Source organism: Nipponia nippon, unplaced genomic scaffold (genome assembly GCF_047370975.1).
Source record: "Nipponia nippon isolate SJK-2023a ecotype South Korea unplaced genomic scaffold, ASM4737097v1 scaffold_1, whole genome shotgun sequence".
NCBI lineage: Eukaryota > Metazoa > Chordata > Aves > Pelecaniformes > Threskiornithidae > Nipponia > Nipponia nippon.
Window position 1 is genome coordinate 41,561,731 of NW_028262290.1, and position 288,358 is coordinate 41,850,088.

Genomic DNA, 288,358 nt, shown 5'->3' on the forward strand with positions numbered 1-288,358 from the left:
GGGAGAGCTGCTTCAAAAGGCACAAAGTTACTCCTTTGGGAGCACTGCTATCTAAGATAGTCTCAAAAGAGAACAACAGATCCTATTCAAGCAGGCTCTGGGCTTAGGTTCAGACACAAACCATAGCTTTAGACCAAACCAGAGCACTGAGTCGGAACATAGCCAGATTCAGGAAAAAAAATTGGCTACAAATCTAGACCTGAGCATCATAGCTCAGAGCCTGCTTGAACATGTGCTTCAGTCCTTACAATTCATTGCATTATGAGCAAGCAGGATACAGACAAGCGGCGGCAGGCTGCTGCTGAGGGCACTGGGGCATGTGCTGGCAGAGGGACGGTGGCAGCAGTGGACGCTGCCACCTACCAAGAGCTCTTTGTGCACAGGGCCCTGTTAATTCACACACACATGCACATACAAGGATACCACTTTTGAGTCGAGAAGCCCTTGAGCCAGAGGTGGGTGGAGGCAATTCTGAGGGAGTGCAGCAGGAGGTATTGCTGCCTTCCCCTTGTTCCTGTACCTTCCCAAGCCAGCTGCTTCTGGTCACTTCTGGAAACCGGACACTGAGCTGGGTGGAGCTTTCGTCTCCCTCAGTATGGCCAGTGTTAAGTGCTGAAATGCAAAGACATTATTTAATGTATAAATGTTTTTCAAAAAAGCATTACTGGTATAGTAAAGGAGGCGTACCAGAGCCAACTGCACAGGCTCTACAATACTCTTTTGCAGTACTTCTATGGGGATTTGTGGGATTCTGAACCTTGGCAGTTGTATCTCTGTCAACCCTTCTCAGTGGCCTCCTTCCCACGAGAAGGGAGAGTGAGCTGCACTCCGGTTATCCGTAACTGCACCAGGGCCTGGTGAGAGCCCTGGCCAACCAGTAGAAGTCAGAAAAGGCTTGGCAGGCTTGGCTCGGTACTGGCTCCTGCCCCCAGAATGATCTCATGGGGAGAGCTGAGGAATACTGCTCCCCCAAGAAAAGATGGGATGTGTTTTCACACAATCTGATTTTCCCAAGGAGCTACAAGAACAGTCTACTTGGCAGGGTGAATTGTTGCTGTAAGAGGGCTTGTGCAGGTAGACAAACACTTCTGTCATTTAAAGTGCACTTGAAATTCTGCAAAAGACAGTAATTGCTCTTTCATTTTCATTTTAAAAAGACAAGATACTATTTAGTAGCTGGTACGTCTTGGAAGAGCAAACTGGATGGTGTATTCCTTACCACTTCACTTCAGCCCCTTTGTAAGGGAAGAGAGAGCTCTTCTCTTGTCTGGGTGAATCCCCCACCCATACCCCAGTGCTACATATGCCATAAACAAAAGAAGGTCTTGACCTACAAGAGTCACCAAAGTCATAGATGTGACTGCTGTGTCCATCCAGTCATTTGTAAGTAAGATCTTAAGGCAGAAAGATATTTTACAGAAAAAAACAGACATTGCTGAACAGTCATTACATGGCCACTATCTGCACTGTAACTGTGCTATAAACTATAAGCCAAATGCTGAACATTGTTATTTTCCTAAACAGTTAAAACCCCCCATTTTTTTATAATATGCACTTAGAGATTAAGGTAAATTTCTGCATAGTGACAGAGATCTTTATTTTCAGTGAAGCTGGAAATGGAAATGGAAAAAAACAGATTAGCAGTCTTGAAGTTATCCTCTTTGTTTTCCTACTTTGTCAGTCTGATCCAAATCAACGTTAGTTTTTCTGCTAACTGCAGTGAGAGTCAGGTGCTCGCTGACAACATCAGTGCTTTTTAGCTAAGCTAGTACTTATTTACCCCTGGTGGAAGATTTAACTAAGGTGGAGGCCTCAGTGTTAACCTCAACATCCAGATCTAATCTGTGAAACAGTGATAGTGATGCCTCCTTCCATAAGTAGTTAGAGATCTGCAGATGAACAGTGTTATGAAAGAGGATGGTGCCACACAGTCACTATACTAATTACTACATACTCACAGCTATCACTACCATTACTTGAAAGTTCAGGGAACTGCCTCTGGGAATGAAGAACGAGACGTCGCTTGTAGCACAGCAAAACTGAAAAATACAGTTCCAGGAGAGTCATCCCTAGCAAACTCTTTTCTGAGACTACAGCTGAAATAACAGCAACAATTGCTAAATAGGCATTAATCAAGCTAGCAGATTTCTCTTAGTGAGAGTAATTAGCTACTCTGCCAGCTTCCAGTCCGCGCTGGAGTGGTGATTGGCTGGTAGAAAATTTTCATGGCAGACATATGATTGTACACACCCGTACACAGATCCTGACCAGATTATAAATTAGCTTTGCTGTGGAAGCTTCGATGCATAAAGGCTTCTTTTAGAAAGAGAAGTGCTCTGTACAAAGCCACTTAGTGTGATATCTTAGTTCCATGGATGGCAATGGGAAGTTTTCCATTTATTTTTATGAAGCTAGGATTTTACCTTCAGTTTTACTCACATGTATTTTCTCTCCGCAAGCCTAATCTTCAGGGGGTTTTGAACATCTGTCAGATTCAAGTGGCAGAAGGAGATGGGCTGTTTTTTTGTGCAAAGAACATGTTTTTAGTGGATTCTGCTAAAGCCTGAATTAACTTGACAACAGATACACTTGAGTATCCACAATTGAAACAAGGGCTAGCTCTAATTTTTGGGTCCACCTGCAGCCTACCCATAACATGGGGGAAAACTCATGGGATTACAGTTCCTCCATACATGAAGTTACTCATAGATAGCTTTACTGGGCTAATTCCTCAGTTTATTCCATCCTAAAAGACGCTCCTATGCTAACCCACAACAGTAGAATGCATTTGATGCTGTGGATTGGCAGCCTGGGACAAAACAACTATAGAAGCATAAAGCAGAAGGGGCAAGAGAGGAAAAAGAGAAATATTTACCCTCTGTGGTGAACATTCACAAACACTAATACTTCTCAAAAGCAAGTAGTAATTCTGAGTGCCCAGTTTAAGGCTGACAGGTCAAATTTCCAGAGGTCTGACACCGAGCACTGTCAGACTCCTCGGGAATTCTGCAGCTGGGATATGAAAAGTGAGGAATTCAAAATCACTAGTCACCCAACAGAAATGTTGGCCAATATTCATGAATTTGGTCTCATTCCTAATTTTCAAACCTCCAGCTGGGTTTATTTTTAAAAGTGTTCAATTTCAGTTCAAGTGTTCCTCTCCTAATTTCTTGATCTCCTGCTCTCTTGGCTTTTTTTTCATTAAAGGAGAAGATAGATCAATAGCAAAGGTGAGGGAGCTCATTTTGCATGCAAAAAACCACAGGCTGTTAAGAGCGCCTTCAGTGACTTCTACATGTTTCTCTGTTGCTTTTGCTACTGCTGTTGTTTAAGTGCTGGTGTGAGCAATCCATGTAGCTGGAGGAGGAGGTACCTAAAATGCAATCCACATCTCTGATAATTGTGTAAGATTACAAAGCTGGCACATAACTGTATGGAGGTACATCCTATTGTAGAGTGCCAGTAATATACAAAATGTTATTTCCCAACTGTATTTCTGATGTATCAGAGAGTTTTAAATTACTCAAATCCAAGGCCATACAGGTCTGCTACCTCTCTTGTAGTCAGTAGCTTATATGAGTATGTGATTCAGACAGTAGAGCTAAAGTCGAAGGTCTGAGTCTTGCAAAACAAAGCTATTCAAGGACATTAAATCTTCGTAAGACTGAAGCCTGACTGGAAAACCCAATGGATAATGGAATCTATGTTAACCAGTAATTTCTGCTGGAAGGATTTGCAACTCATCAAAGTAGAGGAAATCATCTGTGTTAGTTTTTTGTGGAACCTACTTTGTGTGTCTGAGCTTTCAATTAAGTAGACTAGAGGAAGAGTCAAGTTAAGTGCCAATTTCATTAGATTCTTTCATTTTTTGTTTACCTTAAGGGTAGATATAATTTGTATTTTTTATCTACAATGGAAAATAAAGTAATGAAACAACCTTTAGCTACTTTCTTGTGAAAAGAAAATATTGTATAGCAAGACCTGCCTTCTTCAATGTTTGTAAAGCTTGGTAAGGCAGGGATTCATGTGTATATGCCTAACACTGCAGATAGAATAAACTGTTCTTTTTCTGAAACAACATGTATATATCCTATGAAAGCATGAACAGAAGAGAGGCTTTCTGGGGTAGGTCAGAATCAGTAGGAGGACCAGTTGCTCCAGAATTTGAGACAAATGTTTATGGCACAATGTTTTGCTGTGAGAGATGCCCGATCTAACCTTGCATGAGCCTGTTGAGGTACCAGCCTTGCCTAGCTGTTTTAAAGGACATTATACGAAATGTAAAGAAGCAGCATCAGTTTCTGCTGGGCTCATCTGGCTATTCTGCTTCTCCAAGATGAACTTAATGGGACATTTGTTCATTTTTTTAGTCTCCCTTTCTAGCTTCACGAATATCGTTCACTTTCTGTATAGTGGCACAACTTAAACAGAGGGATGGTGAGTGTCTTGCTTTTTCTCTATCTGACCTCTCCTACAGCATCAAGATTGGGACATTTACTGGGAATCGGTCAATATGGGCATGAACTGTCTCAGCCCAGGAAGAACCCCAAACTCTGGTTTCCTACTTCCACTAGCTGTTAGGCTGTTACCTAAAAGTACAAATTGCTGTTACTGTCCCATCTGACTTATTTGCAGAAGAGTGACTTTGTTTGCCATAGAACAGTTGTAAGCACCGCATTTGGAGATAGGTGGCAATTTCAGATGTGTGGTTTAGTATTGCTGAGGCAACATTCATTTGGAGAGTCAATATCTTTTATTAGATCAGCTGATGGGGTTGGAAGAAAACCTGATGTAGCTGAAAATAAAAAGGTTAGGAGTCTTTCTGCTCATCCCAGGCAGGATTTGTGCCACTCTAGGACCCTAGATTGCAAATAGTCTGTATGCTAACTGTAGGCTTGGGGTTCCTTTCTGGCTGCATAAGCTAAGAGCTTAACTTGTTTGTGCATAAACTTGTCTGCATGGAACAGACAATCTTAAAATCAGAGAGGAAAAGATCATGGGACCAGTGAATATCCTTTCAATTTCTTGTGTAAAAACAGATAGCACTTTATTTTATATTACTTTATTAGGAAGTAATAAAGGAGGGCTAAAACTCTAGGGCTTTGCTAGTAATACTGCTAGCTATAACCCTGCTGATAACAAGCCACATCTGCTGATTATGCTGTTTTGAGTGCTCCCTCCCTTCACCTCTTTCTCCCCTCCACACTCCCATATTGGCATCTGTAATTAGTTGTGGCCTTCAGCAGTAACCACTGTCTCCCAAGCCTACCTTCTTCTCAGGGCTTTCAGTAGCAGTATCCACTTAAGGGCCTCAGATCAAGTAATGAAGGAAATGTGTCCTGTCCATATAATAAGTAACAGATAATTACTAGGCAGAGAGAAGGGAAGAGAGACATCAGAGAAAATTAAAAGACAAATACTCAACAATGAAAGAATAGCCTGGGTCTAGCATCTCCCTGAGAAGGGCTGGGAGCACAGAAGGAGGTTGTTGGGTCAACAATATCCAGGTAGCACCAACACGCTTCCCATCCAATAAGCCACAGCCTGTGCTTAATGCCTCATCTATCATTGCGTAAGACGTGCTGTTAATTTCCAAGGAGTGAGTAATAAGAACAACTCCTACATGTGCGCACACCCCCACGCAGGCACACTTGAAAGGCAGGAGCATGCCTTCCCCGTAACTGCCCTGGAGGTGCTTCTTTTTAAAGAACCGCACCATGGGACATGTGGCAGTCCTAGATGCTGCTGCACATGTCCTGTGGCTTCATAGGATACAACTCTTAAAGGATACAGCTCACGGCCACACATAGGCCTGTTATTAATCCATAGAGAGAAGAGGAAATGAAAGGAAGTGATAAAACACAAAAATGCATACATGGAGCTAAGGGCTCTTGCTCCGCTAGGATACCTCCATGCAAATCCTGCCTGGCCCAAGCTTTGGGAAGTCTGACAGAGGCTGAGCAAGCTGCTCTACTTCCACAAATCTTCCCCTGACAAATGCGTCGGGAAGGACCTTTGGCAACAAACACTTTATCAGCAGTGGTTGCTGCTTGCGCCTGCAGCTGAGCCCCGTCCGCCAGCACAGCTGGCACAGCTCGCCCGGGGATGGGAGGCAGCACAGCGGGGCAGGGGCAAAGGGAGGCAGAGCCGCGCTCTGGGAACATCTCAACGTTTGGCAGAGCCACCTGGCACGACTTGCTGGGACATGGGATATCTGTGGCATCAGGAGACCTTCCCACCCTGCAGGAAAGCTAAACTCACCTGACTTTTGAGAATGCATCAGTCTTCAGAGCTGCCAGAATTAAAAATGCATGGGGTTTAGTTCAATAAGCTTGGCTGCTGCCAAACACCGATGGGAAAAATCACACGAACTTCAAGTATTTAATGATGAACAATTTTCATATTCCCATTCTGACCAGACAATGGTCCCTTGGTAATAGTGGCAGAGAGGCAGAGACCTCAACAGGAGCACTGGGCTCTGTTACAGCAGCAGATGACTGCGAGTGCAATAGTAAGCATGCTCTGCCCCACTTGTGCAGCAAAATCAGTCAGGTTGGGATGTAATCCGAAGACTCACTTCACTGTTTTGATCCAACATCCCCAAATCAGTGCCATGCAAAGGAAAGTGATGACAGTTACAGGAAAGTGGGACCATATTTCCTTTGAGGACTCCCTCCCTCCCCTATGAGGTATGTCAATTTGATGTTACTATTAAGTCCTGTGATGGGTACATGTCAAAATGTTAGTGCTCACTGTTATCATCTTTGTATTTCTCAGCAGAAGGCTGCTTATAGAAGTGACAGTGATTCCAACTTCTTGTATGTAAGACAAACATTGCTGTCTTACTAGAGGTTTGCATTTTTCAATCAGAAAAAAAAAAAAAGGAGACTGTGTATTAGAAGGGCATTAGCAGAGCTTTCCCACTCAAGGCTGACAGAAAAGTCCTGAGAATACAAAGGACAGCACAAGGCAAACATCTGTTCAAATAAAGGGAGTTAGCGAACTGTCTTTTGTTGCTTTGAAGTAGTATTCCACCTATAAAAATTAACCACTGTGTTTCTCCCCACACTTTATACTCTATTCAGTTCTCCTTAGGATTATGTTTACTGGAAAGTTTTGCTTGTGTCATTTCTTTTCATAGCAAGCTAATTTGTGGTTCCATGTAGCTTAATCACATTTTCTTCAGCCTCCTATTGACAATACTAGCCTGGGACAAATAAAAAGCCATCATTCAAAGGAATAGCATACCTTCTTAACACAAACTGACATAGAAAAGCAGGCTAGGGCTCAGACAATCCCAAACCTTCTCCATTAAGAGATGACGTCTTTAACAATTGATCTGTCGGACCCTACTAGAAATAATGGGCCCTCATCACGGCGGGAATTAGCGTGTGCGACAGGTGATTATGTTCTGGAAATGTTCCAGTGCCAGCTGTGTGGCTGCATGTTATTTGTAACCTCTGTAATTGCAGCTTTTCAAAACCATTTTTATTTGGAAAGCCAGCATAGAAGGACAAAAAAACCCCTACCACCATTTGTTCAGGGAAGAAAAAAATCAGCATATCAAAGCCTGAACAGTAGTGCCCTGTTTTCTGAATTGGTGGCTTAGACTCCCTTATTCTAACAAAATCCCAAACCCTAATGTAATCATTGTTACATGTTTCCCCCTTTCCTCATAGTCCAGTTACAGTGCCTGCTTACAAATGAATGGACCAGCAAGCATCTGCTTAATGCCTGCGAAGGCAATTCCTTCTGAAATATCAAAACGGTTGAAAAGATGAGTCTGTTCACAAGGGTGGCTTGAGCAGTAAGTAGGCAGTCTTCTCTGTGTCTGGGGGTTGAACCAAGCAGGAGACAGAGAAATGAGCCATCTAAAGTTGCTCCCAAATGAGCTTCATGTGTATTTTCAATTGCACGTGCTTTTAAATACACTGGCCCCATCGGGCTGTGCCTAGAATGAGCCTGAGTAACTGCACGAGCCCACTGCCACCAGCTCTGGTCCCTGCTGCTCCTCTGGTTAGGTCACTACTTTTGTCACACCTAGTCACTGTTTGATCAAAACCACCCATGGGGAGAGGACATTAATTTCCTTTGCTCTGGACAGAGCAGAGCAAACTTTTTGTTGCTACATGAATAATCTTTCACACTGTTCATCTTGCTTGCCTTGGCACTTTAGGAAAATTCTAGTCCTTGAATTTCTTTCCTTAGATCACATCTGAATATAGATTTAGAAATTGGTGGGAGAGGGTTACTCTGCCCCCCAAAATTACAAAAATTGCCTGCCCGTTATGCAAGTGATGGATTACTAAGGCAGTAATGTGGGTAGTTATATTCCTGGTGGAATAGATAATCTAGGCGTGAATCACCTTTTCTCCATTGCTGTATATTCAGAGCAAATACTTTTATATCTGACATCCATGACTTCTGAACCCACCAGAGAAAAAAAAGTATATAAAAAGAAGTCACATGAGAAAAGAAGGAAGTTTTAAGAGCTTTCCCAGGATTTTTAGTTGCCAGGGTAACCATTTTACTCAGTAATCAATATGTTTGGCATGTTTCTATTGCTTTGTGACTGCTCCCACAGACAACATTGAAAGGTGCTTAGGGAAAACACTGGAAGTGAAGACAACTACGAACTTTGAAAAAAACTGCTTCAGATATGAGAAAAGGAAATAAGTTATCATCTCCCAAATAGTCTAAGGCTGTATCGTATTTTCTTGAGTAGCAGAGTAATTTTCTTGAGTCGGTTTGTAGGATTTGAGAGGATCCTTTGGAGTATATGAGTTTCAGTACAATGCCTGCCAAGCTGAACAAAAACTACAAATTAGTTCTTTCCCATGTTAAATGTATTGCATTGTGCCAATTATTTTGTGGCAATTAGTGAAGCACTACCTTTAAGTGAGCAACTCTTAAGTTTGAAAAACACGTAGCAAGCCCGCCACCAAGCTACTTTAGCAAATATCTGAGCAATGTTACCTATTTAAATTTATTTTTAATAAGACATTGCAAATATTAGGCACTAATCCAATGTACATTATTAAGAAATTTAGGAATATCTCTGCATAATACTCATGTAGTATTTTCTATCTGAGCCTTTCAGAGTGTTTTTGTAAATACAGGTAAGTATTATTCTAAAGGCAGACATATACTGGCAAAAAGCGGTAAAACTATTTCCTCAAAGCTTTCACAGCAGAGCAGGACATGACTTGTTGCTACAATTATGACTTATTCTTTTGTAGACATTTCCACTGTTCATATGTCTGCAGTTACATGGAGCAGAAGCTTACAACCCAATCCCCCTTACTCATCTCCTCCTGCCCCATTTCTTTTCTTTCTTGGGCTGCTGCATCACAAGGACCGCATCAGATGACTATGATGAAGTTGAGCTAGGTTAAGGAGGTTGCATGACCTAAAGCCCTGCGTTTCAGAAGGAAAACAGCAAGGGAGCTTTAATACACTCATCGTTTTTCAGAGCCTCGTCCTACCCCTGCGTTCTGAACAGCTCTTATACCCATGAGACATCAAAATGTTAGAAGAGCTATTTATTCAGTTCAGCCTATTTTTTCTTGCAGCCTTTTTCAAACAGAGAATCTTCAAAAACTTCACAGCTCAAGATAAAATTAGAAACTGCTTTAAAGAGCTCGCTGCAGAGATGACAAGATTGCAAGAGAGAAGACATAAGGAGATGTGTCAGAACAGAAAAGGAAGAAGTTTTTATTAAAATGAACGTCTGTACAGATGGGCATTTCCCATAGCTACAAGGCAAAGAGAAAGGTGAAAAATGCAAAAATACTGCCTGTTAATAAATGGAGTGGGCTATTAATTTTATCCATTGACATTTACTTAGTTCATAAGGCATCCTTCCATTTGTTTCTGGATGGTATTGTGCAGATTTTGTGGTGTCTGGAGATACCCCATGTGAAAATTTCTCTGTACAATCAGTTCTTACTGCACTGATCCAAATTTTCTTTCTCTGAAAATACTCAGAGGCCTTGGTGGTGAGTTTACTGCTCCTGAAAGGTGACAGAGGCCTCTGTCATTGATCATGCCCCTGGTAATCGGTGGTATGGTAAAGGCTGTTCCCTTCCCGGGAAGTGCTGCAAGGTAACTCTGAGATACCCGTGTCAGGTGTTTGCTTCATCTGTGGCACTTGTCTTCCTCCATCTTACATTATCTGTAAATAATAACTACTATTGTTTTTGTTTTCTATGATAATCAATGAGTCCTTTTGTCACCATACCAGTGGGACCAAGAGCTCAGTTACCTCTGCCTGAGGAAAAATAAGCCTGTGGAGTGCAAGGCCGTCAAGCCAGTATCTGTTGTTTCTGATAAAGAAAAGGGAAACATTATGTTTGCAAACCAAACTGTAAAGGCTTCCCATCTCTGCTGAGGAAAAAGGATGGACAGCACATTTGCTGTGAAGCCACAGATGGTGGCCTCAGTCAGCTCCCTCCAGGCAGGTCCACACCGCAGCTTTTACATGGTCTACTGCAAAATATCCCACTCAGGACTGCATTCAGACATTTGGCAATTCATCTGTGCTGACCGCTTTGCTGTGACAGCCAGAGCACCAGCAGCACAGAGCTAGCTGTTTCAGAGCTGGGTTGGACACATTCATGGTGTTTACAGACACCGGCAGTGTTAGCCTTCAAGCTTTTACCACTGTATTTCTTCTTTGTTCCTTAAAGCTGCAACTCCTAATGACATAAGACTGGTGAGAAGCTCATCTTGCATAAAGAAAGGAAGGGAAACCCACTGTCTTATCCTGACATTTGCAAACACAAAAAAACCCGGCCACTTCCCCTACATTTTTGTTTTGTTTTTTTTTTCAACTGCACAATCAAACTCCTGATGTGGAAGCCTCATCTCATATTTTTTCACTTCTTCAGGTTGACAACGCTTTGTTAAAGTCTGTTCTACGAGCAGGAAGGAGCTGGCTACTTGGTGGTACCGACTTTTTCAGATCTAACCCCTCTTGGCCACTCTTACAGGGAGGACAGGAATGTGGACAGGGTACATCTTTCCCTCAGAGACCCTCCTGATGTCTAATTTCTCTCCTGCACCACATGCTTGTCTATACTACATATTAATTATTTAAAAATACATATTAAACTAGAGCTAGGGTTGTGAATATATACCAGTACGTTAAGGTAATAAAACCTTATGGGGATATTATAATTGTCCCATAAAGAAACATGACAATCCCAGTGACTTGAGATGAAGCATAAACGAAATGAAATTAGGTTAGAGATAGGGAAAATGTCTCCATATAACTTTTATGAGGCTCTCTAGTGAGATCATGAGAATTAAAAAAAAAGAAAAAAAACCAGTTTAAACTAAAATATCATCTTCATAAGGAAGTGATCATTGCTTCATGTTCCTATATCGCTGAAGTAGAGTACACCTAAACAAGGCTAGCTGGTGGTGGGCTATACTTAATTAGTGTTGTTGATTGCAAAGGCTGGGTCAGCTTTGTCTTGGTTTACAGTGCTCTTCAGAGCCAGGCTGCAACACACTGGGAGCTCCAGCGAAGACATAAACATGGCTTTTGTTTGGACGAAGCTTTCCCAGACTTGTTGAGAGTGCGCTCTGCTCACTCTTCTCTTAGAAGAAATTTCATTGTTCACACTTGACAGCGTTCTTTTGTCTGCAGATGTTTCTTAATTGGTTTCAGTTTCAACAACACCCATATGAGACCTACAAAATGAAAAATAAAATGAAACTTGATTAAATGTTATGGAAAAAGAGCTAAGCATGAAACTGAAAGATTTCATGAGTAAAGCAAGGAAAAAATAAATAAGTCACAGTGGGATGTAAGATGGCTAGATTATTATGGTGTACTTTCATTTCCATATTGCACTTAAATTCAGCAGTATTATGATACACTGACTGTAGAGCTGAGATAATAACAATATCAAACTCAATCAGACTTCATGGGTTCCAACCTTTCCAAAGGCAGCTTGCAACTGTGAAATGATCTGGTTATCCACGCAACTGCAAAGCAACCTGGATGTATGCAAAAGGTGAATAAATGTCACCAAACACCTGTGGTGCTTGCCATTAAGTTGGAATTACAGCCCGGGTTGGATGCTAGCATCATGCAGAAGAACCACATGCAGGAAAATTAAAAAGTAGGTGACTAAATCAAAATAACTTTCTTCTGTGTGTATGTTTATGTACACATGCATGTGCGCCTGAAGTAATGAACAGCATGTTTGTCTGGAGGAGGATGAATGGGATGATGCCAACCTGATTTTGACACTGTATTCAGGTACCAGGTAGCTATCAGCTCAGGTTTAGCTCACCTCAGAAACTAGCTCAGTTGTAGCCACAGTTCAGTATCCTGACTGATTTTGTGTTAATCCCCTTCTTGTGTATTGATTGCCATCTATTCTCACTACTGTTTCTATGTTTATATCCACCCTTTATTATTCCACATTGCATTATTCTCATTTATTAGTAATTTCAAGATTAGTGTCTTCACAAGGCAAGCACTACACTTGCATTACCACTCTCTGGCAGTGCTGTTCCTCTGGTTCTGCCCCATTGCCATGCACACATGTGTTGGAGTATAATTTTACTCGTTTTTCAATTACTTTTGTTCTCAGAATGAGGCATCCAGTGAACTCCCTGGTTTATGTTATATATTATATTACATATATTGTTCTTTATTATATTATACCATCTGATGTATTAGCTTGCAGCAGAAGGGGACTCATCTTGATTACCCTTCTGATATTGAGTTTCTGTGTTGGTTTAATGTCCTAGATCAATTGAAATGTGGCAAGGGGGTGATGGGTTTTACTTGTGTGTTCAGCATTTATTTTGCTACGAGACGAGTCTGGGCTGCTGCACTTGAGGCAGGCAAAGCCCTGGCAGGGAGGGAGAGGAGGCAGCAGGGGAGGATGTTTGTGGAGCCCGAGCTGGGCTGCTCAGGGACGGACGGTACAGCAGGGAGCCTGCCGTGGCAGTGGGGCTGGAGGCTCCTGAGCAGGGCAGGGAGGGCAGAGACTGAGCCAGACCTCAAAGGTGATGGAAAGAAAGAGGTTCGCCCAGGGAGAGGCACTGTGTAAAGTTTCTTGCAATTAGGAAGCCACTAAAAGTTGCTGGCCTGCGAGCAAGACTGAAGGAAAGGACCTACCGTGAAGAACAGGGGGTTGGGGATGTGGGGAGAAAAAGATTTGTTTACAAGACTTGTTGTTTTAATCTGTTTCAGATGCAGCTGATTTGGGTTTCCTTGGCTGCAACAGTGACTTTACTCTAGCTTGTCTTTTAGTGAAACAGAGCTGCAGAGATTGAAACAGTTTTCACGTGCTCACCAGATGGAAAAGGTATAAGCAGATCTACCTCAAAGCTCTGCCTCATGTCAGGTCGTGCAACATTAGCTTGAGTAGAAGTCCTTTTTCCCCTTTTCATATCTGATTCAAAGCCCCTCTATTATGCCCTGCTTGAACAAAGCAGATGAAATCCAGCCAGGCTTTCAGCACAAAAGCAGCTCGCTGCTCCAGAAACCAACATCAGTCCTGGCACTGTTTTTCTCCTTTCTTGGTGGCTTGTGCATGCATCTAAGTACTTAAATCACCCTCAGCTCCCTGCTGAGGACCCTGAAATAGAGAGAAAGGCACTGCAAGAAATCAGTCTCCCTTTGGTTACATTATTCTGATGTAGATACAGATGAGGATTCTCTACATATCCAGACTTTCCCGTGCAATTAAGTGCTATATAATGCTAGGGATGTCATCCACACAATTTATTTTACTTCAGTCTTTGTCCAAGTTATTCACTGATCAGTAAGCTTCATTTTCCTTAGCCCAGAGGTAGATGCCAGCTCATATGCTACAGCTAACTGCTGATTTTTCTTCTTTCTCTTCACATCAAAGCTCTGAACTTGTTTCTTTTCTATAACTTATATAGTTTAAATTTTTTTTTCTCCCTTCTTGTGCCTGCCTGAGATCAGCTTCAGTCTGGTTAGCAAAATCCATAATGATCCTTCATGATTTTCAGTCACAAGTGCTAGTACTATAGATGCAGTCTGTTCTCTTGGACATTTTAATAATCATTACCTATAGTAGTAGTTGCATTTTTTACAGTACCTCTCCCATCTTCTCGTCACATGTAAATGTCAGTGCTGCTTCAGGAATTCAGCTGTCTTCTTTTTCCTGTTCTTCCCATGATTTGATTTTTTGATCCATCTAAGCCTAGTCTAGGCTCTTTCTATTTGCACTTACAGCCATTGCCTGTAGTCAGCTGTGGGCTGGTCCTCAGAGCTCTGATGAAATCTACATTTTAGGTCATGACTGTTCTTTGTACACCTGCAAATGTCAGGTTATTAGAGCCATCGATCAAAATACATAGTAGTAAAAAGTATGACTCTCCCTGGTGCTAGATATAGTATTATCGTTTGCCACCATCTACTCTGCCCTCGGCCAATTCCACGTACCTTTTAATCTCTGTCCTGCAAGCTTCATTCTGTTCAGGTGGCACGTCACATCGAAGTGCTAATGAGCTCGTGGCTCAAACAATGCCACATATGTCGCTAATATAAATGCTAAGCACACGCGTTTGCATGCAAAGTATGTTTTGAAAAATGGGCTGATTGTCGTGAAGAGAATCAGGAATGTGCAGATGGCAACTCCGTCCCTGTCCCGCTCTTGGCGAGGTGACCCCTGCTCTGTTGTGCCACGAGAGCCCATTATCCCAGCTAACAATGCTGATACAGCCAGAATCCTTTCATGCATATGTAGCATCAGAGATTTTTTCCTCTGAGTGTATCAATATCCCTGGCTCCTCGATTTCAGAGGTCACCGTGGCTCAGATAACAGGATTTTTATTTACAGAATATGAATGAAATTTGGAGAATGCTCACACAGCATTATAGTCTTGTGGGGTTTAATGTATTTTCTGTGTGTTTTTTTCAGAGATTGCCAAGATACTGGGCTTGGTATGAGGCTCCTGCATGTTCATGGGACACAGAAGACTTGAGATCACACAGACTTTCCTCATTAATGCCACTAAGCATTTCCCAGACATGCCAGCGTATAATTCCTTCCCCAGCATAGCAGAAAAACAGGAGGGCTTGGAGCATCTAATCAAATTCTCACGTAAGAAATGTGGGCTTTTTTTTATTTCCCACCTTTCCATCCCATTCTTCTGCAGCTGTTTCACCTGCAGCATCCTTGCCTTTCTGGCTCACATGCTGCCCTCCTGCTGCAGGTGTGTAATATCACCAAAGTATAAGCTCTCTCTCTTTTAGCCCTTCTGACTTAAGTATTGTGGCTACCTAGCACCAGTTGGATGTTTCTTTTTTCTCAAGCTTTTATATTTTTTAAGCCTCACATTTCAGTTTTTCCATGTAATTCTCACCTCGTGCCTGTGAGGATGTTAAGTCAGCATTCTCTCAGTTGCTACATATCATCTTGCCTAAGACAGTATCTCAACTTCCTCTGCCAAAATGCACTTTTCTTCTCATCTTGACAAATTTACACTCTCAGGCTCTGAGCTCCCATTTTCTTCAAAGTTCAGCTGCTCCAGTCCGAGCTGGAAACAAGAGAGATGCACCTTCTGCCTCTGGTGTTGCCACCTTTCTTCGATCAATAGCAAGACGCAGAAAAATACCTCTGTTGCACATGAGCTTCCCAGAGCTGCCTTTCTCTCCTCTAGCCTTCTGGTATCATCTTCTCATCTTGTAAAATTTGTTATTTGCACTCTTTAGCCCCCTGCATTATAATTATTTCCTCTCCTTCTATTCTCAGCATGAACAGAAAATCTTCTGCACTTTCTTCAGCATTTAGTACATGAACCCCTATCCCCATATATTCCCATTGCATATTCCCATTGCAAAGACTAGGCTAGATCTGGCCATAGCTTGGGGGAGGTCTGGACACCAGCACAGCTTCTCCTGTCATGTGGAGTGGGGCAGATGCTGCTCAAGGGGACAGTAATACTTCATACTGCTGGTGAACCTGTGGTGGTGAAGACCCATCTCTCTGCTCACATGCATGCCAGGTATACCGTTCTCTGCACCGCCTATGCTGATGGGCACGGGGAAAGAACCGGGAGAGCGTGTCCAATTTAATTTATATTTTGTGCATATTCCCTGTAATAATGAGATTGCAGGTACAGGCATTCTAACCATTATGTTATATGAAAATTATATTTCCATATTTTCCCAGATGAAACATCATTCAGATTCCATCTCTTTTTTCCCCCAGAAAGGTCTGGAGAAGAATCATTTTTATAATCTACTTTCAATTACTACAATTGCACAACCATAAAAACCCCACTAAGATAAAAAAAATCTGGAAACTATTATAGAGCCTCAGAAATGAACTCTTAAATTGCTGTGTTACATTCATTACCTAGCTCAGTAGGCTCTCAATGGTTTATTATCACTTTAAACTCAATAAAGAGTGCATCCCACAAAGGGCAGAAAAACCTTCATATTATTATTTTATTGTTTATCAAGTTAATGTAAAATCATTTTATAATGAATACACTTTCAGTTTTCAGAATTCTTCTATTTTTAAAGCAATTTTTGGGGAAAATAAATGAGGGTGAAACTGAAAATCTCTACTCTTCAACATTTTAGTTTTATACTATTATTGTTTGGTTGTTTTCTTCCCTAGTGAGATACTGACCTGTAGAAATACTACAGTCACAAGCACATTTAATTTAGGTGTTCCTATCAACATTTCTGTATACTCAGTTTTTAAGTGATTATTGGAAAGAGGATGTTTGGTTTGCTGAATATTTTATTCACTAAAAAACCACTTTAAATTGTCCCTCCACAATTGAATCTTTTTATTTTACTAGAATATTTCACTGGATCTGAAATGAAAATTTATTTCACTGAGGAATAAAGAAAGAGCTCATTTTGGTTTTATTTAAATTGATTTTTTCCAACCCAAGCTCAGTTCAGTTCTGTACCAGTGAATCAATCCTTTATAGTTTTATCTACAGGTGATACTCCAGTATTGTTAGAGAAAACTTGTGGAGGCACAGTGGTCACATTCTCATATCAATAGTACAGATGCAATTCAGGGACCCTAATATATACAGTACATTTTCATGTATATTTGGCACATGTATAAACAAAATACCATATCAAATACAAATACCAAAGCACCTCAGTGATGATCCCACTGATTAGAGTACAGAACAGTTTAGAGTCCAGTAACTGCACTGCAAAATTTCCTATCAAGTTTCTGAATCAAATTAATCTGATATCAACTGAGATCACTGTTTGTGAGAAGTGTTACTCAGTCTGTGGAAAATGGGTTGGTCTGGTTGTTAGTGGAGGACACACATGCACAGATGGGGAGGTTTCACATTTGGGGCAGGTTCGGCAGAGGAGTCCTGGACTGATGGTATGGATGGAGCCATCTCCTCTTCCACCGGTAGGACCTGCAGCTTTCCACTAGGACCCACCCTGACTTGGGAGGAAGGGCATGACAGACAGAGAACCTTTCCCCCAAAATAACAGATTCACTGTAGAACAAAATTCAGCCTATACTATTCTATGGATACATCAAAAAATTATGAGGTTTAATAGCTGAAAATGTCCTTTGAAAAAAGAACTAGCAAGGACAAATGTCCAAATAACATACTTGCTCTGCTTTTGTCCCCAACCAGTGCTGTGAGACTGGCAATCCCTCTCTTCAGGGAAATCTCTACTGTTCAGTCAGAAGCTTTTAATCCTTAGACATTCACCACAGTACAAATGACTGTAGTCTGGTCTTTGCTAGGAAAGCTAGTGCAAACCATTATCCCAAAGCCTAAGATGTTCTGCAAGCCTGTGTGCTTAAGTGTAGGTCATTGTGTGGATACCTACATGATGCTGACAGTAGGGAGGCAAGGATGAGTGAGTTCACAGAAGCCTTGCTCCTGTGTGCAGGATTGATTGCTGATGAGGACAGAATTGACACCTGCAAAATAATCATGGTCGTTTCACTGTTATCCTATGCTGTGTGCTGTGTTTTACTCACTTTTTGTACCTCTTAAGTCTGCAGCCAGTCTTGGTGCTCTATGGCAATAGTGACTGCCAATGTGGGTCAAAAGCCTCATCGCAGCCCTGTGGTGCTGCTGTAGTACTAACAAATGGCACTGAGCCTCTAAGAGGTGTACACTATGCATTTGGAGGTGTACACTATGCATTTGGAGGTGTACACTATGCATTTGGAGGTGTACGGTATAGAGGCTGAGAGGGAGAGTGCAGAACCCTCCTGGAGATGGTTCTCCCAAGGCAAATACACAATAATAGAGAAGAAACTTCACTCAGTCAATCAGCACAAATGTGGACTGGCAAAAACTCACTGTACTTGCTACCTGTGAGTAGCTTTGAAAGTCTGTAGGACCATCGGATGCCTTGTCTACCCATTGAGAGGTTTGCCATAAAAAAAAAGAAATAAACAACAAATGTCTGTTGTTTTGGAAGTTTGCTTTTCTTGTCTGTAAAAAGGGAGACTGAGAGTATCTGGGGTTCAGGAGGAGGAGTTGTTGAGAGTGCTTTTAAAGCAAAAATGAAGAAATAGCTAGGAAAACTGCAGAGAAGAATAAGAGCTGCACTTTTCCCTCTGTAGGATAAAAGAGTGTCAGAGGAGAAAATACACAGTGAAGGATGATTACCCCAGAACAGATGACTTTTTGCAAAATGAATTGCTAAGGACTCACTACCCCGTCATGCTAATGCTCTGAGAACATTAGCCATTACAATTTCATATTTAACATATTTAAGGATGGTGGAACCTCACCCTGCTGTCTTTTTATCCCCAAGTAGGATAAATCACTGGGTTAATATTGTATCCCAGACATCCTCTTTTGGCCCAGGAAGAGGGCACTAAAGTGATATCTGGAATCACAGCTTTTCTGCATTGTTCACCTTATGCTAAGCAGTTTTCCCCATGGTTTCCTGTAGGGCAACACAGGACAGGCTCAGGAGGTTGGTCTGGCTACCTGCGAGCCTCACCAGGCTGGATTCTCCTGGCGCAGACTCTAAAGCTTTGTCCAATCTAGCTTGGAAATGTGAGAAGTAGTTTAGCATAAAGAAGTTGGATGAAGTGCATCCTATGATGGGTTGTCATCCTATGGCAACCATGTTAGCCTCATGGGAGTTTCTTAGCTGGGCCTCGCAGCAAGCTGTGCCCACCCTGACAGTGCTGCTGGAGGTAAGCCACCACCCCTGTGCAGCTACGAGTCAGGCAGCAGAAGTGAAATCCCCCTGCCTCGTGCTGGAAAGTGGCTCCCTGTGGGAAGCAAGTTTAAAATCTTAAAAAAAAAGTTTCCTGCTTTGGAAAGAATTTCAGGTCTCAGGCCTCAAAACTGGAGGTGACATGCTTGGTGTTCCCCCAGGCTAGGGGGATGCTGGAGGTGAGAGGCAGGGGATCTTCTTAAGTGTGCCCGCGTTTCCTGAATGAGGAGTGGTTTTTATTTGTTTCTTTGTAGAGAAAGCTTTTAAATGGAAGAGAATGTGATGAGTAACTGCAGGTGTGTTTTGGTTTTATGTGTTTGTTTGCTATGTTAGCCACGCCAAAAAAGGATGATAAAATAAACCTTTTCCTTAAAGGAAGATTTATTTATAAGGTGGGATGCCTGCACTCTTCCTGTCTTTCTGCATAGGTCTTGGCCTTACCCCAGCTCTTTCACTTCTCCTTGTAATGTAATCATCAGAGAGGAAATAAAGTTATCAGTGATTGGTAGTAAGGAAAGTCATTTAGATCCAGATACCTGAGGAGGTTTGGGAATACTTCTGCTTTACTCTACCCCTTATTATTCCATCAGGCTATTCTTTACCATTTACAGCTTCATTCTCAACAGTTGAGGTGTGTTGTATTTTGCAGTCCACGGATTCAATATCACCAGACAGTAGGGAAGCTGAATGGTTTTAGGATGTCTGCATGTCATATAAGGCAAATACCATGGTTTTGTTTCAAACTAAAAATGTCAAATGCAAAAGGTCAGCTCAACCCTTGCAAAACCAATAATACTATGGCCTGCGTATGCATATAGGATGCACTGTATATATTCCTCAGATCTTAGCAGCTAAACTGAGAAGTGAAAAGTGAAGAAAGACAGAGCGGTGGCCCCTGGGGTGCCATGATACTGTTCCAATGGCCTGTTGGAAGGAGGTTTGATGTTTCAGCTCACCCTGGGGACAGCTATAACTGGTTACACTTCTTTAGACCGGGTGTATCTAGTTTTCCTGCACAGGTGCAATTTCTTTCTTCAACACTAAAAATTTTCAAGGGGGAGGTCACGACTGCTGCTGCAGCAATCATAGACTTTAAAACGTCAGAGAGCTCAAATGCCCTGTGGAATGCAATCAAGCTTCTGTGGACCAGGTGCATAACTGAATAAAGAAGATATTGTAATAATTAGAAGAATCTTGTGATTATAACAACAAGATGCTAGCAGATAAGAGATGAGCATGTGCCGGGATGTGATGTCAAATGAAGAACATCTGCTGACTGTCTGTGGAAAGTCTTATATTCCTGGATGGAGCATCTGCCTGTTCACAGATTAAAGTTAAAAAAGAGAGTGGGAAAAAGTGAGATGAACGGGTGCTTTGATGCAAGATGGAAAAGAGAGGAACTGTGTATAGAAAAAGAGACTTGGCCATTTTCATATAAATTTGCTTCTGCGAGGAAGAAATATGTAGTGGATAGTTGGTGTTATGCTTTAATATGTTTACCCTGGTGAAAAGTTCAGTGAGTCTTCCAAATGTTAGAGCTGGTAAGACAATAAATCACTGTGATATGCAAAGAGTTTCGCAGGGTTGTCGAAGGAGGAGTAGCATGCCTGACCAATATTTACAGGCAAGTGTCTTAGAAGAGACTTGTAGAATGGAGAATGCCTGCAAACGTGTATGTGTACATGTACATGTGTATGTGTGTGTGTGTAAGAAGACTGGGACAGGCTGTTATCCTGAGTCTTGACTCTAGCCACTGGCAATGCCACAGGCTGAGAGCTGTCACTGCATAGATGGTGAGAGTAGCACGGTCTCCCCTACTTGCATGGGATTTGGTACCTTGTTATCCCCTCCGTAGAGGATAATGGAAGCACAATCTCCCAGAAATAACAGGCTTTACAGGGTCACTTGCAAGGGGAGAGGGCATTCAGCTACCCTGTGGTATTCCTGCCCTCAGACTGCTAAGTGTTACAATTTAAGAAGAGCTCCTCTTTTACCTCTGTGCAGGATCTGTGCATTTATGCAGGCTGTGTGTTTGGAATCGAGATGCAATACGGAGTGCAATAAACAGTTTTCCAAGGCTCAGGGAAAATACTGAAAGCTGATTTTTTCTCCCCTCTGGTGGTATCACTGATTTTACTTCCTTCCTATATTTCTTCATCTGTCACTTTCCCTCATCACAGAGGCTGCACCTCAGTGTTTCTGGCAAATTAAACTTAAAGGCTTTTTTCAAGCGTTAATGAGGTGAGCTGCTTTTCCCTCTATGAACGCTTGGTGTGTTTCTGTAGAAGAACCTTGAACAGCTTCAACATTTTTACTAAGCTGCACAGTGTTATTGATTTCTCTAGCTTCTGCTGTGAGGGGTTTGTGGTAAAAAGCAGTGACTCAGCTGGCGTGCTCAGTGGAGCTGTTTTACATGCTCAGACTGTGCTGCTGTTGCTGCTGAGTGGTTAAAAAAAAAATCAAAGGCGAGCCTTTTAATTTGTTTGAAGTAAAGTGCAGGCAGCAGCAAGGTTTTCTGGCAACTTTGCAGAGATTATTGCAAATACCCTTAATGGCAGACCTGATTTTGCGGGATAACCCTAATGTGCTTCTGCAGCAAGAAAAGGGGAGACAGAGATCAGGGCTCCAACTTCCCTCTTGGTCAGAACATGGTACACTGAAGGTAAGAACAATCCCACCCCGCGAGCTGGGGTGTTTGGAAGGGGAGATGCCTGGAAATGCTGGCCCGTCTGCTGAAAGAGTGCACTGAACAGCAGAGCAGGCTTGTGCTCGTGATCTCAGCTCTCTACCTGTGTCTCTTTACTGCCTGCCTGGCTATGACAGTGATTTACTGAGGCTGACCACCATTCTTAATGCTGTCCCACAGGAAACCTGCAGATGTGAAGTGCTTGCCGTCACAAACCAGAACAAAGCTCAGACCTCTCTGAAGTTCTCACAGAGAGGAAATCCAGTAAGTGTGCAACCTGAGGAAGGGGAGGGAAAAAATACAGCTGTCCTGGGAGGAGAAGTGGAGATTGTTTATCCTTTTCTGAAAGATAAATAAGCTGTTCCTGCCTGTGATCCTGCTTATCTGCAGAGCAGGACTCCTAGAAGCTTTCAGATCACCACAGATTCATAGAAGTGTAGGTCAGAAAGGACCATTTGGCAGTCACTAGTTCAACCTCCTGCTAAAAGCATGTTTATCACCAACACTGCATGAAGTTATTCATGGCTTTGTCCGATATTTTTAAATATCAAAAACCTCCAAGGACGGAGATTCTACAGCCTCACTGGATAACGTGCTTTGGTGCTGTGCTATCACCTCAGTAATGATGTCTTTTCTAATGTCCATCCTGAACCTCCCAAGCCAGAGTTTGTGGCCATTGCCCCTTGTTATACAGTCTGCCACTAGTAAGAATTTGACTCTATCATCTTTGCAACTGTCTTCTGAGTAGTTGTAGGCTGCTATTAGATTCCCCCTAGCCTCCTCTTCATCAGACTAAACAAGCCCTTACAAGATGCATCCTTTAGGCCTCTGACTGTCCTGTTAACCTTCCACTGGATTGCCTCCAGTTTCTCCATGAGAAAACAACCTGGGAAACCTGAGAGCCTCACCAGCGGAGCAAGACCAGGACTTCTGAGTGTTTCTGGATATGGAGCTCAAGCACTCAGGGTACTTGGGGTCCTCACCACAGCGCTAGGAGACTGTGCCACGAGACCACAGCTTGCATCTCTAAATGTCTATCTGGGATTCAGGGGTCTGTAGCAGTTAGCCAGATATACCAACACGCACTCAGGCAGTTGCACATAGGAGACAACCTGAGAGCATTGAAACAGAACTATGTTTTTCACCAAGCTTTTATGTTTTGATACATTGATATTCCTCTATTCCAGTAAAACTTCTGAAATCATATAGGTTGCTTCAGCGGAAGTGTGTTGGCTGGAGAAAGGCCTACTATTAAAGTGCTTAATCCATGCATGCACTCCAAATTGCTCAATAGCAAAGCAGAAATGGAAAAAAATGCATTGCCTTGCAAAGCAGAAATGGAAAAAAACAGAGAACAGACTGACCTGAATTCAAAAAGTCTGACAACAAGCCCAGTTGTTGAAAGACTGCAACACAGAATGCTCACAGTGGGATCTCTGAAGCAAGGACACCTATGATCTTGGGAAAGGAGCATGGACATACTGACTCATTGTCTGCAGCAATATCTCTCACGTATTGCTAGGTTCATTATATGTTGGTGAGACCTCAAACTGCCAAATGTATGAAAAACATTTTCAGTTGTATTTAACAGTTTTTTAATGGCAAGAAAACTCTCTCACCCTTCTGAGTCCTAAGAGAGCTGCCGTGGGGAAACAGCAGAGCTACTCTCTTTCAAGGTCTGTACTCTCCCTGGATTTATGCATTCAGTGACCTTGGCAGAGGTACACAAGAAACCCTTTACCATAGCAATGGATTGTTTTTCATTTCTTTCAAGATTAGGCACAAACATACTTTCTCTCATCAGATACACAGATTTTGAAATTCCACTTTTTTCCTCCCTCTTCAATAAAAAGATTTTCAAGCGCAGAGAAAAAACACATATTCCAGCTGTTTGGTTTCTGCTGCCCTCCTACAGGATCCCAAGATAGTAGATAAAAAGCTGCTGGTTTGAATCCTCTTTTCTGAGTCCAATATTCAAATTGCAATTGAAGTTACTATCTACGTTGGCAATTTTAGCTCTCTGGTGATTGAAACCAATTCTTCTTAGGTAGATAAGTAAAGATGTGGTATGTTTTCCTTCATCTGAGAATATGCAGGAATGGTATTGAGACACAGATGATGGGAATTTGGAGGATTCCCAATTTAAACAGAGGATTTGCTATGCTGGATCAAACAGGTTTCCTATCCCACCCCTCTGCCCTCCAATCAGGATTGCTGCATTTGGTAATGACTGTGATTCATGTGTCTGAGGGAGATGACAAAACCTATCTGTAACTGATGCTCCATGCCAACAGAGCAATACTGTAGGTGGAGAGAAGGCAATTTCATTCTGACCTTGGAAAAGAACAGCTTAAGCAATGAACTTGCCATTATGCAGGCCAATGGTTGCTGTAGTCAATTTTAAAAATCCATGCCTTCTTATGGAAAAAAGAAGCTAATACTGCATGTGAAGGCTATAGTATGATCAAGAAACATCAGACAATACTCTTATTGACAATCAACAAGATTTTGTTTAATTAAATGTCTAGACATTATATCTTGTAGAAGCTTGTGTTATAAAATGCAGATCTTTTTCGAAGTTGCTTAACCATCATTCTAGCCCAATGCTTCCACACATTTCTGACTAGAATTATTCCTTCTTGCTGGAAAGCTGCCTGTGGGATGTACCACTGCGAGCATTAATGAGAGCTATCTCTGGGTACAACGAGTCCTTTCGCTAGTAACTTCCAGCCTGGAGTTACTCTAAAAATCCTTGTAGGATTAGCCTGCAGTTATCCAGAAAGAGAGAGAACTGCACATGTTTTCAAAGGAACAGTCGTATAGCTTTCTGTTATCACAATATTAGTGAAAGCAAGCAGATTACAAAACCTCTCTTAATCTTGCACAGGCTATTATGGTGAATGGCCATATAAATGTAATTCTAGATAACTGTATACATTCAATCCGCTTTCCTTTTTAGTCAAGCGTTACAGTTACAATGTTAGTGACGGAATACCTGATGAAGCCTTTAGATTAGAAATTAGGTTGCTTTGCCAAGTTGTCTGGTTTGTATTCATTGCCCCAAAAACAAATGAATTCCTTTTAGATAATCCTGGAAGTATAATTACTGCACTGTATTGTATGACCAAGTTCATTAGTTGTAAAACAAAATATTGACATTATCCGTTTTATCAACATCAGTTTTTACTCCTCACCTGCATGCATGGCTCTCTATAGGCAGTGGTATCAGCAGCAACTCTAAAAAAGTTTGTTCACAGAAACATGACTGATGCCAAATATTTGCCCACTTCCAAAAGATTTCCTTATTTACCTTTTTGTTAAACAGTGTTAATGTGATTTTCATTAGCCCCTCTTGAAGAGCTAATCAGCACAATTTACCTGTGCACACATCACACTGTGGGACTTATCGGTAGATTATTGACATAAAAGAGGTACCAGAGCTACCATTACAACAACACATATTTACAGGGAAGATGTGGTATAATACACAAAGAAGTCAAAGCCTTTCAAGTTATTGTATAGATCTTCTGGCTCACTTACTCACTTGTTTTACTTCAGAAGGACTTGCTCTTCCTTGCAAGTGGCATAGCAACATGAAGGCAGAATGAAAACAGCCATATTTCCCATACAGATAAACATCGATGATCTCCAGCTGTTCAGTGGTGCAGTAGTTCACGTGAGCATAGCCCACTGTTTTTGTTCCAGGTCTGGCTCCCCCTTTTACCATGCCCTGGCTATTGCCACGTGTGGGAGAAGGAAAGCAAGTTGTGGTGCCAGTGGCTTCCCCTGCCAACCTCTCCCTGGACAGGCTCCTGGGGCTTCACGCACATCACCGTGCCAGCTGAGTTGGCTGTGGTCCAGTCGTAGCTGCTCCTCTCCCTTTTTTTATGTCTGGCATCTTCTCACAAGAGCTTCTGGCAGGCAATGAGCACTGAGGGACAAAATTCATCACAGAGATGTTTTGCAGAAGCAGCCTGGAGATTTGCATCTTCCCATGCAACCCAACTGCTGACAAGAAACAGGCATTTGAGGCAGACCTGGCTTTAGCCATTCTCCCTCTTTCATGTCTGGTATTGCATTTTCTTTCCTAAAATGCTGTCCCCCCTCCCACATGGTGGGGGAGAGAGCCATAGCAGTCAATGCCATGCAAGGATGTGGGCAGAGGTGGCACAGCTGGGGAGGGAGGTCTCTGCTCGTCCGGGCATGCCTCTCCCTGAGGCTGTCAACAGAGCAGAGAGCTGTGGGCAATGGGTCTTGGAGGCATCTATAGAAAGAGAGAAGACTGTCAATTATAAAGATTGCTAGTCTTAATGAGAGGAGCAGGACTTGCGGCTTCCACTGACTTTCCCTGGGAAAATAGTTCACAGACACTTGTGTATTTATTGTTTCCTCTCTTGATTGGGCCATAAAATACAATAAATACCAGATAGACAGACAGATAGAGAAACAGGTAGATATTTTGTCGGGCAGGCTTTCTCTTTACAAGCCATATATTGGGCTATGGCAGCCGCTATTAAATTTCAACTCAAAATTCAATTGTAGCCCTATGATAAGAATCGACCTTTTTAAATCTTGTCTTCTGCAGAGACTTTTTTTTCTGAGGAAAAGTATTCTGTCATGCCTTTAAGCCATCCAGAGGCAGACAACAAGAAAGCAAGGGGAAGGCTTTCCTCCTGAGCTAACCGAAAGCTCTACTTAAACCTTGCAGCGTGAGACCTGTTCTTCTGAGCTTGCAGAGACACACCATGGTCCACCTCCATTTAAAACCCCAACACAATGTCTACCCAATGAAAATGTCTTAGTCATCTGTAGATGCAGATGATATGCTACTAAATCTTCTAAGCACTGATGCAGTTCTGTCATCTTCTGAACACCTCAGCAAATTAATGCTACCCTAGCCTCTTGCAAGTGAAACATGGTTCTCCCCATTTCAGACATAAAAGCACAGAGACAATAAATGGCTTTACATGCATAAAATGGTGACTGCCACACACCTAGACTTTGAACCCAAACTGATGGTGTCCCAGATGAAAGTCTCTCCCTGGGCCAACACACTGGCTGAGTGAAAGAGGGCCCAAGAGCCGCGTCCTGCAGCTGCTGCTGGGCGCTGTGCCATTAAGTGCAGTCCATCAGCTAGGGTTCATCACAGGGATGGCAAGGATTGCTGCAGCAGGTGAAAATAATCCCCTCCTGGAGCTCAGAACAACTGGCGTAATACCTATTATTCGCTACACTAGAGTTGTTCAAGAGTAAAGGACCCAGAGGCCAAACCCATTAAAAACTTGGAAAAAAGACAACAAAGCCCATGAAAGTGCCATTTGCATCCATACTAAATGTCATCAAGGAGTCTTAAATTCTTGGGTTTTATAGACACTGAAGAAACTTTGCAGATCTTGCACCTCCTTACTCTTAGCAGAAACACAATTTAAAACTATAATAGAGAGATTAGAAAGACCTCACCTTGCATTTTGTCATATATCTGTGTTAGGTGCTGAGTAACTTAAGCTCTCTCTTAACAAGAAGTATCCTGTTTCCTCCAGCTGATCAGAGGCTTTCTGTGAGCACGTTCGACTGACAGAGTAATGCTATTGCTTAAGAACTGAAACTTTTCACAGCAGGGTGCTGGGTTCTGTGCAAAGCCTTTCAAGCAGGTTCACAGCTCTGCCACGGCACTTCTGCTTTGAGATGTTTATGCTAGATAGCCTGGCCGTGTTTTACAGCAACCTGGCAGGTTTGGTACCTGTGCTCAAGGCTGACCTCTCCGGGTTTAAACTGTGACCCATGACTGTTTCAGCTGGCATTGATGGGGGTCCATAGCCACCTGGATATTGTTTGCCTGGAAATAAGGCACTGTCTTCTGTGTCTTCCTCTCTCAAGGACTCCTCTGCCCTGAGCTGATGCTGCTGTGTTTTAGCTGCCACATTATGTGAGCTGCAGTGACCTGAATGCACCGATTCCTGGGTTCAGCCAGCAGGTTTTCTCAGTGTGTTTCTTTTTCCCCTAGCTCTTTTCCTTCCCAAGACAACTTAGGAGTTTTCTTAGGGCCAGGTTAAGAGTGAGAAGTGGGTAAAAGGGAAGAGGACAGAGCAGTGTTGGCATAGCCTTGTGGCAGAGCTTGGCAGGGGGAGCAGGGCAGAGCACTACAGCCTCTCAGTCCATCTTCTACCCTACTGTCTTCACAGCAGGTTTGGGAAACTTTCCTGGAGGAGGTCAGAAAGTTTCTGCAGGAGAAAGAAATGAAAATATTTAGAAAGTTTGCTTCAGTCAGATGTACTTTCATTCTCTTTCTCTCCCTCTCTTTTCTTAATGGAATCCGTTGCCTAAACATTTCCATGCTTTTTTCTCCAGTTCTATTCTGCTCTTACTTGAAGGCAGCAATTTTGCTCAAGAGATTTATAGCAATAGAAAATAGAAGACAAAGTCTCATTGATGATTTCAGACAACAAAGGAAAAACTGAACAAGAAGGTAATTAAAGTAAAATCCTGAAAGCTCTTCATTCTACAAGGTAAAAAAAAGTGTCTCTAAATCCCAGTTTAATTTTTCTTGTCATGTTGACTATCCAGCTCCAATGAATAGACAAAATGTTCTAGTGTATTTCCCTTTGTGTACATATTTTTAATTCTTTTTCCTGCACTTACTTACATTACAAAAGGTTGAGAAGCTGGAAGTGGTTTTGTGCACAAAGGAAGGGTATTTTCTCTGCAGTCTGATGCCTATTAGTTTTTAAACTTGTTTGAAATAATGAATTGCAATCTATTGTAATTAAACATAAAACACTAATTAACTGAGTATTAATTATTAACAAAGCAAACCAAGAAGAGTTTGTAAAGTTTATATTTCCTTTTACAGAAATTTCCCTACATATGAGAACACTGTCTTCTAACCCTTAGTTAAAGACTCCAAGTCAATCACAAAAGGCATTTTTCATTTTCGTATGTGAGAATTGCATTCCTTTATGCAATGTAATATTATATTATTTGAAATGTAGAATTACTGTATGAAGAGCTTATGCAAGAATTCTACCAGTAAAAACCATATTTCTCTCATTGCAGATATTTTTCTACACATCAGTTCCAGCAGAAAGATGCATATGAGCAGTATCATCAAATTACTGGAATACACAGAATATACATCACTTGATAATCTGGGTCTGAAAAGCCACGCCACAGACTATCATCTCAAGCACTCTGGCACCAAGAAGATTCTTTCTTACAGCAAAATTTCCAGCTAGGAGGGAGCAGATGAATTTATTAAATGTTTCTCAGATTTTACTTCTTAAGAGTTAATTGATTCTGTCCCACATGGCACTTTGAAGGGCAGTTGATGAAATGTACTTTGGGGCAGAAGGTACTTGTCTCTGGGAGACCTTAATGAACCTAAAGGCTTCTTCAGTTTGGAGAAGCACAACATTGCCCAGGATAGTTATATGGTTGCAGATGATTACCGAGGCAAAAGAGTGTCTTTGATTGCATGCTGTTGTGCACTCCATATTCCCTTCTTTACTATTCCCCTGTTGCACGGAACCTGCTTACTATAACGTATCACTGAGCTACTGGATGTGCCTGCCAGGATCCAGCACCCAAGGGTATGAAGCCAGGTACAATTGCTCTTTCCTCTTGCACTCACACTAAAGGCAGCCACTTTCCCAGTGTCCCAAAGCAAATACAATAATCCCTTAAAACTCAGTAACAGCTGGGCTTTTGAAATGAAAAATTTGTGAAGGAAAAGTGCTTCTAGGCTCTGAGGGAAGCGAGAATGAACAATGGCTCTGCTGTACAATGAGGATTTGCCCTGCAGCAGCATCCAAATGCCAGTATTTCACCAGTAATGCAAATATCTTCTGCACCTTGTGTCAAGCCAGAGATTGTGAAACTAGATATTTGTAAGAGGACACACGAGAGAACACCCTGAAAAAGTATGTAGACACCATAGCCTCCACCTTGCTCAGAGGACAGCATCAGCAGTACTCTACTAAGCTGTACCCAGAATTATGTCATTTACTCCTTCCTAAGGAGGGTTTTTACAGGTTTTCCTCCCTGTCTTAGTGCTATTGCTGCAATAGCATGGATCAGGAATAAAGCCGGAGGTCAGCAATCTCTTTAGCCCATTGCCTCCAAACTTCTCAAGAGCCACTGTCAGGAAAAGATAGATAAGTTCAGGCTTATGTCTTTAGCTCCCTCTGCTCCTAAGTGGAGGAGAGTGTTTGCATGGGTTTTGTGTAGCTGTCCTTAACCAAACCCCAGTGTTCAACCTGGTTAATCCTCGTAACTCCTCTGTGCACACATAATCCAAACAGCCATCTTTCCCAATATTGTACTGTCGTCTTTTCTGTTTGCATAACCCCTGTGAGGTTTACAGGCTGCATCTAGTTCCCTCAGGGAGGTGGCAAAATCACAGCAAATCAAGCTCTTTGCTCTATTATTTCCCAAAGATCAAAGTTTAGTTATCATTAGAATGTAAATGTCACGATATTATGAAACTAGAGCATCAGGACAGAACATATCTTCCTCTTTGAAAGTGTTTCTATGTGATGTGACATTTTGGTAACATTTGAGGGAGAACTTTTTTTTCCTCCTTAATGATCTTTCTCAGCTTTTTTGGCCAGTATAAGTATGCTACTCCCACCTGCTAAAATAACATTTAAAATAAAGTATTTCACAAGGTCTTTTTCTTTTTCAAACTGGGTCCAACAGCCACCTTGTTATTTTATTTAATCTGTTTCTCAAGGCAAGAAAAAAGGGGTAGAGTTCATGAATATTAAGAAAGCATGGCCCCTAATCTGTTTATAAATGTTCTCAAGTTATCAGTATACCATAGCAAGATTTGGGTTGTTGGAGTGTGTGGGAACAGGGGATCCACTTGAGAAAAACAAGAAGATAAAATCCAATAAAATAGTTCTTCCTTTGAACAATAAATAATTTATCTTAAACTTGTCCCTGGGAATCCATTACAACTACAGCAATGACAGTCCATAAAGTATCTCAGCTTGTCCAAGGACACAACCAGCTGGTGATCCTGAAACAGTACAATTTCTTGGGCTTTGCTTCTGAACTCAGCCCTAGATTGCATCCGAAGTTACCGTTTTCTAAAGCTCCTCTATAGGCGAATTGCATGCTGTGTACCATATATTGATACAAAACGTAATGTCAGCGAACAGCAGCTAGCAATCATCTGAACTATCACCAAAGAAATTTTACCAAAGCTACAATCCCCAGCAAGCATTCTCAATGTCAGGATTTTTCTCATTTTTTCAAGCCCATCAGGGCAGTGTAGTTCAGCTGAGATATTTCAGGAGACAACAGAAGGCAGTTTTCACTAATTTAAGTACCAGGGTGGTTTAGTGGAAATTGTTTTCCAGAAATGGCCAGAGCAGAAATGGGAATGTTTCAAAGTGGTCTTCACTAGTCTGCTTCCCTGGTGTTGGTGTAATTCACTGAGTGTTTCAAACCCTCTACTAACCAAAATCCCACCTGAAGCACAGAGTGAGGCACGTGTGTGAACATCAGTTGTCTTTGTTCAAGAGATGGGAGGTAAGGGGGAAAACCCCCAAATCTTTAGGTTTATTCTCTCTCCATTTGAAAGAAAAGAAAGAATTTGCTTTTGTGAGATGCTTGAATCCTGACCTGCATACACCACCTCCAGCGTGAGATGTAGCACATGTTATCAGCTCATGTTTGTCTGTTTCTTCTCCAATAAGTCAATTAAACCAGCAGGACCGAGGTCACCAAAGATACGTTACGTAAAGCACTGACTGCGGGAACCATGTAGTGATTATATCAGGTAACGCTGCTACACTGGACTATTGCTTAAACCCAGCAGCCTAGAAACATTCATCCCCGTACCAGCCCAGTTTCATAAATGATTAATGGAGCTAGTCAGTTCAGCCTGAGGTAAGCATTTATTTGGGGCCCCGGAGAGGTTGGGCAGCCAGTGCTGGGCAGAGGCTGGGCTGCAGAGCAGCGTCCCGACTGCCAGCCCCTTCGTGGTGTCATGGGTGAGCCTCCAAAGCACAACTAGCTACCTCTCGTTTAGTATGGCCTTTGTGTGTCCAGGGAGAGGCAGGAGCAGCTCCTACTGCTTCCTAGCATCCCCAGACAGACATGACCCTGTGATCTTTTAATAGGTATAAATATACGTTTAAGTGTGCGTGTGTAGTACTGGCAATTATACTTAACTGGAGCACCTCAGCTCAAGAGGACTGTAAAGGAACACATTAATACCTCTGAAACTAAGTATTTTAAAACTATAAATGATCCCTGTAATCAAGTGATGCTCTTCATTATCAGCCAGTAAAAAGGTGACATACAAAGTATGCACCTTATGACAACTGGAAAAAAAAAAAGAAAAAAACACAAGCAAAAAGTCCACATGTCGGTGAGGTTCACTAAAACCTTCCATGCTCACAAATATCTCTTCTTCCAAGAAAGCAGGATCATGCTTGGGTTTGAAAACTATTCCAAACACCTTTGAAATTTATTGAATTCATGATGTTGATTATTTTCAGCTAGTGCACTTTTCCAGCCCTAATAAATATGAAGGCAAAGGTGGAGAAGGTCAGTGCAGGAAAACAACCTTAGGTGTCAGGAATTTCTGGCTGATGGTCTTTTTCTATAAGCATTAAAAAACACCTGTATTTTACATTATACCTTTTTGAAAATCAAAATTTGCAAGACTGCTGAATCTTGGCCTGGAGGTTTTGGTGGGGATATCCCTGCAGGGTCCTGATTCAGGATAAAACTCCTGAAGAGCAACAACATTTTTTTTTAACATTACCACTTAGAGACTCCTGCAATATTTTGTAGCTGTGAAAACAAAGCATCTGAAAGCTGATAAAAATTAGCGGAGGGTAGGTGCTTACGGGTCATCCTTTTCATGCATAGTGTCTGGGATTGCATGCATAGTGATTGGAGTATTGCTATAGCCATGTTAGTCTGGGCCTATAGGACAGACCTGGTTTGTAGAGATTGGTAATAACTTTTCTTAGATCAACAGCAACATTTTAGCGTCCTGTCAGACATCATGAGGGGAAAGTTTTCTTTTCTCCAGTCACGCCACCTGATCTAGCACCTACATGCTAGGGAGAAGGTAAATAACATAAAAATAACGTAATAAGTGTTATAATGTTATAAAATAACGTAAGAAGGTTTTTCCCTGCACCTCTGTTTACTGTATTTCTCCCAATGGACGTTTTCTAGACATGCATGAAGATGTGAGCGTGGTCCACAAAGGGCAGAGTCTAAGGACATTTGAGAGGCAGAACCTAGGGCCGAGACACAAGTTACATGGCCTGGTATAAAAATCAGCAAGATTAGCAACAAAAAGCAATACACTGGCTGTAAGATCATTAAAAACTCAAAATTGACAGAGAAATCCCAGCTCCACTGAAATCAGTAGCAAAACTTCACTGAGGTCAGAAGAACCAATATGTTCCTTGGGATGTGTAGAAGGCACCTCACTGAACTCAGGCTGGTCAAACCGTATTTGAAAGACCCCACATTACATTATATTTACTGCCACTTAGAAACAGGCACCATATTGCTCTACAGTGCAAGCTCCCTCCAGCAAGTGCAACAGAGTGTGAATTAGAGGATGACTGAGGTAAATTTCAAGGCATTGCATGTTGGTAAATTCTACCCTGTTTTAATACTGAAAGCTTTAATCAGAGTGTTAGTAGCTATTAAAGAGAAATTTATTACAGAGCAGTTCTTGTAAGAAAGAAAACAAGTCCAGACTATATTTTTCTGCGCATTTCAGCTTGGACATCTTAAGGAATACTTGCCATCTTAATTAGCTAAGTTTTTTTGTTGTTGTTGTTCATATAGCTCAGCCAGAATTATACTCTGTAACAGCTTTGATAAGATTTGGAAAGGAAACAAAGATTCAAATGCAGTTTTGACTTGGCTTGCCTTTTTTTTGCTTTTTGTTTGCTTTTTTTCCCAACATTTTTTCAGATTCTGCTCACATTTCTGATTTTTTTTCCTATGTAGATAATCATTATCAACTTACACCATCATATCATTGTTACTGTGCAGCAGGCAACTTAAACAAAGTCTGGTTTTCAGCCTCTGTTACTATAAACCAAATTCTGTTTTAATACGACTAAATTGGTGTGGAAAGGTAGGAATATTGCCTGTTATTGCAATGTTGTAAAACATTGCATGTGGAAAACCTGAGTGATAAAGAGCTTAATTAACTGTGATTTATATTGATCTATATGATCATAAAATCACCAGAGTTAGGAACAACCTAATTTGTTTTTAATAAGTGTTGCCTGAAAGACTAGTAATTACAATCATAAACCAATTACTGAATTAAAACATAGTAAATTTAAAAACAAAAGTGGTCACAAGATATTTCATTAGGAATCCCACTAAGTCAAAACAAAGGTTAATTTATGTTTACACAACACTGAAACTGCAGTAGCACCTGTGACAGGTGAATTTTCAAGTCTTTTCCCACTCTAAACTCATATTCTTGAGGTTTCCAGAAACATTTGTGTTTTGGCTTAACAGTTGTAAGCATGGTCCCAAAGCTGTCTTGTGGATTTAAGTGGACAATGTTAATATTATTTTTGTACTGTGTGTGGATGAGAAATCCTGAGCAGACCCAGAAGTTGGTAGGTTGTGGTGAGTCCACAGTTGAAGAACTCTGGAGAGCAAGTTTGTTGGTTAACAGAGCAAGAGCTGCTCTTGGCAAAGTCGACAGTTGTTGACTGATGAATGAGCTAGACAGGTAAAAGGCAAAAAAATTAATTTTACTCTTTCAAGTCAAATAAAGTTCAGCAGGAAAAAGCTGATATGCAGAGGTCAGGCTGTCCAAGAGATGATGGGATCCACAGTAACTGGACACTTGTACACGTACAACACTAGGTTTTGTCTCTCTTATGCAGAAAATAACTTTTTTTTTTCTTAACATATTCCTAGGGAACCTCAGAGGAAGTTAAAAATGGGATGACAAAAAGATAGTGAAGACAAAACTGTTAACATTTCTGTTATGGTAACACTCTGTGGTGTACTAGAAAGGACTTAACCTCTCCTAGAAGCTTGTGCTCCAGGCACCATGACATTAGGGCTCCATTTCTGAGGGAAGTGAGGAGAAAAGGGAGCTATAAGGAGAAAGGACCTATTCCACTTGGTGAATGGAGACTGTTGAACACCCTAGCTTTCTTTAAGTGATTGCTGAAGACAACATTGGAGATTACAAATGTGACAGTTTCCACAAATGTACCCACCACTAGGGTCCCCCACAAAAATTTGAAAAGGACTTCTTATAAAATAACTCACTGAAAGAGAATCTTGTAAAAGGTTATTAGTAATAGATCATGAATGATCTATTCTAATCTATGATTAAGAATGGCAATTGCTCAAGAACTTAGAAGAACCATTTGGGGTTTTTAACAGATAAAAGAATTAACAAAATCTGAAGATGGAGCAAAATGATTTTGGTTCTTCCAGAGCAAGCAAAGAGGCTGACAAATGCTGCAGACTATAACAGAGCAAGGTGTGTGGGCAGAATGAAGTCCGGTGAGATTAACGGTCAACTAATCCAAGGCCATGCATATCTGAGGGAGGCCTTGAGTAACATGCAGTTGGGTACTAAGTCAGGTGTAAATATTCAGGAAAAAGTGTTTCCTACTAAGGACTGTTCAATGGAAACATGTGCTCAATGCACAGCCTCAGACAAAGCAAAAAGAAGTTTTGGCTGAGCTTGAACACCATGTCTTGACTACAGGTGACCCAGTGTAGCTGCTCAGATCACCTCTCTCCAACCCCATTCTGTCACCATGATCTAGGTTAGCCTTAACACGCCAAACAATGTGTTCTTCTGTTGTTTTGTGAGTTGTTGGTTTTTTAACGTGGATCACTGTGACTGAAGTGGGTTAGGGAGGGATGGCATACGGTGGTGTGCTGACAGATCTGGTGACACTCTGCCTTGAGAATGGCAGGATGAGGCAAGAAGCTGTGGTAAGGCTACCAGGGGTAACTTGCTTCAGACATGTCCTGTAAAGCTTGACCATTGCTCCAGCATGTGCAAAGACTGCACAAAGACAAGAAAATATCATTAGCACTACATCAATGGCATATGCACGGATAACGGACCTTCTCATTTTGACTATGCTAGACTGTTCTGCTAGGACTCCCTGAAGCAGGTGGGATGAAAGACTGTTCATCTGAGGGCTGTTTAGTTTGCCCAAGGAAAAGTTAAGGGCAGACACAATCATGGTCTGTGCACCTACGCAGTGAGCAAAACTGTGGTAGTGGGCTCTTCAGCCTAGCAAACAAATGTACAGCAGTACCTCGAGGCTGCTGTTTGAAGCTGGACAAATTCAAACTGGAAAGGAGATTACAATTTATCTAAGCAGGGGGTTATTAACCACTGAAATGATTTGGTAAATGCTGTTGTGGGTTCTCCATCACTGCCTTTGTTCAAATCAAAATAGGATTTCTCAACTGAAATACAGTCTGTAATTCAAAGGGAAATTAATTCATGCCTTATAATTGATGTTATGGAGAAAGTCAGACAAAACAATTACAGTGATCTCATCTGGCCTAAAAATCCATGCATCTATTTAAAAAGGAAAAAAAAAAAGCCCAACATAACAAAACTCACTCAGGAGGTATTAATTTCTGGAGACTGCGTTTCACAATGGCATATGACTTTCCACTAATGCAAATTCGTACCTGGGGTAATAGTGCTGCATTTCTTAAAAACACTGTTTAAGGAGGCAAGCTACTCTTTAAAGGAAGCAATTCTTGTAATTCTTGGGTGAGATCAGAGCCTTGGTGGCAGAAATGACAGGAATTTCACTTCTACAGGGGGTCAGAAATTTATCTGCTTTTCCCTCCTTTCACAGCCATAAGCGTGTCTCATTCTGCAGGATTTTACAGAAGGATACAGGGGATTTTCTGCTCTGCAAGTTGTGGTGTTTTGGAAATGAAAAACCCCAGCATACACTAGCTGAGTGGTTGGCTTTGATCTGATGATTTCTTAAAGTTAAGGATTAGATGAACAGAGAATTGTCGCTGATATTTTTCAGCTGCAGAGGGTTGCAGTTACATTAATGTGGCATCCTTAGCAATAATGATTTGGTGGTTTTTATAGCCTATCACTGAGAAGGACTCCAAATCAAAGTCAAAATGCAGAGTGCATGCAAAGAATCGCTGCTACTAACACAGAAATTTAACTACTGGTGAAAAAGAATATGATGAGTTTTTAATACAATGACTGAAAATAGCTTAAATGAAAGAGGCAGTGGATAGTTTCCAAAGCAAAGGAAAGACAACAATCCTCTTTACAGCAAATGCTTACTGTGCAGAAGTGGTCAGAAAAATATTGGGACCTCAGCAACACAAAGCCTGCTGCATTTTGGTACACTGATACGTTATCTCAGTGCACATACTGAATTGTCAAAGACATTTCACTCAGTATCCAAGTATCTCAAAGAAGTCTCCTGTTCTAATCCTGACCAGGGCTTGCTGCCAAGCTGAAAGGCAGCATTTCAATGCTCACGTTCACGTTTCAAGGTGGCACTTTGTTTGAGAAGGCAGTCGATCCAATCCCACCCCTCAGTGGTTGCCAACATGCAGTGAGCTGTTCTGCAATCCAAAACCTAATCTGTAAAAGAAAAATCAGTAGCCCTTCTTTATTTAGAGTTTTCAGTGGTTTACGTGTGACAAGCATGTACATATTTTACAATATTTGGTATGAGCATGGACGCATTTTTTGTACTGTGAGCACTCCTGGAGAGCCAAAGAAAAGGAGAGTGCAAACAGCTATCTTTTCTAGTTATTTTCGAGTCTCTATTCCTACGTTTTACTACAGAGAACACATCTCTAGGTTTTGCAGATTTTTCTTGGAAAGAACTGAAAAAAGGAGGGGTTGTAACTGCTGTAAATGCCTGCTTGAGCTTACAGATTAGCCTGAAAAAACAGCTGGCAGCTGTGCCGACAAACGCAACCCTGTCTCAGGAAAGGGTCCTCTCCAGAAAAGACAAGATCTCAAAATTCAGTTTCCAAAGAATTTTGAAAGCTCCCACAGGGTAGAACGTGCCAGCATTTTTGGTGCTGAAGAGGAGGGCCTCTGAGCACAGCATTTTCCACCGAGGCAACCTAACCATGGGACACGTTGATTTTGATGACCATGCATTCTCCGGGCTCCAAAGATCCACCCATTTTAAGCACAAGCCATTTCCTTCATGGCAGATGTGAACTGGTACGTCAGGGGCTACCAGCTGCTTCCCTGTCCATCACCGACTGTGATATCATATTGTGATACACTACCTTCATGCTTTCCAAAGTGTATGCTCTTACAGGCCAAGTGAGCAACTCATCGTAGTGCAAAGGTTGCCAAGACAGAGTGAAACACATATTCCTAAAGATGACAGGACATAAGCACACACTGTGGAGCCAGGAGAGACAACCATGCAATGGCTGCAGTTGCTTGTGTTTTCTGAAGGAGAATCGTCTTTGGGAAGCTGGGCAAAGAGAACTTGGTAAAGGAGAAATCATCTTAAAGCAGCAACTTGGACAAAAGCCCTACTTATTTTAAAGATGGAGCTAGTTCTGCTTGTGAGCAGCAGCCCCTGAGCGTGGGCTGGAACAGCATCGGGGTGGGCTGCAGGCGATGGCAGGGCCTTTCTACCCTGGGTTCCTTAGAAACCACAAATCCTTGGAAGCAGAGATTTACTGCTCTTTCACGACTCATTTGTCAATCAAATTCTTTACTAGAAATAATGCAGAAGTGTTTCAACCAAATTATTTGATTTGGGGTTCCTCTAACTTGAAGGTGGCTTTTTTTATTTTCCCTGTTCCACAGAAAATTTTCTCAATGTCAGTTCTATTATGCATTTTTGAAAAATAAACAGGGCTCAAAATGAGTTATTTTTTATGGGAAACTGGTCTGTTGGGAACACATTACACATTCCATTTACTAATCAGAATCTTCTGATAATTTTTACTGTGCATTGCAAATGCAGGCAGCCCGTGTTACATCTGCAGTGCTCAGATAGACTGGAACTGCTCCAAACTGCTTCTCAAAAATTTATTTCTAAAATTTCCCATACGTTTACTGTTCCTTCATGCTGGTCACTAATGCATATGTATTCAATGGACTAACTACATGCATATCAACAGTTTAGCAGAGTTACATATACCATAGTGTTAACAAATAGTAGACTGTCTTTCAAAGAACATAGAAACTGCTGCCTAAAGAAATAAATGCTTCAACCTGAGGAAACTCAAAGACTAAAAATATCAAGGAAGAAAGATGAATGGCCTCAGCTTACAGTAAAAAAATCAATGAGAAAACTCAAATTTCAGTGATATGCTTCATGAAACAGTTTCATATGGCTGCTCATAAATAAAGCAGAGACCCAGGCTGTTGTCAGAAAAATTTCAAGGATGGGCCAAACTGGCAAACAGCTGTAGCTCTTATTTCTGGTTTCACCACTCAACATCAGAATGATGAGGTCCAGGAGACAGGATCTTCGGCTCCTGAGTAGCTGACATGAAAACATGGGTCTGGGAAAGAAACAGCAGTGGTGACGCATAGGGGAAATACAGAGGCAAGAAGCACTGCTCTGCAGAAGTGTACCTTCCTGCAGCACGGTGGGAAGAGACACACGAGGACACAGCTCAGCCAAGGAGCTGCTGAATGTGCCATTTTCCCCCACACCTACTAAATCGCTGTAGAAATGCTGCTTATTTGCAGCAGCAATAATATTTGAGGTGCCATGCAGGGCAGCACTGAAAAAAGTGGCAATTTGTTTTCCGCAGAAGCTCTGAGGGAGCCTGGGATTAGCATCTCATTCAAAGAGGCCAGTAATTCCTTTCCAAGACGTTTAAAGGAGGCAGCTCCTGCCTCCGCTATTGCATATCAGTGCCTCCCCCAAAGGGGGTGGTTTCTGATGGGAACAGGCTGAGGATAATTTCCTGGACTCCTGGACCTTTCGTATCGCTCTCATCTCTGCTCTGTTTTGCTGCTGAGAATACAAAGACCTCCAGTATTCTTATCTTGGCATTCCCTACATAGGGGAATGAGAGAAGCATTACAAATGAGTCTGTAGGGATGTATCGTGAGAGTGGCAATAAAAATGAAAAAGCCGGCACTGGGGGCCGTGGCCAGTCAGATATTTTGGGAGCACTGAGGGGTGAAAATGTTCAACATCCCTGCTCTGAAAAACTTGTTCATTTAAACACAGCGACTAGCTCTGCTCCTGCAGACTGTTCCTGAGGAAGACCTCATGGTCAGACCTTCACGGCTAATGTTATTTTCAGATCACATTTCTGCTCCCCCTTCTGTTCTCCTGCAGGCCATGTGCTAAAGCAGCAGTCTCTCCCCTCGCTGTCCCCCCGCACCAGTCAGGACATAAGCAGGATACGCGAACATCAAGGTCGCTCTAAAAATTCATGCTCTCTCTCCTGCTTCCTTGTTTAATGGCTTTATAGACAGCAAGTCTAACACTTATTTTTGGAACCTAGCAACTTACTTGTAGCTGTTGGGAAAGACACACGTGCAATAGTCAGGATCAGTCAGGAAAAGCTTCTGTATGTTTTATTTTCAATCAGTTTTTTTCTGAAGAGGTTCAACTTATGCATAACCCAGCTAACAACCCCATATTTTGAACTACATGACCTGCTGTCACCTGGCACAGGGAAAAAAGTGCTGGCTGTCAATAGGTGCCAGGTGTTCATATTGAACTATTTCTCTGGCTTAAAATAATATTAAACAAGTAAACCAAACTGCCGCCACTCCCAAACACATTAAGCCAATGGATTAGATTTCCTGTGTATAAATATGAGGCTATAAATTATTCTTAAAAAATGCTGAATTAAAAATGTAATTCATTGCCTAGACTTGGCTGGTAGCATAGCTTTATAGAGTTAATCCCTCCTTCCAGTGTACCTAGCCTTCCCTGGCATGTCGGGCTGTATCCCAGAAAGGGCTGATGCAGTTGCAGGACTATATTGCTCCTTAAGTCACACAGGCTCTCTCCTTCAGTCAGCCAGTTGGACCGCTGACTTTTGCCCAGGATCTACTGGATCCGAGTGCTCTGACATGATTTCAACCATGTGAAATGCCGGTTTTTATTCAACAAAGCATGTGTTCAGGAAACCCCTTTCCATACGCTTTCAACACATTCCACAATTTCACGGCGTTACACATCTGTTCACTCAGCAGCCCCGGAAAACCCGGCGTGTCCCTGAGCATCAGCTCTGTGTGGTACTTGCGTGGGAACAAGCCCATTAGAAAAATCTCTAATTCCACACCACAACTGCATTTGTGTATTAAATCAGACACATCGCCAGGACCCGACAGTGCAGGAGTGCCCTGCCTGTGGTGGGGGATTTGCCAGGACAGGGCCCTGAAGTCCTCCCCTTGCTCCCTCTTCCATAGCAGAGCTGGAAGTAGGACAACCACAGGAGAAGCCTACGCCTTTCAACAGTGACCTCCAAGGAGCTGCCCTGAACATTTCAGAAATGATGCCTTGAATAAATAACCTCCCACAAAGATTTTTGATATCACAGCTGACTACTTTGCAGTTTCTTACTTAAATGTGGTTTGTGGTAGGGTGAGTTTCTTTTAAAATAGAACCAGTTGTACATTGCTCCTGAAACACCTCATTGGTGTTTAGAGATGAGTGAAAGGGGCACCCTGAGGCTTGATACAAATATTCATGATGGTTCATTAGTTCCCGATTTTTCCATAAGCTTGTTGTTAGCACACCAAGCTAACATGTGTTATAACACATGCTACCTATGTGTAAAGAGACACAACCTGTGCTGGGCAGGTAGGTCCTGACCTTCTCCTCATACCAGTACTAGCATTTTGTGCTTCACCAAACCTCTTCTTTACCTCATCTCACAGATCTACATTCTGTACAAAAAATATTTTTCATTAAGATAGTTCAGTGCAGAACATTATACAATTCTTCTGGGGGTAAACACAGCAAAAGTGATTGAAAAATTAGTGATAGGCTAGGTGCAACACATGCAGCCGCGTGTGTGGGCAGCATCTTCTAGGAGACTGTCTGGTGGCCCAGATGGTCCTCATCAGGGGCCTGAATGGTGCCACTGCGGAGGAATACAGTATGGGGACAAATTTCTTGGCCCAGTGAGCAGCAGGAGCTGTAGATGGGGAATTTCAACACACCTAGCTAGACTCACGGTGGTTTCTCCTTCCATGCCAAAGGATGAGACCTTGCAGATGCTTCCTTGTGTTTAGACCAGGGCTGTGCCCTCTGGCACCCATCTCAGCTAGGTAACAAGGGTCTGAAACAGCCTCTTTGGGTGACTAATTTTACTAGACACCATTTTGGCTACCATGGGATGAACCTGCAAGCCAGGATGATAAATAAGGTCAGAGAAAATGCCGGCTTTTTACCCTCTGAACCAAGCCAGGCTGAGAGCCTAGGCAAATACAGCTGCAAAGAGCGGGTGCTCCAGCCATGCTGCTGTGGGTCTGTCTGAAAGCAAGGAGGGATCTCTCAACACCTGCAGGAGGTTTCACTGCTCCCAGGGCTCCTACCTGCGGTGCCTGGAGGGATTTCCCCCTTGTGCTACTTGAGGAGACAGAAGAATAAGTGAGGAAGCGGTAGAAAATGAATGCACAAGATATACAATAGGGAAAAAACCCCACCCCCAAACAGGGCAAAATATTAAGCTCTGACAATGGGTGAAATCCTGCCCACCCCACTTAAAATCAGTGTTAAAATTCTCATTGACTTCAATGGGGCCAGAATTTGGGTCTCAGTTTTTTTCATGGCCTTCCCAGATGAAGCACCCAGCCATGTTTTAAAGCTTCCTCATGCCTCTGTGGGGAGACCCTGTAAGGTTTTATTAGTTTCTTTGGCTCTGTTTCACCGCATGGCATTTCAGGGGAAAACAACCCCAACCCTGCAATTTCATTAGGAAACAACAGAAAAAAAAAAAAAAGTCATTTTACAATATGACTTCTTGCCTGGTCTCTACCTCCTGAATTCGATATCGGAGCGTATACTGATATAAAGCTCCTGTTTTCACTCGGTCTGTAGGAGAGGGTTTGAAAGGCCTCGTTTGTCAAACATGCTAGAAACAAAACCATGGGAAAAGCATCGACAGCTCTTTGTTCAGAGTCCTTCAATGCAAAAGAAAATTCAGCAGATGGACTCAAACCCATAAGCTCACAGAAAGCATTTTCAGATGGGATGAGTGAGTTTGGTGCCAGATACGTGTAAGTCAATATGCTCCAGGATATGCAAAACATGGATAAAGAAAATCAAGCCTTTGCCAAAACCTAATACTGTAATTTTCGTGTAGTCAAACACATTAACTGAACCTGTGCTTCCAAGTCTTATTTGCAGGCCAACATTAATGAATAAGACTATATTAATTTTCTGCTGTCCCCCCATTCTATTTAAAATAAAGAACAAAACCACCGTCCCCCAAAACTTTAGTAAAATAAAGTTCATGTTCAGCTAAGCACCCTTTTATCCTACTCCTTAAGCCACTCCAAATCACTGTCGGTACCTTTCTGAATGCTCTGTGCTGAGTAGCAAAGCTTTTACAGTTCAGAATGGCAAGACTGACTTCATAAAAGATTAATATACTTGAAAAGCAGGTCATTTATTAAAAGATCTTTTAAAAGCTTCATTTCTTAAAAAGCAAAACTATCTCCCCACCTCCGCATCTCATCTGAAAGCATTTGCATACACAGCTGTTCTCCAAATTTGAGCCCTGTTCTTTTTTTTCCTTTCTTCATTTTATAAGATATGAATAGCAGGTATTTATTGAAACAGTGGCACGCTTCACCATGTGCTTTCTGCTTTCATACAGTAATTTATCCCATCTCCCATATGAACACACAGATACCCTTTACCCGTACACAGGCTTGAGGTGTCAGACCCTCAGCCCCAGGTCCGCATGAGATGGCAGCCTGGGGACTTTAGCTTGCAAACCTGCTCTTCTCTTACTGTAGCTGGAAGTCTCCCGCAATAGCCAGGTGAGGACAGACCGTGTCTCTCCTGGACCTTTCACTGTCCTCTTGTTTTACAATAATCTTTTTAGGCAGTACTCTTCGGCCGGCTGCCTGGGAACTGAGCAGGCAGTGCAAGTGGTCTGGATGCCACGGGTGTAAGGCACACAGGTACCATGATACCAAATGGCAGAAGGCGAAATGGTAACTCTTGCTTGGATAGCAGGCCTGTATCACTCTCTTCACTGCAAATTGTGCCACCTTTGCACACCGCAGTCCTCAAGCCAGCACTCTGTATAGAGCTAAAGATATAGCAAAGGTATGTATTGAGTGAGATGTACCAGAGAAAGAAATACAGGCAATTTTGGACCACAAGGAAGATATTTCAAGATATATTTGGCATCCTGTTCTTCATGAGTGCTTTCAATCACTACTTCTTCCTGAAGAACCACCTCTTGCCATTTCATCTTGCCTGCAAATAGCATGGCACACTGGCAAACTAAAAAAACAATCCCTTAAATAGACCACTATCTGCTCAGGACATGGCAGCTCCACTGCAGCCACAGAGTTACTCTCTTGGAAACAGGCTGCCATGAATATGGGGGTTGTAAAAGACAGGACAAGTTGTGGGAAGGCTGCTTTGCAGGGGCATTAACATAACTGAAGGATGAGGCTGCTTAAGAAGAGGCTAAGCACGGAGAAGATGATGACCTTGGTCATGCATTTCAGAGAAGAGAAGATGAAAACGCCAGAGAAGACAAGGAAGGCACGTGCAGAAAGGAAGAATGGAAGCTGGGAAAACTCAGAAGAGGCAAGACATTAAGAAGGTGGAGAAGACTTGCAGTGCTAAAAGCAGGAAACAATAATAGCACAGATACTAGCACTCTCTTACTCTTGTCATAAGACCATCATGAAAATTACTTTAAATTTAGAAGAATGACATTTAAGAGACTACAGTTTTTGTTATATAATTGATTGTTTTTCATGAAAACTAAAAAAAAAAAGTCACCACATTATTACTGAGTTTTGATGGGCAGCCACAACCAAATTCTTAAGTGATCAAATATAGAATATGCTTGAAGGCTGTTCATACCTACCAGGGCAAGACAGATGGCGTGGTGTAGGTGTCTCCACGTTATTGCACTGTGCCCCAAATGGACAACATCCAAGTATTTTAGCAACAACATACTGACTGTAACAAATGCTAGGACAAAGCTAGTGATCACCACTTGGGCTTCCAGGAAGAAAAATACAAGGTGTTCACGGGTTAATACTTCTGATTGAAATTTGCTTATTTAGAGCTTCACTTAACAGATGCCATCATCAGGTGATAAAAGTCTTTACACTGAACAGACAATTTTAATGGCCTTTCCCATTAAGCTATGGGTGATGTATTTCAAAGGGCAGATTATTGGAGTCTTTCTGCTGACAGCAAGGAATGTCAGATGAATTCAGAATATCAGTGAACATCTAAGCCTTGGTAACAAGGATTTTAATATAGAGTTATATTACAATTCAGGACAAAACACCTTGACCAATTTATTCTCGTGTACAGCACAAAGGGACCTTACGCTATATCTGCATTTATATTCATTGCCAAAATAGGCAATGGACCCTTGCTGTTCATAGGAACAAAGCTCCAGATGCTCTTATATTCTAAGCTTCATGTGCTCAGCTACTGGTGTGGCACCATTAATCACATAAAACATGAGTTTTATAGCCTTGGAAAGCTGGCACCTCCCGGATTTATTGGTTTGACTACTCTGCTTAATAAAAAGTTTCTTATGAACAAGTGAGCTCTGAATATAACGTACTAAACATTATCATCCCATAATCAATAGGCATCGCGAAGACTGTTTTTAAGGTTTAGCTCCTTTCCTCTTCTCCCGCAGACCGAAATTATTCAGCTCTGTACTGCAGAGCTCCATTAAGCACTTTGTTTTTCATTGAATGACTGGAATCAAGTGCGTATGGCCTCCACGGGTGGATAAACTGCTGTAAAAAGAGATAAGTCAGCAATACTGATTGGCTCTGTTGTCTGAGCGTGTCTTTTGATTTCTGAATTTCTGCCAAAAGCATCATCATTCTGTGTTTACCCTTCAAAAGCCCTCGGTCACTCAGATGGTGCGTATGCTCGCAGCACAGCACTCTCCCTTGCAGAAACAGAATTCATAGAAACGAACATTTCAGTACTTGTATTTGTTGAATTTAAATTTGTGGCACAGATCCTGTATCTCTCAACTTTCACAATATTGTTACTATATAATGCAAAGTGATTAAAAGAGCAATTTTAATATTCTGCCCATCTCTTTCACTCAGAGAAATGGTTTATCTCTGCGCAAAGCTGTACATAGATTGCAAAGTGTACTTTGTCACATCATTTTCCTCTTCCTTCCCCTCCCTGGCAAGTCAAACCAACAGAACCACCATAAACCTCTGTGGTGGCTTCTTTTGCGTGCAAGTGTGTAAGTGTGAATTTACACTAACTACTGAAAACATACTGTGTTTTCCTTCACTTCTGGGGCCAGAGCTGCCAGCGCTGGGCTTAGTACTGGCTTCCGCAGGATGCCACAGGCTTGCATCTCCCTCAAGAGCTGCTGCTGCTGCTGCAACAACAGCAGTTGTTTAACCACAGACGCTTGCTGTGCGCTTTGCACCTGAGTAAACGCTGGCTGCAGGCAGCAGGAACAAGACCAGAACAGGTCCCTGATGAGGGGTTCGAGTTGGTTACAACTCTCTGCAAATTCAGCGTTCGGCACTCAGGAATCTCCTAAGGCAGAGACTAACAACGGACCCTCTCGACACGTCTGCAAAGGCAAAATGGTTATTCCCATTTGAAAACAAAACCAGGTCTGACACCAACGATGTGGCTTTTATGCAAACATACAGGTAATAGCAAGACTACAAATAAATAAATCGTATCTGCATAAACTGTAATAAAGTGGCAAATGAAGGCAATTGTTATCTGTTTGTTAAACGCCTTGTGGACATTTTGCAATCTTGTGATTTCCATTACTGCAACCTCACCAGAGCTGCAAGTTCAGTTGACTGTGAAGGTCTGAGTCCTGTAAAATCTTATTCATGTGCACGTTGTAAGAAACGGGGATAGCGAAGTCAGAGCCTGTGCTGTGCCAAAGGTGCTGCTTAAGATCTCAGGTGAGGAAATGCTCTCTTGCAGACAGCTCGCAAGCCTAAACCCCTTGTGGCATTAAAAGGAAACGAATTTGATTTCTCAAGAGCCTACGGCTTCCTAACAAACCTTGGGAAACAAGTTCAGAATACTAGCATATGCTTGAATCCATTTTCTAGTTATAAAGGCTTCTTTATTACTGTTTTTGGCTGACAACAGTTGAGATAGCATATTTATCATCATTCTTAAAACACTTGAGAGAGAACAATGTGAGTGCATTTTTATTTCAGTTTTAACTTCTTTATTTCATTGCTGTACAGCTGCATTACACTTGGCTTTAATCCCTTAAGCATTATTTTCCTTGGCAAAATAGTCACTGAACTGAGTAGAACTTACTATTGGAAAAATATGCTTGAAAAACCAATGTGATGTCAATGCCAACTGAAACCCATGGAGCTTAAAATGTCATAAATGTGCCTGTAGCTGAAATACATAGCTCCTCATTTTTTTGACTGACCTGGGAATGTTGTAAGTCTTAGGTTGTGAAGCCAACTGTAAAAACCATAGAATAGCCTCCTGAAACTGACTGTGTGCTGTTCTTCCCCCCATGAACAATCATTTGGAAAACAATGATATAAAACTCGATGTAGGATAATTCCATAGGCAACAAATGACTGCGTAGCTCCGCTTCTAGGCTCACCTGCATTAACTGTGGCTATCGGTAAGAAGTTGGGCTACAAGCTTCTTAGAGAAAAGATAGAACCCGACTTTGTAAAACATCTTTAATATTCAAATATATAAATAAGCACTACTGAAGAATAATTCAGAAGACTGTGGTGATCCATTATGAACAGATGCTATAAATGGGAACAGTAACATTGCTAGGTAAGGAAGAAGCAAGCTATTTTAGGAGTCTTGAAAATCTCTTCTAGTTCTTCAGACAGATCATGCTGCTATAGTTACTTTATAAAAAATTATATTCTGAAAAGCACTTTAGTAAAAGAAACCTTTTACTGGAACTATTATTTAACCAAGATCTTCTACAGCACTAAAACACACTGCAATTGAGTTCCCGATATAGTTTTAAGAATGGGAGGGGTTAAAAAAAAGAACAAAAAACCTACCATACCTGCACCAGGAGCTATTTATTAGCATAACACTCTTCCTTTTAAAGATTTCGTAACAACTGAAGTATATACAAAGTCTTACAGAATTTACACAATAAAAAAGTTTCCTATTAGCTGATGAAGTATAAGGTAGTGCTGCAATTTACTTCAAAGCATGTATACAATAATAATGAAGCAGACCACTGTACTTTCAACTTCTCCGCTACCACACAACCACTGTCAGTTGAAATGACAGTAAATTAAACCACTGGGAAGACACAGATTGTCAAAAGATTTGTAACAGATTGACCTGCAGCACTAACCATCATAAGGAGGAAAAAAACAAACAAAAAAAAAAACAAAAAAAAGAAAAGCTACATACTGTCATGTTTCTACACTTTCCTACAGCTGTAACAAACTTTCACAGCCTTAGATATAACATATGCAAGACAACATAATCACAATTTTTCAGATATAGTTCAGCTACTGAGTGTATTTACTTCTGAATAGGAGGCGTTATATTGATATGGCTGTGTGTTTCCATTTTTGTTTGTTAACTGTTCAAATAGGTCTACAAAAAAAATTAAAAGACAGCATGGAGTTTGTAGTCATGATGTGTTTGACTAATAAAGGCATTCAATATCAGCTATAGGATCTAATCATTCCTGTCAAAAGTTTAAGACCAGGAATCTCTGAGTAAAAACCAAACCTGCAAAATCCTGCACCTACGACATTTCCATCTGTTGACTCCAACCTTCTTTAAGCTTTTCCAACAGGGTAACACAAGATCATTAAAATACTTATACCAATCCAAATGCAAGACTCATTTAGTTTATGAGAGGTCAAGCAGATTCACTAGACTACTTCTGCTGTAAAATTGAGGGAGCTTATCTAGAAAAAAGAAACCTTTACTGAACAGTCCCTTACTACAAGTAGGGATATATAGTTTAACAATGATACATAATTTAAGAACATAACATTCTTTGCCTTTTAGAAACAGTTTTACATGTGCCAATAATGCACTTTCTACAAGAGATAAGGCTGCTCTGCCTATCGTCGTATGCCTAAACCTCTTATTTTGGCCAGTTTTGCTTTTCTTCCCCCCAAAGGGATTCTGTTTCAACTTAGAAGCTAGTAACGTCAGTTGACAATATCTGTATTAAGACAAAAAGTGACATACAAAATCCACAAGGAACCACATAAATACCAAAGAAGTCATATAACCTTTCCATGTAAACACTTTGATTATACTGAAGCCCTAATTAGATTCTTGTCTTAAACTTTTGGCAGATAATGTGTATGCTCAGCCAGGCTTTGTAGTTAGTTATTGTTCAAGTGGAAGCCAGGTCAGCTCACATGTTGACAGGCATGCAACTTGGAAACATTGCACAACAAGCAACACAAAGAGATTTGAGAAGTGTACAAGACTTCAAGTAGACTTCACAACCCTTCACAACTGAATATTCACAGACAAAGATACAGTCCTTGCTTTTTCTATGGTGGATTTTCTCTCACACATGGGACACTTTCTGTGACTCTCTAGCTTGCTTGATGCTATATAACCACTTGATGATTCTGGCATTCCTTTCAATGGCAGAAATGCCGTATGGCACACGGTCATTGGCACTGTCATCGTTTCTAAGGTCACTGTTGCTGTCCTGAGACTGTTCACAGTCTGAGCTAATCATGCTTGCACTGCGAAAGTTGAGGGATATAATATCAGAGTTAGCCCTTGCAAAGTTTTCCATCCCGAGGTTTTCAAGCTCTTCAGGATCCAGTCCGCAGTAGTTAAAGAATCGCTCAACATCTGCATCAACACGAAAGTATCTGTCGCTTAAGTCTGATTTTGATCGCTGTAGGGAGGGTCTTCTACTAACTCCGCATCCAGACTCGACTGCCTCAATCTCTGGGGATTTCAGGGTGGCGATGGCAGCGATTTTGGGCTTTGGAGGCAGAGGTGGGGCTGAACTACTGCAGGGTATTGCTTTTAAGGGCTTTGCACTAGTTACTTTCCTAATGTCTGAGGAGCTGTGAGAGACATGCAAGAAAGTCTCTGCCGACTGATCTAGGAGCCTTCTGCTGACGTTGGAGCTGCTCTCCTGCGGGCTGCTACGGCCCTGCGTGGGGTAAACCTTCAAAGATTCAGCGAACGAGTGTCGGTTCAGCTCTGTCGAATCGGCTCTGTGGGGCGGCCAGTTTCGGGGACCGTGCTTATACCCTGAACCCGAGCTGGAGCCTTCGGAGCTGTTAATGATGTTCTTCAAAATCTCGAGTTTCAGATTTTCTCTCTGGACGCCGCTCTCAGTCTTCGTGTTGTTGCTGAAGACTTTCAAGGTGGGGCTCCCCAGCGCTCGCTTGGCTGCGGGACAGACCGGCGGCTTCACCAGCACCGCTGGCTTCACAGGCTCCTGCTTGGCGTTGATGACCTCCTGGCTCTTGACATATTTTGCCTTGTCGGCTTCTAGCCTCTCCACCGCGCTCAGTCTTTTTGGATTAGGCTCCGCCTGCCTGCGAAAATAGTCGGGTCCTTTGTTCAGGATGCGGAGAGGAACAGCGGACGTAAAAGTGACGGCAGGGCTGACCGGCTTCACCATGCTACCTGTCGGTAGTGTTTCTGTAGGCATGTTTGGTGGTCTTTCCCCCGCAGCCGTTTTGGATTCTTCTCTGGGATCTCCTAAATGCACGGTGCAGAAACATGTACATTAAGCACAATGAATAGCCGATGAATCCTGGGATCTGAGCGTTAGCAGCAGCACCTCATCTCACAGCTCATTAAATAACACTGCGTTTCTCTTTTAAAGGCAGCCTTTGTAGGGCAAGGCCACCCGACACAAGTCCGTATTAGTCTGCTCCGCCGACTCCTTTCTTCTCGATGAAAGATGCGGGAGTCTCGCCGTTCCCTTTGTGCTCTGCTACCGGCAGCGATCTGAAATGCAGAATAACCAACCACACGTTAGCGAGAGCGCCTGACATCAGAGCGATAGCAACAGCCGCCTCCCGGCCCTCCTCTCCCACCACCGGACGGGATGCAGCCGCCCGCGCAGGGGAGGAGGCGCTCAGGGCGCCCAGGCCCCCCTCTCGCTCTGCACCCCTGTGCGTCTTATGTGTTGCTTGTTGCTTACAGTCTAAGCTTGGATTTAACAAAATTATACTGGAAAATAAAAAAATTTTAAAAAATTAAACCCCACCATGATACAGCCATGTATTTCTGGAGGGGAAAAAGGGAAGCAAAATGTGTCAAGTCAGAGTCTTAGACCCATCTATCTCCTGCAGATCAATGAAAAAGCACTTTCAAATGAATATCTTTGGCTTTGATTAGTTGATTTGTGTACGCATTTTACCTCTAAACCCCAAACATTCTTCTCCTTACAGGCAACATACTCTGTAAATCTAAGAAATTAAGTGTATTTTCTTTTTTTATTAAATGCTCCAGAAAACAACCTGGTCTAAAAAGCAGAGAGCATACAGAGACATGTAGCATTTTAAGTGCAATGCACACGTTTCATCATTAATCAAATATAAAATCAACAATTAAAAAGCAGGAGATCTTGCTAAAGCCACCTATTCCAGTTCAAAGTCTGTTTGAACATTAGTCCCCAAAGCACTGGTGCTCCAGCAGTAAAATAAGGATTTCCAAGTTCTCATGATCACCTTACAGGATTAACAGAACAAAAAAAGGCTTTGTGTTTTGATGAAAGATTTTCAGAGCACGCAAAAACATTCTGACTGGGTTTGAAAGAAAAGAACTTGTCTTCAAATTGGATATAATCACTCAAATTTTCTACCAAGCACTGAGTGCAAATGAAGTTTACCTTCATCTAAACTATTTTAAGATCCTATCACTTAGGATTGTCACAACAGTTCAAAACCCAGCACCATGGATGATGTTACAAGTGCTGTAACAATTTTTTCCCACATGAGGCACTGACGGGCACTTATCATGGAATCTACTTTTCAAGCAGTGATTTAGCTAATGGGTGTCATTTGTTTTATTACTGCCCCATTAATCTATGCTCCTGTTTTAAATATCCCATTTCTGTTATCGCCGTGTTCTTCAGGGAGAGAAAAAAAAGCAGCTGCTACTTCTTTACTCATCCTAAGGAACGCAGAGCAGCATCCTTCCCTGGGACGACCTGCTTTCGTGTGTACTGCCATGCTGTGCGTGCTCATCCATCAACAGCCAACTTACTAACATAGGGTGTGCCATCAGTATATTGTTTTGACCAAAAAACACCATAAAAAATTAAATTCCAGCTAAAGATACATTAACAGTAAAAAGAAAACAACCTCAAGTACTGATTCCCAGAAATACATGATATATACATTGAATATTCTCTCTAAATCATCCAAGGTCAAAGCAAGCAAATAAAATATATAAATGCTATAATGAGATTATAGGAAAAAGCTGAGCTTTCTCCTGAAGGCTCACTGTCATAAGCATTCTTCAAATACAAACTAACATATTTAGGTGGGTGATAAACCAGACACGTATTTAGTGCAATTGAAAGGGTAGTGAAATGTTAATTAAGCTTCACTTTCAATGCTGTTTTATAAATCCTAGCGCTAACTCCTCAGCAGTTTGACTTCCTGAATTTTAAGTAAGTCTCTCTGAAAGAAAAAGCTCACTTTCCTCATTTGAATCAACATATTTATTGGTACTATTTTGAAATTAAGTATCAAATTTCCAAATGCGCTGAAGGCAATTCCAACAGGCATCTGCACACACACATTTCTCTTCTGTACACACAAATCAAATCTTTCCACGTCGCCAGCTCAGAGCTTGATGGCTAAGTACTTGTAAAAATACCTCATCAGTACGTGTATTTGATACTCGTGTGCAGAAATCAAGCCTATGTGAGAGCAGGGGTCTTGTCATGAGGAAGAAAATCCCCAAAACAACCAAAACCCCAATTCTCTGTACTAAACAACACTGTCACCCAACTGAGTTAATACCACTTGAATAAGCAAGACCATAACTCTCCATTTCCTCCTCGGCCATTGTCATTAAAGGCCACCACAGTCCTGCCCCAGAGGAGAGCTGTCAACTCCGTTCTCCTCCCGGCGAGCTGCTCCGTGCACCGCTACGGATTGGAGCTGTGGGAACCGAGGCATCGGACTTGAGGCTGCTTTTGGAAGTCTTTACCCAGCACTTAACAACTTCCTTACTCAGGACAGCCCTGATCAATGCCAGCAAGCATTGCTTAGGAGGCTAAGCATCCACGTTGGCTTCAACACCACACTTAAAAGGAAAAAAGAAGAAGGAGGGGGGAAAAAAAAATCCCAGCATGCATGCATGTTCATTCAAGAGAACAAGAGTGCTTGTTTGCAAGCACATACGGGGCCAAGTGCCCTGAAGTCAATGGAACTATGCTGTGACTGGCAATGAGCTTCAGGCATGCCTAAAAAGAAAAGCAAAGACCTGGTGAAGAGCCAGGGCAGAAATGTCCACCCGGGCCAGCACAGGGAGCCAAGGGAGTAACAGCCAGGTGGTTACGTGGCCAGACGTGGAGGCTTTGTACCTGTGGGGCTGCTGGTATAAGTTATGGTACGTGCAGCTACAAAAAAGGATCAACTAAGGCTTTGTGTGTTGTTTAAATTACCCCATTTCACAGAGGTGCTGCATTTAAACATCACAGGAAAGTTTATACAGTACTCTTATCTCAGAGAGCTAAAAATTATTAACCAGACACTGTTAGAAAAGAAAGTGGAATGAAAGAGAGGCAGATGAATGTAAAGTGCTAATGAAACAACTTCTCCTGCCTGTGCTGGTGATGGCTGCAGCCTAATTCTGCTGCTAGCAAGGAAAGTGAGCGCAATTCCTACCAGCTTCTCTGCTGTCCATGGGCACCTGAAACACAGCAGCGACACTTGAGAGCCTTGCTACTTATTAATTTCATTGGTAATGAAAAAGGCTGAGCAGCAGCAGTACAGCGTAGTCTCAGGAAGATAAAATTTTGCCACTTAGTTTCCAGTTGTGAAAATCATCATTGCAGCAACAGGGGTATAGAAATGGCTTTCTTCTGGCTTAAACGCCAAAGAAACTCACTGCTTAGGCATCTGAATTTCCTGTTGTGTACAGCTGTGGTATCAGTTTTGCACTGCAGAAATTCAAAGGCAAACAGTTTTTCTTCACCCACTTCCAGGAAATGCGTGAAATATACTTAGGGACTTAGGAAAGGTTCCTTTTACTCTGCTTACATCCAAATGTCTACCTGTAGGTGTAATTCTTCTGTGGATTGAATTGTGTTTTTCAGGATTCACTCTGGATTTCCACTATTGTTTTTCCTTATAACAACTGCTAGACTTAAGAGATTATTTAAAGAAAAACAAAGCTAAAAACTTATGCACACATTCAAACATAGTTCATTTTAATACTATACATACATTAATAAAACCTTTCTTAAAGCTCTTATTAACTGAGCTCCTCTAACACCCAGCGACTTTGCAGGCCTGCTGAGTAGAATACAAAACATACAAAGGGGTAGAGGGGTTTTGGTTTTTTAAAGCTGTATTTTTCCTTTCGATTCAGGATTTCTTTGCGACAGAGGCAGAGATCCAAAGCACTTACTCATTCCAGGCATTGTGCTCTAATCACTCTTAGGTCTGTAACATGTTTGTCAGATATTCACATTTAAATAACAGACGCACTATCTGCATGATTTAGGGGAACACAATACAGCCTAAAGCAGCAACAGCTATACAACTAACATTAACTACAAATAAATCCTCTATAAAATATTCTTTCCTTGACTTAAAGCCAAGACAGTAGGAGGAGATAAACTATGCAGAAACTTGGGAATTACAGTTCCATATATTCTAAATATGCAGTTTTTTGAAATGTAAAATAAATTTATGAACTGGCCCCATTTCTAGTGCTATTATTAATACAATGTTATTGTACAATACTCAAGTTTATTTTTTCCCTCATACCTAAAGCTGCATTTTAAACACAGACTGGATGATGCTAACCGACAGCAAACAATACGCTTCCCTCCCTCGTTCTGTGTTGCCCTCTAAGCTCCTACACCTTCACCAAGTTTCAGCCAGTCTTTGCCTAAAAGTATCCACAGAAGAGCACTACATATTTTAACAGTCTTCAAGTTGCAACAAAGCAGCAAAAACCAACAGTGAAGATGTGGCCCAAATGAAATTAGTGGAATTTCTGCTCTTGACTTTGGCGAGGACACAGCTTCACCCAACAAAGCTACAATGAAGCTCATGCTCTTAATTCATCCCTCTGGGACAACGGATGAAGGGATTGTACAGGAGGTAGGATGAAGAACAGTGGATAAATATAATGAAGGCTGACAGCCTTTACTTTGCTTTCCTTGATATTTAAATGCCCATGTCAATTTTATTTTCCAGATGATAAAATAAAACTACCATTACCTCAAGATGCACCATAGGCATCACATAAATTCCAGCTTAAGTAATCAACAAGCGATCTCAGTAGGACTCAAAGAGATCACAAAACAAAATCTGCATGGGAACACAGGACACAGATGGAAAACCTCAGGCTCTGCTAATGACTAGGTGCACTTTAGAGCTGCAGGTCCTGTTATGAAGATGCTGCTTTGTTAACAGTCCCTGCAAACCCTATAAATGAGGGCTTCACTGAGAATGACTTGCTACAGGTCTATACACTAAGTTATACTAATGTGTACATCTAAAACTTATATAATTACTTCTGTGGATAATTGTCATTATGAACCTCACACATTTATATTACTAAGTTTAAAAATACAGGCTAAGCCTAAATAAACTAGGCTTAAATTGAAACAAGATATTTCACATCCAGAATGGCAGCAGTATTTCATCTTTGAAACCAATTTTATATAAACCTGTGTATGGGTGTAAACTTGGTCTCACATAATATTAGCTGTCAAGATAAAGCATGGGGAGATGGAACAATCTTTCAGATCTACCATGACCCAAAATACTAATTAAAGTGCTGATTTTCAACAGTGAACAGTAAGTGAAGAGCAATATCTGTTCAAGTAGACGTTTAAGCCTTCAAGTAGACATTTAAGCCTTCCAAAGGTCACAAAAAATGTGAACTACAGTGACCTAAAACCAAGAGTGGCAGAATTATCTAGATGTGGGAAGATAACAACTTTGGCAAAGGTGGCCATTTTTCACTGCTGATGTATTACTTCCAACCAAAAAACCCAAACTACAACTAGCATTAACTTTGTAATAACTTGCATAGATGAACGTACAATGGGCTGATATATTTACGCTAATTCTGCTTTGCTTTTACATCACACTCAAAGTCTTTTAAGGTAAAACTCTCCATAAACAAAACACTGCCACCACTTAGCAATCTTTCTATTTCACTGTGCAGTTGAAACTATGAGGTTTAAAGTAGGATGCTGCCATAGCCAGAAATGCTAACACTGTTACAGGGAAATAGCTTCTGGAAAATCCACGGAGGTACAAATACCTGGAAAGCAGGAAAGCAATTTAGCAGCTATATTTACAGCCTGCTCCTCTAACGTATGCTTAGTGCTCACTGGGAGCTGGATAGAGATGCCTCTTTGAAAGAAAAATCTTCAGAAAGTATTTTGCTTCTTTTTAGTTCTGAAATCTGGCACTGTTACATTTTCTACCCAGTAGCAATAATCCACTCTCAGCAATACTTCCTTCTGGGTAAATACTGCCCTATAGATGGCTCCCAAACACGAAAACTCTGATTTCTTTCAAAAGGCACAGACAGCTGCACAAATGCACAAGAAAGCTCAGAAATGAAATTTCCCTTTCTTCCAATCAGATAGTAAAAAAAAAAAAAAAAAAAAGTTGTCTTATTATGTCTTATTATTTAGAGCGATATTACGTGCTGTGTTTGTAAAAGCTGTAATGGAAATCAATTCTGTTTTCTTTGGACCCCTGTGTTGATTACACTGTATTGCGCTCTTTGGAATAATTTCAGTCTCTCATTTAAACAAAAAAATCAGGAAAGGGCCTAAAAAAGTATAGTAAGGAATGTAATTTTTTATTACATTTGTAGCTCCAGCTTTATGTGAATACTTCTATCTCAGTGTGCGTTCTATGAGAATGATTCTCTAAACACTTTGCAAAGCTTTAGGAAACACCTTTACCTCTCATTCATCAGCCAGTGCCAATGGTCTCCAGTTCAAACCACTTTTAACCTTTTAATTCTGCATCTCTCCATAACCATCACGTTTAAATCTATAACCTCCTCCCTAAAACAAGATCACAATTCCTAATTTATCCTGTGGTCTCCTGGGCCTACACAATTTCCCCAGGATCCTCTCTGCACTTTTAGAACTCAACACAGCCCCCTTCTTCAATACAGGATACTTGGTCCTGGTGCTCTGTCACATTTCAGAGGTCCATCAGACCTCGAGATAGGTCCCTGCTGTACCGAGTCCCAGCTGTTTGGTCCCTCTTCTCTCGGAAAAGTGAGATTCTTATTTCTCTGCTCTTTCACCACCTCCTCTTCAAACCGTTTCCCCATTGCACCATGCTGGTTTTGCAAGACGCAGTAACTCCTGCTCTGCTCTGGTTGAAGGAGCAGTGCTACCTGGACTACGCTTTTCCTTTCCTCTCCTCTCCTGGTAGGAAAAGCTGGCACCTCATCTCCTTGCTCCTGGCAGCTGTCCTTCACAGCCATGCTTGGATTCTGCATCCTGGAAACCCACTTTTTTCCCTAGCAGTAACATTTTCAATGTGTTAAAAAAAAAAAACAAACAACAAAAAACACTTAATTGGGCAACTTTATGTGTCATCGCTGTGCACTGGGTGAAAACAGAGGGAGGCAGAACAACAAAATGGTTTTAATTATGATGCTCAGCAAAAATGTTTTAAATGGAACACTATTCATTTTAGTTCACATCTCAAATCTGTGGTAATTCTTAACAAGTCCATTTGAAAAGTGAACTGTATTTTAAGCTACCCAAATCTTTCCAGTAATACGTTCAGTAGAACTCTTATGCATTAGTGAAGAAGGAAATCAAAATCTTCTATCTGCAAAGAACCCTCTATCTAGTATTACCACACGGATACACCGCCTCACTAGCAGGATTTGCAGATTCCATACATCAGTCACCTGTGTGGCCCCTGGCCACAGCAAAGTCTGATCCTCTGCCCCGCAGAGAACGACAGAAGCACAAGCGTCATCAGTAATTAGGCAGCTGGACAACAGCTCAGTAACTTCTGCAGCATCCCTCACCAAAAAACTGATTATCATTAACTCAGCTACGGAACATACATTTGGATAGCAATACTTTCAAAATGCCAATTCTGGACTATTTAACGCACTGAGGTAAATTAAACGTAGTGCTAAATCCTTTAAGTGTTTGAAAACTTGTATGAACGCTAAAGCAGTCTACTGCAGCATACTTGTCATCACCAGTGCAACTATGGGATCTGACTTGGTCTTAACTTACACTGTGGAGTAAACCCTAAAACATAAATCACGTTGGCTTAGAGGAACTTCTTCTGCAGGTAAACTTGGAAATACTAAGAAGTCAAGCCAGATTTAAATTGGTAAAGTGAAAAGTATAGATTTTCAAAATGAAAGTTTATATTAAACGTGCAGTGTGTCTACCAACGCGGCCCTCGTAGTCAGACAAGGGACCCACAACCAGATGACTTCAGTAGGTTCACCTCCTCCATAGCTACTGCAGTAAGGCAACATGGCTTCCCTTTGAGATCTGGCAGCTCACTTCACGCAAACCTATAAAAGCAACCTCAAGCTGAGCAGTCAAAACTAATGAACACTGAAACGCACACACCTAAAATGGCAGATTCTGTAGGGAAACAGAGTCTCTATGTTCACCATTTAAGTGACAGCAGTGTTCATAAAATCTTGGGTAGCTGATGTTTAGGTTTATATCTCTCCTTGAAGCACATGTTCCTCGGTCAGTACTTTTTTGCTTAAACTAATAAATTGAGAATCACTTCTGAACTCTTCTGTCAGAGTACAGCACCCCAGCTACGTTCTGAACACCAAACCAGGTCAAAACCTGGACACATTCCCCATCTCCCATATTTGACTTCCATGGAAAGGAACTGTGAGAAATCTGGAAGGAACATGAGCATGTACGACAGGAGGGATGTTCAGAGGAAAAGGCCCATGGGTATGTCCTGCACACCCATGCCACCCAGCATCGGTGCAGCCCTGTTGTTTCTACCAACAGGCACGCACACATCTAAACCTCATGGCTAATTCCCAAGCTGTAGAGGAACCAAGGGATTTCCTTGCCCATGTTGCTTGTTCACACCACCCTATCCAGCAGGTACCTGCCAGCCCTAAAAATGCAGTCAGGGACGATTAAGATGACAAAGAAAACATCTTTTCCTCTGCTTGACTTGGAGTGCAGACTGGAAGCAGCCCTCCAGGGCAGATGCTCAAAGTACTAGGCTATACCATATGTAGAGACAGGTCTCTCTCCAGCACTTCTTTTCAAAGGTTTCCACTTTTAAAAAACAAATATATGCAAGCTTTCTTTAAGTTAAGGAAAGAGTAAAAAAGCCCACCTACGGTACTTGGTGAGGAAATCAGGTTACTAACCCTGCTCCAGTGAAATTAAGTAATTTCTAGCAAGTAGGAGATTTCAGCTGAAATAGGAAGACCCACTCAATATTCTGCCAACTGGGTTCTTCCTCAGGAGGTGGAAAACTTGCCCCAGTTTGGGAACTGGGGATTCAATCCAATCTCCCATTTCTCAGAATAGTGCAACTATCTCTGATCTTATGGACATAAATGGATACCTGCTGCCGCTGCCAGCTCGTTTTTGCGGGAAAGGAAAAAATTTACCAGACTGTCATAAGAGGCCAAAACCCCTGAAATCTCAAGTTGTCATGTTTAGACTCTTATTTATTGAGAAAAGTTTTCTAAAACTGTTTACAATGAGAAATATATTAAAGGAACATAGTATCATAGCTATAAACAGATTTTATTTGAGAAATAACAATAAACCCACAATGAAGATAGCTGCAGTTACACATTCCTTTGCAGTTACTAACCCTGCAAAACTCCAGAAATGTTCAAATACACGAAGACCCAAAGTAAACAAATACAGCCCAGAACAGAGAAACAATCCCAACAATTTATGCTGTGAAAAAAACAGAAACCATAAAAAGCTATTATTAAACGGAAAAAATATATCATACTTAAAATTTCCTTTCCTTTAGTCAAGATATTTAATTAGTAAGAGAAACTTTTCAAAATACTTATTTTCAAAGTTTCAAAACAAAGCTTAATAGCATCTTTCTGAAGTTTACCTGTTGTGAAAATATATTTTAAAGAAATAGTGCACAAGTATACAGAATATTTCTTATAATACTTACCAAATTTTTACAAGCAAGAAATCAGAAAGCCACAGAGATTATATATATATTAAAATCTTTTCTCTCTTATTTTAACAGCTTACTCTTATCTTGTTATGTGGAAAATTCTTTTTAATAAACTCTATACATGAACATGACCATTTTGTCTTTAGAAATAAATATTAAAATACAGCCAATAAACATCCTTTACTGATAGTAAGAACCTACAAGACCACCTTTAATAGGCACTACAGTAGGCACAATTAAAAATTAAGTATGCTAAAACCAGTACCATTAGGAAAACGATAAAGTTCAGCCAGTGGAGTACAATAGAGTGGCCTAATTCTGACAACTGAGGACTTTGAGCCACTCTTCTGATTAGCTGTGGGGTCTTGTTTGTCAAAACTCTTTGTATTAAACACCCTTTTCTGTAACATGAAATATTACTGCAGTAAGGTCAGCATGGCTATTGTGGTGAGTTAACCATTTCTAAGCACTGAAACTTCACATATGTGAAATATTGCTCATTTATTTTTTCTTAAATAAACACACTAAAAGTTTTGACTATTTAAAAACAAATCAGGTCTTTCTTAAATAGTAAAAGAAAAACCCAACAAAAACAAACCACACATGATTTACAGCAGTGTTCCAGGGCACTGCAACCTTCAGAGCAACTCCATGAATGGTATCTTTTATTTTTGACTGGTACAGCTATGTTTTTCTCTAGATAAGAGGACATTTTCCCATACCGCAGGATAGTTCATTCCCCTTTTCTCCAGCCTCAAGTCTAAAGATACATGGTGTTATCTTTAGTGTTAGAAGTCAAGAAAGAAAATGAAAGGAGAGCATAACACTATGTCTTGAAGACATGTCTGTTTATTTAAGACTTCTTCAAGCAGATGGTTAAAAATACCAATTTTGGCACTGGAACACAATGAAATTTAGGTCTTCAGTGCTATTATGATGTTGCAGTCAATGATATAGCTGTATAACCCAACACAAATACTACACTGTACGTGCACGGCTTGAGTACGCGTTTGCGTGTGTAACCCTTTATACCGGATGTGTTTACCAGAGTTGTTGAGGTGTTACCTGTTAGAATAGAGAGTCTATTTTCTTCTTAATTGTTGTATTGGAAATACGTGCCCACAGAGTCCACATGCTAAAACCACAGATCTTCACAAACTGTTCACAACCTATTTAACTGAAGATGAATATCCAGTTAGCTACTTGTTAATGAGCAGCCAAACTTTTGTTTAATATCGAAGTTTGATGCTCAAAGTGCGTTTTCCTATTACTGACATTTAATGTAATGACTCTTCACTAAAACAATGTTCTTAGAAAGACGCTTTTAAGAAGTCAGACTGTCCAGACTGCACACTGAATGGTTTTGGCATATCTGAGGGCCCTGATGAAGTTATGATGATGATGGAAATTCTTCCTCACCACAACTTTTAAGAAACCATAAAAACTCGCCATCTTAAAGGAAACAAAAGCTGTGTCAAGTCACGACCAGTGCATCTAATCAAGCAGAGAGGGAGGCAGTGCAGGGAAGGTTGAGGCATCCCAGCTCCAAGAAAAAAAAACAACCAACCAAACCTGGGATTGGGAGTGTGGGGAAGAGTGAGAAATGCCAAGACACAGAGAGGTAGAGGAGAAATGCAACTACCAGGAAAAGAGCAGAGAGGAGAAGGTGTTGGGAATAGAGAAGGGGGCACCAAAGAATGGGCTGGGAAGCAGAAATAGATTACAAGGACAGAGAGGGATTAGAGGAAAAAGGAAGGACACTTCAAGTGCTCCGCCTCATCACCTCCCTCGCAGCTCCTACGTCCTGCAGAGGGAACAGAGCTGGTGTAAGGGTGCAGTGGAGAAGTGTATTGCCCAGTGAAGCTTCTCCTGAAGCAAAGCTCCCTCCAACCCAGGCCACTTTTGGGTGGCAGTTGAGAGATACATCCTGTTCTCTCCTCTCTCCTGCAGCCTCCACGCCTGGGGCAGACTGTCCACTGAGCCTAGCAGGCTGGCGGCGGCGGAGATGGCACCGGGGTGGCCGGCAGGAGGAGATCACAGTATGGCACCAGCCTTGGAGCCCCGCACATTTTCAGGAGGAAAACGAACAGTGGAGGAAATCCAGTCAACCAGAAACACCGGCCAGTCAATCAGACGAGTGCCAAGGTTCGCTGTAGCCTCCTCAGTAAATCCAGTTCTTTCTTTTGGCATCGCTTCAGCTCGCTTTCATGTGCTGTTTGCGTGCCAAGACACGCAATAGGCTTGCCCTGCGGGAGTCCTGAACCACGGATGCTCTCGACCCTGTCCTCACAAGTGCCTTAGACTATTGCTTAGAAAGATTGCTGAAATTATTTCTCTACTCCTCTCCCCCCCTATAGTATCAGACTACTTCACCATTGCTACGTAGCTGTTCTCCTCTCAGACCTGTGATACACAGCCACATTAATAGGTCCTCTCTCTCCTGTAAACAAAGTAAAATCTCCAAACAGAGAATTAAATATAGGATTGAGTATGATTGCCCAAAGGAACAAAGGAAATTTCTTCCAAACTCAGAAATTTGATACAAGTATCCCAAGCTTGTAGCCACTGCTTTACCCCAATAAATTGTTACTTTTTTAAAGATGATTATCAGCAAACTTTTTTAGTAGGATGATCTAGGGACACTGAACTTGAACATCACAGGGCCAAGCTGCCTAAGCCAGACAAATCATGAGACGCAGCAAACAAGGTGCTGAGCTTCAAGTGAGGACATACGCTGGCTGTTTTTTCATCTGCCTGTGTCTGCTGCATAAAGGTAACCTCTCCTGGCCAGCCACCCTGGCAGCACACTGTCCTCGTCACCGCCGGGGAACCAAGTCCCTCCAGTGAAGATGTCCATCGCTCACTAGCACCAGCTCATCACTGATCTGGACTGGTTTCAAGACATTCTCCAAAAGCTAATAAAGAGGGAAGGCTGGCTGTGTCACCACAGCCAGGACCAAATGCTGCTTTCATCATAAATCACCGACTCAATCTTTCCTGTTTGCAAAACGAGCAATATATCTCCAGCAAAACTACAGACCTCCTGGAGCATCTGTGCAAACACCAAACATTGAATTCCCTTTTTAAGAAGGCAGAAATAAATCCCATACAGCATGACATCAGGAAGGTAAAAATATGAAATGTGACTCTGTACGTTAACTTGTGACCACAAAAACTAACACAGATCACTTACAAGGCTTTGAATATTCCTGGTGTCAGTCCTTGGCACAGCCAAGACAGTTCTGCTGCCCTTTAATTTCATACTACAGCGTATCTGGAATTTCAAGCTCCCAATTTCCTCAGCTCACAGAAATGGCTTCTGAGAGGATTTCTACATTCTGGGAACAGATTTTTACCCTTAAATTAGCTATGCCTACTCTCAGACTTAACATTTTTGGTCTTGAAATAAAACAGCAGTGATAATTGTTAATTTAAGACCCCACATTATGCAGATTTACATTCTGGAGCCAAATATGGTGATTGGAAACAGATGAACATGAAACACCTTCTACTGAACGGAATTAAAACTAAATATTAGTGAAGCGTGTTGCTGATTTGATACGTGATGCATCAGACATTGATTACTGATTTTTTCTTTGCTACAGTAAGTGCCCTACTAGTCTTTCAAGAACTGTACAACCACTGGTACAAAGTGCCACATGTACAGCTCCTGTCCCTCCTTCTGCCCTCTTGGGTTTCAGCTGGTTTCCTTGTACTCACCAAGGATGAAGCTACTCGATAGATGACATTCTTTCCATTATTCCTGACTGGATTTCCCCCTTTTGTTTAGGAGCTTTAACGACAAATAAAAGATTTTAAACTTTAGTGCTCATCTCCTGCTCAGACCTTGAAATCAGGCTCAGAGTGTGGTGGATGGACTCAGAGATGTTTAGGCTTTCTTCTGTTTTTGAGCGCATTAGTAATAACCAGATAAATAACAGAAAGCTCTGGAGGACTAAGGCTAGAAGCGCTCGCTTGCACTGAAGGTCTCTGTCATAAAAAGTTAATGCTATCTACTGAATGGAAAGACTGTAACCAAAGTACAGATTGGGAATAAAGGATGGGAAAAAGCCTGGAACTACTGGACTATTTCCAGAAAGGATTCTGCCATGTTGACACATACACCACTGTGTGACTGAGGCCAGCGAGAGCAAGCCTCAATCTTTCTTAAACAGTACCTAAGTATATATTTGCAACTAATGAATCTGCTTACCCAATTGATTAGTAAAGATCAAGGAATAGAAATTCATTACCAGAACATACCTCCCAGGACAGCAGAAGAGGACATGGTAAAGTCCTTCTGGAATTGCCCTCCTTTTACCAAAACCCAGGAAAAAAATGTGCATTTTAATTCAAAAAGGTACCTGTAAAAGCCCAATACGAAACTCTTGTCCACGCTCTGAATGGGGGAATGTAATGCTCCAGGGGATTCTGAAAAAAAGAAGAAAACAAAATATAAAAAAAAGATATTAAAAAAAACCAACAGAGCAGTAATACAGCAGGTGCATACATGTCAGTGCTGCTGTGATGTTGGAGGCCATGGAAACTGGACGCCAAGTCCGGTCCATGCCATAAGAAGGGAGGGGAAAAAAAGCAAGGCAGCCACAAGAGCAACCAGGACTATTGCACATGAAAGACGAGATAAGTGATGAAATCAACATGGCTGCGCACTGGAAAAGCTACAAGCTGTGTAATAATAACAACTAATTAAAAAGTCATTTGGGAAGCCTCAGAACACAAGCTCACATATGCCGCAGTATCCAAGGTGCGAGACGACATGGAGCCATGCTGTGGATCAATGTATAAATGCAAACAGGGTCAAATTTCAAAATTAAATTTTTAATTCACTGATGAAGGACAACACAAAACTATGCATTTTAAGTTCTTGTTATAGATAAACAATCCTTCTTATTTTGGTTTTGGCTATTTCCGGATGAAGAAGAGAGAAAATACTGTAAAAAAACCTCAAACCACTCTATTTCCATGATACAGCTTTAGAAGGGCATGGACTCAGTGTTAGCTACTTTGCAAGTAACTGAGGAAAAATATCAATGTGTAAACATTAGCGTTACTTCAGGGCAGCTGCTAGTTGATTTGATATGAAAATATGGAATCTACAGTGATGATCTGTTTTTAAGTGACCTCCCATATTCACAGTTAAGGTCAAAGAGCAAAAAGTTTGTGTGCTTAAAACCCTCCCACAGCTCCCTGCTGGGAACTAGAGAGAGCTGACAGGATATTTTCCAAACTAACAACAACCACGACAAAAGACTACTACTAAATTTTTATACATCTATTAGGAATTAGTTATTTACTTTTCAACACCTGTTGGAAGTGATTATTCATGGAAGAACTATAATGTTCAATTGGCGGCACAAAATTACTGAAAAAGTAGGAATTTTGTTATTTTTTTTAAATTAGCCTCTTCCCCTTTTCTAAAGCACTTTAGACAATGCTTTTTTAAACTATGGCAGTAGTGTATTTACAAAACACTACTCCTGTCTAGCCAATCGATACATGTTTCATTTCATATGCAATATCTTCTCCTTTTTCTCTCCAAAATTATTGGGTACTTTTTTGGGATTTAAATCAGTTATTAAAATCCATGCAGAAAAAACCCAAACCTTTGTATTTTGAGTCACCTGCTAAAAATATTTGTAAATATCTTCACAATACAATAATCTGACAGAAAAGCATGTAATTTAAAAATTTTGAGATTATATTCCTGTAATTAAGTATTCATATACACAACAGTTAAGGGAAAAATAAATCAGTGTATTCACTTGGGAAGAAAAGGGCTCTGCTGCAGGACACGGCCTTCCTTTGCACATTTTTATGTGCAGGAGAGCACTGATGCAGTAAGAAGTTTTCCTAATCCTGCGATGAGGCTGGTGACACCCAGCTGAAGGGCAGAAATGCCAAGCTGAGGCAGACTCACTTGATATTTTTTTTAAGAGAGCTCCAAAACACAGACACCATGTAAGGGCACGCACCAAAAAGTTTCCTTCTTCCCATATCAACATGTATACACTTTTATTTTTTTATAGATACAAGTATATAGACACAAAACCTCACATATGGTTTACTGCAATACTAGTAATTCAAACGGACTTGAAAACTATTCATGAGGTAGTAGCTATACATAAAAATAAATACCTTCAAAATTTTGGCAAGACGAGAAAAGTTTCTATCATTTCCTCAAAACATATAACGCTTATTTTAGATCGTTATTCAAACAGCAACAGGGATCAACACATTTATGATGTGACTGTCAGTGTGAACTATATAGTGGAATATGTTCTTGTTTAGCGAACAGCAGTGTATACTATTTAAAAAATGTGTAGCCTATTGCATCTTCTAAGTGCTAGAAAGAGGTCATGGTAACAGAAAGTGCAAGTATTAATACTGGAGTACCTCTTGTACAGCGGGTTGCCATAATCCTCTGGTTCTACAATAAACACACTGCTCCAGGTCTCAAGGGTTTCTCGAGAGGGTATGCACTAAACTGTGAAATCACTAGGAAGGGACACACCACATAGGCTTCACTGAGCTTGGATCTGGACCCTGGACAGCTATGACCAAGGAAGGTATACAAACACAGCCCAAGCAGATTAATGTTCTGCAGAGCTTTGAAGCACATGACTGGTTTCAGCATTCATGCTATGACACAAAACACCAACAATTCCACAAAGAAGTGTGCAGTGACAAAAGTGTTAATGGATAAGGCTGATAAAGTAATATGATGTCAGACCAAGTACTGTTTTAAGTTCTTCAACATGACAGCACGATATTCTCCAGTCTACGCATCTCATACATAGATGGGACCAACCATGAAGTACCACCACGGACAACCATCTGTGAGGGCTCAGGTGCCTCCACCAGCAGGAGAGCAAATCCTCAGGCAGGCAGCACTGGATTTTGTAGGTGCAGGATGAACACCCCAAGGCAGAACCATATGTTAATTGCACTGTTTTAAGTGGATGAACTGTTCTGGTAACAGATCTCCGCTAGCCCTTTATCAGGCCAACATAGTGCCCTTCAGTGACACATTTCAGACAAACTTCTTAATCAACACAACACCCTTAACACAGTTGAGAGGGACCAGGCTCAGTACAGTGAATGTTTTTAAACATGAACATGAACTGCAAGGAAAAGTGGAGAAAATGTAGAATATAGTGTAAATCTCAGCAGAAAATACAAGCGAGGACTTGTTGGGACAGCCAAAGGCACCAAATCTTCCTTTCCCAATGAATTAGTTTTAGTATAAGAGGTGTCATATGAATATTTCTCAAGTTCTATTTGCTCACACAAGTATAATTCTAGTGTCTTTAGAAAACCTCATCCCTTCTGCATGCACTATGCCAGATCTCTGCCACAAACTTTTAGTTCACCCACCTGTCTACCTGTCCAGCTCAGCCGCAATGCAGAGCAACCCAGAAAGGCCACCACCAAATACCGTGCACTTGTCTTCTTCATGAGGCAGAAGGAAGGCGATAAAGAAACAGCTGTGCTTGTCCCACACCTTCTGGGGAATTTGTAGGACAATACGTGGCCAGCCTTGGCTGGGAAGAGCTCACGTATTTGTGACTAAACCACTACCAAATGCCTGGCCTCCAAGAAGGCAACAGAACATACAGTTGATTATTTGGTGCTTTTTAATTCTTCCTTGGATTTCCTCCTGGACCTGGAGGTCCAGGATTTCATTTCTCTTGCAGATGTATGACTCATATGAAAACACAGCTAGGCATGTTGCCATACAGTTTTACATTGGACGCACAGTAGAGTTTGAAAATGTCTGCTAGCGTGTACGACTCTTCAGAGCTCAGTGCTTCTTTCTGGTGAGGCACAGCCCTGCTCCCTGCAGGCAGGGTACAGCCGGGCACCCCTATCAGCACGGCTGCCACAGCATGCAGTCAGCCGTGCACAGTTACCACTCCATTTATTTCTCATTGTCACTCTTTTTTAGTTTTTTTTCCCTTTAAGTAACTTAACAAGGCCAGCACTAGCAGATTCGTATCACCTCAACAGGAAAGATTGGTCTCCACAATACTTTCTTTTAGGAACAATAAGTGGTCCCACAGTACTTCTCTTAAAAATCAATAATATGCTGATATAGTGCCAAAGACACAGCAGCTGCGATCTGTGCACTGGTCACTGGCTCTTACTAGACAGGTGCATGGGATGTAGTTGAATTCTGGCCTTAATGTGAAACATTAAAGCAAATGTCCTTATCTTTCCAATTCTCTTTGGGAAAAAAAAAAAAAAGACACAAAAAAAAAGAAAGAGAAATAAAAAAGAAAAAAATACTTTAAAACATCTCAGATCTAAAACAGCACAAGGAAAGCTGATGTCGGACTTCTCAAAACCACAAAAATCCATGAAACTGAGCCACGTACACAAGCCAGTTTACCTCCTGAGCTTCAGCTTGAAGATTTAACCTCCTTTGGAAGGGCAGAAAATGCCTAATACCTAGACAGGAAGCACCCAAACCAAGATAAGAAACTCTGGACTAGAGTTAGATTGTAAAACCTACTAATTTCTTCAATATTTTTCCAACCAACCAATTATATGGGTGTGAAATATCACATCCTCCTCTGAACGGACGTTTCTCTGTAGTTTTTTTCTCTATAAAATCCCAAAGCCTCATTCAAATTTCTCTCAAAAAAATACTTTTGGAATGCCTAAAAAAAAACCCACTCCAGAATGGCCAGGCAGCTGGAATACCACAATTGCTCGTTATCCTAATTTCAACAGTCTTTCTCATTTGCTGGTGAAATCAAGGTCAAGCGAAAAACATTAACAACCATTATAAGGAGATCTGGGGATCTCAAAATTAATTTTGTAGCTAAATCAATTCTAAACTTTTCTACCATTTTCAGACTTTTTTTTTAATCATTTGGCAAGCAAAAGGATATGCAAACTCTTCAGGAAGGAATGATACTCCTTTTCAAGACTGACTGACTTGAGGAAATCCACACCCAGGCTGGGTGCTGGCAGGCCCGAAGCTCTCCTTCCATCTGTAGTACCAAGACATTCTAGTAACACACCACATTTAGAAGACTCATTAAATAACACATCTTTGTAATGGGGTTGAGACCTTTAGGACTAAGACTCACTGAAATGCAAGAGTAACATGAAAATAAGGATTTTCTTCTCTTTCTAGCTAGCATCCCTGCTTCTTTTTGTGGGTCAGCCTCATCTCTAAAGGTACCTCATCCTTCTGAGGTCATGTACGCTTCCGATCAGTGGGGCCAGAAAACTCCACTTTGTCCCACCAGTGGTCCCTTTAGTTGGCTGTCGGTTCAGCATCCTTATGATAAAAAGCACTATGCTACGAGCAAAACCACTGTAGGGCCCAGATCACTGAGTACTGTGACTGATACTGCATATTTGAAATTTCAAAATCTCAAAGGAAGAAATGGCCAACTTGTCTGCCACGCAAGCAAGACCCTGGTGAGGATTTTAAGAGGGAGAAAGAGGCCAGCCTAACATCTGGATTGCTTATTTGAGGTATATCTGAAGAATGAAAGAGACATCTGGCCCTGGATACTATCAGCAGAGGGATGTAGGTCATAACCAATTCTCAAAGGCATTGCCAAGGATGTGTCTTCTTCAGCAGCTCTTAACTGAAGAGTATGGTGAGCCCCGCACCACGGGCACTGTGGTGAAGATTCAGGGAGTGTACGTGATTCTTCCCATTTTTACTTGCTGGAAACCAGGCATTTTGTTTCCTGCACCAGAACATGGCTTTTCGTTAGATACCCAAAACCTCAGAATTGCCCAAACTTATCTCGGTTTAGACTCAGAGATCTGAATCTTAAAGAAGAATAATTAAAGCAAATAAAAGGAGTGTTTCTCTTTGATAATGAAAACTGAAGCGAAAGAAAAATGGGAGGAAATTATTATAAAACAAGTTTCAAGTATTTTCTTAGATAACATCATACCAGCTAAAAGCATCTTACTGTTTGCAGTCTGCCTTCTTTATGGAAAGCTAAAATATTTATATCTAAATATACTTCCCATAGCTGTTCTGCTTTTTGCCTTCATCCAGGTTCAGTGAAGTTTTGACCCCGAACAGTAAAACCATAGAAATACCACAACAGGAAAAGTGAAAACCACACACGCAACTTTATTTGAACTACCTGGATGACAACAAATCTTAATTCAGGATGCGACTCGCTGACACGTGCAGACACACAGAGAGGAATGCTGTGTGCCCAAGCTGGCCAACCTGTAAATAAACGGAGAAGGAGCTCAAAGCCGCAGCCTGGGCTCCGCTGAGGAGCACACAGTGCACGTAATACAGCAGGTAGTTGGAACCACAAGTTGTGTGACATATAACAGCTTACGTACAACATATTTCCCGTGATTGAAAACAAAAATTGGAAATTGTGTTGAACACCTCCCAACCATCTTTCTTTGTAAAAAGATTACTCTCCTGGCTTTTTTGCACAAATTACTACAATAGAGTGAAACAAAAAAACCCAACACAAGACAGTTACAGAGCCACAAAAGCTAAACGGGAATTTTTAAGAGAATGAAGTTCAAGTCATCACTGACCTTTGCCTGCATGAATCATGGGGAAACTTGCTGGCTTTGGTACTGCCAGCAAAAAGTGACTTAAAAGGTTTGATGGTTTATATGAAATGCTCACATCTGGATGTGCCACTTTCTTATCTCACTCAAAAAGTGTACCTGGTGTTTTCCACGATGGAATCCTCCAGTTCTCCACTTACATAGTGGGTTTTTTTGTTTTTTTAAAAAAAAAGGTCTTGCAATAATTATGATTAACAAAAAATTGCAGGTAGCCTCTCATTCTGAGAGCTAACGCTGAATAGATGTTTCAGCACATCTAATTGTACTCAATTTTGCTTAATCTACCACAAAAGAAAACCAATTTTAGAAACAAATAACTGTAGTTGGAGCACTGTAATTGGAGCACATCTGAAGCATATTGCCTTTCCCAACAGCTGCTGTATATAATATAGATATAAAAACATTTTTATAAACAGATACATTTTTTCATAATTTTTACAAAAAGTTGAATTCAGGTACTGAATATGGCCCATATTTTTCATGGAAATGCTTAATTAAACCTAAATTCAGAGACTTTGTGTATCCTTTCAAGAGGTACTTAGCATCCACAAGTCTCTGAAAACCAAGTGTAGCAATTCAAACTGGAATGTACAAAATTACAGGCTACCTTTTGAAAAATTAGACCTCATGCACCTTTGTTGCACGAAGAAGACACTATGCAAGATGTAAGGAATACAGTCCATTCCTTCTAATATCCCTGGTCCATCACCCTTGGCAGCAGATCATACATATCTGTTACTAACACCTCTTGGTGAAGAGGAGGAGATGAAAATAGGACTCAGCTACATACGTGATCTGGTATCAAAAAAGGGATTCTTGCTTCCTCTCTACAAAAAAAAAACCCTTTGATTTTTATGCAGTTACCTAATTAAATTTCACTCTGCATATTAAGTTTTCTGATGTCTAGCTGGTTTATGTTCAGCCCAAAATCAGAAGAGCACTCACTCATATAAATGGCCCTTTCATTAAAAGAAACCAAACCAAAAATTAAGACAAGGTTTGTCCTATGTAAAGACATCCCTTGCTCTACTTTTTGTTTTCTCAGTTCAGCCAAGGAGAAGAGATCATGCACATAACTCCTAACTAGGTCACAAACTCTACCTTTCTAATGTTTTATTCATATACCTTGTAAAGGGATGCACGTTATGTCAAGTTCCAAAAAGAGCACCATGCTATGAGCAACAGCTCTTCAAGAATGGATCAATATTGTGTTGATATTACTCTATTTTAGGGAGGGAGAGACAGATCCAATTTCTTCAGTCAGTGAGAAATAACAACATAAAATCAAGCTGTCAATCTCTTGACATACTATTTGTTTTAACCTATAGTCAATAGTTCTTTGACGAGTCTGTGGATTATTCCAGAGGAATTCTCAAAAATACCTGTAAGAAGAAAATGTATTGTCCAAAGTCCAAATTAGCCATATAGAATTCATACATACATTAGACAACATTTAATGGTCAGCACATCGAAAAAAAGTTGAAACCTACTGCTTCATATTACGTACTCTGAAAACCATAATGCTTTTAGCATATATACACAGAATAACTGCATGTGAATTTTCAGCTGGGACATAATGGCTATCTTAAAAAATTACATGAGAATTCATCAGGTGCCATAGCTCTCAGCTCAGTAAGCTGGATGTTGACAATATGCCTGATCCTGTTTCTTAGGATCTTTACAAACTGATGCCTTCTTTCAGGCCAGTACTTGTAATATGTAATTCACTAAGACTCAGAAATTCTATCTTGAAATTTTCTTTTTTTCTCCCCTGACTAGAAAATGTTGGACATCTACACCACATTCAGCACTGCTAAGAAAGAAAAGGGCCTTTGCAGAGGTTAAAAGCAGACTCTGGGCACTGAGCCAGTCTCCAACTGTGCTTTGCCCTGCTAAACTGTGTTTGGATTTGCTGCGAGAGTATACAGTATCTGTATAAAGGCTCTTGAAATACCAGGGGCAACCTAATCTAAAAAAAAGAGGGAAGCAGCAGAGGACACTGTTTAAGCAGCATTTTTCCACTTCAGTCACTAACAGAATATGATTTACACCTGGATCTTGGATTTGGAGTAGCACCCACCTTTTTGGGTTGGATGTTTGCATTTGACTGCAGAATATTTAATTTTATTCTAGACAACACGTTTTAAGTTCTTCAAGAAAAAAAGTCAGGATCAAGACTTGCTGGATGGGGATAGTCGTAAGAATAGACGTGGCAAGAGAAAAACATAACAGAGCTAAGAAAAAACAATTGCTTTTTTCTTTTCTATTTCCATACACAGAATTTGGTGTGACATCATACTATATGCAACTATCTGAACATGTTACTTCTTTGGAGATGTTGCACAAAAAGGTAGAAAAAAGGGAGATCAGTTGATATGAAAAAAGGAACCAGTCTCTGGAGTACATCTAGGATGCAGCACAGGAAAAAAGAGAGTTCGTCCTGCAGACACGCTGCCTGGAGTGGCGCTAGCTGCCCAGTGCCAGACCCACACCGACCCACCAGAGCGAGCTGTGGGGCTGGAGCGTAGGAGGAGAGGGTGAGACCACTGCGTTTACTCAGCTCTGAAAAAAGAGGGCTACAGGGGGACCTACCCACTGCCTGCAACTGCCTGACGGGAAGGGACACAGACTGTCCTCAGCGGTGTGCAAGAGAGGGAGGGGAGGGAGGGGAGGCATTGGCCAGAGCTGCAACATGGCAAATTCCAGCTCTATACAGGGAAAAAAGTCTTTTTGTTGTCAGGAAGGCGAAACACTGGAACAGAAGCCTCGAGGGTCTGCTGGACCTCCATCCTTGGAGATACTCAAAACTGTCCTGCACGTGGCCGTTAGCAACCTGATCCAATGGGACCTGATTTGGGTAGCAGGATGGACCAGGTGACCTTCAGAGGTCCTCTCCAATCTACAGGATTCTCTGATCTCATCTTGCTACCTCTTGTTTCACTGGTACCAAAAATAGGTGTCTCTTTGCCTCACCCCATTCTCAGCAGCAAGTGATCCAAACGTGGAAGAAACGCTAATAAATATTACAATGTACATGTTAAAAATCATCACCATATACACCCATTTCTTTCTATCGCTCCTTTTTTCCATTCTTGAAAGACTAAGATATTTGCTTCTCAGTATGCACTGGGCATTTCCTCTGCACTTCTGCTTTTTGCATCTCTCAGTGATTTAGTTGTCAACAGCACACAAAACAGGATGACTTGAGGAAATCAAGAAAACCTGAGGAGGCAGAAAAAAGACTACCTAGGGAAAAAAAAATGCACGATCTCTCCTTTTTAGCAGCGGGCACCTGTAACATATTCAGCAAGGCAGTTAGTTAACAGGCAGTGCTGTACAGAACTTCTTTGTGTATAGCATTTAGGAATCAGTTCAGGAAAGGGCTGAGAAGGACAAGAAGCTGCTGCTGCTGGTGTTTAACTGTCAGTAGAGGCTAAACAAGGGGCTGATGGGCTGTGCCATTCTGTGCAAGCCTAGCTGGCATGCTGTAATATTCGTTATGCTACAGGAACCCAAATATACTGTACTGGTGATACAGATATGCAAGGACATGCAGAATACGTTGGGACAAAACTATGTGGTGCGTATAACAAACACGGCTATTTAGAAACTGTCTAATCAGAGGAGATCTTCTGGTGCCACAAAACATGTACTAGGCAGGGAAATAACAGAGGGCCCCACGCAAAGTTCTGTGGTACATACCACATCGACTGAACAAGTCAGTTTGATAATAATGACATGATCTGCTCCTTGCAGCTCATAGAAGATCATGTTTAGGCAGAACTGTGCAATGATTTTGTCAAAAGAAAATAGAAGATATGCAAACAATCTTGATTTAAGCTAACTGTTTGGCTCTCCCCAGTGTTTCTGCCCACAGTACAGGCAGCAACATACAAATATTTGTAGTGTTACAACTCTGAGGCAGGACTCCTAGCAGACACAGAGCAACAGAGGTCACCAAACTAATTTTTTCTGTTTAGTGGAAATAAATAATAGCATTATTAGAAACTGACAGAGAACAAACAAACTAAAGCAACTCAGCAAACCCACACAGAAACTGGCTAATTAAATAAACTCCCATTTTTCACAGCAAGGATGCTTGGAATCTCAAGACTGTAAAACATGCAACTCTCTTCCCCCATGTCATTTTCCTTAAATCAGCTCTTTTTCTTCAGGATCCCAATCAAACACAAACTACATTTTAAAAACATCCATCTTAGAGATGAGCATAACTTAATAATGAAGCCACTGAAATCAAAGCGCAGCCCTCCAGTACCTTGTCACATGGCTCCTGGGAAACACTGCTGGGAGAAGGGAGTCATTAAAGAAGCAAGTCCTGCTCAGTGGCTGCACATCTTCAAGATGCTCAATGCAAGATCTCAGGTTCTGGATTCATGGCTATCTTAGCTGCTAATTACTAATGCATATGAAGCAAACTTTGCAATGGTAATATCAATGTGCTCACCAATGAACCTCCAAATGGCTTTATGCTGCGGACGTTGTCCACCCTGTATGTAAGCCATGGTATTACAAATGTGGTTTAAGGTTGGTAAGGTTTCCAGCCAGTGTCTCTGCACTGCCAACAATCTCTTCTTCAGTTCATCTTCTCATCATGTTGTCTATGCTTCCATTATCCGATGTGATTATTATAACAGTATACCAGGAACCCACTGAAAAGGAGTACTTATGAGTGGGACTGTTTTATTTTTAATATTAATTTCCTATGAAATAACAAATGTATACGGCTCCCACCACTGCATCTTTGCTTTCAGGTTCCAAGCACTATTACAACTCTTTTGATAAGGGAGTTATTATTATGCTTACACAATAAGAAGTGATACTAAGGATTAATAACATATACGTAATGCTTATTAATTTCGCACTGACAACTTATTTGCATTTATAAGCTATACCTCAGTTACAAAGGCAGCACAGCTGCCCTCTACTAGTCACCGCAGCCATATTGCTTTCATCCTACAATCCCTCCACCAAAGCTCATGGTAAAGAAAAGCATGACTAATGTAAAATGCTTCACTTCTGAATCGCTGCTTTCTAAGTTATGGGAATGCTATAGCATCCACAATGTATTAAGTGCAAAGCACTGAACCCAACTACTGAGTTCTCCTTCAGCAAACCGCATACCTGGTGGGGCCAAGCACCACAGCAGCAATAGGTAAGGGGTGGCCAGAAGCGGTGCGTGCCTTTCCAGCCGTTTCGGTAGTCCGGGATGGGGCGGCAGGTGCGTGATGCTGGTGGATGGATCACCTGTTAGACGAAAGCAGCTTAGGGCAGGATCGCCCCAGGAGGAGACTGTGTTACGACAGCTCTCAGCGCAGCCGAACGCTGGAGCGCTTGCTTTGCGAAGGCGCTCGCTGCTGTGACAAACCCTGGTGCAGCTCCCGGAAAGCGGGAGCAGAGAGAGGCAGGGCAGCCCAGCCCAGCCAAAGTGGAGAGCACTGCTTACGCTGCAGGTCAGCTCCTGTTCCCCTGTCTGACAACGGCAAATCTCTTAGTCACTTCACAGTTCTGGGAACAGAGTATCGTCTTGTGAAATTACAATGCTGTTTTAATGCTACCATTATTTGCATTGTCTTCAGACAATAAAATGTTCTATCGCAGTGGCTGTGGGATGACAGCAGTGAATACACACTGAGTCACCCCATGTTAATTTAAATAGCACAACTGTGTGAACACATGTTCTTTAGTTAAATCCACATACACACTCAAAAGTAAAAATAAGCAGATCTCCAAGGAAGAACTCACTTTCTACATAATGCAAAAGCAACCCTCGCTGTTGTGCTTCTACAGCCTGAACAAACATGTGGTGAAGGGCTTAGTAAGACTACTCCTATTTTCTGACCTGGTACTAGACAAGTACACAAAGGCACCCCCAAAGGGTTATGTCATTAAAAACATATGTGCCTAAACCTGGTTTTATTTGGTGACTTCCCCAGCACAAGCGGAGACGGTGCCTGCAAGCAGGCATTCAGTACCACGATGTTGACACAGAGAAGTTTTGAGTTCCCCTCCTCCCCTTTCAAATCTGAACAGCACCTCTCAAGAAAAAAAAATCACTCAGATGTTTTCTCACTATACGTAATAACATACCTCCCAGTTACGCTCAATCCCATTCAGAGCAGGAGATATCCAGAAGATTTCAAGTTGGAGCACAGGGAGGGTCTACTGTCCAGACATTCATCCTTATCACAGGACTTGCTGTGCTGCCAATTCACCACGCACTGCTGATACCAATGAACACAAAGCAAACAACTGCTCTGTGTTCAAACTAGTCTGTGTTTCTGCCCCTTAACTAAACCGTCACCAGGAATAGAAACTGGATAAAGCACAGCTTCTGCATTTTGAAGTGACACTACGGAAGGCACAGAGGGTTAAAACGAGCATGTATTTTTTCATATTATACCTGTGAAACCACCCTCCACAGTCTTCCTCACAGCAAAGCTGCACAGCTGCCTGAGGGCACATTATTTTACACTTCCTAAAACAAAACCTCCCACGTCTAATGCTTCTAAGATGCAACCAGATACACTTCAACCAGGTATCATCATTGTGAAGGGATTTTGCTATCATGAACGCTCCCAATATTGGGCACTTGAAATTGGGCACAAGCACTGCCTGACAGAGCATGACTTCAGTACAACATGGATTCAAAGCATGTAAATTGAGGCCAATGAAGTATTCATACCACCAAACTTAAGATGCCTTAATTCCCTTCTTCTAGAAGGAGCCCTGGTGTGCCTGCCTTGAGCTCCTGTCCTTGCCTTGCTTCTTGGAGCAACTTCTCTTCCTCTCCAGTAATTCCTCATGGACAAGAGCTGGGGAAACAAGTCCCCGGCTGCCAAGCAATTTTAAGCTTAAGTTAGACAACATGAGTAAACAATAGAGCATGCAAAAGTGTTCAAGTGTAGATCTTGCTATGGTAAAAATAATACTAATAAAAAGTCTGGGTTTTTTTCATGGAGGGTATCTGAAGGGGACTAAGTTTCACAGGCAAGTCCCGCTCTCCCTCAAAACAAGCGTCAAATAGAAAGAAAAGGATTTTCTTGCCTAGCTGTGAAGAAAGCTGTAGACCACAGCTTCTTAAATATCCAGAATGTAGGAAATACCTAAAAAGCTGAAGAACCATTCCCCCTCTCCCATTTGAATCCTTACACAAGTTTCTGCAATTGCCTACACAGAACAACATTAGACAAACAGCTAGTGCATCTTAAACAGTGCTTAGGGCCATGTCGGAGCCAGACTGGAGGAGCTGACAGTTGGCCACCTCGCCAGGGACCAAGGTGATAGCACATGCTATCCTTACGAGTCACTTTTATCCTACACTAATTTCCCCTTCTTCTCCTGGCGGGTCTCTTGTGCACCTGCGCAGCACAAGCCCAGGTATCTCTGCTGGCCCAAATAAGCACAGCACAGCACACAGTGTCCCGCCCAGCGGCTGAGTTCCATAAAACCTCAAAATAACGGTGTGCCAAACTGTACGTGGTGTGCCACAGATTTCGTGACTGCTGGGGCTCCCTCAGGTCTGCACGGTGTGGTTTATGTGGCGGGCAGAGACAACAGCTTCCCCGATTCTCTCTTCTTCTCCCAACAGCAACCACATGCCACGCAACATGCCCCGTGCATGGAAATGGCCAGGAACAGCAATGTCAGAGATGCTCAGGAAACCACGACCTGGTAAAGAAGGATAGCATCTACTGTCACCAACCCCTGACCCTCTGAAAGCTTATTGTATCTCAGTAAGGAAACTAATGTGACTTTAAGCCCACAGAAACAGGGGAAGGAGTATGGCAGAGAGAAATTTGCAGGTCTTTGCTCCATGGTCCCTCCTGCCCTTATGTTTATTGCTCTTAAACCTATTTAAACCCCAGAGGAGGCCACTGAAAGCCCTGCTGGCAGGTCACGGGTGGGCTGGCTGTCACCCTTACACGTGATATCCTGCTCTTTTCAGATTCGACAACCGAGCCAGAAACAACTAGTCCAGTAGTGAACCTAACTAGTGTAAATTACAAAGTAGCATGGGGATTGAGGGTAATTTTAATACAGAATCCCCTGAGCCAAACTTTTAATTAGTCTCGCATCACCACCACGAAGTGAAGGGAGCAAAGGTCCTGAGAAGGGTGTTAGAGCAGCCCTGCACAGCCTTGCATCAAGACGACTTAAACGGCAAAGCACAGCATGCTGACTAATGGCTAACTTGTAGTGTTACTCACCTCTGCTTATGCGTACTCAAGACGTATATTTTTAACAACTCTTCCCAACTGTTCGCATTTTATATTTATGTTGCCAAGTAGGTGAATCCTTCAAATGATACTATGGAAAAACTATATAAAAACTCAAAATTTCAGGCCAGACCATTTCCTCTCCTGCTTAACCCAGACTTTTTAAGCAAGGAGAGACTTGCAGTGCAGAAAGGCAATCTTCCAGAAAAGCTAACTTTCTGAGACTTACAGCTTATCCTTTGTAGCTCATGGGGCTTGTGCTCTAACCATATGAAAACATTATTAATTATTATCGCACTATGTTTCATGCTAAATATTTATGCCCTTTTCTCCACTGCCAAATGCTCATGTTGATACTTTAACTGTACTGTGCAGATGCGAGTCTTGTATTCCTGGGCTGTCTTTTTTTTTTTTTCCCCCTCCCCTTTTCTTTTCCCTCCCTTCTTCCCTCAGTCATGAAGACAAGCTTTAAGATTTATTCCAAAATCCAACAACAATGAAATTTTGGTAAAAAAAACATCTAACATGACAAAATGCCCTAAGCATTAAAACATATTAAAAACACCAAATTTTTAATTTCACACATTCAATCCTACAGTGATTTTTAGTAGCCTACAGAACATTAAAGCCTCGTAAAGTCAGATTTACAACAGAACTTGAAACAGCCCCATATATAGCCTATGAAGTGCTGTTATAATACAAACTTTAGGAGTGTCAAACTTCAGTGAATTATGAAACTCAGCACTTCCCCTCTTTTTTAGCTGTAATCTTATATGGAAAGCTGTTATCAAAAAACCTGCCTGCCCTTGCGCTGTAAAGAATTTATTATTTTATTTCTTCATCTTACAGCTGTTATGAAATTAAAAGTGACAAACCATGCACTAAATCACTGATTTTGTGAACTTTTTTTTAAAAGCCTGAATATCGTTATGAGTTCCGGATTAAAATATGTGGGTAAAAGCAAAAGGGACAAGATAAAACAGGAATAAGTAGGCACATCCAAAAATCAGGTTTATAAGTTTCATATTTTAAAACGTATGTGAGGCGAAAGTCAGAACAAGAAAAATCTGACAACACAAATTTGGGCAGTAATTATATGAAACTTAAATTGAACAACTGTTTACTGGGTTTTATTTCTTATTTCTAGTTTCTCTTAGATTTCTGTATTTGCTACAGGACTTCAGCAAAAACAGCATTCTGGTTTTTTGGACATGGTCTTTGGGTAAATCAGTTCATTCTCTTGTCAGTGGATCAAAATAAAATTTAACAAGTATCAATTTATACCTATTTTCCATGGTGCACAAAGGTGAACAAATACTGGTATTCCTGAAGAAATTCTTGTCAGTATAAGTGCGTGACCTAAATATAAATGTGCATTTTTCTTTAAGTATATAGAAGCACAATAACTTGAGGGGGGAAAACCACCAAACTGCTAAATAAATCTACATGTACTACACTTTCACAGTGAAGGGCCAAATTACATCAATGTAGCAGAATCCACCTTTTTTATGTGACGCCATGCATGCACTGAAGGATATATAAATACTAGTGAAAATTTCTCTAAAAGTTTTTTATCTTTTTTACAGTATCTTACTAATCCTTATAAAATAGCTAAAAGAGCTTTTTATTTTTGCACTTGAATTCATTTATCTTCTTTCATTCAACATCAGTAGCTATAGTAGGAAATGAATAATTGAGATGCCAAATGTTGCCATTAATTTCAGTATTGCATCAGAAAAATAATTTAAAACTTGAAAACAGATCACTGGAAATGCAAAATTTTTTTTACATTACATATATATATACATATTTATAAAAATACATTTATAGTATTCATTTATATATTTTACCCTGAACTCCAGAAAAATCACTGCTTTCCTCCCCAGCAATACTTTTCAATTCCTGAAAAGAAGGATGAAGATCCTAAGTAAAATATCATTGTTTATAATGTAAAACATTTTATAAAGAGTGAACAGAATTTACCTCATTGCAGAGGAAGATAAGAATAAGTGAGAAATGTCAGAAATACTGCCAGAGATAGAAAGTGAACCCATTCATTAAAGAAGTTATTTAGCTCCTAGGTTAAGATGCCAAAGAATAAAATTAACAGAGGATCAGCATCCCTACAGATTACTAGGATTTGGAGAGAGCAGAGCAAATGACTTCTAGACTGACTAAAACTAGAAGATATCCGATGTAGCCAACAAATTCTGTGAAACTTTTCAATTTTTCCTCTGTGATGCAAATCAAATCTCGTTTCCCCCCCCCAAACCTTCTCTTTCAAGGCCTTTTCTGGATCTGCTCCTGGAGAAGGGAGAAGTGCAGAGGAGCTAAAACAAGTAACCCAATTTATTAATCCCACTGCAAGACTAGATGCTTATGGAAATGAAATCTCCATTCCCAAGCAGATAGACTAGATATGTCAGTATGTTTTTGCCATCTCTGATATAAAAATAGGTGTCAGCAAAACCCAGTATAAATTCTTGCAAGCCCCTGCAGGAATGCTGCTGTGTTCCTCTGGATTGTTCAACCAGCACAACCACCCAGAAACTTCTCATAATCAAGGAAAAGAGGTGGGGAGGGGGGATAACCCACCTCAAACCCTCAGTTCTGTTGTGTTCAAAATCCCTACCAAAACAACCGAAACAATTTTTCTTATTGGTTAGATGGGCTTTGCAAATAATATTCCTGGGTCATCACCGCTGACCCAGGGTTTGCCCCTTGTCCAAGAGAAAGACAGGATCTCTCCCCTGGGGTACTGGTGCCATCACTGAGGGTCAGAAAAGAAGAAGCCAGGAGCATTTTGTGGCCTGGAAGTAAACCAAAACATATCTGCTTTTAACAGCACAAGCAAACGAGGCATGCTTCTACAAGCTGCATCTTACTATTCCTCAGGAAAAACTCCCTGGCTTTTTCTGTTCTGTATTTTTCTGTGAACAGGCATCACGATCGGCATGTGTGGGGGCTGTTGCCAAGCGCTCCTAAAACTTGCGCTCCTGCACCGCGTACGTGTGCGCCCGTGCTCACGCACGCATAAAAAACTGCGGCAAACCGCGGCAGCCGTGACCTGGAGGAAGCACCGAGCACAGTCGGCCACCCGCTGAATCAATTTATGCAGACTGCAAAGATGCTCTCCATTATCAGTGTAGGCAACAGCAAAACATGCAATAAAAAAGGAGCTCTTCCAAAAAAAGAAAAAAAAATAGGAAATGTTTGGCCTTCAGGCAGCTCTTGGTTTCTCCTCCCACCCAAAAAAGCTAATGTGTTGCTTTTGTAACCCGTTATCATCATCCATATACACAACTATAGCAATTTCATGCCTTTTCTAGAAAGTGAACAAAGCGAACTGCCGAAACACACCCCAGCATATGACCAAAATGCAAGCTCTTGTGCTTTGGTCAAGCTCCTCAAGTACAACTACTTTTTCTGCATTTCTTTCTCTTGCTTTCCTTAGTTCCCTCCATTGTGTTCCAGATTTCCAATGTCCAAATTTCAGTAGATTAAACTGGCAGAGATCTTGCTCCTCAATAAAAGCACCTCTCAGTCTGCAACTGCAGCAGGCAGCCAGGCTGCAGCCCGAGGATGCTGGATCAGCCACGGAGTACGAAGCATTTCAAATTTAGGTCACCCGTGCCGTTCCCATCTCAGGGAACAGTGACACTATGTTTTTCCACACTTGGCTGTTTTCCTGCTGACCTGCGTCTCAAATTAGACAACAGTCCCAATGCAATTTAAAGAACAAAGTCAGCACAGAAGATATTTAATGCTGAAGATGTCAGGAAAGCCTGATCAGGAAGAAGAATTAACTTTCCCAAAGTTTGCGGCTGGAGGCTGAAGGCGCAAACACTAACACTGCATGAACATGCATCCTTCAGCCGCGTTCACTGCCTGCACGACCAAGACACAACGGGGGGACCGATGGCAGGCAAAAATTGTCACCACGTGAGGAAAAGCGGAGCTGAGCCAGCAGCGCAAATGATAAGAGTTATCTCTGCTGGAGGCTGCTCGCTGCCGCGCCAGCACCTCGGCTCCGCGCTGACAAATGCCGGGGGGGAGCTGGTGCAGAGGCTGGACCTCGCTAATGATAAATACGGCGCTTCAGGCACTGAGGCTGTCAAACTGGCAGCCTACCCACATTTCTGCAAATGAGCCAACGCAGCCATATTCGAGCAAGTAAAACTCCTTGCTTGCTGCAGGAAGATGAGAAACGTAGCCGGGTCCTGTGCTGGTGGAAGGTGAAAGGGGGAAAACCCCGACCCTCTTCCTTTGGGGGTCTGCTGTTCCCCAGAGGGCTGGAGAGGGAGCAACCCCAGCACCCAGCCTCCCGCGGCAGCTGAAGCCATCCCAGAGCAGCGTGGCAGGGCAAGCTCTGACGGCTCCTCTGCACCCACGCCTACTCAAAGTGCTTTCCAGTTGTTGGATTCAACATTTGGTGTTTTCCCCCCGTAGTTCTTTAAAATAAAAAAGAATGAGAATTATATGCTCAGCACAACACAGAAACTAGCATGTTTTTACAGAAGAATGGTTCCTACACGACTGCAATGTTCAACTACACATGAATCCAGAGAGGAAAAGCTTAATGGACAGCAATAGGAGGTATTTTAGCTCACCCTGTATTTCTTATCCTACCAGTTCAAAGCTGCCTCGCTCCCTCGTGGGCATCCCCGAGCACAAGCGGCACGGGCAATCCCAGGGAAGATGACTTGCAAGGATATTTGCCCACTGGCTGTAGGCTTAGCCGAAGATTAACAGAAGCTATACCTACTGAATATTTACTAGCAACTAAAGCAGCTGAGCTTGTCATCAGGCATTGCAAATGATTCACAAAGGAGAAAAACAATTTGGAAAGGTCACAGTACGAGAAGAAACTTTATTTTAAGGAGTTTTGGGTAAATCCACAGATTAGTAGATGTTTTACCCGGAGGATGATTTTCAATTTTAGAAAAAGATAGTAAGGAGATGTATCAGAAAAGATCCAACTTGTGGGAAAAAAAAAAACACTTTATGTAAATGGACATAAGTTACATGAAAGAGCTGAGAATGAAATTATAAATGGAAGAAAACCCAGTACCATCTCTATATCATGACAACAGAAACCAGACCTGTCATAATAAGTAGAGTTCATATCGTCTGATTTAGTTAATAGGTTTTTAGAGAAACAGCAAAGTTCATTCATGGGATACAATTTTTTTTCTCTGATGAGAGATTTGCAGGAGAATCAGTGCGACAGGCAGTCTTATTATAACTTTCACACATATAAAAGGCTAATAAGCAATTAGGAATTACAGACGTTAGGAAAAAGAGCTGATCCCTTCTCCAATCCATTACCCTGCCGACTGAAGATTATTCTCTACCATCTCTTAGCTAATGCATTGCTAGATCTAGTACTGAGACCACAAGTGCTAGAGCGTCTTCCCCAATTTCTGTAGGAGATCATTCCCTGGGTTTATGCATCTACAAAATTAATATTAAAGAAATTTTGTTTATATTTTTCTCTGTTAATCCCTGATTTTTGTTACAATCATCTATGTTGAAAATTTCTTTTGTACTTCAATTTTATTTCTTGTATTTGTGCTTTTCTTCCCTGATATCCTTCCAATATCATTGATTTCCTCCAAGGGATAAAGCATCTGCAACTGACTGCCCACTCAAGGTGCCCACACAAAAGAAACACAGAGCTTGTTGCAATGCCAACCAACATCAATAGGGATCTTCCACCAACTTCAGGGGGGTCAGGATCAGGCCTTCAGAGACGCTACTTCCCCCTGCAGTATGCTCAGTTGGGCATCTTTATACAGCCAATAGCTGTAATATCCCCCCCCATTATATTTCAGACCCTTGCTGGTATTATTCCCAAGTTTTTTCCAGCATTACCTTTTTTGAAGTCTCTTCATTACTTGCAATATTTTTATTTGGTATTATATTTTGTAAAGTTAATTACAGTTTTGCATTTTGTTTTATGTTCCTGACCTCTTCAGATTCTTTTGAACTTTAAATATTTGTCCAGACTAGTATTTTCAGCTCTTCCTAATTTGCATGTGGTTCGTACAGCATCTAAATTCCCTCCATATCATCAGTTTAGTTTAGAAAGGACAAAACTAAAGTCTTTTGGAGAGGCAAAGCAGGACAAAGCTTTTGAAGAAAGATGCAACAGTTAAATCCTGTTTTATCACACTACCCATTAGATTACTTCTGCTGAAGCAATTTTAACTTAAAGTCCTAAAATACTGACACAAATAAAATATAACCTGTTTTGAAGAAAAAAGCCCCAACAACCCAGAATTAAAGTTATATAAGCTTAGACTGACTTCTTTAATAAAGCAATGGGAAGCAGCAAACTGAGGAGAAACAAGAGAAAACATCAGTAACAGACCCATGGATCAGAGATTATATTGCCATGTTTGAGAAAAACAGACACTTCAAGAGATGCCAACCTACTGGGAATACTAAACAACATTGCTGCTTAAAATGTAAGAAGTAATAGAAAATAACCTAACTGTAACTCTATAAAGCATTATCTTTAGCACCTGAGGAGCTATTTTTTTATTTGCTGGTCTAAGAACAATAGGGCCTCTGCACGCATTATGCAGGAACCTGGGGAAGAAAGAGTAACAATTTGCACTGAAGACTTGAGTTTGGATACAAAAGACACTTTCCAATAATTTTTCCACAGTAAAGAACAATAACAAAGGTGATGTAGACACCATATGGTATGTTAATTCCAGTCCTGACAACAGCTCTGTTCTCCGTCTATTCCTTTGCTAGTCTGCAGGAGAACATGCAACTTGTGCCACTGACACCAACGGCAAAAGCCAGCCTCATTAGGCATGGCAAATATTAATGCATAGGTAAATAAAAGCTTAGGACACTGGGAACACAAATTGTGAATGATCAGCCCTGCAAGCCATCTCTCGCCTGATGAGGAGCATCACTGGGTGGATAAAGTACCACCGTAACAACTTCTTCGGTGTTCAGGAAAGCTAGGGTAAACCAGACGCAAATACACCCTGGAGCGAGGAGGATGCATGCTGCCTTTGCAGGAAAACATGCAACAAAAAAATTATCCAAATAACATGCTTGGAAAAGGAGCCTGGGTCATTTTTTCTATAAATCCAACCAGTCTGTACTGCACTAACACATAAAACCAAACCTCAAGTGCTGAACAGGACACCGGCACAGGGGCCGTGGGTAAGAGCACCCCACCTTTGTGGGAAGGGACAGCCCCAACGCCTCGGTGGTGATGCACCCAAATCTTCCTTCCAGGTGAAAGAAAGGATGGAGAGAGGACAGGGCTGAGCTGCCTGTACCGGCAGCTCACAAACTGGCCCACAAACAGCCTGTGTCAGGAGCCTGTGAGCGGGCATTTGGATTTGGTGCATGGAAGGAAACAAAAGAGCCTCTGCTTTCACATTCTGCACCGCAACATGGCAGCAGGTGGTTGCTTCTGTTGGAGGCAGACCTCGGCTTTGTCTTTATGCATTAGTCTCCTCAACTGGTGGGCAGGCAAATAGTACACTTGAAGGAAAATAAAAGGCAAACAAACAAACAAAAAAACCCCCACCAAACCCACAAAAACAAAAGAAAAAAGGACCCCCCCAACCCTCTGAAATCAATTACGCAATGGGTACCTGCTCCCGGAATCGCCCTAATGCTACTTCAAACTTGGAAAACCTTGTGATACCGGTCCTCTAGCAACCACAGATGAGAAAAGCCTCTCAGACATCCAAAAAATACACTTAGTAGCAAAGGGAGATGGAACTGGGAAAACTAAACAGGGTGCTTCGGCAGGACAAGTTCTTCAGCTAAACCACTGTTGTCAGAATACATTTTAGGTAGGTAAATCCAGATAGACTTACAAATTTTTTTTAATCTCTAGATAATTCCCAAATGCCATTGGTGGTGTTACTGAATTATAAGGAGTGAGGCATATGGAAATATGAAACTGTTCTTGCTAGGTAATGTAATTCAAACTCTAAATATTTATTTACTTTTGCAGGGGGAAGGGAGCAGTGGGCAGCTGAAACCCAGCTGGGATGGCTCAGCAGCACGTGTCACCACGCGCTCCCCCGCACCGCAGCATCCAGCTGGGATGGCACGCTGCAGGGGAACGAGGAGCACAGGCAAGCTGGAAAACACCACAGCTGCAGTCTCAGTGGCTGAGGCTTACTCTTGCCATCAAGCACAGAAACTTGGCCATTAAGACATGGTCTGCATTTCACACATGCTGATGAGGCTGATGAGATGAGGCTGGGCTCCTACCCACTCCATCCCCATCCCCACCAGTGCTCCCCTTTGCACTACCTCCAGCGTCAGAGTGCCCCTGGAAGGATCTCATCCCAAGATCTGGTCTGGAGCCCATCCCAGTCTGAGACCAGCTTCCTTATGTGCTGTTCCAGCACTGACCCGTTACCTCTCTGACCTAAAATGAGGCCATTTTGGCCCAGCAGCACACCACCATGACGTTGTAGATCAAGCAGCTGGGCAGGGTCAGGCTGCTGAGAGAAGAGGCATGGTGATGAGGACGGGTCGCTGCAGGCAGCCTCTGCACTTGAATAAGGCTGCAGGGAGCCGTACTCCAGAGGGAACGTAGCTTTGCCCACCTCTCGTGTGGCAGCGAGACCTTTCTCTCTCCTCCGAAACATCCCTCAGGTTACACTGATACAACTGCTTGTAGGGGCGCAGCAAAATCAGGATAGAGAATTGATCCAGGATAAAAATAATGTCATCCCCTCAAAAAGAGGGAGGGAGGACAAGGAAGAGAAGCACCATTTATAGCCTGGCTCAATTCTGGGTGCATTTAATTGTGAGAAACATAGATGCTTTCATGTAGGTTTGTTCAGTTTTTCTTTAAAAATCTTAATGTTAACTATTTCATTTAATGTAAGTATCTGCATCCAACATGCCCCGCTCACAGCACTGACTACTCCTTATAAATTCATACCTGCACAGTATTAACGATTATGGGAAAGCTTGAAATTCTGGCACGAACACAGCATCCCATTGTTTTGGTTTGGGTTTTTTCCCCTGGACCTGCAGAGGAGCACTGCACACAGGCACACTCTCTGCATGTTCAGATGAGAAGATACAGCAGCCTTCAGACATGGGCTGCAGTTGTTCTGCTTCAGAGTCAACACTCTCTAAGGCTGCTATGGTAGATGAAACGTCTCCGAGCTCTGGGTAGTACAGAGACAGGTGAGGATATGACCGCTTCAGCTGCATTCTGCTTGCAGGTTTAACAGTAATCCTTACAACCAGAAGACATGGAAATGCCTTTTTTAATTTTTATTTTTCTTTTTTTAATAAAAGCTCAGAATCTAGAACAGCCTAGATTTTGGCCAAGCTGGTGTTGCGATCTAATCCTAGCTGTTGATTTCCAGATCTGTCAATTTAGTATCACTTAAAAAATAAGATTAAAACCTACCTTGGGCCCCAAAAAAGGATTTAAGAAATTGTCATGAAACAAGATGCATATCAAGTCACTACAAAGCAGATTTGGTTAAATATACTTCTGCAAAGAAGGTTACTGTTCAGTCAACTCTGTTTTAACTGTATTTCTTGATATTCCAATCTTCTTGTCACTTCTTTTCTGGCAAAAGTCTTCTTTAGTTAGACTCCAGAATCAATTCAACTGAGATCTAATAAATACTGTTTATTTCCCATACTAAGATTGGCTTTGCTTAACATAATTGAGTTAGGTAAAGAAGTGACAAATCCAGTTGTGCGCATATATATTGATATGCAACAGAAAAGCATGTGGTATTTTCTACTGTGAGTGAAGAAACGTTGCCAAAAATCCCCTGTGATGAGATCTGGCAAAAAGGCCATAACCTACCAGCACCCCAGGCATAACACACGCCTTGCTAGTCCCACACAACCACAGCTCTCGCCAACCTCAGCAAGAAATAAGGGCTCACAGCAGCCTTAGAGGGTGTTACGAGAACAGGTTCAAGGAGTTGAGCCTACAAATTACTCCACTGTATAGGAAGTTAGCCATGACAGGGAGTATAACGGATAATTTTGTTTATTTTTTTTACAATAAGATAATGGAAATTATAGATGTAGTAAGAAACAGTGACATTGACGCATCTCATGAAAACAGGCACTCGCATTCCCAGTGAATATTTCATCCTCCCTATTGCTGACAATTTTTTTTTGTTTGTTTATTAATTGAGAATAAGTATAATACTAGTTACATAGCACTTCAATAGGACATTTGAATCACTAGCTTGGTTATTTTTTCAAATATCCAGAAAAAAAAAGTGGTAGTAAACTCCCCAATATAAGTGCAGCTGATATAAATCGATACCATTGGAAAAAATCTGTTATCACACACAAATAAGATGATGCAGAACCTGTTAATATCCAGGACTCAGAGTGTGATATATGGTCCACATATCGGGAGTACGAAGCACGTACCCCTAATAACAGCCCCCTGTAGCTGGGAGGGCTAAGCAGTTGCATCTACCATGGCTTTCACAATGGGACCCAAAAGGTCCAATTCCAAGAAGAAAAAACAAATTAATAAGAAAAACAGTGCAACCTTTAAGATAAATTAATATTAATTTGTTTCTGGCCAGAGATCTTTTTTATAAAATAAACAATGTGAATCCTAATAGAAATTGGGGGGAAAAAGTCCACATCTATCTACAGGGCTCATCCCAAACATTTAATAGTTACTTTGACAATAAGTCTTTTCATGTTTTGGTATACTAGTGCAATGTTAGTGTTCTCGAAACTAGCCTGAAGGGTTTCTAAATTAGTAAGTCAATGTTACCATGGTAACATAATGTACTACCAAAATGGACCGCTTTTTATACATCCACTATAATCAAGTTAGTGACCAAGCAAGTTATAAAAATTCTTGCTTTTTCAGTTTTCGGAGTTTGGGTTTTTGTTGGGTTTTTTTTGTTTGTTTGTGGTTTGTTTTTTTTTTTTTTTTTAAAGTATTCATACAGCTTTTTAAAAAATTATTATTAAGATACACACAAAATTTGTTTTGTTTATCATGCAGGAATAGATCCTGTGTAAGCAGAAAAAGAATCACCACCACCAGCAACAAAAAAGCAGTTCTTAGGACATGCTAAGGGCCTCTGTAGTTTCAGTTCCCAGGCATACAAAGTCTTGACACCCCATCCCTGGTTTTACTTTTGCAGACTGCTTGCAAGCAGAAGACACTCTTTCCTTGTCACAATACTATTTAAAACACAGTGACACCTCACTCTCAGAGCTTCTTACACACCAGGATCCTGCCCATCATGCTGTCTCGGATACCCTGGGGCACATTAAATGGCATTAGATGCCCTAAAAGTCAACCTGTCATCCTGGATCAGACAATCTTCAAACAGAATATTAAAGTTAAAAACATTCTCATATAAAGTTCAATGTTCAAAAGACATAGAATCATAGCATGCTTTGGGTTGGAAGGAACCTTAAAGATCATCTGGTTCCAGCCCCCCTGCCATGGGCAGGGACACCTTCTACTAGGCCATGTTGCTCTAAGCCCCATCCAACCTGGCCTTGAACACAGGGATGGGGTATCCACAACTTCTCTGAGCAAGCTGTTCCAGTGCCTCACCACCCTCATAGTAAAGAACATCTTCCTTATATCTCATCTAAATCTACCCTCTTTCAGTTTAAAGCCATTACCCCTTGTCCTATCAATACCTGCCCTTGTAAAAAGTCCATCTCCAGCTTTCTTGGAGGCCTCCTTCAGGTACTGGAAGGCTGCTATAAGGTCTCCACAGAGTCTTCTCTTCTCCAGGCTGAACAACCCCAACTCTCCCCAACCCCGCTCCAGCCCTCTGAACATCTTTGTGGTCCTCCTCTGGACTTGCTCCAACAGGTCCATGTCCTTCTTATGTTGGGGGCTCCAGAGATGAAGACAGTACTCCAGGTGGGGTCTCATGAGAGCAGAGTAGAGGGGGAGAATCACCTCCCTTGACCTGCTGGCCATGCTTCTTTTGATGGAGCCCAGGATATGGTTGGCTTTCTGGGCTGCAAGCACACATTGTTGGGTCAGGTTGAGCTTCTCATCAACCAACACTCCCAAGTCCTTCTCCTTAGGGTGGCTCTCAATCTCAATCTGTTCTCTGCCCAGCCTGTATTTGTGCTTGGGATTTCTCTGACCCATGTGCAGGACCTTGCACTTGGCCTTGTTCAACCTTCATGAGGTTTGCACAGGCCTACCTCTCCAGCCTGTCAAGGTCCCTCTGGATGGCATCTCTACCCTCCAGCATGTTGACCGCACCATACAGCTTGGTGTCGTCAACAAACTTGCTGAGAGTGCACTCAGTCCCACTGTCCATGTCACCGACAAAGATGTTAAACAGCGCCAGTCCCAGTACTGACCCCTGAGGAATGCCGCTTACCACTGATCTCCACTTGGACATCAAGCCATTGACCGCAACTCTCTGAGTGTGACCATCCAGCCAATTCCACATCCACTGAATGGTCCATCCATCAAATCCATGTCTCTCCAATTTAGAAACAAGGATGTCGTGCAGAACAGTGTCAAGTGCTTTGCCCTAGTCCAGGTAGATGACATCTGTTGCTCTTCCTTTATCCACCAATGCTGTAACCCCGTCATAGGAGACCACTGAATTTGTCAGGCACAATTTGCCCTTAGTGAAGCCATGTTGGCTGTCACCAATCACCTACTTATTTTCCATGTGCCTTAGCATAGTTTCCAGGAGGATCTGCTCTGTGATCTTGCCAGGCACAGAGATGAGGCTGACTGGCCCGCAGTTCCCCAGGTCTTCCTTTTTTCCCTTTTTAAAGATGAGGGTTATGTTTCCCCTTTTCCAGTCAGTGGGAACTTCACCGCACTGCCATGACTTCTCAAATATGATGGATAGTGGCTTCACAACTTCATATGCCAGTTCCCTCGGGACCCGTGGATGCATCTCATCAGGTCCCATGGACTTGTGCACCTTCAGGTTTCCCAGATGGTCTCGAACCTGATCTTCTCCTACAGTGGGTGCTTCTTTATTCTCCCAGTCCCTGCCTTTGCCTTCTGCAACTTGAGCGGTGTGGCTTGAGCACTTGCTGGTGAAGACTGAGGCAAAAAAGTCATTGAGTATCTCAGTCTTCTCCATATCTCAGGTAACCAGGTGTCTCATTTCCTTCTGGAGATGGCCCACATTCTCCCTAGTCGTCTTTTTATCACTAACGTACCTATAGAAGCTTTTCTTGTTGCCCTTAATGTCCCTGGCCAGATTTAATTCTATCAGGGCTTTAGCTTTCCTAACCTGATCCCTGGCTGCTCGGACAATTTCTCTGTATTCCTCCCAGGCTACTTGTTCCTGCTTCCACCCTCCGTAGGCTTCTTTTTTGTGTCTGAATTTGTCCAGAAACTCCTTGTTCATCCACACAGGCCTCCTCATGTTTTTGCCTGACTTCCTCTTTGTTGGGATGCATCGCTCCTGAGCTTGGAGGAGGTGATCCTTGAATATTAACCAGCTTTCTTGGGCCCCTCTTCCCTCCAGGGCTTTATCCCATGGTACTCTACCAAGCAGATCCCTAAAGAGGCCAAAGTCTGCTCTCCTGAAGTCCAGGGTGGTGTGCTTGCTGTATGCCCTCCTTGCTACCCTAAGGATCTTGAACTCCACCATTTCACGGTCACTGCAGCCAAGGCTGCCCTTGAGCTTCACATTCCCCACCAGCCCTTCCTTGTTGGTGAGAACAAGGTCTAGCATAGCACTTCTCCTCGTTGGCTCCTCTATCACTTGGAGAAGGAAGTTACCATCAATGCATTCCAAGAACCTTCCAGATTGCTTATGCCCTGGTGTGCTGTCCCTCCAAGTCCTCCATGAGGATCCGGGCTCGTGAACATAAGGCTGCTCTTATCTGCCTATAGAGGGCCTCATCCATTTGGTCTTCCTGGCCAGGTGGCCTGTAGCAGACCCCCACTGTAATGTCACCTGACCCTGTTCTCCCTTTAATTCTACCCATAAGGTCTCAGTCAGCTCCTCATCCATCCCCAGGCAGAGCTCCATGCACTCCAGCTGGTCACTGCATCAGAGGGCAACACCCCCTCCTCGTCTCCCCTGCCTGTCCTTCCTAAAGAGCCTGTATCCTTCCATTCCAACACTCCAGTCATAGAAGCCATCCCACCATGTCTCCGTGATGCCAATAAGATCATAGACCTGCAGGCCTGCGCATATGTCTAACTCCTCTTGTTTATTCCCCATGCTATATGCATGTGCATAGAGGCATTTAAGTTGGGCCCCCGATGAAGCTGACTTACTGGCTGGAGGGGCTGGAATTCCTTTGTGCTGTTCTTCAGGTGCTCTCCTGCTGACCTGTGATCCTTCTCCAGGTTCTGGGTGTCTATTGCTGGCACTAAACTGGCAGGACTGGGATGGATTGAGGTTCCTCTTCCCTGGCAGCTTTAGTTTAAAGACCTCTTCACCAGCTTGGCAAGCCTATGACCAAAGATGCTCTTCCCCTTCTCTGACAGATGGACTGCATCAGCCCCCAGTAGGTTTCTCAATGCGAGTCCCACGGTCTAAGTGGCCGAACCCCTGGCTGCAGCACCAGTCCTGTAACCATTTTTTGATTCACCAGATTCAACTAGCCCTTTCAAACCCCTTCCCTTTGACCAGCAGGGGTAAAAAAGCCACCTGCACTCCAAAGTCCTTTACTGCCACTCCCAGAGTTCTGTAATCCTTCTTGATACTCCTGGACTGCTCCTGACTGTATCACTGGGGCCCATGTGAAACAACAGCAGGGGATAGTAGTCAGTGGACTGTATGAGGCTTGATAGTCTCTTGGTGACGTCCCTGGTACGAGCCCCCAGTAAGCAGCACACCTCTCCAGAGAGTGCATCAGGTCAGCAAACGGGTGCCTCCGTACCTCTCAGAAGAGAGTCATCTACTACTACCACCCATCGCCTTTTCTTAGTTGCACTGGTTGCTATACGGGGAGCAGATCGGGCAGCCTTACTCAGCTCCAGCATCTCTCCTGGTGTGATGGGTCCTTCCTCTTCAGTCTGCAGAATGATGAAGCAGTTCTGCAAGGGCGCCTCAGGCTTCAGGGGAAGTCTCTTCCTCAGTCTGAGCTCTGCACTGCAGCGTCTCCCTTCAGCAGCTCCATCTGGGTGGAGGCATCGCCTACCACCGCAGTAGATGGTGGAGACCCCCCAGGCAGAGCTGCATCCTTTGCTCTCAGACAAGTGCCCTCCATTCTGCCTTGAGGGTTAGGTAGGATGAGTGCCCTTGACCTGTGCAGATGGTCACAGAATAGTGCCTGGTTGCTGGGTTATGTGTACTTCCAAGTCTCCCACGTGGCCGGTGGAATGCCCCTCCTTCAAAGAGGCACCCTCCCGTGTGCACTGCTGCTTCATGCCCTGGCTGACGCTCCAGGCTCTGTTTTCCCGCCCTGGTGGCAGCGCTCCTGGTCACGGCGCTGCCTGGGGCTGCCTTCTGTGGGAGCAGGGGGTGGCTGCCATTACTCCTGTCTCCGCCTGGACCTCGTCACCTGCTCTCAGGAGAGCTACCGGCTCCTGACAGGACTCTGTGCTCCCCTGGGCTTTCCCCAGCTGAGGAAACCCCCCCCCCCCCCCCGTACACCATGATCCCCTGCTCCGCTGCAGAACGCTCCTCCACTGGAGCAGATTACCTTGGTGACATCATGGTCATCACATCCACACAGACCAGAGTATCTGTCCTACATTCACACAACCTGATAAAAATATGAGTTTCTTTGTATCTCAAAAACAACAACAAAAAAAATCATCACCCTGAGAATAAATGCTCTCAGTACAGCCAACCCTCACCAACCAGCCACACCATGCAGCACCTTCGTACAAGGGCTACCACAGGATCCCATGAGGACAAGGAGCCCCATCCATCCCAGCAAGTTTTCATGCAATGGTCTTTATTCAAACGGCATCTAGTATTTGAATTAAAATCTTAAAAGACTTGTATTTGAATATTTTCTATTACAAGATAGCATCTCATTGTATATGAATATTTTTTGGCATAAGCCTGCTGTAACAACCTCCTTGGGATATTCCTGTGGTCTTATCATTCATAAAAATCTTTGGAAAAACATTGAGATTGTATGAACTTTTTCTGGCTCTTCCTGTGTTGAAACATAAAAGAAAAGAGTAGTTGGTTTATGGTTGTGTCAATAAGAGCTAAATGTATTGGTTTATAATATCATTTGCCAATAGCACTAATGTTCTAAGTTGATCACTGAGTTCAATGATTTGTGAAATTAGAGATTTTTTTATTATGAAAATTAATAGGTATTTTTACTCACTTTTGTTATTGTCAAATATTCAACTTCTCTACTTTTGACCTGGCTGACTAATTTTTATTCTTTTAGATGATGCTATTATTTAGAGTTGAGAGGTAATGCCAAAGCATTTTTTATTAATTTACTGAAACAACTGGCTATAATTCATATTCCTTTCAGAAAGCTGGAGGGAAAGGAAGAAACAGTGTCCAAAGACACTATGTAAACCCCTCCAAAAAGACTTATATGAGCACAGGATTGCTCGTCGCCTTCCTTTGCCACACAAAGCAGCAGTAAGGGAGCCAGGAACCCGGGAACCTTGTTCCCCTCCACCCTCAAGTTTTCCAAAAATCACATCCAGAAGATATAAAGGAGAAGCCACTCTCCTCTTCAAAGGATCTTCCACTTGGGAAAATACATCAGTCAAAATATACTATATATATATGTGTGTAGTGACATATATACGTACACGCTCACTCCCTCTCTCTATGTATGTATATATGTCACTAGTTTAACTCGTGTGATTTCCAATGTGGATGCACTTATGTAGGTATGAGTGACTTTCTGCTGCATGGGTGGAGCCTGGGGGAAGAGTACATGATATTCTTTTCAAAAAACACATATGCATGAATGGGCCACCAAAGTGAAATTACACATAAAGCTCAAATCTAGCATTGACCATCTTCAGCCTGCCTGACCTCCTAACTTTAAATGGCAGGTTTAGGATAGTTGTACAGTCTGCAATACACTGCAATGATTTGTGTGTATGGCTTTCTCTCTTGCTGATTACCATTTATAGGCCGTAACTAAAAAAGGTGGCTCAAGGATTTTTCATATACAGCACAGAACATGTACCTGAGCAAAAAAAAAAAAAAAGTTAAAAACTCCACAAACTTATCTGTTCACTAAAAAGTTAAAAAGCCCTGTATCTGCGAGTACTCCAAATGTCACATGAAAACTATAAGTTCAAAGGCATTAGCAAATATACATTCCCCTATTATGTTATAAAAGATGCAGTGTGAAAAATCCTTTAGGATAATCTTCTCTGAATCATTAATTCTCTTCCATTTACATAAGAAAAGAAACACCAGATCTTTTTACGTAGACTGTCACAAAAATCACAGCCCAGGATACTTCTCAATAAAATTTGAGGTCTCACAATCTGCTCTTTTCCCAGATGTTTTGAAGGACAGATCCTTACTTTAGGTTTATCCCATTCACATCATTAGGTAAGATAATCCCTCCACACTCCCAAAGTCCCAACAGCTGCATCTTAATTGGAGAGAAAAACTAATAAGGACAAGAACCAACAGTTGTTACTGCAAACTAATGGCTCTGGATCATCAAACCCCATGCACCTGCCTTTTTGCCAAACAACAATACATGAGTTGTAAAACTAAGGTGCTTGAAAATAAATCAAACACCAAAACTAAATTACTGCCAACGAGGACATCCTATTTTAATGATAAAAATGCACAAAGCACCATCCAATTTCAATCTGCACTAATTTGATCATAATCCTTACATATAAGTCATTATTTATAGAAAATAATAATTTGAAATACTGACAGTAGAATTTATCTCTTGATAGCTGGCATGCCGACCACTAAAACAGTTCACACACCTGGCTGTTTTTATACTATGTGAACTGCAAAAAGTTATTTTCGTTGATGCCCATGCCGAGAACGCACGCGTCCTCCGAGGGCAAAGGGCACCGTCAGCGGCAGCAGAGCTCTCATTTTATGTCCTTTTGCTGTACATCTGATTGCCTGCCTCAAAATAACAAAGTTTTACCGGAGAATTTCACTCCTTGTCAGGAGGTACGTTAAAAATACAGCATCTTTTCTTGTTAAGGGTAATATTTATATACATGAAAAAAAAGAAATTGCTGTGACAGTGTAAAAGAGTTGTGAATTTGCAAGGGGAGCGCAGTACGAGTCTGGGCACTCCTCCGTCACCTTGTCAGTGACGCGTGGAAGGAAGGACAGACGCTGCTGGGCAGCCACCCCACCACACGGCCCCACCGTGCTCCTCACTCCCCCTTCTCCTCTCCCTGCTGCAAGGACAGTCCCAGGGTAAGGAAGAAAAATACCGTTTTGAAGTGTTTTGCAGTTGCTTAGCAACTGCTACAAAAACCCAAGAGATTTCAGTCAATGAACTGGCACATACACCTCTGAACATGTCAGCGGTGACATGAGGAGCTCCACCACGCTGTAGAGACAGCTCAGCCCCAGGATGCCCCCAGCCCCAACACCAGCACATCCCTCCTCACCTTTCAAACCTCCTTCCAGCCTCCGCTTACTCATCCATCCCAAAACTCCCAGAACCAGAGAGGCACAGCAAAGCGCCTGTGTGCTGGTAATGAGATTATTTTTAATTGCGAAGAGGCTGGCTACACCTTTCCCTCGGTTACCACACACCTACAAACCATGACTGCTTTAAAAAGCAATCGAGATTGAAAAGCTGCCCCTGAACTAGCCCTCCTCTGGTAGAGACCGGCTTTCTTCCCAAGCCATGCAATGTATAGGCAGTGACCATTACCAGCAATTCCCATGCCTGTTACCAGTTTCAGTGGGAAGCGCTGGCCAAATTAAGCAAACCTTTTGGCCTCCGTGATCACACACTATTGTCATACCCAGTGTTTTTTTTTCAAGCCTCATATATATGTGCATGCACAGATTTTGACAGGGAACAAAGATTTTTTTCCACTGCTCTTCTGTAAACTGCCACTAGGTCCACATAATTTATATAAACTTGAAGAGATAATACAAGGAAGCTACGCTTAAAAAAAAAAAAAAAATCTTTTCTGTTTTACAGATGCTTCACTCCACAGAAGAGTACATATGGGGGGGGGGGACAAGACCCACACCACACCGCAGTGCAATAAGTTTTAAGGTATCAGTATAGAATATAATGCTAATGAAAAGTAAAAATTTATGCTGGAAATTAAACCATTTCTAACCACTGCAGCAGTTAGGTTCCGAAACAGCTTTCCGAGAGCAGCAACACAGCCAAGAAACTGCAGCCACCTCTGAGCCCGTCGATCCTGTCCCCTCCACAGCCAGCAGATGAGAGGGACCACCTCTACCACCCAAGCTGGTCAGAGAAGCCATACTCACACTTGCCCATTTCTCTCCAATGATGGTAAAAGGCACCAGAGTGACAGGATCAGCTTAGCCCAGCCAAGAGGATCCCATCCTAGGGGCAAGCTGCCCCGGCAGGGGGGGATGCATGGGCAGTTGAGGGACCCCTCTCTGTCCCAGCTTCCTGCTTGCACCGACGGGAAACAGCCAGAGCTGGGAATCTGCCTGGCACTGGTGGTTCTGTGCGTTTTCTGTGACCTTTCCAGTACTTGCGTGCTTCTCTCACGTTACCTTTACAATAAAGTAACTTTAAAAAAATGCTGCCCCCACTGTAAGCCTAGAAGAAATATGCCACCCTATTTCTAAGAAACAGAAACGTTTATCAGAGTTGCATTTGAATTTCAAGCTGCATCTTATTTCCTGTGCTTACTTCAATCCTTAGAATCGGAAATGCCTTAATTTTAGTCTTTTCCCTCCCTCCTTTAAATTAGTACCCAGTACTTTTTAAAACTTATCTGATCTAAGTTATCACCAGTGAGTTTTTTTATGACAGTGCTGTGGTACCAAGTAGACCTCTGTGACAGTGTTTCCCAAAAATCTCACTTGGCACCTCCAAGGGACCCATTACATTCTTTACCCTCATAATTATTTGTATACTGAAAAGAAATAATACAAATTCTTAAGAAAGCTACTGTTTGCAGGTCTCATCTAATAGCAGTTAATGTTCAGAAGTTTTCTGATTTCTTTTGACACTGTCCCAATGATTTTAATAGCCATGCGCTCCCAAGTGTTTTTATGTGAACACTGGAAATATAAAGCCCTCAATAAATAAGTTTCATGTTGTTTGGGTTTTTTTTTTTTTTGTTTGTTTGCTTTTTAATGAAGTGACCACACAGGAGCATCACCAACTGCCTTCACTGGGGGCTAGCAAATGTAGCAGAGTTTTGAATAATCTGGCAAACAAAACTGAACTTAAGACTTTCAGGCATCTACTAAAAAAAATCTCACAACCAGACCTGAAAGGAAAGAGTCCTTGGTTTTCCAGAATGGTATTAAAAAGAGTTACTTAATTAACGCTTGGAACCACAATGCGGGTTGGGCCCATGTCACTCCTGTTTCGTACATGAAGAAAAAGCACTTGGTCAGTAGAACAGAAATGCAATTCTTATTGCAATTCCTGGCTCCTAAAGGAAGCCCGCTTCCCCTCTGCGAGGCCACAGCGCAATGCTTCCAAGCTTTCCAAGCGATGCAGCTACCTTTGCTCCCACAGCCACCGTACCTGCACAAATTATTTTGTGAAGCACCAGAAAACATATACTGAGTTTGTTTAGGACCCTCAATACCAAATAGCACCATAAGAAGTTGGACAGCTTAAATAATGTTGAAATGAAATACTTTATCTTGTATTAACATTATTCTTTATCTTCCTTCACAGGACGATTTGCTTTTCTAACCGATGGTAATTCTCATTGCATACAAATCCACTCATCTAGAAATGCCACTGGATTAGACTCGTTCTCTGTAATCAGTGAAGACACCTCAGCAAGTTTCTCTTGCGTTACAAGCTTTTGCCTACCATCTGCACAGAAAAGTCTTCCCAGCAGATATGATTCTCCAGATGCACTGTTTCAAGTACAAATGCAGGTCCTTCTGAAAAATACCTTTTCTAAGCCTTAAGTGAAAAGTTCCTAATATTCATTTTGCAAGATTGTTTCGTGATACAAGGTAAATTAAAAGAAGACCATAACACAGTGGAGTGCACGGAATTGATTTAAGAGTATTAGCTCTTCCCAGGTGGAAAGGATGTAAAACAAAGCAAAAGAGATAACTGTTTGAAAGCGTAATGACAAGGTGACTTAGGATAGCATTAAGGAGACAGGAAACCAACATTGTGATAATAAATGAGAGATAATAGATAATGCTAGGATATCTTATCAAGAGTTTCAGTACTGGGTACAACAGGGAAGAATGAACCAACAAAAAGATGTAACAAGGGATGATATGATCAAAGCCACAGGCTTCGGAAACGCTCTTTCAAACAATATTCAGAATTGATATAAGTGGGACAAGGCTGCTTTTATCCAGGCTAGAAAAAGTGACGGTGCAGTACTTCAGTAGTAGGATGAGAGACACGATGGAAGATTTCACAGCGCAGGCAGACAGGGAAGGCTGCATCTTAGACATGCTACACTGCGAAAATCTTCAAGATACAGGCTTCCCTTGCTTGTTAGGACCTTGAGAGAAATAAAGCAGGGGTAGGAAGGACTGGTCAGTTTTTATGCCACTGATACTGTATTTGATGGCTGCTTTTTTTACATGTCCATTTTTCATTATTATTTTAAAAGATTAACAGGTTTAAGGCATGAAGGGAAGGATATTTTCTGATTCAAGTGGACTGCAGGATTTTTACCTTGGGGATAAATTATGAAACTGGTATAAGTGCTACTTTGTCTGGAAAGATCATCATAAAGGCTCCTTAAGACATAAGGCTCTCAGTAGGCTAACTTAATAGCAATTGCACTAGCTACACAAGAAAGTGACCTTTATTGATAAGAAATATTGGGATACTTCAGGGGTTTAAAAGACCCTGAAAACAAATTCAGGATTCCAGCTGAGCAGAGGACAACTTAGAAGAGAGACTAATGTTAATCCTGTTTTCATGTACTTAAAAATTATACAGACTAAAATCGCATTATACAAAAATAAAGGTTGTAATCTAGCCGTATCAGAGGTAACTCAAGCACTCCAAACTTACACAGACTATTTAAGGACTTACTTTCAAGGGAGAGTACATTTAAAGAAGTACAGATCACCTCAGGTGACAGCTCATGTGAAATAGGGATGTTATGGAAATCCCCCTGGACTCCAAAACTATGCTAAAATCATGCTAGATACAACAGGGACTGAAACAGAATTACATCTAGTATGGTTTTGCTCTTTGAGAGGGAAAAAAAATCAATTATTTTTTGAGGCTGTATCAGTTCTGCATTCGTAACTGGGCCATCTGACTTTTCCCATGAGTGCAAAACATTGAAATGAACCAGTAGTAAAAATTAACCTCATCAGCCTGTTTCTCGGTATTAGCAACTTATTTTCTAAATGCAAAAACCAACTCCATTTTGAAGACAAAATGCAAACGGGGTCCCCATAAGCATCACTGTAGCTAGGTTTCTATCCTCTTTATAAAAACACACAGAGCTTCCAAATTTTTCCATAGCAGAGCAAGAGCGCCAACACAGTGGCACAAGGTACAGGGTTGTGCTTCGGTTGGTGTTTCTGGCTGAAAAAAAACTGAACATGGTAATGATCTCAAGCTATTAGAACAATCTCAAGAAGTCACACCTCTGGCCCAGTGTTCTTCTCAAAAGCACCTGGTGAGGATCTGCCTTTGTCCAACTTGCAATTGTTGTTCCAACGTTACTGGGCTTGGTGTTAGAGGATCCTCCAATGGGCAGGTTTCAGGAAGAAAACATCCTACAAAAGGAGCTCTTCCAACACCTTCATGCTTAATGAAAACTCCTTTCTGGCTGTGAGGGAAAGCAGGAAACTCACGCTCTGGTACATGTTGCTTCCAGAAGCAGCAAATCGCTAAAACCATTTTGAAGATCTGACATCAAGTCCCTAACAAGTAATAAGCTCTTCCTTGGGGAACATCATGTAAATACTCCAAGTAGCTGAACAAGAACTCCTTCTGCCACTTCTGTCACCTCATCCCTGTGGAGTTTGGCAGGACAGGACCATGCGACAAAACAGTCACACCAGTAACAGCCTACCACTCGCTGCTGGCAGCACAGAGCCTGTCTCAGACTCGTGGGGCTGCTTGATTTGTGGGCAGGTCCCATTTTCATTGAAGAATTTCACATCAAACATTTGCAACGTTTTCAGATATGTCACGAAAAGGAAACGAAAAGCAAGTTTTACACTTTAAAATATGGAACAGGAATTTTTCTTCTTGCTTCAGATGGCCAAACAGTCATAGAATGGTTTGGGTTGGAAGGGACCTTAAAGATCACCTAGTTCCAGCCTCCCTGCCATGGCCAGGGACACCTTCCACTAGACCAGGTTGCTCAAAGCCCCATCCAACCTGGCCTTGAACACTTCCAAGGATGGGGCATCCACAACTTCTCTGGGCAACCTGTTCCAGTGCCTCACCACCCTCATGGTGAAGAATTTCTTCCGTATATCTCATCTAAATCTACCCTCTTCCAGTTTAAAGCCATTACCCCTTGTCCTATCACTATATGCCCTTGTAAAAAGTAGCTCTCCAGCTTTCTTGTTCAATTTCAAGACACGCTGGAGGGAAGGGATGCCATCCAGAGGGACCTTGACAGGCTGGAGAGGTGGGCCCATGCGAACCTCACAAAGTTCAACAAGGCCAAGTGCAAGGTCCTGCACATGGGTTGGGGCAATCCAAAGCACAAATACAGGCTGGATAGAGAATGGATTGAGAGCAGCCCTGAGGAGAAGGACTTGGGGGTGTTGGTTGATGAGAAGCTCAACGTGACCCAGCAATGTGCGCTTGCAGCCCAGAAAGCCCTCCGTTCAGGTACCGGAAGGCTGCTATACGGACTCCCCAGAGCCTTCTCTTCTCCAGGCTGGACAACCCCAACTCTCTCAGCCTGTCTTCATAGCAGAGGTGCTCCAGCCCCCTGATGATCTTCGTGGCCCTCCTCTGGACTTGCTCCAACAGGTCCAAATTCACAGCACAGCACACGTGAGCATTATAGACTTGGGAAGAAAAGGGGCTTGAGGACAGACAGAGGAAGGAATGGTTTAATAACACACATGTAGGAAGGGAAAGAGCAGCAGTGAAGGGAGACTCAAGCTGTCAGTGTGAACCCATTCCTTCTTAATGCATATTTGTGATACCCGAAAAGGAAACTTCTCCACTACCACAGGTTACCTCTAAAGGATTTTCAAAAGACAACTGCATGGACCAACGGAAGTAATCTATTCAAGTGTAAAAGGCCTAACTACTAAACTAAACAAATGGGGAAAAAATAGTACAGTTCATAAGGATTAAAGGATTTATCCAATTTATTTTTGAAAATTCAACAACAAAAAGAAGTTCAAAACTTCCTACTGGTTATGACTGAAGTTGATGTGTTAAGCATGGAACTAAGCAAGCTCTCATAAGTAGAGATTGGTTTCTTTCATCTTCAAAACAGATTTTTTGTTATTTTTGCAAGTGCTTCACTGTCTTAGAAATGTTTAAGTATAATTTCTAAGATGTTATATCAAGACTTGTGAACCAGCAGGAGAAAGTAAATCCTACACCATATCTGAACATAGAGCATCAGAAGAGAAAACGTTGCATTACCATGTATTTAAGCAGTAAAAATCCAAATGCTTATGGGAACAAAGATAATGGTTTCTGCAACTTCAAATATAAAACCTTAGTTCTGCATGCTGTCACACATCTTGGCCAAGATGTAAACAAAAACAACCTCTTCAACCCCAAACAATATAATACTAATGCTGGTGATCATTTAAACAAGGGTAAAATTGACTTTAATGGCAGCTGAAAAGGAGAAAGAAACCACATTAATCCTATACGGCAGGATTCACGGCTTTGAAGGGACATGATGAAGAACTTCGCAAGTATCCCTTTTTCCCCACAAAATTACCCAATTCATGCTACAAAGGATGCTCACAGACAGCTTCCTCCAGCACCACCCCTGAGGGTCACCTTGTGCTTCATTTGTATATTCCAAAGAGACTAAATGTAATTTTAGTAATCAGCCTTGTCCAGCTTCCTAGTTTTCAGCAATGCTGTCAGACCTACACAGCTACCATGGGCTGCAGAAACAGGGCTGAATACCACCAGAGCAGTAATTATGCACATGTAGGACTGCAAAATGTATATGCATAAATACAAAGTACTTGTAGAGACTTCTCACTTCAGGCCAGTTTTTTCCATGTTTACTACTTAATTTGGAGCTAGGTTGTCGAGGGAGCGAGTCTAGCTGAGGGGTACACCTCCCTGTTCTGACCCAGAACCTCTTGGTCTCCTCTCATGCAGATCTCCTTCTCAGCGCTTTGTGCCCACTTAAACTTAACATGGTCCCTAACAAAGACGTAATTATGTGTAAGTACTGCCCAACAGAAACCATATAAGAATAAAGCTTTCTTTAAATCAATTTTATCTAGCATTTTTTACTATATGGACTTAGCATATTATTGTGGAAGGGAAAAATATCTAAGCGAGATTTACAAAGGCTGCATAAAGCATAGAAAACCAGTGTGGCCCGTATGAAATGGCATTTGTATATTTAAGCAAAATATAAAAACAATCTCCTCCTCCCTTTTCCATCTCTGATATTCTCCAGTTTGTCTTAGTCTCCAGATATGCTTATACAGCAGCCAGAAATAGGTAGGTGCATAAATACCTATACATGTGCACATTCATAACTAAGGATAGGTATAAAATGTGAAGTAATTCTGGATAGCAGAACTAATACATAAAAAAACTTGCCTAGAGTTGCGAGGCCTGCTTGGTCTGCTGTTTGGAGACCTCTAGTTACAGAGTCACAGAACAGCTGAGGCTACAAGGCACCTGTGGAGATTGTCTAGTCCAACCCCTTGGTGAAAGCAGGGCCACCTACTGCAGGTTGCCCAGGACCACGTCCCAGTTGGGTTTTGAAGATCTCCAAGGACGAAGACTCCACAACCTCTCTGGCAACCTGTGCCAGTGTTTGGCCATCCTCAGAGTGAAAAACAGTATTTTCTTATGTTTAAATGAAATTTCCTGTATTTCAGTTTGTGCTTGTTGCCTCTCGTCCTGTCATGGGATGCCGCTGAGAAGAGCCTGGCTCCACCTTCTTTACTCCTCCCCGTTAGGTATTTATATACACTGATAATTTGATACTTAATTTTAGTGAGAAGCAGAAAAAAAGCTCTGCGTAGAATCCTAATGCTTCTAGTACTGTGGTCTGCAAAAGCCAGCAGAGTCGTTATAAATGGCAGACGTACATATTTCTTGGAGATGAGGGAAGCATCAATCCGGTTTCGGCAAGCTTGCAAAAAAAAAAAATCAACACCAGATGGATTTAGTATTTGTAGATGTCTTCTAAGAATGAATTTGTTTTAAGAGTTAGTTGCAGACATGCTTTTGATGCAAATTTAGGCTTCAGAGTCATGCTGAAGTAAAATAAGAAAGTATAAGTTGCTTTGTAGCATGAGGAAAGAGAAAATAGTTGCAGAAACTCTGGCTCTTCAGAGAGCTAAAAATCACAGTCGAGAGTAAAGCAGCATTCCAGTTTTTCTACGCATACCATAGGAAAAACTCCTTTATTGAGCCACACTAGAGATGAGGAATCCAAATCCTATATTCTTTAGCATGGGATGGTGGCACGATTTGCTTGGCTGTTGCTCTGTGAGGATTTAATGAAGGCAGTCTGCAAAACCCCCTCCCAGCATAGAGCCTCCTTTAGGCACCCAGCGCAGCAAATGTGCCAAGTAGCCAGCACAAAAAAGAGCAAAATAAATGTGACTTTAAGGCAGTAAGCACCCATGCGGCTTGGAGCCCTGCAGGCAGCAGTGAAGCTGTCAAGATTCAGGTCAGAACGTGCCACCACTGCCTGAGACACCTACGAAGAGCAGGAGGGGCAGAAGGAACTCCTCGGGTCAAGCTCTTGGAGAAGCACGGCTGGTGGGGTACCTGCACGGAGGCATGATGAAAAGGAGCCCCGTTTGCAGAAACGATCAGCAAAGCTCATTAATCACTTTGGAAAGGCCTGATCTAGAGATGACAGGAGGATGACAGGAAGATGAACAGAGATGCTTGCTTTCAGTAAAGAAGTAACAGGCTGAGAGGAAAAAAAGCAGATATGTCAGACTTTGAAAGGTCAGGGGAAGATTTGTATTTGTCAGAATGAGCTTTCCAAGCAGTAGCCAAGGACATCTTGCTCCAACAAATAAATATATTAAAAAAACCCAAAACAAAAAACCAAACCAAAATAAAGCACATCAAGCACCTTTGGTAAGAGAACTTAAATTCTTCACCTGCATGCCATCCTTGAACACCTCCGCCTACAAGGTATTTTTTGATATCTTTTCCCCAAAAAGGGAGCAGTGGCTGTGAAGATGTCAGAGAGGACATGGTTGAATGGCTGATAGAAGCTGAAAGGCAGAGATAGACCGGAGAAAGTAAAAAAAAAAAAAAAAAAAAAAAAAAAAAAGAGAGAAGGAAACGAAGATGGATTTGAGTAGGAAAATGGGGCAGACAAATTTAGAAAGGAGGTGGCAGCAAGGCAAAAAGAAGAGAACTGTGGGGAAGAGAAACAAGAGGCACCAAAACACTGAAGGACAATGACACCATCTGTTTTGAGGTCCTGTTCTGTTGCACCCACCATGGTACCTGCCTTCCACATAAAATTAACAGCAATTGTACTGCCTCTGCTGGGCTTCACCTAGTCCTTGGGAAGGTAGGGGCCAAAATAGCAATCTCTGCACTCCACAATATGCTAAAGGAAAATGGGGGGAGGGGGCAGACATGACAACACAAGATGGGGACACAACACAGACAGAACAGGGCCATGGATTGCACTAGGGTTGATGTAACAGTAATGGAAGAGGAAGGGAGGTAATTTATCAAATCCCTCATACATCTTCTGACTAGACTGCTGTTGTAATGTCACAGTAGAAATACAAAGCTGCACGCTCATTTCCAGATGACTACAATGCCCAAAATACTCAATGCCAATTATGACGCTGAGACAGAAGGAAATCATCCTTACTCTGGGAAGTTCATACTATAAGTGCTTATACAGACAGGAATAGTTATACTGATCTTACAATATTTTCCACTCTTTTTAAAGACATTTGCAGTGATAGTTTATGATCCTAAAGCACAGACTGTTCAGCTTCCCTTGCAAGCCCACAGTCTGTGGTCACATAAAAGATACTTCACCTTTACTGTCTCTGTTTCTCTCTTCCCCTCTAGCCTTCTTCTGCCTAGATGATAGAGGCAGGAAACGCTCTGGAACAGGGACTGTATCATATTATGCATTTGCGTTATAGGCCAACGCACCACATTGTATTAACATGTCTCCTTCAGTATCGCTACCTACAAAACCAGTGCACAGACCTTAAAAGAATCAATTATAACCACAGACCCTAAAGAGATGCAAGAGCTAAATATTCCCAAACTTGTGAAAATGTGCATACCACTGCAAACCTGTATATTCACATTTCTCTCCACTGAAATAGCACAAACAACCCATACAAGTTGTATTACACATGGCATAACTTTGCTACAGAATATGTTTCTACAGACTTCCTAATCCAGGGGCAGAACAGCCTAATCTTTGGGCTAGTCTACCAACTTCCAAAATGCTAAGCTCCCTTAAAAGAGAAGCCAGAATTTAATATTCTTCTTTGCCATTAATTGGGATTTTGTAGTACACGCATTCATATTGGGATGGTACGAATGGATGCAGTAAAATCATTCTACAAGACCCAACAGATATGCAGCCAAAAAAAAAAAAAAAAAAAGATGGCCATATAATCATCAGCAGTATAAATAATATACTGTTTCAATTAATAAACCAATACTCCATAGAAGTATGAGAGAACTGCATGACAGGGCATAAAAACCAAATAATGCCTGTAATGGAATTAAATGGACAATTCATGTTTAAACAAAGTGAGAATCTGGGTGGGAAACTTCAGCTGCTTCATGGAAAGACTGTAGCAAGTAGTTGTGCCTACAGGTGGCCGAAGCACGTCCATGATAGACAATATGAAATTGAGACAGGAATCTTGTTACCAGGATTACGCAGACAATAGCATCCAGGATTACCATTTGCCAGTTGTATTCTACATCAAATCTATCAAACCACACTTAATACCGCAGGTAATACATTTAAAAACAATTAAAATTATTCATAACGGGAGATTAAATGTAAAAAAGAAAATTAATAATATCCATTTTGTTTTCAATTCACCATACCACTGCAGCTGTGAGAACTGCAAGAAAGACATTGCTGCTTCCACTCTCTGCTCTATAAAACACGACCTTCCTCTAAACATTGCAAGTGTTCGACAGGCAGACGCCTAGAGCTAGGCATATTTCATCTGCTGTTTAAGTTTCTGACTCCACTTAGTTAGTCCCCAGAATAACTTGTGCCAGGCAGGTTAGAGCCCTGTGGGAAGGGAGGCACAAGGCAGGGCAGACCTTCCCCACCGCGGGCCCTTGCCTGTGCCCAGTCCCTGGGCATGGGAGCACCTGCGCCCCCAAATTGGGGTAGCAGCTGCCTGCATACAGAGAACATGGTCACGTTTCTGACCCCGTTAATTAGTGCTGCTGCATCAGTGTGGGAAGAGCGCCATGACAATAAGGCCTTCCCAATTTCACATACACCTTGCTGAGCCTGCAGAGGGCATCTCCACCAAGAGGGGCTCACCCTGTGCCTCCCCAGCACCCAGCCCAAAAGTTTTAAGGTTTAAAGAATAAAAAGACCTTCACTCAACAAAACACAGGCTATTGATTTCCCATGAACCCTCAAAGTGTTATAATAAGCACTTATAGATAGGCTATTGAATGTCTCAACCATTTAAACAGACAGACATTTCATCAGCAGAGTAACAAAAACAGAGGAAAAGAAAAAAGGAGCTTTAGGGCACAATGTCACTTTCCTCATTTTAATATAAACCTTTACACATATATCACTTACTGCTACTCAACTTAAAAACTGTAAGGCATCTAAGTGCAAATCCTGCAAAATAAACACTGTGGTAATACTTTAAATACCTGCAACTGTTTTTCAGGAGTATCTCTTTCATTGCTAACAGAATACAAAAAAAATGCATTAACCCTAATCATCATCTTTCCCCTTTAGACTTGGTATGGTTTTAAGTAATGCAAAATTCACTTATACATGTAGCTGTAAAAAGACATATCATCTTAATAAAACAGAGCTAGTTTAGCCAGCTGTTTATTACAGGCACTCAGTTTACTGCATATATCCATCTCCAGCTAGCAGTCAAAGCTAGTGTTTCTGAAAACAATACTCTTCAAGGAGATTTCTATTGGATTATGACAGTACTGGTATGACACTGAAAGTGTTAACAACATATTAATTTCTACACAAACATGTATTAGTGTTAGATAGTACAAGTGATTCTTCCCCATACGAAACACTTGAGACTTTGATTTTTGTAACATACTTTTGTGCCCTTACCATACATACGCGCATACACACACACGCACTCACACTGCATTCCCAACTGGAAAGAAAAGTTTCCCTTTCACGTAACAAAGGCCTTGGAGATTTATCTACAGGGCAACATACCAGAAATAAGAACAGTTCACAGAGGCGCGTAGCAAACATGCTATGCATGCATCTCCTAACAAAGAGTAATTAAAAACTTTTACATCAAGAAACTCACTAGTAAAACTTGAATATAAAATCTCATTGAAAATAATCTGAAGTGTGCTACATTTCCTGTAGCAATATGCTGGTTATAGTTAAAATATTTTCATAGCAACAAAGATGACAACTTTTTTAGACAGTAATCCACATGAACTGTTGCTTCAATTTGTTTTCTTTGTTTACCCAGAAGAAAAACGAGGTTATAACGTAAGGAGAAGCAATAATGAAGTAGCTTATTCCTTGCTGTTAAGGCTTTCCAAGTTTAAATTACACTGTCACCAGTTCTAGTTTTATGACTGTCGTTTTTTCTGGTGATGCTTGCATAGATCATCACAGCTCTTTTTGGAGGCAGAGATGTCCACACCTAAATAGCTGCTGGTGCAGCATTTCACTTCCAGTGGGTGGTGGTATCCACCTGTATCCGCCACCAAAAATATGCCAACCTCTACAGCATTTTTCCAGCTGCGCTTTATGTTACTTACAAATAATGATAGCTCAATACATGAAACAGAAAGTACCAGCCTCTCATCTCGTGAAAATAAACTGTCTGAACACGGTAAATACATAATTCAGCTGGGGATATTACTTTCTATGTTTCTTTATTACTAACATCATTGTTATTTACTCCTTCATGGGATGCTGTTGCAAAGGTCATAAAGATGGCTTACTTCAGGTAAGCCTCTGTTAAAAAACGCAAAAGGCATACATGAACTTAAAACCTCTGGTAATTTGGAGCAACGAGGGAACATGAAACAGTCTGAGAAAAATACGCCTTCACATCCCAAGTCCTCCCTGTCCAGACTTAACTGTTACTATGCTAAAATACCATTTTCCAAGTCTGCATTGAAGAAAACAACTTTGGAAATAAAACCCAGGTGAATGTAGACACCAAGGTAACTATTTTAGTCAACAGCAAAAATTCAAAGAAACTGGTATGTTTCATTCAAAAAATTCAAAGAAGCTGGTATGTAATCACCAGCTGTGATTAAACCTCCCGAATACTTTTCCTTTTGATTATGCTACCACAAATAATAAAGCACGCATATCTGTTGTACCTACAGCCATATAAAGTTAGCAACCAAACAAATGTCCACTTTTAAGGGTATCTACTCAGGAGGTAACACAGTTTCATACCACATAGTTTAAGAGCGAACAACTTAAATTTTGCTTTGGTTTATACAGTAGCAAAAACACCTTCACGGATAGGTGCGGAAGGAAGAGTGAAGACTAATACTAAAATAGCTCCCGTTCCTAACATCTTTCTGATCCTGGCAGAGACAATCTACTCATACCTCAGACGCATGGTGGCAGCCAGCCAGCCAGATGACTGGTGACTTAATATACAAGTTCATGTGGGCTCTGGAGTCTGACACAGACAAGGGCATTAACTTTGGAGTCTCAACAGTCAGCCTTAATATTCAAAAGCCATCAGATGAGGCATGACTATATTAAGAGACTTTTTTTTATACTTCACGCTTGCTTCCTTCTGTTCTGAACAGCTTTCACTGTAAAATGTGCTCATTAAATATGCATGCTTTTTATAGGAAAAGTTGTGATCAATTGATGAGTAGGTCAAGTATGAAAAGAACTTAAATGAGTATGACGCTATGATAAATACTGTAATAACCTCAGAACCACAGATGAAAAGATTGGCTTATATATCTTGTTTCATTCTACTGCTGAAAGCAGTTCTGACAATAAACAAGGCTTTGGGCCAAAATTCAGCCTTTGAGAACAATACAGATATATATATATAAAAAAAATACATGCATGTGCAAGCAAAGGCTATACTGCAATCTACCAGGCAGGGTGGCTTTGGTTTCATTTTGAAAGCTACTTAAAATAAAACCCTGTGGATGAAACAAAGAATCCACCCAAACATGAAGGCTCCAGCATCTTTGTTGAAAGAACAATAGCATATTACTCCTCATCCCTCTATCTTGTTGCAAGAGAACCATCAAGATAGTTATTGCTGTGATCAAATTAAAGACCACTTCACAGAATTATTCTTTAAACTAATCACTATTTATAGAGGTTTATCTTCATGTACCAATGGTTATAAATGCTCTAATTCAATTGATCTGCAGAAAACATCCCAATAAAAGAAATATTTCCATTACCATAACAAAAGGCAACCAGTAAAATCACTCACATGCACAAGCTCAAAATTTCAAATGAAAGCAATATTCCTGTATAAATACACTCTATTTTTATTCTAAATCCACTCTAATGATATGTTTTGTATTCTGATGGCTCTCCCGCTGGAGTACACATGATATTAATGAAAGCAAGATCAAATTAAACAGATGACATGATTAACAGTATTCATTTCATGCATGACTGTTTTACCGGAGAGATAAAGACCTGAAAGTAATTACCACCAAGTAAAACTCCTTCACTGACCTCTCCCCTTGCGGCTAGCAGTCCTTAAGTACTGATGTTTTGCAACAAAGACCAGTGCCTTTCATCTGTGGGCTTTCTTTTACGCTACAAGCTGAGCACCTCTCCCGTTGCATGCACACAGTACCTCTGTATCTATGTCTGTAATGCAGCATAAAGATTACTGGGGAAACCTATCAAACCGGCAGGCAGCAACCTCGCTCGCCAATAAGCGCGAGGCACATGCAGAATCCAGCACATGCTCGCTGAGGCTCGCAGACTGTCACCGCTGCTTAGCAGGCTGCTAATCTAATTATAGCCGTTTGCCATAGCATAGGGCTGCTAAGGCACCGCGCACAACGAAACGAGAGCTGAACAGATTACACCTTTTAGCCAAAAGCATCGACATGTGGGGTTGTTACTTGTCCAGGTGCATAGAGATAAAATTCCTGTTTGGGTTTTTTTGTTGTTGTTGTTTCTCCGAATGATTCACCTATGAGGGGGTTTGTCTCCGCCTCTGAAAAAAAGGATATATTTAGGAGCGCTCTTTCGGAAGCTGACCACTTGCAGTTAGCTAGGTCTATCAGAAGGAGACAATAAAATGCAGCAGTTTATTCTGCCAGCACAATTCTTGTTTTGAATGTACACATTACCAGCGTCATATACACAGTAGATCTCAGATCGCTTTATGTACAGTACTTCACAATCTACAACGTAGACCTCAGATCGGCGAGGCGCCACCCGCATGCTTTCAGCACACAGTAGCCCTACAGAAGTGAACAGGACCCGCTCTGTCCTTTACGTTTACACGTGGGCAGATACTCAGATGACCCGAGGGCTTCTGCGTGCACTGGCACATGAAGTCCTAACTAAGCTTTCATAAGGCTATGATGGAAATGCCAAGGAAATTTTTGCCATTATGCAAAACAACTGAATTCATTTGGAATATACTTACCATGAGCAAACACTCCTTAGAAGTATGGGGAACTGATTCAAGTAAGCCTTATACGCATCTTATAAATATGTAAGTCCACAAAACTAAGGAATGTTATGATCGAAGAGACCATTCTGCATTTGAAAGATGCTGAGAGTTTCTACAATATCAGGTAAATAATCATGAAAAAAGATACAGGCACCCGTAGCTTTGTCTTCCTTGATAGCATGTTTCAATTAATGTTTGCTCTGATTAGCACAAATCAGAAAACAGTCTTCTGAAGTTCCTTGTTCCCACATGGTCCATATAATCACCTAAGCTCTACACTGACCAAAAGGTTTTCAAACATCAGTGGCAAGGTCGAAGTAACACAGCCTGTTTCTCAGAAGCGCCAGTGCCAGCTGTCTCTCGTGAGATACGGTACGTTTTTCATGATCGATATTGCCGAAGTATCATAATGCTACAGCATTATGCATATACAAACTTTACAACACATTTTTAAGATGTTCCACTAAGTCACACATAAAACACATCCATAAACATTATGCTTACAAGACCCCAAAACCCACTGCAATAATGAATTCCTATGTGCCCACACCAGCATTCTTCCTAATTCTTTACTCTTATCACCAGCACCATACAGTATCAGGCACAGTCCAAATGCATGATATTAAAGGTTGTTTATAAACATTTTTATCTATCATACTAACTTCAGTACAAAAATTGTATTTGCTACTACATAAAATGTTACTAATGGAACAAGACTTCCATGTGGTAACAGTGCAAGACCATATTTATTGACAATATGTATATAGCTGTGTCACAGCTTTCTTAATCTGCCAGTGAAAATGGCTCATAACGAGTCACTCTGTGCTAGAAGCAGACTTCATCTCTGTAAAAAAAAAAAATATTCTCAAAGGTATATATGGCTAGAAATAAGAATGAAACGCAGGAAAAGTGACATTTTACCCCTTGACTCAACTTGCAGTCAACATTAAGTTTTGTGTTGCAATAAACAAAGGAGGCTATTTTATTGTCTTCCTTTTCAGATTACATCTAAGGAACTCATCCATTTTTATAAACTGTAGTTTTTTAAAATACTGTAAGAAAATTACATGTTTTTCAGTAGTACTGCTTGAAGCCAGAAAACTATGTATTTCATGAATAAAGACAGGAGGGGCAGTTACACAAAGGTTAAAAACTTAATCTAAAAAGAGTTCAAGAGACACGGGAAGAAGAGGTGCCCATTATTTGATGATCACATCCACAATGATTTTTCTAACAACATTTCGCCAAAGGTAGCAACAGGGGAACATGACCAATAGTCTTGACCCTAAGTCCTCTGATCCAGCTATTGGGAATGCTCAGCGTGCTAAGCAAAGGAAAAGATAGACACACACACAAAATAAAGAAAATCAGAGAGACATAAATCATTCCTTTAATCTAATTCACCCTCACAGACCACCAAGGCACCTACAGGAGGTGACAAAATGACCAAGAATCCTGCAACAGGAATTAAACAGGCTTTAGCTGCCACAGGACTCCCGGTTTTGGCTCCCTCCCATGCTAGCCGCTAAGCCCAAGCATCCCCTGTCTCTGCCCAGCAGCTCCCCAAGCCCTCGCTGCTCCCTCCTGTGTGGGTCCAGCACCGCTCCCCAGTGGTTCTGGTCCTCCATTAGGACGTTTCCCCATCGACAGCTGCAAAGTTGCATTTCAAGAGACGCCTACTTGTCTCTGCAGCACAATCAATATTCACTAAATCTCCATGCTTAGCTTCGGAGACCAGTCAGAAAAGTCCAAATGTCAGTCTTGACTTTAACAGTCACTTCTAACCATTGTGACAATGTGCTGGGCAAGGAAGGTGTGGGGAACAGCACTGCACGTCTGACGCTTGAAACCAGCAGTGGTTCGCGAAGGTCCACATTCAGCAAAGGTAAGCAGCCAAAACTCCTGCTGAGAACAACGCAGAGCTCCACCAGCCTGCCCCACCACCCGCAGCGACCACACACGAGTGCCTGGACCATGCACCAGACCTGCGATAGGATACAGCCATGTATAGGCATGCCAGCAAGAGAGGTTCCATGAGGACACAGTCACAAGAGACTCCTCAGCTCCAGCAAGTCTCTGTTGGAAATTAACAAATTGTGAAAGGTACATGGGTTGGCCAATATTCGGCAGACTTTCATCGAAAGCAAAAGCCTGTCCCTGGCACAAGTTATCCGCCTGTGCTAAGTTTCAAGTTCCTGCTCCTCTGCATGGAAACAGAAGGTCTCTACAATGTTTTTAGAAATTAAAAGCAAGTTAGGTTTTCTCTAGCCCTGTTGCTCGACAGAACGGTTTTCAATCAAAAGTTTCCAGAACCATATGGTCTGAAGCAGATGCCCATCACAGAGGGGAGGAGAGAGGAAAACCTATGGGGGTATGATGAATTTATCATATGACACTGAAACCAGCATCTTACAGTGAAAACTGCCTAGCTAGCATATTAATGAATTTTACACTTCATTTAGTTATATGTAAGTGAATTAACAGGCAGATGACTATTTTTGGAACAAGTAACTTTTTACTATGTTATGATCACTTTTATAAGTACTTGTATATCCAATGATTTCAATACAAAAATATTTAAAATAAAAAAATTTCTGATGTGTCTTGCAACTAAACAGGTTTCACTCTGGATACCACTTAACCTTTGACTTAAAAATATACCAAATATTGCTTGGAAACTGCTACCTCAGTTACTTAATTAGATTTTGCAAAGTATAGTAAACATATGGAATGAAAATGAGTGGAGCAAAAAGGTTGGTGAATCAACATGTTGCATTTCTAAAGGCAATAGTGTGTATATTTCCAAGCTGTAGCCTTGAGAGGTGGAACTGAACCAATTACCCTAATGAATATTTTACTTGGCTTGATGCATTCATTAGACTTTTAGAAGTAAGCTAAGCCATCCCATGGTTATGTATATGTAACAACAACAACAAAATCTTAAGTTTTTTATATGGTACCTTTTACATTTACACAGATTAAAAGATGAGGGGACAATTTTCTCTTCCACAAGTTCTTCTACATTTCAATTTTCCTTCCCAAATAAATTTATCTAGCATTATTTTCTTTTACTTGTGAAAACTACCTTTGACTCCACAATAATTATTTGTTAGGTTCTCTCCTTTCCTAGCAAGTACTTGGTAGAGTTTGGAAAGTCTGCAGATTGGTACTAAACTCATCACAAGACCCATCATCATCTGTGGAGGAAAATAAAACATGGGCCTACTGTTTGCCATATCAACTTTTCTTAGGAAGTCACAAATGCGAGACTTCAACATTGGCACTCAGCATGGAAAAACCTATGTTCATTTTATGAAGCACAGGGACATTTCTTGGATTGATCCCGATTTCAGTCTGGTAAGACAGCAGTTACCTGTGCACGTGGCACATACATGTATGTACATGTCAATGCTATCAATCATGTTTTGAAGATGGTCAGCTAACCTGCAACTTCAGGACTTTTTTTTTCCCAAATATGCTAATTATATCTCTAAACGCCCCAGACAGCGCTTCCTCTGGATGCTTAATAACATGCAGAGACATCTCAATATTAAAGCCAAAGATTCTCTGCAGGATGGCACTGCGACTGATTCCTACAGAGTATTTTTTATAGCATTCATATTCACTTTTTTCTCAGAACTGTAAAAACCAAAAAACCCCACGCACCCACATTCCAAAGGACACTACCATCCCTCACCTCCACAAACCTACACGTTGGCAGTATCTTCATCAAAGACCCAACTGACCGAAAGGAAGACACCAGTCCATCACTGCCACCTCAGAGAAGCAGGGGAGGAGCAGTTAAACAGTCAGTGAGGTGTGTTTCATCCTACCACTGATGGATACAGTAAAGAAGGATCTGAAGTGAAGCCTGCAGGAGGTTTACTACGCTAAGCACTTGTACTTTGCCACACAAACAGATGTGGAAGAACACAGTATTATTCTGTTTGCATCCTTAAGAACACAAAAATCCAAAATTCAAACGATATGTCATTTTAAAGACCACATCACCCTGAAACATGCTTCCCACCACATATCACTCCAATGCATCTCCATCCCAATGTCAACCTTCCATTTCTCAAGTTCCTTCCATTTTTCCTTCAGTGCAATGTTTTCTTCTACCTCTATACCATATTTCAGCAATCACCTCGAACTATACAAACGTCCTTCATGCCCTCTTGTCTTTCCACCCTATTTTTCCCTCCACTGCCCCTCCTCACATCTGGCAGCAGAGATGCAGTATGAACTGTCCATTTCAGAAGGCAACACACCTGTCAGCATAACTGAGACCTTAGCAAGGTCAAAATATGTGTGTCTCCTAGCCACCACTTCATGACCTCTGGTTGACCAGCTAGATGGCCACGAAGTTGGTGAACCACAGAAAGGGACCACACTGCTTATCAGTAGCACAGTAAGCATAAGAAATAGCCTTAAATAGTGCATCCAGGCCATGTCGCATGCCTGACACACGTAAAATCAATGATCACGACCTTAGTGAGCGAAAGATTGTAAAATGTAGTATAGAAAAAGCAGCCTCTGTGTCCAAATAGCCAAGTGAAAAAAGACATATTAGCAGACCATAACAAACACGTTTAAAAAGAGAGCAATAAAAAACCCAAAACATGATTGATGCAAAATGCTGAAGTCCTAACACAAAGTGTAATGGCAGCAAAAGTCAACTGCTCACAAGGACATGGGAGGTTAAATCTACATTGGAACAAGCCACAAGGTGGCTTCATAAGCAGAGATACATTTTTTCTACTTGATGCAGTGGAAAAATAGGGATCCGGAGAGCATCGCTTAAGCCACAAAGCTGACAGACAAGTACAGATTTTCCTCAGTGGAAGAGCAGAAAAAACAGCTTGCAATATAACAAGTATACTTCCAGTACCTCCACATTATTAATCTTCATCACCACTGCTGGCACTTTCTTTTCCTTCTCTATTTAGTCTCATTTTCACCATGACCACCTTACTGCAATGGGTGACACAATCTGATGCTGAATATACCTAAATGAGATATCGGTAGAGTGGCCTGGGAAAATTTTAAATGCAAGTCTTCCATTAGAGGACAGGTGTAATTTTTGAAAAATGCTGTGCTGCAAAGAGCGTGAAAGCTGAAGGATGAAGTGCAGCATTCCTCCCTTTGAAGGAGAAACTCCGTCAGACTTGCTCACTTCTGTAATTAAGAATGTTATTTCCAATTCTGAGTAGAAAGTGCAGCTCCAAGGCTTGCTTTGATCTTTTGTGATGACAATGTAGACCCATCAAGCTTTCTAAAGCCCATTGTTTTTTTATTCTTCAAAGACTGTTTTCTGCTCTCTTAGATCTCTCTACTCGAGAAGGTGTTTATGTTGAGCTGCAAGATGGAACTAGAAAGCAAGTCAAGGGGCGACTGCTGGAACATGAAGCGATTCCTCACAGACACTAACGCGTACAGGCATTCGCTCAAAAATCGCCCCGCTGCCAGCCAGCTCACTGGGAGCTCAGAGACTGCAAACCTTCGAGACTTCCAGTCTCCAGTCCACACCCACAATTCAGAGTTTCAGACCAACCCTCAGATCTTATTACTTCACACAAGAGTTGAAGATATTCAGCACAATGAATCCCAGAAGAAAACTACCTTTGAATGCAATGGCTTTGGTTATCATTTCAAGGCTAACAAGTTTGAAGACAGCCTACTAAACTTCAAGCCTTTTTAGCCAAATGTAAAATAAATTTAGATTTTAATCTTAGAAAGATTGTTAATTTAATGACTAGAAATTGTCTCCATATAAAACCAGCAACTGTGACTCGCTATACCAGAACCCAGTCTCAGAGTCTTCTTACAAGAAACCAGAAGCATTTTGCTGGCACAGATGAAAAGCCTCTCCAGGAAGAGAGGCTTAATTATTTAATAGAGCAAGCCAAAAGCCCTTTTATGAAAGAGTCTTCAGGACTCTCATTCCATATAATGTCCCTGAAGAAGAGCATACTTACATTTTGGGCAGCTTGTAGACCTAGCAGTTAAAGTTTGTGGGGCAGATAAAATCCCAGGCCCTGTTTCCAGGACTGCTCGTGGCTTTTAGCCAATCCTCTAATGAAAAAATGAGCACACAAGTCACATAACTAGGGCTATGAAAAATTAGTATAAATGGGGACAGACGAGCGCTCACCCCTCAAGCCTAGAGACTCCCACTCCTTGTTTTCCACCCTTGTCTGACCATTTGAGCAGACGCTCTCATCCCTGCCTAGTGCTCCAACTAAGGTGAGGGGGAGAGTGATGATCCTATCAAAACTAGCAGGAGAGCTAGGGAATGCTCTGAAGATGGGAAACACACACCAGAGGAACTCTGTCACATCCTGGGGACAAATTACTTAACTGGTCTGCCTTCTCCAACCTTCCTTGGGCAAAACAGCAGGCATTTGCTTCAGCTTCCCTTCCTAGGCCTGAGGGCAAAAAATTTCTCTGCAGCACGTCTGCATGGTAGCCTCACACTAGTCACCACTTGTAATACTACTGTTGTTGAAAACCAGAATTTCTTCAGGTGGCCATCCTCATGAAGTGCTGGCTGCTCAGAGGATCAATTCCAAATCAGATGGAGCCTTTTGTCCTTTGTCCCAGCTGCTAATTCCCAGCACTTCCAGAATAGATTTCTAAAAGCACAAGCATCATGATCTTCAGTTTTACATTAAACAAAATGCAAGTACATAATAACCTTTGTCTCACTGGCACTGTAATTTAACACTGCTGACATGCGCATCATTTTAGTAGGCATTTATTATTTTGGCAAGAATTTATATCAACATAATATTGGGAATATTGGGAAGCAAGCTAATGATTATAGGCCCGAATTTAGTCTTCATTGTGAACTGAAATACATTTTGCGAGCACAAATATGCAGCAAGTATGCCTCATCTTTTCTAATACTGTACTGTCCCATGAAGGACAGCACATTTTTGAGATCACCGGTTTCCCACTGCCTCAAGCAGGTGATGTCTCAGTGGTGAGTCTACAAGTGGAAAGGGAAATCAGTAATCCCATCACTACATAACCTTAATAGCACAACAATAATCCTTTTTTTGTCCCTACAGAAATTAGGTACAAACATGGGAAAATAAGGTCAAAAGGTGAGCACTCAAAATTAAGTGGTCAGAACTGAAGCTTTCAGTCTGTCTTAAACATGTACCTCCTGCATGCTCTACAATAATGTAGTCTTTAGTGATCTGAACAAGAAAGTCTCTCCTTGCTCCCCAAACTTCTGCCTAAATCAGGGTCTAAATAAGAAGATGCTCCAAAGCTAATCAGCAAATAAAACAGACACTGATATTTTCAGTGCTGCTGATATTTTCAGTTGCTGGGGTTTTTTTCAGGGCTGCTAGATAAGGGAAACATGAGCAGGTTTCAAAGTTGCATTAAGTGTTTAACACTGACTTCACTGTACATATTATTCATATTTTATAACAGAAACAGCTATGCATAACTATGAAAAACACTGCATAACTTAAAAACAATCATAATTTCAATACTCAGTTGGACTGCCGCATGCAGTCCCACCATATCCTACCCACTAGCATAAATATTCGTATTTGGAAGGACCGAGGGGATGCAATGTAAATAAACCTGTGCATAGTACTGAGTTTTCGCACTAATCAGTTCAGCACATAAAGCTACAGCATGTGCATGGCTAACCTGCAAAATCTAACCATTTATCTCACTTAAAGTATTCAAGCTATTCTGGGTACTTACAACTGACCCATTTATATAATTCTGTATCTATCTGTTTCATTAAAAAACAAATTGAAATAGTTTTGAAATATTGATGTCGAGAAGAATTTAGAAGGCTCATTTTCTCTTTGGGTACTTGGAATATAATAATCTCTTGTGGAAAATTAGTACACTACATCAGGAAACAGTAGCTTCTACTATTGCTTTGCATCTCATCAATACAATAAGACAAAAACCAAACTGATCCATGAATACTTTTTTTTTTAATTCTAACTTATAAGTTAGGGTAAAGATTTAACTATGTTTAGAAGCATCTATTCGTTCAGAACATGGGATTTAAATTGACATTTAAAGATCTCAGATTGCATAAAGGAAAAGTCTGAAAATTATCTTTCACCTTTTGCAGTAGTCACAGGCTTTTTAGGCCTCTCTATACACGTTTCTTCAACTCCCAATGAAAGAAGAGATTTGGAGTAAGACCAGAGACTCCTTCAAGTCTTCCCAATGATACTGTATACTAGAATATTTCATGTCTCCCATCCCACAACATCCCTCCAGCCTTCCTGGAGCTGAAGTCTGAGTTAATGTTTGGCAGAATTTACAGATAACTTCCTCAAGTAAACAAAAGTACAAGAGGAAAAAGTACCAAGCTAAACTAACTGGGGATATGTGAGATGGACTGGAGATTGGGGGGGGGAGCGCGGAGAAGCCTAAAATCTGTACAAGCTGATGGTGGTGAAAGAGATGCAGGCCTGCACTTGAGAAGTTTGCTATGTCAAAAAAAAAACAAAAACAAAAAACAAAAAACAAACCCAAAAAACAACAAAACAACCAAAAAACCAAAAGAACAAAACCAAAAGGAAAATGAAAAAATCGTGTGCCCAGAAGAAAGGGGCAACAAAATCCACACCTAACAGATATTAATAGGCAGAGAAGTCCAGAAAACAAAGTATGCCTTCTAGGTGGCAGTACATCTTTGCTCACCTCATCAGCTTTCAAAGCCTGCTGGTAGCAAATCTACAAAACTTGTGAGGAGAAAAAGTAAAATTGTCATTGTTTTACACATAATTTGCATCTCACTACTGCAAATCTCAGGGGAAATTACCCCTAAGTACTTTAAAAACAAAATTATCCAGGCAAGATCCTTCCCAGCAGCAAAACACGCAGCAGCTCATACTTACTAACTGTACTTCTTGCAGTGTGGACATAACTTTTTTTAACAAATAGATTTAATTTACATAGTCTTCAAGGCAGCCAGATGGAAAAACAGTATTGATTTCATGTCTGACCCCCTGCAATTCAGCACTTCGATCCAGTGAGCTAAAAAGGCAGACACCTCGACCTGTGGTTAAATACTGCAGTCAGTGGCACACAACATTTTCTCAATGGAGGAGCTAGGTAGTTAAGGCTGGGGTCATGCCTTGGCAAAGACCAACCACCAAAATGGAGGCACGACTGGAGCTGGTCGCTATCAGGGACACCACCAGCAGGGCAGACTCCACAGCAAGTAGCAGAAAGAAGACACCGCTTCTTAAAAAAAAAAAAGATATCACCTCCAACTTAAAAGTCTAGCCTGTTGGCAGGTGGGGTTAAGTATTTTGTGTCTGAAGGTATTGTGAAAGAAGACAGAGGACTTACTCTCCACAAGCCCTGACCATCAGAAGAGCCTGTGAAGAGCCTGCAGAGGCTGTACTAGTGAGAACACTTGGGACACCCACATTGTTTTGGGTTTTTGTTTTTTCTAAACATTAATGAAACTCACTGTAGCTTACAACTGAGAAAATCAAGATAGAAACAAGGATAAGAAGATAGAACAAAGCTAAATATAGGTATTAGTTACCTGATGCTTTAGATAACCAGTGAGTCATTTGAGTACCTGCACTAGAATTAAAGCATTTGAAAATTAAAGGCTGCTGGTGTGCAATCTATAAAAGAATGGAAGACTACATTACATACATATCCAGGCTACATCTCTCAGATACTTTTTTCCCTCCTCCTTCTCAAGATTACCTGTATTTTATGTTACAAGATGAATCCATTTTGTTCTTTGTATAAAGTTCTTTAACACAAGGAGTACCATTAATTCGAAGAGACTCAGCATACTAAGCTAACAAGATATGAAGCTATCATCATTCAGGACTCTATATAAACACCTTCTTCTGCTTCCCTTAACACTGAAATATAAAACATTGCCTGTGACTAAAATAGGTGAGTGAGGGCAGTAACTTGGCATAAGCAATCATTCAAGAAAAATGTGATCTAATACTTGTAATTTAAAATTATCTTGCAATCTGACTTACAAAATAAAGAAAACAAAGATATCATTCAGGTGAGTCAACATTTTCATTACAGGCTGCCTATCACAGTGAAAACTCAAGTGAATGAACATTGCAAAAGAACATGTTCTTGTAGAAATAAGTTATCAAGATGTAACTCGAAACAGTCGCAAAAGCAAGCGTGGTGTATATAGATTTATTTATTTCTTTGAACCTGTTCTTATTAGTAGAACACAAAGAGAAGACAGACAACAAATAGAAAGATCTACAAAAGACAAAACCCTGCTGGAATAATCCACAGGTAATACAAAGCTTCCCTTAGAATTGATGCAAATATATCAAGCTTGGATACCAGAATGATAACATTTTAATGCCAGGCAATTCTGGATAGAGATAACTTAAATCACACTGAAAGGACTGACTAATTTTTGGCTGAGGTCACGTATCTTAGTCTTAGTTTGCTCAAGCAGTCCACCACAGAGTGCTTCTGATCAAATACTCTTTATATGACACATGAGAAAATACTTTTCTCCTCTGAAAGTTTACAGCACCTAACCCAATATAAATTACAAATTTTGTCTGCAACAGGCAGCAGCAATAAGAGAGACAAAGTTAATCCTTTTTTTAAAAAAAACCCACAATATTAACTAGATCTATACATAAACATGTCTCTTTCTGGAAAACCCCTTATAGATCAGAAAACTATTTTTTAGATGTTGGCATGTACAAATCAGGGAAGGCCGATTCAGGTTCCAGATTGTGCATTTATCTAGCATAAGTATTTATGCTTATTAAGTCTGTAAGAACCCTATTATTAAGAAGCTTGTTAATCGTTGCGAGTAACAAGCTTTTCTCATGCCATGGTACCGTAGTAGGAAGATTCAGGGACAATGGTGAAAAAAGAAAACCAGCTATGAATGAGTTCACCGAAAAATTGTTTTCTATTCTTCGTACTCTTCAGACTTTAATAAATCAGAGAGCCTAGTACTAGTTCCTCAGGAAAAATTTAATAGGGATTCTTGTCATTCAACTCACACTCTAAGAAACTAACGAACAGGCCTGAGTGGAAACATTTTGTTTTATCGTATAGCAGGTAATTCTGGATGACCTACCACGATAACCACCATGACATCAGCTACCCCATGAAAGGATAAGGGCTATCTTGAAAAGCTACATTTGGTAGAATGATGCAACTTCTGGTAAGCTAGGAGACAGCCCCAGAACTGGCAACTACAGTGGTAAAATTTCAGGAGGACTGAAGTGCCCCACTGGAAGTCCACCTAAGGCTCACCGCGTTGCATGCAAAGAGAGCTGCTTCCCTCCACGAAGAGCTCTTTTCAGCACAGAAACCGCGCAGCCTCTGCCTTCTGAACAGCTCAATGCTCCGTATCGCTACTGGTCAGCACTAACTAGGGTTAAGTGAAAAATCCACGGTAGGCATTTAATGCTCGAGACTAGCAGTCAATTGATTAATATGACCTACTGGCCCCATTTTGTACCTCAAGTCCCTTATGCAACCATATCTGGTAGATGCAACAGAAGGGTTATGACACCTAATGCCTTAATTCTGTAAACTTTCCCACTCAGAGCCCAAAAACACCTTGGTGTTAAACAAAAATTAGATTCACCACAAGAGTTAAATTCCTTTACAACAGAGAAAAGATTCAATATGATCAGAATAGAGAAAGCAATCTCTGCCCTATATTACATGTTTTTGGAATATCCTTCTTCATAAATTTAAGTTAGTCTTCCTTTTAAAAATTTTACAAAGTCCCAAATTTGGTTGTTGGTGGGTTTTATGGCTCTTTCAGGGAAGTAATAAAAATCATACCTAGTATTTGACCGTGTACTTCTGGTAATTAACGTAGCTGAAAATCTCATCATCTCTGAAAATGTATCTACTAAAGAAACAGCAGGAACACCTAGTTTGTTTAATTGTTAGGGGGTGGGGGTGGAAGATCTGTGCATCTCCTAGGAGAATAAACTTTACAATTGTCACAGCTGACAGAAAAGCTTCCAAAAGAACAAAGCTTGTAACTCATCCCAAGTCACGTCTGCATATCAACATTGACTGGGAGCTTATCAAACGGTTGGTTGTTGTTTGGTTGTTTTCTTTCCTCCAAGAGTTTAACTATAAAAAACAACCAGGAGAAAAAGTAGAGGCAATCCACCCACCTCTGCCCCTCAAGTCATCTCCTCTAGAGAAACTCACTGCAGAAATTCAGGTTGACATGAGATGATGCAAAAGCCACAAAACTCCTTTACATATCTGCGTGGCTTCCAGCAGCGAGTGCCCAGAGCCAGCTGGGAGACAAGGGACAGCTCCAACGTTGGACAAGGTCACAACAATGAGTACTTCACTGGACACTGTACTCCACTATGAATGCAGCTTTCTTCTCCAGCTGGCAGCTATACAAAACATTGACTTTGATCCCTGGAAACTCTCATATGTGCTCAAAGATTTTCCCTCCCATCACCATTTTCTTCACCACCTCGGTTTGGAGAGGACTAGTGAAGGGTGGCACCTGACTGCTTTTTTATCCCAATGAATGCTCATCTCCTTCCTTTTACTAGGTCAGAACTTCAACATGACATGGTGGAAAAGGCTAAGATCACAAAGGTGATCCCCCTAGCACTGTGGGGCACCTTAAGGTTTGAAAGCCTCATGCAGTGCAGGCAAAACAGTGCTGGAAAAGACAATTTATTTCTCCTTCTGCAGTTGATGACCTCCACGTGACTACTTCTCTGAGAAAATACAAACCACTGAATACAGGGACTCCAGCAAGGACCTAACTAAAGCCCAGAAATATCTGAGGAAGCAGCAAGAAATAGTGAATTGATGTTTACAAAAGTTTGCGTAAACTGAATAGAAGTCTGAGACTTAGGGTGGGCGGAGTTCCCTGGCTATGACTTCATGGCAAAGAAACTTTTTTGTAGTTTTAGGAGTGCAATTGTATATAGCTATACATAGAGATATGAGTGTCTCCATACTATTCACTGACCTCTCTCAGTATCACATCAAGCTTTGCGGTCGTCTTTTTCCCCCATCATCAACTTCAGATATAGTTGACCTGTATCACAATAACATGGCTGGGTCTGAAATCCTCTGAGAAGTCTAAAATGAGCGGACACCAAGCAAAAAACAGGAGGAGATTGCTCTAGCAGTGAAAGAAGGATTCATCTTACAAGATCTTGTCTCTTCTCCTCTCTGCTTAAAACTTTCCATTTCTTCACACATTGGCCCACCCATTGTCAGAAAGGGTCACCAATTTTGGCTCATTCTTTACCTGTCAGAAATGCCCTGCTGGACTCTCTCGTCACACCACTTCTCTCACAAGCCATCCACAGACCTATATCCCTCTTCTTTTCCAGCCTTTCCGCAACACTAACCACACTGCAAAGCCACAACTCAGAGCGTCTCATCTCCCTCATCTGCTTTACTTCCACACACCATTCAAGCCTGGCCCCCTCTCTCTAGTTTTGCCTCTCCACCAGTGTCTCTGCAATGCTCTCTCCTGAGCAAGCTTTGGCGTCCCTCCTTCCTTCCCATGACACTGCTCACCCTTACAGGGATCTGATCCCTCCCCTCCTACCCCATGCCTGTTCCTACTTCCCCAAGACCTCCCCCATGTCCTGAAGAGCCGACTGACCCACTTGCCCCAGCCCTCTCACCAACTCAAATTCCTTCACTAAGCAGCTTCCAAACACAGCTCAGCAGTGCTGCTGAGCAGCACAGCAACTTCAGTTTGGACACCAGCCACTTTCTACCACCACTTTCCCTCTTCCAGAGCAAGATCTTTCCTCTGTTGGCCCCCTGTCAACACCTCCTTCTTCACCATGCAGAACTGCTTTGCTCCTGCTTGAGGGCCACTGAATAAGGATGTCAGATAATTTTGTGTTGGATATATTAACACGTGTCTAAGGAACAGTAAGCCCTTTATTCTCACCTCAGGTATAAGGTTTTAGAGCAATTTTGAACGCAAGAATAATGAAGGACACATCAAAAACTGCAAAGTAGGATGCACTGCAACGTAGGTTTGCCAAAAGTATATTGGGCTAGACTAGTCCAGCACCTTTCCTTAGCACTGATTTTTCTAGACAATGGCAGTGCGCATATTTATTCTCTAGACTCTGCTAAGAGTAAGAATTAGAGCAGCAGAAATGGAAGGAATAGTAGCAGCATAAAGCGCAAGTTCAGTAATCAAAAACTGCTAAAAATGGCAATCATCGGCTAGAAACAGGAAAAGCATAAAGACCACGTGCACGTCAGTCTCGACTATGAGCTGCTGTTATGAAGCCATCTGTGATGGCGGTCCTGGGCAAAGGCTCTTCCAGGAAGATAAAAACATATTATGAATGATGAACTTTCAGCAAGCTGGCGAGGCACAACCTTTTCCTCTGAGAAACACAGGTTAAAAGAACAGCAAGACATTTAAACCAGTTGAAGAAAGAAAACCACTAAAAATTTTAAGCCACATTTTCAACTACTCCGATACCTTCAGCAGAGATACTTCAGCAGACCATCAAGATGAGAGCTTGCATTTTCAGAGGTGCACACAGTGAAAACCATATTGTCAAGAAAATGCAGTTTACTCACCAACATTTCTCCTTTGAATCAGCAAGGACACAACTGTTCAAAATATGGATTGGAGGAAACAACCGTTCATTTTGAGGCACAAGATTTCTACAGCTCATAGAAAACAGACATCAAGCCTATCACATGTAACACATACCATAGCATGTGTTACCTGCAGCATAATCAGTAAGATGAGCATACACCAACAAATTCATGCATCAGTATTCTTTTGCGTAGGAGTACAGTCGTATTCTTCTATCATGTAGCAGAGCTGCAGCACAGTGTAAGAAAAGTTGGTGCCAGTAGAGGGAGGCAGTTGCTCTCCAGGACATGCATCTCCACATTCCCCGATGCGCAGTAGGAAGCCAACGAGTTTGTTTTTGTGGCAGTGAACTCACCCCTCAGCCATTGTGTAAATGTGGCTTTAAATCAAGCTGTAATTAGATTTTGCTGTATTTAACAAAACCCCTCTTGTTGCTCCTCTTTTCCAGCTCTAGACAGGAAATAAATGTATTCGTGAAAGAAAAAAGGAAAAAAGTTTCTGCCTCTTCCCGGAGCATGTCCTGGCATGCATGCAAAAGTAAGTACAAAACACAAAACAATAAGCTTACGGGACACTCAATCTTCATATTACATAGGAACACAAAGATCTCTCAGCTGGTCCACTGTTATATGTCACCTCTCTTATCAATATTCTGCTTCACCACATTAAACCTTGTTAAAAGGTACTAACAGTCCAACACTTGGAGACTAGCTTTTCTTCATAAATTTAATTTACTTGGCAGAAAACTCAAGTGGAAATCTTCCGCTAAAGACTCGAGCAAACGAAGACTGCCACGTATCCATTTTAGGACAGATCTTTTCTTTCCCTCTTATTTTAACTATTATAGTCATAGCATTCCCGTTTTTAACCAAATAGCTTTATCCCCCTCGCAGTCTTTATACAGACTGGTACCCCTAAAATAAAACTGTGTGTGTTTTCTTCAAATCCACTTTACTGTAATTCATGTTGCACAGGGTGGTTTTATTTTGTTGAAGTTCTTTATGGACTAAACTGCATATTTCCGCTACACTTTACATTGCCCTATGAGGAAGTGCATAGCAAAAGAAGCTGGGTCCACTCAGAATACTAAACAGTTTCGATTGTATTTTGACTCCAAAGCTTACAAAGAACTTTATGGTGGTGGTGACAACGGTGGATACAATGGTAAACTGGTGCAAGGAAGTCAAGAGGACATGCCCAAGACCACACAGCAAGTTAGCTGCTGATCTAAGAACAAAAAGTTTCTGCTCTTAATCTAGACCTTCTTCCCAGTGAGTCAAAACCTACTGATAACTATCTGGTCTTATAAAAGTTTCAGATTCTTTAGGAGAAAGGAAAAGAGACCAACTGCTAATTACTCACATGCATGCAAGCATTGCTTAGGATTCATTAAGTTATTTACAGAAGTTACTCATTTTTAGGAGAGTCTGAAAAGCGTGCCTTTTCAAAACAAACTTATGTTAAGAACATACACTCTAATATCCTAATTCACTACAAATCTTCTATTATGCTGCAATTTTTAAGAAACCTAAGGCTGGTTTAGACAACTCAAAAGATAAACTTGTTCTGAAGTCAGTTTGCAGTTTAATCTCTAAATGGAAAAGATCAAGGTAAAAACAAATATTGGGAGTAGATTATTGTCCTGCACCTGTAGGAGAATTCTTACATTTGTTTTTTTAAAATAGCCAATACTAGCCCTTCCTGAAGGCAGGATAATGAAGTTTGATTCAGTACCAATCCAAAATGACAATTCAAACAATTGACAGTTATTATGTGCCCAGAGTTTCTGCTTCTGAAATTGTAAATCACCTGAGCAAAAGCTCACAAGTATTCAGCATCCTCATTCTTACTGTATCTCTACTGATACAAGAGAGTTTAAAATTAAACATCCCACATAAAAAAAAACACAACTAAATTTGCCATAACCAAAGAGACTATAGGTACACTTATTTTCACTCACCTTCTTTGACCCATGGAAAACAAGAGTTTGAGGTTGTGTTGTTTTTTTTTTGTTTGTTTTTTTATTTCCTGTAAGTCTGGAAATTGGCACAGTACAGTGCCATGGTCCACAACTGTGTGAAACATTATGAATATTAACGTCCAACCAAGCCAACAACTTGGAAGAAAACTGGGGTAGAAATCTCCTAAGGAGTGTAGCCAATGGTATGGTGCCATAGCTAGGAAAGGGAAGTTTCTACACTAACTCCTAAAGTGGAAGTATACAATAGGATTGGCCTTCTCCTATCTAAGTCTCTTTAACAGCAAGACTGCATCCTCCTGACAGCATTCTGCTTCCAGCAGGACTCAAACTCCAAGTAAGAGTCATTCTTAAAATAAAAGTAGCAATAGCTATGTTTGGCAGAGCGGGAACCATGAGGACAACACAAACAGCCAAAACAGTTTATTCCTGTTTGACTCAAGAGGAAAAACTAAATTTCAGGCTAGATAAAAATAAGACACAACATACTCAAAGAATCTTCAAGACTACCATTTTTAAGTCATGCCCTGTACTTTTTCCTGCTTTTCAATTCATACATAGGAAGGTCAGATCATAAGTGGCTTCCACTGTGGCATTTCAATTCAGATTATTCTCCACATAATAATTAGTGCCTTTCTTCTCATCACTTACATACTGTTTTGCTAGTCTGAGAATGTTATTTGTATTTATTTATTTCTGAGAAGCTTTTTTTAGTCCCTTGAAAGTACCAGCATCCTAAGCGTAGCTATCTCATGCTCCATGAACTTTAGTGCAAATGTTATAAGCGTTTCTTTTCTTAAGAACTTCATTACAGTGTTTATACAGAAATACAGTGGTAGTACTGTATCCGTGCAAAGCAAATATGCTGTAGTAAATGTAAGCTTTATTCAAAGTGTAGCTTTAAAAGTGTTTATGGCATACTCCAGCCTGGACTGCCAATGCTAGTGTAGGGAAAAAGGCAAAAGGAAAACTAAGTGACAGACCTGTCACGCTAACCAGAATTTTGGAACAGTCAAACTGAAAACCTATCGGCTAAATGTATTGCCAAAATGTGTCAACCTGTTTGTTGAAGTCAGCTGCATTTCAGTTCCAGATAGACAGTCTGAGTAGAAATGGTTGAATATTGGAAAAGTCTTACAAGAAAAAAAAAAGGGGGGGGGGGGGGGGGAAATATGCCTCTTTCTTCTTCTAAAGATTTGTGTGTTGTTCCTTATAACACCCTTCCTTGAAAGAGTAAGGGGGGGGCAGTACCTCCAGTAATCAGTAATTTGATATTCTGCTACACAAGACAAAATTTGCAAAACAGCAGCCAGGGAGAAATTTATGACTGTACAAACACTAAAGATCCAGATTCGTCATTGTGATGCTAATGCTGAGGCATTTTGTCCATCTTCAGCAAGCATTTCAGAAAATAAATTTAAGCTGTTCAAAATTTCTTGGCAATATCTAATATTCGAAATCTCTATTATGTCTGAATTAGCAGCTACTGGATATAAGCTGTTCTTATGTTTATAGGAAACATCACAATCACACTGTCCCACATTGCTATCAAAAAAGATTTTGTAGCAGAATATACATTCAAAAAATCTTAAAAGTTCAGTATTTATACTATGAATAAAACTATTCAGTAGTTTGAATATTTACAAAATTGTTTTAAAGAATGTTTGAAACTGTACTGAAATTCAGGCCTGTAAATCTGACGTTTTCACTGTTTGCCTCCAGATAAGCAAAATCATTAATATTGTGATTTGGATTCATGTACTTCTCTACCAAGTCTCACATGGTAGCCTTTTCAAAGAAAATAACCCAGTTATCAGCAACACTGCTTTCTATCTTAATTGTATTCATTAACACCTTCTCCATCCTGTCAAGAAAAAAAGAAGTCCAAAACCCCTCCAATCCCAGACTCTTGTACAACTCAAATCCCCATCTTCCTCTTTACTAACCCACCACATCCTAAGCTACCCCTGCAAAAGGGACCTCAGTTCCTCTACATCTTCTCAAGCTATTTATTCACCATGTTAAGCATATGGGAGAGAAAAATGGTTAGAGAATAAAGAAACTTGGATCAAAGTTATTTGAGAAACGGAAGTAGAAATTCTCTTTTTAAAGAAAGATTAAGTCTACTTCTGGCAAGCAGTGGGCAAGAATCAAGTCATGATTTTCCTTCTGGTTGAAGTTAGCACGACCAGCGCACAGACCATCAGCGAGGGACTTCCCAAGGAAATACAGCACTTGGGGAGAAAAGCAGTGTCAGGAACCCCATCCTAAGGGCTATTTTGGAAAAGAATTTCTGCCAGAAGTAAAGCACTTAAGCAAGACTGAAATCCCATTAAGGAAGAAAATACGAAGGAGAGAAACACCAACAGCTTCTTATAGTAGAGAGTTTAAATAAAGTCAAAGCTATTAGTGGGGGCAGAGGGGAACAGACAAGGAAACAAAGGCATAAAGTTGATATACTATGAAAATCTGCACTGTTGGTTTCACTTCTTCAGAAAAAAATATAGTTCTATTTTAAGAACCTTTTTTTTTTGGCTGAGCCAAAACAATACTGTTGCATTTTACCTCCTCTAGCAGGAGAAAATGGAAGAACATTTATTGTTCAGAGCTTTTTCTGTACAAAGTGGAAAATTATTATGCTAGCCCTTAACACTCCCGTTGAATGAAGGCCTGTTTTTTGGTTTTGGCTTTTTTTTATTTGTTTGTTTTTGAGGAAAAAAAGACTCCACTGAAAGGCACACATGGCATGTACATAGAGCTGCTTTTGCTGATATCACTACCACAGAGCTAAGCACTTTAATTCAGGAAATGCAGAAAATAACTGAACAATTTGAGAAAAAATTATAAGCAGACTGAACTTGCTATTTTGAAATTCCAATCTAATATTAATGGCAATAAAGGGGAGAAAAGCCATGAATAAAATCCAACACCGTAATATCTCAGAGATACAGTGATGCCTCAACAAATCAAAATCATCAGTTTTGGTTTGCGGTACAGAAGTTTACATTTGAACGCAGCTGGATCGCAGTCAACTCGCCAGCTCCCATAGCAGCACCTTCAAGCTGTATTGATTTCTACGGAAGAAAGGCACTGTAAATCTGCTTGAGCAGCATTGCGTCATTCTTTTGGTTGGCTTGAAGAAGTAAATTAAATGTTTTCCATTAGTATGGTAAAGAAGCTATACAATTTTGTTTTTATTTCGAATACTGTCTCAAGTTACGGAACACTTTAGCTAACTCTGTGGCAAGGACTACATGTTTCATGTTTGTAAAGCCAGCAATTCAAGCTTATGTGAAACCAGATGTGTATGCTGCACAGTTCCCAGGGCTGTAGAGTTTTTTTTTTTAAATGTGTTGCTGTCGATTAAAAAAAGACCCTGCTTTTCAGTTAAATCATAGAATACACTGAAGCAGAAACAACACGCTCTTGTGGGGAAGCGAGGAGAGGGGGAGAGCAAAAGGGGTGGGAGCAGAAGAAAACTTCAAGGGAATAAAAACCACACACACAGAGCAGCGTATGAGCAATGCTGTAGTACAACAAAGAGCAGCACGGTTCTGAGAAGCAATAAGCATAACATTACTTGAGGTAACAAGAACTCCTTGATCAATTATTCATACAATTTACAACAACAGTTACAGCTGCATCAATGAAATAAAGAATCTAGGGCAAATATAAAATCTTCACAGCTATGAAGTGCCCTTGATTTTCACCAGAACATTTGGCTGTCTGATATCATGTGTTTCTGGTTAGCAACACACCCCTCCGACAAAGGAAAACAAGAGACAGAAAGGCACAGAACAAACTGCCTTGCTGTAGTAGTGACAGAGTTCAAGGCGGCATTTCAATCCCGGACACCGTGCATCACCAAAAGCTGACAGTACCTTACACTTCTGTACATGAATCCTGACCACTACCACCCCACTTAGATACATGCATGCACCCCGTGGGATTATGCAAGTACCTTCTATGCAGCATTTACTCTCTCAATGTATAAAATTGCACTTTTTAAATAACATTCAGAAGAAATACTCTATTTTTTCGTGCATGGTTATCTCAACTTTTATTTTTTCATGTACTCATGAGGTAAATGTAACAAAGGGCAACAGTAAGGACAGAAATATTTCTGGATTTTTTTTTTTTCCCCTCCAGTTTGAAATCACTGTGTGATCATCACCAAGTTTTCTGCTCTGCCAAGGTTTCAATACAGCATCCTCAGTTGTTCAAGACAACCTTGCTAGTGGACTGGAGAAACACAGTTGAAAACTGAACTTGAAGTGAGAAGCAGAGCAAAAGGGATGAGTGGGCCCAACTGTGCTTGGTGGTCTTACTCCCAGGCACATACAACAAATCATAAGGGAAGGTTATGGAGTGAAACGCTGACCATACTAATGGGAAAATTCATGCTGGTTTTGATTTTACTCTACTGATGTTAGGACAATGAACTTTGGTCTAGTTCAGAGCCCTAATTCCAGTCTAAATTAGAAAGATCAATGAAGGATTAACAAGAAAAATCTGCAGTTCTTCTCTGACGAATCAAGAAATATTTATCTAAGGAACCTTCCAACAATGAAGTTAACACCTTGCAACAGCTATTTTAAAAAATGCAGAAGTTGGCAGCCCTTTAGAAAGACCTACATTAAATCTTGAAGAAATCTGTGGAAAACATTTCCACTATTACTGACTTTTTTCAGCCAACTCTCTACACGAAGTTCAATTAATCTTGTCAGCATGAAGGAAAGATTCTGCATATATCATCACTACATTCAAAATCTGGGCTATCTAACAAAACCATAGTACAGTCAAATTCCCCAAAGTGCCTGGGTCTGTAGCGCTGGTAGGTTCAACAAAGCTCTTGGGGTCACGTTTCTTTTTCATCCATCAGCATTTGCCCTACACAAGCAAGAATGAGTTCTGGATGACCATATTAAGAAATAATTATAGTGCTGGTAAACAGAAATTCATCATATGCAAACCTCATTCTCCTCCTGTCGCTAAAGACATCCGAGAGTGTTTCCATATTTTTTGTGGCCACTCAAAGCAAGCTCTGAATGCGGCAATTAAAGTGGGATACGTTTCTAAAAACAGAGCATGCTGTAGAGCTCTGAAACAGCCTGTTCCCTTGTCAACAAAGAACTGCGGATATATCTTTCTATTAATATTATAAGGAATTACTTCTGGCTCTAACCTACAATGCACTATGCTGTTATTTCCCCCCTCCCGCAGCATTTGCTATGACAACATTTATACCAGGTAGCAAGCAGCAATAAACTCCAAGAAAGGAGAAAGCTCAGAGATGCATTTGTGTGTTTATTTAGTAAGAAAAGAAATCCTTATTTTGAAAATTGTATCAGCCACTTCAATTCACTTGAAAAATGAATCTCTTTACCTTTATGTAAGATTTCTGAGCTCCTGCTAAGGCTGCCTGGCCTGTTTGGAGGTCTTCACCTTTAGCAGAGGTCTCCAGGTGGAGGCAGGTCTCTTCACCCTGGAACTCCCAGAGGCTCCTTGCAGCAGTGCCTGGAGACACAGCAACAGGGAAGGCACTTAGCTTCATCATCAGGTGTCAAAGACACAGTTTTAGGATAGGCAACAAGCATTCTTTTAGGTTTAATCTTTTGGCTTAAACAACCTAAATTTCAGAAATGAGAAACCTATGTCTTCTTTTGGAGATTAAAAGGCTGAAAAGAGGTGGTTAGCGATACTGAACAAGCACTCAGTCAGCTGTAGATGTTCCCTAGTGTTTATATTGCTAGTTCTAACAGCATAATCTCCAAGCTCTGAAATGCAACAGGTGACCTGCAGGTATCAATTCTGAGTGTCTCTCATGTCACTATTTTGCCAATACTGAAACTGCTCAGACACACTGCGGGAACGCTTCATAGAAAAGAGCACAAGTGGTGAGACACCATCTTCTCGGGGGAGTCAGAGTGCTGTGCCACTGCGGGCAAGAAACCCAGCCTGCAAACCACCTTACCTCCCTGTGCATGACCTCCACCCAGCTGACAAAGCAGCCCTTGTTAAATATGCGCTCCAGAACACTGCCTTTTGCGCAGAAAAATTCAAAATAAAAATCCTCCACCGTCAGAAGGGAAGGATAATGAGACCGCCTTCCTGAAATGAATGCGATTCACCGCTGCTTCTTACATGCAAGACAGCCACACAGAATTTAGTAGGTTACAAGATGTGACCTACATCCCTGTTTAGGGTTATGTTCTTTTTCTCAACGTGCCGCCTAAGGTAAGATCAGCTCTAATCATAATACTCTAAAAAAGAAAAGTACATGGGTACCTGAGATTTCTGGGGTTTGGCTTTACTTGACAGTGTGTGCTCAAGCACTCTTACTGGCACAAGCAGATGGCACAGCAGCTTCTTTTAAGCAAACATTTCTGAGCAGTTTCACATGATTTTAATTTTCTAATCAGTTATTCACTCTAGAAACAGGACTGCAATCAGGTAACAGCCCATGTGATGACACACAGGGTTCCTTTAACAAAAATCTCAAATATTTGCAGAAACTGTTTAAGCACAAATTCAAGAAAACGGTTGTCTCGTTCAGTTAACACACCAAAGAGGAAGCAGTATTTGTTAGATATCAATTACTTCGTGTTTCCCCACTCCCAATCTTTGGGGAACCTTCCTGAGTTTGGGTCTTGACATTAGTACACTTAAGATGAGGGTTCATTTGGGTTGGGTGGGTGGATGGAGCTTCGTCTTGGAGACCAGCTGCCTTTGAAGCGGCAGTACAACAGAAACGAGCAACAATGGAGGGATTTGAGAGACAGATGGGCACCTTCATGTAAGAGCTTATAAATTAGAAAAAATAGCAAGAGGAAGATGAAGGCATAAGCATATTCGGAGTGACGCAGCATTACAACTACTCACTTATTATGGGACTGCTGTAGTATTGTTATTCTGATATTTGGTAAAAGAAGAAAAAAAAAAATAAACCGTATTTTAAAAACATGGGAGGAAAAAAAAATGTTTTCCAACCTTGCCTTGTTTAGTACAACAACAAAGCCCAACAACAGATTACCAACCAAAACCACACTCTTGTATTATTACAAATTATTCTGATATTTTAAGCAGTAATTCTGAACTGACACTCATTTCAGTCTCAAAACTAAAGCAACTTTGCAAGGAAAAGAATGGCAGCAACTCACAGTTTAAGATCCCTGTAAGTTCACATTCAACAAGTCAGAGGGGAAGAAAAAGGGAACACAGCCATTAATTGCAGCTAGTAAATCTGTTCCAGCCATGTTTCTTGGCCAACAACTTGAGCAAGTTCAAGTACAAGCACTTTTATCCCCAAGCTGAGTGACAATTTTTACAGCTATCAACTGGTCAGAACAGAAGAAACTCCCCAAATCCCTAGAAGGCTGTTAGATATACTGCTTAAAAAGAAAAACTTGTGACAAAATACTGCAGAAAAAAAAAGTTTGTGTCTTTTTATGCAGGAAAATATTCAGCTTCAGGATTTCCTCCCCTTCTGCCCTGTTGAAATGGGAGTCCCTTGCGTTCTGCTTCTCCACTAAGTTGCTGCTTTAGAGTCTGCAAAGAATACGAGTTGTAGCTCCCAAATTTACATCTGGTACTGTTACCAGTCTCCTACAGGAAATACATATCACCGAGTTGAATATATTCATGTTTAAAGAAGAAAGTATGGTATGAGTGTATGCATGTGCACAAATAAATATATACATATGTATATAAAAGTAGCTGCACAGTTATCAGTCAGCTTCTCTGAAGCACTCATAAGTGCACTTTAAAAATATTTTTATGAAACTGTTTTGTATTTATAGACTACATGCTGAGTTTCAGCCTTTATCCAACAAGCTGGAGCCTTTTATGACACATGTCGTTTCTTGCTTTGCTGTCCAGTATCAACAAGTCATTGGGCTTTCTTTCTAAAAAGAGTTTTCGTCCTCACTTGCTATGTTCTTGCTCTCTTTCATTCTCTTGCTAAATATGAAATCAAAGTTTTAGTACTTACAAAAATACACATCTCGAGGAAGAGAAGCCAAACCTAATTCGGAAGGATCCATGAATGAATGAATGGGCTTCTTATTGTAACACTCCCAAAGGCACTAATTTAAACCTTCAGACCTCACTGGAGTCTGGCCTGAGGTTTCCATAATCCAAACTAAAGTCTTTAAAAATGTAGGATTTCTCAAGAAAGAAATAAGCTAATATGGAAAGTCAGCAGCAGACGATTAAGCATTTGATAACTTGATGCTTTGATAAGGCATTGTGCTGGTTTTGGCTAGGAGAGAGTTAATTTCCTTCATAGTAGCTAGTATGGGGCTCTGTTTTGGATTTGTGCTGAAAACAGTGTTGATAACACAGGGATGTTTTCGTTATTGCTGAGCAGTGCTTACAGAGAGTCAAGGCCTTTTCTGCTTCTCACACCACCCCACCAGCAAGTAGGCTGGGCCTACACAAGAAGTCAGGAGGGAACATGGCTAGGACAGCTGACCCCAACTGACCAAAGGGCTATTCCATACCATATGACATCGTGCTCAGCATATAAAGCTTGGAGAAGAAGAAGGAAGGGCGGGGACGTTTGGAGTGATGGTGTTTTGTCTTGCCAAGTAACCATTACGCGTAATGGAGCCCTGCTTTCCTGGAGATGGCTGAACACCTGCCTGCCGATGGGAATTAGTGAATGAATTCCTTGTTTTGCTTTGTTTGTGTGCACGGTTTTTGGTTTACCTTTTAAACTGTCTTTATCTCAGCCCATGAGTTTTCTCACTTTTACCCTTCCAATTCTCTCCCCCATCCCACCAGGGGGGGGAAGGGAGTGAGTGAGTGGCTGTGTGGGGCTTAGTTGCTGGCTGGGGTTAAACCATGACAGGCGTTACCTTAATCGCTGTCACTGGGGAGAAACTGAAGTCAGGAAACAAACTAGGCAGCTGGAAGAATCTAGCTACTCAAATAAATAAGATATAGTTTCTGTGCCAAAAGAGATATGAAAGCTTTCTGCAGCCAGAGAACAGATCCTGAGAGAGAATAAAGTTATTTAACAAAGCAGATGAGGTATAGGAGATCTCAGCCACACATATAACTAGATACAAGGAAATATTTACCAATGGATATTGTGCCAAAAAAATTCAGTCCGTTTAATGCAGACCCTGAATTTTCACAGGCAGGCGGTGCTGAGTCACTACTCTCACATCTCTATAGCTTTCAGGTAAAAAGCTCACATCAAATATAAATTGGAAGGTGTAGTCAATTTAGGGAACATGATTTTCAGAAACATTAATTAGTGGAGTTTTGTTCGGAAGGGGCCATACCCACTAATTCTAGCAGTTTCTACTCCTGTAGACAGACATGTTTTCATTAAAAACAACAATAAGATTAAACTGTAATCTGCCCACTTATTCAGCATTAAACCACTGAAAAGATGTGAGGAATCAAATTAAGAAATCCAGAAAAATCAGAAGTCAGGCTTCCCACAATTAATGCTAATATGTTCATACTTCACACAGTGTTATGGTAAGTATTACTCTATATTACCTTCGCTGGCAAATGAGTATCTTCAATATTGGAGGTTTTACTTCTGAGCTGAAAACCTTAACTTTCACATTTTCTAACTTCATACACAGCTGTTAAAAAAATTCACCCTAACTTAGACCAAGAATAATAAATTTCCTCACAAAGTAAGACACCTATAAGAAACTAAGAAAAACCTTACTCACCACAAAGTTTATTGAAAATACTGCTAATTTTCCCAAGCAAGAGCTACATCAACTGGAAGGTAGCAACATCTTTAAAGGTCTCACAGTTTCACTAACACTATTCTTGCAGCTGTGAGCATCTCACTAGAAGACTCTGGATCAGCACAAGCTATCCAGCCACTATATACTGCCAGAGAAAGTTACAGTACATTTACAGAAACAGAAGGTACATTAATCTCCCAAGTGTTCATTATACTGACAGAAAGCTTCAATTAGAAGCAGATTACCCAGTCCAGCACACGAATTTTTTTGTTTGCTGGTTTTATACGTATGCATGTTTGAAAAACATATCTAAGACAAGACAAAAAGCAGAGTTTCATTTTACCCTCATTAGTTTTCTGCCCACATTCTCAAATACTCTCTTTTCTGGTCTCCAAGACTGAGGGTTCCATTTAAGGATTGTATCAGTTATGGATTAAGCACTCTGTGTCCATGGAACTACGCACATCAGGTACAGACAAGCTGTCATTTTATGGTCCACGTGCATCATTGCACCATTTATTGGGAAAATAAAACAGAGTCCTTAATGGATTCATATGATCACTTATAAAATCAGAGCTTCTGTCCTTCCAACCTTCCTCACTGGACTACTTATAAGTTTATAAAAGTAAACAATAAAATATGCATTTATTCTAGGAACTTTTTAATGGAAGTCTAGCACTCTCCTGGAATGAATCACAAACAGTCGTGAAAGTATAACAGAAATAAAACACAAAAAAGGAACACAGTGCTACCTGGTTCTCCAGGATGGATTTTCTTGTTCTAGAATTAAAAAATGAGTAACTATAGGCACTATGATGGAAATAATTAGGGTTCTTCAGCATCAGTGGGCAGCCCAGTAAAACAGGACTCCGAAGACGAGTAACAAGAGATGGCGTGTCTCTTGGGGAAATATTGTCTTGGAGGGCAACAGAAGGCAAGGAAGTTACAGTACTTGAACAAAGCAGCAGAATCAATGGACCTGATGGGTTTCCATCCTGCCACTCTTTGTGCACCTCAGGAACACCAGTCGGATGCCAAGCAAATTAATGACAACAAAAAAAGCAGTCAGATTTAGGTCTGGTAAGACAAACAGCTAAGATAGGTAGTTATCAAAGAGGGTGGACACGCTTGTCATGGGGAACCATTCCTTCAAGAAACTCCACTGAAAAGCAGCAGATGATTGAAAGTACTCCCTAGTTGAAAGCACAAACACAGTTCAAGAGGTACCAACTAAAAACTGCAGCTGGGAATTTATGAACTGAGTTTACACGCTAATGTACAATCTCCTACCATCTTCAGTCTCTGTGAACATACACCTCTTGCCAAGGGACTTGAAAGAAGAAAGCCTGTATACTTGTGAACGTTCCTGGGTTTGGTGACAATGGCAGAGCTAAGAGTTGAAAGAAAGGCTGTGAAATGGTACGGAAAACAAGATATATGATGAAAGGCAAGTATAATGATTCAAGTGACAAGAGAAGATAGACTTAAGAAGGGGCCTGGTACCATGATTTATATTAAGTAAATATGACTACGAAATTAAATCAGAACATCAAGTTTCTTAAGTTTTCCCTGTGAAAGGGAATAGAAAAATACCACACTGCCTTATTACTATAAACATTACAGAGAACCATAAAATAGGGAACAGAAGTTGAAATTAAGGCAAAAGAAGAGACCCTTTGTAAGAGTTTCTGGTGACTTCACTAGCAGTTAAAAAAAGTCAATTAAGCTCCAGAAAAGGGCATCGTTAAAGTAATTAAGAATCACTCATTCAGGGATACCAATATATGTATGCCAATGAGATTCATGGCTTGGAGGTCTTGAAAATAGTTTAAGAATTGGACACAGCCTTGGAGATTTCCATTTATAAAAAAGAGTGTACTCTCTGAGTCTTTATTGATGATCCAGGGAACATGTCAGCATACACTATCTTAAAGAATTATGTCCAAAATATAAATGACAGCCTGTGTATAACACCTGAACTAAACTAAATTCTGAACTGTCCTTTTCTGTGGTTTGCAATTTAGCTTTATTCATTTTTCATAGTCCCCATGAAAGCATAACCACTTGTAGTTCATGAGATGCAAGCTAAGTAATTGGTTTAGGACTTGAGGAGAGACATTAGAAGCAACCATATGCTATCACCATCCGTGCCTGCTATTTGAGAGAAATCTTAAGATAAGACACTCATGAAAATATACATGAGAGTAATTATATGCAGCTGAAGAGGGAATCACGTATGTTACACTACTCTGTCTGTATTCTCACAACAAACTTTCAAAAAAAATAGCAGCACCTAATGGGTAGAGCTGGAACTCTGCTAAGCATAAGAAAAGCATGGAACTAAAAGCGTGAACTATGCATGAGACAGATTTTAGACCTGACAAGGGTCACACCTCTCTCCAGCTTTTAATAGTGACGCCATTATCGTTTTAAGAAAGATACTCTGGAACACATGGACACTTTCAAGTCTTTGCAACATCAAAGCTAGACAAATGTTACTTAATGCCTTCAACAGATTTGGACTCATGATTGTTTTTGTTGCAAATCCAGCCACAGTTGGAGAAGTAGGATTTTTATGCAAATTATAAAACAAATCTGCCATAGCCTCTCATCTTGCCATATCAGCATAAGACAAGCTGTGCAAGAGACATGGGAGTCCTAAGCCTTCTAGCCTGGTACTGAACCACCACGTGAGATGTGTTAGTCCTCCCCTTGGGTATGACCAAGGGACAATGACCCACATCCGAAACAATAAAAGGGACACCCAATCCCATTAAATGATCAGATCAAGACAATTCTCAGGTTTTCAGGACACAGTCAGATATTGAGGTAAAACTTGTGCAAGCAATTTTGCCAGGGAACGATGCCAGGAAACTGCAAGAGTGGTTCTCCCAAGTACCTGAAGACTAGACGCATTATAGCACTTTCATCTGAACCGTGGGAAGTCCGGGAAGTATGAAAGTGCCAGATGGTGACTGAATACTGAGCCATGGACACATTTTGGTTTCAGATCTTGCTCACTGCCCAACACAACAAGAACTGGATTTACAATATAAGCTTGAGAACTAGAATAAGTACAAATAATTAACAATGAGACATTTGCAAACATGGAGGATAAAAAAAAAAACACAAAACAGTTATGGACTTCAGAAGAAATAAGAAACAATTGGGAAGAGGAATCAGCTGAGGAAAACATTCATCAATTTATTGTTTCACTAGGCATGACTGAAATACAGATGGACGTTACAGCCTGTAAAGGCAAATTTTCCTCTGGTCTGAAAGACTCTCCAGCCCACACTTCTACATGCAAGTTTCCAGTTAAAGAATTTTCATCAGCAAGTTGTTAAAACCCTGAAGTGGCAAGAACTGAGTTTAATCTATATTCACTTGAGGACAGCCACTTGCCTACCCTGCATCACACCCAGACCATGCAATTCTCTTGCAGTACTTCACAAATCAGTATAACCAGGAAGACTAACCTGGTTCCTGGTTATTCAACTGTAATTGTTTCTCTTCAGATGTTTTACAGCTGGAGGAGGAAAGGAGACAGACAGATGAACTCAGTTTTGGACTTTACATCAGTCAACAGAAGAAATATTAGTAATGAGACATGAAACATATTGCCCATGATAGGAAATACTGATCCTACAGCTGGGCTTCAAAAAAACCCCACAGTTCACTTTGCTGGGAATAAGAAGATATGCAAAGCTTTGACTTGGGGTCAGGCCATAGGGTCAAACATACAAAGAGGACATAAATCAGAGAGTATTTCTAAAACCTACTTTCCAAAGCACAAGAGAGTGAGCACCAAGGTATTCACTAAACATACCAACACTGAAAAAAAGCCAGGTAAAAGGGCAACATATAGTAGCATACAGACCTCAGCCAGGCACAGATGTGCTGCCTGCTGCAGAGGTCAGTCCCACTCCCTGTCACCAGCTAAGCTTGGGGACCTGGCTTGACTTTTCTGACTCTCACACCCAGGTTTCATCTGCATCAGACCTAAGGCAGGGCAGCTCCGCAGGCCAGTACGTAACTGGGCGATACCCCAGGGCCCTGCACTAGCGACCAAGCTGGGGACTCGAGGAGGCTCAGGTCAACACACCTCAGAGTACACACACTACAAATTTTTCCTAGAAACTGCATTAAAGCATGACCATTGTTTATTAAATATACCTAATATTGGACTACAAAAGACTACAAGCAGTTTAATACCTCCCTTTGTGACCTGTTTCAGTACTTCACTATCATCGATAGGAACAGTAAAACGGTATCACAACTAGCAGGGAAAAGAGTGCTGGGTATAGGATATCAATGATCCAACTTCAGTGAGGCAGCTGAAGGAGTCCTTGCATCACACCCAGCAACACATAGACACAGGACCAAAAGCCTTCCTGCCTAGACCACAAGAAGTGAAGCCCACCCCTAGGCCATGGGCTTAGTGCTTAGGACAACCCAGTAGATGTTTACAAAAGAAGAGATTAAGCACAACGTGCCAGCTCTGCAAAGTGTACCTTCATCAGAGGCATTTAATAATAATGTTCTTGTGCTGCACACCACAATTTTGAGAAGCAGAGATGGAAACAGCTTCATATACTGATGCAACTCTAGCTTAGAAGCGGCTCATTTAAGGCACTTCTGTACATAAGTAAAAAAATATGTAAGATCCCATGATTGTTTACTTTTCTTTGGTTAAAGCTAGTTATCAAAATCTGGTTATTGGTTAAAAGATTTTAATGAAAATACAAATTAGTGCTACCCAACATTTCAGTGCAGTGCTGCAGCAGTTCGATTCACTTCCAGAGGAAGTGAATCCAGGCAACTGCTCCGCTCCAAGTAGCGGGAAGCTGGCAAACACAGGCAAGGGGCAAGCAGCCAAACCAACCACTAACGCTAAGAGCGGTATAAATCAACAGTTTGAATCAGAAGGTTTTACACTTCCTTTCTGAGGACTTAAGCCACTTATTGCTTCTTTTATAAACATTTATCAGCCTTGTATCAGGTCGCTAGGGTAAGGAATGAAAGTGGCAACAGTTGCAGAATACCTCCATCAGTTTGACCTTGATTTGGGCCACTTTTTTTTTGTCAGATGTCAGATCAGGAGCAAAGGTTAAGAGACTATATTCTCACACTGTTCTGACAACTCATAAACCTAAACTTTTGACACTTTTTTTTTTATTCCTTATAAATAAAAATATTAATCAGGACTTTGCTCCGCAGTCACATCGTATCACCAGATGCAGCACAAAAAGCCACAGATAGCTGATAGGGCTTTTGCATGGGTAGCCCTGTGAACAGATTTCCTTTTATAACTCTCATCCTCATTTAACAGCACTGAGGTCAGGGAAGAAGTAAAGAGCATATAATATTTAAAAAAAAGCTTTCAAAATAGGAACAGAACTCAAAGTAGATAGTTATTTCACAGCAGCAGTCAGAAAGGAAGAGAAAGGACGCACAGGAGGTTGCAACTTGCCAGTTGCACATCAGTAGTCCATAAAGCAAGGTCTCTTTTCTACCCTGAAGCCAAAGGGCAATTGAGTGCTCATCCTACCCTGTCACTCATTCTGCAACTACCTAGCAATTCTTTTTTAAATAATAGAGACATACCACTAACACTTGCACTGATTAATCTTTGGAATTTCAAATGACCCCACAGCTAAGAAAATAATGCTGGTCATTTGGGTTACAAAAAGATCTCCAAAAATACATGCAACATTTTTGTATATCAAAATATGTATTTTTCACTGGAGGCACTCAACATATCCCTAATGATTCATGTTTTGATGATTCCACCAGACTAATAAATGTCAATATGGCATTCTCCCTTGTAAAATCTGATAATATTTGCTATATCAGATATGCTGATGTTCCTGCAGAAAATTATGTGCAAGTTATCTACAAAGATAGGCACCCAAACGAATATTAAACCCCAAACACTGAATTTGAACATTCTGAATTGTAAGCTCAAATACATGAAGCATCTAAGAAGGTGCTTGTGTAACATATAAAATTAAGTATCGAAAGCACTGAAGACAAAAGGAACAAACTTTAAAATGAAGTCCAACATCTAAAGAGATTTCTACCTTGATCTTTATTGCAGTGCCATCATTTCTACTGCTACATTTTCATACTGTACAAACAATGCATTTAAGTTTCCAGTTCTTATGTTTGTGTGCTAATAAAAAAGGGGATAAATTTTCAGAGGTGTACCTCCTCAAACCCTACTGAAGGGTTTCATATGATGCAGTTCAAGACAGAATATGTTTCAGTTTGCTTGCCACAAAATAGGAAATGCTTATTTTAGTACACTTTAAAGAAAAAGTAGTATACCAAAAGTCACTATTTGGTCACTAACTATAAAAGTTACAATAAAATATGTGGGATGTGAACAGAATTTGATAGGTATACTTAAAATACATTTGACATTTTTCTCTGCTGCGTTTTATGTTTTTAATGATCTTGATAATCTTTGCTCATTTTACATGCAAATAACCTAACTACGCAAGTTAGCTTTTTAATCCAGCAAATTTCAAGTGATTTTCAACATGTGAAGAATTGTTGGGAACAAACTTTCTTTGTATTGACACTACTTTAGCACTTACACTGCATAGCAGTTTATTCAGGATGTTATAATTTAGTCCTGTGTGGGTGTCAACTGACTTGCTTCAAAGTCTGCTTCACATCTACAGTAGTTATTCAAGAAGATGCAATTATATTAGTCACACGGGCTGACTACAATGTCTAAGGCTTCTGCACATCTCACTTTGGGAAGTTAGGAACTGCAACTCCACACATTGGAAGACTTTCCCTGAAAGCGATAAATACAACGTTTCTTATCTTTTGTCAGCACAAAACCAAGTTTTGTGGGACAGATAGGTATCATCGGCAGGTCCTGTAGTAGCAGATGGGCAGGCTTTCTGCCCTCCTCCCACATCCACAAGATCTCGGGCAGGAACAGGAGAAAAGTGTCAATACAGGAGTCCTGAACACAAACTTTTTAACTTAAAATGACCTTTTCTCCCTCAAGTTTGCACTCCTTGATACAATGTTAGACACAGAAACACAGACTAGTTCTCTAAACCTTCACATTTGAAGGAACTACTCCAGAAACAACTGCAAGATGCCAACACAGATGGCATCTAACTTACTTAACCTAATTTTTTTGTCAAGTACAGCAGCCATAGCTTATGAAGAGCATATTTTAGAGAAGCCTCTTATCTTGATTTACAGAACTTGCAAATTGATGGAAAATTCATTACATCCCCTGTGTAAGTTGTTCCATGATTAATTATCCTAATTTAACTACCTTTCCTTTCGGTTCTAGGGTGACACAGAAACTTAAGGGAAAATTAAAGGCTTCATAACAACTGTTTTCCCTGAGTTTGTTTAAACCCCTAATACAGTAGATTATTGTAGCTGAAAGAGCCAAGAATTTCCCTAGTCTTCCAGTTTACATATTTAACAGCACTTTTCCCAGTTTTTCCAGTTTACATATTTAATGCCAGGCGAAAGCGTTGGTGCTGTGGAGCTAAATACACAGGGCAGTGACTGTGAAGGAAGACGAGCAGGAAAGCTAGACAAGGCCAAGGGAGAGATTTCATGGTTTAGTATCTCCCGATGAACTAAAACAGGAATTGGCAAGCTTTCAAGTTTATTTTGCTGACATGGATGTTTTCACAAAAGAAAAAAATAATTTGGTCCTGTGGCCAGAGCTTGTTTTAGCAACACCACGAGGCCTGTTTTGGAGGGATGTGATCACCCACAGTCAGGAGGCCGGGACCATGGCATGGGGCCTAGACCGGACAGCGGCAGCACACTGGGGGGAAATGTCAAGGGTCCTCGGCCCCAAGCACAGCCCCACACAAAACCATTCCCACATCAGCTCTGAAGGAGACCAGGAGAGTCTGCACCTGGGAGCTTTTATGGTGGCGATCAAAAACACATGGGGGAAAGTGAGCATTTTAACACCCTGACAGAAAGGGAAATGCTCCCATGGATGTTTGAGGGCAGTGGGTTACTCCCCCACCAGTGCTTCCCCAGTCAGGAAGCTTTCTAGCCACAGAGGATAATTTTTGTTGAATAAAGCCTTAAGTTATTAATAAGAATGAAATCTCCTGACCTAGATTTTCTCCTAGCTTAAAAAAGAAATGCATATACACACACAACACAGCCTTCATCTACAAACACTAATATATTATACTCCTTGTACACCAGAGCACTTCAAAACAGATATTTCACATTGAAAACCAAAAAAGGCTTTTTGTGCTCCTCCCTTACCCAGCTTTGTTAAGAACATGAATACAGATGATGTTTGATTAAAACAGAAACCTGAACGCCAGGTTGAATGTATTTACTTTTGAAAAGTATTTTACAATTTGATTTTCTTCTTGCCTGCTGCAATAATTGATGAAAGCTACACAGGGATTAAAATGAGCACAGGTGCGTGTCTACACAGTTCAAAGAGATTTGATCCCAAATGAAAATAATAACAAAACAAAAAAGCCTGAGTATTTTTAGGAATGGATTTAACACAGCCTAGCCAAATAAACCTAGATTAAAAGTAGGATATTTTACAGTGCAGACTTCACGTTACTGAAATTTAAAACTCACAATTCACAATGTATCAGAAACTTTTGTGAACAATACGTGATTTAAGCTGGTATTAACAGCCCTCCATATCATAAGTGTCAGAGTGGATCCAGAGGAGAAATAAAGGCACTAAAAGCAGTAAAGAGCACTAAAATACAAACAGGCACGTATAACAACAGACACTTGGCGCTAAACCAACATTATTTTTAAAATTGTGAGGGCTAAAAGGAAAGCCCATGAGCTGGGAGCATTTTACTGCCAATATACAAATATGCACAAAACCCGTGCTTATTTTCTTTGCCAAATTTATACTGCTACAGCTGGATCACAACTTCCTTGCACCCGTGAGGTCAGGAACCATTTGAAAAGAAATGCATGATACAGCTAATCTTTGTGCCAGCTAATCATACCTAATGCAAAAAACGTGAATTTCCCCATTTTTCTGTCCCAGCCTCCTTCAGCAAAGCTAACTAGCATGTCGCTAATCCCAAATTTGTTGCACTACTTCGTTAAACAGATTTAAAAGACAAATACACACAAATCAAACAGGATAAAGAATTTATTCTGTGCTCAAGGCTTATTGCTGAGCTTCTATGAGAATCGAAAACAACAGTATTCAATTGTATAGAAAACAAATTGTCTCAAAGGCATGCCAACAAAAGACTCTACACTTATGTAGGTATTTTTATACAACAGCTCTTTTCTTGCATAAACTACCTAAAATACTGTTCCTACAGTAAAATATATTCAATCTTCTTTTTGAAACAGAATCCAGTGTATTTTTAGGCCTCTGAATAATAACAGTAGGAGATTACAAATATATGGATCAGAGATGGAAGAATTCCCTTCCCTCCCTCCCCACCATGCGGGGTGGGGGGGGGTGGGGGGGAGAAAGCTTGCAGCCCCCTCAATGTGGGACACGAGTTAATTAGCAGTACCTCCAAACAGGCTTATTTTTCATTTAAGCTTCTTTTTAATAGTGAGAATGAGGGAACATTGGCGAGCACTTTGCAGAAATACATCACTGAAATTATCAACATTGAAATTTCCCAAACAGCCCTGTAACTACACTTACCTCCATTCATTTTCATGTATGTCTTACCACGGTTTTATATTTTTGTAGCATCCACTATAGTGGGTGTTATTGGAAATCAAAATTAACTCAATCTCCACGTCAAAAATCTTATTGACTTTAGAGGTTTTGAAACCTCTGAAGTTTTGACTTTAGATTTTCCAGATTTTCACACCAACCCTCAGAGGTCCCACCAGGGCACCAAGCCCAGTCTTTCAATAGACTGGTAAAGAAACTGAAATTAAGACATGAAATCCTGGGAAGGAGAAAAAAGGAAAAAAAAAAAACAACCAACAAAAAAACCACAAAACAAAAAAACACAACCAAAAAAACCATACTACAAACATATGCTTCTAGCATTTTTTTTCTTTAAGCAAAAAGCCATCATTTGCTGTTACTACACAATTCAAAATTATTTCCTTTAAATTTCTTAGAATACTAAGAAACTAGTTTTCTTATTGCTTAACCGGCTTGTATGCTAGATACTGTTTTAATTAATAATGACAGATGATTTAAAAAGCTCCCTAAATACAAAAAAATTTAGGATAAACAAAAGGAACTGTGTAAGGAGGAAAAAAGTCTTTCACCAACTTCTTGATCAATTAAACATATTGGTGAACAAATTTATTGCCATGTTTTTGTCCTGGCCAATATTAATTTTACATGCAGTTCAATCTGCGCACAACCACATTTAAAACTGCAGGGATCATAAAAAGTACACAAAGCAAGACCACTAAAAAAAGTGATCAAATGATTTTTCACATTTCACAAAATTCTGAAGGTCAGTTCAAGCCCTGAGGAAAACAAAAACTGTGAGGTTTTTATTATAGAATATCATCCTGTACATAAGACACCATATATATTTACTGTAGCATTAAAAAGTAACAAAAAGTAGACTAAGGCATTCATTGAAAACAATTAAGACTTCAGATCCTAAATAATTTAGATACTTTGAAATAACCTAAATCTAAAATTGCTATCATTTCATTTTAATTAACAGATAACCTATTCCTTTTACTGCAAGAATTTACATGGCACATGGCTAATTACTACCCTGTGAAGAGTCTGAGGGGGGAAAAAAGGCATAAATCTTAACACAGTTCATCAACACAATAAAAAAAAAATCAAAATACCATTGTTAGTGCCTTTTTTTTTTATGAGAGAGAGCAAATATAAATAAAAACATGCTCTTTCACACACAGGCAACTAAACAGGAATAAGACTGTAAAGTGAATCTGCACAGGAAACCCAGGATTAGGGCTGAAACTCTATTCTAATCCTTCTGTCCACAGAGGGAGCAGTCACCAGGCAGCATGTCATCTGGGCATGCACCTGCAATACACAGGCAGGATTTAAAATGCTTACAAAAAGATCAAGTTTTGTCTGAGAAAAGTTTCTTTTTGGCTTAGGAAGTGGAGTATCTGCCTTCCTCAAAAACAAACAATAACCACACACATCAGCTTGTCAGTGATTTTGCCAGAATGATACCTGGATGCGACACATGAACACTCAACCCATCATTCCTGGGAATGGACTTGACAGTGAGAAAAAAAGCTCAAGAAAACAGAAAAAAAAACCCTCTTGTTGTGAACATACTAAACAATTCAAGCTGACACACTCATACCACACCACTACTCTGTGAACTTTGCATTACTTTCCTGTAAATTCCTGGATTAACTGATGAAATCTAAGCACTTGGTAAAAGGTCTTCATAAACTGAGGAGGGGAGGAGCAATCCTTCAAACACAATGGAATTCCCCTAACAACGAAATAATCTTAAAAGATAGTATCATTATCTGCTGCTGCAAAATGACTATTAAAAGAGCAAGGTTCATCTTTAAATGCCATCTCCTTTTGCCTCACACAATCTTTTCTGATACTTTTATACTACAACGTGAAGCGAAGTCACATTAGGTGCTACAGCAAGAAACTTCCAGATGGGCTTGGGACCTCAGGAATTCCTGCTGTAGCTAATTGGGAGCTCTCCTGGTGCACCTGGGAGCTAAATGAACATCATCCATTCCATGGACCCATTTTGTTTCATGGAAAGATTGGTCCACTATTAAAAAGTGCGTGGGGGAGGGCTTTCTAAATCCAGTCTCCATTTTCCACTAAGATTGAAACTACTGCTTTCGGTCCTACGCCATTTTGTCATAAAACTTTAAATACAAAAGCAGCAAGAGACATTTTGTTTACATTTGGTGCTGCTTCTCAAAGTGGAATAGAACTTAATTTGACGAGATTTGTCCATAAACTGGGTTCAACTCCCACCCTATTCGTAGCCACCGCTGACAATAAAACCACAGTTTAACACTGGGAAGTGGAAACGTTTGCAGGCTATTTTCTGACCCTTCCTCCTCAAGTATACATAACAAGCCGATTGCCATCAGGACTGTTTTAATACCACTTCATATTCTACTACTAGGTACTCTTCTTGCCTGAAGAGTCAGCTACAGTCCACCAGCAGATATCACAGAGCAAGGGAGAACTTACTTATTTGTTTCTGTACACCATACGCATGCTTGTTTGTTTGAAACGAAGTTACAAGATCACGTTATTAAGTATATAAAGAATTTCATGGTGTTCATTATTATTTTAAAGCAGTCAGCCATCAGCTGCCATATTTGAGCTATGAAGAAACTGTCACAGGCAAGTTAACAAGCTCCTGAGCCAACACCAAACAATACCTGAAGAAACAAAACAGCACGTCAGCTTCTAAACTGAAAACTTTTACATAATTAAGATATGCAAATAGGGTTAAACAAAAAGAAAAGAAAAAAAAGTCTTTAAATGATCTGACTATATCTATCTGCAACCATTTTCCTATTGATAAAGCCACATCCTTGATTTTCAGCTTAGTAAGAGGAAAGGCTCAGATAGGTATTTTGTATCTGCTAATGTCTGAATATCATTACAGTGTGCTGTTACTGACTATCAAGTACTAATACTAATGGTTATTTAAGTTCACAGTAATTATATAACTTATCCTTTTTAAACAGTTTACTGGATTAAATACTAAACAGCTTTATCCTGCATAAAATCGAGCCAAAAATGCAACAGAGCATCTTCACTGCAATTCTCAGTTTTTCCTTTGAAAAGCAAACTCATTATGTTCTATAAAGAGAAAAAAATTCTCTAAAAAAAGACTAAATTCTTTATTTCTCAAAGGCAGGCTTTGAAAAGATTGCATCAAAAAAGATTTCATTCTTGGCTCAAACACGAACATTTGGGAATCACTGCTTCTGAGCAAGGATGCACCCACTTAAAGACAGAAGAATTTATTTTGAAAAGCAGTGTGAAATTTCGGGGGGGGGGGGGGGGTAAACCCACACGTATTTTGCACTTCCCAGCTTTTGGTAGTTCTCCAGATAAGACAAAATCTCAAAATAACCTCTTCCCCATATAACCATTTTCTCATAGACGTTACCAAGTTATCTTATACCACCAGCAAGAACTTCTACAAGAAGTAACTACTTCCAGACAAAGCAACTCAGAGTACAGTCATTAAGTGAAAATTAAAAGTACTTGAGGTATTTGAGAAGAGATACCCGAGAGTGGGGCCTGGGGAATACATTTCAGCAGGTGCCCACCTCGTGCTGCCTTGCCACTGGTCTGTTCAGCACCCTTCAGAAGCCACCAGGAGCAACACTGTAGCTCAGGGATCATGGGCCACCTCTTCAAGGCCCAGGGCAGGAGGCAAGTTTCAGCCCAGCCCCACCACTAAGGACTATGTTCCTACCATAGCTAACGGTCCTCAGAGGAGCAACACTTCTCCTTTGGATGCAGACCATGTACTGTAACTGTTTCCCCAAATTTGGTCCAAACCAGCTGCAGAAAGGCAAAGCTCATCTAGAAAATTATATCAGGTCCCCAAAGAAACATTTAGGACTTTTAAACAAAGATTATTTGTGCGTGTAGACATGTGGACACCAGTGCATTATGGCAAAAATATCAAGGGATGGGGAGGAGGATTCAGTCTTTTGTCTCCAAGACGACTCAAGATTACCCGCAGACATCCACATAACGTTTCTTGGATGTCAAAGAATGCTGCAGGTCCCCTGGTCAGTGGTGCAAGTCATAAACCAGAGCTCCCTTGACAACTCCTTTTCCCTGCGTCATGCACGCGCGTTTTCCTGGGAACGTTGTTTTGTGTATTCTCCAGGTATTTGATGTGAAGGGATTGCTGCTTTCTCTCTATCTATGATGCAAAACCTGGACTGCGACCTGTGAGTGCTCTTGAAGTCACCTGTGGCTCTCCCGTTGAGCGCCTCTCACAGAACCAGAGGTAGGGGACACCAAAAGATCCAGGAGGTACGGCTAGGTAGACCCTGTGATCCAACCTGGAGGCCAGCCACGCCCCGATCCCAGGGGAATGGCAGACCAGGCCACGTACCATGGGCTCCCAAAGGAAACCCAGACCTGCAGCACAGCAGGGAGCCCGCAGTCCTTTCCAGAGACTGCCTCTTCTCAAGAGCATCGGGGAGCAAAGGCGCGCCCCGCCACAAGGACACATCCAACGCACATGTCTTGCCATCAAGACCAAACGGAGGACTGCAGAAAGACTCTGCCCCAAGCAGGCAATCAGCCTCTGCCTTGCTGCTGATGCGTCTCTACAAGCTGCCTTTACAGCAGGGTCAGAAAAAACTGGCTTCAGATGGTAGCTATTTCAACAACTGCACTCCCTTCACAAGTGTCAGTCTCCAGCTACAATTACTGCACCAGGCACCAGCTCATCTTTTTTTCCCCTTTTTATTTAAATACTCACACCCTGGAATGTACGTAGAAGTTAATTACAGGACTTTTATTATATAGGTCAAGTCCTGACCTGTTCATCTGCATATATTAGCATAAAGGTAAAAGTACTACAGACATCAAAAATGAAGCATTAATGGTTAGTTTAAACACATGTCCTAGAGATTGTTAGAAGAAAAAAACAAAACACTTTAAATGAAAAAAATTTAAGACAACAGAAAAGCAATAACTAAGGAAGTGAGGCACTACTTAATTTGAATCTTTTCCCCCAAGAGGATTTTCCCTTGTGACTAGTTAGTTGTATTTTATGAGCAGACAACATAACAAACCAGACACCTTCATTTTACATCACTGTACATTTCATACATACTCAGGCTGAAGACCAACTATATAATTCAGATCAGTTTTGAAACATGCTTTTAAATTCTCTGAAAAGGCTGTACACAGGTTTCCATGTAGAACATATCCCTTTTCTTCCCAAGTCAGAAAAGAATCGGTTAAAGCAAAACCACTGTGCAATTGAGAACAATTAAGCAGGTACATTCTGTAATTTCTCAGCAGGGGAAAGAAGTTCTCCTACACTCCAAGCGGCCAAAGGCTGTGAAGCTGTGATCAAAGACATGATAATATCAAAAAAAAGACGCTGGACAGCAACCCAATGGCACACTCCCTTCTTTCTCAGGAGCCTTCAGAGGTACAAAGCCCAGCAGCCAGAACTAACCCAGACATACTCTAGCACTGCAATTGCCTCCTCCGTATCCTTGCCAACCCGTGCCTCTTCTTTATCCTTGGAGAATACTCACTAGAGGTGCCAATGAAGTTTGCAGGGCAGTGACCACAGCATTTCTTAAATTCTCATTTATACTTTGATTAATTGTCATGCCAATGAGCTAGCCAATCATGGATAATAATTGTAAGCGCTGTTTAACTTGATGAACAAGATAAACAGAACTAAAGTATGGTATATCTCATTGTCAGAGAACCACAACCTTTGCAAGTATGAAAAAGTAAGTTCCGACATTGACTTTAGAAAAATCCCAGTCCAGGAAGATCTGCACAACCCTGCGTAACTCTGCAAAACAGCTTCAAATAAAGAAAAAAAAAAATTTGCATCCACGTGACTGCTCTACAGAAGCAAGAAGATATTTTCCCCACTCCAACATACCAGGTTACTAGAATAACACTTAAAGCGGCTTTTAAAAGTTCGGTGTTCTATATATTGCCTAGTAAGAAGAGAAAGGTATTAAGGAAACAATGGTAAATCCACTGTTGCAACTCCGGAATTGTAATGTAAAAAGGACTAAGTGCAGAACTATTTTATTGCTTCTTTCAGCTCAGTATATTATGGTACCAAATTACACTTCATTGAAGGAGGACTTCATGGGGATTGCTGGCACTCTTCAGTCTGGTTCAACATCAAAAACAGCTGACTTTATTTTCAAATATTAGATGGCTTTCACAATTTGCCAAAGTTGAATGAAATATTCCATGAAAGCAAATCACACTTATTAAGGAACAGGTTTTGTTTCTCATTAGAAATTCAACTTTAAATTAGTCAAAGTTCTAAGCATAGGAAAGACATAGCAGAAAGACTGGAACCTCACAGCAGCCAACTTTGCATTAGACAGTATCTGTATCACAACTGCCATAATACAAACTGCCTCCTTGCCCTCCTGTCCGACTCACACTGCCATTCCTTCAGGCTCAAACCGCAGCAATGGGTGACATGCTACCGGCCTGGAGCACTGCAATACTAACCACATCTACTCCTAAGCCACAGCACAATTATTAGGTGCAAATACTACCAGGGCTCTTCTGATACCAGTCTTTGCCTCTCTGGTGTCCACCTCAGCTGCAACACCTACAGGAAAGAAAGTTTTTGGGGAAAATGTTTTGGCCTCGCAGCAAAACGGGAACGAAGGGTACTGGGAGAGCAAGCATGGGTCTATAGGGTGGGCAGCTCTTCCACTCCACAGCTCCACCGATCCCCTCTGACCAAAATATATAATAATATCCTGCTATTCAGCAGTAAAGCAAGCCTACCGTCATTAGTAGCATTTGATTAGTATTGACTGTAATAATAGCACAGGAGGCAAATATCCCTCTCTACTCTCTGGCTGAGCAGGGCAGCCCACGCGATGCAGTAAAATGTACGTAGGAGGTGGAGTGTGAGGATCTGATTTCATATTGGGGCAGGACACCTTATAAAAAGTCTTTTCAGTAGCAGTCATCCAGAAGTAATATGGAAATCAAATTAGTTGATTGCAACAATCTAAACAGCATAATTTGATACCTTCACAGTAGTTCTCGGATAATGAGAGTTTAGAAGGAGAAATCCTATATCTTTTACTAAACCCAACACAGCTGGGAGACAGGGCCTCTCACTACAGCTTTTGCCTATTCCATTTTAGGCCTAGTAATGAAAACACTAATGCTGCTTAGCCAGCAAAGCACAAGTTACTTCAGCTTCTATCTCCCCAAAGTCTATAATTCTCTGGTCTAGTCTTCATGAAGAGCACTTAAAAATGTTTCAAATATAAGGTGAATGTCCATATAATCATCTCTGCACGTGCCTCTTTGTAAGTGGTAAGGACACTACTCCAGAAGGCACTGCAGAGCTCACAGTTTCTCTCCTGGGCTCCAGGAGGACAAGCAGGTATACCTACCAGGTTAGGGTCTAAAAATAAGTCCAGAAAGCGACATGCAGGTTCACCATCACACTATGGACAAGCCAGTTGTGAGGATACAGATGTTTCACAGAATATCTCAAGTTGGAAGGGACACATAAGGATCATTGAGTCCAACTCCCTGCTCCTTGCAGAACTACCCAAACCTAAACCATGACTAAAAGCGTTGTCCAGACACTCCTTGAACTCTGATGGGCTTGGTGCTGTGACCACTTCCCTGGGGAGCCTGTTCCAGTGATCAACCACCCCCTCAGTGAAGAAACTTTTCCTAATGTCCAATCTGAACCTCCCCTGATGCAGCTTCATTCCATTTCATCGTGTCCTATTGCTGGTCACCAAGGGAGGAGATCAGTACCTCCCCCTCAGCTGCCCGTGAGGAAGTTGTAGACTGCCATGAGGTCACCCCTCAGCCTTCTCTTATCCAAGCTGAACAAACCAAGTGACCTCAGCCACTCCTCATAAGTCATGAGTGCACAGTATCAAAGTTACAGCGATTGCACAGGTTGCAAACACACCGAAGCCCAGAACACACCATAAATGTTCACAGAGCACGGGCTTTAGAGACAGAAGGGGGACGGCAGCAACACAGGGCATGAAGAGAGGGAATGTCAAGCAAAGTCCAAGAGCTGCCTGAGATGCAAGGAGATGCTATGTGAGGTGCCACTGGATCCCAGGGAGGCCACCATACTCCAAATTCTCTGGATAATGCTTACAAAGGTGTCCTCTAGGATGGTCCTATACAAGTGTTTTAGTCCAGTGTCTGATTTCTTACTCTATAGAAAATTAGCCCTTACCTCCTGGTGTTAAGGGAGGCCGCCTTATTTTTTCATTCACATTTACTTGGACAATATTCTTTCATCTTTGATCCCTCCAGCCCACATAATAATACAGGTGATTGTGAATAGTAGGCCACTGACTCGATTTTGCATTTTTATTACCTTTGGGAGAAAGTATGCTGCAATAATTTTGTTCTAGCTCATCAACACTCCTGTTCTTTAGTATATTTTCTGGATAAAGCCCATGTAGACAAATTAGCAGGATGGTATTTCACATAGTTCTTGGTCTTTATGGTTCATCCTCTCACTTAGCTCATGTTTGCTGTCAGTTGCCAGGTTCTTAGATCAGGAAAGAGTAATTCACGCATCTGCCTACCGTAACAAAAAACAGAAAGGCCAGAAGGGAGCAGCTGATTTTCCCATCTCACAGAGCTTCAAAATATCCCTTTAAAGTTCCACTCCCAACAGTGACAGTCCAAAGAAGCTCCAAGAAAGGTACACAGCAAATCTTTGTCCTGAATGCTACTAATTTTATGTTTGCTGAGTGAAAACCATGTCTATTTATGTGCATTTCTGCAATTGCACTTTTTCATTCATTAAGATGAGAAATTGTTTCTTGTATGCAATCTGCTACTATTCAGATAGCAAAACATTGTGATGTCTGGTAGCAGGCTTGCTGTTTTTGGCTTTAGGAGGGTTTTTCTTTTTTTTCCCCTCTTCCTGTGAGAGGAAAGCTTTTCCCAAAGGATTTAAGCGATTTCATAAAACAAATGTAAAAACAAAGACACTTTTGTTTAAGGACTGAAGGTTTTGTTTTGCTTTAAGGGGGATGGAGAGGGAAGGAAGAGAAAAATGACACTGATCATCTTTCAATTAAACAGGAAAAAAAAAGCTGATATCTCATTCCTAAAATAGAAACTTTGTGATAGCACAAACTTGCTATAATAAAAAGGTCATAAAAAAAAATTCGAGTTAAGATTTTTTCTAACTATACAAATTTAGTTTATTATAGTCACAAGTGAACACCTCAAATCATTACAGCAAAGATCAGAGGAGAACCACATTTTTCTCTCCAAATTCAAGTGCTTACACTGTGCATTCCTATACACTCTGCTTCATTAAAGTCAGTTTCTCCTTTCCCTCACAGTCTATCAAACAGGAAGAAAGAGGAAAAAAAAAAAAAAAGACCTGAAATGTGTGGCTTTAAATACAGAAAGATTTGGGAGATTCACTTCAGCTAGAACTTCTGAAGCTTAACCTAATATTGAACATTTAATTTACTGAAATAGGACCCAATACTACAACAGGAATAACCCCCTGAACATGCGCAGCAAACACTGCAAGATGGGGACAACACAATAACAATAAAAAAAGGAAAAACTAATTAAAACATCTGAAATCCTCAGCAAAGCATGTGTGGAGGTCTTGCAGGAAATCTGAGTGAACAGACCTTCACATCTGCAAGTGTTCCCCAAGCATTTATACAAATGCATTGCAGAAATCTCAAGTGTTGCAGAAGTGGGATTCTAGTTTCTGATTAGCAGATATTAATTAATGGAATTATCTGATTTATCAGGCAGTCCCTACATATTGTATGAAGTTTCATTATGTAGAAAGAAGTCCGACAGCCACAGTGATCTTCAGTGAGAAAATAACATCTGTCCAAACAGAGTAAAAGTAATCCATCAAGTCCCATTCACACTGCCCAGCATTTAAATTCATTCAGGACTGTCACTCACTGCAATTATCATTCAAGATCCAAAACTAACACATTGGGAGAATATACTTCTGCAATATACTTCGGTAATATCACAGCTCAGAAAGGCAAAACAACATAGATAATAAGAATCTTGCAATTAAATACAACATGCAAGTGAAATCTATCACATTTTAACTACTTGTACTTATATGACTCATTTACAAATGTTAGTATTAAATTTGATTTTTTTTCTAAACGTAGTCTTGAAGTACTTGCATGCATGGGAAGTGACAAGATGTTCTTTTAAGTAAGAGATTAAAAAACAGGTCTAAAGCCATTGGTGGCGGACAGAAGGAGAAATAACATTCTATCAAATAGATTACAGCAATATTACTTTTTATATATATAAAATAAAGTAGAAATAAAATGTGTATTATCACCATCATCTCAGAAGTGCTCTACCCAACCATTACTTAAATGATTCTCCTCCATCCTAGTTTAAGCTGCATAAATATATGCACATACACACACAAAAAACAGTTTCATTTCTAGTGGCCCCCTGACCTCCTAAATGGTAACATGCACAGATTAACTTGGCAAATAGAGAAAGACAACATACAAAGGTCATTACAAATCCAAAGGTCTGGGTCCACTCATGAATTTGGGTAGTTATTCAAAATAGACTTGTCTAATATTGCGTAGAGGCACTGGACAAAGGGGAAGACACTGCTACCAATGGTTCTTTCACAACAGAAGGACACTCCTTCAGCTCCTATTTGCCCAGAAAAACACCATGTGGAAATCTGAAAGTTAAACCACCTGAAGGCTGCAGAACAAGCTTTCTTTCCCCATTCTTCTGTCCACAATTTTTCTCTTTTCCTTTGTTTTTAAACTATGCAAGACGCCACATAATTTACAGATGCTCACACCTAAAAGGTTCTCCTGCAGTTTGCTCTAAGGTTCTGCTTTGTTCCTTCCCCGCTATAACCTCTCTTCATTCAAAATCTGCTTTTCTAAACAGTGCAACCCCAACCAGCTAATAGATATCCCACAGTTACAACACAGCAATGAATAAAACATGAGCTTTCCAATTTAATTTGAACACAAGTTAATGTGCCTACTGAGCTCATGTGTAATATATAAGCATTTCTCCTTCATTTCCCTGTTCACCAGTTTGTCCATTCACAGTCTTTCCATAATTCTCATTTTCTCAATCACATTTTCTCTCTTGTATTCTTTCATGTGTGCATGTTCCAGGTTTTACCTCCATCTCTTATATTGCTTGCTCCTTGCTCCAATCCATTTCTCTGCTTCCCAGTCTGACCATGTTCACCACAAATGCACAGTTCCTTGACCTATTAACAAGAAGGATATTCCTTTCCACTTGCTTGAGCTGCAGACAATACTGGATGCTGCTGCTATCTTCCCTGTCCAATAAACATTTCCTCCCATTTCTTAATGCAGACTTTTCCAAGACCTCAAATGGTAACAGGAAGTTATTTGAGTGATTTTGTTTTTAAAGAACACAGCAAAGCATCAGAAGACAAGTGCTCTGCTCTCTGATTTGCTAGAAACCATTTGAATTTAGGTTGAATCTCTCCTTTGTAAATCCGAAATAACTCTTCCACGTCATCCATTAATATTTGGAACTTGAAGGCTGTCAAGTGAAAGGCACTATACAAGTGCCAAGCATAGCCCTAGTCTCATCTTTTTTAATGATACACCCAACACTCATATAGAAGAGCAATAGGAGCAAATGAAAAATCACAATAAGCGAATAGCCTACTAATACATGCTAAAAGCTACCAAGACAATAAATTCAATTTTCCCTGGGATTGTTAAATTATTCTTTTGATGGCTCAACACAATCTCTTCACATTTATTTCCTAGGGGGGGTGCTGACACATTAAGCTCATTACACAGCTCCTCTTTAAAGAAAAAACACACATGCATTTAAAGGAAACACGTAAAATTTAATAGTTCAGATTTTTAATAAACTATGCTGGAAAGGAGTTTGCAACTGGATTATTTGTAAGGAAATTAGACACCTGCCTTCTAAATTCAAAACAAACAGACATAAAGCAATATCAAGACACTGATCTTGCTTTGATGTACAAACACACTTAAAGCATCTTACTTTTTAAATGATTCTTCTCAAGATACGTGCACACATCTGACATACATTCTCCTTCCTTTTTGAAGAGTCATCTTGAAACTTCCAGAAGTTTGACTGCGCATACAAAGGCCAGTTACAGCAGGGCTTATAAATGGACAGACCCTGATGCTATAGCAAAGATCAAATTAAATCAACCTGGCAGAGCCTTCAAACCACATACACCATCATTATGCTTTCTGTGAGGCACATGCCTCTTCGGTGTGTACCAGCCAAATCTTCAACAGGCGCACTAGAGAAAGCGTCTGAACTGGCATATCTCATACCTCAATTTGTTCCCAGCAGTTAAGTTGCATTGGCTTTTGTATAGCTCAGCACCAGCGCCTAGGTCAGGTACTACACCTTCAAAGCAAAGCTATAGACGAGCACATGTCCTCCCAGCTGGGAGCCCCCACCCTGGGTCTTCAGCAGTCCTGCACTTCACCTACTGTGCAAGGCTCTGCCCGAGTCCCATCCCAGGTAAAGCCTCCCTATTCCTGTTCCCAGTAGCACAATCCTCAAACAAGAAGATGCAGCCAGTGCCACAGAGCACTCCTAAGACCAGAGAGTATGAAATCAGGCAGAGGATAGATAGGGGCACACACTCAACAGGAAAGCATAATCCTTTTATTTATTTATGGGTTCAAGTCAACCATCCTGACCTCCAGCCTGCATGTCCATGTATGCATTTTCTGTCCCACGCATATTAATTTGCTGTTATCTTTAATATTTTATGAGTTATACTTGATTTGACTCCATTATACACTAAAATAGAAGAAAAAGCAGCAGCTACTAATGCCATAGACAGGGATTTTACTTGTTCTAAATTCCATTCATCATCAAGTTACTGGACAACACATACTCCCCAAAAATAAGTATTTCTGCTCATCACACTTCCTTCACAGAAGTGTTTTCCATGTCTGTTGATCAGCAGTGAAGATCAAAGCATAAAAGTTATGGCAGCTTGAGTTACCCAAACTGCCTGTTAGGTTTAACCTGGCAAGCAGCTAAACACCACACAGACATTCGCTTGTTCCCCTCCTGCCCCCGCAGTGGGATGGGGGAGAGGATCGGGGAGGAAAAAAAAAAAAAAAAAAAAAAAAGGTAAAATTCATGGGTTGAGATAAAGACAGTTTAATAGGACAGAAAAGGAAGGGGGGAAAAATTAACGATAATAAAAAAAGAATATACAAAACAAGTGATGCGCGACGCAATTGCTCACGACCCACCGACTGATGCCCAGCCAGTCCCTGAGCAGCAGCCCCCTGGCCAGCTTCCCCCCAGTTTATATACTGGGCATGACATCATATCGTATGGGATAGCCCCTTTGGCCCGTTTGGGTCAGCTGTCCAGGCTGTGCCCCCCCCCCCAGCTTCTTCTGCACCTCCAGCCTTCTCAGTCAGTAGAGCATGGGAAGCTGAAAAGTCCTTGACTTAGTGTAAGCACTACTTAGCAACAACTAAAACATCAGTGTGTTAGCAACATTATTCTCACGATAAATCCAAAACACAGCACTATACCAGCTACTAGGAAGAAAATTAACTCTATTCCAGCCAAAGCCAGGACACTGCCCATTTCCTTAACAGTCACATGCAAACTTAAACACAAACTGGGACTTAAGAGAAGTACAGCTGGGAGGGCACCCAAAATCTGACAGTTAGGAAACTCATTTTGATTTCCCGTGTACAATATTCTAACATTCATTCAACAAGTCATCAAATCATCCTCCCGTATGTCAAGTTTTTAATCCAAAATTACAGATGAGCCTTCAGTTTATGACTCTTCCTCTTCTCCAAGAATTCGCCTGAGGGAATTTATAAGCAGCTGCTATCTCCCCCTCTGCCGTTACTAAGCTACAAAAGCCAGCGTAGCTTAAGTTTTGGTCTCCTGTCTAACTCCAGACTGTTCGCGCCCCATCATCCTTGTAGCCTGAATGTCCCTGGACATTTTCCACTAGAATTTAATATTTTCTGGACACAGGTGACCAGAGCTATGTACAGTATTTGACATGAAGTCTCTCTAACGCCTTGCATAATAACTTGCCTATCTCCACTGAAGAGCTCTCATCGAGGGATCACATTTGCATTCATTTCATGCCTACCATCAAATAGAGTCATCCCTGTTTGACTATGGCATTCAGGCCTTTTCCTCCAGGCTTGTTTTAAGGGATGACCTGCCAACTGATAGCAGATGTGTTGTTAATAATCACTCAGTAGATAATTTTGCTTTTAGAGCTATTTAACTTCCTCTCATTCCTATTGCTTCAGTCATCACAGACATTCAGTTCTTCCGGTGCAATAATCCAAGCCCGCTCGGTGCTGACTATGTTTCCTAACTTTGCCTCACCAGCAATCGTTCTTTGCATATAGTTATCTCAGCCAGTACGGTGAAGTAAAAAAGACCAGCCCTGATTCAGAGCAATAACTCCTTCATTCATGCAGACAGAGTCACAATTTCTTTTTCAGGTTGCTCTTCCAAACCACCTCACCATTCTTCCGTCAAGCCCCACACTTCCAATTTAGTCATTTTCAGCATCACGCCATGGTGTACACACATCAAACTGAAGCCTTCTGCTCCTTTTGTCCAGGACACTCAGTATTTAACCACTAATAATACGACTTTAGTCTTCCATGACCTAATTATTATATGGCAAATCCATGATGCATTTTATCGCGTTTTCCACTTATCTTTGTATACTTAATTACTTTTTCCATTCCAAATTTGTTTAAATCCTCGAATACTATTAAGACCAGAGTAAAACGTGTGAAGATTTCGTTCTCTTCTCCTTTTAAAATAAATACAAGTATACTTCTTTTGCTATACTGCAATCACAACTGCTACATTCAACTTGACAGATAACAAATCAATCCTTTTTTTTAACCTGGTTCCAGTGTCCTGCACTAACTTTCAGACCCCTAAAGCAAAGACCCGTTGCTTCCTTAGTTTGACTGCGTTAAATCCGGAAGCAGGCATAAGACATTTATTCTGGTCATTTCTGTTTGGCACCCTATCTTTATCCCATGTTCAAATCCTCGTCCCTATCAAAAACTGGTTATAACTGCTAATTTTGGAGGCATTAGACATACTTTTCAACTATAGTCTGGTCCTCACAACATCATAGCCAAGTTCTCTTCTCTTTTTATTTTTTTCCTCTTCATCTTAAATTTCTTTATGCTCTAGCTTTTGGCAGTTCATGTGCTAGCCCTGAAGTTTCTGCTCTCCAATGATCAATCCTCTCCTTTGCTTCATTCCTTACAGGTTTTCTGGTAACTTGCAGTATCTTATTCTCGCAGCAAGGTCCACAGCCCCATTTGGCAAGCTTTTCCTCCTCCTTGAAATGCAGTTTCCAAGCAGCTGTTTTACCTTCCATTTAAGACAGTCCAAGCTTTTTTTTTTTTTTTTTTAACTTCTAACTCCTACAGGTCTTCAGCCGTGTGGACTTCACAAACTAGTTCCTCTAACTTCTCAGAACTTGCCCTGTTAAAGTAAAACTTCCTTGAAATAAAAGCACTTTGTAGTTGACGTATACTTATCCTTCAGTTTAATTTAAAATAATTAACTTGTGGCTAATCAACACATGTGCTTAAGGCCTTGTGGAATGGAGCCATAATCTAGCAGTGGAAAGCAAGACCCAGTGTCAGCCACAGAGACCAGAGACATTCCTTACCTGGAGTTCAAAGATACACCCTCTAGTTCTGGGCAGGCTGTAAACATGAGCCTTCATTTACTCTACATTCCACTGCAATTAATGGCCAAAATCTACCCTACGATATTTCAGTGTACTGATTTCCTATCTATGTCACCACTAGGAAACATACTTACAAAAGCACATTTGAGAAACATCCTCCTTTTATACACCAGCACCGTATCTCAAATGCGGTCTGTAGCTCTGGGCAACCAGAACACGTTTGCAAGGCTACGTTCTATAGTTCGACTCAGTTTTGCCTCACTAAATCAATGTTAGCCCTCCAGATTTTGGGGCATAACATGAACCTTTAACAGAAAGCCACCTCCCGTCCACTGGAAGACTGCGCCCACATTAAGTGCCTCCAGCAGCAATTTGAGATCTGATGTCTTCAGTGCACACACCACAAGCCTACAAGGAGCAGGGAAGGAGGTGCTGATGGCCCAGCGCTACAGCAGGACACGGAAAGAACCGCTCTGGCAAAGTGACAGCAAATAATCTCCACGTGAATCTGAAACCACCGTTTCCCTCTTAACTTCAGCTTGTGATACAATTTTCTTAACATGGATGTACTGGTATGAGGGCAGTCCAGGCCTTCTGTGCAACAGAGTGAACTTGCTGGCATAGGCTATCAGTTCCATCAAGGCAGTAAATCACACTAACCACCACGTTCCTGGTATACCTGCATCTACACTGCGGCGCACAGGCACCTGCCTGCTACCTCCTGCCCACAGAGGGGAAACTCAGTACCGCAGCATGAAATATCAACTGATGTGATAAGTTACTAACCCACATAAAATGGGGGCCCTGTCAGCTCTAATGGCCCCACACAATGGCAAGGGCTGCCCCCCATCTCTGAAGGGCTGATGGTGGCCTCCGCACCCACCTCCCTTGGCCACCGTCACCAACAGGTACACCTCCCCAGAGAGCACATTCACACTGCTAGGTACCTTCTGCTCTCCTGACCAGTCTCACTAGCTCGAGCCAAACCTTTGCAGCAGCGGGGTGTTCAGCCACCCTCTGAACTGAGGAGCATGGCACTGGACACTTTGAAAAAGCAATTAACTGTGTTAGTCGCACACGAGGAAATAACGCACCACCTTTTACTCCAGAAGTGCTTAAAAGTGTTTTATCTTGTTAATTCTAGGTCAGCTGAGCGCACGCGTGGTATGGATTACACTGACCCTTTTAGAGCTCTCAACATTTGTAAATAAGGAGGATGCTTAACATGAGGCACAAGCCAAGCTGTGCACCCCCCGTACACCGCGTACCAAGATCGACCAGCAGGCTTTACGGGCAGAACCAAGGACAAGTTGCTTTATAAAGCATGGCTCTTATGGCACATAGCTACGAATGTGAAATAAATTATAAATGCCAAATCTGACCCAGTATCATATTAAATCAATATAGGTGTTTTAGAGAAAAAGGAAGTTGAACTGAAATGACCTTTGCAAAGCCACCCAACAAATCAGTGGCAGATTTACGAACGGAGCAAATATTTACAGCTGAGTGATAAAAAGGTCTACATTAAAGATAAAAGCTGTCTTGCTGCTTACAAAACACAACAGCATTGCCATTTTAAGCACAAAGGAGATGTTTAATCCTTAAATATCTGAACACAGTAACTGCAGACTTTACATACAAGTGAGGCTCAACACACAAATGACTGTAAAATTCAAGTTTAAAAAAGTTAATACTGTGATTCACTGGAGATGTTAATCCGCCAGCGTCAGGTCTTTGAAAATTTGAACCACCTTCTCTGCCCTACGAGCTGCCATGTATGTTGGACCCTAGGACAGAAGTAATTCCATTGCTTTCCCTTCTTTTCACATATGCCTTGTCTGAGTAAGGGAAGAAGGAGGAAAAAAACCAGACATTTAAGTAAATTACCTTTTGGATAAGCTTCCTCCCTTCTCCCAGCTAAAGTTTTCCGTAGGTCAGATTAGCAGTTTGAAGCGAAAGCCGGCGCCGGCAGGCCCAGTTTCAGGCGGTGTTGTGACAGATGCGGAGCAGACCCCGAGCAGGGCGAGCGCCGAGCCGGGGGAGGCGGCCATGTGCTCTCAGCCCCGCATCCCCCCGCACGACGGGCATCCCGGGGAGGAACTTCACGCCTCGCACCGACTCGGGGAAATCACTCGGCGGAGTTCAGCAGCTATTACTTCCAGCGGCTTTCTCCTGGGCCATATGTTTTCCCCTGACATTAGCGGGGAATTGCAGAGGAGACAAACCGCTTCGCCCGCCCCGCCGCGGACCCGCTGGGGGCCGGAACCGCCGCCCGCAGGGCAGGGGACGGAGCCGGCTCGGCCCCGCTTCCGCGCGGGGCACCCACCCCACGGGGGCCGCTCTCTGTCACCGGAGGGAGCCGCCCGCCCCCCGACCCCCGCCGGCAGGGCAGGGCAGGGCAGGGCAGGGCAGGGCTGGGCTGGGCAGGGCGGCCCCAGCCGCAGCGCCCGGCGGGGAAGCGCGCCGCCGCCAGCCCCGCACCCCGCCCGCGCTGCCGGCCCCCTCGCCAGACGCCCGCCGGAGCTGCTGGGGGGGGGGGGGGTCCCGCCCGCCGCCGCTCCCCGGGGCCGCCCCCAGCAAGCGGGGGAACCGCTGCGGGACGGCGCCGCGCTCAGCCCCGGGCCCCACCGCGCCCGGAGCAAGCGGCCCGCCCGGCCCGGCGCCGCGCCTCACCGCCGCCCTTACCGTCCTCGCCAGCGCGGCGCGGGAGCCTCCCGGAGAGGAGCGAGGTGAAGCCGCGGGGAAGAGCAGAGAGCCGGGGCCGAGAAAGCCGCCGCCGCCAGGAGGTGGAGGAGGAGGAGGAGGAGGGGGCGGAGGATCGGCGTTGGAGGGGAGGAGACGGGGGGCGGGGGAGCGGAGCGGCTGGCAGCCGCCCTCCCGCCGCGCAGCCGGCGCTTCCTCCCGACACGCCGCCGAGCCGGGCCGGGCCGGGCCGGGCCGGGCGCGGGGGCCGGAGCGTGGGGCCCGCCCAGCGCCGCCGGGCCCGGCTGGCGGGGCGGGGAGCCCGGGGCGGGCGGGATCGCCCCTGCTGCACAAAGGGGACCCGCCGCCGCCTTTGTTCGGCCGAGCGGCGCCCGGGAGGGGAGGGCGGCGGGGTGACACGTTGGGCGCTTCTCCCACCCGAAGGTTGTTCCTCCGGCCCTGGCAGGCACGGGGTAACTTCACTGAAGTTAATTTGGGCCTGTGATGAAAACCCCCTCCACCTGTGCCAAATGCTGCTCGGCATCCAGTATTGAAGTCAGCCTACACGCAGTGCTTCAGCTGCCTGTTTACGCCTCAGGAGCTGACTGGTGACTCCTGTTAAATTAAGTTGGGGTTTTTTTATTGCAGAGGGTAGATGGGATCACAAAGACTGGTTTCTTAGCATTCTGCACTTGGCAGTCAGAACTAGTAAAAAATGAATTTCAGATACACCTTTATCCCATTGTCTGGGGTAGCTCACAGATTTTCTTTCAAACACTGCCACTCATTTGCCTATTGATCTGATCTACACATCCAGTTGCTCACTGATTATTGAGGTACCTTTTGAAAGCACATTTTTTGCCACAGTACTCCGCTGCTCATCCTATAAACCTCCTCCAACCTTCCTGATTTCAGTCCTTCAGTTCAGGTACTTAAATCAACACATGCAGTCCTGTCACTCCAGTTAAAATAGCAGAAAGGGGAGAATTTCCCCTCATTCACATCTCACTTAGAAGAGACTGACAGACTTACAAATGCTCTTGTATGAGGCCTTCTCTGAAAGGCAGGTAGACTTCAGTCATTTGTATAAAGGTGGAATGAGCAAAATGACTCAACCTAGAGGACCACTTATCTACAAGTGACCTTTTAAGAAAGCAGTAGCAAAACCAGAGTGTCCTAGGGTTGTTAAGACCAGGCACAAACGGAGAAGTTCCTTGGCCAAGCAGCCTCCCTTAAAAGCTCTATCCCTTAATGTTCATTAAGCCCCCCCCCCAGCAGTTAAAAGATCCCACCTGGGAGTCCTCACTGTTTGCCCAGAGCTCTGCTTCCCAGTCCGTAAGGGGCAGGGTACCACAAGGCTTTCAGTGCTAAGCCAGCTCCTTGTGTTTAGTACTAGACCAAGTTGCTTTGGTGTGCCACAGGCTCCTAACAAACAGGTACTTTATCAGTTCCTCTAGCTATTGCCTAGGAATGATCTGTCAGGCCTGTGAGGTGCCTGTTGCAAGGCATAGGTGTGTGAGGAAGAAGGGGAAGCTGCAGCGCTTGGGCTTTTCCGCATAACTTACAAAGACCTGCTTCCCACACGTGTTAGTGTGGCTGCGTTAGAGAATAGGGAATAAAAGTATGTGACTTGAACCTCGACTCCTGTAGCTGTGTGTGTGTGGGGAATAAATTTTTGTTGGTTTTTTTAAACTTAAAAAAAGAAAGTGGAATTGATATCCTCCTAACTGTTGCGAGAAAAAGTCTGAAAATATAGAACAATGTAATAAATGGAAGCCTGCCTAAGCCATCAGGCAGCCTTAAGTAAAGCCAATGTGCTAGAGGCATAAGCTACATCATGTATCCTAGGTACTGGCAAGATCTGCTTGTTGCATTACTCACTGGGGACAGAAACCAACAGTCAGCCCCGTAGCCCGTGCTGAAGGGAGTCCCTGCCCCACAACAGGGTGCTCGTTTGTCATGTGTTCAATACACAGGCACCCCACCTCTTGTGACCACCTTTTACAGGAGGTGCATTTTTGCCCTTCGTTCTTTAGGCTGAATGTCTGTAATAGGGGGAGGAATAGGCAAATGCAGCTCATCTCCTTTTACATGACCTGTGTCTGGCCGGAAGATTTCCCCATTCCTGGTCAAAACAGAGGCTTACCAACTGATGAAACAAGAGCTATGGAGTTTTTTCTTACTCTACTAACTGGTAAGTTTTTCACACCCAGGTATCACATGATGGATAGCTTTATTAAATTATGCCACACTGTGCAGCTGCTGCCTCTGGGAAGAAGTATAGACTAATACAATTAATGTCTCACCTTTTAATTTTAATATAGCTACTAAAATATGATCTTCATTCTCACCATCGAGACCAGCAACAGCCTAGCCTCAGACAGATAACCAACCCATTGAAGCAGTGGCTAGAGATCCCCCAGCTGCAAGGCAAGCCACAGACCTGAGCTGATCATGAGCACCCATGGACTTCATCATGTTCCAAATCCCTATAATGAAACCAGCACCCTGGCCCCAGGCAGACACTTTAGGGCACCATAAATCATTATACTTGTACACAGACCTTTGCATTTTGAGATGCCATAACCCCTGATTTATAAATAATATGTAAGGCAAGAAATTAATTCTATAAACATGCATATGCCTGATTAAGCTCATCTGATCCAATAAGACTGCTCAATAGGAGTAAAATAAAACGTGCATAAGAAAATGTGTTGTCTGGAACTAAGAACCTCTGGAGATAAACATAAAATTACCCAGTTTCAGACTTACTTCTTTACACTTTCCTAGGAACAGATTATTATAAAATGCATTAATCTTGTCAGTCCATTAAAATATTTCACAACTTTCAAAAGGTTTTGAGATACAAAAATTTAAAAACCCAGCTGTTGATCATAACTGTCTTCCTAAATCCATATTCTTATAAGACCAAGAATAAAGCATTTATTGCTCTAGTCAGTAAGTTTACTCAGAAACAGCTGACACTACTTAAAATTGTATTAATTAACACAGGTTCTCAAGGTCCTGTTCTAATGCAGCACAACACACCAGCGAAGACAAGCTCTACCTTAAACAATGTGTTGTTATGATTCACGCTACTTGAATCTGCCATTAACAGTAAGTCTCTAGCTCACAGCTGCTTCTAAACCTAAGGCTTGCTTGCGTTCAAAGAGAATTTCAGTTGTATTTTGGCATTGCATACGCTATTCACAAAGTCACCTGTAACTGCGCCTAAGAACAACTGAGAACAAAGCAGCTCGTTTCCCTCTGTTTAGCTCTAGAGGCCTGGCTGCGGGGTGTTTGGGTTTTGGATCTATCCTGCTTGTGTAAACTTATGTGTAATGATCAAAATACATTTCAAAATGCAGACCGCTGCCTGAATTACTGCGGCACTCGAGCTGAATTAGCCAGGGCAGCTCAAGTACTGAACAGTGTAGCTTCCCTCCCTGCCCCTACATCTATAGGATGTATTTACTCTCAAGTCCCTCCAGTCTACTGACTGGGAGGTGTGAACTGAGGTCAGCAACAGCCTGCATTAATGGGCCAAGCTGTAACGTGCAGCAGCTACACCACCACCAAGTATTTTAGTGTACTCGTCCTTGGTTAAATCCATGAGTGAGGCCCATGCGTGATTTCTGATGGTCTGCCTGGTCTGCCTGCTTAGCCCATCCAGCCATCACCACAGCTGTGCCTGCTGAGGTGGGGGCAAGATGGCCGGAGAGAAGCACCGCTTTAGCTGTCATGGCTGGATCAGCCCATGGCTGCACATCACGGAGCATTCGACAAAGCTCACTGAGCAGTATTTCGCAAAGAAAGGCTGAGTTCTCCATTCCCACCCTCCACGTACATCCAGCTGCTCGCACAAGCAAGGCGGTGCAGCACACGCTAGTCCTGTATTTGTGCACTGGGCAGTATTTTTTTTTTTTTTACTTTAATAATAAGGGCTGTAGAAAATGTGTGAGCATCATGTTAATGGGGGCTGTAAATGGTGCAGGTATTTAGGAGTGCTGGGAAAAGTGTTGTCTTAGTATTGTTGGAAGCAGGGGTCTGATGACAAAGGAGAGGTGTGAGAGTCAAGCTGACCTGTTCTTCTGGTGCTCAAATGCCACAAGAAGCAAGCCAGAAACCCCCTTCTCAGCTCCCTGAAGGTCTCAGCGCTACATAGGAGGACTCGTTGTTGTCTTCCCTCAGTCACTGCATTCTCCCCTTCAACTTGAATTTGCCTATATTTAGGGTCCAGCACAAGGCATTAGTTTTATTCCTGTTTTTCTCTACTATCACCTTGGGCTTTACTTGCAAGGTTGTTACAGTTGTGTTTACTTTACAGTTTCAGAAGGTGTATGGAGGTAACCCCAGCCGAAACGGAGGAACTGAAAGGTGTGAGGCCACAACTACGTCATTTGACACCCTGCCTCAACCCATGCAAGCAGAGAAATAAAGACGCGTCTACTCCTTTTCCCTACATACACCTACTCAGAGAATATAGACCCATTAAAGCTGAGCCAGACAGATACCAGTTCTTTAATTAGGCTTGTCCTTTTAAGTGCCCCAGGAAAATTATTATAAGAAATACCATACGATTGCCCAAGAACAAACGAGATATGCTTTTAAACATCCTTTATTACTAACATTGCATAAGCATTCCAACAATCAAATCTAACAGTTTGTTATCATAGTTGCAATCCCTTTGGCTTAGTAGCAGCAAGATGAATAGCATGTCATATCTGTTCTCAGCAAATAGCTGCCTGCCTTTGTAAACAAAACTGTCAAGACTGATTCTCCATACATATTTGCAAATCATATCCATTGGTTATGTGTCTTGCGGCATATTTAGTATGCTGCCAGGGGAATGTTACCCTCACATCACTTTTATGTGTTACCAACATCATAATATTGTCAAGGAACAGGCACCTTGAGAACTATGGCTTGAATTCACTAATGTCTCTTACAGACCTCTGATGAAAAACATGCTTATTGTCTAGTTTACAAACATCTGAACCCAGCATGTAAATGCACTCCAAGAGTGATTGCATGATTGCTCCAATAAACAAGAATCACACAACTTTATAGTAAGTGATTATACATTTATTTTAGTCCTAAACCTGTTATAGGTAGTAAGAAAAGTTTAATTATATCTCTGAACATCCTATTTACTTTCTATGTATGTTCTATCATTGCAAAACACCTTTCCACTAACGACAGCTAGTTTACTGTCCTTATCCTCAGTTAAATCCATGAGTGAGAAGTGTATGTGATATCCTGATATTCAGCCAGCTCCAAAGTGCAGAGCCCTGTGTCCTCGTCCCAGCATCAGCATTTTACTTACTGGCTGGCCAGGAATTCACTTCAGTTCCTTGTCTCAGTTTAAGGTATGTAATATGATAATAATATTACTTACTTTACAGAGGGGGAGGATAAATTAGTTAGTGTGTGCCCTGTGCTCTAAGAATATAGAAAGAAATATGAGCTTAATACTGTAATTTCAGCCCCCCCCCCCCCTTTGACATTTCTTGTTTTTTGGATTTTATTTAATCTGCATAATACATGCAGAGGACAAAATTGGTAGTCACTGGCATTTTTGAAAGGAAGAATACCCTTTTTATGATATTTATATGGCAAAACCTGTGTCTATCTCTCTTTAACAATTATATAAAATACCTTAAAATACTGATATTTAAAGTGCTGTAATTTTGTTGATTACACTTACAAAAGCAGGCCCATTTGTCATATAAAAACATCTATCATGCTAATTTTGACATTTTATGTTAACAATATGTAATAAAATAATGTCATTTCAACAGAGAGTTCTAATTAGTTCCCAGTAACACAATATAGTCTTGTATAATTACAAATTTTGTGTGTGAGGAGAACTGCCTTGTTCTCATTACAGGGACTAAAACCACAGAGCATCACATTTCTCGTTATTGTACCAGAGGAATGTAGGAACACACTCATGACTGCATTAGGGAATGGCACATAATAACAGAATCAGTAACAGATAGAAAATGTGATGACACTAAACTGCAATGCCAAATTTATCCATGGAAAAGCCCCCAGCCTACTTATGTGTTCACATCACCCTGCAGCTCTCTGGCTGTTGCACAGCTCTTGAACACCGGGGCAGGCTTTTCTTTTCTTCAGCTAATCAAGCCAGCATGGGAAGTGATGCTGTTGGGGAAGGCTGGATCAGAAAGGGAGATGAGAAAAATCTAGCGGTTCCTGTAACACACAGTAAACACTAGGGGCGAGTCACTACAGGAGTTAGGGCTTTCTCCTTTAATTAGAGCTAGAAAATTCAAGATCAAGACAGATGGGTCAATACTGCCAAGTGTGACTGAGTACTGTTCAAGCCAGCTGAGCTGTGGTGTGGATGTCAGTGTGAATAAAATGAGAAGCTGCAAGTTCTGATTTCAGGGTCTCGCCATTATTAAAGCGGATCTGTTTTTATTTCAGGTGTTGTGTGAGGTGCAGAAGTAGCTCAGAAACACATGAGGAAAGGAACAGAAAAACACATCTAGTTCCCAAGAACTGAAAATGTTTGGGATTGGTAAAGCGTTAATCCAGGCAGCAATGTTTGCTTGTCTGAAAGGAAGCTTGCTATAGCCCCTTCTAAAGATGTATTTACTTAATTTTTCTCAGAAAAGAGGGTCAGCTTTACAAGGATATCAGGAACGGTTAAGGAAAAGGAAGGAATATTAAAAGATGAACGTGAAGTGAGTTACATGTAGAAATGAATAATTTGTTGTTTAAATGACTACGATATATCAAAATAATGATAAATTAATCATAATGTTTATTTCATGGTATCTATTGTATTTGTACAATTTTCTGAGTATGAGAACAGGCCAGTTTTACAGAAATACTGGCAATCAAAGTAACACATCAATGTGACACGTGAAAACTTAATCAAAGGCTGAGGTGTAACATCAGACACATGACACCTTGTATTGTCTTCATAGCTATGTGCATTTTTTTTCTCCTTTTCATTAAATCACTCTGCTAGAAGGAACAAGTGCCACTTTCTCAAGAACTTCATCTGCAAGAATTGCTGCCCTGAACCAGCTCTTTCCCATTTTTTATCCAGTCTACATGAAGAGGGGTCCAGAAGGCCGATGGTTTTAAGTTGTATGAGAGGTTTCGCTTGCCCTTTGGCTTAGAGCTGGCAGCAACACCCCCACACCCTCTCTGTGCCCCAACTGGCACAGGATCCTACCCGGGTGCAGGGTGAGTCGCATTAATGTCGCTCTACAGTGAGGCCATCAGAGAGAGGTTATTTAAAGAAGTTTTGCAGAATGTGAAACTACCCCACCTTCCATAGCTTGCTTTTTCTTACTCACTTGGTTTCTCTGCCAGGAACAGCTCAGCAGGCAGCTCAACGTGGCCTTATTCATTGTCTAACACCAAAATGTGCAATGCCACCCTGGTACTTACTTGCAGTGTTCCTCCACTGGAGCTGCAGTTGCGTTCCAGGTGCTGCTTCCCCACAAACCCTGCTTTCAAGAGTGCACCAAATACCCTAGCAAGGGCAGATTAAAAAAAAAAAAAAAAATCAACCCATGTTACTGCATTGGAGCTGCTCAGAAAGGGCTCGCCGCCCTCCAGAGTTATCAGCTCTTGCTGCCAGTAGTTACATGGCTCATACTTATATAGTGCGTGTGGGTATTGACCGTGTCCCTTTCTCTGCCGGCTAATCCAAGGGCTTCTTTTGACAGCTTATACATGAAAAGATTTTGTTATTTTTTGAAATGTAGTGGTAGAGGTTTTATACTTTGGGCCAGAGTGTCAGTGGAGGCTCTTTGGGGACGCGTGCATTGGAAGTGACAAGCAGTGAATAACTGACATCAGGCATAAGTAATATTTGTAGTCTGACTTTGGTATGTTATTCTTTAAAAAAATCCGCTCTGTAAATACAGTCTACATTTGTTAGCTTGAAAGGAAGGAAAGGGGATGAGGGAAAATACAGAAGAGAGAAAAGAATAACCATCAAAAGTAGAAAAAGCAAGCAGAAATAAGCTAATAAAGAGAAAAGGGAGTGGGAATATTAAAAGAGAGAATATAGACATACAAATGGATCAAAACTAATATAAAATTGCAAAAAAGCAAAAGGAGAAAAATTGAAGATGAATCACAATGTAACAGATCAGGAAAAAAAAACTATGAAGAAAGTGTTTGTAAACTTAGTCTGAATTCCTATATACAGTCAATACTGACTGCAGCAAGGGTGCTTTTGTAAAACAAGTAGGTATTGAAGTCCCATTCATTGTGAGACACCCTAGTTTGCAAGTTAAAAAGGAATCTGTGAAGGTACTTAAAATATACAGCAGGATCGGGTGGGGCGGTGGGTATGTGTAATGTAGAAGCAATTTGGATGGTGATGAAGTCGTGCTGTAAAACAAATATTATGTTTAACCCCCACAGGAACAATGCAGTTATTTCAGCAAGAGGAGAGTTATGCAAGGGAATACATTTGAATGAACTTGGGGGGCTCTTTCAGCAACTCCAGTGAAGCTGATGACTGTATTTTCATTCAGACTTTTTGCTTTTCTCTGTTAATTACCTGTAGACTAGAAATGGCGATGAGAGCAGCAAGCTATAAGGTGGTATGTACTTATGTTGTATTCTTTATTCACACATGGACCATTATTTTCTTTGAAAGCAGGAGCAGTTATAATCTACCAGGGAACAAATCTATAAGGTCACTGAAATATTTTCTGAAAGGAAATATTTTACATCAGAAAACCAGAAGAAAGCAAGCTGGGGGGCTTCCAGGATAGGTCCATGGCTGAAGCAGAGTATCAGCTCCCACATGGTGGTCTCATTATCACCCTCAAACAGCACTTTTACATCGAAGAGTTGTCGGTTAAAACTTCACGTCAGTCAGCACACTTTTTCAACATACTGAACATAATAACAGGAAAAGTGTGCAAGTCAGCATGTTTAAATATCATAAATCATGGAAGAGACACGTTATCTATCCACAAGAAAAAAAATACGGGATTTTATTATTGTATTGCAGAAGTGGAGCATCAACAGCCTGCTTTCTGTACTTGGTTGTTCATAGGACTTAATTATAGCAGAAAAGCCATACATTAAGTTTTTAGGAAGGGATGGAGCCAAGGCTGGGTATGGTGGGGTAGGGCCCACATTTAGCTCCACTTCCAGACCTGACGCAGGTGCTAAACATCCAAATGCTCCTGTTTCCACAGCTGTGAATGGAGATGCTACCCTTGAAAACAGGCTTTCTGCTCTTCTCTTCCTGGGATTGAATAAATATTTGTTATTTCCCCATTTCACAAGGCCTCTGCAAAATGATATGATAAAGCGTGTAAATAGCAGGGAGATCTTGGCTAGAAGGCACTACAAACAGCTAGGCACTTAGCACCTTTATTCGATGATAGATTAACTAAGGGAGTAATATATTGCTTAGCTGATTGCAATGTGAAGCAATGCAAGCATTTATTTTACACCAAACAGATTTGTTGTAGATGTTTTGTGGAAATGGCAATGTCTGATAAAATTATCTTTAAAAGGGTGTGCAAATTATAAAAGAGTTTTTTGTGAGGAAAGGAACGCTCTGCAAAGGTATGGTATAGCATCATAGTAACATTACAGAAACTGAAAGTTTAACTTACAACAAAGACTTGGCCATACGAAAATTATTTATTCTTTAAATAGATTTATTTAAAGTTTTAATTTGTATTTATTCTTTCTTTTCCAGAATTCCTGGGATTAGTCCTAAAGTAATTCCCAGCTATTCAAGTGGGAGATGTTATATTAAAGTTACCATATACTGGGATATATCCTGCTTTACTCATCAACCATTTTTCACTAGTAACAAGGAGATTTTATGTGAATGAAATGATGGGAACTGTTGGTGCATGTGAAGAAAGATTGGGTTCTTGCGTTTTACACCCCGTTAAAAGAGCCCTAATACAATTCACAGCTGTCACAAAACTACTGTGCAATATTAAATGGCACATTGTCACAAACTATATATGGAACTTTACTTACAATCGTAATTCCTAATTTTACAGTGTTTATTACAGATACAAAGCACTACCTGAATGCAGAACAACATCCCTTTTCAGGGATACCTCAAACTTAATTTGTGTTTAGTTCATGCTTTCAGTGATGGACTTCAACTACCACCCAAGCATTTCCCTGAATTTTTGACGAGGTATATGTGATATTCATAGTCTATTAAAAAATACGGACAGAACACTGTTAGCTTTTTGGGAATTATTTGTTTGTTGTTAATGCTGCAGATTTAAATTTAAGCATATATTCAAGAGGTACATTCAACTTTAAATAGGTTCAGTGCTCCACTAAGGAAAGTTTCTTGAGAGATATGTAAAATAGTTAAGAAGGCTGCATACAGCTGATTTCAAGGAGAGAGATAAACAAATATTCTTGCTTATTAAAGTTTCTGACTTTTATTTATTATATGCCTTAGTATATTATGCTCTACCTTACTTAGTTTTACAAAGCTGTTATTAATATGTTTTATTCATAAAAGAACGTGACAAAACTATGTTGCTAATCCTCCTGACTCCATAATAAATCATTACTTGTTTGCTGTACTACAATAAATATTTTCAATAACGCAGAAGCAAGCTTGAGTCCTTAGGTAATAAAAGTCTCCATGTAAAACAGCTGTTCTTTGGCAAAAAAGGATCTCAAATCTTTCTAAAATCCCTGTCACTTTGAAAACTTTTGAGGAATTCACATGTGAGCTTTGTAGGTGCCAAGCTTTTCCCCTTGCGCTCTGTGCATTGCTGTGCAGGGTCGTCATACCAGCAAGGGATAGCTTGGTGTTGTACCCACAAAATGAAGCACGTGGGGAACAACGTGTTCTGTCCTTTGCCTTTTCATTAAATTTGATTTTTAGCAGCATCTACTTTGTTTCACTGAAAGGAATTTAAATATACCAGGCAGGAAAGGTTGGTACAACTGCTGAGTGTATTGTGTTTAGTCCCCAGTGGAGTTTTGAGAAGCATGAAGCATATAATATTAGACTGGATAATAAGCAGGCCCCAAACATTTGTTGGTGCTTTACTAATTCCCTTCCTTGAGCAAAAAGGAATTAACATTCCAGTATTACAGTATTTTGTGCCTTCATGTGGCTGCCTTGACGCCCCATTAAAACAAAAGAAACCAAAACTGTTCTGTCGAGATACGGGTCTGAGTTACAAAGCTCAGGTCCGGACTTCATTGTGAACCAGATGCAGCTCTTGGTTATAATTACTGGTCTCTTGCCAGTCAGAAAACAGAGAAGAAGCTAGAAGTCATAAATATTTTTGAAAAAAAGCTTATTGTCCCAAAACTTTTTGTTTCTGTAACATTGCTATAAGGCTAAAAAGATTTCTTTTTAAGAAAGGACCAAGATCCCCTTTTTTGATATTTTATACTATCGACATATTTTTAATTTGTATAAATTTATCACTTATAAGTAATGGCAGCCATATGTTTTCAGCGTTTCACTGTGCTTGGGCAGCCCAAAGCAATGTGGTATATGCAGAACTGCATCTCCCAGCCCTCTGGGAGAGCTGGCCAGAGGGGAACTTAGACAAGTGTTAAAGGATCAGAGAGCTTGTTCTGTATTTACCCTTTGTTCTGGAGACACTGGACTTTAGTTGCTTTAGTCAAACCAGAGGCAGACATCCCAAGAATGAAAGGATTTCCAAGTGTCAAACGTGTTTCCGCTGCAGTGCTATGGGGGAGCCCGATCCTCTAGGGATTTCTTGTCCCCCATGACTCTGCCATGGGTACCATGCAGAGGAGCCTGATCAGCAGGGACAGGGTGTAATGGGTCCTGTAGCTGTGGCACTGGTTAAGGAGAATAAAAATATTGAAAGTGGCCATTGACTTCAGCACTGTAGCAAACAACTTTACTTCTGTTCCATGACACCTTGTGGGCTGTCCCATTTTTCTGAATACATTCCCTGGAAGAAAACAGTCTTAATACAGATTTTTTTTTAAAAAAAGTTATGACTAATGTTTTATTTTATTCTTTCTTTTTCTTGTTATTGTATTGTAAATATGGAGTGTATTAAACTTGAAGTATGCTTTTGCTAATGATACTGAATGTTCAAAACACAGTTAATCCGAAGTTAGAACCACTCGTCTCTGAATCACTGTCCCACACATTGCTCCTGTTCATAAAAAATCTTGTATTATAAACAACAATCCTCCTAGGCCTCATGTGACTTTATATTAAAGTATCTATTCCCTCTCAACCTTCTTGCCAGATGGTAATCTTGACATTTTGAAGGGTTTCTTTTTTAAAACTTCAAATTATCTTGCACCATTGGCTGTATGGGAAGGTTTGCTGACCTTAAATAATCTGTATTTCTAACATTAAGTCTGTGCCATTACTTGTACCACTAGTAGGAAAAGTGATAGAAACTGTCTCCACCTGAATTAAGTTCAATTGTAAAATGGTGCTAAATGCAAAACTGCTTGAAACACAATGTTTTCAATAAAAAGGAAATACCATTTAATTTTTACACAGTTTAGTACTATTTTTGTGTTACTTTTTCCTGCCCAGTCTCACTTGACCAAAATGGGCTAACAGAGTCTATTGTCCTGCACAATGAATCCCGGGCTACCTTGGGGCGTCATCTGAGTTTTTCTTGAAGGAAGAACTGGAACATCAATCTCTAGGAACACAGTTAATCAGACATAAACCAACTCTGCCTTCAAGGGAGTCCTGTTCTGTCATTACCAGCAAGATTTCTAATGCGAAAAAGACTTTGCAGGCCAAACTGTTGGCATTCTGTATTTTACCCAAAGCAGCATCTGAGTGTTGCAATATGGATATAACAGTTCCTACCTCTTTACTCCTGTCCTCTAGAAACCCTGTAGATACTTTGATTTCCTCTTGTTTCTTCTCTCTTAAGAGTCCCCTGTTAAGATAACCTGGAAGGGGCTTCCCACATTCCCCCAGGAGCAGAGCACATCCACACTGGCAAACGTGTCCTCCAGCATCAGCTTGCACCAATCCTTTGCAATTCGTGCTGCGGTTGAACAAAGTGATGCTAAGAAGTCAGCTGCTGGACCCACCTGAGACCTTATCACTATGGCAGCCCACGATGAAGCAAAATAATGAGAGGGGAAAAAAAAAAAGTTTTCAGCACCCATTCCTCTGGGGAGCGATTGGGAAGGTTATACCTATGGTTAAGGCATGAGAAAGCACCAAAACAATCCCCTCTCCCTCCTGAAAAATTGCAGTTGTACCATGGATGATCAGGGAATGAGGAAAGTGCTCCTTTCTGTATCTTTTCTTCATGAAATTGTAAGTAATGATCTGTACAACAGCAGTAAATATACTCATCTTTTATTGTCTTTCAAAGCTTGAGGAAATATTTTTTTCAGGAACTGCCATGTGCGCCTGTGTCTCACTGACTTGTAGGTGCTTAAGCTACTTTTGAAAACGAGACTGCATAATAGATTTTCTACTTGGGGATTAAAAAATGGTTATTAGGAGGTACGAGCCTAAGTAACATGACAACTTCTGAAAATTTTACCATGAAACGAAAAATACATATTTATGAGATTAATTCACTTCTCCTATCATACCATAATTCACCTGGGAAATTATAAGAAATCTGGATTCCATAATGTTGTAAACAACAGAAATTGCAATTACTGTAGAGCTAAATAAATACTTCATGTATGTGTTTACTTCCAACATAATATGCAGTATATCTGGTTTGTAAGTAAACAAAAGTGATGCATGTCTGTATGATGAGTCATATCTACAGCTAGATTAAAAGATAATAAATGGAATATGCTAATAATGCAGAAAAATATTCACTAACAGGAATTATTTTTTCTCATTTATGGAGTGAGTCTATTGTATATTGATCATCATTAACCATTCACTGTTAAATAATGTAAAAACAAAAGAAAAATCAGCATATCAAAATGAAACCATACTTGCATGTTTCATTGAAAGCTCCTGTTTCAATAGACCAGCTCTGGGAGTTAATGAATATACTTTCTTTTTATCTGAAACATTAATCTGATACTTGTTTCAGAAGTATTTGGGGGGAAATAACTCCGTAATAATAAAGCTGTTGCTAGGAGGCTTGGAGAAACCTAAACTAATTTGGCTTGGAGAAACAGATAATCAGTATCTTAGTGCTTTCTTTCTAACGTGCCCCTCGCCCTTCATGCTTTTCCCCAAGAGCAGGAAATCAGTGAGTGGAGAATACATCTCCATTCTGATTGTTTACAGAGCATAATGAGGGCCTCCAGCAAAGAAATGCATCATTTGCTTTATACCTGCGGCTGAACTGCAGCACGTCCCATTAAATACGTGCCGAGTACCATTCGAGATGTGTAACAAAAAGCTGTCATTTTAGATGAACACACCCCTATCCTGCAGAGGGTATAATTCCTTGGAGGAAAGTTTGAAACAGTCCATTCTGGAGAGTGTTTCTGGTCATTTCAGGTTTTATAGCAGTGGCCTCACATTTCAGTTCTCACATTTTCTTCCTTGTTCTTCTGTGTTACTCATTCTACTCCAGATGTAATTTGCTGCCTTTATTTCTCTCGGCTCCCCCTTTTTCCAAATCCTGCCTCTTCTCCTCCTTTTTATCCCCTCTCAGCCTCATTCTGGAGAAGGAGAACTGAGATTTTGACAACATCCTCTGCCCCAGCCCCCCCCCCCCCCCCCAAATGTGCTTCCTTTGCTTTCAGCTGGGATCACCTGATAACTAAATTTTCCTAGAAGCAGCCTTTCTGGGGGCTTCAGTGGCTCCCCGGGCATCTTTGGATTCGCACCCTGTATTGCTCACCGCTCCTTGCCTGTGGCCTGGCTTATTCTCATTCTCTTTCTCACCTCGGTTCTTCTGACCCTCCTGTCCAAAACCTCTTTTTTTCTCTCTGAGCATGTTGTCTTTACATGTTTCTCCCCTCCTTTCTCTTGGATCTCCTGTTGCTTTTCAAAATCAAGCAGCTCTAAACTGGAGCTTCTCTTAACGTCTTCCTAAAATGCCTTCCCTCCCCCGTTGCTCTATCACCAGTTTTCTCTGCAATGTTGAAGCTCAGTATTAGCTTTGATCTTTTTCACTTTATTCTCCTCCTCACATTGAGACTTTCACTAAATCTTTTTGCTTATTCTGGAACATTCAAAATAAGAACCCTTTTTGGTAGATATGTGATAAAAAAAATCCACTAGTCATCGTCTCATAATTGACATTAACCACTTCCTATGATTCTCCTTAACTGGCCTTTCTTTAACCTATACAATGTACACCATTTCAAATAAACTTTACCCAAGACTCAGGTTCACTCACCAGTGTCCCTGTATATCTTTCTCGAAAAATTCAGGCTTCCTTACCCTCATTTTTAAGACTCTTTGCAGCTTTTATCTGACATCATCTCATCTGTAGTATCTCTCTAGTCCCCTCATCTCTCTCTAGATATTGCTAAGATTTCCTTTCATCCCTTTTTTCCCTGGTAATCTTCTTCCCTCTCCAAGTCAGTTTATTTTTCTTTCCTTTTTTGTTGGTTTTCTCTTTTCACCTTGATCCTCTAAAAATATAAAAAATTACTTTATATTGGACTCAACTATTAAGAACAAGAACAAAACACAAGCCCAGTCAGATGTATGCCTTTGACTTGTGTCTGATATTTACAGTGAAAAAGGAGGGGAAGAAAGTTATTCATTAAATTTCAAAAGAAGAAGAAAATACACTGCTGTTTGTTGTACGAGGTACCACAAAGGATTTCTCTAAGTGATATTGCCTATGCCAAATTCACTATGCTAGAGCTCTATCAGTGAGACACTAATTTCTCTGTTGCAACGATAATTTTCTTAAAGTCTTGATCCAGCAAAATACTTAAACACATGCTTTTGCTCAGACTTGTGAGTGACCTCACTGTAGATACCAGAATTGCACACCTCATATACTTGCAATTAGGCGCACAAATAATTATTCTACTGAATTTGTGTTTTAAGCTAGCTTAGTGGTTTATTACATTCATTTTGCATTCAAGGCATAAAAGAAATCATTTAAAGAAACATATATTTTGCAAGATGCTGAATTTAATCAGATTTTTCAGTTTTTAATATATTTTTAGCTGAGACATTAACTTTCTTTTCCAGACTGAGACATTAGTCTGCTGACTTTTATGGAAGCTCTCAGATAAAATAAAAAATGCTTAGCAGTTACATTTCCTTACACTAACACCTGAGCATGAAAATGATTGCAATTTCTTCTCTACCTCACATAAAGAATGCTTTACCATGATGACATGTTTTAAAATGTATTCATTCTGATAATGAATACTGACTTCCTCAGAAATAAAGGTATGGATAAATGGCTATGGAAATGTAAAAACATATGGCGAAAAAAAGGCTTGATGTTCTTTCTCAGGTACTATTCCAAGTTATTATAGCATTAGTAATGGTGCAAATACTGCAAAGTCAAAATACTTTGTGTCTGGAGCCAAACCAAAAAGGCCAAATGCATATGGAAAAGGAGAGTAAAAAGACAATATTTATCTGGTACTAAAAAATGGATATATCCTTAAAGTATCAGGCAGCATAGGAGGAGTACTTGGAATATTGAGTAGAATTTATATACACATAATAAATTTTAAGCTTACAAAGAAGAGAAACTTTTCTTTATAGATAAAAGCAACACTTTTTCACTCTTTTAAACATTTACAAGACAGTATTTCCAATATTAATGAATAAAGCTTCACAATTTGGCTGTGATGAGAAATACTTACCACTTCCTTAGGGAAGGGAAGTTTCATGACTCGATCATACAGTAACTGTTCAACAAACTCACAGAGGAGCCGTGAATGCAGCTTAAACAGCTTGGCTCAGACTCTTGGATTTTAACCAGTTTTTTCCTCCTAGAAATTCCCCCTTTTTGGATGTCTGCCTCCAACAAATGCCACCTTTACATATCTTCACTGCTCCTTCCAGAAGTCCTTTTCCAGAAACTACTGTTTCAAAATATATATGCCACCAAGACGGTAGCTCTCAAGGTCACTTCCCAGAATCTTTTCTATTGATCAGCATTAAATACAGGTTCCCATAAGATGTCTGGCTCGGTGAATGCCTATTAGACTATTGCTAGCAGCTCCTGAGGGTTTAATCTGTTTTATGGAACAGCACATGTATACATGTAGATCTTTTTCCTCCAGGCATCCCATCGCTGCATTTAAATATTATATAACGTACAGGCTGGGAGCAAACCTGGGGATTTTCTCACGCGGCGCACCGTCGAAGAGGAGCACAAAAAGCTGAGCTCTGCAATGCCTTGAGCGTGCTGGCCGGGAGTCAGCACAGCTCTACACAGCCGAGACAGTCCCTTTGATCTGCGGGATCAGAGGTTCAGCCTCTTCCCCAATCAGACCGCTGTTGGGCTTTTAGCAGGGAACTTTGGATGTAAGTTCTCATTTTTTAAACATCCTGATCTGTGCTTGTTGCCAGGTCAGGAGTAGCTTGGGGCAATGGTGGGTTGTAGCGTTAAGGAAAGGTGTTGACTCCTCACACGTGTGGGGAGAGGTGCTGGTGTGTGTCTTCTGCCCTGCGCAGGGGGAGGTGTTGCGGGATGGTGCTCTGAGATCAGCCTCCTGTGAGCAGGCTCCCTGGCCAAATCCCATCTGCTTAGAGATGCTCTTCTCCCAGATCAGTGATGAAACCATTTTCCATCTTGCTGTGGTGATGGATGACATGCTATTTGGAATTTCTCAATTTTAGTTGTAAGCAGACATTTCTGTGGTGCCACTGTATTCAGCCTTTGGGGAGGCTAACATTTCCGAAGGGGAGACGCATAGGATTCCAAAGATTTTCTCTGTTCCTGTCACACAGGGAAAAATCTGCTGTGTGGTTCACTTTCCAGTGCAAGGGTTAAAAGCTGCTGACCCCACTTTCTGAGCTGGGGCCCCACTTCCACCCTATACGCATGCATGTGACAGTCATGTCTGCACATCTCACTTAACTGAGGATTGAGTCGTTCCCTCCCATGTCCCCAACAGCTGCTACACAATGTCTTCTGTAGCTTTTTGGTTTTTTGCTGGAATTTTCTTGCATTATGGATTTCTTGTTAAATCATGGTCACAGTCCTCCAAAATCCCGACATTCCCAGTTTCTACTGTCAGGGCGTCAATAGCTGTTCTTCCTGTTGTCAGTTCTGCTGCTGCTGCTCTTACAAAGATGTTCTGGGAGTTTTGAGAGGTTTGATTCCTTTAGGCAAAGACACCAGCATCGGCCTGGTTCCCATGGCTACCAACTCCTCAATCTCTCTTCAATACAGAGTTTTCAGCTGCTCTCATTCAAAAAAACAGGAAAATAAAAATCCTTCCCTTATCTTTGGACACTGCAAGTTGAAATTCAGCTTCCTCCTATTATTCACACCGGCAGCGAGAAACCCAAAAGAGAAACATTAAAGAAATAGGCGGGTGTGAAGACCCACTTTGACCATTCCATGCAAGCCCACTGCTGTCACAAGCACATCATACAATCCCATCTGTAAATCTATCAAGCTCCATCATAAAATAACTCTTAGGGTTTTTTCCTTTCATTTTTTCCAGTTAGAGGATTGAGTGGATAATTAATTTTTCTGGTTTCCTTGACTAAGTTTGGTTAAATTTTTGGCACTCTCAAATCAAATAAGTAAAAAGAGCATTTTGAACCAAAATGAGAGCATTTTGTTTCCTGTTTTCACAACGAAGAAGAAGGCATGCCAAAATTACAACATTTCATTTTCAATCAGGGCAACTTTAACAAATGCAAGTAATAGACAATATACAGGTAGCTGTGAGCAGCATTCACAGAATTAAGTGGGAAATTTAATTTCTGTTCCCTCTTCTTTAGGCAAGCCAAAGCCCACTTCCCTGACTGAACAAGTTTTTTGCCTTATTTCAGTAGGTTTTTAAGGACTTTGCACAAAACCTAACGTAGCTTTAACAGTTTTTCTTCATGCACCACATTGTATTCTCTAGTGAAGTAGTTAAAGCAGTCTCCTGAAGTGCTCTTATACCAGGAGAAAACATCAACTTCAGGCTTTTCAGGTCGAGAAAGAGTGTCCCAACCCATTAGCTAGTCAGTGAGGATTCCCTTACCTCTCACTTCTAAGTCTAGTCATACACATGGGAAAAATTCACTTAAGTGTATGACTGGCTTTAGGATGAACAAGCTTGCATTGCTTTAATTCAATAAACTGGTTTTAAAGCTCTAGTCTTCTGGTGGTTGACCAAAACAGCATGTAGAATTTCAGAGGAGATCCAATTAACACCTTACAGTCATACATTAACATGTCCTACAACACCTGATGGCCCAAAATACCTGATTCAGGTGTAATTTAAATGGGAACAAGTCTAGGCTGTCAGGGGGCCTCACACTGATTTAACCACTGTATACATTGCCCAAACTGCACAGAACTGCAGAAAAGAGAAAATCTTCTGGTGGCATAAAATCAGTGGCAGCTGGTCAAAAGATGGGAAGAAGCTGTCATTTTTTCAAAAAAAGAGTCCTCTTTTGAACTATGAGGTTAAAATAGTAGCACTGTATATAAAATACAGTGCCTTGATTTTTTTTCTCGGAACTGATGCAAAATATTAGCTGAACTCAGGAAAAGCAGCCAGATTTAGACCCTAAAAATTGATTAGATAACAGAAAAGATATTTAAATTCAATAATAATGGCAGGTCTTTCTAAAGACATGATTCTTTTGGGACAAATATGAGGTAAAATTTCAGTCTTGTACAGGATTCCTATATGACTTTCCAGCTTGTTCTTTGTTAGGAGCCTGGATTAAATCAACCTTCCAAGTATTTTTCCTGCAATGAGACAGCCGTCCGCAGCTTGGCTACACCAAGTGTCTGCCGTCATGGTAGTTTAGCTCACTGATCCCTTTGAGGGATTGCTCTCCTAATGACAGTAATGGTAGTGCTATCTAGTGTCTGGATTTCCCCACATACGTCCCAGTTGGCTCTCTGGAAGAGCTGTATGGTGGCATTTGAGGAATGTGTACATTTGCCTGGGATTTACAGATAACAAAGAACCAAGCCAGAATAGTTTCTTCATCACAGGTTTCCTGCTATGCAAGAATCAACTTTTCACCCTGTGTGCAATGAGTCTGATGTTTCTGGAAGGCTTCAAATCTCCTGCATATGTGCAGTACAAGTGGTCTCTCTGTGCACAGTAAACGGGGTTACTGTGGACCATCTGTGCAGCACACACGGGGAATCTGACACTTTCTGTCATCATTAAACATAATATTAGTGCACTACTCTGCACAGGCTTAAATAATGGTCAGAGAAACTAAAACAGCCATTCACACTCATCCATGCTGGGCTCCTCTTGAGAAATATGTTCTTCCCAAAGCTGAGAGTAAAGGTGGCTTTCATGTAACCATTGGACAAATTCATCTGACCAGAAATATCCACTTCTGGACAATTCACCTCTTCCTCAGCAATACATTAAAATAGGTCAGATGAACTGCCGCCTAAGACTGCCTATTTCTCTCTCTTTTTGACAGAGAGCCTAAAATGAAAACCTCAGCGGTGAACACATACCTGACAAAGGCCATTATAGCTGGGTGAGAAGCATCGTACTAAATGTCTTTCAAAAAGCCTTTAGCTAAATCTAGGTCCTTCTAAAATGCTTCATGCCTTCCCAGGGTTGCCTGCCATTGCATCCATCCTGGCTTTGATCTGCTTGCCACTGGCAGGAGAGCCTTTGGGCGAGCCAGGGGCCAACAGCAGGAGCTAACTCCACTGCCACAGCTTTCCTATGCATCAACCGTCTGTCTCTTGGACTTGTGTGGATACACACCCAGAGCTTGTATTCCTCCTCAAGGTCTCCTCAACAAGTCTTCACTCCCTAGACCTAATTGCTTAATTAACAGTTGCCTTCCAAACCCTGCTACCAGCATTGTGAAATGACTGACTGGGTACCTGCGTTCCTGGGCAGAGCAAAAGGAGAGCAAATGTGTTAAGAAGCTCAAAGAGATGATGAGGCTGGTTTGTGCTGTTGAAACAGGGAAACTAAAGATTGTACCTTCTAATGAGCAAATACATCCTACAATAATTTTTAAACTTATAGATGGAGCCTAACTGTTGGTGATGCTACTATATTCCCCCAAATTAAAAGGAATTCATCTTGTGGGGGCTTTTTGGCCTACTGGCAAACCCACGGATCTGGGCCTTGGTTTGAATGTGAAAATTCTGCCAGCGGCTCTTACACCAACATTTAAACTGGATGAACTGGAAGTGAAATTTCTCTCATAAGCCAAGCATGCATTAATATTCAACTGAAAACTTAATTGCTCTCTCAAAATGAACATTTACACTTTTCAAATCATTAACATCCCCTTGGATACCAATTGCAGTAAATATTTAAAATATGACAGTTTTTCTCAGAATTTTCATTACTGTAACATGTAACTCAAAGTGAAACTGCCTGTAATTTCAGGCAGATTAATGAACACCACCTTATGCCAATCTATTCAAGAAGGTACTCATTGAGTACACTTGGAAAAAAAAATCTTTAATTCTCCAGAATTAGGCTTCTCAATATCTTCTGAGTGCTGCAAGTTAAATTTTGTTACTGCTGAAGAACAGACCGGCTCCCTGCTATATTTGTGAAACTCTACCATAGCCTGACATGTTACAAGTGTGCAACTGAAGTTTCAATTAGGACTATTATGTACAGTCTAATCTCTGTGCGAGACGAGAAATTTTCAATGATCTCCATGGCAGAAGAAGTACTAAGAAAACAGCAGAACTACTCACTACATTTTTTAAGCATGTTTTGCTATCAAAGGTATGTTAAGCATAGTCTATTAAACCTGGTAACAACTTACCTCCTGTTTAATTGTCCCCTCAAGAGTCAATGTTCTCTCATATGGTCTCTTAATAAAAATAATATACCAATAAAGTATTTAATACGTATAATATAGTGTTTATTTATAAGATGTTCTCTCTTCAGTAAGCCATTCTGACATACACCCCTCTCTGAAGATCTCATGAAATAGTAATTAATGAGGCCTTATTTCTAGAATACCTTCTGCACTGATAATTTCCCTACATTTCATGAACTTAACTGTCATGAAACTGTGCCCTGTACTTAAACCGGCAAGAGAAACTAAGCCCAAGAAGCTGTCAACTCCAAGGGGAGAAATCGCTCATTTCAATACCTATGGGATCACCGACAAGTGGGGTTTCAAGGCTGTTCCCCGCCATGGGCAGCCAAGCTGTACATGTGTGCATGAAGAGCAAAGAACACAATCCAAGAGTGGTGGTTGCTCTCCATGCTCTTCAGTAGCTCCAGATGCTCTAGGAGGCATTTCATGTCTTCCAGCAGCTCACCTCTTCCCTGGGGATGAGCAGTCCTTGCTTATTCATTAAATCCTATTCAGCCCCTGAAAGTCATGTTGCTTTGGCTGGGGTGGACACTTTCCTTCTGTGAAGGCCTTGGGTGGAAGTGGCATGGCTCATAAAGGCTTGGTTGGTACTCTGATATTTTTCTAGTCCTGATCTATTCCTCTGTACAACATCAAGACTACTCATAAATATTCAGAAACCATTTATCCGGTCCAAAGTTTTAGTCTCTTGCAACCAATTGAGCTATATCATTGAGTTTAATATGCTAACTTAGGGGAACCTACCTTTTTCCCCAAACTTTTTCTTTATAAAGCTGGCATATATCAACCTCATCTATATTACCCTACAGCTCCATGATATTTTGTACATTTACTGTATTATATGTTAATTCAAGACCAACCTCCTGCCTTGGTGTTTTGCCTTGGAAGAGGGCTGATACAAAAGCACTGAGTCTCCCCAATACCTGGGTTGCAAATACCACAATTTATGGAGCCCCTATGGTATAGCGGCCTCTGCTCTCTTTCTCCACTGCATGCTATGTGCACGTTTATGCTTTGACTAACCTCCTAATCCTTGGTGTGAAGTCAAAAAAAAGTGGGACTGTTCAAGACTGTGAAGACTGTTTAGGTTGGCTATTAGGAAAAACTTCTTCACCAAAAGGGCAGTCAGGCACTGGAACAGGCTGCCCAGGGAAGTGGTTGAGTCTCCATCCCTGGAGGTATTTAAAAGCTGGGTAGACGTGGTGCTTGAGGACATGGTTTAGTGGTGGACTTGGCAGTGCTAGGTTAACGGTTGGACTCGATGATCTTAAGGATCTTTTCCAACCTTAACAATTCTATGATTCTATGATTCTATTCTAAGAGATTTGTAGATGGCACGTAACACTTTCAGAATTGAGCTTACACTGCATACCACCACCACCACCACCACTGTACAGCCATAGCATTGCTTTACAGGCATTCACACATTTTTTTTGCCTTTTCTCTGTCCACCATGCCTTCATTCTGGCCTATTGGCTTATTTATCCCATGAAAAACATGATATATTTCAAAATTGAAAACTTATGTGTGAACAACCTTTATTTTGATCAAACTTTTCCTGACTCCAAAAATACAGGACATGAACTTGGTTAAGGTGGTGGTGGGAAAGGATTTTGCATCACGTTTTAAAGATTTGGATGATTGTTACTTTTAATTAGAACGCAAGTATTATAAAAATGTTTGTCGAAGAAGCTATTTTGGCTTCTACCGTATTGCTCTGATGGTGCCTTCCACTATATAAAATTGTATTATATCCACTGAAAGACATAAATGGGGCATAAACTAATATAGAAATGACTAAACAGCCAGGCTGTGGCTGCCTGAGAGATCCCATCACATATGCCCTTCTTGATTCACTGACACAATTACAGGCAGGCGAGATGCTGATGTTTGACCTCCATTTCATGGGAGAGAGTGAACTGCTGACAGATGTTGACCTTACAGGCTTGCAAGTCTGCAATGCTTCCCTGTCCTTTGCCCAGAATAGCTTTGATTAGTTCATTTTCAGACTCTGCTTCAGTGCCCATTTGTTTTGCCTGGTTCTTCACAAAACTATGCAGTTTTCTGTTAAGTAATTGACAAATGATATTGGTTTTTGCACACGTTTTATGTAGTGTATCAGAATAAGAAAAACAAGCACATCACTTCTTGTCAAAACATATTCTGTCTCTCCTGTTAACCAATGTTATTTTGTATATATTCTGCTTTTTAAATAATCTTTGAAACTGAGGCTCCCTCTTTAATTCTATGATTGCAATAATCTGCATTTATTTTATTCCTAGTAATGAATGAAAAAGGTGTGTAAATTCTATTCCCAGACCAGCCAGATTAGCAACTGTAAAACCCTTCAACCCTCTAGTTGGCAAATGATTTATTGACATGACATTCAAATGTGTTTTGCTTCAGCATTAATGACAGGAGTTCCAGAACTTCTGCCACTGAGGTGATAAATGGATCCTTACATGTACAGCCTTGAAAAACTGGGAACGGTGCCATTTTTTCCTTCACTTTATTGAAAATCACATCTCTTTACATTTACAGGAAGTAGCAACTTCTTTTTCTTTCTGTGGCTGTAATACATCACCATTTTGTTTATGAACAGTTAATCACTTTATTTGACCTAGTGTTATTGGGAGGGTATAGGTTAGTATACAGGAAAAGTACACTGAAAACAGCTGTTGCAGGATGGATTTTTTGACCTTGAAGAAGATAACTGGAATGAATAAAGCAGCCTAATCAAATGCAATAGTAGTAAAACTGCTATGGTCATGAAACGCATTGGCGGCACATTTCCTACTGGTTTAAGTGTATATAGACAAGCTTATAAAAATGAGGAAAAGAGAATCTCAAGGATGAGTTATTCCTATACTGAGATCAAAACATTGACAGTGAAGGCTATTGCAGTTGCTAAAATATTTATGCAAATGAAAACTAACAGATTTAATCATGTTGTTATAAAAGTTGGAGCTCTCTGATATTTGCAAAAGAAAGATGTGAGAAACAGTGAGTTTCACTCTTACTCAAGGAGCAAAGAGAAATTGGATTTATTTTTTATCAAAAGCTTTTACTCTGAAGACTCAAGCGTATTTCTAAAAAAGGACTGATTTTAATGAATTTCTTATTTGGGGTTTGGTTTTGTAAAAATATTCTGAATTCATCAAAATGAATTATATTTTCAAACCAAAAAATTCAAACTGTTCATGCTGCGATGGCTGTTATTGAAGCGATCGATTTAACTTGTAGGAAAGAAAAAAGGATTACACAATGTTCAAACAAAAATGAAACACTTTTGTGCTGAAAAGTTTCAATAATTTCCATTCTTTCTTATTATTAATGGTGACCAAGTTGAGGAAATTTTCTATTTGACCTGGTTTGGGAGGGAAAATTAATTTTTAAAAACTCAGCAGTTTTCCAGAACAGGAAGACCATTCTCTGTTCTTTTGTCTTAATAAAATATTGTAATAAACTCAATCTGTTAGTATGGTATTTTGAAAAGATTCTGTGTTCAGATGTCCCTGATAGGTTCATACCCTTTGCTAGCATTGCCAGACAGTATTACACCAATTAAGTATTTCACAGCTCAGTCACTGCATAGCTATCCGTGCATGCTGAAAGGACCCAGGTGTCAGACTGCAAAGACATGAGAAGGCAGGAGTGAGAATCGGTGTTGGCTGCCCCAAATTCACTCGTTACAGCAGGGGCCATGCCAGCCTCCTCAGCTCACTGTTTTAAGGTGCCTAAGCTGAATGGTTATTATTCAGATGAAAATTAGGGCTGCTCTGCCAAAGAAGGCAGGAGTAAGCTCAGAGTGAGTCAATCACTTGCTCTGATCTAAAGCTCGGTACAAAACACTAGACAGACTAGCAACAGCTTCTGCATCTCCAGCACAGACCATCCATTACAAACCCAAACAGTCCAGTTGTTGGAATTAATACAGTGCCAATATGTTTTAAATGCATCTGGAGTTTATCACAACTCTAATGTGAAAAATTGGGTTGAAACTCCTGGGAGAACCAACTTCCCTTCCTGCAGTGAGTCTGCAGCTCTTGTGCATAGCAATGCTCCAATACTCATGTGTCTGGAAAAAGGATAGGATGGAACTAGAAAGTGCCCTTGTGTGTAAAAACCTTAAAAGTAACAGGGAATTAACTGAACTTTGATATACCCCAAAACGTTTAGTAAAGTGTTTGTCTGTTGGGTGAAATCTATCAGAGCATTTTTTATTAAACTGTTTTTCCCCATCTTTCATAACAGTAGCACAGCAATAGCTTTATTAGTGACTTTTCTATAAAGAAATATCTTTATCTTGGACAAACTTGATCAAATTCGTAGCTGGTATATTTCTGAATGCCTGTTTGTGCTGGAAAATGAGGGCTGTTCCTCAGGCAATTAGATTTCCATGTAAATCTATCTGCTATGATTCCCAGGAGCTTTATTCCATGTGAAAGATTAAAGGTAGATTTACCAAGTTCATCTAGGTTTCCCAAGTCTTATAGGAAACACTCCTACTGTTCAATAGTGCAGGGCGCAGTTTAAGGTCAGCATTAGGTAAGAGGGAAATATGAGCTGGTTTATACTTGAACAGAAACCACAGGCCTTACAAAATACCAGTGAAGTTTCAGTGCTGTGAGAAAAATGATGATACATTTTTTATTGTTATGAAATGGCTGATAAAGACTGAAATACCATCATAGCAGAGATTTGAATAAAGTTTCTATTACACTGCTTCCTGGCATTTTATCAAATCAGATGGATGTGGACAACATATAATATTATCAACCTCAATCCCACACTCAAACCCTCCAAAGCATCTGAAGGGATCTGTAGGAGGGCATGGATTTGTTTTGCTAAGTTGTCAATACCTATGGTGTAAACTGGAGACATAATGATGCTGTAGTGTATTTTGATAACAGGTAGCACCTTACCTTGCTTGCAGTCTGTGTTGCTCATAGTTGACTCCACTCAGAGCGCCTTGCCTTGAGGTGGCTGTGAAGTGCTGGTGAGTCGGTCCCCAGCAAGGCTGGCTGTAGTCTTCTGTTGCCTCCTCTGACTTGTTTTCAAGAAGAAGAGCAGGTGGAGAAGCAGTGATAAAGAGTGGTTAAGATTAGGATATGATACATCAGCTTGTTTAGGTATAGAGTGTTTATTATATATATATGACTTGGAAGGAAGAGTGATCACTGGGGAAAAAATGAGTCAAGGTGACTTAGAAGAACCAGAGGGCTGAGGAGGGATTCAGACCTGAGTTATCCAGATGAATGATGGCAAGTGAATTTCGGTGTTAAGCAATGTGAAATCATGCCTGTTGAAAAGTATGAACTACCCAGACATTAGAGAATTCTCAATTAACCTTATCAGCCCAGCAAAGAGGCTGGGTTCTCACCATAGCGCCATTAGGGCTCTGCTGAATGCAGTCAATAAAAGACAGGATATGCCGCAGAGATAAGAATGGGGTGATAAACCCTGCAGAAGTTATAGTGCTGTAACCAAGTGTGCAGCCCCATCTAAAATACAATGAACAGTACTGGGGAGAGGAAAAGAGCAAGTTCAGAAGAGTGGTGAAACAACCGACCTGCAAAGTGGAACTGAGTACCACAGAAAGACAATGAAATCAGCAATTTAAAAAAGATTTTAAAGTGTTTATAAAGAATGACAGCAGTTTTGTGAAATAGCTAGAAAATCTCATGCATAGGCTAATCTTTATTGGATCAAGAGGAGACATAATGATGAGGGACCACTACCCCACCTGCGCTTACTGAGAGGTTCTTAAATTGAAACATCTGCTGGGTAGTCGTTGAGAGTACTGGACCGCATTTCTAGTATAACAATTCCAACACTCCTATATTGGTTGAAAATTAAAGAGGAAAGAATGGGACAGAGTCACTAATATAGCTGCTCATAACTTTACCCCCTAAAACTCCTAAAAATTATTTTTCACAGCTCCCTTGAATTTCTATGGAAAGTTACTGTGCACATGCTTTCTTTGTGCCTGTTCAGCCATAAATCAAAAAAGAATCTTTCTGTCAGAAGATCAGCGTGAGACCAACCTCTGAACGCTAACCTCAGAAAAGTAGTCTTGTGCTGCTACAAAATTAGACACTTCTGTGTCTCTGTTCTGAATAAGTTGTTAACCCTCACCCTTTTCCCAGCACTAGCAGAAATAATTATTGCTATTTACCATTATTACTCAATCTTTTCAAAACATGTGATTAGTCGGTGTCCTGCCTTGAGAAGATTTTGCAAAAACCGCATATGCACAATTAAAACTAAAGAAACACAAATGCATTGTAGTTAATAAGCCACAAAGATCCATTTGAAATACGACTTTTAAGATGTGATTTGAACACAATGATAGAGAGCACCTGATACGTGAAAAGTCCTAGATTCAAGAAAAGACGTGATAAAAATAATGATAGCCCATTAGGAAGGGAAGCACTGATGTATTTGTTTTATACATGTATTTTAAAAGCTTAATTATATATCTAATTCTAATCCCATGGTAATCAAAAGCCATACTTTATCTATTTCCAATTAATCTTCCTTTCCATGGTCCAGTGAGACTTTTGACACCATATATTCAGTGCAAGGTGTGGAAAGTGCTCACATTCACAGTCTTACCTATTATCTAAAACAGGCTGGGTTTGAACCCATGTTCCAGGGTCTGAAGAAGACCTGTGTTTGGCCAAGTGCCCTCTGATGGGGAATTGCTGCTGATGAGCAGAACTGTCAGCTCCTTCGTTTTAAAAGGCAAGGGTGAGCCTAGCTCGGTTTTGAAAGCAACACCTTGCTGTCTAATTTAAGAGCAGGTTTTGAGCTGTGAGTCCAGAGGTAGCATTGGGTACTCCTTTGCATCTCAGAGTTAGGCCAAACAGAGGGAGAAATAAATGTCTGTCTCTCAATGTTTTCTAAGAGCTAGTTTAGGTACCTGCCCACTCAGTGCGCTGCCTGTCCTGAATCCCACCTGAGGCACCCAGCACTTCTCATGCACTGCAGGGTGAGCTGCCATGTCCAACCCAGGGCAGCAGATTCTTCTTGGGGGGGCAGGGGTCACTGGGCATTGCAACACCCCCTTGGAGGCACAACTGCCTTTCATCCTCTAACTCAGCTGGGGAGAACCCGAGGGGAGCCTGGTACTTACTCAGGCTCTTAAGAGCTCTCTTAGTAAATAACAATAGAAGTAGAACAAAAAGTCAACATAGCATCGCTTGCATTTTTTTTACTAACCTGGTATAGGAAGATCACGTAGTCCATGAATAGTCTGATAGACCAGAAGGAAATATAAAAATCATGTGGTCCAATGTTCAGGACAACGCATATCAGAAAAAACCTCAGTGATTTCTGCATAAAGATCAAAACCTCTGTTTGGATAGAGAACAGCTCCGGTCTTGATGTAAGGACTTAATGTCTTTACCACATACAGTAGCAAACCCTTCCAGTGGTTAATTATCCACCCTTGCTGCTAGGAATGTGCTATTTCTGGTTTGATTTTGTTTAGCTTCTGCTCCTATTTCATCTGCTTTTCTATTATTTTTTCTTTTTTTTTTTTCCCTCCTTTCTTCTGTTTTCTTCTCTCTTTGCAAAATTAAAGAGCCAGCCACAGTCAGTAATCTTTTTCCTCATATTGGCTGACTATTAGACTATGACTGAATTATTGCTTAGCCAAACTAAGGCCATTATTGCTTAGCCAAATTAAGGCTGAGCAGCTCAGATTTAAGTATCTAAGTCAGACTTCCCCGACCACAAATTATTTTTGTTGCTCTTTCTGAACCCCCTTTTATGTGCCATTTTCTTTGTGACACCAGCATCGGACTGTTCCAGTGGTGAAATTTATTGTCTTGTACGGAGAGGTAATGCCTCTCTCTCGGCTGTAGCTGTCTATTAACCCGAAGATCCCACTTGGCAGGATGAACAGCTCCTCTTTAGCCTATGCTGAGTTTGGTGGAGTGGTGCCACTTTGGAAAGGGAGAGAAGGGATGGAAGTTTGTTCAGGGTAGTACAGGGAAAAGAGCTGCTGCTCTCTCTGGAAAGAGATTAGGGATAGCATCCTGTATGCATGGGGCAAGGCGATTTATTGCCTGTGGGGTCTGGGCACTGACTGTTGCTATGCCATGGGATCTGCTGCTTGTGAAAGCCTGAGGAAGGAGACCAGGACAGCATGGAAGGTTTTGGCCGAGTGAACCATGAGGATGCGTCACACGTGGTGCTGGACCTTTGGATTGCCTCTAGCTGACCTGGGCCACCAAGGTCTCCTCAGGGATCAGAGTGCACCCAGACTGCAAAGGGAACATCCTCCTCAGAAACACTTCGTATTAGTGGTCCTATGTCACCTCTCACATGCTTGCATCTTCTCTCTCTTTTCCCTAGTTCCCTCCTGTCCAAATAAGTCCATGCCTCTACAGCTGTCCTCTCCTTGGACGTGCAAGCTGTACGGGCTGTGCAGCTGCTGGAGGCAGCCAGCTTTTCACTGGATAAATGTCTGTGGACTTTGATAACTCTATTGAATTGTGAATGTCGGTGTTGCAAAATTCCTGTCTGATGTGCAGTGACAAGGTATGTGAACTCCTCATGATTTTAGTAAAAAAAAAGGAAAATGTGGCAATGCTTTAAGTAAGCGCCTATCAGATACTACCTTTAACTATCAGAACTGGGAGATCCTTTATGAATATAGTCCTTTCTCTTTCTACACATTGTCTCTGCTTTTTTTAAACAAGATTATTCAAAATTGTTCAACAGATGTTTTCTTCACATATATTTCAACCTACCACTTATCTAAAAGAGAATTAAAAAAATGAGACATGTGCTGTCACTTATCCTCAGGTGTGAGGGTAATGGGTTACTTAAGTCACCTGCTATTACTTCTATTGCAGGATTGGATGAATCACATTTTTATAAACAGAAGGAAGTACATCCAAGAGATTTCCAGATAGCCTCTGAGGTCATTAGAACTAAGTACCTGGTCTCATTAGTAATTTCACTGTGTGTTATCTGCATCTTTAGGCTTTGAATCATCTCTCGGTTTGGCTGCATGTGCCTAAGCCAATTTTGAAAAAGGAAATTAGGCTCCTAATTTTGAAAGCTAAATGACATCAGAGTGAATTAGGCTCTAAAATCTGTCTTGATTCCGTTCACTATCTGTGCCATGACTGCAAGGCAGTCCAAGGCAGCCATGCCTCTGCAAGAATTTGTTGCTTCGTATTTTACACTGAAAAAGTTCTCCTAAATGCGCAATATATTCAGCCATGAAATTTACTAATGTATTTATATGCTGTTATGACTAACATAGGCATTCTTAATTAATAAGTCACAATTTCTTATTAGGTCCCTACTCACTAAGTGGCATGCGACTCAGTTAAAAGGAAATCATCAGGCAAAACTCTAGTGAGTGCTTTAGAAATACTGTAATGGCTGCACTGCAATTAATGAAGTGTTAGAGATAATCCATTGCCATCTGTCTTTATTTTGCTAAGCCACTCAAGTAGAGACCATATTTGAGGGGAGAAAAGAAAATCCAGAGCTAGAAGAATACTGCAAATGAGTATTCGCCAACATTTGTTCCAGTTCTGAACAGCTGTTCAGTGTGATCGTGTTCATACCTCCTTTTATTCGCTATTCACGATCATTCTCACAAATGAGGTTATTCTTCACACAAATACCGAATTGCAAAGGAGCACGTTCCTATTCTTCTGTTCACAGTGCTTTTGCCTCCCAGCCAGGGACCCTGCTCAGACCATCTGACTCCACCGGTCGACAGCCTGCTGCTAACAGCGACCTGTGAGCAGTTCTGAGGTGAGACTTGCACAAAGGGCTTTGGTGCACAAGTCCCCGGGACTCCCTGTGGCTGAGCGTTGAGTGAAAGAGAGAATAAACGCAAAAATGACTGAGACCGGCAGGCACACTAAACCTTTTGGCCAGCTGTAGCATTTCCTAAGCTCTAAGCCAGGCTGCAGCCCAGGGGCTTGTAAAAGCTGGTCTGAAGGTGGGAAGCTCTTTCCTTTGTCTTCTTTTTACCAGTGAAATGCAATGAGGGTGATGATCTTTTCTAATGGCCATACACATATATGTATATTTATATGTACATATGTGGTGGCAGTGCCATATGGGGATATGGATGGAGTTCCCCTCTATCTATGCATCTCATGAGTCTTAAATGATTTTTTTTTTCTGGTTTTGCTTTCTCCCCTTCATAGAGGGGAATCGTCTCTCTCTGCTCTACTTACCCACCCTGTGTTCATTAAATACAGGTACAACTCAATCATTAGTATACTTGCACCACTCTGAAGTGACCCAAGTCTTTTTTTTTAAAAGATTCCTTAGACTTTCTCTGTGACGCTGACCTCCTGGTCAGTCCTATTAATCCAAACAGAAAATATATGTTAATATATGTAAGTCTGCAGCTCTCTCAAGGCAATGATTTTTATGACAATGAAGCTGAAAACTGTGGTAAAAACAGAAAATGGTCAGTGAGAATCTAAAAAACAGTGTGAAAAACACTGACCTTTACAAGTATTTATTCCACTCGGTAAAATTGTCCAAATGTAACACTGACAGTTTTATTACCTGGTGGATTGTAATAAACCAAAATTCAACATTCTCATTTCACTACAACTATTATTTTGGAGCATCTTGAAAGATGATGTTCTTCGTGTTCAGAAACATAAAATGCAGTAATTCAAGATACACTGTGCAGTTTGCCAAATAGATTTTGACAAAGGTGCTTCATCAATATTTTACTGAGAATGAAAAATGAACATTTCCATTTCATTTATTCTCTCAGGAGCCTAGCAACTTCTCACTATGCTCCAAAGGAAAAACTCAATGCTTCTGAAAAGATAAAGTCTTTCACGCAACCTTTTAAGAAAGCTTCAATGCTACATGTCCCTTATTTTTCATTTATTGTTTTAACGGGAGCTTTTCCACAAACTCATATCTGGCATATTTTTGCATAGTAACCATACCAGAGCAGCACCTTGGCTGCGTAAGTATTTATTCCTGCAGAGATCTTCATTTTGATTTTACGTGTATGCGTAATGAATTCTGACAGCTCAGCCTGTCAGTAAAATCGAAGGCTGCTTTTAAAGAATCGGTCTGCCTGTGTACTCCCCAGCTAAACATGCTACAAAAGCCTAACTGTTCATCAGGGAGAGGAAGCCTTTGAATCTGTTTGTCCCCCTTTCTTAACTTCGCTTTATTATAACATTTTGTAGGGTGAAGTGCTTCAAGGTGCTGAAGAAGCTGCAAGGAATGAAGTCCTCTCTTTACTTGTTGATAGCCATATGTTCCCACCTTTGCCATTCATGACCTTTTTCTCCATGGGTAGTTCCTTCAGGGGAAGTAGGTGCACATGGCAGAGGGACAGATGTTGTGTGTTACAGGCTATTTCAGAATTGTAACCTAAATGCTCTGAATGGCTCCCTGCAGGCTCCCGACTCTTTTCACTGGCAAGCTGGGGGAGAGGACACATCTCCGTTTTCTTGGAATTGCAGATGCCTAAAGGAGACGGGGTGGAAACTGTCGTCGGCACCATAAAATGGACCTTTCATCGCAAACATGGCAAACCTGCCTGCCTGCGGAGGCAATGCCAGGGCAGTGATTTCTTCCTGTCATCATCTGCATGGGTCTCTTGGAGCAGGTACCAATGGGACAGGTGTTCACTCTTTCTCAGCTGTCTCTTAGCCCTTGGCTGTCAAGTGATCCGTGTCACTGCCATGGGTGCCAGCTAGCGCTGGTTATGCTATTTGGGGCTCTGTGATGGCAGAAAGTAGTTGGACTGAAACTGTTCCTTCCTTTCTGAAGACCAGAAAATATTCTTTTGCTGGCCTCCATCACATTTCTGTAAGTGATGTGAATTATAATGATACCTTTATTAGTTTGCATAGAAAAAGGTGCAATCCACCATAAACGTCTGGAAAGAGTGAACAGACCCACGGCTCAGTACTGGTCAAAAGCAGGTTTTGGTGTGCCGTTCTGGAATGGAGCTCTGCCTGCAACCTCTTTTTCTGTAGTATTTCTCTTTAAATATTTTCTCAGCGTCAGCGTGTTGGTCATTCCAGCACAGAAAAGAATCCTCATTTGTAACATGTAATATAAAAGCTGCAAGCACACATAAAACATCTTAGATCACGGAGATTTTCTCAGAAGTGACAGATAATCAGGGAGATGAACTGACAGGGAGATAGTCAATGTGGAAGTAAGGCCACGACATAAATCTTACAGAGGAAAGGGAATAGCTGGTTATCCGAAATGAAAGAGAATGTCAGATATTCAGCAGGTTGGATAAAAGTCTAGTTTACAGTGCACTTGCACATCCAGAATATTTACTCTTGGAGGACAGTGCAAGTAAATCAGAGCATCTGTTTTCCCAGCGTTCATGTTTCAGTATTGTTTTGGTGCATGTTCCTGGTTTGACGAGGTCAGCAGTTCATTGCATCTGAATGCGTGTTTGTCTCCTTAAATGATCTTTTGGATCATGTTTACTTGTTTACTTCAGTACTCAGATGTGGATGCATCTCTGCGTACCCAGTGAAAACTGGCTGCTGTGCATTTTGGTGTTACAAGATGCAGAGCACTGCACATCCCTGTATCTGAGGTCACAGCTAAGCCCTTAGAACAGCTGAATTGTGTCTTTGTACAACAGGGGATTTGATAATTGGGCAGATGAAGCATGAAAGAATGAAGCTAGAGAGCTGGTGGCACAAATTCCAGTCTGAATCCAACAAATCACATCGTAAGAATGATTTTTTTTCTTTAAAATACCCTTACAGCAGGGCTGTAATGGAGATAAAGCAAATGTTATTCACTCCTATAGTATCATTCAAGTGTGATTCTTTTAGCAGCATGCTATACCGCTCATAAGTGGGCACAGGGCAGCAGTCGAAGCAGTCTCTGTGCTGTCTGCATTTATAATTGTTCCTGCTGAGCAAAAACCTAAGCCACTCAGCGTCTGCACGGCATGTAGCAGGGATATGTCAAAACCAGATCCTGTTATGTTTGGGGTGCAGTTAGAGATAATCATTGGTGGGCTTACAGTTTTAATCAGCAATGATTAAATGCGTCTCTGCCAGATATGTAGAAAAAACAGCTGTAAAGTTCATGTCAGTATTGCATCCAGATTCCTTAGTCAGTCATACACGGGAAAAGACTAGGGAAGTATTTTGAAATGGTGCCAGCCCCGGGATATTAGGTTATTACTTTAATTGACTACATCAGCAAATGTACAGAAGTATCACTTACCAGACAAGTTTCTCTTGGTTAGTCTCTGAGAGTGGATTTCAGTTCACGTAAATGGAGTTTCTAGAGCTTCCTAAGGAAAGAAATATGAGGAATAGACATCACATTTATCATCCTTAGGCCAATGGGGACATTGAATATTTTAACTAAGTTTTGACAAATTGTGTGCAAGTCAGTGATCTACGAATGAATTTCTGGAACCCATTGGCTATACATTTGTAAAAACAAGTAGGAAATTTAATACGTTAGGAGCCAGATGGAAGGAGCACGCCAGCGTCATGCAGAGAGAAACTTACACTAGAGACAGGGAATAAACTGCAGTTATAATTACAGAAAGAAATTTGGGCTGCACTGAAGGATGTTTTGCTGTTGATTTCAGAGAGAATAGGATTTCATTCAGAGTATGTAGGAGTGAAGAATATTTGTTAGGATCATATCTCTAGGGCAGATGCAGGTATAAACTAAAGGACAGATGCCTCAGAGTGAGCAATAACAGTTAGGAACAGTAATAGTTTCCCTGAACAGTGGAATGTATATGTTTTTGTAAAGGCATTTTTATGTTCCACAGTGCAATCTGTGAAAATATGTTTTCAAGAAGTGTTTTGTTTCTTTATTGCTTTAAATTTGATGGTTTCAAGCTGGTTTACGTGAAAGAAAGGAAGAATCCAGTAGTTGGGTAAGCACTTGCCTGCCGTAGGAGAAAAGATTTTGGCATTTGCCTTATGCATGAATGTAGTGGCACTGAGTGCCAATCCCTAGAAAAGAAGTTTCACATCAGCACAAGAACTGACAGTACTGCGTATGTCAGCGCTAACTTTGTGCAGGACTGCGATGTGTCACTGACTCTGTAGAAGAAGAGCCACGCTGCCCCTTCTTTTCAGACATGTCAGCAGGTCCTGAGGATGCGCCTCTGTTAGCTGAGCGTTCCCAATGGCGCACCGCTAAAAAAAGCCATGACTAGTTCCTGGCCCGAGATCTCAATACAATACAAAATGCTTTTTCACAGTACTTCTGGTTTAAAACCTGTAGGAAGCATTCTCATTTTACTTGTTGTGCAGAGGTATTTTGCAGAAAGCAAGGCTGCAAGAGGAACTATGTGGACACAGAACATATTCTGCCAGTGGCAAAACTGACATTATGAACTTCATTGGCCTATAAACCAAACTTTGTTTTTAACGGTACAGAAAGTAAGAAGGGTACATTCAGCTCATTCCAGACTGACCTGGGATCCCAGAGCTTCACAGAGGTGGAATGACAACAGTTCTGTGATGCCAGTGCTTGAGGGACTGTCTTTGCCCAGGGTAGCACTTCATGAAGAGGATGTAATCTTAACAGGACAATATTAGCTCCTGGGTAAACTCAAGACTTGAAAACTTCCCTCTTCTAAAAGTGCATCATTAGAAATGGAGGAAATTGGGCCTTTCCTGAGACACTTTTTGCAAGTTTGCAAAGTTTTTAACTTTCCTGCTTCCATTTCCATCCTGGAAAATCAAAAGAGTGGGGAAAAAAGATGTCTTTTACTCAATCTTGCGGTGTTTTGAATCCAGAAATTCAAGGAACATGGAAAATAAATGTGCAGTGAAAGAACTGATCTGATTCTGCCAGAACCTCAGCCAAGAGTCAGTGCAGCTGCGGCTCGGCAAGGGGAGAAGGGTCAGGGAGCCTCTGTATCATCCGTATCAGTCTGGCTGTTCAGAATATCAATTCTGCTCATTGCTGTCAGATTATACACTGAGGAGAAGAAGAAAATCAACTTGCTCTCTGGAATGCAAGAAGAGGAATAGTTTTGCTGCCCAGCCTCACATTTTTGAACCACGGTTCTGCTGATATCAGCAGTAGCCTGCTGAATCATCTTTCTCTTTTGCTGTTGCCTTGGTCCTCTTAAAGGAAAAAAACCCACAGTAAAACAAGATGGAGTAAAATACAGCTGAACTTTAAAGGGACTACCATTTTTGCACCAGGGACTGAAGATCCACTAAAAGACACAGTAAAGTAACACACTAATGTAATGTTCATATTACAGGGAAGGGTGATGATTTTAACCATGGATTGGGAGAGGTATGGTCACATACGCTGGAATGAGACATATTCATACAGAAAAGCCCAGAAAGGTGGATTTTTGTAGGTTTTGGCTTCCACCCAAATTTTCAGGTGATATGTGGCTCTATTAAAATCAGTGGCAGCATTACCACTGAGCATAGTGGAGTCACAGGTTGAATCTGAATATGGACATGCCACACTTCAGTCTTCGGAGGAGACCTCTATATGCAATGAACATAAACAGATTCTGCTGCTCTGAAATATGAGTTTCAATTGCCCTTGTTACAAATATTCCAACCAAAGATAGAAATGGAAACTCCAGAGTAACACAAAAATTATAACAGACACATACACACACACACACACACACACAAATACTTCCAAGCTTTCTGTTACAGTGCCAAACCTCGGTAGCGGGAGACTGTTAGGTCAGTTTTCCAGACTTTTTGGTCTAATTTTTATCTCTTTTCTAACAGAATAATTCCATTGACTTATCCAAGGAGAATGCCACATTTAGGCCTGAGAAGTCCACATAGACAGGCAAATTACTTTCCAGATGCTTTTCTGCCTTCAGTGAAAAATTAGGGCTTTAGTCTTGCCTGTCTAAACATACTAGTAAAGATGTGCTTGCCTTCACAAATGAATAATATTCCAGGTTATTATCTGTGGGTTTCAATTGTTATTTCTGCAAATACATACATTTTTTCTTTTATCTTTAATTTTCTATTTTTTTCAATAAATAGTAACATACAATAAATATTACTGACACTTTATTAAAGATCACAAAAGGGTTTAATCCATATCATAGTTTTAAGGCAAATTTTTCCATTTAGCATCAGTGAAGTACGCCTGAAAAATGATAACAACGTATAATAGCTAGAGCTGCTATTTGTTTACCACAATTGAAGAGATGCACTTTCAAATTACCACTTCAATGAATAAGCACTTCTCCTAATGGGAAATTAAATTAAAAAAATGCATCTTTTCTTGGGGGATTTTTTTTTTGGCAAGCTATTTTAGATAAAATATCTATATTTCAGGATTTTGCGTCCAGTCATCTTCCCCCAGTCTTTGATATATCACTGGAGCGGCAGGAGGAGTGCCCATAACTAGCCTTCGCCTAGTACTGCGAGGGAGTATTTAGCCTAGTATTCCCTGTGCCTCCCTGGGATGTATGTTTCTCCAAAAGCTGATTTGAGGAAGGTAAAGTTGGACTTGTGCTGTGAATCTCTCTCCCAGAAGCCCATCATTCTCTGTTGATACCAAGGTAAATTCAGCTGCACATTCCAGGGAAAGGTTACCAAATGCATAAGCAAAGGGAGCAGCTGATTAATCTTCACATGTTTTATGGTGGCGTCCATGGGCCTTGGTCAACTTCTGGCATGTAATAAGGTGGTGCACAAAAGCCGTAGAAGGCTCTGGCCCATAAGCACATGACTGAGAGGAGCAAGTGATCCAGTGCAGCTCACTAAGCCAGCAAAACCCTACTCTGTTTTTTCCCTTAGCTTTCTGCTGATTTAGTGAGTTGAATCAGCTCCCTGGGAGGCCAAAGCAAGGTGAGAATGGAGAGAAGAAGGAAGAGGAGGAAGAGGGAGAAGGGCTCTCCCCTTCAGCAACACCAGTCTCTCCAACTGGGCTCAGCCCAGCTCAGCTAATCACTTTTTTACTTGATTCACATGAAATATTGAGATAAATTGAGAAAAACTGTTTAACACTTAAGACCCACTCATTCACCACCTTCATATGTCAGTGAGGAACAGTTTATGCATGCACAATTTCCAATCACTTCATATGTATTTCAACACTAACATTTACATGTCTGCATCTTGGTTTTAGTATGCTCAGCAAGAAACAGATTCTCAGTCCCTGTCAGGTATGTAATTTTTTGGGGTGGGTGCCCTATTCAGTGTGGTCCATTCAGCAGGAATTAGTTAATTTACCTGGGAGTTAATCCAGCAAACCTCTGTGGCAGCCTGAAACAAAGAAGGATTGATCAAAAAACAGACACAGCAGTCATTTATTTGGTGATGTGGTCTGAATAAGAGACGAACAGTAATGGGTTATTTAAACAAGCCTGCTTTATTGTCTTTGTGCTAACAAGATTCTGTGACATTACAGAAGGAGATCATCAAAAGGTCCAGTAAAGTTCCCTGCCCTTTAGTGTAAAATTTCACCAATTTCCTCCAGGCAAAACCAATCTGCTGACTAGTGGCATCTGTCCTGTGCTGCACAGGCTCTTTTACTGTGAATGAGATCGTGCTTCCTTCCACATTTAACAAAGGGAAGTGAAGGAAGAATTGCTTGCTAGATAGATATGCGTGTGCTTATATATAACACTATGTATACATGCACATACATATACTGGGATACGTGCATATGTGTGTGATCATATATATAATACATATATATATATTCTTATAAGTAAAAATGCCTATAAATGTTAAACTAGACATACAAAAGTATGGCATACAGTTGACCAAAACTGTAAGGCAGTAAGCTTGTACATTCCTGCTACTGTAATCTCTCTTTAGGTCAACTATGCTGGCAGTAGGAAAAACATCACGTTGTCAGCCTGTATCTGCAAAAAGCAAATGCATTCTGCTCGATGCCATCTGCCCCATTACTGTGACTTAGGCATGTAGGACGGGTAACACCAGGATGTTTTAGCAGGGCTGCCCTATCAAAGGCAAGTGAAGATGTTCAGTATTTGATACGTAGAACAGTTGGAGATAGGGCAGAGGAGACCAACAGAGAGAGATCTAGAAAACATGACCTATGAGCAAAGATTATAAGACTTGGACTTGTTTATCCTAGAAAAGAAAAGATTAAGGAGAAGACAAAATAATAGCCTTCAAGTAAAGAGGAAAAGAGAAAGGGAATAAATTGTCTCTATAACCACAGTGAATCAGATAACAGGGAATAAAATAAGATTTTATCAAGGAAGATTTAGGTCAGAGACTATGAAAAGTTTCTGCTGGGAGCAAGTACCTGTGTTTTGACATATGCAGGGAGGAGATGCGATTGCCAGCACTGAGATCTTCAAGAATAAAGCAGAAGACAAACTATCAGGAAGGGCCTGGATTGTCCTTTTGTGCAGAGGGCTGGAACTCTTAAGGCTCCTGCCAGGCTCATTTTCTGACTATGGTAATTTTCAAGCTATTTTATCTGGTCCAATGCTTTCTGACTATAAAACTGAATCAGCATGTATCAGGAGATGCTAGAGACAGACTAAGACACCTGAAGATCATGCATCTTCTACACCAGTCTGATGTGTCCAGACAAGAAGAACACAGTTCAGGAGCAAATCTTTTCAGTGTATTATATATGATGGTTGGAGACACTGAAGTTGGTTTTGTGTACACATGCAATGGAGACAAATGATCCTTTATTTCCCAAAACACAGAGAAATGCATTAAAACAAATGTTCTGAGTTAGGATTAAGCCTGTCAAATCTAGGAAACTAAGAGTTAAACTTCTCACTCTTTCCCACAACTGAAAGCTGTTGTGCTTGGTCCTTGATGCATAGCTTGAATTTTTGCATACTTTAGGTAATTTAGAGGATTTAGGAAGGCTTGCTATAAATATTACATAACAGTAACATTCTGTCGTATTAAGAATGAATACCAGGGACTTTATCAGTGACAGGAGGTGAAGTTTGAATCATGGCAAAGGGGCATGTAGAAAACAATGTTCAAATGGGTGTAGAATCAGTTCAAGCATACTAAAATATGCTAATTTTTTATCTTCAACTCAGCCTGCTCTCTGCTGACCCCCATTTCCAAAACACCAAACTATGTTGCAAAACCAGAAAACCAAGTACTGCAAAATACTTCTTGGACCTTCTTGGATGTGTTAACTCAAAGACTGCTGATGACTTCAGTGGATTTGAATCTTGAATGCCTGATGGCAGTGCGTGGTGATAATGTAACCAGCAACATAATTTATGTTCATACTTTTGGAACAGGGGGAGGAACCATAGGGTAGAATATGTGTCTTTGAATAGCGGTGCATTATTTTATCATAGCACTTTACCCTTTCAACATAACTGTCTGTCATGTTTTGAAGAACCCAGATAATGTAGAGTAGGGGAGGAGGCTTATACACACAAATGACAAGTCTCATCAACTGTTTTACCCCAGCATGCCCACAGATTTCTGACAAGGTCGGGCTGCTCTGCCTGGAACTTTTTAGTCAGAGATTTTGCAGAAAAAAATAATCATTAGAAATAAAATAAAGAAGAATGTGAACATCTTAGAAAGGGGACAAGGGAGAAAGCGAGTCTTCAAGAGCAAGACTGCTAGCAGCAGGACAGGTAGAAGCCAGTGGACATTAGATGTGCTCTCCACACATACAGCCGTATATGCAGATTGTCATCTACACTGACTGTGTGACCCAGATCCTAGATGCTATGGGTGTTAGCCACCTACAGGGTATGGTTAGCCATCATCGGGGGGAGGATGATCCAGGAGCTGAGGGCAACCCTGGTGTGCACAGTGCCCTCACTGTCCTCTAGCAGGCAGAGCTCAGTGCTGGTAACAGGGTCCATCAACAGTCCCCCACAAAACAAGTGATAAACCACATCCAGGATCCATCCAGTGAGGCCAACTGGGATCAGCAGGAGAAGAGACCAAAGATAAGACTGGAAACAAGGCTACAACACAGATCCAAGGTCTATCCAGGAGACTAGACCAGATGCAAGACCAAGCCTGAGCTGAAATGGGGCTCCTGGGGCCAAGGGCAGAGGTGAGGATGTAGGTCTCTGGCAAGGCAGTTAAGGCCTGTTGGTGCACACACAGTCCTGGCAGACACGTAAATACCATTAAGCATATTGGCTTGTGGTCATTACATGGTACTGTGAGATGGTGACCAAAACTTGGAGAGTTTTATATAGCACTGATATGCACAGCCAGGGGGATTTATAGCCCAGTCTTGAGAAGGCTTAACAAAATGAAGATTGGCCTGTTGGGGATAATGTGATTTCTAGGTGGACTTTATTAGTTCTTTGATTATCTATCCTTCCAAAACACTCCTTTTCCTAAGGAGGACTCTTTCAACAGCCATATTAGATGACATCACTTATTAGATGCTAACTCTCCTTCTAGAACTCAAATCTTGCCCAATTACCAAAACAGACAGTTTGTATCAGCAGAAACCCGTTACTGTGCAATGTAAAAAGGGAGGGCATGGGGTTCTGGAAAGATTAATATGTAAGTAAGAAGTAGTCCCTGCTGCTTCTAATTGCATGCCCCAATTCCGACCTGAGAGAACGGCAGAGAAAGGAAAGTATCATTTAAAAACTAGAGGCAGTGAATTTTGAGTTGCAGTTGGACTAAACATATTCAGACAGTGTTTTCTTAGCTCTTTCCATTTGTTTGAACCAAACTGTGCTCCTATTAACATTTTTGGGCAAACCCAAGATTATTAATTGATATGCAGTATCCCCTAACCTGATAGAGAAAAATTAGGTTTGGATTGGCTACTTAACACTGTGGATCAAGCTAAAACAAGCATTGCTTTGTTTCCTAATCACAGAAGTCAAAAGGTAGAACTTGCTCTTGCACAGAAAGTCAGGAGAGGGCTATGCACCGGTCCTGTCTTTGGGCTTATGGTGCCAGCTGACACCATGGAAACACCAGCCTTTACCCTTGCAAAATTCAAATATCAGTGAAAAGCCACAAAGCAGTTCAAGAACCATCCTTCTGTGGTCACAAGAATCACAAAAGTCCCCCAAATATTGGGTAAGTTGGTAGAAAAGCAATGACATGGATTGTGAGAAAACAGAAACTAAGCTAGGTTTGTGGCAAATCCTATGCAATAAATATTTACCTAGCCCATTCATTTTTCAGCCAGGAAGTCAAATGCTGTGGCCCAAGTTGTGGATTTTTTACAGTGGCAAAACACCAGCAGGGTGGGTTGGATGACAATTGTGGCCGATGCTGAGACTCCAGCAGTCTGCTGAGGGCGTTGCTGGGGCTGTGGGTTCAGAAGTCGGACACTTTAAAGTCTCCTGTATATTATAGCACTGGTTGGTTTAAATCTTCCATCTCATGTGAACTATGGCTAACAGTGTAAAATTAGATAGGAAACCTTATGTTGTTTGCATCCTCTAGAAAAGGCTTAGCAGGGCTGTAGCTCCTGGCTCTGCAGTCTCCTCAGGTCTCTGGTACTGTAGCAGAAACTTTCTACTGCCACCTCACAGAGTCTAACTGTGGGCGTCACAGCCTTGAGGACCAGCGAAGAGACGTGTGTTGGGGAGTTGTAGGGGAGCTAGCACCTTCAGAGGTTCCTTTCTCCTGGAATTCTCCAAAGGGCCAAATGGGAGCAGCATCTCACCAAGTCACTCTCCCTCCAGGTCCACGCTTTCCTCTGCACTAGCCAGGAGCAGGAAAGAGTCCAGAGTCCAGTTGTAGTACGGAAACAATATTGCGGGAATAGCAGACCCCTTTCTATTCAAAAGGAAGATTTGTAAGGATGAAAGTTTCTTTGCATGCACAGGACAGGACGTTGCATTTCTGCCGTTCTCTGTATGGAGACATATTTCTGATTCAGCTAAAAGTGTCTGGTACATATTTCGTTGGAACTGTGTCTTAAGTAAATCACAGGAAAAAACCCTCTGAAGAATAAGCATAAAATGTCAACAGCTATTTTCTCTGACAGTGAGACACTACTATGTGTCCCACACTTTCCCGTCCATAGTAGTCTATGAATGTATAAGAAGGCATTTGGAGTGGGTTCAGAAGCATGCCTTACAAAAAAAAAAGTGCCCGTGAGATCACAGGGCTCTTGTTTGTTTACGCTGAAGGAGACAGAAGCAACACTTCTATCTAAGGAGGCAAGAAATCTGTTTCACACCAGTGGCAAAAGCTGCCACCTCCCCAAGTAGCTGAGAGCACCTAGAGATGTTGCAGGACAACAGCCTGTTCACACCTCTTGGGCTGGAGCTGAGCTCTGTGTTGGTGGCAGAGTGCTCACTGGAAAATTCAGCTGCTCCCACGGTCTGTTTTCACGCTGTTTCTCCTCACTGCTTATTGCTTGACTTTTCAGCAGGCTCTGTGGGCCTTGGAGCATGGGCTCACCTGGCACTCACCAACAGTGTGTGCAAACAGAGTGCTGACTTGCAGTGAAGCTGGGTGGTTGCAGGCTGGCTCCTGGACTCTGTAGCCACCTACATGAGGCTCCAAGCTTCCTAGCCCCTTGATCCTCCTTGCCTAGATAGGATTATGCACAATGTTCACAGTACGTCGTGTATTGCTCTCTGTGGGTTGTGTCTCTAGCTCTTCTGATAGCTGAGGAAGCTACTGACACCAGGAAGCCACCAGTCTGGGCTGGCAGAAGGGACAGGGAGAAGTGATGGTGATTTCCAGTGTCCCACGTCATTCTCTTCTTTCTTGCCTAAACTCATGCTCAGCATACATCTTGTGGCCAAGGGTGGCAGTTTTGTATTATCCTCTTTTTGTTTCAGGTTGTTCTGCGATTGAGGTCACCTTCTCCCCAGCCATTTCCTACTCCTGCCTTTCTGCAATGGCTCTGATTACGGCACCTATTGCCATTAGCATTGTCAAATATCCCGGAGAAGACTTTCAAGTCCTAAAAGTCCTCGGGCAAGCATGATTATTTTATAAGAGAGTAAGTGGTGCAGCCCAGAGAATAAAAGAATTGACAGGGAATGTGACTCAAGTTTTAAATCTGAAGCTCACTTCGATGACCTGGAGCAAGTCTCTGGCCTCATTTTTTCACCTCTTGTGATGAGACTGTAAACTTAATAGGCTCTTACAGTGTGTTTGCCCAGGTTCTACCAGTGGATCTTTTTTCTCTTTGGGAAGACCTCTAAGTATCATTGTAATGCAAACCCAAATGATTTTATAAAGCCAGAAGAGACCACAGCAATCAGCAGGCTTGGGATCTTGCCATACACAGTAATAAAGAAAACAATAAATATGTGAAGAAGGTGAAAAAAGTTAAGTTTATTTGGCCCCTATTTGTACTTCTCCCTTTGAACTGTGTGACATGAGATTCTTGCTCCTCATATACAGCAGTAGAATATTTTAGGGAGTTTGAATGCAAAAAGCTGACTTACTGGTACCACACTTCAAACTTCACCTTTGAATTTGACCCTGGGCGGCCACTAGTAGTTACAGCTGGAATATTTCACAGCACAGCTGTCATAAAGTTATTCCTTAACACTTGAAAGTTGGATGAATGAAAACATTCGAAAATATTAACATGCCTGCTTACCGTGGATCCCCCTCTCCTACAGCTGAAGGCAAGATAAGAACAAATAAGAACATACACTGATATTTCTCCTTTGAATTTAATGTTACCATTGTCCATTAAAAAGGCTGGTCATTTCCATGAAGACCTTAAATAGAACACAGGACAGAAATCAAAATGACTTTGACATTTTAGAAAAATCCTTTTTAAGTATCCATTTTTTTATTGCTGTTTTCACAGTCTTTTATAAGTCTTATGATACCTTTCTGACCTCTCCATCAACAGATAATTAGAAGGCCATCAAGTTCTTAGCGGATACGACTGTCAGATGTCCTTTCAAACACATGGTTGCTGGGTAACAAGACCTCGCACTGCATTCCTTCCTTGAAATACTTGTCCTATTTTTTTATATATTCCTGCCAGTAAGTATGCCAGCATTCAGCCAGTGTGCTGGAGGGCAAAATGCTAGCTGAAGCTTTTTTGATATCATGTGGAACTTCCCAAAAGGAAAAATAATCAGAAGAACCAAAGAGTTCGCATGCATTGTGCTGTGAAGGGCTGCATCAACTTCACTTCCACTTTCATACAAGATTTGCCTGGCTGAATTGGTCTTTGAATGGAAATGCATAAGGACTTCTATTCCCATTTAATAGTTCTTACTCTTGAAAAGCCACCGAAATCTGGGTATACAAGAATGTGGCCTGACATGTCTGAATGACCTTTTGGATCATAACAAAGGATTTTTAAAAGTTCCAGTTCCTTATGATGGTGACCAATGTATTTTGCAAAAAAAAAAGCGAAGTCAAATGACAACCATGTAGAGTTTAGCAAGGATTCTGCAAGGCTCTGTTTAAAGCCTCTTGGGCATAGTCCAAAAGCCCTTGAAATACTCCCCAACCCTATCCTAACAGCCTGCTATAGTGCTTTTTGTGTGGATATCTTATGATAGTCTCTATTTGGCTGACTTTTATGGAAACTTTGCTCCACTTTTACCTAAAAAAGAACAACAAGCAAGCACAGAGAAAACTGAGAAAGCCCAGAGAGTGAAAGGCATTTGGGGACAGATTCTGAACTTGTTAAAATAATTGGGAATTAAAAAAAATAGAGTTAGAGCTTTGTTGTGAGATGCTGCACTTACAAGGATTAAGTAGCTGACTGTACATCTGCCTACCAGTAAAGAAAAGAGAGAAACAAATACAGTATCTGTTCCAGTAATTCCCCCATGACTTCGTCTTTTTCAAAGATGTTTTCCTCTCAAGGATTGTTTTTCTGTTTTTTGCTCTACTCCCCCCTCAGCCACTAAGTGAACTAGTGAGAACAAAATAAACAGTGCATAAAGGCTGAATACTGAATCTGTTAAAGTATCCAGCAGATAACTGGATGGGATAGGGTTCCTGCCTCCACTGCATTGTCATGAAAAGCATAAAGAAGCAAATTAAGGTGGTAGCTTATTTCTGGCATTTTCTGTTTTAGGGGAGCTCAACTTTGTAGCTTTGATGCTAAGAGTCTATTTGATTTAAATAATAATATGCAAATAAACATCATATGAGAGGAGCAATGGGTAAGAGAGGAAATGCATTTGCATACAAAGCGTACGTAGTATACTCATCATCATTTAATATATGCTATGAGCTAAATCCTCCTCTCAGATACAGTGGTACAAATCCAGATCAATGTTATTGGCTTTGACAGAATTAATCTGGATTCACCATAATGAATGGGGAAGGGAGAATCTCTCTATGAAACAGCTTCTTTTGAAAATTGCCTCTAGGTTTGTGATATTTAATCAAGATCTTATGTGAATGAATAAATTCTGAGCCATTTCTACCAAAAGCCTTTAAAAGACATGTTGTTTGTTTGCCTGCTGTAATCCAATAATTCATCAGGAAACCAGCAGACAACCTGGAGAAAACCTACTGCAGGAGAAAAAAAAAAAGTTTTACAGCACTAATGAATAGCTTTGGGCAATATATCTTACTGATGAATTCTTCCCTCCTGCTGCTCTGAAGAAGCATAGCCCTCAGGGGCAGCTGTTCTAGACCTGGGTATAATGGAGCACTTGGAAGAACACATTGTTCCTCCATATCCAAGGTATTTTTATGCTCTGCCTCCCCATGGAACTGGTCTCAGATACCATTCAAGATGCTTCAAGTGCTGCAAACACAGCTCAGGCCTTTCTCTGGCCTTCCACGGAGGGCTTCTCCAGCATATGGCAATAATTTGATCTCTCCAGATGTTAGGAGGTCCAGAGGAACCTGCAGGCAGCTCTCGCCTGGTACCAGCTGATAGCTGTTGCTGGGGGAGCGGCTGCCTGGAGTACGGATAGCAGATAACAGCCTTGACAGCTGCTCTGCAGATCCAGGATGAGGAAAGCGAGGTACGAACAAAGCAGATGAGATGAGGTGGGGAGCTGAAACCAACCTCTCTGCTCTGATCTTGATAGTGATGTACTGCAATCTGAATTCAAACACGGACTATCTATTGGCATGTCTGCATTTCTTGGTCACTAAGGAAAAGCTTGCACAATTCATGCCTGAAAATGCAAATTTTACTAGAATTTGCAAAGGACGTGAGGTTACTAAATGAACTCTGGATGTGCTTATTTAATTAATCTTACGAACATGAACTAAAAGATGATATTTAGAAAACAATGATTAGGAAGAGGGTTGTGGGTGTGTGGGTAAATGATGTAATTAATTCCAGATTAAGTTTCCCCAGTGAAAACTTCAGTATTTGTGAATTCACCCTCTGTTTCCTCATGTAGCTTTAGCTAGGAAAAGATTGAGTGAGGGAGAAACTAGCTTTATAGTTACTAAGGCTATGCTGATTTTACCGCCTGCTGACCCAGGGTGCTCAAGACTCAATTCAAATCCTTTCTCAGCTTTAAGGGAAGTGAGCTCGTATCTCTTATAAAAGTGACCTAATCCCGGCATTATTGAGTTTTGCTGAGCAATTCCTCGGATTGCACCCTTTCTGCTCCTGAGGTTGTTCCACAAACCTGAGAATTGTCCTATTGATGTAACCCTGCAAATCCAGAAGCAGAACAAGAGGTAAGGTTGCAGTGTAGAATTAGATGATGGCCTATTACTGAAGCAGTGGTTTTTTTGACAGATCTTTTCCAAAAAGAAGTAGCAGTCTTCAGTAAATTAGAAAATTTCTTCAGATTAAAAAAAGACAACCTTTAATTTCTTACTCTAAGCAACCAAGATGGAGGTTGTAATGTTCCCTGTTTATATACTAAGGCTTTGGTAAGAGTTAAAGGCTGGCTGTTTTAACCTGAAGAAATGCTGATTGTTTCACAAGTTTTGGCTCCACAATTTATTTTTTCACTATGAGAAATGTCCCTTCTAAGAAAAAGCATTTCAATCCTGTTATGCCTGGATTTACTTTGCCAATTAACTGAACAAAAAGTTCTAAAATCACCAGGATACATAGCCAAAAGTTCCTCTCTAGTAACTCCTTGTGTCCCTTCTGCTGGCAATGGAGACCAACCTATTTTTTCCTTTTTTCTTTCAGTCTTGTCCTTACTTGCCTTTTTTCCCTCTGACTTTTAGTTCCAGTTCCTCATTCAGATCTGTTATTTGAGGGTTATTCACCCCCTATTTTTCCTGCTTAGTAAGAGTCTTCATGCTGCTTGGGCTGCCAACAGCAAAGAGGTTGTAGCAGCTCAGCAGAGCCTCTGGAGAGCAGAACAAAGACATTAGGACTGCAAGGATGCTGCATGCAACAATCTTTGGCCAGCTTCACTGCGTCAAGCATGGGAGCAGGAATGAAAAGAAGGCCAGTTGTTTCCCAGGGACCACCCAGGGCTGAGCTTGCACCTGAGTAAGTACACAATTATTCTAATAATAAAACGTTTTGGATTTCCATGATTTCCCTCTTTTTGTTTTCTTTCTGATTCATCCCCTTATAGATTCTTTTCCAATTACTTCTTTAGAAGCTTTTCTCATGTTCTACTTCTACAGTCAGTGGAAAACATGACAATAAACACATCTGTTGGGTTTTCTTCATGGTGTTTACTTAAATGATATGACATCAAATGATACAGTCCTATGGGGTGGGCTTTAATGGGTAAATGTCTCTGCAGAAAAGTTACTGATTTCATTTTTGGTCCTTCCTGTGGAAAAGCAGAGACTAATTCCATAGGAAATGAAGTATGAACTATGTCCCAGATTATGGTGTGTGACAGAAGAATGTCTTGAGGACAATGCCTTCTACTCTGCACCAGGCATAATGAAACCCTTTTCTGGGTGGGTCTCTACGTCTTTCCATGAAGATTATGGAAGATCTGCAGACATATAGGCCCATCCGTATGAAAAGCTTCAAAAGGAGACAGATATCAGGGACTCCACAACTCCCCGTGTCTCTCTCTTCCCGTGTTACAGCAGTTGTGGGTGGTCTGTGGGGGGAAAAAATGCTGGAACTTGCTAGTGGCCAGTGGCACAATGGATAACACATCTGACTACGGATCAAACGATTGTAGGTTTGACTCCTGCCTGGCTTGCTGGTTTCACTTTAACAAGGCTCAGTGCTGGGTCCTGCACTTGGGTCACAGCAATCCCAGGTGACACTACAGGTTTGGGGAAGAGTGGCTGGAGAGCTGCCCAGAGGAAAGAGTCCTGGGGTGCTGGTCAACCGTCAGCTGAATATGAGCCAGCAATGTGCCCAGGTGGCCAAGAAGGCCAATGGCATCCTGGCTTGTATCAGAAATAGTGTGGCCAGCAGGACTAGGGAAGTGATTGTCCCCTTGTACTCGGCACTGGTGAGGCCGCACCTCGAGTACTGTGTTCAGTTTTGGGCCTCTCATGACAAGAAGGACATTGAGGTGCTGGAGCGTGTCCAAAGAAGGGCAGCGAAGCTGGTGAAGGGTCTACAGCACAAGTCTTATGAGGAGCAGCTGAGGGAACTGGGGTTGTTTAGCCTGGAGAAAAGGAGGCTCAGGGGAAACCTTATCTGGAGGTTGTAGTGAGGTGGGGGTCAGTCTCTTCTCCTAAGTAACAAGTGATAGGACAAGAGGAAATGGCCTCAAGTTGTGCCAAGGGAGATTCAGGTTGGATATTAGGAAAGATTTCTTCATCAAAAGGTTAGTCAAGCACTGGAACAGGCTGCCCAGGGAAGTGGTTGAGTCCCCATCCCTGGAGGTATTTAAAAGATGTGTAGATGTGGTGCTTAGGGACATGGTTTAGTGGTGGACTTGGCAGTGCTAGGTTAACAGCTGGACTTGATGATCTTAAAGGTCTTTTCCAGCCTAACAAATCTATGATTCTATGATTCTATGATCATGTCTTGAATATGCATAATGTCAAAAGGCCCAGAGCCAAAAGGAGTTCCTGCTTTCTCCCCAACCCCTCTAGTTGGCTCCCTAGGTTCCAGTTCTCCTAGGTGTATCTCTGGGTGTGTGCCAAGACCTCAACAGGAGCAGGAGAAGGAAATAAAGTGCCATGTCCCACCTTCTCCTTATTAGGGGCCATGGGAAGGATTTGTGCATAGAAGCTCTATCCAAGCGAGGGAATGCAAGGTGGGATCACAGTCAGCAAAACCAAAGGATAGCTGTATTTTAAACAACTCCTTATTTGACCATTTTCCAGCATGAATCTTGGGTATACCCTGGGGTGGATTATACCATGTGTGGAATAAACAGCATTAAAAATTATTGTTTCTGCAGGGAAAATGAGATCAAATATTTCTTCTTTTTAAAATGAATAGAAAGGAAAGCACTTTCAAAGATATAGTGAACTCTATAAAATTAAGGAACCTTTATGCAATTACAGTATTCCTTCAGTGCATGCAGTTCTTTTGCAACTTTTTTGCTCCCATTTGACCCAGAAAGCCTAAGAGATACATAATTCAGTGGGTCTTCCCTGTGGTGTTCTAGATGCAAATGCAGTGAAGAACTGTGGCAATGAAAGAGGCTGTAGGCTTTAATAGAAGTTAAGAGATTCATATAAGTTGACAAGGATACAAGTAACCCAGATTCGATCTGGCCTGCATACAAATTCAGCCTCTCAGAAGATAAGATATCTACATTTGTTCAGATAATAATCACTAAAAAACAACAGTTAATGGCAGTACTCCTAACTCTTCCTTAAGAAAATGTCAGGACATCTGAAAATAGGTCAGAGAGTGTGAAACATGAAGTACATACAGAAATCATGATGAAACAGCAAGGAAAACATGACAAATTCAAATTTCTAATTATTTAGTATTAACATTTTATTAGGTGTACAGATAGAAGAGTGTCTGGTTCTGGGCAGCCCAGTACAAGAAAGATACGGAGCTACTGGAGAGAATCCAACAAAGGGCCACAAAGATGGTTAAGGGACTAGAGCACCTCTCCTGTGAGGAAAGGCTGAGAGATCGGGGACTGTTCAGCCTGGAGAAGAGAACTCTCAAGGGGGATCTTATCAATGTATACAAATACCTGAAGGAGGGATGAAAAGAGGACAGAGCCAGGCCCTTTTCTGTGGTGCCGAGTGACAGGACCAGAGGCAACGGGCACAAACTGAAACACAGGAGGTTCCCTCTGAACACTTTTTCACTGTGAGGGTGACCAAGCACTGGCATATGTTGCCCAGAGAGGTTGTGGAGTCTCCATCCTTGGAGATACTCAAAAGCTGTCTGGGCAAGGTCCTGGGCAACCATCTCTAGGTGGCCCTGCTTGAGCAGGGGGATTGGACCAGATGCCCTCCAGAGGTCCCATCCACCCTCAACCATTCTGTGATTCTGTGAAGTGAATTATAGTCCTACAGCTCATTGGAGCTGAACAGTGGACGAAGTGGTGGTTCAGTGAATGAGTGGAGTGCTATGAAAAATATATGAAAATATTTTCCAGTGAAATAAACCACATCTCTTCTGCCTTCTTCTTCAGTGAAACTAGGATTGTTTAGTAAAGAAGACTGATCTGTAGAGCATTTTTTTTCCTGAAGCTGGAGAGTAATGTGGCAGGTGAGGATGACGTTACTTGTAGAGGGAAGACAGTACTTCATACAGATGACCAATTTTCCACCCTGGAACATCAGATTTTAAATTGTTGGTAATTTCCATTATTGTTGCTTTCACAGTGAAAGATTTGGAATGGAAATGCTGAAGCTGGACACTTCACATCTTGCAATGTATCCTGAAAAGAGAGTTCCAGCTGTTAGGCAACGGTTCCCAGCTCTGCCTTACACACATCATGCCACATGCACAGCTCTTCCACCACTCTTCCTGCTCTCAAAGGTATCATTTGCATAGGCATTGGTTTCACTGCATTAACTTAGTATTTCAATCTGCAGATGATAAAAGTCTGTAAGGGGAGATGGAAACCCCAGAGATAAGGGAAAATGGTGGGATTTCCTTTGCAAGCATTGATTCCTTTACAAGAAGCAGGCTGTAAAAGAGACACAGAGGCCATACACACACTCTGTGAGCTGCCTGAGGGAAGTTCATGGTCCAGACTTTTCTGCACCTCCCCTGGGAAAGCCTCATCCAAGCAATCCTGAGTTTTCCTCCTCTTATTTTTGGAGGCTTGTTTTATTGGGCAGAAAAGCACTTCAAATGTTTCGTCAGTCTCCATGTACTGTATTCTTGGAGCAGTAAGAAGATAATTATTCTAAGCCCAGGATGGGGCAGGGGCCTGGGTAAAGGTTGGAGATGCACTCTCTACAGGAAAAAGAATGATCCAAACTTTTGCTCACTCTGATCCTCTAACTCCACTATGTGGGTGCCTGGATCTCTGTGGCTGCCAGTACCTGCATCATGGGTTTCAAAAGGCACGCAAGAATATTCAGGAAAATTACATTTGTTGAGTACCATATAATCACAACAAGAAGGAAGACTGAGTTAAGATTTTAAACAGGAGATTTCCAAGTCAGTCTTTAAAAGTCAGGTTTTTCTTTTCATCCAGCTGTCTGCTTGATTTTGTCTTTATTTGAATTGGAAGCATCAGAAGTGTGATTCCCTACACTGTGGGGTGCAATTGCAGGATGCTGTGGAATGAAACCCTATGGCCAAGAACAGACTGTGCTGTGTGAAGGACTGAGGACGTTGGCAATTCTCACAAATGAAAAAATTGTGATTGAGTTCCAGTCAGGTGGTGCATGGCTTAGGTAACATTTTCGAAGTATGCTTTGAACAGAAACTTACAGGCATTCAGCTGGAATGAACTGAAGACTTATACAGTAAAAACCAAATCATTAGTCTTGTACCAAGATAAATGGCAAAAAGGAACAATGTCAAGCTCTTGACATTTTGGGCAATATTTTGCCCTTAAGTTACTGTCCTCCTGCATCTCCAAGAGCACCAGCTGGCACATTAGAAAGTGCACATTATGGATTTTTATTTCACATAAGCCTCTTTTCCACTTGATCACAAAGGGAGGTTTAAGAAGCGTAATGCCACACAAGAGAAAAGGGTGTCTTGTGATCAGCACCTGGAAACTGAACATAGGCAAACGAGAGTGCACACACAAGGAAACTGAGGGGGATATATAATACCTGGTGGTGTACAGCCTAAAGGTTCAATTTAGCCCCTTATGTTTTGAACAGAAGCTGTTTTGAAGTACATGAATTAAAATGACATAAATAATCCAAAACAGATGCTAAAAACCATAAAAAAGCCCTAATTTAATAATGGCCAGATAACAGATTGTATTGTCAATTTGATTAAATAAAATGTTTCTTGCCTAAATTTTGTCTGTCTGGTTTCCACCCAAACCACCATCACATTTGTCACAGAAGCACTGATAGCAGAAGTTGGTCTCGTTTGACGTATTGTCTTGGAATACAGGAGACTTCAAATCAGTTCCTGCCTCTGTCCTAGATTTCCATAATCAGTGCATGCCTGAGTTCTCCAAAGGATACATAACAAGTGATAGTACAGTATTTGGTGCTGTGCAGTGTCTCACACACTCCAGTCTTGCTAATATAAATAACAGCCAACAATTTTATCATGCCTCTAATGTTAATGAGGAAAATTTCTTAGGTGCCATTGTAACTGAAGATAAATTATGATCATTATAAAAAAGCAGGGCACAATTTCCGCCCCCCCCCCACCCCCAAACCACATCTTTGATTCACCAAAGCTATCTTTCAGTGGATCACAATATAGGGTCCCTTCAGTCTGGAAGGAGTGTTTGCTGTAAATCCTCTAAACCCCCAGTGTGACATTTGCCCTGCAGGCATCGACTATGGACATCAGAGACAGTGCAGACCCTGTAATGGCATTTGTGAGAATAAAAGGCTATCCATCAGACAGAATTTTCCTCACTCCAGGGTCCAAAGCTGAGAAAAGGTTAGTCCTACAGGCCTAAGGGAAACTGCACAGCACAATAGAGTTCACACCACTGCATGATGTTATAATTCCTGGAGTTGATAATCACTTCTGTTGTTGATAACCATCTCAGTTTCTGAGGAAATATTATAAAGTGAGCTCAAGGCTTGGCACTGAAGAAGTTATTTATTTTTGCAGAGATAGTGTGTAGCTTTATCTGTTTTTCTGTTGCAAGTGCTAAATTAAACATGATAAAGGCAGAATCTTGAACCCTCAGGCATCTATGACAAAATGCAAATTTCCCGCTGCTTAGCTACAGCACCACAAAGCTCTTTGTTGGGACCTCTTCACTCTGTAGAGAATACAGAATATTTGATCCTCTTTCTGTTGATGTCAATAGGGCTTCAACTTCATAGACAGCAGAGGCAGGCCCATAATAACCTTGTTTGATCACGTTTTTCCTACCAAATTTTAGCACAGTGTGATGGGATTTCTCTGGTCTGAAATACCCTTAGATGTTCAGGGATGCGCTAAGGAGCCCTCGCCAAGCTCAAGGCAGTTGTTATGGACAGAACTGCAAGGCTGGTCAATGAGATGCATCACGAACAGCTTCAACTCCTGGAGTAGCACACTAAATTGGTCTTACAGCCCAAGTGCCTCATAATCACTGCTACTTGCCTCTTCTCTCCACCTAGCTGTTTTTTCTGTGTCCTCAGGAGAGAACAGAGGGTAAAAGGAGTGAGTTTGGCAATGAAGTCACCGCTATTAGATACAGAACAATGAGAGCAATTTCCTTCTTTCCTATCAAATCTGGATCTAGATGTTCAGGTCTTGTCCCTCATTGTGGTCAAGCTGCACTACAGGATCTGGAGCCTGTGGGTTTTGTTTTTTCCAAAGACAATTCAAAATCTCTATATACGTTTCAATCATTAATCTCGCTTATAAAGCTGTATGAATCCTGGGTATCTTTTTTGATTACTCATGTACTAAAATGTTTGGAATTGAAGTATTTTGTTTCACTTTGGGTTTAAAAATTACATTTTGGCAATATTCCAAGCAAAACCTTCAGAAATAAAAAGCATAATGTTTTGATTTTTAAAACAGTTTAGCTATCACTATTTGCTAAGTTGACATCAACTCACAAAAAGTACAGCTCCAGTGAGACAGGCTCTCTGCTTGTTTGGAATGACTGTGGTTTGTACATTAGCTCTGGGCACTCTAGTTCCTGAAGGTTTTGACCTGGTAGATTTAAATTAACCTATTTAACAGAACTGTTGAAATTAAAGATCTGTATTTTTTCTTTGAGGTTTTTCTTTTTTGCTCCAGTTTCTTGCTTGTTTTGTAACACTTGTTGTGTTATTTAAAAGCTCATCAGTATCATACAGCAATAAATGTCTTCAACAAATCCAGATCTTCTGTGTTTCATGATTGCTGAGCTGTGGCAGATGTTTATGCAAAGCAAATACTGAGAACATAAAGAAGACGTATTGCAAACAAGAAGTTATTTGTGCTGCAGAATGTGCCATTTTTATTTTACTCTAGCATACTAGAAGAGATACAGGCACACTAAACCAGAATGTACTTGGCCAGCAAAGATGATCAAAACTTCTGTTGTCCATTCTTGTTTATTGCCAATGGTTTATGCTGTGCTAAGTGCATTAAAGAACATTTCCTTTTTCAGTGTACATTGGATGCCCATGATCCTATAGGCTTTCCAATAATAACACAGACTAAAGGGTCCTTTTATTTATTAATACTTTGAGGAAAACACATTTTGGATGAACACTGGTATGGATTAATCTTGTTGCAGAAAGCAACAAACCATATATCTGCTTTTGGCTTCACCTTTGCAAATCCCTGCTTAAAAATATACGCAAATGTACTTGGCAAATATGCTTGGAAAGAGTTATTAGGAAATTATTCTCCAAATTTCACAGTTACTTTCCAGGTGTGTGCATCCAGGATAAGTACTATTTCTATCTCACAAGAAACAGCACAAAATGCAAACACCATGAAAAGCACGAAACTTGACGTAAACCTTATCTGTGAGCAGTTACTACACATGCTGTTACAGCAGGGGCTGTGTCTTCAGAGTTGTCTGGGTGGGAGCAAGCACAGTGAGGGTTTGATTTTGTTGTCGTCCTTAAGTACTACTGTAACATTTGTACATAGTATTGATGAAAAGAAAGGTGTCACTTTCTTTAACTTCCGACAGCTCTGGCAGAGTAAATTTGAGTAACGCAAATTTTGTCCTTCTGTTCCCTGTCAACAGGATGGATATTCCCAATCAGTTGTAGTTGCATGACTGTATTAAAAGCAATAAGATTTCACAGGTATCACAGATAAAATCAGTCCCTGGATTCTTCAGGATTTGTGATGATAATGTTCTTTTCCCCCCGCAATGTGTTTGCAGCTTTGAGAGAACTCTTATTTCTATAAAGACGTCTGTTTTGCCATGGAGGACTGGATTCTTTTTTCCCTCCCCATGAAGAACAACTGTGAATTCATCATTGGCATCCATGAGAAGTAAGGGAAATTATGCAACAGCGGTTCAAGCCCTTTCTGAAGCTGGAAGGGACCTGCAGCCCTCCTGGTCCTTGGGAACTTGGTGGGATTCAGCAGCTCTGCAGATTCGTTTGCAAACCTTCTCCCCTGAACATTGCTGTAGGAAATGTTCAGCACCACCGAGGCTGCTCTGGGATGCAATGAGCAGCATCCTATGATAATCACTCTTTGTCCCTGGTCTTCTTCAGGACCTCCGCTGAGACTGCCAATAAGACTGACCGTACTTTTTATTATGTAGACCATCTGCCCCCTGAAGTTTGGATTGCCACAACATAACCCATTCTGAGTGGGCCGCAGAGCCAGCATGCACTGCGAGAAGCCCCCTGAGAGCCACAGCCAGGGGCAGAGCAGAGAACGTGTCCATGGAGAGGATTTGGGAAGTTCAGATTTACGCCTCCCCATAGACACTCGCTCCCCGAGCGTCTCTCAGCAAGGCAAGCAGGCCACCCCCGGCTGCCTTTCATTTGCTGCTGTTGTAGCAAATCCTCTCTGCAGATGTTCAGATTGAGTGCTGGAATGATGATTTCAGCCGTTCAGAGCAGGTTTTCACCTCCTTTTGCAATGGCTTTTTCAGAAAACTTGGTCCTCAGAAATTTCATTTTGGGAAAAATGGTACATTGCCTTTTTAAATTTTAGCCCTTGTTAATGATGTTCCCTTTTTGCAGAAGGGAAAGGGGAGCATGACTTACACAGCTGAGCTGACCTCTTCCTGCGACCTCCAGTGGCTGGCCACCACGGGTTCACAGCAAGGCTTTCCATAGCGAGTCCTGTCAATCAAATCCCAGCTTATTCAGTCATATATTCAAGAGGCCCTCAAATTTCTTTTAAAACCGAATGTTTCTAGTCTGCCCTTCTGAAGAGAAATTCAAAGCTCAACACTGCTTGAATTATTGAGTTTAAAAAACTGGAAAGCAAGTAAAAAAGACAAGTAAAGCATTTGTCTCATGGTTATAGATGTTTGGAACTGGCAATATTTGCAGCTTTTTACTCCTCTTTTGAGAATAACAAGGTTTAAAGAAATAACTGAACACCTGAATATCTGAAACTAGAAAGATCTGCAAGACCGTGCATGGTGGTTAGGCCTCCGTGGGTCCCTTAGGTTGTGTTGATTTCAATGCCTTCAGCGTCAGTCTGGAGCTTCGTTTACACTTCTAATTGCTCCTGGGTCTCCTGCCATGGTTCTCTTTACCCCCACCAGTCTTTAACGCAGCCATGAGGCCTCACAGAACTGCCAGTAACCTCACACTACTGGGTGTACAGGACATGGGGTATGGAAACATAGGAACTGCTCCACAAAATCAGTAGGGCTCTTTTGCTTTCCTATCAGTATTTAAAAACTCTTGTTTGAGCATAAGCTGACAAGCTTTAGTAGTGTGGCTACTGGATCATAAAATCTGCTTTCTGGCCTATTCCTCCTATATAGTTTACTAACCGCAGAAGGCTTGAAGCGATTCTTGCCTTCCTTCTTCATGTTTTTGTTTGTTAAAGAGGCATCCAGTGGCATCTTTCTTAAAAGGAGCCAGAAGGATGAGGAGGGGGATGCAAGTGATGCCAGCAGCCGGAGCTAGCAATAATCAGGGGAAATGATCTTGCAAAGAAGTTCTCTTCTGTCTGTTACCACTAGCTGTGAGGAAGAAAGCAGAGCTAGCAGAAAACGACCTGCTAGATTGTTTCTGATTCTAGATCAATAAGTAAAGGCTCTGCAGTTTCCCTGGAAGGCATTCTGCTGTCATTGCAGACTGACTTTAACGCATTCAAGTCAAAGTGAGATTACTTTCTAACAGCAGACACTTAATCATGAATAACAACAACAGAGTCATCCTGGCTGCTTTTGGATCAGATTTTTAAATCACAGAGCAGATAGAGCTGCTGAGCTCTTCACCCAGAATGCAAATGTAAGGTAATTTATTAACATGGAGTTGAATCTAGAAAAACAAAGAATTATCTGAAATATTTCCTTTGTAATGTAGAAGATTCCTGCTTTACAGCCAGTTCTCCGTTGTCCAAGGTAGAGGAAGACTATTGCACAATGCTCCAAACACAGAATTAAATGCTGTAAAACACAAAATTAAAATAACCCCCTGATGTCCTGAGTTTTAGCCTAAAACTGTTCACACAGCTGGTGATTCCTGTTGACATTGGTTGCTTACTGCCTCCAAGAACTTCCTGTGCAGCAAAACTCCAGGAAAAAAATGAAAGAAAGAAAAAAGAAAGAAAGAGAGAGAGGAAACAAACATTTAATCATTCAAATCTGCAGGCAGTCAGGATTTGCTGTGGCTGCATATGTGGCAATAACAACAGTTTGGGAATCTCCTGGCTGTTGAATTTTGTTTCTTTGTTTAAGGTTTGAATAAATAACTCAGAGAAATTTTCTTTGGTATCTCAACTCTTACTAATTCAAAACTTCCAGGAGAGTTAGTCTGACAGATCTGTAGGATTATTTAAATTAAAAAGCTAAGAAGTTGTCTTTTTAAGATTGTGAGGAGATTTATATCTCTCATTGGTGAAGTTGCTTGATGCCAAGTGAACACAGTCGAGGCTCCACAAGCAGAATTTAAATCTCTCTGGGGAGTATGAATATTTGGCACCTAATTCGGTCAAGATATCTATTTCTGGTTCCTCCTAAGGGGCATTTAGAGCTGCGAAGTCATGAGTCTACTCTGACTCACTCTATGAACCCCCTCTCTTTCCATGACATTGGAAGGTCATCAATAAAGAGTAGCCTCCTAGCTTTCGTGTTCAAGTCATGCGCCCAACCTGACGGCAGTCTGATGATGCCCTTCTTCTTCTCTTACTCAATTTGTGTTAATTCTTTTTTTAATCCCATGTAATGGCTGGACAATTTTATAGTGACTTTCTCAATCAGATGATGGGTGGCTATTCAAACTCATTCTGCATTCTGTTGCCCAGAGATCTACCTTTCATTTCAGTGAAAAGATGACAGTTTGCACACATTGGAGGATCTGGGCCATCACTGCATCAAGTAGAGTCAAGTGGAAGGCTGTAGAATAATTTACTTATTAAGTTATTGCTAAGGCTATTGTCTTTTTTCTAAGTAATATAAAGGAACAAAAACTGATCCAGAAGCTTTTTTTTATCTTAACTTAGCTCTTAAGTGGTAGTTGTTTTGGTGTGTTTACACGGCAGTGACCTTTTTAGTGTATTCTTTCACATCTTATTCTGTTTTTGCGGTTCTTTGGTGAGTGGTTAAGCGCTTTTTTACATGCAAAGCAAGCTTCAGTTGCCACCTAACACGTATCAGAGGTTGGGTTTATGGAAATGAAGGCTGGAGATAGCATATGCTGGAGTAGCATACTCCTGGGCTGTAAAAAGTATTACATCAACCTGGAAGTTAGGCACTAAATTAAGGAAAGAGAGAGGCTTCTGCAGACTGAAAAGAATTAAAAACCAAAGAGAAAGAAGTAGTTAGAGAGCAAATTGCAGTCAGAATGTTCTAAGACTTATGTCAGCATTAAAATTCACTACAGGGTGGACTCAAATTTAAAACTGATCCCAGGCAGGGTAAGATGCTTTGTAACTGTCTCATAAGATGGAGTACTCTCTAAATTTGAACAGATTCCATACATTGTTGCAACCCCAGAAATCTGAGTAATAAAAGATGCACAATGTTTAATTGCAGCTGGCAGTTAAACAAAACATTGCAATGCTGTCATATTTAAATTGGTGTTATTTTAAATGATTACGTGGTAAAAGATTTCCTGCTGTTTATCTGCAGATATTCTGCAAAAATAAAGAAGAATAATGGCTCCCATGACCATGGGATATAGATTGCTATTTTTTCCTTCTATTTGCAGCACAGACCATAGGAGAGAAATTATGCAAGGAAAACAGCTCGTCAGTTTTCAAGCCAGGGGTTTCAATCACAAATGCAGTGTGACAGCGGACATTTTCCTCTGTCAAAAAGTAACAAAGTAACTCAAAAGAAAGAAAACGGGGCCTGCAAACAAATTGGTGATTCAGGAAAAAGAGACAGAAGTAGGAGTCAGTGATCAGGAAGCCAGAGACATTGCTGTGTGTGATGCATGCATACAAAATAGGAGTGCTCGGTCACTGCCACGTTTTTGGTTTTAATTTGTTCACCGAATGGATGCTCAGGGAGTACAGCTGCACTCATCTCTAATGGTCTGCATCAATCCAGTTCCTGTCCCTTTTGAAGGGCTAGGGTATAGATGTGCCTGCATACTTGGCAGTGCCAGCTCTAATTGCTATTGAAGGTGATATAGGCTTTTAGAGATACAAGGGCTTTGAACTACCAGGGTGCCAGAAGGGAAGGGTGCCTTCTGATCTAATCTGACATGCTGGGATTAAGTGTATAGCACTTGCCTGGCAGTAGGACTGTGGGAATAATACTCTGGAATTCAGTCTAGAATCTCAAAGTACTCCTCAAGGGCTTCTTCAAATGTTTTCATGAAGTTCTAGTATCTCCTCAGTAATGTTTGTGATCTATTCAGTTACTTTCTTATTTGTGAATAATACATGGCTCACCATGAGTATAAGTAATTACCTGGGAGTCTGAAATATCTATTTCTATCCAGAAGACCTGTTAGTTTCACTGGCGTTTTTTGTTAGCATCCCGTATACATCTGAAATGGTTATACACAGGCAGAAAAACCTTACTCTTGAGCCAATTAGGATGCAATTAATTGTCACCAGGTCAAGCAAACTCACGCTGCAGACAGCCACAGAAAAAAAAAGGGAAATCCCTTCCTTATTATTAGTTCATTTTTAGCAAGTGATAGCATTATAATACCTCTTCACTGAAGATAATTAATGTTCTAAGATCTCCTCCCACAACATACAGCCAAAATGGCCCCACCAAAATGTAATTCTCATCAAGAAGGTCAGAAAGGTTGAATGCATCTTCATCAGGGAGTAACTAGATTTCTGCCCAGGTAAACACTGGCACTTCTAGAATTTGATACCTGCTGCCTGATTGATTTGTACTTCAAAGCATTTGCACAGTGCAGTACCACACTGGCAAAGCCGAACATCTGACCAGCTTCATGGTTTCTTTTAAACACAGAAATAAAAAAACTCATAAAAAATCTTCTTGTCCTTGCCAATGGACGAAATACTCAGTTACCAAATTTTTTGAAAGATCTGGTTATTCTCAAAGATCTGAGGGAAGAAATCATCAAGGAAGAGGTCACAGGTTTATCCTTATCTGTTGAGACTGGGGTGTGGCTGGGTAAGTAAGCACACTGCCTTGCTCTGTTGCCTTGCTTTTGTGTTACAGGACAACATTCAAAAGACTTGTTTTGTAGTGTCACAGTCTAATATTCCAGCTGGCCTTCTAACCAGTTACAGAGGAAGAAGGTAAACATCAAGCCTTTCCCATGTCTGTGACAAAATTAGAAGCAGTCTGTAATGGTTTACAAATACTGCATGTTGACCTAGTTCTCACCAGGCTCACTGTACAATTGCAGTGGCTTAGTTTACCTGGAAATGTGAAGAGAGAAAAAAACAAGCAGAAAGGGAAGAATGGGCTGAGATAAGCCACCTCTCAGCAAACACTTAACAGTTAAAAGACAATGCCAGGACAGGAAAATGCCTGGGGATTCAAAGATTAAAAAAAAAAAAAAAATCTGGCAGACTTCAAAAGGAAGACTTTCTCAAAATAAATATTCTTTGGTTTTAAGAAAGCTTTTTAGTTATTGAATACCCCTTCCCTCTGACTTCCAAAAGAAGAACTGCCAGGGCAAACATGGTCCAATGTGCTGTGTAAACACAACTGCTAAACAGGATGCCGAAGCAGAAGGAGTAGAGGAACTGCAGAATTTCATCTTGGCTTCAAATGTAAGTGCCAGGTCAGAGAGAGTCTAATAAGAAACCAGAGAAGGTACATCTGAACAATAACAGCCTGTAAAAAACCTGGATTTGTTGGTAAACCAGTTGCTCATTGCTTTTCAAAGGAAGGCTCAGCCCTGTGCTCCAGTCAATAGTGTGAAATGGGATGATCTTTTACTTCATGATTTACAGCTTGAAAGACTGGTATACAGAGAGATAAAGTAACAAACATATTCGAGTGTCATAAAAAAGAAATCTATCTTCCATTTAGCTTCTTCATTATCTTGCCACAATTAATTTATTCCCTTATTTTTGTTCTAGTACACTGTAACACAAGAGTACATAGCTCTTGCAACAAATTGAAAACACCACCCAGCTAAAACACAAATAATAACAAGCCAATTGCCTTTCTTTCACAAGAAGAGCTATCCCACAAGGAAAAAATCATCATAACCTTCATCTCCCACCCGAGCAACCCCAAGGATAATTCAGTCCAGTTCAACCCTCTCCCTCCTCCCCATTGTCTGCCCAAAGAGATGAGATTTACAGTGGACAGTCATAAGAGCCTGAAATAACCTGCGATCCCTCCTTTGCTGCCCATCTTCTCCTTGTACCCAATCCTGAAATGAAGTCATAGTGCTACATTTGTGACATCCTATTCATTTCCATGGAAACAGATTGCCAGTTCACAGGCACGGGCTTATGGCTTCACTGCTACATAAAGAGAAAGAACCGATCTCTAGGAAAGAAAACTCTCACTGGAAACAGCAGCAATACATGTGGTTTCTGATAGGAATAAACATATTATCACATTTCTTCTAGTATGAGAATTTCCCTTTAAATTCCAATTGACATGCCTGAGATGAGATGCGTGGCTGCACTTACGTCTTTGTAATTAGTGATGCATTATTCATAGCGATCCATACCTGCTCTGAAAGATGTTATTTCAAGGCTCCATTCTACCTTACTTCCTCTTACTTCTCCATTTTCATTTTTTCTTTTGACTTTCACAGGGGATTCAAGTCACAAAGAAAGCATCCTTCCCTACCTTCCATCTTAATTTATCTCCCGTCATCCATCTTAGCTCTCAGAATCCTCTCCAGCTGTCTGTGTCTGTTTTAATCTTGCATCTTATCTCTTTTATCCTAGTTTACCAAAAAGCACTAAGATACACAGAAGAAGGTAGAGGCCTATCATACAAAATGAACTAGATTCCACTCAGTTTGGTGGTTTGGAGTTTGACCGAAATCTTTCAGTCCTGGGGATTATCACCAGCACTTTTTCTTGAATTTCTCTTTCCATCTTTCCACCACTTGGCTGGATTGCTGTAAATTAGGGCTGCCTTCAGGCTGTTCTAATTTACACTCAAGCTGCCACTAGCCCGTGGAGCTATTTGGAAACATTGATGCTGACTGCAGCATAAGCTCACTCCAACTGTTCATCCACATCTTTTCATCTAGAAGCCACAGGACACTGAATGGGGCACAAATGTGAGGTCATTTGTCTTCATACTTGCTTATAAAAGACCTTGGTGGCCCTATGCAAATGTCTCAAAAATATCCCCTCTTCCTGAGCGACTCTGAACCAAATGGCCTGGTGTGAGCTACACCTGTGCTCTCCCTGTGTGCTCCTTGGCTATAAGAAGTTCTTCATATTTCCTTGCTGCAGCTGTTCATGCTGCTGACGAGAACAGGGGAAGTTCAGGAGGGCAGGGCCTGCTGTTATTTAAAATGAGGCCCTAATTTACCTACCCTCACCATCAGGCTGTAGACAGGACCAGCACTTTCTCTGAGATCTGACAGTCTGCAGAAGCAAGGCACAAGAAAGCATTGGTTTAATGAGGCTTTGATCTGAGGAAAGCTGGCCAGTGGGGAGACGATGCGAGATGACACAGAATCAAACAAGTGTTTGTGCTCCAGTCAAAGGCAAGGGAAAGGGGATGTTTATAAACCAGGAGCATAGCACTCGCTGTGTGCTGGAGCTGAATACACCTGCCCCTGAGTCATTCACCAGGATGTAAAGCCAAGGTGATATTCTGTGATATTAAGTTCAAGGCAAGAATGAGCTCTGCCTGTTGTGCTACCTGCCTTCTAGATGACAACCTGAAAACAGCTCATTGACACAGTAAATGTGTCCAAAGAAGAGCAACAAAGCTGGTGAAGGGTCTAGAGAACAAGTCTTGTCAGGAGCAGCTGAGGGAATGGGGGTTGTTTAGCCTGGAGAAAGGGAGGCTCAGGGGAGACCTTATCGCTCTCTACTGGAAAGGAGGTTGTGACAAGGTGGGGGTCGGTCTCTTCTCCCAAGTAACAAGTGATAGGATAAGAGAAAATGGCCTCAAGTTGTGCCAGGGGAGGTTTAGATTGGATATTAGGAAAAAATTCTTCACTTTTCATTAGGAAAAATTTCTTCACCGCAAGGGTTATCAAGCATTGGAACAGGCTGCCCAGGGAAGTGGTTGAGTTGCCATCCTTGGAGGTATTTAAAAGATGTGTAAATGTGGTGCTTAGGGACATGGTTTAGTTCTGGACTTGGCAGTGTTGGGTTTACGGTTGGATTTGATGATCTCAAAGGTCTTTTCCAACCTAAATGATGCTGCAATTCTATGAAAGAGACTCAAGGGGACAGGGGTAAGAACAGAAAAGGTGGAAGAGCACAGAAAGTCACAAGCTGTGAATGATCCACACTTCTCCCTTTGTTTCTCCCAAGAATATGTATTTTAATGCACTCAGTACCAAAGATATGAAGATCTGCTGTAAGGCAGAACACATTAAAATATTACCAAACATAATATTTGGAAAACAACTTTAAACAGAACAAATTAATACATACACAGAAAATGTGATAGTCGAAATAAGGGACCATTCTGATGGTATAATGGTTTATCAGTGTGGTATTGAGTTGTCTTCTGTGTAAAAGAGTGGCCTCTGGTCATATAAATTGGTCCCAGGCAGTGAGACTACTTGTCTGTGTAATGATTACAGGTTTGTGCTGTACTTCTGTTGCTGACTATCGGAAACACTTGTTTGTTTTATCAACTAAATAATTCATGGATGTAACACGAAAGGCTCATTTTCATTTTGCTGGACATTGCGGAAACTTCTCATGACAGCTTTTCCCCTTATTTGCTTTTGTTAGAAGTTTCCATCTGCTGGTTTCACAAACAGCTTAAATAATATGTCTGGCCTTGGTTCATCATACAGTCCTGGTGTGAGGCTGCATGTCCATGCCATGTCCTAAATACCTGTAGTTTCCCTTCCTGAATCCAGCTGCCCATCTAGTAATGTGATGGCATGCAGAATAGGTCCCTTTGGCCCACAGACACCCATGGGAAAGACACCCATTTTCATGAGGAAGCTGTGAGCGGACAACTTTCCTTTATGCAGGCTCAGGACCCAGCCAGAGTATACTTCAGTTTACCACAGAATGGCTCTGCCCCAAAGGCTTCTCACACTTCAAGCATGCCTGAAGTTTTGCATTAAATGGACCCAGTGTTTCCACATTGCACGGTGCTGCTCTGCATGGACGTACTGGTCTGGATGGGCTTTGTGTTTTCTAAAGCAACAACAGCAAAATCTGAGTAGTTAGATGAATGTAGCAGAGCTCACACGACACCGAACAGTATATCCCATGCAGGTTATAACACTGTTCAGACCACCAGTGAAAACAGCCTGTCACAAATAACTACCTGCATTATGTCATTTCTCAGGAAAAATCCAGAGCTGTTGATGCTGTTAAGCAATCGCTATTACTTTACTGAATTTGCCTGGGGCAAACATTAACAGAGACACTGCATTATACATTGACAGAGATACAAAGACATAAATTTCAAAATAAATAATCATCTAGGCTAATTCTTCCTCTTAACAGCAGTCTACAGTAGTACAGACCTGAGAGTGAATTAGCACTTGGCTCACCTGTACAAAGGAATTGGGCATTGTTATGCTCTTGTCAAGGCCAGGAGAAGTAAAGCAAAGAGATCAAGACCAATGTTCTCAGTCCGTGTTAAGTCAGCTCAGGTACTTGCATTAGAAAGGATTGAACTCTTATATTCTCCAGATCTTCACTACAATACCTACCATACTTTTCCAGAAACATGTTCCTGAGAACTTCCTGCTACTCAAAATGCCTTGGCTGTTCATTATGAAGTACGGAAGCTATCTGCTGTCACCTGAAGCACCCTGTAAATAAGCTACTATCAGCAGGAGGGCCTGATTTGCTCTCTTGTCTGTGCCACTCATCTAAGTGATCTTCCATGACACCCTTAACCCAGATTGTTTGTTTGAGTCCCTACAGTTAACTCCCTTGAATAAAAGTAACTACATAAATGACCTGCTTTAGGAAAGTGTTGAACATCTGTGGTATTGAGTTCACCTCAGAACTGCCTGAACAACCCCCTCGCTTTTAGGTCATTGCTGTCCCAGCTGAGGAACTTTAGGAATAAAGGGACATGTGATAAAGGTGACTGAAACTACACAGAAGAGTAGAAGGGCCAGGTGACCAGGCGCAGGAGTGGATCCCTGGTAGATGGAAGCCCTGCTGAAACAGAGATCTCTAGATAAACTGCAAAGTCTGCTTTCTGAAACCTATGGCAGTTTTATTCTCCAAATCAAATTGTCAATTCAAACAGTGGGAAATAAATATAACTGGCAAAATTTGGGGCCATGTCTTCTCCCTCTATGGGAAGCATTACATTTAAGAGAGTATTTTTTTCATCTACATAAACACCTAGTGTACCAATAACAAAGACCCTTATGTGGTAGGAATTAAGCAATTCTAGCTGCAATATCTGCCATTCTGTTGCTGTGGAGCTAATCCTAACACAGGAGAAAAGATCCTACCTTTTTGCTTTATCCCCTGGACAACCATCCTATATAAACAAACTGCTACTTCATTCCCATTGATGGAAAGTGGTCCTTACCACTGGTGCTCAATTGAGCCCCTGTCAAAAGAACAACTGGTGTCAGCACATTTCTTAAGAATCCGGATGACAACATCACAGCAACACATTAGCCTTGATATGGAAACACAAAAAATTCATTATAATTGTCTGACAGAAATGTGCACAGAGGCGGATTTGGTTTCTGGGTCATGATGGGCACAATACAATTTGTTCATAGCACAGACCGTGTTTTTTCCCTTCTTGTCCACTGCCAATGGCTTTCATTCTTTTTAACTTAAGTATTTCTCTTCCTCCTTTTTTATTTTTTCCCCCTTTCTCCTCCTGTGCAGTTACCTCCAGCTTCACTAGCTCTCCAGTTCTTTCCATCCTCATCTCCCTTTCCTTCCATTTGGATAAATCTGTTTGCCAGATCAACACCATCTTCCTGCTTCCTTTCATATTTAGAGTGACACTTATCTTAGTCCCCTTCCCTTTTTGCCATCTTTGATTTGTTTCTCGAAACTACTGTTCTTCTTTTCATGAAGGATCCCAACACCTTCAAGAGAAAAAGTAAAATACAATATGATCTTCCTCATCTTACTTCTATTCCCTCTCACAACTCTTTCCTCCCTCCCATCCCATATTTCTCTTCTGCTCTTTTCTCCTCATACCTGCACTGCCATAGTAAGCTCTGTTCCATTTTCTTTTTTGCCATGGTATTTTCACTTTCCTATTGCTCGTCCCCCTCCTACTGCAAGGTTTACAAGTCTTTCCTGTATTAAAAGCACTCTTGACTTCCCCTTGCTCCTCCAGCTATTGTTGTATCTTCTTTCTTCCTTTCATCTCTAAGCTCAATGAATAATCTCAGGTCACACATTTCAGTTCCATCCTTGACTCTCCAAGTTGGCTTCTTCCCCTTGCATTCATCTGCAGCCACACTTAACAAGGTCTTCTTAACAATGTCTTCTAATCAAAATTTTAGAGAAAAGGACTCCATCCTTAGGTAGGCCAGACATTTTTGTCAGAGGCAACTCGAGTCTTTTCTTGAAATTGCATTTCCTCTCACCACATGTGACTGGTGTCCCCTGGTCCTCTTACTCTCTTCAGCATATCCGTCAGAAGCATGTCCTTGTCTTCCCTTAGCTCTCAGTGGGGATCCCAAATGTGTCTGTCCTTGCTTCCATTCCTGCTCATCTCTATATCTTACCTCTGGTTAATCTCATCAACAGAGCACAAATTCAATTATCCTCTCAATACAGATGACCTACAAATCTCTTTCTCTGCCCAAGACCTCTCCTTTAAAATCTTAGCTGAATATCATCGTAGCACCAAATTCTCATTAGCTGCAATTCTGTTAACCCTGTTTGTGAGTTCTGCTCTACATCAAACATTAACTCTGTCTGTTCCCTGCAGGCTCATCACAGAGTAGATCTTCCCCATTTTTCTCTCAGTCAGTGCAATGTCTGTTAGCTCCCACTTCCAGCTGGTTCCTGGTATCACTTTGTGACATTCATTTATTATTGGTTACACATATTACAATTTAATTTTGCTGGGGATTAAAAATCTAAGTATTTTTAGAACCAGATTTAAACTTGCACATAATTACAAGTTTACTTCCCAGCTGAGCTGCAAGCTCTCTGGCATTTCAGAATAAATATGATCTATTTATTATAAGATATGTATTAAAAATGTACATCCTCTATCATTTGAGATATTGTCTCTTATCCAACACAAATATTTACCAGCATATCTCCGTCAGTTCAATGACACTTTCTTAAGCAAATGCCTATCATCATCCAGCTGGAGCAGATGATCATTTTCCTGGTGCAAGGCTTTTCCTCTATCAATCCTTACCTTGCTGCCATCTCTGTCTCCCTCTTTTGCAGATATCCGGAGTATTCTGTCATCCTACCTGTTTGTTTTTGCTGCTGATCAGCCCTGACCACTGGCCCTTCCATCATCTGCTTGTTCAATTTTGAAACAAACATTTCTATGTTGTCTGCTAGGCAGCCCCTTACACTCAACAGAGGCAACCTTATAAGTATGTGCAAAGGAAATGAATTTTCCTCTAAAAGCCATCTTAAAACATTCCTTTGCCGGCTGGTCCTGGAAAAAAACCCTGTAAAAAACAGTGCTTCTGCTATGGGTAGGGCTGCTGGCATGGACCAATATTCCTTCATTGTTTCTCAATTTGTTGATCTATTTATTGTGTCATGACCTATACTTGACTGAAAATTTTTTGGGTCAGGGATCATCTGTTCTGTCCTGGTATGGTGACTACTACATGTTACAAAACAGCATAGACAGCTACCACTTACCATGTTCAGGAACAGTAATTTTAGCATGTTTTCCTGAAATAAACTGTCAACTTCTGCGAATATTATCCTTCTTATGTAGGAAAAGAGAAGAGCAGGTTTTATAGCAAATTTATTTGCAGTCTTTGGTAAAGGAAAAAATGTCTAAGCGATTTTACTGTTGTTCTCAGCAGGTTCCCCAAGGCAGCAATCCTTGATGTGCAAACACTGTTGATTAGAGGCTGGGGGTGCATTCCAGCGCTCTGCCTCATGACTTGCTCAGAAGTGAGAAAGGCAGGTCCCTGCTTATTTACGGTGCAAGCAGAGGTGATAATTTAATCCCCAAATCCAGTGACTTTCACTTCTAGAATAATAAATAGATATTTAGAGAGAGAAATGCTGTTTGTAGAAATGAAATAGCTGGATATTAGCAGCAACGTGGGTGTTTTTCCACAAGGCCAGCCAAGTGTAACAGAGTCACCCAGAAATCTTTAGCCTCAGTGCTTTTTGTCACACTCAGTTGGTGGTCTCCCGACATTCATTTATTGGGCTCTGTTCCAATAACTGGGATGACAAATGGCATTTTTTCAAGTGTGTGTACCGCTATGATCTGGCAGTATGCACAGCAGATTCCACCAAATATAAGCTGCAGAATAGGAAAGATGGACCTGGATCTGTAATACATTTTCATATAACAAGAGCCATGATTCCTATGATTCATTTCAAAGCATATAAAAAAGCTTTTTATCATTTAAACTCATTGAAAAGAAAGTAGATTATTCATTTGAGTTCCACAGATTTTTTTCCACAGGAGTAGAAGTTTAGGGGTATATACTTCCTCCCTCTGCTGTATAAACCCCCAAACTAGTACCAACGAAGTGCTAGTACCAAAGATGTACTATGTCAAGCAAACAGCCACAGCACATATTTTTCTGAACTGGTGATGATTCAACACTGGTCAAGAAGAAGGCAGAGATGTGATGCCACCTCTGACACACACTGTTGAGCATCTTCTCTACTGGTAAGAAGTGTTTGTATTTCTCAAATTAAAAAAAAAACAAAAAAAACCCATGAGAGAAAGGCTGTACATGTACCCTTATATGAGATTAGATCTATAGGGTGAGACTACTTCAGTCGTTTCACATTCAGGCCAAGTTGATGGCAGCTCTAGCAGAGTGGAGTTCCAGCTCAATGCACACACACACTCAGATAATTGGTCTACAGAGAGAAGGACTACAATGATAATTCAATATTTCATCATATTAGTTATTCAAATCATGTGTCTCAGTCCATCTTTTACATACCTTCCATCATAACATATTTATAAATAATCCTGGTTTGTAAAATACATTTGATAGCAACTGGGATGCTTTTTACTTGTATTAAAGAACTAGTGTTCATTTTGGTGTTTCTCTGTGACAATTTCAGTACTAAATACTGTCAGCTTGGGATATCATTCGTTTGAGTTCATGCTAAGAAAAACAATAAAGTTAAGCAGCAGCTGGTCATTAGAAGCTTATATATTTCATATTCAGTATACACGTGCCTCTTAATCCTAAATAAATTATATTAACCACAATTTAATTATGTGGCTGCCCTATTAAATTAGAATTAGGGGCTAGAGTCGACAATGAAACTAGTCTGAGTTTCACCATCTGCAGATCAGGCTTTGTATGTCCTACTGGGTATTTTTACAATATTTAAATTTCAAAAGTAATAATCACCTATGAATATTAAAACACCTCTGACAGCTGGCACTTATCCACTATTAATGGCTAACCAGGGGTCCCCTTCACTTGTGTGTGTAATGTAGTCATCGTTTAGTGATTAATTATGGAAAAAAAATATTTTCTTGTTAGAGCAAAAACAAATGAAGTCAGTTTCTGACATGGAAAGGTGCTGAAGAGTCACATCTTCCATTAGAAGCCTGGGATTTGCAAGCATGCAGCAGTTCACAGAAGCCATCTCTAAACAACAACCAAATGCTGAAGGTTGACATGGCAGAAGTGGGTGCATGTTCTCCATATACTGAAGGTCTGACCCTGACATCAAACAAAATTCCCATTCATGTAACTGGAATTTCCCTCGAGTGAAATCTGAAGGCCTAGATCACCCCCCTGCATGCATATAACCACATGAACCTCCATTGGCTGTGGGGCATTTTTTGTGGGAATTATGGGGTTTTAACTCTCTGGAGATAGCCAGATAAAGATATCCATGTGGGAGTGGCAGATACCACTCAGGACTCTGGGAGACCCATGTCTTTCTGGAGTGGCAGCTAAGGATGAGACTGCATACCTTGGAGCATATCAGCTGGCAGTAAACATCACTTCAGATAACCAAATCCCATCCACATTTTCCACTGTGTATTCAAACATGCGTTTTGAATGTGCAAAAATATGTAAAATAGGTAGACCTTAGCCATTCTCCTTGGAAACTACACGTTGAGAACTAGAGAAATTGTTCTGCACATCTGCACATACTCAGCTGTCCATTTTGTGCAGTCTTGCACAACTTTGCCCAAAATTTATTCCAACTTCAGTCTGGAAATGGAGTTGAAACTCTGGAAAACTAAGCTATGTGTGAAATGTTCTTCAGAATTTCAGTAATTCCTGGTATGAAATGAAACTTGCAGGTCAGGAAAAGAGTTCTCTTCCCTTTCACTGTACATCATTATTTCTATTACCACTCCCTGATGAGTTACACATTTCCTTCTGAAGGGTTAACTGAACCTTGCACTGGCTTTAAATCATCTCTATCTGTAATGAGGGGATAGTTACATTTCTGTATGGAGAGGAATATTCTCATTTCTCACAGACTGTACTTATCTTGACGGGGGAAACCAAACATAAATAGGGAGGGAAGTGGTACAGGTGTCATTACTCCAGCTCTCTTTTTCCATGAATTACCTCAGGATCTCCCTGAGGTCAGGCACAGCAACTTTAAGACTGCCTAGTGACTGGAACAGGGAGGGAGAATATTAGTCTAAAGCAGCTGAAACCTGGAAACAAGGTACTTGGGAGCATCTTAATAAAGTGCGTGGGCACAAAGCATTAAATTGTACGGCTGGGGATCTATAAACCTGCAGCCATAGGAGCACAAAATAAATGGAGGCTGTAAGCAAGGCTATGGCATCATTCAGCAAGCACTTGGCAGCCATTTCCATTCGAAAGCCAGGATGCGATACTCAGGGAGTGCTCCAGCTGCACATGACTGCTTTTATTTGTATGGCTTTGGCAGTATAGCTTTAGCAGTCTGCTTCTCTCATTCCTCAGTTTGGTTGCTGCTACTTTGGTGGGTTTGTTAAGGAATCTTGTTTACTGCTTCCAAGCACCAGATGATCTGTCTTCAGTGAATGTCAAATCTCTCTTACTGTCACTTCAGGTTTTGTCCCTCATATATGTGACCATATAGTTGCATGTGGCTGCTCACACTTACTTGTGCTATTATGTTTTGAACCAAGGGAATACATTAGAGCATGTCTAACTTGTGATATTGTTTTAAGCTATTTACAGGGTATCGATTTTAAATGGTCAGGTCATCCTGTAGCAAAATTTCTCTAGTATTGGCTACTTGGCAAATTTACTTTTTAGTTTGCATCTAGTCAATGGGCAGATTAAAAGGAAAAATGCAACCACATAAATGTATAGACTAATGAGAGATTTAGGATAACAACATATTGAGGAAGTATATGATTTACATGAAGAATATGACACTACTACTCAGAAAAGACACGAGCTGCAGAATACATTTTAAACCCTTGCATGATCATGAAACTATGATACTAAGATAATTGATATATCCTGTTTGTGTGATGTAGGGTCCTTCCATGAATTTTCATCTTTCACTCCATTTTGTTGGGCAGTCTCAGGAGATATTTCAGGGAACACGGGAGAGGAGACGTGATACATGTGGAAAAGGATCCTTCTGGGCTAAATGGCTGCTACAGGGTTGCCAAGGTTGAAGATCTCAGTTCTTTTCAGTTTTGTGTTGTTAAGTGCTTTTGCTGAGTTTGGCGGGCATGAATTGAAACAAGCAGTTTGCAATGGATGTAGAGAAAAACTGTTTTGCTGTGAGGAGAAACCTGCATTGGAACAGGTTCCCAGCAAGGTTGTGCCATCCCCATCCTTGGAAACCCAGCTGAACCAAGCCCTGAGAGACCTGGCCTGCCCTTACAGCTGACCCTGGATGGAACAGGAGGGTGGACTAGAGACTCTCTGAGTCCCTCCCAACCTGAATTATCATGTGATTCTTTGAGTCTATGAATTGCTTCTTTGAGGTAACATTTTAGAAGCAAGTACTTTAGAAGGTTTTACATAAGGCACCTGTAAGGACTTGGAAGAAAAGCACAGACAAAAAGCAATTAGCTGGAACCAAGGAATAGTTACAGGTGAGAAAACTCTCTGTGTGAGGCAGACACCTCTTCTCCATTTTCATGTTACTCTTGCTTACCATTCAAATTACAAAGGGCATTTCCCTGTAGACAAGGTCCGGAACCAGTAATTTAGAGACGCTGCTCAAGAAAAAGGTACTTTCTCTTCATATAAGTGTTCAAAACAGCAAAAGCATTTGAGCAAGAAAGAAAACTGTGAAAAGAACATATTTATTTTTGTGGTATTTTTAAAGACTCTTATTAATGAGTTACAGAAGCTATGATCTATGTGAGGAGGGTGAACACAATTGAAAGTATGGTGCCAAATTTTATTCTTACATGCAAAAGAATGTCCATGAATCTTAGCTCCAGCTTCAGTCATCTGATGGGGTAGAACATCTTATTTGACTTTTCAGTCTGTTTGTCCAGGGTCCACATCTGTTCTGTAAGATGTCCAAAGCTAAGACCCAACCCCAGCCAGGACACTGATTCAAGGAGCTGCCATTATTTTACCTGCTTTGTCTATAATTTTTCTTTCCTTCCTTCTGTCAATCACCCTTTGACTTTTTACTAAACTTTTTATTATTACTTGTTTCACCATCATGCTTGACTTATTTGGTTTGAAAAGACATAGGCGCTACAGCCTATATAACTGCAGCCTATATAACATTGAAAGTAGGAGGAATTAACTCAAATGGTAGAGTGCTCGCTTAGCATGTGAGAGGTAGGAATATTGATGTCTGCATCCTTCATTTTGGACCACTCAGTGGATAAAGAATTGGCTGGATGGTCGCACTCAGAGTTGAGGTCAACATGGACAGTGGGATTGAGTGCACCCTCAGCAAGTTTGCAGATGACACCAAGCTGAGTGGTATGTTTCATAGTCTAGAGGGAAGGGATGCCATCCATAGGGACCTTGACAAGCTAGAGAGGTGGGCCCATGCAAACCTCATGGAATTCAAGAAGGCCAAGTGCAAGGTCCCACACCTGGGTCAGGGCAATCCCAAACATGGATGCAGGCTGGGTGATGAGTGGATTGAAAGCAGCCCTGCAGAGAAGGACTTGGGCGTATTGGTGGATGAAAACTGAATATGAGCCGGCAATGTGTGCTCACAGCCCAGAAAGCCAACCGTATCCTGGGCTGCATCAAAAGAAGCGTGACTAGCAAGTCAAGGGAGGTGATTCTCCCCCTTTACTCCACTCTTGTGAGACCCTACCTGGAGTACTGTGTTCAGCTCTGGGGCCCCCAGCATAAGGAAGACATGGACCTTCTCAAGTGGGTCCAGAGGAGGGCTATGAAGATGATCAGGGGGCTGGAACACCTTGCCTATAAGGACAGGCTGAAAGAGTTGGGTTGTTCATCCAAGAGAAGAGAAAGCTCCAGGGAGACCTTACAGCAGCCTTCCAGTACTTAAAGGGGGCCTAAAAGAAAGATGGGGAGGGACTCCTTATCAGGGAGTCTAGTGATAGGACAAGGGATAATGGTTTTAAACTGAAAGAAGGTAGATTTAGATTAGATATTAGGAAAACATTTTTTACTGTGAAGGTGGAGAGACACTCAACAGGTTTCCCAGAGAGGCTGTGGATGCCCCATCCCTGGAAGTGTTCAAGGCCAGGTTGGATGGGGCTTTGAGCAACTTGATCTTGTGGAAGGTATTCCTGCCCATGGCAGAGGGGGCAGAACTAGATGATCTTTAAGGTTCCTTCCAACCCAAACCATGCTATGATTCTATGAAAGTGCATGCATCATGAAGAAAGGGACTTTTGTATTCTTTATGAAAATGTGGAGATGTGTGATAGAGTCTCGTTAAAAATCTTCTATAATGCACCTGTCAACACAGTTTGAATATCCAGTAGCACAAATGGTTAAGAGTTGGCTTCCTCAGTGTGATAACCCTACAGGCTAAACCATTTTGGGCTGCAGTGGATACTACCTCTTGTGCAATCTGATCATCTTCTTTCCCTTTGATCCTGTGAACTGCAAACATATTTTACATGAGTGCTTTAGGTTACTTCCTCTTGTGGAGGGTTTTCCACATGTCTCAATGCTGAGGATTATTGCTTTCCTGCTCCTCTGGTGTAAATCCATCATCATCTGAAGGGTAAGCTATATGTACTGTGTTCTGTAGTCACAGAGAAAAGCGTAATTTAATTTCCCTAGACTAGTTTTTTCAGAGAGCCCCTTAGGGACAGTGCTGCTGAGCAGTGCCAAATGTGTTCTGTGTCTAATACCTAAAGTGGAGATTTCCAATCCATAGGCTGTGAGAACAGAGAGACTGACAGTAGGAAAAAGGAAGGCTTTCTCAGTGTTCCTCCTGGTTTTAAACTACCAAACCCCCCAGTTCTGCAAACAAATAAAGATGGGAGTTGCAGACAGCAGGACTTCTTATGGATCTAGAGTTCAATATCTAACACACACTAGCAAGAATGGGCGCATATCAAGAAATGAGTATCTACAGAAAGAAATCTGTGAATGCACAAACTGTTTGAAGTCTCTGAACTTATAGGTGCAGTGCCCTTCCCTCCACTAATTGAAACAGAAACCTGAAAAGTGCTAGCCTTTAGAATCAAATCCTGAGAACCCAGGAATTCCTAATTGCTAAATAGTTTTTCTACTTTAAGCTTAAACATATTCACCTCACTAGCAAAAATCATTGCTCTGCTTCCAGAAATATATTGGCGATCAGCTTATTAGAGAAGCTGGTTATGCAAGAGATGCACTTCCCTGAGACTGCTGCACAGTAACTGTACATAATGTAGCTGAGGAAGTTGCCATATGGGGAGAAATCATCGGAAACCTGGCATTGGGTGTGAAATTCTGGTGTGATATGATAACTGAGACAAATTACTTTTGGGAGAGAGAGTCTTGCAAATAAAGGGTCAGAATTAATGATGCAAATAGCAAAACTCCTGGCAGTTGCCTGGTTCCTATTTAGAGAATCTGTTTTATTAAACCAGGGTTAAGCTAGTGCAAAATCTTTACATAGCAGTTGACTTTTAATTAATTAAGGCATAGATTTATATGGTTATTAATAAAGCCATGTATATACATGCTCCATCTGTACTTAATACTAATGTTTTAAAGTGATAGGGTTGCGACTATATAGTACATGTGGTGCTAAAATTATCAGTTTCAAATTCAAACTGAAATAAAATACTTTATTTAAGTGACAATAAATATCTAGAAAAATGCAATGCTAAACAATGCTGTTGATTTAGGCTTGACGCTGTTCTTAGCCCTTGCAACATTTTCATTGCTTTTTATAACAGGAACAATTCATTATAATTGGGAAAGTGTTGAGTTTTGGGGGTTTTTTTCCCCCCAAGCAGAATTTTCTGGAAAAATAGGATTTAATTACTTGAAATTACTAGTTTTAACTCTGGTCTCTACATTTATTAAGCTATACGTTCAAATATATGAGTTTAGGATGCGATAATGTTTGAAATGTCCTGATCTTTCATGTGATCTTCTTCAGTGCTGAGCATTTACCAACATGGGACTTCCCAGCAAAGTCCAGGAACTGTAGTTAGATCAAAATCTGTGGTAGAAAATAAAAATAATCTGATAATTAACATCCCCTGCATTGAGATCCATGATGAAAACCTGCTTCCAATGGAGCTTGTGTACAGTATAGAAAAACTAAACTTCCAGAGATCCCAGTGAGGTCAGGATTTCACTCTAGAATGATTTTTTGTCAAGGCAACATACTTTCCAACAGTATTTTCAGCCATAGAAATTTATTCATGATTTTCAAACAAAGGGCCCTCCTGAGGCCTAACAGGCTTTTTTTTTTTTTCTCTCTGTCTGTCTCTCTGTCTTTCTGCCTTATTGTCTCCTTGTCTCTCTCTTTTCCTTTTAAATGGCTCCAAATATATAAGAGTGAACATTCCCTACTAATACCCTGGAAGAATGCTTTGGACAGCAAATCAGAGAACAGAAATAACTTTATGTACTTGAAACTACTTAAGAACATCCATTGCTTGCAATACCACACCCACCCTACCCCCCAAAAAACAACACCCCACCACACCCCCCAAACTTTTGATTTTCTAATTAGTAAAGTCAGCAAGTTGAGTAAAAAGAGTATTTTCTAAATAGAAATTCTTTAAAGAGAGGGTATTGTAGTATATTTGTCATAAATCTGGAGTCCTGAATAACACTGAACCCTTAAACGATTTCTGTAGTTCAGAAGTTAAATTCATCTCTATTAACATCTACCCTCTGGGATAAAGTAATCAGATTGCAGCTACAGTCATTTGAAACTTTTTCAGCAAAACCTAGAATCAGACTAAACTCAAATATCAGCTCATGTTTTCATACTTACACAATACTTCAGCTAGGTTCCCCACAGTTTACAGAATTTTTAGTTAACTTGGACAAAGTTTTAAGCAAACCTGGGGTTAATTATGACTTCATGTAGGAACCATGATAAACACTGTGGTTTTGTAGAATTTTGATTCAAAACTAGGCAAGACTTGTGGGTTTTGGCTGAGCATCACTGAGTTTCAGTTGTGTGTTAACCCAACACTGAGAACAAAAATTGCCTTCAGTAGTATTTAAAAAAATATAGGGCATTGAAACTCCACACAACTGAGTTTAATACACTTCTATTTGCAGCTTGGCAAGCTGTCTCATGACTTTCTGTGAACACCAGGTGACAACACTTCATGCCAACAACATGAACTGCTGCGATATTACAGGGTTTTTTTCCTTGTGTCTTGAATGTTACAAGGGATCGCATCACATTTTGAGATTGTTCTGTTAATCTCTGGACCTGTGACACACCAGCACAACACATGTGTTGGTCTCTTAGTGCTTGACATACATACCTTTTGAAAAAAGTATTAAGTCTCTCAAGTTTCAGAGACAAAACTTCTTTCCTTGCTCTCTGATAACTGTTAATACTGTGCCCAAACTCTTTAAAAATGAAGAAAAGGAAAAAAAAATCTCAGCATTCACAGAGCACTTCCTAATATCTTGTTTCACCACAACTGTCTCTGGAAGAATTTGCTTCAATAAAGCTCCCAGCTGGAGCTGTAATCAAGTCCATCTTTTAGAAACAGACTGACTGACAAACTAACAAATAGCAAATGCTGGTGTCAGTGAGACTGGTGATAGCCAAAGGAATTATCTTGTGCAAATGGAAAACCGAGACATTACTTGTGTATAGCTATTGTCTAAGGGAATTTAGAAATACAGCAGTCACAGAGAAACCATCTCTTGAGCATAGATTCAACTAGAAAAAAATCCCATTTGGGATAATGTGTCTGAGTTACATAAAGTATGTCTGCATCTCTATATCTATTTAGTACCTCAAGGCTCGTTTGATAGACATTCTCATTCCTATGAAAAGGCTGTGTCATGCTTGTCTTGCTTAATGTTAGAATTTATTGAAATTTTACTTAGTGGTTTCATATCTACAGTAGCAACATCTGCTTAAAATGCTGATTTTTTTTTATATGCAGTGTTATTGCTGATATGTTCTCACATTGTTCTTGCATAATGTTGACTCAAATGGCTTTGCTTTGCTCTTCCCTTTTCACATATGTAAAAAACATCAATAAAGTTTTGTAGCAGCAAAACATAACTGACAGACTTTTGGGAGGTATTGTTCTCATCTCTGTGGCTATGGCTTCATAGCACATTCTCATCTGGGACAGCTATGAGGCATCTTGTTGTGTTCAAATGACTCAATATAATGCCAGACTAGATCCTAAAATACTTGCAGTTACATTAGTGTGGTGCTCTGATAGGGTTAACACACCCTGGATTTTCTACAGAAATTATTCTTCAGGGGCATCCCATGCTCTCAGTCTGTCCCCAGTCCAACTGGGTATCCCTACACAGCTTTACATTGCAGTGCAATCTCTTTCCAGCAGGGTTACAAACCTTAATTACCTCTTGTCATAACTGGTTTCACATCAGTGGCATTACTGTAACTCGGTATTTTCTAAAGATTGTAGCAGAAAGTGAGACCTGTGGACTGCATCAGTATTTTTATCAATTTAAGAGATGCATTTGTCAATACTGGTTTTGGCTAGTACCAAAATGAACCATTGAGGGACTAATAATTGTAGGATTATGGTAAGTATTGATATAGGTTTGACAGAAGTCATTAGGGATGACTTTTATCTATGTTGTGGTGTCAATCTTGAATTAGAAAAATAAATATGTAATATTGGCAAAATGTGAGCTAAGATATCCAAAGAAGGAGATGTATTTAAGAAGTTTTCCAAGGATGTTTATTCCAGGAAGTGCTGGCATAATCATCTTCTACCATTTGATCTTACTGCAAAGCCCCTTTTTGTTCCACTTACAACTTCATGCACAATCATGCATCACCACAGAACATCAATGTATTAGAAGTGTGCTTCTGGCTGCCTGGATTAGGACCAGATCCCATTTCCCCTCCTTGACACTCATGTGTTTGAACACTGACTGGCATTGATAGTTTGGCTGTGACTGCACATTGTTGGGTGGGTGTTTATGAAAAGTGGCCAAGAAGAAGAGAACATAAACAAAGGGGCAAGAAAACAGACAAACTGATAAAAGCATTAGCAAAGACTTCATCCGACTGAATAAGCAGCAGAAGATGTAGATATCTGAGTGGAGCAGCTCTGCAAGGCCTTGTGTCTGTAGGAGAGGCAAATTAATTTATTTTAAAAAGGATTTATAAAATGTAAGGAACTGGAATCATTAGCTGATTTTTTTCCAATTGCAAAGCATACTAACATGTTATTTGCCAACTCTTATGTTTGCACGTGGATCTTAACCTTGTCAGTTCTCCCATGTGTAACAGCTTTGATGAGTTTTGTAAATAACAAAAGTTTTAAAAAAATTCAGGATTGAAAATGTCGCTTCTTCTGTACACTTTGTTTTCACTAGAGAAACAGACTTGCCTGAATTTAAAAATATTCCATAAAACTACCTAATAATATTTATGAGACATAAAAAAGATGGGTTGGATTCAGATGGTGGTCTACTCTCAAGGAGCGTTATTAAAGGAGAGAAGCAAAAATCAAAGGCATGTTGACCACTCACAACTCCAGCTTCTGATTCCAGAGACCACACTCTCCTCCTCTTAAACCATGAGGAGAGGAGGCAAGGGGACAAAAGAGGACACATGGTAGCTTTGTTCTAGTTAACTTACAGAGGTAGATGGACAGCTCATGTGTGCACCTTCAGCCTTCAACCTCAGCTTTGCATTGACCAAGGTCAATGCTCTTCAGTTTTCAAATCTTTGACTTGGTACAGCTTAACGGTTTAAAATCATAAGAAATCCCTACAGGGTCAGACCAGTTTGGCTGTAGCTGGTCCCTGCCAGCAGCAGTGGAAGGAAAATTCAGGGAGGGCACCAAGCCTGGCTGCTTTCTGTGGCTCATTCCCCTGGTGCTCACCTAGCACCCATGGTCATGGCAGTATGGATGTTAGAGGATGCACCGTTGTCTAGTCCCTCACTATGTGTTTATGTTACCCCGTCCCTTGTTGAACTTGTTGAAGATTGTGTCTCTGTCTTACACTCTCACAGGAATGAGAAAGTTAGTTTTTATTTCAGTGACATGCCTCTCTTCCGAGAAAAACAAACACAAGATCCACTTAAAAATTGTCAAGCAGGCATCCAAAAATAAAGGGTCCCAAATTGTTTCTAGTCACTTAACAGTGAAAGACAGTGAAATATACACTGGAAATAAAGGGTCCCAAGGCTGGGGTCAGTCCTTTTTAATGCATTTGTGTACTGCTCAGCATAATGCTCAGCCCCACAAATCTCAGTCTTTTCTCCCTCCAATATAAACACCAAGGTAGTTTTCTGGGCCCATATCTCAAGCTTGTCAAATAAATTCTCCTGAGGAATGAAGGACCAACAAAAAACATCTTGCTTTTCCATCTGTTTTTTCTTCATTTTGCCTTTTAACATATATACAGCAGTAATGTATCAATCATTTGTATTTGCACATTAGTCCAAAAGGTACAATAAAATGTAGGAATTCACTGCATACTCTGCTCCCTTTTGGGAGAGGATAAGCAGGCGAAACACACAATGCAGCAATTCTCAAAGCTTTTTCCTCTGAGCCCCCTTCTTTCTGGAGAGTTTGCTCTGCTTGAGTGCTCCCCTTTCATCAAATTCACCTGTACCTCACACCCTGCTCTGCTCCAGACCCTGCCTGCCATGATCTATTCCAGCTCCCTTAAAGAAATCCTTTGCAACTCAAGCTCCAGCAAAGCCAACTTCGAGTCCATCCAGACTAACTCTGCCAGTTCCTACATCCCAGCTTAGCCTCTCACCGGCTGCTACACCAGCCCTGAACTCCCTCTGCAGCCACCATCAGCCTTCCTCAAAATATTCAAGGGAAGAGTCTCTTCCTCCTTCACCCCATAGCAGCTCCTCATAGTTTGGTTCCTGGCTTGCTTTGGCTCCCTCTGGAAGGAAAATGCAGTAACATTTTCGTCCTGCCCAAACTCAACGTCGCTCACTATTTTGCTGGGTGTGAAAAAGGTTTGAGCTTGTAGGCAGCTAGCAACTGCCTTCCACACCCAGCATGGTCCAGCTCAAGGCACAGCCTTCAATCCTCCTCAATTCCCAGCCCCATCATGCTTGCTAGAATAAATATTTTGCTCCCTATAAGGCTCCCAGATAGGATGCAACTACTGCATGAGAGGAGAGGAGAAAAGGTGAGGAGACAGAGTCGAGGGAGGAGAAAGAGAGAACACAGATGGACGTTTCTTGGGATGTCTCATCCCTCAGCTGAGGATACATGTTGGGCTCCCTCAAGGGATTTGTTTCACCAGTCAGAAGACAACTGGCTTGAAATACGCTTAGAAGGTAATTATCAACCAAGACGATGGCACAACTCCAGAGTACAATAAAGAACAAATCTTTAAGGGAAAAATTCAGCCAAAAGATTGAAAACCTTAAATAGAAATACTTAAAAAGCTGCCTAGATTAGACTTAAATTTAAAGAAGATGGGAATCACTCTGTGGCTAAGGTATGAATTGGGGGATATAAACAGTTTTGGTGGGAGATTTTTCGTATGTTTTATTATAAGCAATTTATTCTTCATTTGATACACGAATGAGATGTCTTATTTTATCATAATAGCAACCTTGATTGAATGCAATGACCCTCAAAAGCTTGCAGAGTGGAAGGCAAGAGGATGATCAGTACTCTGCACCCGAGAGTCTCCTGCCATGATGGCTTGTGCTCCTTTGCGGCTGACAAAGCAGGAGGCAAGGAGGATTGGCATAAGCTGTGAAATGCTTCAAGCCCAGCAGAAAGAAAGCACCATGGGTTGAAGTCTGGCTAGTGTTTCAGACGTCCTATCACATCAGGTGTAATAATCATCCTTTCATTAAAATGGCCGTGCTTTCGGAAGTAATTTCCCCCACGCCAGCACTGCTAGGACAAGCCAAAAGTCTGCCAGAGCTAGCCGACGGGACTCAGCAGCAGCTGGGAGCAGATTTTGAGAGAAAGGGGGTGGAAAGGGGAGAAGCATGTGTGATAGCATTCCCAGGAACGTCTCACATCTGCTGGCATGCTCTCCTTTGGAAACGTCCAAGCTGCAGGATGCAGCTGAATCTCAGTCTGCAAATGGCCCTTATGTGTGCAGGAATAGCAGTGAACAAAGGCTGTTTTTCTGTGGGTTTATCAAACACCATGAACACTCTTCTGTGAAGGAGTTTTCCTCATCCCCAGCCAGAGGAAGTTTATGATAACATTTTTTTTTTTATCTTCTGCTAAAGCTTTGTTGCCACTGTTGCAACCATTGGCAGGGTTTTGGACATTTGGCCTTCTATAACAAATCTGATATGCTTTTCAGGGGAATTTTTCTGCACATAAAAATGGTTGTTCTGAGCAAGACCAAACCAGTTACACAGGGAGATGTGTGAATGCAAAGAGCTCATGTAGTGCTACATGCCTGGAAAATTCCCTCAGCATTTAGTGATCTATAGCTCAGGCACTTCTGGAGATGGGGGTCTTTGTATTTAATAATCCTCAGAGGACTTTTCTTCCATGAATTTTCCTAATCCCATTTTGAACTCATGCAGACTTTTTGAGTCCACATCACACTAAGGAATTTCAGAGTTTAACTGCTTATTGCATGAAAAATACTCATCTTGACTGTTTTGAACTTGACTCCTGGCAGCTTTGTAAGGTGACCACCAGTCGTAACACAGGAAGAGACTGTGAGGCATTATCCTTGTTTTTTTCAGCAGTTTTCATAGGTCTTTATATGCTGTTTTTGTTATCTTTTCTCCAGGTCGAAGAGAGGGATCACACCGTATCCAGAAACTTTTGAACATCCTTTCCCACCTCTATGCCTCTTCTCTTTTCTGTTATTTTCTTTCTTGAAAGAAGGGGTGAGTGGAGGGGACCACACAATGTCCAAAACATGAGTGCACCATGGAGTTATACAGTAACATACTGATGTTTTCTAATTCCACTCTATTCCTCCTGTTCCCAGCATTCTTTTTGGTTTTGTTTGCTTCAGTTGCTGGTGTTTTTAACAGAATTATTTATTTGTAACCCAAAATCTTGTTTATGCATGAAAACAGTCAGGTCGGAGCCTATTTCTGGGTAGGTGATGCTGGGATTCTTCCTTCCCCATGTGCACCACTTAAATGTCTGTTTATTTGGACAGCACAGGCCTCCATTTCTCAGGTGAGCTAGCCATTTCTTTTTTAGGCAAGTTTTTACAAAGGAAATTATCTGGCGTAAAAAGAAGCACACTCAGTCCTGTGTAAATGAGTGCAAACAGAGGCATTTAGCACTGCAGTCACTTCTTCTTGTGCCTCTCTAGGAAAATCAGCCTTCAAGATCAAATTCTGATGCGTAACACCTATTAAATTGTAGTCCCAGCCAGCAGATGCCTTCCACCTAGCCCCTGAAAGGGCATTGCCTATAGCTATCCCACAATACAAAATAGGACAGAATAAGGTGAGGTGTTATTCTATTCACTAAAGTCAATGTGAATATAAGACAAGAGTTTTTTAAGATACCATTAGAAATCTCTCCGAAGTTCCTCCTATGGTCAAGAATGTTACCAGCAGTTCAGCATAGCAAATCCTAACTGTGCAAGAAACCCTAAATCAGAGGACTGATTAGACAAAGCCATTCTTGATTGAAGGTCATGTGTCAATATTACAGCCCTAGGTATAAGCATGAAAGTTAGAATACCTGTTAAAAAGAAGTATAAATGGAAAAGGCATTCAGCTGACTTTCAGCTATTTAGTGAATTCCTGTGCTGCATCCATATTATTTTTAATAGTAATTGACAGACTTGTCTTCCAGTATTTCATAGAGTCATGGAATCATAGAATGCTTTGGGATGGAAGGGACCTTTAAAGGTCATCTAGTCCAACCCCCCTGCAATTGGCAGGGACATCTACAACTAGATCTGGTTGCTCAGAGCCCTGTCCAGCCTGGCCTTGAATGTTTCCAAGGATGGGGCATCTACCACCTCTCTGGGCAACCCGTTCCAGTGTTTCACCACCCTCATCGTGAAAAATTTTTTCCTTGTGTTTAGTCTAAATCTACCCTCCTTTAGTTTAAAACCATGACCCCTTGTCCTGTCACAGCAGGCCTTGCTCAAAAGTCTGTCCCCATCTTTCTTGTAGGCCCCCATTAAGTATTGAAAGGCCGCAATAAGGTATCCCTGCAGCCTTCTCTTCTCCAGGCTGAACAACCCCAGCTCTTTCAGCCTTTCCTCACAGGAGAGGTGTTCCATCCCTCTGATCATCTTTGTGGCCCTCCTTAGATAGATATTTGGCTATCTTATGTTGTAGCAAAGTTTCCCATTATTTAAACTATGCATTTTACGACATAATGCATCTCTTTGTTTCAACCCAGTGTTGATCATGTCATGGAGTGCCCTCTAATTTTTGTACTGAGCTATTACACTCTCACATTATCTGTGCCACCTAGAAATCAAGTGATTGGAGCTGCAAAAATTAATCAAGATGTGGTTTTAACAGGGGTGGTATTCTGTGATTGCAGGACTGGAAGCTGAGATAAAATGAGTCTGTCATGGATGAGTGGTTAGGTTGCTTAAAGAATCACCATCACACTGTACACAAAAGCACAAAATACACCAGTGAATGACCAAATAAAAGAAAGCAATATAGTATATTTAGTTGTTAACAGAAGCTGAGCAAAATCTCATTATTTTAAGAAGGGTATTTCAAAACACAGCTTTAAAAATAAACCCAAGGACAGCAAGTGAAAACTAGGCTATATTGTGCTTCGCATATTATTAAAACAGCCTGACTAGTTTAATAGCAGTTCTCCTCACTTTCTCTTTTTTTTTTTTTTTTTTTTTGGCTGAGTTAAAATATGAACCAAACTGAATATTGCAAGCAACAAAACTGTCAAGTGAAAGCCATGATAATTTCTGTCCAAAAACTTCTTTTTCACTTTCCCACCATCTAAAAAGCATAAGGAACACCTGAGAGATCCTCTGATCTTTATATGAAAAAGGTCGCAGATAGATTATAGAGAACAGAGAAAGAGGCCAAGTGAAAACCTGTGCATCTGCCATTCATCACAAACACATGTGTTCCAGGTGGCTTTAATATATGGTTATGCATACATCTAGAGAAATAATCTCGCCTCATAAACCCCCAAACTGAAAGACTGACTAAGATATAGAATAATTTGATACTGGTATATGCATTTTTTATTGTCCAGAACTCATTGTAAATCATCTTGCAGTGTGCACTGAGAAATGAATGGTGTTCAAGGTGAGAACTCAGAGGCATTAATTTGATACTGTATTTAAAATATTGCACCCTCATCACCATTAAGCGATCTATAAAGGATTGAATAGTTCAGCCAAATAACCTTGGTTAACTATCACAAATTATTATCAATTTTCTCATCTTAGGGCTGAAAAATAAAGATGAGTGTCTTGCTAAAGATCTTTAAGTTGCAGTCATTTTGCAGACCCTGTGCAAAAGGCCATTCAATGGAATTCAGCAAACAACTATGCTTATGAGAAAACCACAGTATCATTCATACCAATGTGTGGAAGGACTTTATTTTGGTCTAAAGCGAAAGACGGTGGGAAGACACGGAGACAGATAGCCATCAGCTCCTCATTCAACAGAAAGGGAAGTTTATGGTCTGTTAGTCCATTACAAGCCGTATAAACCACCAGCTTGGCTGGATGTGTGCTCGAGTGGGGAGGGGACACAGTGCTACTGACTGTCTGTTTCAGCCTCTTCCATCACTCACGTTCTCCCCAGTTAGCAAGTAAAATGGACACCCTATCCCCAGGCTGGCAATCCCAAATCTGGGAGGCTTTGGGGTAGGGGAACACTCCATTTCCACTCCCTTCATTTCCATGGGAGGGAGTCAAAATTGCATATGTATTGGTAAATTGAGTTGGAATGGCAGTGCTAATTTATTAGATTTATAATTTACTAATTTAATAATTTATAATTTACTAATTTACTAGGTAGGCAATTCTAGGTGCATCAAGAATTTAAAGTGCCAGGGTATAAGGCCATGATTAAATGGGCAAATATTTGGGAAAAAAAAATTAAAGAAATGCTGGAGAACAGATAAAGAGTGACACACATGCCATGATAGGAGGGAGGGAGGAAGGGGGGAAAGAGGAAGGAGGGAAGAAAGGAAGGAGGGAAGGAGGGAAGGAGGGAAGGAGGGAGGGAGGGAGGGAGGGAGGGAGGGAGGGAGGGAAGGAAGGAAGGAAGGAAGGAAGGAAGGAAGGAAGGAAGGAAGGAAGGAAGGAAGGAAGGAAGGAAGGAAGGAAGGGAGGGAGGGAGGGAGGGAGGGAGGGAGAGAGGGAGGGGGAGGAAAAGAAGGAAAGACTTTTTTTATCTGCTGTTAGAAAAAATCTGAACAAATGGGGAAAAATAAACACCAAAGTCACACTGTGCAGGTGCTGCATGGGGACAGGAGTGGTAAGCAGCTGCTAACAGCTGAGGTCATTCTTGCATAGCCAGCACTGTCCAATAACACCGCCTTGTGAAGAATTTCATTTCTTTATCTCAGAAGGAAATGGATACAAACCTCTGGAACATAACTTTTTTTTCATTTATGAATGCTGAGGTGAAGAGAGTATTAGAAGAATGGTAACATCTCTGAGACCTGGATCAGGACCCATAGGAACAGCAAATTAAATGTTTAAAAGGACTTTTACAATTGCATCACACAGTAGATTAAGCAGAAACAGTTAAAGCTAGGAAAAGACTTATATCCTGCAGTTCAAGAGGAGGCAGTAAAACTAATAGCAAGTTTTTGGCAAATGTTTTTGATATTCAGTAAGGACAAAGATAGTGGTGTTAGAGGACAAATAGCTCATGTTGCTGTGGGTTCCAGCAAATAGCCACTGGACTGTGAGCCCAGCTCACTGGTAAATAGGAATAAAGAATGTGTTAAAGGCCTTATACAGAATATCTAATATTGGTAAGCAATATTTGAGATGGCCTCAAGGAAGGACATCCATTTCAGAAAAATGTGACCAGCTGTCTTAACAAAAAATGCCTAACCATCACATAAACAGGCCATGCAACATATAGATCAAGATGAAGCCAAAGCACAGAAGAATTAACTCTCTTTCTTGGAGGCAGATGTTGAAGTGAGGCTGGAAGGGACCTCTGATGGTCAACAAATTCATTGAGGCTGGTTTCAAAGCCATTTGACTGGGAGGAAATTGATAAGAACTTATGTCTGAAGGATACTGGCAGAAGGGATTGACCAATGTAAAGGCATTGTCTTTTGCTGTTTACCAGTGTCCTGCCATTTCATGGGAGGCATTTTCACTCTTTTAGAAGTGATTTTGGATATGGATTAAAAGAGTGTCTTCCTCTGCAGCTTACTGAAATAACTTGCAAAATTTCCCCCATTGCATTTGCCTCTTGATCTTATCCTCCCAGTAGTAAATTGGATCCCCACGTAAAGTGAGATGTTTTGTCACTGTCTTCCAGCACTGGCACACCTGGAAAATGGATTGCCACACAAGCAAGTGTCCTAATGAAAAGATGGGGCCAGATTCAGTAACAGATTCCACGGGAAGCCGAACTATGTGAAAGCACTTGCTTGGCTCCATTTTACAATTGACATAAAGTTGTCCATTTTGGCATAACTGAACTCATGAGAAAGCCAGACCATGCATGGGAAAGAACATTTAATGGTAATAAAAAAAGACCTCCCTGGTCAGAGAGCAATTTTGGACTGGGGACTGGCTGATTCAAAACTGCAGACCTGAGCAAATCTGGTGGAATATAGTTTTAACTTGTATGAAGGGGAAAGCAGAAAGGAAATACATAAAAAACTGCTGCATCCTAGGTTGGTCATTTTTGTGATCTAGGATGATGCCAACTGCATTCCCTGCATGCCCCCACATGCTTGATCCACAGAGGGAGCAAATGTGCTGCATCCCTGACTGAAGCTGCTCAGTTCTTTCGCAGAAGCGACAGCTGCCCAAACTGCCAGCCCTGCCACTGTGTAGTTCCACCCCTGGGGACTCACAAAAAAGGCAAAAATTCAAAATAGCATGCACTGTGGACAGCTTTGTGAAGAAGACACTGCTTATGGGATAGGGTGCCGGACCACAAAACATGGGACCTAGCCTTTACTGCACGTCAAGTCACGCAGCTGGTCCCACCACAATTGGCAAAAAATTTGCACTTCTCTTTCCCTCCCCCTTCCTTGGTACCACTCAGCTCCTCTGTTTGTCTAGTGTTAAGCAAAAAAAGACCCCCAGGTCACGTGAGGCACTCAGTCCTTACTGTAATAGGAATGATATTATCCTGGGTATAAAATCTGCCAAATGAACAAAGGACAAAGCAGATACTTTTGTTTCAGTGAAAAATACCAATTATTCTTGTGTTTCTTAACCACACATTTATCTCCCTCCTTTTTCTCTTTTTTTTTTAAAGTGAACTGCCATGCTAGTGGTTATTGCTTTGCCAATAACGTCTGGTTCTGCCTGATAACATCAAGCTATGTAAAACAATGTAGTATTGTCTACAGTCCCTGCTATTATAGAAAGTTAACAGTTACTGTAAACAAAAGTGCTCTTAGTAAAGAAGATGAACCAAAGATATATTTTGAATTAAGCACAAGGCAAACACTTAACATACGACAATAAATCTCTCCAGCTGGCAACCATTGCAGGAATAGTTCATTCTTTCAGAAAGATTGCATTGGGTTTGAACTGCCAATAGTATACACAGAGTCATTGTTTCAGTCTCAGCGAGAGAGTTATTTATACACTTTGAATGAGCACTGCTTTCTCTAGAGCTTCTCTTCAACTTCACAAAAATCATCCATCAAAAATCATACCAAAAATATGAGGTTTTATCCTAATGTTTGAGATTCATTTTCTCTGTTGGGGGACACTAAGGCTTATTTTTAATTGATCTTAAGGACAGAAGGGGAATATTAGGTCACACAGTCAGATCTCTTGTATATCACAGGCCATAAAATTTCTTCCAGCTACTTCTGTATGGAGCCCAATGGCTGACATTTGGCTAAAGCGTGTGCCTGGAAGGTTTACAGTCTTGAATCTACCACTTTTCTCTGTAGCTGGTTCCAGCAGAAATCAACCTCACTATTAAACATTTGTGTTGTACTTCTATTTGATTTTCTTTGGCTTTGATTTCCATGCTTAGGTTCCCATTGTGCTTTTCTCTGATCCTTTAAAAAGCCCTTTAATAACTGTTATTTCTTTACCATCCAAGAACCCTGAAACATCTGAATACTGCGTGTTTTTGGTTCATTGGTAGTTCTGAATAAAGGCAGGAGAGGGAAACCAGAGAGGGAATTTTGTCTGGAATGCAACTAAATTGTATTTGCATTGTTTTTTACAAAAAAAAAAAATTGTTTCAGCTTAAATGGGAACATTTTGCTGTTCAGTTTTGTTGTTTCAATTTGAAACAACTTTCAGCAACTTTCAACTTCTGCAAAATGTATACATCCAAAAAAAATGACCCCCAAAACCCAGAAGGCAGTTCAGTAAAATTCATGTTACAGTTTTGCATTATCCAGTCTACATTTTTTCACTAGAAACGTTCCAGATTAAATAAACGTATCTTAATCAGCACTTACATATGATAAGCACTTCAATTTTTAATATTATGGTAACTTCCCCAAAGTGTATCTGCTACAAAGCCTCTGTCATTATTCTTAACCTAATATATTTGATGTAAAACATAAAATGATCATTACTAAGAGCAACATTAGCTGTCCTTACTGTTTCACCAGAACTAGAAGTCTTTTCAGTGGATCAGGAAGGGTTTCATGAGAATGTTATCATGTATTTCTTGAATGAGGATTTTTAAAATGTCTTCAATCCAAAAAGGTTGACTGAGCAGTGGATCTTACAAGTAAAAAATACATGTGTATTTTAATGTGTCAGAGTGTCTGTCTTCTCCGTATAGTCCTCTTGTGCTGTGTAGTATCTATACAACAATAACCAGGCAGAAAAAGATAAGATGAAATTTGGCTATTATTTAACTCTAAAAAATATCTCCCTGTGATTTGCAAGCAAGAAGACCATTAAGGAAATATTTACATTCCAGAAGATCTCAATGTCCCATGCATATGTGATTTTCATACATGTTGCACAAACCACTGTGAATGTTCATCTTAGGCTTCCCATTCTCGCTTTCATTTAGGAGGATAAATCTAACTTGCATCATGGGAATATTAAAGGGCAAAATAGCCACTAAAATGCTATCAATCGATGGCATCTATATCATTTTAATAGAAATATAAAGAGCAATTGCCATCTTTTCTGCATTCATTACACAAATATTATGATATTTTCAGCTCCACTGATCTGCTAGTATGCCTTGCTATTGGCGTTACATCCAGCATTAGCATCCCTTTATTTATGAAGGTGATGGTGATATATGCCTAGTGAAACTTTTATTTTAGCCAGCATCAGCACATTGCAATCAATATGGTCTTATTCCTTCTGCGATCCAAATAATTTTACTACTGAGCTTAATTGGCAATGAACAAAAGTAGCACGATCATTGTTCAGTAGGGATCCTCATAGGCTCTACAAGTATTTGCTTTAGGATCAATGAAAAAGTAGGAAAGCTGCCAAGAGTTTTCTGGCTGGCAAGTCTTTGGGGGCTTATGAAACTTCCCAGACTTCTCATTTTTCAAGAAAAAAGGCAGTTTTGAAAAGTTTAAAGGGACCTGCAGGCTTTATGGAACTTTGTGATAACTTTTAGAGGGAGCGATTTCCTATTGGGGAAATAAAAGTTACACAGATAATTTTCCAGGTAACCTTCCTAGGTCAGGTAAAAACCTTCACTGTACCAACCTCAGCTTTGCCATCTTCTGACGTACAAGTGGCCAAGTTCCCGCGTGGTTCATCAGAGATGGACCCACCACAGACTTACCTGCCTGTGTTTCTCAGGAAGGACTGACTTCCCCACCTGATGGTGGCATTAAGCAAGCCTAATGTTTCACCAGATCTGAAAATATTTTCAATGGTGAAGAAAAAACTTCATAACGATGCTACATTGCATTCTTAAATTGTGGTCTTTTGCATATCATCCAGTTTCTGTATGGAAATAAAATTGCTGACCAACAGAAAATACTGCAGCGAGAAGTGGAATAGATATGTCTATGAAAACAAACACGTGAATTAAAAACGTAGGAAAAGGATTATTGCAAGCCTCTTGCTAATGCTGTGTGATGCATCTACACAGTTCATGAGCTTAATCTGATTAATAATACAAAAAGATACCAGTGAAACAAAATTCCCAAAACTCAGATGTACATTTTGGCTTTGTTTAGTGCATTATATGTAACATCATCTGTTTGCTTTTTTCAACAGGCTGAAGCACCTGAATACACTCTAACTTCTACAAGCCCTTGAATTATTAAATGTTTTTCTTATAGTCTTATGAACTGGATGCAGGAATCTCCAAATCTGGAAAATTCCAAGACCTCACGGCTGCCAAGGAGAGCCTGAAAAGATGAAACAGCTGAATGAAAAGATTTCAGCAACAGGAATAGAAATAAGAACACATTTACTTCCCTCCCACCCCAAATAATCTTACTGAGAGAGCTGTAGTAGCTTGCTCAGCTTTTCTGAATTCTGGATGGCAGCAATACAACGCAGCAGTAGGAAATGCCTCTCTGCCATTGTATGTGCACAAGGTAAGCAGGTGAGCGGGCGAGCTAACATTTCTTCCATCTCTCACTTTGACTGAAACAGGAGTCTGGCATGGCAAATGAAACAGAGCCACTGTGAAAAAACAGAGGAAATCCACTCTCAGACTAGTTCTGTCAGTGCAAATCTTTCATTTGTTATGTAGGATTTTATATTAAGTATTTTTACCTTATAAATAGACAGGAAAAGACACAAGGGAGACACAAGAACAGTCTAGTTATTCCTAAATAGTTTCTCTTCCTCTTCTTTGTTTTCCTGATCTACTCCCCCAATACCAGGCTGTCACTAACGCTCAAGCTTTGCTCTGCAGTCAGATACACTGGGCAGCACTGTAGTGCATGAAGGCTTTTGAATTAGTGCCTGAGTCGAGAGGTGACCCAAGAGCAAGTCGTTCAAGTCTAATCTCCTCTCCTTGCAAGGTGCTAGTCCTTCTGGACAAATTGCTTTCACAGTCCAAAACTAATTTCTCCAATTAAGAGCTAATTTCCCCTCTACTATACATATTTTAGACTATCGCACACGGTCCATTATGGCCTGCTAAGTATGATGGCAAAACTAGCGAAGTCATTATCCACACAGCGGTGGAAGCAGAGTGGTAGGGCATTTGCAAGGAAGTCTCCAGTGACTGTGTGTGCTGTGCCACACTAGTTCCAGTGGGATGGGAGCAGTTCCCCCAGGAGCAGGTCGCAAGTCTGTGTACCTTTCAGATCCAACAAAATACAACTGTTGTTTTTTTTCCTTTGTTAAGAAATTGTTTTACTGCAGATAAATGCATCCAGTGAAACTATCTAGATAGCAGCAATTGGTAATTTACTAGAACAGATTCTTTGAAAAAGACAGAAAAAATCAATAGGAATATCTCCGGTGTATTGATTAGCAGATGAGTATTCATATTACCAGGGATACAAAGTAATTTAAGCAAAGGAGTAAGAATTGAAATGGATTGATATCAGTCATTAAACTGGATAGCATGATGCAAGAAACAAAATTAATTTTGAGCTTTTTAAAGGAAGTAGCTATGCATGTTCTAGTTTTGAAGTAGAAAGAAATAGGAATTTTAAAAAAAAAAAATTAAGTAAGTCTTTTTAAAATTGCTTCAGGTTCCTGACACAGCCTCACCAACAGTGGCAAGAGGACACAGGGTGGTGGCCTTGGGGCAAAATTGTCTTATGCTGACTGCAGCCAGTGCCGGAGGGCCCCAAATATGCTGGGGCTGTCTACTCTGGAGTGCGTGCAGCCCTAACAGGGATCCCCTGAGCAGATGATGGGCTGACAACCTAGTGGAGATGAAACCGTGAAGTGCAAACACTGGCTAGCTGGCCCTGACCTGAGCGGGGTCCGTGCTGCAGATGCTGGGTGCTGCGTTCCTGCTGTGAGAAACTTCACTTCCCCTGGTAAAGGAATCCACAAACCTGCATGTCAATAGAGAAAAACTCTGAAACCTCCTCTCCGGGGGTTTCCCTGTAGAAATATGACAACCTAATAAACAGAGCTCTGATGAAATATGGTCCACATCTGTAGTCATTTTATAGCTGACCAAATGTGCAGCCTGGAGTTTGTATTTGCTAGAGCTAAGATAATAACAAGCCTGAGAACTCCCAGAGGTTGTTTGCTTTGATTTGCAGAATGTTTGTTACACCACATTATAATCAAAAATTGGGTATATCCGCTGGTAAAAAATCTCATGAGTTACAAAAACAAGGTTTCTGCCAATGTTGCTTTATATTAAAAAAAGGAAAAAATTAATAGATTTTCCTATGAGGTAGTGAGGGGTTCTTTTTTGCTGAAATACCCTAGTGCTAGAACTCAGTAAAAAAAAAAAAAAAATTAGGTAATAAACTACAATACACTTATCACCTTGTTATCTATGATTCAGATCACCAGACTCTACAGTTTTAGGTAGGTATTTTGTAGTAGGGTAACTGCTTTTAAGGCAACATGTTCCACGTTTCCCTCCTGAATATGATTGAAACCCGTCACAAAGAAAAAGAATCCCTATTTCTGAAATGATATTTTGCAGACAACATCTCACATCTGCAGAGCTTGTACTATAGCATACAGCTGTGATCTGCTCACAGATGGATTATCTTATTTAGATGTGGCTACATACCACTAACCAGAAACAATACTGACATTTTTAATTTAATGGGTATGATCGCAAGTGTGCTTGTGCACATTATCCTCTAGTGATGAAGTAATTTAATGCCAGATTAAAAGGAGCTAGTGAGAGAAGCTTACAGGTGATGGCAAAAAATGGGAGGGAATCAAATTAATGACATGGGATGGTAAATTGCAAAAAAGATGACAATGCAGCATCTGCTGAGTATCTGATATGTTTATGTGCAGGGGCACGGGACACAAACAGGACAGCATAAGTTGAAGTTAAACCTAAGCATTGACTGGCATCTGAAATCTGGGGGGACAAGTGACAGCAAAATAGGCTCCAGGTTCTTTTTCAAGGCAGTCACAGGACACCTTGAACAGTTTACCAAGAATGTATATGCTGCTTCTAGAAGTCAGACAAAAGTAAGACGTAGATCTGTTGAATGAAATAAAGAAGAAAAGAAAAGAGTTGGTTCCACTGTGTAGGCTGATCAGAGGGTGCAGGTAGGAACACCAGGCAATTGCAGCAGCTGGGAGAGGCAGTGCTGCAGAACTGGGCGATGGGAGATTCCATTACATAGCTACCCATCTGTTCAAAAAGCAACACTGACCCGTCTCACAATGTATTCACCCCAGTTTGTTTTAGAGAGGGTTTGGAAGCTGCTAGCAGTACAGGCAAATTTTAAATTTTAAATTTTATGACGAGCTGGGTGGAAAGCCGATGGTGAAATGTAGGTAGAAGTGGCCACCACAGGAGTTAATTAGTATGAGAAAGAAAGGCATGAAAACAGCAGAACAAGGAGCTGGGAGTCCAACAAAGTAGTCACAGCATCCAAAATACCACTGATTGGTCATCCTTGTTCTATGTGATTAAAAGGAGCAAAACAAAGAAATAATGAATAAAAAGCAATGAGGATAAACTGCTGCACTAAATGATGGGGATAATTCTTCCCTGAGGGGAAAAAAAAAGCATGGTGTCAAAAGCAGGGTGAAAATAAAGGTATATAATAAAGGATGACTGTAAATAAAATGATGATTAATAGAAAAAAAAGAAAAAAGAAACAAAGTGAAAAGCTTAAGCTTTTCTTTCAAAATGCAATCCACTAGAAGCAGCGAGGCCATAAGAAAGGGTTCAAGAACTGCAGCAAGTAGAAAAGGAAGACAGAGAAAGGCCTCAAAGAAAATCTATTTCTTAACAAAAAAGTGCAGAAGTCAGGTGATAAGCTGAAGTATGGGGTGCCTGCTTTCTTTCAGGCTGCAGGGAGGAGATTAGTCTTCACCAGACACTGAAACAAAGTAAATAGGGAAATGGGGCAACACAGACCAGAGCAGAGGAAAGAGTAAATTAAAGAATATTTAGACCGTACAGATGTATTTGAGTCAGCAGTGCCTGACGAAATCCATGCCAGGGTACTTAAGGAACAAAGCAGCTGGCAATGATCTGAGATTTCACACAGGCCAGGGAGAGCAGGGGAGGTATTGGAGGACATAGTCTTAAAAAAAGGAAAGGAAGAGGACAGGAATTACAGGGCAATCAGCCTGATTTTGGTACCCAAGAGAAATGTTACCAGAAAACAATGCCTTTATAGACACCTATAGAGTAATCCTTTATTACTGCCTTGTTGCTTCTAATGGATTGCACTTTGAAAAAAAAGCTTGAGCTTTTCACTTTGAGGCTTTTTTCTATTAATCATTATTTTATTTACAGTCATCCTTTATTATATACCTTTCTTTTCACCCTACTTTTGACATTTACCATGCTTTTTTTTTTTTTTTTCCTCAGGGGAATAATTATCCTCATCATTTAGTGTAGCAGTTTATCCTCACTGCTTAAACCTCCTCAGACCTCAAGATGAAGTTATCAACAGTTCACTTCAAACTGAAAGGCCTCTCACATTGAGAGCTGCAGGAGGTCTCCGTTGCTAACAGTTACTTTCCATTTTCTTTTTTCAGAACTTGCTGCTCCAACAGGGAATATGTATCTGAACTTCCTGAGCAAAAGCAAGCTCAGGAGCATTGCCAGGATCAGAATTCAGCTCATTCTTGATGAATCCAGGGAGCAGTGGTCTGAAATCTTTCAGACAAAATTGGGTGAAGATAGATGCAACATGCTATGCTTCTTGAGGAGAAATCAAATGCACAAATACAAAATGGGGAATAACAGGCTGGGAACAACCTATCAGAAAAAAAAAAAATCTGTGGGTCCTACAGGATCTCATACTACATCCCAGAACAGGGAGGAATTCATATCAACCCAAAATCTCGCTAACACCTTGCTAAAATTTTTATCATCTAGCATATATGTAAGAAGGACGTTGAAAGCGTGGACCAAGACAGCAGTACTGTGAAAAAATAAAAGTCTTCATGCCACATAGGCACAGAGAAATGGTGCAGAGCTTTATTGCAGAGACCTCTCAAGGGTGTCTAGAAACACATCTCAGCTGGGTGTAGCAGCTTCTTCAGCCACTGTTCAATCAACTCAGTAAATGCAGGTAGTATCTTCCATGACAGATCAAGAAGATGAATTTAAGCCATTACATTGGGAACATTTTCTGGAAGTGCTAAAGAGCCTAAACCGTTGGTTTCAGGTAATAAGCAGGTTAGATCCTGCAGCCTAGGTACAGTCTCACAGCCTGGAGTGGTACTACTGAACCCATATAGACACACTGGTGTGCAATAAAAGGTCTGAACAGGAGGTGCTGGAAACCTGTTATGTTAGTACCCAGGCTGAGGCTTACCTTAGGACAAAGAGCTCAGTTGCCTAACTGAGTAGACATTCCCTGACATTCAATATAAGGGCATGTGCAGGAAAAGAAAAACCTAAAAACCTCAGTGTGAGAGGTATTAGCAGCAGTGTCATTTGCAGGACCTGGGGACCAACTGCTCTGCTCTGCTCTGCTCTGCAATGATCTGTAGGGTCCTCTCCAGGTTTAGGCACCACCACTGAGGAAAGACATAACAAATCAGAGAACAAAGAGGAGATGAACAAGAACGAAAAGAAGATTGGAGGGACGAAGTTTTGAGGAAAAGGGAGCATTAGGTAGAGATGTTTAAGAAAGCAGTTACACCATTTTCTTTTGATGTGTAAAATGCTTTAAAAAAGACAATGGAGGTCAGTTGTATCCTTTGGAGGTAGGTGGTAAAGGATAGGACCCAATTTTACAGCAAAGGCAACTGAAGATGACATTAGAGTAAGGTCAGCAAAACAGTAAGACAGTGTCTCACAACAACTACTTGAAGAGCAAATGATGCAGAGGGCCTTGCCCTCGTTAATCAGCTTCCTTCTCCCACCCCTGTGAGACCTTGCTGTAGCTCAGATCAAGGCTTGACTGAAGGGCTCTAAATATTTGTCTGTCTGCTCAGCCCATGTTTCAGTCAGGTTAGGGTGCAGAGGGGGAGGACAAGCCCTGCAGCATGAGCGCATCCCTGAGCTTTTGGGTTGTCTGAAGGGAAGGGAGAAGAAGAGAGTGCAGTTTGATGGCAAGGCAGTCATCAGTGATACAGATGACTCATTTGGCTCTTTCTCAGGTGGTCACAGAATCTCCATCCTTTAGTCTTTCCCCTTCACTTTGTATTTTTCCTAATTCACATTCCTGTCTCCTTTATCTTTTTCCTCTCTGTCTCTGTTTCCAATTCTCTTTTCTTGCTTCCCTCACCACTTTTTCCATTCTTTTGGCTTCCCTGACAGAGACTCCACTGTGCCAAGTCTTATTTTGATAGTCTAGTGGTGGTGGGTTTTCTCTCCTGCAGCTCTACTCTACAGCTGGGCTCTGCACACGTTTTCACTGCAGAGCTCTGCTGCCAACAAAAACATGGACTTCACTGAACTGTTCAGCACTAGGAAAGACCAGACTAAGTCAAGGAGAAGCATGATGTGGAAAGGAGAACCAGGGGAAAGTGTTCCTTAACATGGAATATGCCTGATTCAAGCAGGAAATTTGGCAAACCTGAGCAAGAAAAAGCAGGATCAGACTGCCCAGCACCTGTTCAGAATTACCTAAGGGCCAGCAATCACGAGGTGCTAACATCCAGCACCCACCTTTTATTGCTTTTCAGCAAGAAACCAGCCCAGACCCTCTGAAGGGCACCCTTGGTGCCATGTCTTCCCACGAAGGAAAGCAACAAGTCACTCATTGGATCACCTGCCTGGAGGTTAGATGAATGCATTGATGTGGCTATTTTAGGAACTTCAGTCTGAAGGAGGAATTTAAACGCAGAAAAAATCATTTGAAGGGTGGTGTGGCAGCTACTGGGTCTCAGGAAAAAAGGAAAAAGGAATAGGTACTATTAACAGTGAAAGAAATCAGATATGCTATTACAGAACAGTTCAAATGGTCAGATAAAAAGCCTGATTATGTGGTCTCTTAGAATGAGCCACCGTGTAGTTTTGATCATTACCAACTGTCACACTTTCTGTCACAGCAGATAATTTCTACTTCTGAGACATGACTAGAATACTTTGTGAAAAACATTTCTGCAGTCCAGGCTTCAATTTCAATCTCAAAGAGCTTTGTTTTCAAAAATAGCACATCATTTCATAAAGTGCTTGGACACAAGCAAGTCAGCTGGTTAGATGGCTACAGCATGAAACTGCTGTCTGCAACTAACTGGAATACTTCATGTAGCCAGACAGAGAAAACCTCACAAGGTACTGCATGTCATTTTGCTACTGGATGGCTGTCCTGCATAAGGTAACAAGGCAGGTCACACTTTCACAGATGAAGAAGTAATGACCCAAAGGAAAGGTAGAGGAGAGTTTCACCATTATGCCTTGAAATGCATAGTCCAAGGTGCTCTCAGCATGCTGACCGTGAGCGGTTTCTTTGTTCTTCCACATTTACAAATGCATAAAACAAGTATCGGAAAACTGAAGCAAGCCACAGAGGTTAAGAAAATCCCTTGGATACAGGACTAAAAGAATGCTTCTTGAAAATATTGCAGGCATTTGTCCTTAGATCAATATTTCTACTGGAGGAAAGAAAAAAGGGGCAAGGAAAAAGTAAAACACCCTCTACTGAGCACCTCTTACACTCAGTACTGAGGGAGAAAGGAGCAGCAGCCCCTCCTAAGAGTAGTCTCTTAGCCTATTTTCCATAAATCTGTTGGGCAACTTGAATCAATAGGGTCTTCTGGAACACCTGAGGGTTATTAAACCCCTGTTCCATCATGTATTTTTTATACTGGCTAAATTTATTTAGGCTGATTGTGTCAGTTTGCATATCTGTCCTTAGAACTAATCTGAAATAATGATGCAATAACGGTTTTAAGGATAGGCCTTTTTTTGCCATATAAATCTTTTAGGTTTTAAATTATCCAGTGGCCCAGTGGCCTTTTAGAGCTCTTCCACTCCCTGACTGATAAGATTTAAGTCCCTGAGGTCCAAAATGAACTGTGCTGCAGCATGCATTATGGCTGCATCAGAGAGGAATTTTATCAGGAGTAGGAGACACAGCAGAATTACACAAGTCTGGAGTGCTATCAATAGGAAGTGATGACTCACCCAGCTAGTGCTTTCAAAGTGGCAATATCCTATACAGTAAAAGCATGTTTTGAGGGTGATAAGTGACCCCATTGCCAGGAATAGGTGAAGGAGTGTTAGCAGCAAGAAGAAGAAAAAAATAAGTCTTTACACATAGCATACAGTACTTCTGATACCTGCAGAAAAACCTCATTTGTATTGTGAGTTTGGCCATTAAATTATGTAGAGCTTTGCAAGCATTATTGAAGTGATTTTTGAACTGAGATGTCATCCTTACAAAACAAGATCGTGTCAGTCTTCACAGAGCTCAGTGACAATAGTCTGATCATATAAGGTAGGCTGATACAAGACCTGGGACATGTTCAGAGAGTGTTGTGATAAAAGAACAACCTGACTCAAATGAATGGTGGGTAATACTTAGAACAATAGGTGAAAGGTGCTCATGGAAGTTAAAAGAAAGCATTCTCAGTACTCAGAATGAATCCTAAAGAGGAATGACACAGATTTGGTCAGGTGCAAGGCAATCTACTCTGCCATTCAAAGGCTTTGGAGGCTATTTATATGGAGCTCCAGAGACAGTGTCTGATAAGCTTAACAACCCATATGGCACCCCGCCAAATCTGCGTGAGGCAACGGAAATTCAAGTTGCTCTCAGCTTTCTAAAGAATAGATTGGATGTTAAGTAGAGCAAAGCAAAGTAGGTTTCTGCTATATGTCTAGACTTGGATGGTAAATGACTTTTTTGAAGATGCATTGATTAGAAAAATGACTGCTTGCCCTTGAGTCACTGCCAACCTCAGACTGCTTCTATATTGTTGATGAATACTGATGCAAGATGAATGAATAAACTTCTGCAATAACATCAGGTCTACACTGTCACTAAGAACTTTTTGAAAGGAAGAAGAACATGTGGATAATCTACTTACCTAAGGAAAAGGCAAGAAATAAAAATGCAGTTTAAGCTATCTTGATATATAATAAATAGTTCAGTGGGCTCTAAAGGTAATAGCTTCTGATTTTCAATATATCTTTGTTAACAGACTGATGTTGATTTCTAAAAGAGTATGGATTCTGATTAAAGATTCTTGGAGTTTTGTGCTGTTTACTAGGGTTTTGTCCTCTAAAGTTCCTCTAGTGTTTAGCAGCATGTGTGCTCCATGGGAGAAAAGCTTCCCCTAACCAGTAACTCACTTTTCTTCGTTACAGAGTCATTCTTTTCCTTCTATGAATCACACAGAGGTTTTGATGCTCCCTTTGAGAACTTCAGACCTTTCCAAACTTGGCTGATGTTAGACAATGATTCAAACGTCATCAAGTCACTGGAAGGCCAAGCACATACACACAGACTGAGAGCAAGTACATTTTGTCTGTGTAAGAAACCAGGAATGAATGGACTCCTTGCAACGCTGGATTTGCTCCTAGCCTTTGCTGAAACTGCTCCTCAGCCTCTGGCATTCTCTCTAGTGAAACGGCAAAATGATTCAAGAGAACTCTAATTCCTAAACTGCAGCCATCAAGAGAGATATATGTACAGGCTTTATGTTAGGTACCAATAAAGGTAGCAGGCTTTTCTTTAGACTAGCTCTTTTACCAACTTGCTTGTAATCCATTACGAAAAGGTCAGTAAAAAGCTGCAGTGGTCAGGCCAGACCTACAACTCAGATCTGCCTCCTTGGCCTCTTCATGAAGGTCAATAAAACAATAAAAGCTGAAGTAGTGGAAGTCCAGGAAAATGGCAAATATATTTATTTAAGATGGTCAGAGAGTGCAAGTAAGATAAGAGCAGTGCACCAAATAAAGATGAGGCAAATACTAGGTCCCAGCTCTATTGAAGCCACACAAAGGGCAGGCTGGCACCGTTAGAGGGATTCATGTCTCTCTTCTGATTATCCCCAGCTACATGTTCCCATCACCAGTACTGTGTCAATGCCTGTATGATATGAATGAATCATGAAACTAGTGCAGTCAGAAACCCATCACTTTTTCTCATTTTTGGGCTGGTTTTCAGGCAGATCAGTTTACTGAACCAGTTCATTGAGCATGAGGATGCATAGTAGAGGTGGCAAAAAAGGAGAACTGGGAATGCATGGCCAAGGTTAGGTGAGACAGGCTCCACTTCAGTTGACTTAGGACCATTACAAAATCACAGCCTAAGCTGTAAATACTTGAAAAGCTGGAAGACATTTCATTCAGAAAGCAGCTATGCAGGACGACGCAATGCAGGCAGTGAAACTTATGGACATCTGGGTCCCAAATAATATTTCTGTAGAATGTATTTCTGTAGACAACACTTAAGATAAAGAAATCCTCTTTGATAGTAATATAAAAAAATTAAAGCATCAGAAGCTACTAACAAAAAAGTCACTTAAATAATTAACAGCTGACTTCAGTTGTGCTAAGGGAAAAAAATCCAGAATAGACTTTATTCCCACACCTTGGCAGAACTGGTCCAGATTCTCAACTCAGTAGAGGAAGACAATAGCCTCCAAAAACTGACTTCCTGGGAGGTCAGCAGTGCAGAATTCAGAGCAGGTTTTCCTTGCAGCTTTAGGAAAACACTGTTTCCTGGGAATTCCAGCTAGTGGGACAGCAAACATGACCTGAATCCCAGGAGTTTCTGTGGAAATGGCTGCATATGTACAAGCATTAGTGGGGTGGAATTAAGTAATTCTCTTCAGGTTTTGTAAACAATACATTCGAGCAAAAAAAGGTGCAGGGCTCAGTAAGTCACCCAAGCCACGGGCCATCTCCTAAATAAGTGAGAAAAAGCTGCAGATGATGATGAATACAGCAGAGCAATATGTTTCTTTTTTTTTCTTTCTTTTAAAATAACCCAACACATGCACATGCTTGATAAATTATATCTGCTGTTTAAAAGCAGCGTGAAGTTCTGAAACCAGGAAAAAAAAACATGCCTGTTGTGGTGCCTCTCTAAAGCTGCTTCTTCAGTGGCATAGCTAAACTAATAGGTCTGTTTCCCTGCCTATGATGCAGCTACCCGTCTTCTTTGACAACCAAGCTAGCATCCCTGACAAGGCAGTTTCATCCAACTTCCTATTTCTGAAGAGTGCATTTTTTGATCTTCGGGTAGGCTTAAATTTGACCAAAATGCTAGCTAAAAAAAGGGGCCCTGAGCAAAAAATTACACACTGCCACTGTTCTCACTCACCCAAATATGTTAGCTCTGCACTGTAATAGCCATGTGGTACAAGAGAAACATTGGTCCATACTAGGAATATATTATATTAAGCAGAAAATACAGTAAGAAGACAATTTGAAAGAGTAAAAAGATAAAAATGAAGAGCATGCTACATACTGTTCACTACAGTAGTCTCTATCCAAAGGAACTCATAATTGAGGGCATTTATTGTAAGAGATAGCTGAGACATTAATCACTGATACGAAGAAGTTTAACCAGTCAGCTCAACACTAGTGTGAGTGTGAGATGCTGGGCCAAGAGAGCTCATGTAACATCAAAGAAGAATGTTACCTCTACATTTGGTGAGATGAAAAAACTAATGGAAACTGGTTGGGGACATGTACCCACATGAGAGATAAGTACTGAAAAACTGGAGATTGTTTGAAGAAGACTCCCTAAAAGAATGACTGAAGGATTGGATGGGATAACCAACACCAAAAGTTTTGAGGGGTACAAAGCTTAGCAAAGGGAGGGTGAAAGGCTGTGATTAGGTGCTTACACAGGGCAGAGATTTTCCAGTAAAAGGGTGTCACAGAAAAAGAGAGAAAACAAGACACAATTTTATTTTCCTTTAAAAAAGTGGGAATGGAATTAACCAGTGGACAAGTCACTAAGAGTTAGGACAGAGCTGGTTTCTTAGATGGACATGAAGAGGGTATTCTTCTGAACAAACATTTGGGCCTAGATTCAATGACAGAACTAGGCACTTTGAAAGTGTGATGTGTCTGATCCATTTTAAGTATATACTTTCAGAAGAGAGAGATTGTGCCTTACCAGTGCCTGTTTCTCCACATCAGCTATCAAAGTGTGTCCAAATGACCACCTGGGAAACTAATGGCTACCACACCAGATGTCATTCTATAGTTATGCTTCACTTCAGAAAAAAGATACCAGGAGATAAAACCATACTTGCAAATTCTGGTCTTACATCCTGTGAACACCAAGAACTCAAGAGAATTGTCCCAAAGGGTAGTAGTAGCAATTTCATATCACCCATTTATTTCCTGCATATGTGTTTCCCCCATACATAGCAACAATTATCAAAGCAGGCTTAAGAAGGATGAGAAACAGTATAAAGCAAGCACCTTTCTGGTTCAGGAGAAATACAGATTATGTGGCTCTATTTTCTTTTTTTTTTTTTCTTTTCTATTTTGCTGTCTTGACTGGAGTGATTCCTAATCAATAACCTATTTAGAGCTGATGTTTTCAGTTTTAGTTTGCTGATTTAGGTTTTGCTTTTTTTATTCTTCATAAATACTGTGCAATGTGTGTCTTAAAACAATTTTCTTCCACTCAGGAAAGAACATCCCCAGAGACACAAACTCCTTATTTGAAACACATTACATTTTGATGGCTGATCTGCCTGGCTGATCAGGGAGCTGAGATCCACTTTGTGGATAAGCTTTGGACCTAAATATCATTGTTTAATACTACTTTTTCCTTTAGGGAGGAGAAATAGAAAAACCTTACAAAATTCTTCAGCTCACCTTGAGTGGAGGTATGTTTTATCCTTGGCTTTTTAAAACCAGTTGTATAACATGGAAATGATCTTAGATTTTGTAGAAGCTTTTGTTTTGTTTTGGTTTGTTTGTCTGTCTGCTTTCCCCATTTCCATTGTCTCCCACCTTTCACCTGCATCAACACTTCTTTCTTCTTGATAATCACACTCCCATTTAACTGCTAGCCTTGTCACCTCTGTAGTTAAATGAAATATGTGTAACAGTGCAACACCCCTTGAAAATAATGGAGCTTTTTGCATGGAGGAACTCATAAATGAGCTACCTCTGCAAAAATAAATACATAAATAATGGTGGGATGATCTGGTCTCTGTGCATAGGAATGGATTCATTCCAGTTTATTACATATTTGTGCAACCTCATTGATTGCTTACAGTGTCTAAAAAGTTGTGAGAGTCCAACTGAAGTTTCTCCATATTTGAATACCGATTAAATCTTCCTCTTACCTGGGTTCTCAGGTGTTTAAGAAATCCCATTTGACAACCTTTCTTTACAGGATGACTCTTGGGGGGGTTCTCACTTTAGGAATTACAGTTAGAAATTGAAGAGTTCTCTTTTTCTCTTTGTGTTGCCTTTTTTTTCACAAAGTGCAGATGAAGGTATTTATCTTAAGCAGATATCTCTTTGGTCCTGGCCCCCAGTCATGCAGACTGGGATCCCAATTTCCTATGGCTCCCTTCTGCCCTTTTTCCTAGTTTTCCTTTCACAGGATACTGGGCTGCAGAAGAATATGATGTGCTTGGTTCTAAGTAGGGACTTCAAATGCATGCTTTAAGATCTAGGCACAAATGTTAGCAGTGGAGTGGCAAAGGAGAGGAAGGTGCACAGAGAGAAAAGCACATGCAGCTATAGTGTCCGCACTGGACACTCTCGCTTCCATAGGAAATGAAAGAGATGTGAAAAAATCTACAGGCAATCTGGAATCAAGTGAAAAATGGTCTTGAACTACTCTGAGCAAGAGTGAAGCTGGTCAAAGAGGTAAATGTAAGAATAAGGAGACTTTTCTTTTTCTTCCATTATGAAGTGCCCACTGCCTGTGCCTCAGGGAGAAGAGAACAAAGTCATAGCCTGCTTATGGTTTCTGTCTAAACCTGTATCACCAGAAAATGACAGAGAGGGAGAACACAGCCTTCTTCCATTTCTGACCAGTCACCAGCATATTTATCACTTGCAGCTGAGGGTAGGGCAGGTGTTTGTATCGAGACTTACATGTCATCTGAACACGACAGTCCTCATTCTCGGTGGAGCATTGCATTCCCACGCATGCACCAGAACATGAAGCTAGGTGCTATAGCCTAGCTCTGAATAGATAGTATGGATTGTAAAATCACATTATCGTCGCTTATTGGCTTGGGTGCAGTGCAAATCTACTGTTTCCAGTTGCAGAGACAGCTCAGGTGTAGGCTAATGTCTTTCTTATATATACTCAGGGCTGTGTTTCCTGAACATCTCAAGATCTTGGTCATAAAAGACCTTGTAGTCAAAATCTAGTTTCTTTAACAACTACAATTCTATCAAGAGACAACAAGACAACTCCAGTTCTCTGAAGTAACACATATGAAACATTTACAAGATAAAAGTCTCAACAGACTTCAGATACGGCAGGCTGCAAGTGGTTCAGAGGTTGCTCTTAGAGACATCTTTTGCCATTAAAATAAGATGCTTTTTAATTTTAAAAATCTTTGAAATCCATCTATCTATCAATCTATTTGCCCTACCTACCTACTTACCAACCAGCCTGCCTATCAAACACAATGTATTGCAGAGGCTTTATTTATTAAGAAGGGGAAAAATGAGCACTGTATGATGTTCTGAATCACTTGGTTCACAGACATCTAATCAGAGATAGAACTGAATAGCAAAAAAATGAGCCAGTGAAATCAGAATGGCTTTGGTTGAATAACAGGATGAGGACTCAGCAAAGATGGCTATGCAACTAAAATGTGCATCAGCTTGTAATACTTGATCCTTCTCAACAGGAAGAGTTCTGCTACAATTGTGGGTAGAGCTATATTTGAAAAGCTTGAATTTCCACAGACTCTGAATACATCAATCGGATTGTGCAATTTACAGAAAAGACAATCTTGACTATCACGTTTTGCGAGGGTGAGACAGCTTTGGTAAGTATCACAACTCTCACTGCATGATTGCTAGAATAGCAGTACTTGGGACAAATGCAACCGAAGGAGTCTACCGGCTCTAGACAGCTTTTGATATATTGCTGCCCATCAGCGCACAAAGTTGCAGGAATGACCTATTCATTACTGAAAGCAAGGACTGACAAAGGCAAGAAAGGCACGGGTGGACTTCAGCAAAGCGCGTTTCTATTCAGTGTTCTTCCAGAGTGGTGGTAGTACAAGCTAGGAGATGAAATGGTAGGAAGTGAAGGGGGAATTACAATGACACTGAGTAAAGCAACAAAGAAAAGGAGCAGCAGTGACAGGAAAACAGTTCTGGTATATGTATTTTATAGTCAGTGTGAGTAGGAGTGTTTCTCCCACCACACTGATGTGAAAGCAAGAAGAGTGTCTCATGCCAGGGCATTAGCAGATAAAGCAACTGTATTTCTTATGAGAACTTGTGCTCCAGGACTGTCAAGCTGCTGTGGGAGCTGCTCAAAATTTGTGTGTCAGCATCATGGCTACAGTCCATGACTTATATCCCAAGGACAAAAAAGCATTTTGCGTTACATTATCTACAGAAATACAAGTTGTCCTTTATTCTGTAAAAGTTGTTTTAATGCCTTCTTTACCCTCTGTTCAAATAGTTTCTAGAAGCTTTTTAACTAATCTCTGGCATGTGTGAATCATTTTTTCATCCACTCTCCAGAATAAATTATGTGTGCAACACAGAAATTAGTTTCCCGTTAAATATAAAAATGTTGTTGTTAAGGAAATGTTCCCTTTACACAATAAGAGGGATGTGGGATGTTCTGCAGCAATCCATGTGAGCTGGGGACTTTTGGGGTTGTCCAGCAGAGTTACTCTGGAACATTGCGGCCTGACTGGGAAGTACCTGTGATGGCTATAATGGGACAGCTTTTTGGACAACCAAAAATGACAGACACTTATTCACAGGTGCCTCTTCAATGTGGCAAACCAGAGTCTGTGCAAACTCCTGAACCTATATGCTGAGACGACTGACGTAGGAATTTTTATCTGCACACGGAGAGATGGTGTTATGGCCACCACCTCCCCAGAACACTCTCCTTTACTTTCAGCATAAGCTTCAGTTTCATTTTAAATACTTAGTTTCTTTTCATCCACAGTCCGAACTTATCCAAGCAATGGGTCACACTGGCAGTAGTGGTAGCCCATATGTGATGTAGGTGGCAAACCACTGCCTGCCTACTGACTAATTTTGGTTAAGAGCTGAATCCACATCATCTTACAGGATCTCCAAACAGCTGCTCATAAATTCTATACAGTGCAGGCTGGAGACACAAACTCCACTTGTGCACAATTGCAACTTCTTCTAGAATTTAGATATCCAACATCTTATTTCTGCTTTGCTTTTCACATTTTCAGTGTTTGAAATGTCCAGGGAAAAGAAAATAGAATAAACTCTTTTTCAAGTAGGCAAGAATGCAAAAAAAAAGCTTTAAACCAAAAAACATTTTCTAAAACACTATCTGGCTTTTAAGCCCAAATATCTTACAGACAATTAGCAGCTTCATTAAGAAAATATAGGACTACCAACAGCACAGGTCAATTAGCAGCTTCAACTTATCTGTCATCCTGCTGAAGAGCAATTTTCACGTCCAGTTCTTTGATGGATTGTCAAATTATTTTTTCAAAGGAGGAATTTATGCAAAATGATAATGTCTAGTCAAATGACGTGAGCACAATTTACCAATGGCTTTTCTTCTTTTGTTGAGGACAATCTCAAAAGCCTACACAACTGCTGAAACCACTTCGGTGCAGCTTGAAAATCCCCCTGTCATTTTTCCGCATTTCAGTCCAGCAGGAAGAAAGGAGAGATGAAAAGTCACTATAAGGGTTAAAATATTCTGGAGATCAGGAAGCAATTCTGTTTATTTAGCTCATTTTTACTATAAATATTTAGAAGAGAAACGTAGAGAGAACAGGATGAGATAAAATTCCCCATCCAGCTTAAAAAAGTTCAAGTGCAAATAGCCAGTGACAAGATAGTAGAGTAATGATTGAGAAAAACTTTTACAAAAGCATACAAAAAGCCTTGGCTGAATGTGATCATATTTCAGTCTTGGACACATGCTTTATTCTTATAATACAGGAAGCTCCTCATCATGCTGGCCTTCACACAAAGGCAATGAAAAGAGAAACATTGCTTTTAAAAGCTAAAAAACATTGCATTTAGTAATACAAAACAACTAAAGAAAAGACAGAAATATCTCAAGCGCACATATGCCTACAATTCTTTTTCAGCAAAACCCTTAATTTCAAAGAACAGTTCAAGATATTTAAAGAACTGATCTGGAGAATGATTTTGTATTAGTCTCGTAACATGCATTCTCTGAAAAATAATTGTGCTTCAGGACCCACTAGTTCTAATAATGTAATTCAGTCCAGAAATTTGCACATATATTATACATAAATATGAGAAAAATGAGGTACTACAACCAATTGTGAAAGCTGAAGTTTTTTATTAGCATTGACAAACCATATAAAACCAATGCCATTTACATATATTTTTCAGATAATAAAAGTATTTAATGAACATAGTAGTCTTAAGAAGACACTGTTCATAAATGAACTCATTTCATAACTGAGTTATAACATATGACCATCATACAGTAAGGTCCATTTTATTTTTGCCAGGCACTGAAAGGGTATGAGACTCTCCCTTGTTTTACTCTTAAGAATAATTCCACTTAAACTAATGATGATGTGTATAATAAGGATGAATTTGCCTCCAAGATAGGAACTTAGGAAGTGATCTTAAACTGATCCACTTTTGACTCTGTGAACATTGGATTAAGGCTTGCAAGATCATCTATTATCTTTTTAAACAAAACAAAACAAAACAAAAAGTTGTTTGTTTTTGTTTTTGTTTTTTTTAATCTGGATCTACAATAAAATTAGGGATATTTTCATCTTACTGGTCTTGTTGGACACTGCTTTTTATCATAACATCAAGACTAAGACAGGCAATCGTCAGCATCTTTCAAATCTTTTACCACCTGACATGTTCACAACAATCTGGGAGGGCAGTTCTTCCATATGAAAAGACTCTTAGCTGTTTGACACTTTAATGAAAATTAAGGGGGAAAAAATCTGCCTAACTTATAGAGCTTGGTTTTGTACCTTTGGCAACTTTAGGATGGGACATAAAGCCATCGATGGCCCAGTTCTGATGACAGCATAAACTAGCTCTTGCTTAAAACCACTGTGTCTAAGGTCTGGGACTCCTTTCGAGACAGAGCAATGGGGCAGGCTCTGAACACAAGGGCACTTCAGATCCAAACTGTTGCACCTGCATGCACAGCCTTTTCTACTTATTTTCCCTGGAACCCATTTATCAAGAGCTTAAGCATCCTTTTATCTCCTATATGTATTAGTTTACACATACGTTCTGGATTCTACATGTAGTGTCTTTTAAAACCCTGTACCATGTTTGGAACGTGAAATATTGTATTAAGGTTGCTTCTCATTAATATTATATTGCTGCAGACTTACCAAAATATTAATGAGAATGAGAAAAATGTATGGAAAGCAGAATGGCTGGGTTGCATGATTATCTTCCTTGTATGATACAATATTTTGCATTGTTTGCACTATTTTCAGAGATTATTTTCTTTATTTTATTTAAAAGGCTGTATGTTAGTCCTGAATCTCTGCATATTCCCCCCTCAAGGAAAGACCTTTACAAGTCCATTTTGGGTTTTCTTGATTTAGTGTCTGATAGTCTGGATAGTTTTTTAAAGCTTTGTTCCGAAATTATCCAGGAAAAAAACTATTCAACATCCCTTGGAAATTAACAATGTTGACAGGCAAGTATTTCAGGGTCAGAACTGAATTAAAATTCAGAGATACAATTTATATGAGTTAGCTATTTTGTTGCTGAGCTTTAGTAGCAGATGCATTTGTGATGTAAAGTTAAACTATATTTCCATTTATACCTTTCACAATTGATCTAGAACTGCCAGTCCTTTTTCTACCCTAATCATTTTGGTTTTGCCTTTGAAGATACAGCTCTGTTAGAGAACATTATTGTAATTTATTCATGTGTAGCATAATATTTAAAAGAAATTACTGCTTGGCATGGAGAAAATGGATGGGTTCTTAGCAATTCTGTTGAATTGGCTCATCTCAGAGGTTACATAATTGATATTTACAATTATTGTCTGCACTTCCTTGAATTTTTCATACGAAATTTAATCACCAAACCAATAAATAAAATGAAATTAAAGCAATCTAACATATAAATAAACCCACCACCTGGCAGCTCATGTCAAAAGGTAATAATAAAGGATGTTCTCAGTTTAAATATTTATACAAGGAGTTTTTCTGAGACAGAAAGTGTTTTGAAAAAAGGTCAATTTACAGCACATTTTTTCCAAACATAAGGAGGTTCCTGGAGCTTAAATAATTTCATGAATTACATTTATTTTGACATCTCAAGGAAGCAGCTTATAATGAAGAGATGCCCAAACAAATCCACCTACAATGAACTGAAGAAAGTATCAGTCTGGCTTTGATTGAAGAGATAGAAATATCTTTTAAAATGTAAAGAGTGGCCTATCCATTAGTCATTTTGTTTTCCTAAATATTCCTTGTGTGCCTTTGAAAGTGCAACCACTTGGTTGAAGACCAGCATGTGTTGTAGCCCAGTTGAAATGAATAGCAAAATTTCTTCTGATTTCAGTAAGAAAGAACTTATTTCAAGGTTTTCCAGTGATTTAAGCTGGCTGAAATCATTTAGACAATTAACAAAAAGATGGAATTTGCATATCGTGTCTCAGCAAGGCACGATACATTAGTTTCCGTGAAAACTTTTTAAATCCAAGAAGTACCTAACTGAAAACATAAGTTCTTGTGTATTCTAGAAACACTGAAAAATACAAAAATGATAAAATTATATGAACATTTCAGAAATTACTCTCCTGCAGAAAAACAGAAGCTTAAAGAAGCTTAAAAAAAATCTTCCTCTTGGTTACAAGAATAAAATGCAAACACCTAGCCCTTAAAGACAGAACAATTCGTAATGCTTTTGTCCTCGTCTTCCTCTTTCAGTGTTCTTAAAAAATGTATGTTAACAAGAGGAAATTAATTGTTTGGAAGAAGGCTGTGCATGATAAATAAATGTAGATTTAATATCATCATACTAAGTCACAGTTTATAGAGTATATATTTTATGTGGGGTTGACAGCACCAGCTAGGCACAGCTGTCTGGCGCTTCCCTTCTACAACTAGTTTCAATTATATACAGGTCACTGTGTCACAGTTTGTGCCATGCTTTGTGGTGATCTTAATTTTTATTAAAAAAAAAAAAAATAGGGATCCTTTCAGTATACAAGCCATCACTAATGATCCTTCCAGACATTGTGAAATAATAAAAAATCATCAGCATCAACTTGTGAATACAGTGCAGACAAGGGACTTCACCACAGCACGGTGATGAGGTTGACTCATTGGCACAAAGATGTGAAATGCAACTGCAGGACTTGATGGGAAAATGAAGTCAGATAACAAACATCCACGTGTCATTGACTGAACCCAAGACAAGGTGTCACGAGAGACTTTGTGGGTTATAATAGGCTTTGAGTATGAGCTTTGGAAGAAAGGCCAGGTGGCTGCCACTGTGCTCATTCTCAGCTCATGGGCAAGGGAAGATAAATGACAAGTTGTTACTAGCATAGATGTGACTTGGCTTGTTGGAACAAGGGGCCATTTTACTCAGGAGAGAAGCTTCTTAGACAGGTAAGAGATGGAAGGAAGGGACTGCTAATGATAAACTAAGAAAAAACCCACCCATGCAATTGATTGTACAATGACTTGCAGGGATATGAAGAGATGAAATGTGTAAGATTAACAGAAAATTTACCTTCTCAGGAAGGAAAAATACATTATTAAGCCACAGTACTAAATGCTTGTGGAAAACTCTGTGTGCTTGAAATAAAAGTCAGATGTAACTTGTTTAGGAAAGACAGAGAGGGCAAAAAGGCAGAACAATGTTACATGGAGCCCTCAACAGACCCTTGGTTGCCTTGGAGTTCTTAGTAACAAAGGGAATATAGGACTTCAAGTATTCACGGGTCACTTATGGTCCACTAACAAAACCAGTGTAACATTTTGTAAGCTACAAACCAGAGCAAGTTACTTGATAAGCACTTCTCAGTAGTATGTGAAAAAGAAATCATGTAATGAATGTCATCAGTCCAGGACACCTTTCATGAGGGATTTGTGTGGGGCCCCACTACCATCCCCTGATTGTTTAACAATGGAAGTTATGAAGTGAAAAGTGCTTCTGCTAAAATTTAGGGGCTTTGAGAAACTGGTAAATAATAATGAAGACAGGGAAGCCACACAACTAAATGTCTCCTAACAGATGGGATATACCAACAGAATGCAGGACTGTACCCTGGAAAGCAGAGACTCTGAAAAGAATTAAAATTCACAGCGGGGGAGAAAACCTCATTAATACCTCTGAGTGACATGTGTTAGTGAAAAAGGACTGTTCAAACCCTGTAATCCATGAAGTAGAAGTAATTTTATCCCTGTGTGAAACATAGGTGAGGCTAGTACTGCAATACAGCATGCACTTCTGGTGGCTGCATTTATAGTGGGGTTTAGAAACCTCAAGAGAGCTCCAAAGATAACCACAGTAGTTATTCTATTTTCTGGAGAAAACATCTTGCTGTTAAAATCTTAATGCTCAAATCTGGTTAGCTTATTAAAAGAGAAGACTGAGGAGTGATTTGATTACAGAGTATAATGCCTTCACAAGGAGAAAACAGAGGGGAGTACATATTCTTTTATTTAGTGAGAAAGGCGTAAGAAAACCCAAGCAATTGAATCAGATAAATTCTAATAGGAAATAAGATACAAAACCCAGTAACACTCTGACAGATTATTTCCTGAAGTAAACTATTTAGAAAATCCACCATCTCCTAAACTCTCATCATCCTTGAATCAGAGCAGTACAATTTGCTTTGAAGATGTGCTATTCAAAACACGAAGGCCATTGGACCCAGTAGAGTAATACGTGGTAAACACTGATGGTATGTGATACAGATGATCAGACTAGCTGGCTGAGGAGCAACTAGGGCTTAAGCTATTGCTTGTTGGAAGTCTTTTGAATTCAGCAAATCATCACTTTCTAAAATTCTCAGTTTATATCTCCTCATTAGGTACTGAAAGAACTTTAACCACTAACTGGCAGGAGCACCCCTCTGACAGTGAGTGTGCTCCATCCACACAAAACCCTTTGGTGGCAGCCCAGCCTTCACCCAGCACCTGAGTAAGCCATTCCTGAACTTCTGCAGTCCTTAGACAACTCTTCAAATTGCTTCCTTTCCTTGGAGTAAATAAGATGTGGTACCATGCTATAAAAAAGTGTGATTAGACACTTTCCTGCATTGCAATGGCTTGCCATGAAAATGCTTTTGCCATGAAGAACAGGAGGAATCAGCCCCTCTGGATTATAGGGTCTTACATGTGTATGGTAAGAGAGCAGGGTGGGTGGACAGGCACACATGGGAAAAGGGGCTGAAAATGTCAGAGGAATAAAGATAAAAACAAAAGCTAAAGTGAACAGGAATAAATGCACTATGTGAACAAAGAAAGGAGAATCAGAAGATACATGGCTGGAAAGGTGAGGAAGTAGCAGTGCTGCATATGGAAAAGGGGTCAATTCCAATCTGAGCATCCTAATGCAAGCCACAATGCCTACTAAAATTCAGGGCTGGGAAGGTGGCAGGAAAATCCATAATCTGTACTAAAAGAGTCCACAGGAATACATATTGAAAGATAATGTCAGTGGACTACAAAATTGTGATTTAAATATATGAAAACATTATCATTTTGCACAGAAATACTAGTCTGGTGAATTGCTAAATACTGTGAATGAAAGAGCAGTTCCACACAAGGATAAAAAAGAAAGGCAAAAGCTTCATAAAATATATCTTGTACATTCAGCAGGAACAGCCTCATTATTACTGAAATAGTGAATGCTGCAAGATAGGGTCTCATCCATACAGTCACAAATATGAAGTTAGCAATGAGATTACTATTGCCGCGATTGCTATTGCCATAGTTACTACATGAGCAATAGCTCTGCTATTAAATCTCTAGGCACAGAGGGAAATTCCTGGCGGTGGGGTGTTGAGGGGGACCGAATGCTGTATTCTGCCTGGTTCATTTTACATTTAGATTCACTGGAAGTTTATAGAGCAAAGGGATCATTCTATAAAAAGCCTGAAGCGAAGAGGAAATGAGAACAGAAAGCCAGGTGCTGTGGAGACCCCTCCTGCCTCCTAAAAGATCAATGAGCGGTTTGAAATAATTCTCGGGGGGCAGTACAAAAGTAAATGGTACCCATAGCCACCAAAATTTTGCCCTGCTTGTAAAAGCTAGGATGACTGCCCATTCTAACTCACATACAGCTTCTGTGTTCAGTTTCCACCTCTCACTCAGTCTTTTTCCGTCAGTTCCTCAGATCACTTTACTTTCTGATCCAAACTGCAATGAACACTTCAGATGTCTAGGCCAAAATCTTAATAATTTTGTTGGAGGAGTTTTGGGGTTGCTTGCAAAGGCAAGGGGCCTGTACTTTTTGTAAAACCCTTAAGTGCATGCTTTTAAGGCTTCACTACTTTTTAGAATAAGACTCCTAAAGCTGACAGCCATCACAAGGCAGCTGTTGGAAAAAAATCATTAGAGGCACTTGGAAACCTGTAAAGAATCGATGAATCATTACCTATGATATTTGAGGAATTGAAATACCTGAAAATGTGACAACATGAATCATATTTCTCTTTGTCATCACCATGACTCACTGTTTCCCAGTTGAAATAGGATGTTCTCTAACTTTCTTTCCTTTATAAATCTGGCATATGGGAATTATTCCTCAGGTAATCGGAATGATTTTTCCTGAAGAGAGGTGATCATACTTACTTAAGGAAAAGTTACACAGTGGCAAGAAAAGTTCCCAGGTTAAGATTCCTGTAAGTATCGAGTTGTATATTAATTTTTAAACATAACTTAAAACATGCATGTATACAACCTCACCCCGCGGGAATGATAAGCATGTGGCTTCAGAAATGATAAATACCAGGTGTGCAAAATCTCCTAAAAGCTTGTTGACAGCTCTGAAGAAACCACCCACTCCCAGCAGCTGAGGAGCTGACTGCTGCACCAATGATTTACAAAAGTTATACTGAAACTCCCTTTAGACATTAAAAGAGCAGAGGGGAAAAAAAAGCACATTTGAAAACAGATCCGAGACCTCTAGTGTGGGAACACTGATGAAGGTTGAAATACGTTGGGGATTCAACCTAGACATAACTGCTGGAGGTAGTAACAGGGGTCCAGGTGTTTTGAAAATCCCATCTTTCCCAGCTCCAGGCAGTGTCCCTGGCATGGAGGACGGCTCGTGCCCCACTGCCACCGTGCCATGCTCCTCTCGCTTCCTCTACAGAAGTAATTTCTTGCCGTCACCTCTTGTGAAAGTTGAGATTTTTCTGGGAAAGAATTTAAACAGGAATCTCAAGATAAAAACATCTCTAACAGAGTTTTATAGGTTACCATGTGCTTTGATATGTTCACTTTCTAAAATATTTCTTTTTCAGCTTCTAAAGCTTTTCTCAGACAATGTCTCCAATGATCACTGTAAAGGTTTCCTCTCCTTCTTCATATTTACACTTTTCTTAGGTTTCCAGACAGGACTGTTTGAACACAGTATTTTTTCATTAAGCTTTGCTATGCGTTCCTAGATAGTGTTTTCATTGGTATCTTGCCCTCCTTTCAATCTTCTCAAACTGAAAGCACCTTTCTCTTTTACACTCTTGTCTTTGATTTATAACATAATATTTCTATATTTTCTCTTCCAAAAAGGTGTTTGCTGTTATCTAGGTCCCATATTACTTCTTGGAGGACATTATATCCCCAGAGGCCAAATGAAGTAGCCCCAATTTATCTAGCTTTTTTTCCCCAGAAACAAACTGAGGTGTAAAGTCTCTCTCAACAACTGTAAGAAATATTTTCTTTCTGAGATGTCATCCCATTCATTATGGGTATATTTAATTTAGCAATAGAAAGAAGCACTATGTAAATAGCATTAACAGTGAGCTAATAACCTAATAGAGCTAGTCAAAGCATTTCTCAAATCTTGTGTCCTGGCTAACGATACTGCCATACCAGGGTTGTATTATGAACTAAAATCTGGCACCTAGTTATGTCTTGTTAGTTCATCACTCAAGACGCAGGAACCCAGGGCAGGGAGATGGTGTCAGTAGGCTTTTTTCTAGCAAGGATGAGAATTACTTGGCATATTGAGGCTGTTCCAGTAAAGACAGATGTTACACAAGTGTTCTTGAGATTGCTGTTGAGTAAGTCAGTAAGTGCTTCCTGGAACATGGCCATAAACCCCACGCGCACCCTATCATACCAGCAGGGAGGAGAGCAGCTCTAGAGCACACTCTCAGGACACTTCTTCTCGATTGCTTTAGGATAGACTGGATAGCCATTTAACTCAGATAATATATCATGGGTGGTTTTTTGCAGCAGAACTGCAGGCTCCATCATTCACAGAATTCCCTGTCATTTTTTTTTTTTTTTGCTTGTGGAGCTCAATAATGTCATTACATGGCATTTGATTAGGTTCTCATTCCATGTTATGGACTTTGTAGCTTTATATCTATTAGGAAACTTTTTGCAAAATTCATTAAAAAAATGAAATGGTATAGTAGAAATAAGAAACAAGAAAACCCAAAGGAGATCTTTGAGTTAAATTTCAAAGTTTCAATGACAAGACGTACACAATCCTTAAGTAATAGGAGATAGAACTTTTTGGAAGATCCCCATATCCTTTGGGATGTTTGTTTATACATCTCTTTGAATGACCCTTTGGAAGATAATTTAACCTGACAGTCCTGTGTCAGATAAATATGTAACATGAGCATTAGATGAAAATACATATAAACCTAGTTTATTGTTTGAGAAAATACATAATTTGTATCAGCCTGCATTGCAAATCACAGGCTATTTCCTGTGCCTTAATTGTAGACTACAAGTAGACACTGAAGTGACAAATTTCTGACACTTTAGCAAGCTCAGTTCACCATTAGGAACATATGCAAAGCCTGTATAGTTGAGTTTTTGGAAATGACTGTTATAAATGCCAAAGCAAATTAATTTAAAAATGTGCCAGTCACATAAAGACTAAACAAATTGATCAGAGAGCCTGAAACTAAAGGTCTGATTGCTCATTACCAGCTCAGATCTGCATATGGCAGACTAAGATTTGTTATTTTAAAAGCTCAGAAATTTTATGAAATGGATTCTCTTCCCTTATTTTAGCCTTTCACAATAGAATTGCTGATATTATTATCTTCCCGCTGTAATTTAGATTTTGTTTTTACTCATTTACTAAAACTGCTTGAACATTATCTCAACCTTTGCTGACGTTTACGTCTTCTGAAAATAAAAGAACTTGAAAATAGACTTTTCTTCATTGGCAAGTAAACACGATCTGACTATTTATGTGGAAGGCTGAGTTAAACAAGCCCCAGGAGGACCTGAAATGTAGTTTAGTTTCTTCCACAAGCCATCTGCTGTCCCTATTTCTACAGAAAAGAAAACAGACTTCACCTTATGGCTGCTTTACAAAGAACTGTAGGCAATGTAACGCTGAGTCACTGTGGAAAAGGTTGGGTCATGCAGCCTGCACTAACTTCTGCCAAACACAGCTTGAACGTTAGGAGAAGGGAAGAAAGTTTCCTTTTAGGCAAATTGTTTCATAATCATTCGCCATGAGTTTTTTCTATACATTTTTTCTCCAGCATCCAATAGCAGCCCCTTATCTAATCCACAAGTTGTGATGGGCTAGGAGGGTCAAGCAAAGCCAATGATTCCTGGTAACTGTGAGATCTGGATCCAGCAATGATTTTTGTCTTCCTTGCAGGGATATAGTTTCCTGTAAGTGTCCTGGGCAACAAGCTGGCTGGACTTATAAACAGGACTTTAAACTAGATTTAGTGGGGGAAGGGATGGAGTTCTAAGCACTAGAGAAGAGCCAGGGGCTGCTGAGGCATTAGGAAGCAACAGCAAAACACCTGTGGAAAGCCTCAAGGGAATTAGGGAGAACTCCTCTAAAAAGGTGATGTGGCCGACAGCCCAGCTGAATTGCCTCTATACCAACACATGCAGCATGGAAAACATTCGGCTGTTTAGGGCGCTAATGCGTTGGATCCCTTGGGAAACTGCTTTCAAAGATAAAGGAGCAAATGAGAGCTGGGTGATATTTCAAGACGTTTTTCTTAGGGCACAAGAGCTCTCAATCCCAACGTGCAAGAAGTCAGTCAGGGAAGACAGGAGGCCAGGCTGGCTAAGTCAAGACCTCTTAGCCAAAATAAAACACAAAAGCAAAATGCATAGGCAGTGGAGGCAAGGATGCACATCCTGGTGAGATTATAGCGATGTGGCCCAAGAGTGCAGGGAGAGGATCAGGAAAGCCAAGGTGCAGCTGGAGCTGAACTTGGCTAGGGAAGTAAAAAAATAACA

General features: G+C 41.0%; 1 protein-coding gene across 12 annotated transcripts; it reads right to left on the reverse strand.

Annotated features, from left to right (window-relative positions):
* Positions 1-48,079: 48,079 nt before the first annotated feature.
* FAM110B (family with sequence similarity 110 member B) lies at positions 48,080-167,806 on the reverse strand. Of its 12 annotated transcripts, XM_087752815.1 has the most exons (7): positions 167,669-167,806; positions 135,239-135,369; positions 76,120-76,242; positions 64,746-64,812; positions 64,102-64,174; positions 61,447-61,558; positions 48,080-50,986 (listed from the first exon to the last, which is right to left on the reverse strand). In XM_087752815.1, the coding sequence occupies exon 7, from the start codon at positions 50,682-50,684 to the stop codon at positions 49,572-49,574; it is 1,113 nt and encodes a 370-aa protein (XP_087608941.1). In that variant the 5' UTR covers positions 50,685-50,986; positions 61,447-61,558; positions 64,102-64,174; positions 64,746-64,812; positions 76,120-76,242; positions 135,239-135,369; positions 167,669-167,806; the 3' UTR covers positions 48,080-49,571. The 12 variants fall into 12 exon arrangements, with proteins under 12 accessions (XP_087608941.1, XP_087608921.1, XP_087608916.1 ...); XM_087752795.1 differs by lacking the exon at positions 76,120-76,242; XM_087752790.1 differs by lacking the exons at positions 64,102-64,174; positions 76,120-76,242.
* Between the last annotated feature and the right edge of the window lie 120,552 nt (positions 167,807-288,358).

Excerpts from the sequence above, each read along its gene's own strand:
- FAM110B (XM_087752761.1), bottom strand. The coding sequence starts at position 50,684 with ATGCCTACAGAAACACTACCGACAGGTAGCATGGTGAAGCCGGTCAGC.